Source organism: Saccoglossus kowalevskii, chromosome 11 (genome assembly GCF_978046115.1).
Source record: "Saccoglossus kowalevskii chromosome 11, keSacKowa6.1, whole genome shotgun sequence".
Taxonomy (NCBI): Eukaryota; Metazoa; Hemichordata; class Enteropneusta; family Harrimaniidae; genus Saccoglossus; species Saccoglossus kowalevskii.
Genome location: NC_140651.1, coordinates 35,532,380 through 35,809,512, shown reverse-complemented (window position 1 = coordinate 35,809,512; position 277,133 = coordinate 35,532,380). Strand labels below are relative to the sequence as shown.

Genomic DNA, 277,133 nt, shown 5'->3' with positions numbered 1-277,133 from the left:
CATGCAAATGTATTAAACAGTATGAACGATGATTGCATGTAAATTTATTAAACAGTATGAACGATGATTGCATGTAAATGTAATAAACAGTATGAAGGAGGATTGCATGTAAATGTAATAAACAGTATGAACGATGATTGCATGTAAATGTATTAAACAGTATGAACGATGATTGCATGTAAATGTATTAAACAGTATGAACGATGATTGCATGTAAATGTATTAAACAGTATGGACAATGACTGCATGTAAATGTATTAAACAGTATGAACGATGATTGCATGTAAATGTATTAAACAGTATGAAGGATGATTGCATGTAAATGTATTAAACAGTATGAACGATTATTGCATGTAAATGTATTAAACAGTTTGAACGATGATTGCATGTAAATGTATTAAACAGTATGAACGATGATTGCATGTAAATGTATAAAACAGTATGAACGATGATTGCATGTAAATGTAATAAACAATATGAAGGATGATTGCATGTAAATGTATTAAACAGTATGAACGATGATTGCATGTAAATGTATTAAACAGTATGAACGATGATTGCATGTAAATGTATTAAACAGTATGAACGATGATTGCATGTAAATGTAATAAACAGTATGAACGATGATTGCATGTAAATGTATTAAACAGTATGAACGATGATTGCATGTAAATTTATTAAACAGTATGAACGATGATTGCATGTAAATGTAATAAACAGTATGAACGATGATTGCATGTAAATGTAATAAACAGTATGAAGGATGATTGCATGTAAATGTATTAAACAGTATGAAGGATGATTGCATGTAAATGTAATAAACAGTATGAACGATTATTGCATGTAAATGTATTAAACAGTATGAAGGATGATTGCATGTAAATGTATTAAACAGTATGAACGATGATTGCATGTAAATGTAATAAACAGTATGAAGGATGATTGCATGTAAATGTAATAAACAGTATGAACGATGATTGCATGTAAATGTATTAAACAGTATGAACGAAGATTGCATGTAAATGTATTAAACAGTATGAACGATGATTGCATGTAAATTTATTAAACAGTATGAACGATGATTGCATGTAAATGTAATAAACAGTATGAAGGATGATTGCATGTAAATGTAATAAACAGTATGAACGATGATTGCATGTAAATGTATTAAACAGTATGAAAGATGATTGCATGTAGATGTATTAAACAGTATGAACGATGATTGCATGTAAATTTATTAAACAGTATGAACGATGATTGCATGTAAATGTAATAAACAGTATGAAGAATGATTGCATGTAAATGTATTAAACAGTATGAACGATGATTGCATGTAAATGTTTTAAACAGTATGAACGATGATTGCATGTAAATGTATTAAACAGTATGAACGATGATTGCATGTAAATGTAATAAACAGTATGAACGATGATTGCATGTAGATGTATTAAACAGTATCAACAATGATTGCATGTAAATTTATTAAACTGTATGAACGATGATTGCATGTAAATGTAATAAACAGTATGAACGATTATTGCATGTAAATGTATTAAACAGTATGAACGATGATTGCATGTAAATGTATTAAACAGTATGAAGGATGATTGCATGTAAATGTAATAAACAGTATGAAGGAGGATTGCATGTAAATGTAATAAACAGTATGAACGATGATTGCATGTAAATGTATTAAACAGTATGAACGATGATTGCATGTAAATGTATTAAACAGTATGAACGATGATTGCATGTAAATGTAATAAACAGTATGAACGATGACTGCATGTAAATGTATTAAACAGTATGAACGATGATTGCATGTAAATGTATTAAACAGTATGAAGGATGATTGCATGTAAATGTAATAAACAGTATGAACGATTATTGCATGTAAATGTATTAAACAGTATGGACAATGACTGCATGTAAATGTATTAAACAGTATGAACGATGATTGCATGTAAATGTATTAAACAGTATGAAGGATGATTGCATGTAAATGTATTAAACAGTATGAACGATTATTGCATGTAAATGTATTAAACAGTATGAACGATGATTGCATGTAAATGTATTAAACAGTATGAACGATGATTGCATGTAAATGTAATAAACAGTATGAACGATGATTGCATGTAAATGTATTAAACAGTATGAAAGATGATTGCATGTAGATGTATTAAACAGTATGAACGATGATTGCATGTAAATTTATTAAACAGTATGAACGATGATTGCATGTAAATGTAATAAACAGTATGAAGAATGATTGCATGTAAATGTATTAAACAGTATGAACGATGATTGCATGTAAATGTTTTAAACAGTATGAACGATGATTGCATGTAAATGTATTAAACAGTATGAACGATGATTGCATGTAAATGTAATAAACAGTATGAACGATGATTGCATGTAGATGTATTAAACAGTATCAACAATGATTGCATGTAAATTTATTAAACTGTATGAACGATGATTGCATGTAAATGTAATAAACAGTATGAACGATTATTGCATGTAAATGTATTAAACAGTATGAACGATGATTGCATGTAAATGTATTAAACAGTATGAAGGATGATTGCATGTAAATGTAATAAACAGTATGAAGGAGGATTGCATGTAAATGTAATAAACAGTATGAACGATGATTGCATGTAAATGTATTAAACAGTATGAACGATGATTGCATGTAAATGTATTAAACAGTATGAACGATGATTGCATGTAAATGTAATAAACAGTATGAACGATGACTGCATGTAAATGTATTAAACAGTATGAACGATGATTGCATGTAAATGTATTAAACAGTATGAAGGATGATTGCATGTAAATGTAATAAACAGTATGAACGATTATTGCATGTAAATGTATTAAACAGTATGGACAATGACTGCATGTAAATGTATTAAACAGTATGAACGATGATTGCATGTAAATGTATTAAACAGTATGAAGGATGATTGCATGTAAATGTATTAAACAGTATGAACGATTATTGCATGTAAATGTATTAAACAGTATGAACGATGATTGCATGTAAATGTATTAAACAGTATGAACGATGATTGCATGTAAATGTATAAAACAGTATGAACGATGATTGCATGTAAATGTAATAAACAATATGAAGGATGATTGCATGTAAATGTATTAAACAGTATGAACGATGATTGCATGTAAATGTATTAAACAGTATGAACGATGATTGCATGTAAATGTATTAAACAGTATGAACGATGATTGCATGTAAATGTAATAAACAGTATGAACGATGATTGCATGTAAATGTATTAAACAGTATGAACGATGATTGCATGTAAATTTATTAAACAGTATGAACGATGATTGCATGTAAATGTAATAAAAGTATGAAGGATGATTGCATGTAAATGTAATAAACAGTATGAACGATGATTGCATGTAAATGTATTAAACAGTATGAACGATTATTGCATGTAAATGTATTAAACAGTATGAACGATGATTGCATGTAAATGTATTAAACAGTATGAAGGATGATTGCATGTAAATGTATTAAACAGTATGAACGATGATTGCATGTAAATGTAATAAACAGTATGAAGGATGATTGCATGTAAATGTAATAAACAGTATGAACGATGATTGCATGTAAATGTATTAAACAGTATGAACGAAGATTGCATGTAAATGTATTAAACAGTATGAACGATGATTGCATGTAAATTTATTAAACAGTATGAACGATGATTGCATGTAAATGTAATAAACAGTATGAAGGATGATTGCATGTAAATGTAATAAACAGTATGAACGATGATTGCATGTAAATGTATTAAACAGTATGAAAGATGATTGCATGTAGATGTATTAAACAGTATGAACGATGATTGCATGTAAATTTATTAAACAGTATGAACGATGATTGCATGTAAATGTAATAAACAGTATGAAGAATGATTGCATGTAAATGTATTAAACAGTATGAACGATGATTGCATGTAAATGTTTTAAACAGTATGAACGATGATTGCATGTAAATGTATTAAACAGTATGAACGATGATTGCATGTAAATTTATTAAACAGTATGAACGATGATTGCATGTAAATGTAATAAACAGTATGAAGGATGATTGCATGTAAATGTATTAAACAGTATGAAGGATGATTGCATGTAAATGTAATAAACAGTATGAACGATTATTGCATGTAAATGTATTAAACAGTATGAACGATGACTGCATGTAAATGTATTAAACAGTATGAAGGATGATTGCATGTAAATGTAATAAACAGTATGAACGATGACTGCATGTAAATGTATTAAACAGTATGAACGATGATTGCATGTAAATGTATTAAACAGTATGAAGGATGATTGCATGTAAATGTAATAAACAGTATGAACGATTATTGCATGTAAATGTATTAAACAGTATGGACGATGACTGCATGTAAATGTATAAAACAGTATGAACGATGATTGCATGTAAATGTATTAAACAGTATGAAGGATGATTGCATGTAAATGTATTAAACAGTATGAACGATTATTGCATGTAAATGTATTAAACAGTATGGACGATGATTGCATGTAAATGTATTAAACAGTATGAACGATGATTGCATGTAAATGTATAAAACAGTATGAACGATGATTGCATGTAAATTTAATAAACAGTATGAACGATTATTGCATGTAAATGTATTAAACAGTATGAACGATGATTGCATGTAAATGTATTAAACAGTATGAACGATGATTGCATGTAAATGTAATAAACAGTATGAAGGATGATTGCATGTAAATGTAATAAACAGTATGAAGGATGATTGCATGTAAATGTATTAAACAGTATGAAGGATGATTGCATGTAAATGTAATAAACAGTATGAACGATTATTGCATGTAAATGTATTAAACAGTATGAACGATGACTGCATGTAAATGTATTAAACAGTATGAAGGATGATTGCATGTAAATGTAATAAACAGTATGAACGATGACTGCATGTAAATGTATTAAACAGTATGGACGATGACTGCATGTAAATGTATTAAACAGTATGAACGATGATTGCATGTAAATGTATTAAACAGTATGAACGATGATTGCATGTAAATGTATTAAACAGTATGAACGATTATTGCATGTAAATGTATTAAACAGTATGGACGATGACTGCATGTAAATGTATAAAACAGTATGAACGATGATTGCATGTAAATGTATTAAACAGTATGAAGGATGATTGCATGTAAATGTATTAAACAGTATGAACGATTATTGCATGTAAATGTATTAAACAGTATGAACGATGATTGCATGTAAATGTATTAAACAGTATGAACGATGATTGCATGTAAATGTATAAAACAGTATGAACGATGATTGCATGTAAATTTAATAAACAGTATGAACGATTATTGCATGTAAATGTATTAAACAGTATGAACGATGATTGCATGTAAATGTATTAAACAGTATGAACGATGATTGCATGTACATGTAATAAACAGTATGAAGGATGATTGCATGTAAATGTATTAAACAGTATGAACGATGATTGCATGTAAATGTATTAAACAGTATGAAGGATGATTGCATGTAAATGTAATAAACAGTATGAACGATTATTGCATGTAAATGTATTAAACAGTATGGACGATGACTGCATGTAAATGTATTAAACAGTATGAACGATGATTGCATGTAAATGTATTAAACAGTATGAACGATGATTGCATGTAAATGTATTAAACAGTATGAACGATGATTGCATGTAAATGTAATAAACATTATGAACGATGACTGCATGTAAATGTATTAAACAGTATGAACGATGATTGCATGTAAATGTATTAAACAGTGTGAAGGATGATTGCATGTAAATGTAATAAACAGTATGAACGATGACTGCATGTAAATGTATTAAACAGTATGAAGGATGATTGCATGTAAATGTATTAAACAGTATGAAGGATGATTGCATGTAAATGTAATAAACAGTATGAACGATTATTGCATGTAAATGTATTAAACAGTATGAACGATGACTGCATGTAAATGTATTAAACAGTATGAACGATGATTGCATGTAAATGTATTAAACAGTATGAACGATGATTGCATGTAAATGTATTAAACAGTATGAACGATGATTGCATGTAAATGTAATAAACAGTATGAACGTTGATTGCATGTAAATGTATTAAACAGTATGAACGATGACTGCATGTAAATGTATTAAACAGTATGAAGGATGATTGCATGTAAATGTATTAAACAGTATGAAGGATGATTGCATGTAAATGTAATAAACAGTATGAACGATTATTGCATGTAAATGTATTAAACAGTATGAACGATGACTGCATGTAAATGTATTAAACAGTATGAACGATGATTGCATGTAAATGTATTAAACAGTATGAACGATGATTGCATGTAAATGTATTAAACAGTATGAACGATGATTGCATGTAAATGTAATAAACAGTATGAACGTTGATTGCATGTAAATGTATTAAACAGTATGAACGATGACTGCATGTAAATGTATTAAACAGTATGAAGGATGATTGCATGTAAATGTATTAAACAGTATGAACGATGATTGCATGTAAATGTAATAAACAGTATGAACGTTGATTGCATGTAAATGTAATAAACAGTATGAACGATGACTGCATGTAAATGTATTAAACAGTATGAAGGATGATTGCATGTAAATGTATTAAACAGTATGAAGGATGATTGCATGTAAATGTAATAAACAGTATGAACGATGATTGCATGTAAATTTATTAAACAGTATGAACGATGATTGCATGTAAATGTAATAAACAGTATGAAGGATGATTGCATGTAAATGTATTAAACAGTATGAACGATTATTGCATGTAAATGTATTAAACAGTATGAACGATGATTGCATGTAAATGTATTAAACAGTATGAACGATGATTGCATGTAAATGTATTAAACAGTATGAACGATGATTGCATGTAAATGTAATAAACATTATGACTGATGACTGCATGTAAATGTATTAAACAGTATGAACGATGATTGCATGTAAATGTATTAAACAGTATGAAGGATGATTGCATGTAAATGTAATAAACAGTATGAACGATGACTGCATGTAAATGTATTAAACAGTATGAACGATGATTGCATGTCAATGTATTAAACAGTATGAACGATGATTGCATGTAAATTTATTAAACAGTATGAACGATGATTGCATGTAAATGTAATAAACAGTATGAAGGATGATTGCATGTAAATGTATTAAACAGTATGAACGATGATTGCATGTAAATGTAATAAACAGTATGAACGATGAATGCATGTAAATTTATTAAACAGTATGAACGATGATTGCATGTAAATGTAATAAACAGTATGAACGATGATTGCATGTAAATGTAATAAACATTATGAACGATGACTGCATGTAAATGTATTAAACAGTATGAACGATGATTGCATGTAAATGTATTAAACAGTATGAAGGATGATTGCATGTAAATGTAATAAACAGTATGAACGATGACTGCATGTAAATGTATTAAACAGTATGAACGATGATTGCATGTAAATGTATTAAACAGTATGAACGATGATTGCATGTAAATTTATTAAACAGTATGAACGATGATTGCATGTAAATGTATTAAACAGTATGAAGGATGATTGCATGTAAATGTATTAAACAGTATGAACGATGATTGCATGTAAATGTAATAAACAGTATGAACGATGAATGCATGTAAATGTATTAAACAGTATGAACGATGATTGCATGTAAATTTATTAAACAGTATGAACGATGATTGCATGTAAATGTAATAAACAGTATGAAGGATGATTGCATGTAAATGTATTAAACAGTATGAAGGATGATTGCATGTAAATGTATTAAACAGTATGAACGATGATTGCATGTAAATGTATTAAACAGTATGAACGATGATTGCATGTAAATGTAATAAACAGTATGAAAGATGATTGCATGTAAATGTAATAAACAGTATGAAGGATGATTGCATGTAAATGTATTAAACAGTATGAAGGATGATTGCATGTAAATGTAATAAACAGTATGAACGATTATTGCATGTAAATGTATTAAACAGTATGAACGATGACTGCATGTAAATGTTTTAAACAGTATGAAGGATGATTGCATGTAAATGTAATAAACAGTATGAACGATGACTGCATGTAAATGTATTAAACAGTATGAACGATGATTGCATGTAAATGTATTAAACAGTATGAAGGATGATTGCATGTAAATGTAATAAACAGTATGAACGATTATTGCATGTAAATGTATTAAACAGTATGGACGATGACTGCATGTAAATGTATTAAACAGTATGAACGATGATTGCATGTAAATGTATTAAACAGTATGAACGATGATTGCATGTAAATGTATTAAACAGTATGAAAGATGATTGCATGTAAATGTAATAAACATTATGAACGATGACTGCATGTAAATGTATTAAACAGTATGAACGATGATTGCATCTAAATGTATTAAACAGTATGAAGGATGATTGCATCTAAATGTAATAAACAGTATGAACGATGACTGCATGTAAATGTAATAAACAGTATGAAGGATGATTGCATGTAAATGTATTAAACAGTATGAACGATGATTGCATGTAAATGTATTAAACAGTATGAACGATGATTGCATGTAAATGTATTAAACAGTATGAACGATGATTGCATGTAAATGTATTAAACAGTATGAACGATGACTGCATGTAAATGTATTAAACAGTATGAAGGATGATTGCATGTAAATGTAATAAACAGTATGAACGATGATTGCATGTAAATGTAATAAACAGTATGAACGATTATTGCATGTAAATGTATTAAACAGTATGAACGATGACTGCATGTAAATGTATTAAACAGTATGAAGGATGATTGCATGTAAATGTAATAAACAGTATGAATGATGACTGCATGTAAATGTATTAAACAGTATGAACGATGATTGCATGTAAATGTATTAAACAGTATGAAGGATGATTGCATGTAAATGTAATAAACAGTATGAACGATTATTGCATGTAAATGTATTAAACAGTATGAACGATGATTGCATGTAAATGTATTAAACAGTATGAACGATGATTGCATGTAAATGTATTAAACAGTATGAAAGATGATTGCATGTAAATGTAATAAACATTATGAACGATGACTGCATGTAAATGTATTAAACAGTATGAACGATGATTGCATGTAAATGTATTAAACAGTATGAAGGATGATTGCATCTAAATGTAATAAACAGTATGGACGATGACTGCATGTAAATGTATTAAACAGTATGAACGATGATTGCATGTAAATGTATTAAACAGTATGAACGATGATTGCATGTAAATGTATTAAACAGTATGAAAGATGATTGCATGTAAATGTAATAAACATTATGAACGATGACTGCATGTAAATGTATTAAACAGTATGAACGATGATTGCATGTAAATGTATTAAACAGTATGCAGGATGATTGCATCTAAATGTAATAAACAGTATGAACGATGACTGCATGTAAATGTAATAAACAGTATGAAGGATGATTGCATGTAAATGTATTAAACAGTATGAACGATGATTGCATGTAAATGTATTAAACAGTATGAACGATGATTGCATGTAAATGTATTAAACAGTATGAACGATGATTGCATGTAAATGTATTAAACAGTATGAACTATGACTGCATGTAAATGTATTAAACAGTATGAAGGATGATTGCATGTAAATGTAATAAACAGTATGAACGATGATTGCATGTAAATGTAATAAACAGTATGAACGATTATTGCATGTAAATGTATTAAACAGTATGAACGATGATTGCATGTAAATGTATTAAACAGTATGAAGGATGATTGCATGTAAATGTAATAAACAGTATGAACGATGACTGCATGTAAATGTATTAAACAGTATGAACGATGATTGCATGTAAATGTATTAAACAGTATGAAGGATGATTGCATGTAAATGTAATAAACAGTATGAACGATTATTGCATGTAAATGTATTAAACAGTATGAACGATGATTGCATGTAAATGTATTAAACAGTATGAACGATGATTGCATGTAAATGTATTAAACAGTATGAAAGATGATTGCATGTAAATGTAATAAACATTATGAAAGATGACTGCATGTAAATGTATTAAACAGTATGAACGATGATTGCATGTAAATGTATTAAACAGTATGAAGGATGATTGCATCTAAATGTAATAAACAGTATGAACGATGACTGCATGTAAATGTATTAAACAGTATGAACGATGATTGCATGTAAATGTATTAAACAGTATGAAGGATGATTGCATGTAAATGTATTAACAGTATGATTTATGATTGCATGTAAATGTAATAAACAGTATGAACGATTATTGCATGTAAATGTATTAAACAGTATGAACGATGACTGCATGTAAATGTATTAAACAGTATGAAGGATGATTGCATGTAAATGTAATAAACAGTATGAACGATGACTGCATGTAAATGTATTAAACCGTATGAACGATGATTGCATGTAAATGTATTAAACAGTATGAAGGATGATTGCATGTAAATGTAATAAACAGTATGAACGATTATTGCATGTAAATGTATTAAACAGTATGGACGATGACTGCATGTAAATGTATTAAACAGTATGAACGATGATTGCATGTAAATGTATTAAACAGTATGAACGATGATTGCATGTAAATGTATTAAACAGTATGAAAGATGATTGCATGTAAATGTAATAAACAGTATGAACGATGATTGCATGTAAATTTATTAAACAGTATGAACGATGATTGCATGTAAATGTAATAAACAGTATGAAGGATGATTGCATGTAAATGTATTAAACAGTATGAACGATGATTGCATGTAAATGTATTAAACAGTATGAACGATGATTGCATGTAAATGTATTAAACAGTATGAACGATGATTGCATGTAAATGTAATAAACAGTATGAACGATGATTGCATGTAAATGTAATAAACAGTATGAAGGATGATTGCATGTAAATGTATTAAACAGTATGAAGGATGATTGCATGTAAATGTAATAAACAGTATGAACGATTATTGCATGTAAATGTATTAAACAGTATGAACGATGACTGCATGTAAATGTATTAAACAGTATGAAGGATGATTGCATGTAAATGTAATAAACAGTATGAACGATGACTGCATGTAAATGTATTAAACAGTATGAACGATTATTGCATGTAAATGTATTAAACAGTATGAACGATGACTGCATGTAAATGTATTAAACAGTATGAAGGATGATTGCATGTAAATGTAATAAACAGTATGAACGATGACTGCATGTAAATGTATTAAACAGTATGAACGATGATTGCATGTAAATGTATTAAACAGTATGAAGGATGATTGCATGTAAATGTAATAAACAGTATGAACGATGATTGCATGTAAATGTATTAAACAGTATGAACGATGATTGCATGTAAATGTATTAAACAGTATGAACGATGACTGCATGTAAATGTATTAAACAGTATGAAGGATGATTGCATGTAAATGTAATAAACAGTATGAACGATGATTGCATGTAAATGTAATAAACAGTATGAACGATTATTGCATGTAAATGTATTAAACAGTATGAACGATGACTGCATGTAAATGTATTAAACAGTATGAAGGATGATTGCATGTAAATGTAATAAACAGTATGAACGATGACTGCATGTAAATGTATTAAACAGTATGATCGATGATTGCATGTAAATGTATTAAACAGTATGAAGGATGATTGCATGTAAATGTAATAAACAGTATGAACGATTATTGCATGTAAATGTATTAAACAGTATGAACGATGATTGCATGTAAATGTATTAAACAGTATGAACGATGATTGCATGTAAATGTATTAAACAGTATGAAAGATGATTGCATGTAAATGTAATAAACATTATGAACGATGACTGCATGTAAATGTATTAAACAGTATGAACGATGATTGCATGTAAATGTATTAAACAGTATGAAGGATGATTGCATCTAAATGTAATAAACAGTATGGACGATGACTGCATGTGAATGTATTAAACAGTATGAACGATGATTGCATGTAAATGTATTAAACAGTATGAACGATGATTGCATGTAAATGTATTAAACAGTATGAAAGATGATTGCATGTAAATGTAATAAACATTATGAACGATGACTGCATGTAAATGTATTAAACAGTATGAACGATGATTGCATGTAAATGTATTAAACAGTATGAAGGATGATTGCATCTAAATGTAATAAACAGTATGAACGATGACTGCATGTAAATGTAATAAACAGTATGAAGGATGATTGCATGTAAATGTATTAAACAGTATGAACGATGATTGCATGTAAATGTATTAAACAGTATGAACGATGATTGCATGTAAATGTATTAAACAGTATGAACGATGATTGCATGTAAATGTATTAAACAGTATGAACGATGACTGCATGTAAATGTATTAAACAGTATGAAGGATGATTGCATGTAAATGTAATAAACAGTATGAACGATGATTGCATGTAAATGTAATAAACAGTATGAACGATTATTGCATGTAAATGTATTAAACAGTATGAACGATGACTGCATGTAAATGTATTAAACAGTATGAAGGATGATTGCATGTAAATGTAATAAACAGTATGAACGATGACTGCATGTAAATGTATTAAACAGTATGAACGATGATTGCATGTAAATGTATTAAACAGTATGAAGGATGATTGCATGTAAATGTAATAAACAGTATGAACGATTATTGCATGTAAATGTATTAAACAGTATGAACGATGATTGCATGTAAATGTATTAAACAGTATGAACGATGATTGCATGTAAATGTGTTAAACAGTATGAAAGATGATTGCATGTAAATGTAATAAACATTATGAAAGATGACTGCATGTAGATGTATTAAACAGTATGAACGATGATTGCATGTAAATGTATTAAACAGTATGAAGGATGATTGCATCTAAATGTAATAAACAGTATGGACGATGACTGCATGTAAATGTATTAAACAGTATGAACGATGATTGCATGTAAATGTATTAAACAGTATGAACGATGATTGCATGTAAATGTATTAAACAGTATGAAAGATGATTGCATGTAAATGTAATAAACATTATGAACGATGACTGCATGTAAATGTATTAAACAGTATGAACGATGATTGCATGTAAATGTATTAAACAGTATGAAGGATGATTGCATCTAAATGTAATAAACAGTATGAACGATGACTGCATGTAAATGTAATAAACAGTATGAAGGATGATTGCATGTAAATGTATTAAACAGTATGAACGATGATTGCATGTAAATGTATTAAACAGTATGAAGGATGATTGCATGTAAATGTAATAAACAGTATGAACGATTATTGCATGTAAATGTATTAAACAGTATGAACGATGATTGCATGTAAATGTATTAAACAGTATGAACGATGATTGCATGTAAATGTGTTAAACAGTATGAAAGATGATTGCATGTAAATGTAATAAACATTATGAAAGATGACTGCATGTAAATGTATTAAACAGTATGAACGATGATTGCATGTAAATGTATTAAACAGTATGAAGGATGATTGCATCTAAATGTAATAAACAGTATGGACGATGACTGCATGTAAATGTATTAAACAGTATGAACGATGATTGCATGTAAATGTATTAAACAGTATGAACGATGATTGCATGTAAATGTATTAAACAGTATGAAAGATGATTGCATGTAAATGTAATAAACATTATGAACGATGACTGCATGTAAATGTATTAAACAGTATGAACGATGATTGCATGTAAATGTATTAAACAGTATGAAGGATGATTGCATCTAAATGTAATAAACAGTATGAACGATGACTGCATGTAAATGTAATAAACAGTATGAAGGATGATTGCATGTAAATGTATTAAACAGTATGAACGATGATTGCATGTAAATGTATTAAACAGTATGAACGATGATTGCATGTAAATGTATTAAACAGTATGAACGATGATTGCATGTAAATGTATTAAACAGTATGAACGATGACTGCATGTAAATGTATTAAACAGTATGAAGGATGATTGCATGTAAATGTAATAAACAGTATGAACGATGATTGCATGTAAATGTAATAAACAGTATGAACGATTATTGCATGTAAATGTATTAAACAGTATGAACGATGACTGCATGTAAATGTATTAAACAGTATGAAGGATGATTGCATGTAAATGTAATAAACAGTATGAACGATGACTGCATGTAAATGTATTAAACAGTATGAACGATGATTGCATGTAAATGTATTAAACAGTATGAAGGATGATTGCATGTAAATGTAATAAACAGTATGAACGATTATTGCATGTAAATGTATTAAACAGTATGAACGATGATTGCATGTAAATGTATTAAACAGTATGAACGATGATTGCATGTAAATGTGTTAAACAGTATGAAAGATGATTGCATGTAAATGTAATAAACATTATGAAAGATGACTGCATGTAAATGTATTAAACAGTATGAACGATGATTGCATGTAAATGTATTAAACAGTATGAAGGATGATTGCATCTAAATGTAATAAACAGTATGAACGATGACTGCATGTAAATGTATTAAACAGTATGAACGATGATTGCATGTAAATGTATTAAACAGTATGAAGGATGATTGCATGTAAATGTATTAAACAGTATGATTTATGATTGCATGTAAATGTAATAAACAGTATGAACGATTATTGCATGTAAATGTATTAAACAGTATGAACGATGACTGCATGTAAATGTATTAAACAGTATGAAGGATGATTGCATGTAAATGTAATAAACAGTATGAACGATGACTGCATGTAAATGTATTAAACCGTATGAACGATGATTGCATGTAAATGTATTAAACAGTATGAAGGATGATTGCATGTAAATGTAATAAACAGTATGAACGATTATTGCATGTAAATGTATTAAACAGTATGGACGATGACTGCATGTAAATGTATTAAACAGTATGAACGATGATTGCATGTAAATGTATTAAACAGTATGAACGATGATTGCATGTAAATGTATTAAACAGTATGAAAGATGATTGCATGTAAATGTAATAAACAGTATGAACGATGATTGCATGTAAATTTATTAAACAGTATGAACGATGATTGCATGTAAATGTAATAAACAGTATGAAGGATGATTGCATGTAAATGTATTAAACAGTATGAACGATGATTGCATGTAAATGTATTAAACAGTATGAACGATGATTGCATGTAAATGTATTAAACAGTATGAACGATGATTGCATGTAAATGTAATAAACAGTATGAACGATGATTGCATGTAAATGTAATAAACAGTATGAAGGATGATTGCATGTAAATGTATTAAACAGTATGAAGGATGATTGCATGTAAATGTAATAAACAGTATGAACGATTATTGCATGTAAATGTATTAAACAGTATGAACGATGACTGCATGTAAATGTATTAAACAGTATGAAGGATGATTGCATGTAAATGTAATAAACAGTATGAACGATGACTGCATGTAAATGTATTAAACAGTATGAACGATGATTGCATGTAAATGTATTAAACAGTATGAAGGATGATTGCATGTAAATGTAATAAACAGTATGAACGATTATTGCATGTAAATGTATTAAACAGTATGGACGATGACTGCATGTAAATGTATTAAACAGTATGAACGATGATTGCATGTAAATGTATTAAACAGTATGAACGATGATTGCATGTAAATGTATTAAACAGTATGAAAGATATTGCATGTAAATGTAATAAACATTATGAACGATGACTGCATGTAAATGTATTAAACAGTATGAAGGATGATTGCATGTAAATGTATTAAACAATATGAAGGATGATTGCATGTAAATGTAATAAACAGTATGAACGATGACTGCATGTAAATGTATTAAACAGTATGAACGATGATTGCATGTAAATGTATTAAACAGTATGAAGGATGATTGCATGTAAATGTATTAAACATTATGAAGGATGATTGCATGTAAATGTAATAAACAGTATGAACGATTATTGCATGTAAATGTATTAAACAGTATGAACGATGACTGCATGTAAATTTATTAAACAGTATGAAGGATGATTGCATGTAAATGTAATAAACAGTATGAACGATGACTGCATGTAAATGTATTAAACAGTATGAACGATGATTGCATGTAAATGTGTTAAACAGTATGAAGGATGATTGCATGAAAATGTAATAAACAGTATGAACGATTATTGCATGTAAATGTATTAAACAGTATGGACGATGACTGCATGTAAATGTATTAAACAGTATGAACGATGATTGCATGTAAATGTATTAAACAGTATGAACGATGATTGCATGTAAATGTATTAAACAGTATGAAAGATGATTGCATGTAAATGTAATAAACATTATGAATGATGACTGCATGTAAATGTATTAAACAGTATGAACGATGATTGCATGTAAATGTATTAAACAGTATGAAGGATGATTGCATGTAAATGTAATAAACAGTATGAACGATGACTGCATGTAAATGTATTAAACAGTATGAACGATGATTGCATGTAAATGAATTAAACAGTATGAAGGATGATTGCATGTAAATGTAATAAAAAGTATGAACGATTATTGCATGTAAATGTATTAAACAGTATGAACGATGATTGCATGTAAATGTAATAAACAGTATGAAGGATGATTGCATGTAAATGTATTAAACAGTATGAACGATGATTGCATGTAAATGTATTAAACAGTATGAACGATGATTGCATGTAAATGTATTAAACAGTATGAACGATGACTGCATGTAAATTTATTAAACAGTATGAACGATGATTACATGTAAATGTAATAAACAGTATGAAGGATGATTGCATGTAAATGTAATAAACAGTATGAACGATGATTGCATGTAAATGTATTAAACAGTATGAACGATGATTGCATGTAAATGTATTAAACAGTATGAAGGATGATTGCATGTAAATGTATTAAACAGTATGAAGGATGATTGCATGTAAATGTAATAAACAGTATGAACGATGATTGCATGTAAATGTATTAAACAGTATGAACGATGACTGCATGTAAATGTATTAAACAGTATGAAGGATGATTGCATGTAAATGTAATAAACAGTATGAACGATGACTGCATGTAAATGTATTAAACAGTATGAACGATGATTGCATGTAAATGTGTTAAACAGTATGAAGGATGATTGCATGTAAATGTAATAAACAGTATGAACGATGACTGCATGTAAATGTATTAAACAGTATGAACGATGATTGCATGTAAATGAATTAAACAGTATGAAGGATGATTGCATGTAAATGTAATAAAAAGTATGAACGATTATTGCATGTAAATGTATTAAACAGTATGAACGATGATTGCATGTAAATGTAATAAACAGTATGAAGGATGATTGCATGTAAATGTATTAAACAGTATGAACGATGATTGCATGTAAATGTATTAAACAGTATGAACGATGATTGCATGTAAATGTATTAAACAGTATGAACAATGACTGCATGTAAATTTATTAAACAGTATGAACGATGATTACATGTAAATGTAATAAACAGTATGAAGGATGATTGCATGTAAATGTAATAAACAGTATGAACGATGATTGCATGTAAATGTATTAAACAGTATGAACGATGATTGCATGTAAATGTATTAAACAGTATGAAGGATGATTGCATGTAAATGTATTAAACAGTATGAAGGATGATTGCATGTAAATGTAATAAACAGTATGAACGATGATTGCATGTAAATGTATTAAACAGTATGAACGATGACTGCATGTAAATGTATTAAACAGTATGAAGGATGATTGCATGTAAATGTAATAAACAGTATGAACGATGACTGCATGTAAATGTATTAAACAGTATGAACGATGATTGCATGTAAATGTGTTAAACAGTATGAAGGATGATTGCATGTAAATGTAATAAACAATATGAACGATTATTGCATGTAAATGTATTTAACAGTATGGACGATGACTGCATGTAAATGTATTAAACAGTATGAACGATGATTGCATGTAAATGTATTAAACAGTATGAACGATGATTGCATGTAAATGTATTAAACAGTATGAAAGATGATTGCATGTAAATGTAATAAACATTATGAACGATGACTGCATGTAAATGTATTAAACAGTATGAACGATGGTTGCATGTAAATGTATTAAACAGTATGAAGGATGATTGCATGTAAATGTAATAAACAGTATGAACGATGATTGCATGTAAATGTATTAAACAGTATGAACGATGATTGCATGTAAATGTAATAAACAGTATGAACGATTATTGCATGTAAATGTATTAAACAGTATGGACGATGACTGCATGTAAATGTATTAAACAGTATGAACGATGATTGCATGTAAATGTCTTAAACAGTATGAACGATGATTGCATGTAAATGTATTAAACAGTATGAAAGATATTGCATGTAAATGTAATAAACATTATGAACGATGACTGCATGTAAATGTATTAAACAGTATGAAGGATGATTGCATGTAAATGTATTAAACAATATGAAGGATGATTGCATGTAAATGTAATAAACAGTATGAACGATGACTGCATGTAAATGTATTAAACAGTATGAACGATGATTGCATGTAAATGTATTAAACAGTATGAAGGATGATTGCATGTAAATGTATTAAACATTATGAAGGATGATTGCATGTAAATGTAATAAACAGTATGAACGATTATTGCATGTAAATGTATTAAACAGTATGAACGATGACTGCATGTAAATTTATTAAACAGTATGAAGGATGATTGCATGTAAATGTAATAAACAGTATGAACGATGACTGCATGTAAATGTATTAAACAGTATGAACGATGATTGCATGTAAATGTGTTAAACAGTATGAAGGATGATTGCATGAAAATGTAATAAACAGTATGAACGATTATTGCATGTAAATGTATTAAACAGTATGGACGATGACTGCATGTAAATGTATTAAACAGTATGAACGATGATTGCATGTAAATGTATTAAACAGTATGAACGATGATTGCATGTAAATGTATTAAACAGTATGAAAGATGATTGCATGTAAATGTAATAAACATTATGAATGATGACTGCATGTAAATGTATTAAACAGTATGAACGATGATTGCATGTAAATGTATTAAACAGTATGAAGGATGATTGCATGTAAATGTAATAAACAGTATGAACGATGACTGCATGTAAATGTATTAAACAGTATGAACGATGATTGCATGTAAATGAATTAAACAGTATGAAGGATGATTGCATGTAAATGTAATAAAAAGTATGAACGATTATTGCATGTAAATGTATTAAACAGTATGAACGATGATTGCATGTAAATGTAATAAACAGTATGAAGGATGATTGCATGTAAATGTATTAAACAGTATGAACGATGATTGCATGTAAATGTATTAAACAGTATGAACGATGATTGCATGTAAATGTATTAAACAGTATGAACGATGACTGCATGTAAATTTATTAAACAGTATGAACGATGATTACATGTAAATGTAATAAACAGTATGAAGGATGATTGCATGTAAATGTAATAAACAGTATGAACGATGATTGCATGTAAATGTATTAAACAGTATGAACGATGATTGCATGTAAATGTATTAAACAGTATGAAGGATGATTGCATGTAAATGTATTAAACAGTATGAAGGATGATTGCATGTAAATGTAATAAACAGTATGAACGATGATTGCATGTAAATGTATTAAACAGTATGAACGATGACTGCATGTAAATGTATTAAACAGTATGAAGGATGATTGCATGTAAATGTAATAAACAGTATGAACGATGACTGCATGTAAATGTATTAAACAGTATGAACGATGATTGCATGTAAATGTGTTAAACAATATGAAGGATGATTGCATGTAAATGTAATAAACAGTATGAACGATGACTGCATGTAAATGTATTAAACAGTATGAACGATGATTGCATGTAAATGAATTAAACAGTATGAAGGATGATTGCATGTAAATGTAATAAAAAGTATGAACGATTATTGCATGTAAATGTATTAAACAGTATGAACGATGATTGCATGTAAATGTAATAAACAGTATGAAGGATGATTGCATGTAAATGTATTAAACAGTATGAACGATGATTGCATGTAAATGTATTAAACAGTATGAACGATGATTGCATGTAAATGTATTAAACAGTATGAACGATGACTGCATGTAAATTTATTAAACAGTATGAACGATGATTACATGTAAATGTAATAAACAGTATGAAGGATGATTGCATGTAAATGTAATAAACAGTATGAACGATGATTGCATGTAAATGTATTAAACAGTATGAACGATGATTGCATGTAAATGTATTAAACAGTATGAAGGATGATTGCATGTAAATGTATTAAACAGTATGAAGGATGATTGCATGTAAATGTAATAAACAGTATGAACGATGATTGCATGTAAATGTATTAAACAGTATGAACGATGACTGCATGTAAATGTATTAAACAGTATGAAGGATGATTGCATGTAAATGTAATAAACAGTATGAACGATGACTGCATGTAAATGTATTAAACAGTATGAACGATGATTGCATGTAAATGTGTTAAACAGTATGAAGGATGATTGCATGTAAATGTAATAAACAGTATGAACGATTATTGCATGTAAATGTATGAACGATGATGGCATGTAAATGTAATAAACAGTATGAACGATGATTGCATGTAAATGTATTAAACAGTATGAACGATGATTGCATGTAAATGTATTAAACAGTATGAACGATGATTGCATGTAAATGTAATAAACAGTATGAACGATGATTGCATATAAATGTATTAAACAGTATGAACGATGATTGCATGTAAATGTATTAAACAGTATGAACGATGATTGCATGTAAATGTAATAAACAGTATGAACGATGATTGCATGTAAATGTATTAAACAGTATAATTATAGTAAACACGTACTGCGTGCGTGACTCGAACCGGCGCTCGCGTACGGCACATAATCGCCTAGCTTCACGCCACTACACGTCTTCCCCTCGGCCACCGGGCATCCCCCAAAAAAGGATGCTTAATAACCGAGCTTATTACGTGCAGAGAACATGAAACCCGTCCACGCGATCCGCGCCACACAGCGTTGCCAGAATGCGGCAAAGGCCTTCAGATCTGGCTGTAGTAGGATGGTGAAAGTAATGGTACAGCATTGTAACAGTGAATAAGTACTGGGAATAATTTTAAACTCATAGTTGCTGCCGACATAGGAAGTAAAGTAAGCAAATAACACATTTACATTTATTTACGATTAGATGTATTTACGATTAGGTGCCGTACGCGAGCGCCGGTTCGAGTCACGCACGCAGTACGTGTTTACTATAATTAGACATAGTCTTTACCTTGCCGTTTATACGGTGTTATTTGCTTACTTTACTTCCTATGTCGACAGCAACTATGAGTTTAATATTAAACAGTATGAACGATGATTGCATGTAAATGTAATAAACAGTATGAACGATGATTGCATGTAAATGTATTAAACAGTATGAAAGATGATTGCATGTAAATGTAATAAAATGTATGAACGATGATTGCATGTAAATGTAATAAACAGTATGAACGATGATTGCATGTAAATGTATTAAACAGTATGAACGATGATTGCATGTAAATGTATTAAACAGTATGAACGATGATTGCATGTAAATGTAATAAACAGTATGAACGATGATTGCATGTAAATGTATTAAACAGTATGAACGATGATTGCATGTAAATGTATTAAACAGTATGAACGATGATTGTATGAAAATGTATTAAACAGTATGAACGATGATTGCATGTAAATGTAATAAACAGTATGAACGATGATTGCATGTAAATGTAATAAACAGTATGAACGATGATTGCATGTAAATGTATTAAACAGTATGAACGATTATTGCATGTAAATGTATTAAACAGTATGAACAATGACTGCATGTAAATGTATTAAACAGTATGAACGGTGATTGCAAATAAATGTAATAAACAGTATGAACGATGATTGCATGTAAATGTAATAAACAGTATGAACGATGATTGCATGTAAATGTATTAAACAGTATGAACGATGAATGCATGTAAATGTATTAAACAGTATGAACGGTGATTGCATGTAAATGGATTAAACAGTATGAACGATGATTGCATGTAAATGTAATAAACAGTATGAACGATGATTGCATGTAGATGTATTAAACAGTATGAACGATGATTGCATGTAAATGTAATAAACAGTATGAACGATGATTGCATGTAGATGTATTAAACAGTATGAACGATGATTGCATGTAAATTTAATAAACAGTATGAACAATTATTGCATGTAAATGTATTAAACAGTAATGACTGCATGTAAATGTATTAAACAGTATGAACGATGATTGCATGTAAATGTAATAAACAGTATGAACGAATATTGCATGTAAATGTATTTAACAGTATGAACAATGACTGCATGTAAATGTATTCAACAGTATGAACGATGATTGCATGTAAATGTATTAAACAGTATGAACGATGATTGCATGTAAATGTAATAAACAGTATGAACGATGATTGCATGTAAATGTATTAAACAGTATGAACGATGATTGCATGTAAATGTAATAAACAGTATGAACGATTACTGCATGTAAATGTAATAAACAGTATGAACGATGAATGCATGTAAATGTATTAAACAGTATGAACGATGATTGCATGTTGATGTATTAAACAGTATGAACGATGATTGCATGTAAATGTATTAAACAGTATGAACGATGATTGCTTGTAAATGTATTAAACAGTATGAACGATGAATGCATGTAAATGTATTAAACAGTATGAACGATGACTGCATGTAAATGTATTAAACAGTATGAACGATGATTGCATGTAAATGTATTAAACAGTATGAACGATGATTGCATGTAAATGTATTAAACAGTATGAACGATGATTGCATGTAAATGTATTAAACAGTATGAACGATGATTGCATGTAAATGTATTAAACAGTATGAAGGATGATTGTATGTAAATGTATTAAACAGTATGAAGGATGATTGCATGTAAATGTATTAAACAGTATGAACGATGATTGCATGTAAATGTATTAAACAGTATGAACGATGATTGCATGTAAATGTAATAAACAGTATGAACGATGATTGAACGTAAATGTATTAAACAGTATGAACGATGATTGCATGTAAATGTAATAAACAGTATGAACGATGATTGCATGTAAATGTAATAAACTGTATGAACGATGATTGCATGTAAATGTAATAAACAGTATGAACGATGATTGCATGTAAATGTAATAAACAGTATGAACGATATTTGCATGTAAATGTAATAAACAGTATGAACGATGAATGCATGTAAATGTATTAAACAGTATGAACGATGACTGCATGTAAATGTATTAAACAGTATGAACGATGATTGCATGTAAATGTATTAAACAGTATGAACGATGATTGCATGTAAATTTATTAAACACTATGAACGATGATTGCATGTAAATGTATTAAACAGTATGAACGATGATTGCATGTAAATGTATTAAACAGTATGAACGATGATTGCATGTAAATGTATTAAACAGTATGAACGATGATTGCATGTAAATGTATTAAACAGTATGAACGATGATTGCATGTAAATGTATTAAACAGTATGAACGATGATTGCATGCAAATGTAATAAACAGTATGAACGATGATGGCATGTAAATGTAATAAACAGTATGAACGATGATTGCATGTAAATGTATTAAACAGTATGAACGATGATTGCATGTAAATGTATTAAACAGTATGAACGATGATTGCATGTAAATGTATTAAACAGTATGAACGATGATTGCATGTAAATGTATTAAACAGTATGAACGATGATTGCATGTAAATGTATTAAACAGTATGAACGATGATTGCATGTAAATGTATTAAACAGTATGAACGATGATTGCATGTAAATGTAATAAACAGTATGAACGATGATTCCATGTAAATGTATTAAACAGTATGAACGATGATTGCATGTAAATGTAATAAACAGTATGAACGATGATTGCATGTAAATGTATTAAACAGTATGAACGATGATTGCATGTAAATGTAATAAACAGTATGAACGATTACTGCATGTAAATGTAATAAACAGTATGAACGATGATTGCATATAAATGTATTAAACAGTATGAACGATGATTGCATGTAAATGTATTAAACAGTATGAACGATGATTGCATGTAAATGTAATAAACAGTATGAACGATGATTGCATGTAAATGTATTAAACAGTATAATTATAGTGAACACGTACTGCGTGCGTGACTCGAACCGGCGCTCGCGTACGGCACCTAATCGCCTAGCTTCACGCCACTACACGTCTTCCCCTCGGCCACCGGGCATCCCCCAAAAAAGGATGCTTAATAACCGAGCTTATTACGTGCAGAGAACATGAAACCCGTCCACGCGATCCGCGCCACACAGCGTTGCCAGAATGCGGCAAAGGCCTTCAGATCTGGCTGTAGTAGGATGGTGAAAGTAATGGTACAGCATTGTAACAGTGAATAAGTACTGGGAAATAATTTTAAACTCATAGTTGCTGCCGACATAGGAAGTAAAGTAAGCAAATAACACATTTACATTTATTTACGATTAGATGTATTTACGATTAGGTGCCGTACGCGAGCGCCGGTTCGAGTCACGCACGCAGTACGTGTTTACTATAATTAGACATAGTCTTTACCTTGCCGTTTATACGGTGTTATTTGCTTACTTTACTTCCTATGTCGACAGCAACTATGAGTTTAATATTAAACAGTATGAACGATGATTGCATGTAAATGTAATAAACAGTATGAACGATGATTGCATGTAAATGTATTAAACAGTATGAAAGATGATTGCATGTAAATGTAATAAAATGTATGAACGATGATTGCATGTAAATGTAATAAACAGTATGAACGATGATTGCATGTAAATGTATTAAACAGTATGAACGATGATTGCATGTAATTGTAAAAAACAGTATGAACGATGATTGCATGTAAATGTATTAAACAGTATGAACGATGAATGCATGTAAATTTATTAAACAGTATGAACGATGATTGCATGTAAATGTATTAAACAGTATGAACGATGATTGCATGTAAATGTATTAAACAGTATGAACGATGATTGCATGTAAATGTATTAAACAGTATGTACGATGATTGCATGTAAATGTAATAAACAGTATGAACGATGATTGCATGTAAATGTATTAAACAGTATGAACGATGATTGCATGCAAATGTAATAAACAGTATGAACGATGATTGCATGTAAATGTAATAAACAGTATGAACGAGGATTGCATGTAAATGTATTAAACAGTATGAACGATGATTGCATGTAAATGTATTAAACAGTATGAACGATGATTGCATGTAAATGTATTAAACAGTGTGAACGATGATTGCATGTAAATGTATTAAACAGTATGAACGATGATTGCATGTAAATGTATTAAACAGTATGAACGATGATTGCATGTAAATGTAATAAACAGTATGAACGATGATTGCATGTAAATGTATTAAACATTATGAACGATGATTGCATGTAAATGTATTAAACAGTATGAACGATGATTGCATGTAAATGTAATAAACAGTATGAACGATGATTGCATGTAAATGTATTAAACAGTATGAACGATGATTGCATGTAAATGTAATAAACAGTATGAACGATTACTGCATGTTAATGTAATAAACAGTATGAACGATGAATGCATGTAAATGTATTAAACAGTATGAACGATGATTGCATGTAGATGTATTAAACAGTATGAACGATGATTGCATGTAAATGTATTAAACAGTATGAACGATGATTGCTTGTAAATGTATTAAACAGTATGAACGATGAATGCATGTAAATGTATTAAACAGTATGAACGACGACTGCATGTAAATGTATTAAACAGTATGAACGATGACTGCATGTAAATGTATTAAACAGTATGAACGATGATTGCATGTAAATGTATTAAACAGTATGAACGATGATTGCATGTAAATGTATTAAACAGTATGAACGATGATTGCATGTAAATGTATTAAACAGTATGAAGGATGATTGTATGTAAATGTATTAAACAGTATGAACGATGATTGCATGTAAATGTATTAAACAGTATGAACGATGATTGCATGTAAATGTATTAAACAGTATGAACGATGATTGCATGTAAATGTAATAAACAGTATGAACGATGATTGAACGTAAATGTATTAAACAGTATGAACGATGATTGCATGTAAATGTAATAAACAGTATGAACGATGATTGCATGTAAATGTAATAAACTGTATGAACGATGATTGCATGTAAATGTAATAAACAGTATGAACGATGATTGCATGTAAATGTAATAAACAGTATGAACGATATTTGCATGTAAATGTAATAAACAGTATGAACGATGAATGCATGTAAATGTATTAAACAGTATGAACGATGACTGCATGTAAATGTATTAAACAGTATGAACGATGATTGCATGTAAATGTATTAAACAGTATGAACGATGATTGCATGTAAATTTATTAAACAGTATGAACGATGATTGCATGTAAATGTATTAAACAGTATGAACGATGATTGCATGTAAATGTATTAAACAGTATGAACGATGATTGCATGTAAATGTATTAAACAGTATGTACGATGATTGCATGTAAATGTAATAAACAGTATGAACGATGATTGCCGTACGCGAGCGCCGGTTCGAGTCACGCACGCAGTACGTGTTTACTATAATTAGACATAGTCTTTACCTTGCCGTTTATACGGTGTTATTTGCTTACTTTACTTCCTATGTCGACAGCAACTATGAGTTTAATATTAAACAGTATGAACGATGATTGCATGTAAATGTATTAAACAGTATGAACGATGATTGCATGTAAATGTATTAAACAGTATGAACGATATTTGCATGTAAATGTAATAAACAGTATGAACGATGATTGCACGTAAATGTATTAAACAGTATGAACGATGATTGCATGTAAATGTAATAAACAGTATGAACGATGATTGCATGTAAATGTATTAAACAGTATGAACGATGATTGCATGTAAATGTATTAAACAGTATGAACGATGATTGCATGTAAATGTATTAAACAGTATGAACGATGATTGCATGTAAATGTAATAAACAGTATGAACGATGATTGAACGTAAATGTATTAAACAGTATGAACGATGATTGCATGTAAATGTAATAAACAGTATGAACGATGATTGCATGTAAATGTAATAAACTGTATGAACGATGATTGCATGTAAATGTAATAAACAGTATGAACGATGATTGCATGTAAATGTAATAAACAGTATGAACGATATTTGCATGTAAATGTAATAAACAGTATGAACGATGAATGCATGTAAATGTATTAAACAGTATGAACGATGACTGCATGTAAATGTATTAAACAGTATGAACGATGATTGCATGTAAATGTATTAAACAGTATGAACGATGATTGCATGTAAATTTATTAAACAGTATGAACGATGATTGCATGTAAATGTATTAAACAGTATGAACGATGATTGCATGTAAATGTATTAAACAGTATGAACGATGATTGCATGTAAATGTATTAAACAGTATGTACGATGATTGCATGTAAATGTAATAAACAGTATGAACGATGATTGCCGTACGCGAGCGCCGGTTCGAGTCACGCACGCAGTACGTGTTTACTATAATTAGACATAGTCTTTACCTTGCCGTTTATACGGTGTTATTTGCTTACTTTACTTCCTATGTCGACAGCAACTATGAGTTTAATATTAAACAGTATGAACGATGATTGCATGTAAATGTATTAAACAGTATGAACGATGATTGCATGTAAATGTATTAAACAGTATGAACGATATTTGCATGTAAATGTAATAAACAGTATGAACGATGATTGCACGTAAATGTATTAAACAGTATGAACGATGATTGCATGTAAATGTAATAAACAGTATGAACGATGATTGCATGTAAATGTAATAAACAGTATGAACGATGATTGCATGTAAATGTAATAAACAGTATGAACGATATTTGCATGTAAATGTAATAAACAGTATGAACGATATTTGCATGTAAATGTAATAAACAGTATGAACGATGATTGCACGTAAATGTATTAAACAGTATGAACGATGATTGCATGTAAATGTAATAAACAGTATGAACGATGATTGCATGTAAATGTATTAAACAGTATGAACGATGATTGCATGTAAATGTAATAAACAGTATGAACGATATTTGCATGTAAATGTAATAAACAGTATGAACGATGATTGCACGTAAATGTATTAAACAGTATGAACGATGATTGCATATAAATGTAATAAACAGTCTGAACGATGATTGCATGTAAATGTAATAAACAGTATGAACGATGATTGCATGTAAATGTAATAAACAGTATGAACGATAAATGCATGTAAATATATTAAACAGTATGAACGATGATTGCATGTAAATGTATTAAACAGTATGAACGATGATTGCATGTAAATGTATTAAACAGTATGAAGGATGATTGCATGTAAATGTATTAAACAGTATGAACGATGATTGCATGTAAATGTATTAAACAGTATGAAGGATGATTGCATGTAAATGTATTAAACAGTATGAACGATGATTGCATGTAAATGTATTAAACAGTATGAACGATGATTGCATGTAAATATATTAAACAGTATGAACGATGATTGCATGTAAATGTAATAAACAGTATGAACGATGATTGCGTGTAAATGTATTAAACAGCATGAACGATGATTGCATGTAAATGTATTAAACAGTATGAACGATGATTGCATGTAAATGTAATAAACAGTAGGAACGATGATTGCATGTAAATGTATTAAACAGTATGAACGATGATTGCATGTAAATGTAATAAACAGTATGAACGATGATTGCATGTAAATGTATTAAACAGTATGAACGATGATTGCATGTAAATGTATTAAACAGTATGAACGATGATTGCATGTAAATGTATTAAACAGTATGAACGATGATTGCATGTAAATGTATTAAACAGTATGAACGATGATTGCATGTAAATGTAATAAACAGTATGAACGATGATTGCATGTAAATGTATTAAACAGTATGAACGATAAATGCATGTAAATATATTAAACAGTATGAACGATGATTGCATGTAAATGTATTAAACAGTATGAACGATGATTGCATGTAAATGTATTAAACAGTATGAAGGATGATTGCATGTAAATGTATTAAACAGTATGAACGATGATTGCATGTAAATGTATTAAACAGTATGAACGATGATTGCATGTAAATGTATTAAACAGTATGAACGATGATTGCATGTAAATGTATTAAACAGTATGAACGATGATTGCATGTAAATATATTAAACAGTATGAACGATGATTGCATGTAAATGTAATAAACAGTATGAACGATGATTGCGTGTAAATGTATTAAACAGCATGAACGATGATTGCATGTAAATGTATTAAACAGTATGAACGATGATTGCATGTAAATGTTTACTAATAAACAGTAGGAACGATGATTGCATGTAAATGTATTAAACAGTATGAACGATGATTGCATGTAAATGTAATAAACAGTATGAACGATGATTGCATGTAAATGTATTAAACAGTATGAACGATGATTGCATGTAAATGTATTAAACAGTATGAACGATGATTGCATGTAAATGTATTAAACAGTATGAACGATGATTGCATGTAAATGTATTACACAGTATGAACGATGATTGCATGTAAATGTATTAAACATAATATAATGACTTGTTTATAACCCCATTTTGAAGTTTGAAGAACTGTTCATGGTCAATGAAAGTAGAATTGGTTTCACGAGCCAATCTTTTGAATTGATGATTCATGTATGCAACATCTGCATTTGTTCTGTCTCCTCTTGGGCATATTCTAGACATGTATATCTTGGCATTTGGGGTCAGTTTCTTCACTTGATTGATGGCATCTCTGTATTCCACTGTTATTTCATTAGTGTCTATCTTTCTCTTTATGTCATTTGTTCCAACATGTATTATCACATCATCAGAGCTCTTAATCGCATCTCTATTGTTTTATCGAGACATAAAAATAAGCCGGTCCCAATATAATTGTCAAGGAATCACGATACGCGACAGTACGTAACTGTCAAATTTATGACTAGTTTGTACCTCTTACTATTTGATTTTTTATTAGAGTGAAAACAACGAGTTTTTAGCTATGACCGGTCCCGGCCTGCGCACGTTGAGACATGCGATCTGCGCCTGTACAGTTCGTCTGGATGAAGCGTCAACAACTTGTTGTATTAGACCGTGTGTCGTATTGTGTGTGTGTGTGTGTGTGTGTGTGGGGGGGGGGGTGTTTTCACAGTAAATATAATCTATAGAATACGTGTTGAAAAAGAGTGTTGTTAAAATAAGCTTAAAAACAGCCGAGCGCAGTTTGGTTCAATGTATGAATGCGAACATCATTTTTGCTCACAGCGATAATATAATAATAGGTTTACAAAACTATTGAGATAAAATTAAAATTCTGTTAGTACTCTTGACCTCTTTCAAAAGACGTCAGGTAAATTTATTGTGGAAAATTGCAACGTCCTTGTATATTTTCTCACATATATCTTGACAAGATTTAAAGCCAAGTACCACTTATGCACACTGTAATAATCCATCTGAATGGCTAATGTCATCACAGTAGGCCAAGTGTAATAATCAATGACCGCTTCAAGTCCTAAGTCACTCTAACCATGAGCAAACTTAACAATATTTGCTAACAGAGCAGATGATATATGTTCCGGGGCATTATTTAGTGTCACTAGGCCAATATTTGCGAATCTGCTTCGAGTATAGACATTTATATCACCTAATGACCTTCCAATATGTTTGGAATTTCTGCCTTTTTTCATTTTTTCTTTTTTTTCTATTTCTGTGTATATCATGCGAGTGTGTAAATGGTGAAAATCGGGTTAAAACTGAAAGTACTTTTGCTGACAAGAAAACTGTAGGCAACTAACACGTGACAAAGCAGATAACGGGGACAAAGTAACAAAGTTTTGGTGCCAAAATAGACGCATAATAATTACGTATTCGTAACGAAGTTACACGTATACGTAATAAATGTAAACAATTGGATGGAAATAAACGACCCCTCGATTCCATCTCTGACAAGCATTAAAATCGGCAATACAGCATTACAATCATCAATACAGCATTAAACCGCCAATTCAACATCAAAATTGACAATATATCGTAAAAGTTCTACAAGTGAGGAACTCATCTACCTGCAATAAAAGCGCTAATTATGAGCTACACGTTTACTACGAGCACACATCTAATTATAAAGTCTTAATAAGTCACACATCGTCGGTGATTGGTTAATGTAACTAGGCAGTGTGTATATATATTCACACCATAGTATTTGTCCGTCGTTAGGGGGAGGGGTAATGTAGGTTTACCGCTCTTATTGTTTGAAACAGAACACCGTTAAATCAAATGGTGGTGTATTGGTACGAGAGTAATTCGGTCAATTCAAATAGCACACACGCGTAGATACACAATACGTAAAAAATAGTGCCGATGTACTTTGCATTGCACGGTATATGATTAGTTTTACTGAGACAAAATAACACATTGCGTTATAGTATAACGTGCATAACACTCGTTCTAAACAAAAAAACACTGGAATCTACTACAATATAATATATATTTTACCACGTGACCATAATTGACCACACACGTCGTACTTTTATTAGGCCATACTTTAGTTTATACGGTTGCTGAAAACTTATTTTGTTTCTGCAGCTCTTAAACGGAGACAGCATCTACCTCTGAATTACTTCCCGAATCAAGTATTCGTCTGTTGTCAGCAGAATCTTTAAAGCATAGACAACATGTCGACGTTTGTGATAACTGTGTTCTGCCTCTGTTGTGGTAAGCATATATATGTTCCCATTTTTATTTTATTTTTTTGTGTCCCAGCAATGACTTATTTTGTTGATAATTGACTCAAGTTTGGTTGGTTGTTTCTTTTTCCAAGTTCACATGGCCACTCGTGCCAGTAGGAAAATGTGCAACTTTGCTAAGCTCAGAGTGAACGTAATTGTTAGCTACGACTATCGCTGAATGCCAGCTTCTACAATATATTGCCACGTCCTCCCAATATACAAACTATTAATTGCACATAAAATGACTGCATTGATCGTACCTCATAGGAGAATGTACCGAAGTCTAATTGATTATATTAGGTGATTTATTTTACTGTATGTCGAATTCCAGCAGTGACGCACTTTGTGACTACTTGAGAATTTATTTATTTAAAACAATACAAGCTAAACTGATATGTACATTTAGATAATAATACTTCAAATTGTTACACGCAGGTTTTTCACGACCGAGATTGTAAAATATGTTAATCACATTTTTACAACTTGTGTGTGTGTGTGTGTGTGTGTGTGTGTGTGTGTGTGTGTGTGTGTGTGTGTGTGTGTGTGTGTATGTGTGTGTGTGTGTGTGTGTGTGTGTGTGTGTGTGTGTGTGTGTTGAGTTTTTTTCAGTATGTTTTTTATACTAAATCTTGATAAACCAGTAAGATATGATTTATCGTAAACAAATAATTGTTTGGCCACAAACATAGCAGTGTTCGTTCAACGCTCGGACTTTAAAACGTACGTATATATACACCCTGGTATAAGGGTGGTCAACGGTGTTTTCTGCATTCAGATGGATATCAACGCAATTATTTAAACATGCTCAAAATTATTAATGTTGCGCCTTTCAATAAGAGTGTTGCAGAGAACATCATCGACATCTATCGTCATAGTTCGCTTTACCTCTGTGAGTACTTTTATATCCACACAATTCGAGTGAATTTTCGCAATGCAGATCTACTTGGCCTTGACCCTTTCTCGTTTTATTCGGTGAGATATAAAAACTATTTTGTTTCATTCAAATGTAAGTTGTCCTAACATTTGTTATCTACTCGTTCGTTGAACATTACTACCGTAATATTCATATGAAATGCAAATGGTTCATTTAGATTAAGGCAAGTGACAAACTTTGATGACTGGACCCTGGATAAACCATTGTTGACGACAACGGCATCTCGATTTAATGTGTATTCGTCTACTTGCTTGGGAAATACAAACACCAATCTCTCGTAGATCGTCTCAAGTGCTGGTACCACCCCAAATCAGTACCACCATGACGCCAATGCGCATATTAATTTGTGTTAAACTTTGGACCTTAATTCAACCTTGTAGCCGTCCCGTTGTTTTAATGTGTTTTTGTTTACGTGTAATTAATAACTGTCCAACTTGAAAGAACAGTGATACTGCGTACTGCCCTCTTCGACGTGAAATAGGACATTACCTGAAACATTACATTTGTTTATTTTCGCCAATATATTTTTAAATAGCTCATTTTTATTGATACAACTGTATTTACACGTACATAAATATCGTATTTTTATGTGGGACTACATGACATGACATATTGTGACAATTTAAGGGGCGGTAGTCGTCGCGCCACGCATGGGTCTCATATGAACAACGATGGCGACCTTAACTGCTGGGCAGAGCAACAAGTACAAATTGAGACTGTCAGGAATCCAAAGTTTAATTCATTTCCAAGTATTACACCCTCCCTGTTAGGCTTATAAGCTTTTAAATGCATACATGATTTACATAGAAAGTGGAATACTTTGTGACTTGTTATAGGTGGAGAAATAAAGAAATACTTAATACATATATTGCATGCACGAATTGTTACATTCTTCGCAAGGGGAGCAGCCTGATTGGACGACAAAGAATTTACCTGGGGTGAGATTTGTCTCCAAATACTATGCTACCGAAGACTTTACGATTCCCGAGAATCAGAATGACGTTAGATGCGATTCTGCTGTGGTATGAACTTGAATGTCTTAGGCCAAGGTGATTCCAGCATTCTGTATGAACTTGAGGTTAATAAACTTTGGCGAACTGGATAGACGGGTCAACAACCTCGTTTATGCATTTCTGTCAGTTTGCATAACATTCCTGTCGCCTTGAGGGTATTCAGTTGTATAACAATGATGTATGACACCTGGTGTGGTAGTTTCCCACAATTCTTTTGCTTTCGACCAATTAGAAATGAGCAGTGTAAACAAAGTGGTGTCATCTTGATTTACATATGTTTCCCTATACATTTAACAAGAAATCGTGCCCTGGGGCTGCATGTTGGACAATCCACTAGAAGTACGGTATACCACAGATAACGTCACCATTGAACTCCTGATTGAGAACTTACTCTCTGGTCGTTCTAGTGTCAGCTATGGTACTGTACACCGTTCTCGTGATGTGAGCCACCCCTGGAAACCAAGCCGTCTGAAGTTTGTTGCGCCAGTTCGACATCGTTAAGTCCGGTAAAGTACATCTACCTTACACGCGCAAACATCCAGGTTTCAGATTCCCACTGCCTTACCTGCATATTTCGACCGCGGTTATGTTCATCGGAACAGTCTAAAATATTTAGGCAATGCAGTAAATAGTTAATTAGCTAATTTTGTGTAGCTATTTGTAGTTTTTGATTCATAGTTGCAGCTATACTTTCATTGTGTATGTATTGTAAAACTTTTGGTTAGATTTCATTGTATTAAAGTGTGCGTATGCACATTGCAGTTAATTCAAATTTGGTGTTATTTAGTGCTGTGAGTGTATGATGAATGTGTTCGTTCCCTCGTGTATAATTTCTCTATGGTTCTTTGATGTCCCATTATTATTGGCCTGAGATCTGAACATTGTCGTCTTGTAACGATAACCATCTTAATGATTTCCAATGCCTTTATGGCCCGTGAAAAGAACAAGTGTGATCTATATAGTTTATGTAATACAAATTACCGTTTGGCATCTCCATTCACTTTGTATGAATTATTTTGGATTTAATACAAATATATATATATATATATAGACCTCTTGACAGAGAAGTTACCAAGCTTTAATTACGTATTTTATTAGGCGCTGAGAAGGTATCGAGGAGTCACGGGTGGTAATTAGTGCTAGTATCGCCCAGGTCGAACCTCGGGTCGAACTTATTTCCATTAGAAGAGCGCATTAGATTATGGAGAAACCAATGTTTATTAACACGAAGATCACACGTGCACAGCGCGACGACTACCGCCTTTTAACTATCATACACAAACACTTGTGACTTTTGGAAACCGTAATTATGGTCTACAACAGCCAAGTGAATAAATCTTGGTAAGTCTGTGGTAGATTCACTCATGCCTATTTTTGGTATTTATTCACGGGCAGAATGTGATGTCGGGTTACCGATCAAAAATCCAATTCCATCAATCGCTGAGCAGCAGTAGGCCTATTTTTTTGGCCACGAGATTTGACTGATAGATAGTACACATAATATTATATTGTTATAGACTGATTTTGGGATATACACCAATGTTGCCAATACAACATTAAAGTTGACATGTATTTTCATGTATTCCCATTGTCATACACCTATATTGTCATATATATATATATTGTCACTATCAGTACCTATTTCTCATCTATTGTCACATATCCCGGGTCACGTATATCTATTTCATGTGCATATATTGTAATATACAATATTGAAGCAACCGGATTCGGATCACTCGCTGTAAACTAATATCAAATGCTACTGTCATTTTATTTTACTAATTCCCGAGATATTATGATATTCCTACAGCGTTGCACCTTAGCTACTGTCTACCACAGGATTTATACGGTGCATATCCTATGATGTATCAGCGAAGTAAACGTGACACAGTTCCTGAAACACAGAGAGACTGCACAGATCCTCAAAACCCGGTAAGATGGAAAATGTATATACTAGACCCTCATGCTAAATATGGCAACGTCTATTGTTGTCGTCACTAAGCTTCTCCATTGTCTCTATCACATGGATAATAACTCGTTCATTCCAATAAATAAAGTCTAATGCCGTCGACGAGCCGAGCGGTACCAGAAGTCGCCACGCAACCAACGCAAATTAGTTGATATTTGAAAGCATATAAAGTGTCACATTATAAAGATTCTGCATAAACACCGCCCTGTAATGCCACACGAGCTAATCACATCTTAAAGACTCGTCTTACTCTCAGCATTAAACCAATCATAGAAGCTTCCGTTGACATTATATATTATATTACATTATATAGGTTGTCATCCTAACTAATCTATGGACTTGCTATTGGGGTTTAGTCATACAACTTTTCGTTTACTGAAGACGGGAAATATCCGGCCCTTCAAATAACTCTGCGCATGGAGTAGTATTGCTTAGTACTGGGTCGTCCAATGTACTGAGGTCACCGGGGCAGCCCTAGCTCCATGTACCTTCTAAATAGAATCTGGTGACAAAGCACATGCCAAACAATGCAATGAACACTCGTTAACACATATATTGTCTATGACCATTAAAGTTATCATCACACATTGTATTACTGTTGTGTTATTTACAATTTCAATAATGTATGTACACAAATTACTTAAGACTGATATACTGCAACATACACAACAATTTATTGTGTCCTACATTTTAATTTCACGTCCATGTTATTTGCTATTCACAGGTATATCCTGACACTGTAACAGAAACAACGGAACGACTGGAAGATCTTAGAACTAAAATGGCAGCTAAAGGCATAAATGCATACATTATACCATCAGAGGACCCCCATAATGTAAGTGTCGTCATGCTTCTTTAAGCAAATATGGTAAATCACTGTGATTGTATTCGTATGCAGATTGGTAATTTCTGTAATTGTATTCGTATGCAGATTGTAAATTACTGTGATTGTATTCGTATGCAGATTGTAAATTACTGTGATTGTATTCATATGCAGATTGGTAATTTCTGTAATTGTATTCGTATGCAGATTGTAAATTACTGTGATTGTATTCGTATGCAGATTGGTAATTTCTGTAATTGTATTCGTATGCAGATTGGTAATTTCTGTAATTGTATTCGTATGCAGATTGTAAATTACTGTGATTGTATTCGTATGCAGATTGTAAATTACTGTGATTGTATTCGTATGCAGATTGTAAATTACTGTGGTTGTATTCGTATGCAGATTGTAAATTACTGTGGTTGTATTCGTATGCAGATTGTAAATTACTGTGGTTGTATTCCTATGCAGATTGTAAATTACTGTGGTTGTATTCCTATGCAGATTGTAAATTACTGTGGTTGTATTCGTATGCAGATTGTAAATTACTGTGGTTGTATTCGTATGCAGATTGTAAATTACTGTGGTTGTATTCGTATGCATATTGTAAATTACTGTGGTTGTATTCGTATGCAGATTGTAAATTACTGTGGTTGTATTCATATGCATATTGTAAATTACTGTGATTGTATTCGTATGCAGATTGTAAATTACTGTGGTTGTATTCGTATGCAGATTGTAAATTACTGTGGTTGTATTCGTATGCAGATTGTAAATTACTGTGGTTGTATTCGTATGCAGATTGTAAATTACTGTGGTTGTATTCGTATGCAGATTGTAAATTACTGTGGTTGTATTCGTATGCAGATTGTAAATTACTGTGGTTGTATTCGTATGCAGATTGTAAATTACTGTGGTTGTATTCGTATGCAGATTGCACATTACTGTGGTTGTATTCGTATGCAGATTGCACATTACTGTGGTTGTATTCGTATGCAGATTGCACATTACGGTGATTGTATTCGTATGCAGATTGCACATCACGGTGATTGTATTCATATGCAGATTGCACATTACGGTGATTGTATTCATATGCAGATTGCACATTACGGTGATTGTATTCATATGCAGATTGCACATTACGGTGATTGTATTCATATGCAGATTGCACATTACGGTGATTGTATTCATATGCAGATTGCACATTACGGTGATTGTATTCATATGCAGATTGCACATTACGGTGATTGTATTCATATGCAGATTGCACATTACGGTGATTGTATTCATATGCAGATTGCACATTACGGTGATTGTATTCATATGCAGATTGCACATTACGGTGATTGTATTCATATGCAGATTGCACATCACTGTGATGCCCATGTGGTACAATATATATATCAAACGGCTATCATGTTGTGTATAATAAAAAAATTGTGGTTTCTGTGGTGGAGATGTCATATCTCAAGTCTAGAACTTGGGCGGCATGAACAACAAAACAAAATACATGGAACTCCATGTATAGCTATAATAATGAATATGTCATACGATTTATGAACTTGCACAAAAAAGTATGAATAGATTCCTACCATACGTAAATAACGTGCATTATTTGTTTTCAGAGTGAGTATATAGCAGAGTGTCACAAACGACGTGCATGGATAACGGGGTTCACAGGATCAGCAGGTGCGTATCACTATGCATTTATATTAGAGTTTATGTAAGCGAGGAATAAGCTTCCTCTCCATCCGTGTATTAGCAGGGATATCTTCGTGACAATACACTGAGTTTTCACTGTTAGACTTGGTGGACAATAAAGAGTATTGTGGGGGAAAACTGCCACAAACAGTATAGGATCTTTAAATCTCACCAGATAGACTGTACATACATCAAGCAGTAGACGGTATACCAGTGTGCAATGTTCTAATGGTGAACACGCTTTTATTCAGTTGTACAGCAACGAGATAGAGCTAGTTCAAAAACTACATACGCTAGGACGATTTGGAACAATGCATCACTTGGAGTACAAAGGATGAAGTCTGTCTTAATTAACACTCTTTGTCAATTTAAAGACAAGGGTGGATTCACACCTTAGAATTTTAATCCTTGGCGTCAATTAATATGATTGGTTGTTTTAATTGAGCCAATCAGGGAGAACACACTTATATAAACTGATAGAAATGACTGAATACAGTTCAAAGTGTGTTGCTTTGCGTCACGAAAACGGCATAAATCTATAGAAACTCTGGCTACAACTACTCAATTTTGATAACATAACTGGAGATAATAAACACTGATAGTTACATACAACATTGAAGTAAATCTGATAAAAAGAAGCGAAGTTATGGTTAAATAGCATGAAAAATATATGTATCCACATGGTTATAACGATAAGTATGAACCAATTACAATGCACCCACTATACTCTATTTTATATCCACAACTGCTACGTTACCATCAGCACGTAATACTAGCATACCATGGTTGATATACAAACCATTGGTTTATTTGTATATTTGTATGTAAAGCAATGAGTTGCCATTTCAAATTACAGGTCTTGCCATTGTTACTGAAACCAAAGCTGCCTTATGGACTGACGGCAGATACAGTCTACAAGTTGAGCAACAATTGGATTGCAACTGGGACGTTATGCAGACAAGTAAATTCACTTATTAGTTGTAGTTTTAGAGTAAAATGACAGTAAACTATATATTTCATAAATAAGAATTGCATGTAAACACTTTTTTGTTTCTTTTCACAGGTAATGCGGACACTCCTTCTCAGTGGGACTGGTTGATTGGAAAGTTGACAGGTGGTACTGCGACCGTTCCTCACAAAGTTGGTTTTGACCCAACATTGTTGTCAATCAGTAAGCATTTACTAGATACTGGCACTAATTTGGAAACAAAGGTTTATTTTAGTTCACACACCAGTATAACAACATAGTTTATTCTGGTTTATGCAAGGTGTAACTACAATACGACGGTATTCCGGATTCCATGTTTAACAAAACAATATATATAATTGTTGAACAAATTTCGATATTAATCATTCCACATTAAGGACACATTTTTGTTTGGCGAAATTTGACTCATAGCTAGCTCTTGTATTTTACATGGGTTTCATATGAACATCAAGTAGAGTCAGTCTACCGTACTTAATGTTATGTCAAGCTTTACATGCAATAATTCAGATCATGCCAAATACATGGTAATCGTCAACTATATGCAAAACATACATACAGCTGTTAATATTACACAAATTGTTTGCAGTATTTTTAAATCTAATTGCAGTTAGCTTTCTTAATGTCAGATATGATACTATATTTATAATTCATATCCAGGTGCTTATAATAAGTATGCAGAGGCATTCATAGATGCACAGCCAGACACCTATATTGAGATGCATTCAATACCTGACGATAACCTCATTGATGGGATTTGGGCTGACAGACCAACATGTACTAATGAAAAACTCTCCATTTTAGCAATTGAATGGACGGGTGAGTGTGTAATGTATATAGAGAATCAGATTATACCAACATCATTATACATTGTTGTCATTAGACTAATCTCCGTGTATAGAGTAGAATAACCGTCCTGCACTGCGGATTATGGTTTTCAGACCCCGCAATAGCAAATATTGTGATAAATATATATCTTTTAAAATTTGGCAAAGCAAATAGCATCTTTAGGCATTACATTATGTAATTAATTATTCATGACATTCGCGTCGAACAACTAAATGACTAAAACAGAAATAAATAGCGTCACACGTTAGTAACTACCGTGGTGTTGAAATATTCTAGCACGGATTTGCGCAAGGAATAAACTTGATGGTGATTACTGTAATAGTTGTGGTTGACAATGTTATTATCGTCTATTCGCTCATATAATCTAGTTCACACACTTTGTCGTTTTACATATGAATACGTCAATTCTATTCTAATATTCGTAATTACACACACAAACGCTATTTGGTTGTATACTAGAAAAAAAAACTAAATAATGGACTTCATGTTATATAGAAAGTTTTGATAAAAGGTGAACTCAATTCTCCAATAACGAGTAATCGAAACCCTATAATCGACAGCCGTCTGAAGTCAATGCGAAGCTACTTACAAGGTTGTACCTGATTGGCTACATAGCCCTAAGAGTAAAAGATTAGACCAATCATAGAGCAGCTTATTTATTGCCAGGTTTTTTCGACGCATCAAATTGTGCCCTTTATCACAGGGAGTTGGGGATATTTGTTTTTTCTTTCTATTCTCTCAAACTCTTATCACAGAGTTCATAACAAGTTTCAAGTATAACCGTTGATATTGTACTGTTTACTACTATAAAAGTCTTGAACTATGCTATATATTGTATATCCTATTTGGAGAGAGTATATACAAGTATCCAATGTATTTAGTTATGTCATAAGTGAGCATACATCCATATTTACAGCATTTCTGTGTACAGATAACTAACAAGGAATAATACAAAAAATGTTAAATTATTGATGTACTAGTTCACGATGCTTAAGTCAAAATATAACTTTCTTAATAAGACAGCTTTAATTGATATTATTATACTTTTTCCAATTCCAAGGTCAAGAGTGGTGGGAGAAGTTAAAAATGCTTCAAGATGACTATATGACTGATACTGTTGTGGACATGATGGTTCTGCACGCCTTAGATGACACTGCATGTAAGACAATATATAAGTGAATTTACTTGTCTGCATAACGTCCCAGTTGCAATCCATCACTCTCCACTCTATTGGTTTTATTATTTGCTCACTTTGTATCATTAAAATTAATGATTATGCAAGATTACAGTAAATGATGACAATAACATAGCATAATACAATTCTCGTATCTTCAATCGCACTAGAATGTTTCAATAACTAACAGTGTACACACCAGTTCAGAAAAGCATTCACTTCCACCGACTGTGTTAAACAGAAGTTACATTAGTGATACTTTCTAGTTCACACTGGTTTTCAACGGTTAACTAGATAAATAGAATACTATTTTACCACTGTATCAGAACCATTTATGACACTATGTAGGTGTAACCACGTACATAAACGTCAACGACTAAATTATTTGTTTTCCCTTGTTTCAGGGCTTTTCAACTTGCGGGGTGAGGATATACCATATAACCCTGTATTCTTCGCGTATACAATTATAACCATGAACAAAACATAGTAAGTGTATTTATATGTACCGTAAGATTTTGCAATTTGCGATTCATTGCAACAAAACTGATTCTTTGCGTGCATTAATATCATGAATTTGATTTACAATAAATTCCAATAATGCATTATTATATATTCCAGTCTATACATCAAAAACCCCAGTACGCTGCTGGAAGACGATATAAATAGCCATCTTCTACAAACCACTGGTTGCACTGATCCTTCTCAAAATTACAAATGTTTAGAGATATTGGAATATAGTAACTTCTTGGGTGAGCTTAACACCAAGGCAGCCAATAATAACAAAGTGTGGATTAGCCCTTCAGCAAGTTATGGTATCTATGACAACGTAGATAAGGTACATCATTAATCGTTACATTCACATTTGGTCGATACCTACTGTGTGTTCATTGTTACGGTAGTCTTTAGTCACAAGGCTAAAATACTGGTTACAATATACACTACTGAGCTTACAGTGTTCATTGTTACTGCAGTCGTTAGTCACAAGGCTAAAATACTGGTTACAATATACACTACTGAGCTTACTGTGTGTTCATTGTTACTTGTAGTCTTTAGTCACAAGGCTAAAATACTGGTTACAATATACACTACTGAGCTTACTGTATGTTCATTGTTACTGTAGTCTTTAGTGACAAGGCTAAAATACTGGTTACAATATACACTACTGAGCTTACTGTGTGTTCATTGTTACTGTAATCTTTAGTGACAAGGCTAAAATACTGGTTACAATATACACTACTGAGCTTACTGTGTGTTCATTGTTACTTGTAGTCTTTAGTGACAAAGCTAAAATACTGGTTACAATATACACTACTGAGCTTACTGTGTGTTCATTGTTACTTGTAGTCTTTAGTGACAAGGCTAAAATACTGGCTACAATATACACTACTGAGATTACTGTGTGTTCATTGTTACTGTAGGCATTAGTCACAAGGCTAAAATACTGGTTACAATATACACTACTGAGCTTACTGTATGTTCATTGTTACTGTAGTCTTTAGTCACAAGGCTAAAATACTGGTTACAAGATAAACTACTGAGCTTACTGTGTGTTCATTGTTACTTGTAGTCTTTAGTGACAAGGCTAAAATACTGGTTACAATATACACTACTGAGATTACTGTGTGTTCATTGTTACAGTAGTCTTTAGCGACAAGGCTAAAATACTGGCTACAATATACACTACTGAGCTTACTGTGTGTTCATTGTTACTGTAGGCATTAGTCACAAGGCTAAAATACTGGTTACAATATACACTACTGAGCTTACAGTATGTTCATTGTTACTGTAGTCTTTAGTGACAAGGCTAAAATACTGGTTACAATATACACTACTGAGATTACTGTGTTCATTGTTAATGTAGTCTTTAGTGACAAGGCTAAAATACTGGTTACAATATACACTGAGCTTACTGTGTGTTCATTGTTACTGTAGTCTTTGGTCACAAGGCTAAAATACTGGTTACAATATACACTACTGAGCTTACTGTGTGTTCATTGTTACTGTAGTCTTTGGTCACAAGGCTAAAATACTGGTTACAATATACACTACTGAGCTTACTGTGTGTTCATTGTTACTGTAGTCTTTAGTGACAAGGCTAAAATACACACTACTGAGCTTATTGTGTGTTCATTGTTACTGTAGTCTTTTGTCACAAGGCTCAACTACTGGTTACTATATACACTACTGAGCTTACTGTGTGTTCATTGTTACTGTAGTCGTTAGTGACAAGGCTAAAATACTGGCTACAATATACACTACTGAGCTTATTGTGTGTTCATTGTTACTATAGTCTTTAGTCACAAGGCTAAAATACTGGTTACAAAATATACTACTGAGCTTACTGTGTGTTCATTGTTACTGTAGTCGTTAGTGACAAGGCTAAAATACTGGTTACAATATACACTACTGAGATTACTGCGTGTTCATTGTTACTGTAGTCTTTAGTGACAAGGCTAAAATACTGGTTACAATATACACTAATGAGATTACTGTGCTCATTGTTACTGTAGTCTTTAGTGACAAGGCTAAAATACTGGTTACAATATACACTACTGAGCTTACTGTGTGTTCATTGTTACTGTAGTCTTTGGTCACAAGGCTAAAATACTGGTTACAATATACACTACTGAGCTTACTGTGTGTTCATTGTTACTGTAGTCTTTAGTGACAAGGCTAAAATACACACTACTGAGCTTATTGTGTGTTCATTGTTACTATAGTCTTTAGTCACAAGGCTAAAATACTGGTTACAAAATATACTACTGAGCTTACTGTGTGTTCATTGTTACTGTAGTCGTTAGTGACAAGGCTAAAATACTGGTTACAATATACACTACTGAGATTACTGCGTGTTCATTGTTACTGTAGTCTTTAGTGACAAGGCTAAAATACTGGTTACAATATACACTAATGAGATTACTGTGCTCATTGTTACTGTAGTCTTTAGTGACAAGGCTAAAATACTGGTTACAATATACACTACTGAGCTTACTGTGTGTTCATTGTTACTGTAGTCTTTGGTCACAAGGCTAAAATACTGGTTACAATATACACTACTGAGCTTACTGTGTGTTCATTGTTACTGTTGTCTTTAGTGACAAGGCTAAAATACTGGCTACAATATACACTACTGAGCTTATTGTGTGTTCATTGTTACTGTAGTCTTTAGTCACAAGGCTAAAATACTGGCTACAATATACACTACTGAGCTTATTGTGTGTTCATTGTTACTGTAGTCTTTTGTCACAAGGCTCAACTACTGGTTACTATATACACTACTGAGCTTACTGTGTGTTCATTGTTACTGTAGTCGTTAGTGACAAGGCTAAAATACTGGCTACAATATACACTACTGAGCTTATTGTGTGTTCATTGTTACTATAGTCTTTAGTCACAAGGCTAAAATACTGGTTACAAAATATACTACTGAGCTTACTGTGTGTTCATTGTTACTGTAGTCGTTAGTGACAAGGCGAAAATACTGGTTACAATATACACTACTGAGATTACTGCGTGTTCATTGTTACTGTAGTCTTTAGTGACAAGGCTAAAATACTGGTTACAATATACACTACTGAGCTTACTGTGTGTTCATTGTTACTGTAGTCTTTAGTGACAAGGCTAAAATACTGGTTACAATATACACTACTGAGATTACTGTGTGTTCATTGTTACTGTAGTCTTTAGTGACAAGGCTAAAATACTGGTTACAATATATACACTACTGAGATTACTGTGTGTTCATTGTTACTGTAGTCTTTAGTGACAAGGCTAAAATACTGGTTACAATATATACACTACTGAGATTACTGTGTGTTCATTGTTACTGTAGTCTTTAGTGACAAGGCTAAAATACTGGTTACAATATATACACTACTGAGATTACTGTGTGTTCATTGTTACAGTAGTCGTTAGTCACAAGGCTAAAATACTGGTTACAATATACACTACTGAGCTTATTGTGTGTTCATTGTTACTGTAGTCTTTAGTCACAAGGCTAAAATACTGGCTACAATATACACTACTGAGCTTATTGTGTGTTCATTGTTACTGTAGTCTTTTGTCACAAGGCTCAACTACTGGTTACTATATACACTACTGAGCTTACTGTGTGTTCATTGTTACTGTAGTCGTTAGTGACAAGGCTAAAATACTGGCTACAATATACACTACTGAGCTTATTGTGTGTTCATTGTTACTATAGTCTTTAGTCACAAGGCTAAAATACTGGTTACAAAATATACTACTGAGCTTACTGTGTGTTCATTGTTACTGTAGTCGTTAGTGACAAGGCTAAAATACTGGATACAATATACACTACTGAGATTACTGCGTGTTCATTGTTACTGTAGTCTTTAGTGACAAGGCTAAAATACTGGTTACAATATACACTACTGAGCTTACTGTGTGTTCATTGTTACTGTAGTCTTTAGTGACAAGGCTAAAATACTGGTTACAATATACACTACTGAGATTACTGTGTGTTCATTGTTACTGTAGTCTTTAGTGACAAGGCTAAAATACTGGTTACAATATATACACTACTGAGATTACTGTGTGTTCATTGTTACTGTAGTCTTTAGTGACAAGGCTAAAATACTGGTTACAATATATACACTACTGAGATTACTGTGTGTTCATTGTTACAGTAGTCTTTAGTTACAAGGCTAAAATACTGGTTACAATATACACTACTGAGCTTACTGTGTGTTCATTATTACTGTAGTCTTTAGTCACAAGGCTAAAATACTGTTTACAATATAGACTACTGAACTTGCTGTGTGTTCATTGTTACTGTAGTCGTTAGTGACAAGGCTAAAATACTGGTTACAATATACACTACTGAGCTTACAGTGTTCATTGTTAATGTAGTCTTTGGTCACAAGGCTAAAATACTGGTTACAATATACATTACTGAGCTTACTGTATGTTCATTGTTACTGTAGTCGTTAGTCACAAGGCTAAAATACTGGTTACAATATACACTACTGAGCTTACTGTGTGTTCATTGTTACTGTAATCTTTAGTGACAAGGCTAAAATACTGGTTACAATATACACTGCTGAGCTTACTGTGTGTTCATTGTTACTTGTAGTCTTTAGTGACAAGGCTAAAATACTGGTTACAATATACACTACTGAGCTTACTGTGTTCATTGTTACTGTAGTCGTTAGTGACAAGGCTAAAATACTGGCTACAATATACACTACTGAGCTTATTGTGTGTTCATTGTTACTATAGTCTTTAGTCACAAGGCTAAAATACTGGTTACAAAATATACTACTGAGCTTACTGTGTGTTCATTGTTACTGTAGTCGTTAGTGACAAGGCTAAAATACTGGTTACAATATACACTACTGAGATTACTGCGTGTTCATTGTTACTGTAGTCTTTAGTGACAAGGCTAAAATACTGGTTACAATATACACTACTGAGCTTACTGTGTGTTCATTGTTACTGTAGTCTTTAGTGACAAGGCTAAAATACTGGTTACAATATACACTACTGAGATTACTGTGTGTTCATTGTTACTGTAGTCTTTAGTGACAAGGCTAAAATACTGGTTACAATATATACACTACTGAGATTACTGTGTGTTCATTGTTACTGTAGTCTTTAGTGACAAGGCTAAAATACTGGTTACAATATATACACTACTGAGATTACTGTGTGTTCATTGTTACAGTAGTCTTTAGTCACAAGGCTAAAATACTGGTTACAATATACACTACTGAGCTTACTGTGTGTTCATTATTACTGTAGTCTTTAGTCACAAGGCTAAAATACTGGTTACAATATAGACTACTGAACTTGCTGTGTGTTCATTGTTACTGTAGTCGTTAGTGACAAGGCTAAAATACTGGTTACAATATACACTACTGAGCTTACTGTGTTCATTGTTAATGTAGTCTTTGGTCACAAGGCTAAAATACTGGTTACAATATACATTACTGAGCTTACTGTATGTTCATTGTTACTGTAGTCGTTAGTGACAAGGCTAAAATACTGGTTACAATATACACTACTGAGCTTACTGTGTGTTCATTGTTACTTGTAGTCTTTAGTGACAAGGCTAAAATACTGGTTACAATACACACTACTGAGATTACTGTGTTCATTGTTACTGTAGTCTTTAGTGACAAGGCTAAAATACTGGTTACAATATACACTACTGAGCTTACTGTGTGTTCATTGTTACTTGTAGTCTTTAGTGACAAGGCTAAAATACTGGTTACAATATACACTACTGAGCTTACTGTGTTCATTGTTACTGTAGTCGTTAGTCACAAGGCTAAAATACTGGTTACAATATACACTACTGAGATTACTGTGTTCATTGTTACTGTAGGCATTAGTCACAAGGCTAAAATACTGGTTACAATATACACTACTGAGCTTACAGTATGTTCATTGTTACAGTAGTGGTTAGTCACAGGGCTAAAATACTGGTTACAATATACACTACTGAGCTTACTGTGTGTTCATTGTTACTGTAGTCTTTTGTCACAAGGCTCAACTACTGGTTACTATATACACTACTGAGCTTACTGTGTGTTCATTGTTACTGTAGTCGTTAGTGGCAAGGCTAAAATACTGGATACAATATACACTATTGAGCTTATTGTGTGTTCATTGTTACTATAGTCTTTAGTCACAAGGCTAAAATACTGGTTACAAAATATACTACTGAGCTTACTGTGTGTTCATTGTTACTGTAGTCGTTAGTGACAAGGCTAAAATACTGGTTACAAAATATACTACTGAGCTTACTGTGTGTTCATTGTTACTGTAGTCGTTAGTGACAAGGCTGAAATACTGGTTACAATATACACTACTGAGCTTACTGTGTGTTCATTGTTACTTGTTGTCTTTAGTGACAAGGCTAAAATACTGGTTACATTATACACTACTGAGCTTACGGTATGTTCATTGTTGCTGTAGTCTTTAGTGACAAGGATAAAATACTGGTTACAATATACACTACTGAGCTTACTGTGTGTTCATTGTTACTGTAGTCTTTGGTCACAAGGCTAAAAGACTGGTTACAATATACACTACTGAGATTACTGTGTGTTCATTGTTACTGTAGTCTTTAGTGACAAGGCTAAAATACTGGTTACAATATACACTACTGAGATTACTGTGTGTTCATTGTTACTGTAGTCTTTATTCACAAGGCTAAAATACTGGTTACAATATACACAACTGAGCTTACAGTGTGTTCATTGTTACTGTAGTCGTTAGTGACAAGGCTAAAATACTGGTTACAATATACACTACTAAGCTTACTGTGTTCATTGTTAGTGTAGTCTTTAGTGACAAGGCTAAAATACTGGTTACAATATTCGCTACTGAGCTTATTGTGTTTTCATTGTTACTGTAGTCTTTGGTCTCAAGAATAAAATACCGGTTACAATATACACTACTGAGCTTACTGTGTTCATTGTTAATGTAGTCTTTGGTCACAAGGCTAAATTACTGGTTACAATATACATTACTGAGCTTGCTGTGTGTTCATTGTTACTGTAGTCTTTAGCGACAAGGCTCAACTGGTGGTTACAATATACACTACTGAGCTTACTGTGTGTTCATTGTTACTGTAGTCGTTAGTGACAAGGCTAAACTACTGGTTACAATATACATTACTGAGCTTACTGTGTGTTCATTGTTTCTGCTGTCTTTAGCGTCAAGGCTAAACTGCTGGTTACAATATACACTACTGAGCTTACTGTATGTTCATTGTTACTGTAGATTTAGTGACAAGGCAACAATACTGGTTACAATATACACTACTGAGCTTACTGTGTGTTCATTGTTACTGTAGTCTTTGGTCAAAAGGCTAAACTACTGGTTACAATATACACTACTGAGCTTACTGTGTGTTCATTGTTACTGTAGTCTAAAATACTGGCTACAATATACACTACTGAGCTTATTGTGTGTTCATTGTTACTGTAGGCATTAGTCACAAGGCTAAAATACACACTACTGAGCTTATTGTGTGTTCATTGTTACTGTCGTCGTTAGTTACAAGGCTAAAATACTGGCTACAATATACACTACTGAGCTTATTGTGTATTCATTGTTACTGTCGTCGTTAGTTACAAGGCTAAAATACTGGCTACAATATACACTACTGAGCTTATTGTGTGTTCATTGTTACTGTAGGCATTAGTCACAAGGCTAAAATACACACTACTGAGCTTATTGTGTGTTCATTGTTACTGTAGGCATTAGTCACAAGGGTAAAATACACACTACTGAGCTTATTGTGTGATCATTGTTACTGTAGTCTTTAGTCACAAGGCTAAAATACTGGCTACAATATACACTACTGAGCTTACTGTGTGTTCATTGTTACAGTAGGCATGAGTCACAAGGCTAAAATACTGGTTACAATATACATTACTGAGCTTTCTGTGTGTTCATTGTTACTGCTGTCTTTAGCGTCAAGGCTAAACTGGTGGTTACAATATACACTACTGAGCTTACTGTATGTTCATTGTTACTGTAGTCGTTAGTGACAAGACTAAAATACTGGTTACAATATACACTACTGAGCTTACTGCGTGTTCATTGCTACTGTAGATTTAGTGACAAGGCTAAACTACTTGTTGCAATATACATTACTGAGCTTACTGTGTGTTCATTGTTACTGCTGTCTTTAGCGTCAAGGCTAAACTGCTAGTTACAATATACACTACTGAGCTTACTGTAGCTTTTCGTGACAAGTCTAAAATACTGGTTACAGTATACACTACCGAGCTTACTGTGTTCATTGTTACTGTAGTTTTTAGTGACAAGGCTAAAATACTGGTTACATTATACACTACTGAGCTTACGGTATGTTCATTGTTGCTGTAGTCTTTAGTGACAAGGATAAAATACTGGTTACAATATACACTACTGAGCTTACTGTGTGTTCATTGTTACTGTAGTCTTTGGTCACAAGGCTAAAAGACTGGTTACAATATACACTACTGAGATTACTGTGTGTTCATTGTTACTGTAGTCTTTAGTGACAAGGCTAAAATACTGGTTACAATATACACTACTGAGATTACTGTGTGTTCATTGTTACTGTAGTCTTTATTCACAAGGCTAAAATACTGGTTACAATATACACAACTGAGCTTACAGTGTGTTCATTATTACTGTAGTCTTTAGTGACAAGGCTAAAATACTGGTTACAATATACACTACTAAGCTTACTATGTTCATTGTTACTGTAGTCTTTAGTGACAAGGCTAAAATACTGGTTACAATATTCGCTACTGAGCTTATTGTGTTTTCATTGTTACTGTAGTCTTTGGTCTCAAGAATAAAATACCGGTTACAATATACACTACTGAGCTTACTGTGTTCATTGTTAATGTAGTCTTTGATCACAAGGCTAAATTACTGGTTACAATATACATTACTGAGCTTGCTGTGTGTTCATTGTTACTGTAGTCTTTAGCGACAAGGCTAAACTGGTGGTTACAATATAGAATACTGAGCTTACTGTGTGTTCATTGTTACTGTAGTCGTTAGTGACAAGGCTAAACTACTGGTTACAATATACATTACTGAGCTTACTGTAGTCTTTAGTGACAAGGCTAAAATACTGGTTACAGTATACACTACTGAGTTTACTGTGTGTTCATTATTACTGTAGTCGTTAGTTACAAGGCTAAAATACTGGTTACAATATACACTACTGAGCTTACTGTGTTCATTGTTACTGTAGTCTTTAGTGACAAGGCTAAAATACTGGTTACATTATACACTACTGAGCTTACTGTGTGTTCATTGTTACTGTAGTCTTTGGTCAAAAGGCTAAACTACTGGTTACGATATACACTACTGAGCTTACTGTGTGTTTATTGTTACTGTAGTCTAAAATACCGGCTACAATATACACTACTGAGCTTATTGTGTGTTCATTGTTAATGTAGGCATTAGTCACAAGGGTAAAATACACACTACTGAGCTTATTGTGTGTTCATTGTTACTGTCGTCGTTAGTTACAAGGCTAAAATACTGGCTACAATATACACTACTGAGCTTATTGTGTGTTCATTGTTACTGTAGGCATTAGTCACAAGGCTAAAATACACACTACTGAGCTTATTGTGTGTTCATTGTTACTGTCTTCGTTAGTTACAAGGCTAAAATACTGGCTACAATACACACTACTGAGCTTATTGTGTGTTCATTGTTACTGTAGGCATTAGTCACAAGGGTAAAATACACACTACTGAGCTTATTGTGTGTTCATTGTTACTGTAGGCATTAGTCACAAGGGTAAAATACACACTACTGAGCTTATTGTGTGATCATTGTTACTGTAGTCTTTAGTCACAAGGCTAAAATACTGGCTACAATATACACTACTGAGCTTACTGTGTGTTCATTGTTACAGTAGGCATGAGTCACAAGGCTAAAATACTGGTTACAATATACACTACTGAGCTTTCTGTGTGTTCATTGTTACTTGTAGTCTTTAGTCACAAGGCTAAAATACTGGTTACAATATACACTACTGAGCTTACTGTGTGTTCATTGTTACTGCTGTCTTTAGCGTCAAGGCTAAACTGGTGGTTACAATATACACTACTGAGCTTACTGTATGTTCATTGTTACTGTAGTCGTTAGTGACAAGACTAAAATACTGGTTACAATATACACTACTGAGCTTACTGCGTGTTCATTGTTACTGTAGATTTAGTGACAAGGCTAAACTACTTGTTGCAATATACATTACTGAGCTTACTGTGTGTTCATTGTTACTGCTGTCTTTAGCGTCAAGGCTAAACTGCTAGTTACAATATACACTACTGAGCTTACTGTAGTTTTTAGTGACAAGTCTAAAATACTGGTTACAGTATACACTACCGAGCTTACTGTGTTCATTGTTACTGTAGTTTTTAGAGACAAGGCTAAAATACTGGCTACAATATACACTACTGAGCTTTACTGTGTTCTCATTGTTACTGTAGGCATTAGTCACAAGGCTAAAATACTGGTTACAATATACACTACTGAGCTTACTGTGTGTTCATTGTTACTGTAGTTTTTAGTGACAAGGCTGAAATACTGGTTACAATATACACTACTGAGCTTACTGTGTGTTCATTGTTACTTGTAGTCTTTAGTGACAAGGCTAAAATACTGGTTTCAATATACACTACTGAGATTACTGTGTGTTCATTGTTACTGTAGTCTTTATTCACAAGGCTAAAATACTGGTTACAATATTCGCTACTGAGCTTATTGTGTTTTCATTGTTACTGTAGTCTTTGGTCTAAAGAATAAAATACCGGTTACAATATACACTACTGAGCTTACTGTGTTCATTGTTAATGTAGTCTTTGGTCACAAGGCTAAATTACTGGTTACAATATACATTACTGAGCTTGCTGTGTGTTCATTGTTACTGTAGTCTTTAGCGACAAGGCTAAACTGGTGGTTACAATATACACTACTGAGCTTACTGTGTGTTCGTTGTTACTGTAGTCGTTAGTGACAAGGCTAAAATACTGGTTACAGTATACACTACTGAGTTTACTGTGTGTTCATTATTACTGTAGTCGTTAGTTACAAGGCTAAAATACTGGTTACAATATACACTACTGAGCTTACTGTGTTCATTGTTACTGTAGTCTTTAGTGACAAGGCTAAAATACTGGTTACATTATACACTACTGAGCTTACTGTGTGTTCATTGTTACTGTAGTCTTTGGTCAAAAGGCTAAACTACTGGTTACAATATACACTACTGAGCTTACTGTGTGTTCATTGTTACTGTAGTCTAAAATACCGGCTACAATATACACTACTGAGCTTACTGTGTTCATTGTTAATGTAGTCTTTGGTCACAAGGCTAAATTACTGGTTACAATATACATTACTGAGCTTGCTGTGTGTTCATTGTTAATGTAGGCATTAGTCACAAGGCTAAAATACACACTACTAAGCTTATTGTGTGTTCATTGTTACTGTCGTCGTTAGTTACAAGGCTACAATACTGGCTACAATATACACTACTGAGCTTATTGTGTGTTCATTGTTACTGTCGTCGTTAGTTACAAGGCTAAAATCCTGGCTACAATACACACTACTGAGCTTATTGTGTGTTCATTGTTACTGTCGTCGTTAGTTACAAGGCTAAAATCCTGGCTACAATATACACTACTGAGCTTATTGTGTGTTCATTGTTAATGTAGGCATTAGTCACAAGGGTAAAATACACACTACTGAGCTTATTGTGTGTTCATTGTTACTGTAGGCATTAGTCACAAGGGTAAAATACACACTACTGAGCTTATTGTGTGATCATTGTTACTGTAGTCTTTAGTCACAAGGCTAAAATACTGGCTACAATATACACTACTGAGCTTACTGTGTGTTCATTGTTACAGTAGGCATGAGTCACAAGGCTAAAATACTGGTTACAATATACACTACTGAGCTTACTGTGTTCATTGTTAATGTAGTCTTTGGTCACAAGGCTAAAAGACAGGTTACAATATACACTACTGAGCTTACTGTGTGTTCATTTTTACTGTAGTCTTTAATGAAAAGGCTAAAATACTGGTTACAATATACACTACTAAGCTTACTGTGTGTTCATTGTTACTGTAGTCTTTAGTCACAAGGCTAAAATACTGGTTACAATATACACTACTGAGCTTACTGTGTGTTCATTGTTAATGTAGGCATTAGTCACAAGGGTAAAATACACACTACTGAGCTTATTGTGTGATCATTGTTACTGTAGTCTTTAGTCACAAGGCTAAAATACTGGCTACAATATACACTCCTGAGCTTACTGTGTGTTCATTGTTACTGTAGTTTTTAGTGACAAGGCTAAAATACTGGTTACAATATACATTACTGAGCTTACTGTGTGTTCATTGTTACCGTAGATTCAGTGACAAGGCTAAACTACTGGTTACAATATACACTACTGAGCTTATTGTGTGTTCATTGTTACTGTAGGCATTAGTCACAAGGCTAAAATACACACTACTGAGCTTATTGTGTGTTCATTGTTACTGTCGTTAGTTACAAGGCTAAAATACTGGCTACAATATACACTACTGAGCTTATTGTGTGTTCATTGTTAATGTAGGCATTAGTCACAAGGGTAAAATACACACTACTGAGCTTATTGTGTGTTCATTGTTACTGTCGTCGTTAGTTACAAGGCTAAAATACTGGCTACAATATACACTACTGAGCTTATTGTGTGTTCATTGTTACTGTAGGCATTAGTCACAAGGCTAAAATACACACTACTGAGCTTATTGTGTGTTCATTGTTACTGTCGTCGTTAGTTACAAGGCTAAAATACTGGCTACAATATACACTACTGAGCTTATTGTGTGTTCATTGTTAATGTAGGCATTAGTCGCAAGGGTAAAATACACACTACTGAGCTTATTGTGTGTTCATTGTTACTGTAGGCATTAGTCACAAGGGTAAAATACACACTACTGAGCTTATTGTGTGATCATTGTTACTGTAGTCTTTAGTCACAAGGCTAAAATACTGGTTACAATATACACTACTGAGCTTACTGTGTGTTCATTGTTACTGTAGTTTTTAGTGACAAGGCTAAACTACTGGTTGCAATATACATTACTGAGCTTACTGTGTGTTCATTGTTACTGCTGTCTTTAGCGTCAAGGCTAAACTGGTGGTTACAATATACACTACTGAGCTTACTGTATGTTCATTGTTACTGTAGTCGTTAGTGACAAGACTAAAATACTGGTTACAATATACACTACTGAGCTTACTGCGTGTTCATTGTTACTGTAGATTTAGTGACAAGGCTAAACTCCTGGTTGCAATATACATTACTGAGCTTACTGTGTGTTCATTGTTACTGCTGTCTTTAGCGTCAAGGCTAAACTGCTAGTTACAATATACACTACTGAGCTTACTGTAGTTTTTAGTGACAAGTCTAAAATACTGGTTACAGTATACACTACCGAGCTTACTGTGTTCATTGTTACTGTATTTTTTAGAGACAAGGCTAAAATACTGGCTACAATATACACTACTGAGATTACTGTGTGTTCATTGTTACTGTAGTCTTTATTCACAAGGCTAAAATACTGGTTACAATATACACAACTGAGCTTACAGTGTGTTCATTGTTACTGTAGTCGTTAGTCACAAGGATAAAATACTGGTTACAATATAGACTACTGAACTTGCTGTGTGTTCATTGTTACTGTAGTCGTTAGTGACAAGGCTAAAATACTGGTTACAATATACACTACTAAGCTTACTGTGTTCATTGTTACTGTAGTCTTTAGTGACAAGGCTAAAATACTGGTTACAATATTCGCTACTGAGATTATTGTGTTTTCATTGTTACTGTAGTCTTTGGTCTCAAGAATAAAATACCGGTTACAATATACACTACTGAGCTTACTGTGTTCATTGTTAATGTAGTCTTTGGTCACAAGGCTAAATTACTGGTTACAATATACATTACTGAGCTTGCTGTGTGTTCATTGTTACTGTAGTCTTTAGCGACAAGGCTAAACTGGTGGTTACAATATACACTACTGAGCTTACTGTGTGTTCATTGTTACTGTAGTCGTTAGTGACAAGGCTAAACTACTGGTTACAATATACATTACTGAGCTTACTGTAGTCTTTAGTGACAAGGCTAAAATACTGGTTACAGTATACTCTACTGAGTTTACTGTGTGTTCATTATTACTGTAGTCGTTATTTACAAGGCTAAAATACTGGTTACAATATACACTACTGAGCTTACTGTGTTCATTGTTACTGTAGTCTTTAGTGACAAGGCTAAAATACTGGTTACATTATACACTACTGAGCTTACTGTGTGTTCATTGTTACTGTAGTCTTTGGTCAAAAGGCTAAACTACTGGTTACAATATACACTACTGAGCTTACTGTGTGTTCATTGTTACTGTAGTCTAAAATACCGGCTACAATATACACTACTGAGCTTATTGTGTGTTCATTGTTAATGTAGGCATTAGTCACAAGGGTAAAATACACACTACTGAGCTTATTGTGTGTTCATTGTTACTGTCGTCGTTAGTTACAAGGCTAAAATACTGGCTACAATATACACTACTGAGCTTATTGTGTGTTCATTGTTACTGTAGGCATTAGTCACAAGGCTAAAATACACACTACTGAGCTTATTGTGTGTTCATTGTTACTGTCTTCGTTAGTTACAAGGCTAAAATACTGGCTACAATACACACTACTGAGCTTATTGTGTGTTCATTGTTACTGTAGGCATTAGTCACAAGGGTAAAATACACACTACTGAGCTTATTGTGTGTTCATTGTTACTGTAGGCATTAGTCACAAGGGTAAAATACACACTACTGAGCTTATTGTGTGATCATTGTTACTGTAGTCTTTAGTCACAAGGCTAAAATACTGGCTACAATATACACTACTGAGCTTACTGTGTGTTCATTGTTACAGTAGGCATGAGTCACAAGGCTAAAATACTGGTTACAATATACACTACTGAGCTTACTGTGTGTTCATTGTTACTGTAGTTTTTAGTGACAAGGCTAAACTACTGGTTGCAATATACATTACTGAGCTTACTGTGTGTTCATTGTTACTGCTGTCTTTAGCGTCAAGGCTAAACTGGTGGTTACAATATACACTACTGAGCTTACTGTATGTTCATTGTTACTGTAGTCGTTAGTGACAAGACTAAAATACTGGTTACAATATACACTACTGAGCTTACTGCGTGTTCATTGTTACTGTAGATTTAGTGACAAGGCTAAACTACTGGTTGCAATATACATTACTGAGCTTACTGTGTGTTCATTGTTACTGCTATCTTTAGCGTCAAGGCTAAACTGCTAGTTACAATATACACTACTGAGCTTACTGTAGTTTTTAGTGACAAGTCTAAAATACTGGTTACAGTATACACTACCGAGCTTACTGTGTTCATTGTTACTGTAGTTTTTAGAAACAAGGCTAAAATACTGGCTACAATATACACTACTGAGCTTTACTGTGTTCTCATTGTTACTGTTTTCTTTTGTCACAAGGCTAAAATACTGGCTACAATATACACTACTGAGCTTACTGTGTGTTCATTGTTACTGTAGTCTTTAGTGACAAGGCTAAAATACCGGTTACAATATACACTACTGAGCTTACTGTGTTCATTGTTAATGTAGTCTTTGGTCACAAGGCTAAAAGACAGGTTTCAATATACACTACTGAGCTTACTGTGTGTTCATTTTTACTGTAGTCTTTAATGACAAGGCTAAAATACTGGTTACAATATACATTACTGAGCTTGCTGTGTGTTCATTGTTACTGTAGTCTTTAGCGTCAAGGCTAAAATACTGGTTACAATATACACTACTAAGCTTACTGTGTGTTCATTGTTACTGTAGTCTTTAGTCACAAGGCTAAAATACTGGTTACAATATACACTACTGAGCTTACTGTGTGTTCATTGTTAATGTAGGCATTAGTCACAAGGGTAAAATACACACTACTGAGCTTATTGTGTGATCATTGTTACTGTAGTCTTTAGTCACAAGGCTAAAATACTGGCTACAATATACACTACTGAGCTTACAGTGTGTTCATTGTTACTGTAGGCATTAGTCACAAGGCTAAAATACTGGTTACAATATACATTACTGAGCTTACTGTGTGTTCATTGTTACTGTAGATTTAGTGACAAGGCTAAACTACTGGTTACAATATACACTACTGAGCTTATTGTGTGTTCATTGTTACTGTAGGCATTATTCACAAGGCTAAAATACACACTACTGAGCTTATTGTGTGTTCATTGTTACTGTCGTTAGTGACAAGGCTAAAATACTGGTTACAATATACACTCCTGAGCTTACTGTGTGTTCATTGTTACTGTAGTTTTTAGTGACAAGGCTAAAATACTGGTTACAATATACATTACTGAGCTTACTGTGTGTTCATTGTTACTGTAGATTTAGTGACAAGGCTAAACTACTGGTTACAATATACACTACTGAGCTTATTGTGTGTTCATTGTTACTGTAGGCATTAGTCACAAGGGTAAAATACACACTACTGAGCTTATTGTGTGTTCATTGTTACTGTCGTTAGTTACAAGGCTAAAATACTGGCTACAATATACACTACTGAGCTTATTGTGTGTTCATTGTTAATGTAGGCATTAGTCACAAGGGTAAAATACACACTACTGAGCTTATTGTGTGTTCATTGTTACTGTCGTCGTTAGTTACAAGGCTAAAATACTGGCTACAATATACACTACTGAGCTTATTGTGTGTTCATTGTTACTGTAGGCATTAGTCACAAGGCTAAAATACACACTACTGAGCTTATTGTGTGTTCATTGTTACTGTCGTCGTTAGTTACAAGGCTAAAATACTGGCTACAATATACACTACTGAGCTTATTGTGTGTTCATTGTTAATGTAGGCATTAGTCACAAGGGTAAAATACACACTACTGAGCTTATTGTGTGTTCATTGTTACTGTAGGCATTAGTCACAAGGGTAAAATACACACTACTGAGCTTATTGTGTGATCATTGTTACTGTAGTCTTTAGTCACAAGGCTAAAATACTGGCTACAATATACACTACTGAGCTTACTGTGTGTTCATTGTTACTGTAGTTTTTAGTGACAAGGCTAAACTACTGGTTGCAATATACATTACTGAGCTTACTGTGTGTTCATTGTTACTGCTGTCTTTAGCGTCAAGGCTAAACTGGTGGTTACAATATACACTACTGAGCTTACTGTATGTTCATTGTTACTGTAGTCGTTAGTGACAAGACTAAAATACTGGTTACAATATACACTACTGAGCTTACTGTAGTTTTTAGTGACAAGTCTAAAATACTGGTTACAGTATACACTACCGAGCTTACTGTGTTCATTGTTACTGTAGTTTTTAGAGACAAGGCTAAAATACTGGCTACAATATACACTACTGAGCTTTACTGTGTTCTCATTGTTACTGTTTTCTTTTGTCACAAGGCTAAAATACTGGCTACAATATACACTACTGAGCTTACTGTGTTCATTGTTAATGTAGTCTTTGGTCACAAGGCTAAAAGACAGGTTACAATATACACTACTGAGCTTACTGTGTGTTCATTTTTACTGTAGTCTTTAATGACAAGGCTAAAATACTGGTTACAATATACATTACTGAGCTTGCTGTGTGTTCATTGTTACTGTAGTCTTCAGCGTCAAGGCTAAAATACTGGTTACAATATACACTACTAAGCTTACTGTGTGTTCATTGTTACTGTAGTCTTTAGTCACAAGGCTAAAATACTGGTTACAATATACACTACTGAACTTACTGCGTGTTCATTGTTACTGTAGTCTTTAGTCACAAGGCTAAAATACTGGTTACAATATACACTACTGAGCTTACTGTGTGTTCATTGTTAATGTAGGCATTAGTCACAAGGGTAAAATACACACTACTGAGCTTATTGTGTGTTCATTGTTACTGTAGTCTTTAGTCACAAGGCTAAAATACTGGTTACAATATACACTACTGAGCTTACTGTGTGTTCATTGTTAATGTAGGCATTAGTCACAAGGGTAAAATACACACTACTGAGCTTACTGTGTGTTCATTGTTACTGTAGTTTTTAGTGACAAGGCTAAAATACTGGTTACAATATACATTACTGAGCTTACTGTGTGTTCATTGTTACGGTAGATTTAGTGACAAGGCTAAACTACTGGTTACAATATACACTACTGAGCTTATTGTGTGTTCATTGTTACTGTAGGCATTAGTCACAAGGCTAAAATACACACTACTGAGCTTATTGTGTGTTCATTGTTACTGTCGTTAGTTACAAGGCTAAAATACTGGCTACAATATACACTACTGAGCTTATTGTGTGTTCATTGTTAATGTAGGCATTAGTCACAAGGGTAAAATACACACTACTGAGCTTATTGTGTGTTCATTGTTACTGTCGTCGTTAGTTACAAGGCTAAAATACTGGCTACAATATACACTACTGAGCTTATTGTGTGTTCATTGTTACTGTAGGCATTAGTCACAAGGCTAAAATACACACTACTGAGCTTATTGTGTGTTCATTGTTACTGTCGTCGTTAGTTACAAGGCTAAAATACTGGCTACAATATACACTACTGAGCTTATTTTGTGTTCATTGTTAATGTAGGCATTAGTCACAAGGGTAAAATACACACTACTGAGCTTATTGTGTGTTCATTGTTACTGTAGGCATTAGTCACAAGGGTAAAATACACACTACTGAGCTTATTGTGTGATCATTGTTACTGTAGTCTTTAGTCACAAGGCTAAAATACTGGCTACAATATACACTACTGAGCTTACTGTGTGTTCATTGTTACAGTAGGCATGAGTCACAAGGCTAAAATACTGGTTACAATATACACTACTGAGCTTACTGTGTGTTCATTGTTACTGTAGTTTTTAGTGACAAGGCTAAACTACTGGTTGCAATATACATTACTGAGCTTACTGTGTGTTCATTGTTACTGCTGTCTTTAGCGACAAGGCTAAACTGGTGGTTACAATATACACTACTGAGCTTACTGTATGTTCATTGTTACTGTAGTCGTTAGTGACAAGGCTAAACTCCTGGTTGAAATATACATTACTGAGCTTACTGTGTGTTCATTGTTACTGCTGTCTTTAGCGTCAAGGCTAAACTGCTAGTTACAATATACACTACTGAGCTTACTGTAGTTTTTAGTGACAAGTCTAAAATACTGGTTACAGTATACACTACCGAGCTTACTGTGTTCATTGTTACTGTATTTTTTAGAGACAAGGCTAAAATACTGGTTACAATATACACTACTGAGCTTACTGTGTGTTCATTGTTACTTGTAGTCTTTAGTGACAAGGCTAAAATACTGGTTACATTATACACTACTGAGCTTACGGTATGTTCATTGTTGCTGTAGTCTTTAGTGACAAGGATAAAATACTGGTTACAACATACACTACTGAGCTTACTGTGTGTTCATTGTTACTGTAGTCTTTGGTCACAAGGCTAAAAGACTGGTTACAATATACACTACTGAGATTACTGTGTGTTCATTGTTACTGTTGTCTTTAGTGACAAGGCTAAAATACTGGTTACAATATACACTACTGAGATTACTGTGTGTTCATTGTTACTGTAGTCTTTATTCACAAGGTTAAAATACTGGTTACAATATACACAACTGAGCTTACAGTGTGTTCATTGTTACTGTAGTCTTTAGTCACAAGGCTAAAATACTGGTTACAATATACACTACTAAGCTTGCTGTGTTCATTGTTACTGTAGTCTTTAGTGACAAGGCTAAAATACTGGTTACAATATTCGCTACTGAGCGTATTGTGTTTTCATTGTTACTGTTGTCTTTAGTGACAAGGCTAAAATACTGGTTACAATATACACTACTGAGATTACTGTGTGTTCATTGTTACTGTAGTCTTTATTCACAAGGCTAAAATACTGGTTACAATATACACAACTGAGCTTACAGTGTGTTCATTGTTACTGTAGTCTTTAGTCACAAGGCTAAAATACTGGTTACAATATACACTACTAAGCTAACTGTGTTCATTGTTACTGTAGTCTTTAGTGACAAGGCTAAAATACTGGTTACAATATTCGCTACTGAGCTTATTGTGTTTTCATTGTTAATGTAGTCTTTGGTCACAAGGCTAAATTACTGGTTACAATATACATTACTGAGCTTGCTGTGTGTTCATTGTTACTGTAGTCTTTAGCGACAAGGCTAAACTGGTGGTTACAATATACACTACTGAACTTACTGTGTGTTCATTGTTACTGTAGTCGTTAGTGACAAGGCTAAACTACTGGTTACAATATACATTACTGAGCTTACTGTGTGTTCATTTTTTCTGCTGTCTTTAGCGTCAAGGCTAAGCTGCTGGTTACAATATACACTACTGAGCTTACTGTATGTTCATTGTTACTGTAGATTTAGTGACAAGTCTAAAATACTGGTTACAATATACACTACTGAGCATACTGTAGTCTTTTGTGACAAGGCTAAACTGCTGGTTACAATATACACTACTGAGCTTACTGTATGTTCATTGTTACTGTAGATTATGTGACAAGGCTAAAATACTGGCTACAATATACACTACTGAGCTTATTGTGTGTTCATTGTTACTGTAGGCATTAGTCAGAAGGCTAAAATACACACTACTAAGCTTATTGTGTGTTCATTGTTACTGTAGTCTTTAGTCACAAGGCTAAAATACTGGCTACAATATACACTACTGAGCTTACTGTGTGTTCATTGTTACTGTAGTCGTTAGTGACAAGGCTAAACTACTGGTTACAATATACATTACTGAGCTTACTGTATGTACATTGTTACTGTAGATTTAGTGACAAAGCTAAAATACTGGTTACAGTATACACCACTGAGCTTACTGTGTGTTCTTTGTTACTGTAGTCTTTGGTCAAAAGGCTAAAATACTGACTACAATATACACTACTGAGCTTACTGTGTGTTCATTGTTACTGTAGTCTAAAATACTGGCTACAATATTCACTACTGAGCTTATTGTGTGTTCTTTGTTAGAGTAGGCATTAGTCACGAGGCTAAAATACACACTACTGAGCTTATTGTGTGTTCATTGTTACTGTAGTCCTTAGTCACAAGGCTAAAATACTGGCTACAATATACACTACTGAGCTTACTGTGTGTTCATTGTTACTGTAGTCTAAAATACTGGCTACAATATATACTACTGAGCTTATTGTGTGTTCATTGTTACTGTTGGCATTAGTCACAAGGCTAAAATACTGGTTACAAAATATACTACTGAGCTTACTGCGTGTTCATTGTTACTGTAGTCTTTAGTCACAAGGCTAAAATACTGGTTACAATATACACTACTGAGCTTACTGTGTGTTCATTGTTACTGTAGTCGTTAGTGACAAGGCTAAAATACTGGCTACAATATACATTACTGAGCTTATTGTGTGTTCATTGTTACTGTAGTCTTTAGTCACAAGGCTAAAATACTGGTTACAAAATATACTACTGAGCTTACTGCGTGTTCATTGTTACTGTAGTCTTTAGTCACAAGGCTAAAATACTGGTTACAATATACACTACTGAGCTTACTGTGTGTTCATTGTTACTGTAGTCGTTAGTGACAAGGCTAAAATACTGGTTACAATATACACTACTGAGCTTACTGTATGTTCATTGTTATTGTAGATTTAGTGACAAGGTTAAAATACTGGTTACAGTATACACCACTGAGCTTACTGTGTGTTCTTTGTTACTGTAGTCTTTGGTCACAAGGCTAAAATACTGGTTACAATATACAATACTGAGCTTACTGTGTTCATTGTTACTGTAGTCTTTACTGACAAGGCTAAAATACTGGTTACATTATACACTACTGAGCTTACTGTGTGTTCATTGTTACTGTAGTCGTTAGTGACTAGGCTAAACTACTGGTTACAATATACATTACTGAGCTTACTGTGTGCTCATTGTTACTGCTGTCTTTAGCGTCAAGGCTAAACTGCTGGTTACAATATACACTACTGAGCTTACTGTATGTTCATTGTTACTGTAGATTTAGTGACAAGGTTAAAATACTGGTTACAGTATACACCACTGAGCTTACTGTGTGTTCATTGTTACTGTAGATTTAGTGACAAGGCTAAACTACTGGTTACAATATACACTACTGAGCTTATTGTGTGTTCATTGTTACTGTAGGCATTAGTCACAAGGGTAAAATACACACTACTGAGCTTATTGTGTGTTCATTGTTACTGTCGTTAGTTACAAGGCTAAAATACTGGCTACAATATACACTACTGAGCTTATTGTGTGTTCATTGTTAATGTAGGCATTAGTCACAAGGGTAAAATACACACTACTGAGCTTATTGTGTGTTCATTGTTACTGTCGTCGTTAGTTACAAGGCTAAAATACTGGCTACAATATACACTACTGAGCTTATTGTGTGTTCATTGTTACTGTAGGCATTAGTCACAAGGCTAAAATACACACTACTGAGCTTATTGTGTGTTCATTGTTACTGTCGTCGTTAGTTACAAGGCTAAAATACTGGCTACAATATACACTACTGAGCTTATTGTGTGTTCATTGTTAATGTAGGCATTAGTCACAAGGGTAAAATACACACTACTGAGCTTATTGTGTGTTCATTGTTACTGTAGGCATTAGTCACAAGGGTAAAATACACACTACTGAGCTTATTGTGTGATCATTGTTACTGTAGTCTTTAGTCACAAGGCTAAAATACTGGCTACAATATACACTACTGAGCTTACTGTGTGTTCATTGTTACAGTAGGCATGAGTCACAAGGCTAAAATACTGGTTACAATATACACTACTGAGCTTACTGTGTGTTCATTGTTACTGTAGTTTTTAGTGACAAGGCTAAACTACTGGTTGCAATATACATTACTGAGCTTACTGTGTGTTCATTGTTACTGCTGTCTTTAGCGTCAAGGCTAAACTGGTGGTTACAATATACACTACTGAGCTTACTGTATGTTCATTGTTACTGTAGTCGTTAGTGACAAGACTAAAATACTGGTTACAATATACACTACTGAGCTTACTGTAGTTTTTAGTGACAAGTCTAAAATACTGGTTACAGTATACACTACCGAGCTTACTGTGTTCATTGTTACTGTAGTTTTTAGAGACAAGGCTAAAATACTGGCTACAATATACACTACTGAGCTTTACTGTGTTCTCATTGTTACTGTTTTCTTTTGTCACAAGGCTAAAATACTGGCTACAATATACACTACTGAGCTTACTGTGTTCATTGTTAATGTAGTCTTTGGTCACAAGGCTAAAAGACAGGTTACAATATACACTACTGAGCTTACTGTGTGTTCATTTTTACTGTAGTCTTTAATGACAAGGCTAAAATACTGGTTACAATATACATTACTGAGCTTGCTGTGTGTTCATTGTTACTGTAGTCTTCAGCGTCAAGGCTAAAATACTGGTTACAATATACACTACTAAGCTTACTGTGTGTTCATTGTTACTGTAGTCTTTAGTCACAAGGCTAAAATACTGGTTACAATATACACTACTGAACTTACTGCGTGTTCATTGTTACTGTAGTCTTTAGTCACAAGGCTAAAATACTGGTTACAATATACACTACTGAGCTTACTGTGTGTTCATTGTTAATGTAGGCATTAGTCACAAGGGTAAAATACACACTACTGAGCTTATTGTGTGTTCATTGTTACTGTAGTCTTTAGTCACAAGGCTAAAATACTGGTTACAATATACACTACTGAGCTTACTGTGTGTTCATTGTTAATGTAGGCATTAGTCACAAGGGTAAAATACACACTACTGAGCTTACTGTGTGTCCATTGTTACTGTAGTTTTTAGTGACAAGGCTAAAATACTGGTTACAATATACATTACTGAGCTTACTGTGTGTTCATTGTTACGGTAGATTTAGTGACAAGGCTAAACTACTGGTTACAATATACACTACTGAGCTTATTGTGTGTTCATTGTTACTGTAGGCATTAGTCACAAGGCTAAAATACACACTACTGAGCTTATTGTGTGTTCATTGTTACTGTCGTTAGTTACAAGGCTAAAATACTGGCTACAATATACACTACTGAGCTTATTGTGTGTTCATTGTTAATGTAGGCATTAGTCACAAGGGTAAAATACACACTACTGAGCTTATTGTGTGTTCATTGTTACTGTCGTCGTTAGTTACAAGGCTAAAATACTGGCTACAATATACACTACTGAGCTTATTGTGTGTTCATTGTTACTGTAGGCATTAGTCACAAGGCTAAAATACACACTACTGAGCTTATTGTGTGTTCATTGTTACTGTCGTCGTTAGTTACAAGGCTAAAATACTGGCTACAATATACACTACTGAGCTTATTTTGTGTTCATTGTTAATGTAGGCATTAGTCACAAGGGTAAAATACACACTACTGAGCTTATTGTGTGTTCATTGTTACTGTAGGCATTAGTCACAAGGGTAAAATACACACTACTGAGCTTATTGTGTGATCATTGTTACTGTAGTCTTTAGTCACAAGGCTAAAATACTGGCTACAATATACACTACTGAGCTTACTGTGTGTTCATTGTTACAGTAGGCATGAGTCACAAGGCTAAAATACTGGTTACAATATACACTACTGAGCTTACTGTGTGTTCATTGTTACTGTAGTTTTTAGTGACAAGGCTAAACTACTGGTTGCAATATACATTACTGAGCTTACTGTGTGTTCATTGTTACTGCTGTCTTTAGCGACAAGGCTAAACTGGTGGTTACAATATACACTACTGAGCTTACTGTATGTTCATTGTTACTGTAGTCGTTAGTGACAAGGCTAAACTCCTGGTTGAAATATACATTACTGAGCTTACTGTGTGTTCATTGTTACTGCTGTCTTTAGCGTCAAGGCTAAACTGCTAGTTACAATATACACTACTGAGCTTACTGTAGTTTTTAGTGACAAGTCTAAAATACTGGTTACAGTATACACTACCGAGCTTACTGTGTTCATTGTTACTGTATTTTTTAGAGACAAGGCTAAAATACTGGTTACAATATACACTACTGAGCTTACTGTGTGTTCATTGTTACTTGTAGTCTTTAGTGACAAGGCTAAAATACTGGTTACATTATACACTACTGAGCTTACGGTATGTTCATTGTTGCTGTAGTCTTTAGTGACAAGGATAAAATACTGGTTACAACATACACTACTGAGCTTACTGTGTGTTCATTGTTACTGTAGTCTTTGGTCACAAGGCTAAAAGACTGGTTACAATATACACTACTGAGATTACTGTGTGTTCATTGTTACTGTAGTCTTTATTCACAAGGTTAAAATACTGGTTACAATATACACAACTGAGCTTACAGTGTGTTCATTGTTACTGTAGTCTTTAGTCACAAGGCTAAAATACTGGTTACAATATACACTACTAAGCTTGCTGTGTTCATTGTTACTGTAGTCTTTAGTGACAAGGCTAAAATACTGGTTACAATATTCGCTACTGAGCGTATTGTGTTTTCATTGTTACTGTTGTCTTTAGTGACAAGGCTAAAATACTGGTTACAATATACACTACTGAGATTACTGTGTGTTCATTGTTACTGTAGTCTTTATTCACAAGGCTAAAATACTGGTTACAATATACACAACTGAGCTTACAGTGTGTTCATTGTTACTGTAGTCTTTAGTCACAAGGCTAAAATACTGGTTACAATATACACTACTAAGCTAACTGTGTTCATTGTTACTGTAGTCTTTAGTGACAAGGCTAAAATACTGGTTACAATATTCGCTACTGAGCTTATTGTGTTTTCATTGTTAATGTAGTCTTTGGTCACAAGGCTAAATTACTGGTTACAATATACATTACTGAGCTTGCTGTGTGTTCATTGTTACTGTAGTCTTTAGCGACAAGGCTAAACTGGTGGTTACAATATACACTACTGAACTTACTGTGTGTTCATTGTTACTGTAGTCGTTAGTGACAAGGCTAAACTACTGGTTACAATATACATTACTGAGCTTACTGTGTGTTCATTTTTTCTGCTGTCTTTAGCGTCAAGGCTAAGCTGCTGGTTACAATATACACTACTGAGCTTACTGTATGTTCATTGTTACTGTAGATTTAGTGACAAGTCTAAAATACTGGTTACAATATACACTACTGAGCATACTGTAGTCTTTTGTGACAAGGCTAAACTGCTGGTTACAATATACACTACTGAGCTTACTGTATGTTCATTGTTACTGTAGATTATGTGACAAGGCTAAAATACTGGCTACAATATACACTACTGAGCTTATTGTGTGTTCATTGTTACTGTAGGCATTAGTCAGAAGGCTAAAATACACACTACTAAGCATATTGTGTGTTCATTGTTACTGTAGTCTTTAGTCACAAGGCTAAAATACTGGCTACAATATACACTACTGAGCTTACTGTGTGTTCATTGTTACTGTAGTCGTTAGTGACAAGGCTAAACTACTGGTTACAATATACATTACTGAGCTTACTGTATGTACATTGTTACTGTAGATTTAGTGACAAAGCTAAAATACTGGTTACAGTATACACCACTGAGCTTACTGTGTGTTCTTTGTTACTGTAGTCTTTGGTCAAAAGGCTAAAATACTGACTACAATATACACTACTGAGCTTACTGTGTGTTCATTGTTACTGTAGTCTAAAATACTGGCTACAATATACACTACTGAGCTTATTGTGTGTTCTTTGTTAGAGTAGGCATTAGTCACGAGGCTAAAATACACACTACTGAGCTTATTGTGTGTTCATTGTTACTGTAGTCCTTAGTCACAAGGCTAAAATACTGGCTACAATATACACTACTGAGCTTACTGTGTGTTCATTGTTACTGTAGTCTAAAATACTGGCTACAATATATACTACTGAGCTTATTGTGTGTTCATTGTTACTGTTGGCATTAGTCACAAGGCTAAAATACTGGTTACAAAATATACTACTGAGCTTACTGCGTGTTCATTGTTACTGTAGTCTTTAGTCACAAGGCTAAAATACTGGTTACAATATACACTACTGAGCTTACTGTGTGTTCATTGTTACTGTAGTCGTTAGTGACAAGGCTAAAATACTGGCTACAATATACATTACTGAGCTTATTGTGTGTTCATTGTTACTGTAGTCTTTAGTCACAAGGCTAAAATACTGGTTACAAAATATACTACTGAGCTTACTGCGTGTTCATTGTTACTGTAGTCTTTAGTCACAAGGCTAAAATACTGGTTACAATATACACTACTGAGCTTACTGTGTGTTCATTGTTACTGTAGTCGTTAGTGACAAGGCTAAAATACTGGTTACAATATACACTACTGAGCTTACTGTATGTTCATTGTTATTGTAGATTTAGTGACAAGGTTAAAATACTGGTTACAGTATACACCACTGAGCTTACTGTGTGTTCTTTGTTACTGTAGTCTTTGGTCACAAGGCTAAAATACTGGTTACAATATACAATACTGAGCTTACTGTGTTCATTGTTACTGTAGTCTTTACTGACAAGGCTAAAATACTGGTTACATTATACACTACTGAGCTTACTGTGTGTTCATTGTTACTGTAGTCGTTAGTGACTAGGCTAAACTACTGGTTACAATATGCATTACTGAGCTTACTGTGTGCTCATTGTTACTGCTGTCTTTAGCGTCAAGGCTAAACTGCTGGTTACAATATACACTACTGAGCTTACTGTATGTTCATTGTTACTGTAGATTTAGTGACAAGGTTAAAATACTGGTTACAGTATACACCACTGAGCTTACTGTGTGTTCTTTGTTACTGTAGTCTTTGGTCAAAAGGCTAAACTACTGGTTACAATATACACTACTGAGCTTACTGTATGTTCATTGTTACTGTAGATTTAGTGACAAGTCTAAAATACTGGTTACAATATACACCACTGAGCTTACTGTGTGTTCTTTGTTACTGTAGTCTTTGGTCAAAAGGCTAAACTACTGGTTACAATATACACTACTGAGCTTACTGTATGTTCATTGTTACTGTAGTCTTTAGTCACAAGGCTAAAATACTGGTTACAATATACACTACTGAGCTTACTGTGTGTTCATTGTTACTGTAGTCGTTAGTGACAAGGCTAAAATACTGGTTACAATATACACTACTGAGCATACTGTAGTCTTTTGTGACAAGGCTAAACTGCTGGTTACAATATACACTACTGAGCTTACTGTATGTTCATTGTTACTGTAGATTATGTGACGAGGCTAAAATACTGGCTACAATATACACTACTGAGCTTATTGTGTGTTCATTGTTACTGTAGGCATTAGTCAGAAGGCTAAAATACACACTACTGAGCTTATTGTGTGTTCATTGTTACTGTAGTCTTTAGTCACAAGGCTAAAAAACTGGCTACAATATACACTACTGAGCTTACTGTTTGTTCATTGTTACTGCTGTCTTTAGCGTCAAGGCTAAACTGCTGGTTACAATATACACTACTGAGCTTACTGTATGTTCATTGTTACTGTAGATTTAATGACAAGTCTAAAATACTGGTTACAATATACACTACTGAGCATACTGTAGTCTTTTGTGACAAGGTTAAACTGCTGGTTACAATATACACTACTGAGCTTACTGTATGTTCATTGTTACTGTAGATTATGTGACAAGGCTAAAGTACTGGTTACAGTATACACTACTGAGCTTACTGTGTGTTCTTTGTTACTGTAGTCTTTGGTCACAAGGCTAAAATACTGGTTACAATATACAATACTGAGCTTACATTGTGTTCATTGTTACTGTAGTCTTTAGTCACAAGTCTAAAATACTGGCTACAATATACACTACTGAGCTTACTGTGTGTTCATTGTTACTGTAGGCTTTAGTGAAAAGGCTAAATTACTGGTTGCAGTATACACGACTGAGCTTACTGTGTTCTATGTTACTGTAGTCTTTAGTGACAAGGCTAAAATACTGGTTACAATATACACTACTGAGCTTACTGTGTGTTCATTGTTACTGTAGTGTCTAGTCACAAGGCCAAACTACTGGTTACAATATACACTACTGAGCTTACTGTGTGTTCATTGGTACTGTAGTCTTTAGTCACAAGGCTAAACTACTGGTTAGAATACACACTACTAAGCTTACTGTGTTCATTGTTACTGCAGTCTATAGTGACAAGGCTAAAATACTGGTTACAATATACACAACTGAGATTACTGTGTATTCATTGTTACAGTCGTCTTTAGTGACAAGGCTGAACTACTGGTTACAATATACACTACTGAGCTTACTGTATGTTCATTGTTACTGTAGTCGTTAGTCATAAGGCTAAAATACTGGTTACAATATACAATACTGAACTTACTGTGTGTTCATTGTTACTGTAGTCTTTGGTCACAAGGCTAAAATACTGGTTACAATATACACTACTAAGCTTACTGTGTTCATTGTTACTGCAGTCTATAGTGAGAAGGCTAAAATACTGGTTACAATATACACTACTGAGATTACTGTGTGTTCATTGTTACAGTAGTCTTTACTGACGAGGCTGAACTACTGGTTGCAATATACATTACTGAGCTTACTGTGTGTTCATTGTTACTGTAGTCTATAGTGACAAGTCTAAAATACTGGTTACAATATACACTACTGAGCATACTGTAGTCTTTTGTGACAAGGCTAAACTGCTGGTTACAATATACACTACTGAGCTTACTGTATGTTCATTGTTACTGTAGATTATGTGACAAGGCTAAAATACTGGCTACAATATACAATACTGAGCTTAATGTGTGTTCATTGTTATTGTAGGCATTAGTCAGAAGGCTAAAATACACACTACTGAGCTTATTGTGTGTTCATTGTTACTGTAGTCTTTAGTCACAAGGCTAAAATACTGGCTACAATATACACTACTGAGCTTACTGTGTGTTCATTGTTACTGCTGTCTTTAGCGTCAAAGCTAAATTGCTGGTTACAATATACACTCCTGAGCATACTGCAGTCTATAGTGACAAGGCTAAAATACTGGTTACAATATACACAACTGAGATTACTGTGTATTCATTGTTACAGTCGTCTTTAGTGACAAGGCTGAACTACTGGTTACAATATACACTACTGAGCTTACTGTATGTTCATTGTTACTGTAGTCGTTAGTCATAAGGCTAAAATACTGGTTACAATATACAATACTGAACTTACTGTGTGTTCATTGTTACTGTAGTCTTTGGTCACAAGGCTAAAATACTGGTTACAATATACACTACTAAGCTTACTGTGTTCATTGTTACTGCAGTCTATAGTGAGAAGGCTAAAATACTGGTTACAATATACACTACTGAGATTACTGTGTGTTCATTGTTACAGTAGTCTTTACTGACGAGGCTGAACTAGTGGTTGCAATATACATTACTGAGCTTACTGTGTGTTCATTGTTACTGTAGTCTATAGTGACAAGTCTAAAATACTGGTTACAATATACACTACTGAGCATACTGTAGTCTTTTGTGACAAGGCTAAACTGCTGGTTACAATATACACTACTGAGCTTACTGTATGTTCATTGTTACTGTAGATTATGTGACAAGGCTAAAATACTGGCTACAATATACACTACTGAGCTTAATGTGTGTTCATTGTTATTGTAGGCATTAGTCAGAAGGCTAAAATACACACTACTGAGCTTATTGTGTGTTCATTGTTACTGTAGTCTTTAGTCACAAGGCTAAAATACTGGCTACAATATACACTACTGAGCTTACTGTGTGTTCATTGTTACTGCTGTCTTTAGCGTCAAAGCTAAATTGCTGGTTACAATATACACTCCTGAGCATACTGTAGTCTTTTGTGACAAGGCTAAACTGCTGGTTACAATATACAATACTGAGCTTACTGTGTTCATTGTTACTGTAGTCTTTACTGACAAGGCTAAAATACTGGTTACATAATACACTACTGAGCTTACTTTGTGTTCATTGTTACTGTAGTCTTTAGTCACAAGGCTAAAATACTGGCTACAATACACACTACTGAGCTTACTGTGTGTTCATTGTTACTGCTGTCTTTAGCGTCAAGGCTAAACTGCTGGTTACAATATACACTACTGAGCTTACTGTGTGTTCATTGTTACTGTAGGCTTTAGTGGAAAGGCTAAATTACTGGTTGCAGTATACACGACTGAGCTTACTGTGTTCTTTGTTACTGTAGTCTATGGTCTCAAGAATAAAATACTGGTTACAATATACACTACTGAGCTTACTGTGTACATTGTTAATGTAGTTTTTGGTAACAAGGCTAAAATACTGGTTACAATATACACTACTGAGCATACTGTAGTCTTTAGTGACAAGGCTAAACTACTGGTTAGAATACACACTACTGAGCTTACTGTGTGTTCATTGTTACTGCAGTTTTTAGCGACAAGGCTAAAAGACTGGTTACAATATACACTACTGAGCTTACTGTGTGTTCATTGTTACTGTAGTGTCTAGTCACAAGGCCAAACTACTGGTTACAATATACATTAGTGAACTTACTGTGTGTGTTCATTGTTACTGTAGTCTTTAGTCACAAGGCAAACTACTGGTTAGAATACACACTACTAAGCTTACTGTGTTCATTGTTACTACAGTCTATAGTGACAAGGCTAAAATACTGGTTACAATATACACTACTGAGATTACTGTGTGTTCATTGTTACAGTAGTCTTTAGTGACAAGGCTAAACTACTGGTTACAATATACACTACTGAGCTTACTGTGTGTTCATTGTTACTGTAGATTTTAGTCACAAGGCTAAACTACTGGTTACAATATACACTACTGAGCTTACTGTGTTCATTGTTACTGTAGTCTTTAGTCAAAAGGCTAAAATACTGGTTACAATATACATTATTGAACTTGCTGTGTGTGTTCATTGTTACTGTAGTCTTTAGTCACAAGGCTAAACTACTGGTTAGAATACACACTACCGAGCTTACTGTGTGTTCATTGTTACTGTAGTCGTTAGTGAGAAGGCTAAAATACTGGTTACAATATACAATACTGAGCTTCCTGTGTGTTCATTGTTATTGTAGTCTTTTGGTCACAAGGCTAAAATACTGGTTACAATATACACTACTAAGCTTACTGTGTTCATTGTTACTGCAGTCTATAGTGACAAGGCTAAAATACTGGTTACAATATACACTACTGAGATTACTGTGTGTTCATTGTTACAGTAGTTTTTAGTGACAAGGCTGAACTACTGGTTACAATATACATTACTGAGCTTACTGTGTGTTCATGGTAACTGTAGTCTTTAGTGACAAGGCTAAACTACTGGTTACAATATACACTACTGAGCTTACTGTGTGTTCATTGTTACTGTAGTCGTTAGTCACAAGGCTAAAATACTGGTTACAATATGAACTACTGAACTTGCTGTGTGTTCATTGTTACTGTAGTCGTTAGTGACAAGGCTAAAATACTGGTTACAATATACACTACTGAGCTTACTGCATGTTCATTGTTACTGTAGTCTTTAGGCACAAGGCTAAAATACTGGTTACAATATACACTACTGAGCTTACTGTGTTCATTGTTAATGTAGATTTAGTGACAAGGCTAAAAGGCTGGTTACAATATACACTACTGAGCTTACTGCGTGTTCATTGTTACTGTAGATTTAGTGACAAGGCTAAAAGACTGGCTACAATATACACTACTGAGCTTACTGCGTGTTCATTGTTACTGTAGATTTAGTGACAAGGCTAAAAGACTGGTTACAATATACACGACTGAGCTTACTGTGTTCTTTGTTACTGTAGTCTTTAGTGACAAGGCTAAAATACTGGTTACAATATACACTACTGAGCTTACTGTGTGTTCATTGTTACTGTAGTCGTTAGTGACAAGGCTAAACTGCTGTTTACAGTATACACGACTAAGCTTACTGTGTGTTCATTGTTACTGTAGTCTTTAGAGAAAAGGCTAAAATACTGGTTACAATATACACAACTGAGCTTACTGTGTTCATTGTTACTGTAGTTTTTAGCGACAAGGCTAAAAGACTGGTTACAATATACAGTACTGAGCTTACTGTGTGTTCATTTTTACTGTAGTCGTTAGTGACATGGCTAAAATACTGGTTACAATATACATTACTGAGCTTACTGTGTGTTCATTGTTACTGTAGTCTTTAGTCACAAGGCTAAAATACTGGTTACAATACACACTACTGAGCTTACTGTGTGTTCATTGTTGCTGTAGTCGTTAGTGTCATGGCTAAAATACTGGTTACAATATACAATACTGAGCTTCCTGTGTGTTCATTGTTATTGTAGTCTTTGGTCACAAGGCTAAAATACTGGTTACAATATACACTACTAAGCTTACTGTGTTCATTGTTACTGCAGTCTATAGTGACAAGGCAAAAATACTGGTTACAATATACACTACTGAGCTTACTGTGTGTTCATTGTTACTGTAGTCTTTAGAGACAAGGCTAAACTGCTGGTTACAATATACACTACTGAGCTTACTGTATGTTCATTGTTACTGTAGTCGTTAGTGATAAGACTAAAATACTGGTTACAATATACACTACTGAGCTTACTATGTGTTCATTGTTACTGTAGTCTTTAGTGACAAGGCTAATATACTGGTTACAGTATACACTACTGAGCTTACTGTGTGTTCATTGTTGCTGTAGTCTTTAGTGACAAGGCTAAAATACTGGTTACAATATACACTACTGAGCTTACTATGTGTTCTTTGTTACTGTAGTCTATGGTCTCAAGAATAAAATACTGGTTACAATATACACTACTGAGCTTACTGTGTTCATTGTTAATGTAGTCTTTGGTAACAAGACTAAAATACTGGTTACAATATACACTACTGAGCTTACTGTGTGTTCATTGTTACTGTAGTCTTTAGTGACAAGGCTAAAATACTGGTTACAGTATACACTACTGAGCTTACTGTGTGTTCATTGTTGCTGTAGTCTTTAGTGACAAGGCTAAAATACTGGTTACAATATACACTACTGAGCTTACTATGTGTTCATTGTTACTGTAGTCTATGGTCTCAAGAATAAAATACTGGTTACAATATACACTACTGAGCTTACTGTGTTCATTGTTAATGTAGTCTTTGGTAACAAGACTAAAATACTGGTTACAATATACACTACTGAGCTTACTGTGTTCATTGTTACTGCAGTCTATAGTGACAAGGCTAAAATACTGGTTACAATATACACTACTGAGCTTACTGTGTGTTCATTGTTACTGTAGTCGTTAGTGACATGGCTAAAATACTGGTTACAATATACAATACTGAGCTTCCTGTGTGTTCATTGTTATTGTAGTCTTTGGTCACAAGGCTAAAATACTGGTTACAATATACACTACTAAGCTTACTGTGTTCATTGTTACTGCAGTCTATAGTGACAAGGCTAAAATACTGGTTACAATATACACTACTGAGCTTACTGTATGTTCATTGTTACTGTAGTCGTTAGTGACAAGGCTAAAATACTGGTTACAATATACACTACTGAGCTTACTGTGTGTTCATTGTTACTGTAGTCTTTAGAGACAAGGCTAAACTGCTGGTTACAATATACACTACTGAGCTTACTGTATGTTCATTGTTACTGTAGTTGTTAGTGACAAGACTAAAATACTGGTTACAATATACACTACTGAGCTTACTATGTGTTCATTGTTATTGTAGTCTTTAGTGACAAGGCTAAAATACTGGTTACAGTATACACTACTGAGCTTACTGTGTATTCATTGTTGCTGTAGTCTTTAGTGACAAGGCTAAAATACTGGTTACAATATACACTACTGAGCTTACTATGTGTTCATTGTTACTGTAGTCTATGGTCTCAAGAATAAAATACTGGTTACAATATACACTACTGGGCTTACTGTGTTCATTGTTAATGTAGTTTTTAGCGACAAGGCTAAAAGACTGGTTACAATATACACTACTGAGCTTACTGTGTGTTCATTTTTACTGTAGTCGTTAGTGTCATGGCTAAAATACTGGTTACAATATACATTACTGAGCTTACTGTGTGTTCATTGTTACTGTAGTCTTTAGCGACAAGGCTAAACTGCTGGTTACAATATACACTACTGAGCTTACTGCGTGTTCATTGTTACTGTAGTCTTTAGTCACAAGGCTAAAATACTGGTTACAATATACATTATTGAACTTGCTGTGTGTGTTCATTGTTACTGTAGTCTATAGTCACAAGGCTAAACTACTGGTTAGAATACACACTACTGAGCTTACTGTGTGTTCATTGTTACTGTAGTCGTTAGTGACATGGCTAAAATACTGGTTACAATATACATTACTGAGCTTACTGTGTGTTCATTGTTACTGTAGTCTTTAGTCACAAGGCTAAAATACTGGTTACAATATACATTATTGAACGTGCTGTGTGTGTTCATTGTTACTGTAGTCTTTAGTCACAAGGCTACAATACTGGTTACAATATACATTATTGAACTTGCTGTGTGTGTTCATTGTTACTGTAGTCTATAGTCACAAGGCTAAACTACTGGTTAGAATACACACTACTGAGCTTACTGTGTGTTCATTGTTACTGTAATCGTTAGTGACATGGCTAAAATACTGGTTACAATATACAATACTGAGCTTCCTGTGTGTTCATTGTTATTGTAGTCTTTGGTCACAAGGCTAAAATACTGGTTACAATATACACTACTGAGCTTACTATGTGTTCATTGTTACTGTAGTCTTTAGTGACAAGGCTAAAATACTGGTTACAGTGTACACTACTGAGCTTACTGTGTGTTCATTGTTGCTGTAGTCTTTAGTGACAAGGCTAAAATACTGGTTACAATATACACTACTGAGCTTACTATGTGTTCATTGTTACTGTAGTCTATGGTCTCAAGAATAAAATACTGGTTACAATATACACTACTGAGCTTACTGTGTTCATTGTTAATGTAGTCTTTGGTAACAAGACTAAAATACTGGTTACAATATACACTACTGAGCTTACTGTGTGTTCATTGTTACTGTAGTCTTTAGCGACAAGGCTAAACTGCTGGTTACAATATACACTACTGAGCTTACTGCGTGTTCATTGTTACTGTAGTCTTTAGTGACAAGGCTAAAATACTGGTTACAATATACACTACTGAGCTTACTATGTGTTCATTGTTACTGTAGTCTATGGTCTCAAGAATAAAATACTGGTTACAATATACACTACTGAGCTTACTGTGTTCATTGTTAATGTAGTCTTTGGTAACAAGACTAAAATACTGGTTACAATATACACTACTGAGCTTACTGTGTTCATTGTTACTGCAGTCTATAGTGACAAGGCTAAAATACTGGTTACAATATACACTACTGAGCTTACTGTGTGTTCATTGTTACTGTAGTCGTTAGTGACATGGCTAAAATACTGGTTACAATATACAATACTGAGCTTCCTGTGTGTTCATTGTTATTGTAGTCTTTGGTCACAAGGCTAAAATACTGGTTACAATATACACTACTAAGCTTACTGTGTTCATTGTTACTGCAGTCTATAGTGACAAGGCTAAAATACTGGTTACAATATACACTACTGAGCTTACTGTGTGTTCATTGTTACTGTAGTCTTTAGAGACAAGGCTAAACTGCTGGTTACAATATACACTACTGAGCTTACTGTATGTTCATTGTTACTGTAGTCGTTAGTGACAAGGCTAAAATACTGGTTACAATATACACTACTGAGCTTACTGTGTGTTCATTGTTACTGTAGTCTTTAGAGACAAGGCTAAACTGCTGGTTACAATATACACTACTGAGCTTACTATGTGTTCATTGTTATTGTAGTCTTTAGTGACAAGGCTAAAATACTGGTTACAGTATACACTACTGAGCTTACTGTGTATTCATTGTTGCTTTAGTCTTTAGTGACAAGGCTAAAATACTGGTTACAATATACACTACTGAGCTTACTATGTGTTCATTGTTACTGTAGTCTATGGTCTCAAGAATAAAATACTGGTTACAATATACACTACTGAGCTTACTGTGTTCATTGTTAATGTAGTCTTTGGTAACAAGGCTAAAATACTGGTTACAATATACACTAATGAGCTTACTGTGTGTTCATTGTTACTGTAGTCTTTAGAGAAAAGGCTAAAATACTGGTTACAATATACACAACTGAGCTTACTGTGTTCATTGTTACTGTAGTTTTTAGCGACAAGGCTAAAAGACTGGTTACAATATACACTACTGAGCTTACTGTGTGTTCATTTTTACTGTAGTCGTTAGTGACATGGCTAAAATACTGGTTACAATATACATTACTGAGCTTACTGTGTGTTCATTGTTACTGTAGTCTTTAGCGACAAGGCTAAACTGCTGGTTACAATATACACTACTGAGCTTACTGCGTGTTCATTGTTACTGTAGTCTTTAGTCACAAGGCTAAAATACTGGTTACAATATACATTATTGAACTTGCTGTGTGTGTTCATTGTTACTGTAGTCTATAGTCACAAGGCTAAACTACTGGTTAGAATACACACTACTGAGCTTACTGTGTGTTCATTGTTACTGTAGTCGTTAGTGACAAGACTAAAATACTGGTTACAATATACACTACTGAGCTTCCTGTGTGTTCATTGTTATTGTAGTCTTTGGTCACAAGGCTAAAATACTGGTTACAATATACACTACTAAGCTTACTGTGTTCATTGTTACTGCAGTCTATAGTGACAAGGCTAAAATACTGGTTACAATATACACTACTGAGCTTACTGTGTGTTCATTGTTACTGTAGTCTTTAGAGACAAGGCTAAACTGCTGGTTACAATATACACTACTGAGCTTACTGTGTGTTCATTGTTACTGTAGTCTTTAGAGACAAGGCTAAACTGCTGGTTACAATATACACTACTGAGCTTACTGTATGTTCATTGTTACTGTAGTCGTTAGTGACAAGGCTAAAATACTGGTTACAATATACACTACTGAGCTTACTGTGTGTTCATTGTTACTGTAGTCTTTAGAGACAAGGCTAAACTGCTGGTTACAATATACACTACTGAGCTTACTGTATGTTCATTGTTACTGTAGTTGTTAGTGACAAGACTAAAATACTGGTTACAATATACACTACTGAGCTTACTATGTGTTCATTGTTATTGTAGTCTTTAGTGACAAGGCTAAAATACTGGTTACAGTATACACTACTGAGCTTACTGTGTATTCATTGTTGCTTTAGTCTTTAGTGACAAGGCTAAAATACTGGTTACAATATACACTACTGAGCTTACTATGTGTTCATTGTTACTGTAGTCTATGGTCTCAAGAATAAAATACTGGTTACAATATACACTACTGAGCTTACTGTGTTCATTGTTAATGTAGTCTTTGGTAACAAGGCTAAAATACTGGTTACAATATACACTAATGAGCTTACTGTGTGTTCATTGTTACTGTAGTCTTTAGCGACAAGGCTAAACTGCTGTTTACAGTATACACGACTGAGCTTACTGTGTGTTCATTGTTACTGTACTCTTTAGAGAAAAGGCTAAAATACTGGTTACAATATACACAACTGAGCTTACTGTGTTCATTGTTACTGTAGTTTTTAGCGACAAGGCTAAAAGACTGGTTACAATATACACTACTGAGCTTACTGTGTGTTCATTTTTACTGTAGTCGTTAGTGACATGGCTAAAATACTGGTTACAATATACACTACTGAGCTTACTGTGTGTGTTCATTGTTACTGTAGTCTTTAGTCACAAGGCTAAAATACTGGTTACAATATACATTATTGAACTTGCTGTGTGTGTTCATTGTTACTGTAGTCTATAGTCACAAGGCTAAACTACTGGTTAGAATACACACTACTGAGCTTACTGTGTGTTCATTGTTACTGTAGTCGTTAGTGACAAGACTAAAATACTGGTTACAATATACACTACTGAGCTTCCTGTGTGTTCATTGTTATTGTAGTCTTTGGTCACAAGGCTAAAATACTGGTTACAATATACACTACTAAGCTTACTGTGTTCATTGTTACTGCAGTCTATAGTGACAAGGCTAAAATACTGGTTACAATATACACTACTGAGCTTACTGTGTGTTCATTGTTACTGTAGTCTTTAGTGACAAGGCTAAAATACTGGTTACAGTATACACTACTGAGCTTACTGTGTGTTCATTGTTGCTGTAGTCTTTAGTGACAAGGCTAAAATACTGGTTACAATATACACTACTGAGCTTACTATGTGTTCATTGTTACTGTAGTCTATGGTCTCAAGAATAAAATACTGGTTACAATATACATTACTGAGCTTACAGTGTTCATTGTTAATGTAGTCTTTGGAAACAAGACTAAAATACTGGTTACAATATACACTACTGAGCTTACTGTGTTCATTGTTACTGCAGTCTATAGTGACAAGGCTAAAATACTGGTTACAATATACACTACTGAGCTTACTGTGTGTTCATTGTTACTGTAGTCGTTAGTGACATGGCTAAAATACTGGTTACAATATACAATACTGAGCTTCCTGTGTGTTCATTGTTATTGTAGTCTTTGGTCACAAGGCTAAAATACTGGTTACAATATACACTACTGAGCTCATTGTGTGTTCTTTGTTACTGTAGTCTTTAGTCACAAGGCTAAAATACTGGTTACAATATACATTACTGAGCTTACTATGCGTGTTCATTGTTACTATAGTCTTTCGTCACAAGGCTAAAATACTGGCTACAATATACACTACTGAGCTTACTGTGTGTTCATTGTTACTGTAGTCTTTAGTCACAAGGCTAAAATACTGGCTACAATATACAATACTGAGCTTACTGTGTTCATTGTTACTGTAGTCTTTAGTCACAAGGCTAAATTACTGGTTACAATATACACTACTGAGCTTACTGTGTTCATTGTTACTGTAGGCTTTAGTGACAACGCTAAATTACTGGTTACAATATACACTACTGAGCTTACTATGTGTTCATTGTTATTGTAGTCTTTAGTGACAAGGCTAAAATACTGGTTACAGTATACACTACTGAGCTTACTGTGTATTCATTGTTGCTTTAGTCTTTAGTGACAAGGCTAAAATACTGGTTACAATATACACTACTGAGCTTACTGTGTGTTCATTGTTACTGTAGTCTTTAGAGACAAGGCTAAACTGCTGGTTACAATATACACTACTGAGCTTACTGTATGTTCATTGTTACTGTAGTCGTTAGTGACAAGGCTAAAATACTGGTTACAATATACACTACTGAGCTTACTGTGTGTTCATTGTTACTGTAGTCTTTAGAGACAAGGCTAAACTGCTGGTTACAATATACACTACTGAGCTTACTGTATGTTCATTGTTACTGTAGTTGTTAGTGACAAGACTAAAATACTGGTTACAATATACACTACTGAGCTTACTATGTGTTCATTGTTATTGTAGTCTTTAGTGACAAGGCTAAAATACTGGTTACAGTATACACTACTGAGCTTACTGTGTATTCATTGTTGCTTTAGTCTTTAGTGACAAGGCTAAAATACTGGTTACAATATACACTACTGAGCTTACTATGTGTTCATTGTTACTGTAGTCTATGGTCTCAAGAATAAAATACTGGTTACAATATACACTACTGAGCTTACTGTGTTCATTGTTAATGTAGTCTTTGGTAACAAGGCTAAAATACTGGTTACAATATACACTAATGAGCTTACTGTGTGTTCATTGTTACTGTAGTCTTTAGCGACAAGGCTAAACTGCTGTTTACAGTATACACGACTGAGCTTACTGTGTGTTCATTGTTACTGTACTCTTTAGAGAAAAGGCTAAAATACTGGTTACAATATACACAACTGAGCTTACTGTGTTCATTGTTACTGTAGTTTTTAGCGACAAGGCTAAAAGACTGGTTACAATATACACTACTGAGCTTACTGTGTGTTCATTTTTACTGTAGTCGTTAGTGACATGGCTAAAATACTGGTTACAATATACATTACTGAGCTTACTGTGTGTTCATTGTTACTGTAGTCTTTAGCGACAAGGCTAAACTGCTGGTTACAATATACACTACTGAGCTTACTGCGTGTTCATTGTTACTGTAGTCGTTAGTGACATGGCTAAAATACTGGTTACAATATACACTACTGAGCTTCCTGTGTGTTCATTGTTATTGTAGTCTTTGGTCACAAGGCTAAAATACTGGTTACAATATACACTACTAAGCTTACTGTGTTCATTGTTACTGCAGTCTATAGTGACAAGGCTAAAATACTGGTTACAATATACACTACTGAGCTTACTGTGTGTTCATTGTTACTGTAGTCTTTAGAGACTAGGCTAAACTGCTGGTTACAATATACACTACTGAGCTTACTATGTGTTCATTGTTACTGTAGTCTTTAGTGACAAGGCTAAAATACTGGTTACAGTATACACTACTGAGCTTACTGTGTGTTCATTGTTGCTGTAGTCTTTAGTGACAAGGCTAAAATACTGGTTACAATATACACTACTGAGCTTACTGTGTTCATTGTTACTGCAGTCTATAGTGACAAGGCTAAAATACTGGTTACAATATACACTACTGAGCTTACTGTGTGTTCATTGTTACTGTAGTCGTTAGTGACATGGCTAAAATACTGGTTACAATATACAATACTGAGCTTCCTGTGTGTTCATTGTTATTGTAGTCTTTGGTCACAAGGCTAAAATACTGGTTACAATATACACTACTGAGCTCATTGTGTGTTCTTTGTTACTGTAGTCTTTAGTCACAAGGCTAAAATACTGGTTACAATATACATTACTGAGCTTACTATGCGTGTTCATTGTTACTATAGTCTTTCGTCACAAGGCTAAAATACTGGCTACAATATACACTACTGAGCTTACTGTGTGTTCATTGTTACTGTAGTCTTTAGTCACAAGGCTAAAATACTGGCTACAATATACAATACTGAGCTTACTGTGTTCATTGTTACTGTAGTCTTTAGTCACAAGGCTAAATTACTGGTTACAATATACACTACTGAGCTTACTGTGTTCATTGTTACTGTAGGCTTTAGTGACAACGCTAAATTACTGGTTACAATATACACTACTGAGCTTACTGTGTTCATTGTTACTGTAGTCTTTAGTCACATGGCTAAATTACTGGCTACAATATACACTACTGAGCTTACTGTGTGTTCATTGTTACTGTAGTCTTTAGTCACAAGGCTAAAATACTGGCTACAATATACACTACTGAGCTTACTGTGTTCATTGTTACTGTAGTCTTTAGTCACAAGGCTAAAATACTGGCTACAATATACACTACTAAGCTTACTGTGTGTTCATTGTTACTGTAGGCTTTAGTGACAAGGCTAAATTACTGGTTACAATATACACTACTGAGCTTACTGTATGTTCATTGTTACTGTAGTCTTTAGTCACAAGGCTAAATTACTGGTTACAATATACACAACTGAGCTTACTGTGTTCTTTGTTACTGTAGTCTTTAGCGACAAGGCTAAACTGCTGGTTACAATATACACTACTGAGCTTACTGTATGTTCATTGTTACTGTAGTCGTTAGTGACAAGACTAAAATACTGGTTACAATATACACTACTTAGCTTACTGTGTTCATTGTTACAGTAGTCTTTAGTGACAAGGCTAAAATACTGGTTACAATATACACTACTGAGCTTACTGTGTGTTCATTGTTACTGTAGGCTTTAGTGACAAGGCTAAATTACTGGTTACAATATACACTACTGAGCTTACTGTATGTTCATTGTTACTGTAGTCTTTAGTCACAAGGCTAAATTACTGGTTACAATATACACGACTGAGCTTACTGTGTTCTTTGTTACTGTAGTCTTTAGCGACAAGGCTAAACTGCTGGTTACAACATACACTACTGAGCTTACTGTGTGTTCATTGTTACTGTAGTCTTTGGTCAGAAGGCTAAAAGACTGGTTACAATATACACTACTGAGCTTACTGCGTGTTCATTGTTACTGTAGTCTTTGGTCACAAGGCTAAAATACTGGTTACAATATACACTACTGAGCTTACTGTGTGTTCATTGTTACTGTAGTCTTTAGTCACAAGGCTAAAATACTCGCTACAAGATACACTACTGAGCTTACTGTGTTCATTGTTACTGTAGTCTTTAGTCACAAGGCTAATATACTGGTTACAATATAAATTACTGAGCTTACTATGTGAGTTCATTGTTACTGTAGTCTTTGGTCACAAGGCTAAACTACTGGTTACAATATACACTACTGAGCTTACTGTGTGTTCATTGTTAATGTAGTCTTTAGTCACAAGGCTAAAATACTGGTTACAATATACACTACTGATATTACTGTGTTCATTGTTACTGTAATCTTTAGTGACAAGGCTAAAATACTGGTTACAATATACACTACTGATATTACTGTGTTCATTGTTACTGTAATCTTTAGTGACAAGGCTAAAATACTGTTTACAATATACACTACTGAGCTTACTGTGTGTTCATTGTTACTGTAGTCTTTCGCGACAAGGCTAAAATACTGGTTACAATATACACTACTGAGCTTACTGTGTGTTCATTGTTACTGTAGTCTTTGGTCAGAAGGCTAAAAGACTGGTTACAATATACACTACTGAGCTTACTGCGTGTTCATTGTTACTGTAGTCTTTGGTCACAAGGCTAAAATACTGGTTACAATATACACTACTGAGCTTACTGTGTTCATTGTTACTGTAGTCTTTAGTCACAAGGCTAAAATACTGGCTACAATATACACTACTGAGCTTACTCTGTGTTCATTGTTACTGTAGTCTTTAGTCACAAGGCTAAAATACTCGCTACAATATACACTACTGAGCTTACTGTGTTCATTGTTACTGTAGTCTTTAGTCACAAGGCTAAAATACTGGTTACAATATAAATTACTGAGCTTACTATGCGAGTTCATTGTTACTGTAGTCTTTAGTCACAAGGCTAAAATACTGGCTACAATATACATTACTGAGCTTACTGTGTGTTCATTGTTACTGTAGGCTTTAGTGACAAGGCTAAATTACTGGTTACAGTATACACGACTGAGCTTACTGTGTTCTTTGTTACTGTAGTCTTTCGCGACAAGGCTAAAATACTGGTTACAATATACACTACTGAGCTTATTGTGTTCATTGTTACTGTAGTTTTTAGCGACAAGGCTAAAAGACTGGTTACAATATACACTACTGAGCTTACTGTGTGTTCATTTTTACTGTAGTCTTTAATGACAAGGCTAAAATACTGGTTACAATATACATTACTGAGCTTACTGTGTGTTCATTGTTACTGTAGTCTTTAGCGACAAGGCTAAACAGGTGGTTACAATATACACTACTGAGCTTACTGTATGTTCATTGTTACAGTAGTCGTTAGTGACAAAACTAAAATACTGGTTACAATATACACTACTGAGCTTACTGCGTGTTCATTGTTACCTTAGATTTAGTGAGAAGGCTAAAATACTGTTTACAATATACACTACTGAGATTACTGTGTGTTCATTGTTACTGTAGTATTTAGTCAAAAGGCTAAACTACTGGTTACAATATACACTACTGATATTACTGTGTTCATTGTTACTGTAATCTTTAGTGACAAGGCTAAAATACTGTTTACAATATACACTACTGAGCTTACTGTGTGTTCATTGTTACTGTAGTCGTTAGTGACAAGGCTAAACTACTGGTTGCAATTACATTACTGAGCTTACTGTGTGTTCATTGTTACTGTAGTATTTAGTCAAAAGGCTAAACTACTGGTTACAATATACACTACTGATATTACTGTGTTCATTGTTACTGTAGTCTTTAGTGACAAGGCTAAAATACTGGTTACAATATACACTACTGAGCTTACTATGTGTTCATTGTTACTGTAGTCTATGGTCTCAAGAATAAAATACTGGTTACAATATACATTACTGAGCTTACAGTGTTCATTGTTAATGTAGTCTTTGGAAACAAGACTAAAATACTGGTTACAATATACACTACTGAGCTTACTGTGTTCATTGTTACTGCAGTCTATAGTGACAAGGCTAAAATACTGGTTACAATATACACTACTGAGCTTACTGTGTGTTCATTGTTACTGTAGTCGTTAGTGACATGGCTAAAATACTGGTTACAATATACAATACTGAGCTTCCTGTGTGTTCATTGTTATTGTAGTCTTTGGTCACAAGGCTAAAATACTGGTTACAATATACACTACTGAGCTCATTGTGTGTTCTTTGTTACTGTAGTCTTTAGTCACAAGGCTAAAATACTGGTTACAATATACATTACTGAGCTTACTATGCGTGTTCATTGTTACTATAGTCTTTCGTCACAAGGCTAAAATACTGGCTACAATATACACTACTGAGCTTACTGTGTGTTCATTGTTACTGTAGTCTTTAGTCACAAGGCTAAAATACTGGCTACAATATACAATACTGAGCTTACTGTGTTCATTGTTACTGTAGTCTTTAGTCACAAGGCTAAATTACTGGTTACAATATACACTACTGAGCTTACTGTGTTCATTGTTACTGTAGGCTTTAGTGACAACGCTAAATTACTGGTTACAATATACACTACTGAGCTTACTGTGTTCATTGTTACTGTAGTCTTTAGTCACATGGCTAAATTACTGGCTACAATATACACTACTGAGCTTACTGTGTGTTCATTGTTACTGTAGTCTTTAGTCACAAGGCTAAAATACTGGCTACAATATACACTACTGAGCTTACTGTGTTCATTGTTACTGTAGTCTTTAGTCACAAGGCTAAAATACTGGCTACAATATACACTACTAAGCTTACTGTGTGTTCATTGTTACTGTAGGCTTTAGTGACAAGGCTAAATTACTGGTTACAATATACACTACTGAGCTTACTGTATGTTCATTGTTACTGTAGTCTTTAGTCACAAGGCTAAATTACTGGTTACAATATACACAACTGAGCTTACTGTGTTCTTTGTTACTGTAGTCTTTAGCGACAAGGCTAAACTGCTGGTTACAATATACACTACTGAGCTTACTGTATGTTCATTGTTACTGTAGTCGTTAGTGACAAGACTAAAATACTGGTTACAATATACACTACTTAGCTTACTGTGTTCATTGTTACAGTAGTCTTTAGTGACAAGGCTAAAATACTGGTTACAATATACACTACTGAGCTTACTGTGTGTTCATTGTTACTGTAGGCTTTAGTGACAAGGCTAAATTACTGGTTACAATATACACTACTGAGCTTACTGTATGTTCATTGTTACTGTAGTCTTTAGTCACAAGGCTAAATTACTGGTTACAATATACACGACTGAGCTTACTGTGTTCTTTGTTACTGTAGTCTTTAGCGACAAGGCTAAACTGCTGGTTACAACATACACTACTGAGCTTACTGTGTGTTCATTGTTACTGTAGTCTTTGGTCAGAAGGCTAAAAGACTGGTTACAATATACACTACTGAGCTTACTGCGTGTTCATTGTTACTGTAGTCTTTGGTCACAAGGCTAAAATACTGGTTACAATATACACTACTGAGCTTACTGTGTGTTCATTGTTACTGTAGTCTTTAGTCACAAGGCTAAAATACTCGCTACAAGATACACTACTGAGCTTACTGTGTTCATTGTTACTGTAGTCTTTAGTCACAAGGCTAATATACTAGTTACAATATAAATTACTGAGCTTACTATGTGAGTTCATTGTTACTGTAGTCTTTGGTCACAAGGCTAAACTACTGGTTACAATATACACTACTGAACTTACTGCGTGTTCATTGTTACTGTAGTCTTTAGTCACAAGGCTAAACTACTGGTTACAATATACACTACTGAGCTTACTGTGTGTTCATTGTTAATGTAGTCTTTAGTCACAAGGCTAAAATACTGGTTACAATATACACTACTGATATTACTGTGTTCATTGTTACTGTAATCTTTAGTGACAAGGCTAAAATACTGTTTACAATATACACTACTGAGCTTACTGTGTGTTCATTGTTACTGTAGTCTTTCGCGACAAGGCTAAAATACTGGTTACAATATACACTACTGAGCTTACTGTGTGTTCATTGTTACTGTAGTCTTTGGTCAGAAGGCTAAAAGACTGGTTACAATATACACTACTGAGCTTACTGCGTGTTCATTGTTACTGTAGTCTTTGGTCACAAGGCTAAAATACTGGTTACAATATACACTACTGAGCTTACTGTGTTCATTGTTACTGTAGTCTTTAGTCACAAGGCTAAAATACTGGCTACAATATACACTACTGAGCTTACTGTGTGTTCATTGTTACTGTAGTCTTTAGTCACAAGGCTAAAATACTCGCTACAATATACACTACTGAGCTTACTGTGTTCATTGTTACTGTAGTCTTTAGTCACAAGGCTAAAATACTGGTTACAATATAAATTACTGAGCTTACTATGCGAGTTCATTGTTACTGTAGTCTTTAGTCACAAGGCTAAAATACTGGCTACAATATACATTACTGAGCTTACTGTGTGTTCATTGTTACTGTAGGCTTTAGTGACAAGGCTAAATTACTGGTTACAGTATACACGACTGAGCTTACTGTGTTCTTTGTTACTGTAGTCTTTCGCGACAAGGCTAAAATACTGGTTACAATATACACTACTGAGCTTATTGTGTTCATTGTTACTGTAGTTTTTAGCGACAAGGCTAAAAGACTGGTTACAATATACACTACTGAGCTTACTGTGTGTTCATTTTTACTGTAGTCTTTAATGACAAGGCTAAAATACTGGTTACAATATACATTACTGAGCTTACTGTGTGTTCATTGTTACTGTAGTCTTTAGCGACAAGGCTAAACAGGTGGTTACAATATACACTACTGAGCTTACTGTATGTTCATTGTTACAGTAGTCGTTAGTGACAAAACTAAAATACTGGTTACAATATACACTACTGAGCTTACTGCGTGTTCATTGTTACCTTAGATTTAGTGAGAAGGCTAAAATACTGTTTACAATATACACTACTGAGCTTACTGTGTGTTCATTGTTACTGTAGTCGTTAGTGACAAGGCTAAAATACTGGTTACAATATACACTACTGAGATTACTGTGTGTTCATTGTTACTGTAGTATTTAGTCAAAAGGCTAAACTACTGGTTACAATATACACTACTGATATTACTGTGTTCATTGTTACTGTAATCTTTAGTGACAAGGCTAAAATACTGTTTACAATATACACTACTGAGCTTACTGTGTGTTCATTGTTACTGTAGTCGTTAGTGACAAGGCTAAACTACTGGTTGCAATTACATTACTGAGCTTACTGTGTGTCCATTGTTACTGTAGTATTTAGCGACAAGGCTAAACTGGTGGTTTCAATATACACTACTGAGCTTACTGTAGTCTTTAGTGACAAGGCTAAACTACTGGTTACAATATACACTACTGAGCTCATTGTGTGTTCATTGTAACTGTAGTCTTTAGTCACAAGGCTAAAATACTGGTTACAATATACACGACTGAGCTTACTGTGTTCTTTGTTACTGTAGCCTTTAGTGACAAGGCTAAAATACTGGTTACAATATACACTACTGAGCTTACTGTGTGTTCATTGTTACTGTAGTCTTTAGTCAAAAGGCTAAACTACTGGTTACAATATACACTACTGTGCTTACTGTGTGTTCATTGTTACTGTAGTCTTTAGTCACAAGGCTAAAATACTGGTTAGAATATACACAACTGAGCTTACTGTGTGTTCATTGTTACTGTAGTCTTAGGCCACAAGGCTAAAATACTGGTTACAATATACACTACTGAGCTTACTGTGTGTTCATTGTTATTGTAATCTTTAGTCACAAGGCTAAGATACTGGTTACAGTATACACTACTGAGCTTACTGTGTGTTCATTGTTGGTGTAGTCTTTAGAGACAAGGCTAAACTACTGGTTACAATATACACTACTGTGCTTACTGTGTGTTCATTGTTACTGTAGATTTAGTGACAAGGCTAAAATACTGTTTACAATATACACTACTGAGCTTACTGTGTTCATTGTTACTGTAGTCTTTAGTCACAAGGCTAAAATACTGGTTACTATATACACAACTGAGCTTACTGTGTGTTCATTGTTACTGTAGTCTTTAGTCACAAGGCTAAACTACTGGTTACAATATACACTACTGAGCTTACTGTGTGTTCATTGTTACTGTAGTCTTTAGTGACAAGGCTAAAATACTGGTTACAATATACAGAACTGAGCTTACTGTGTGTTCATTGTTACTTTGGTCTTTGGTCACAAGGCTAAAACACTTGCTACAATATACACTACTGATATTACTGTGTTCATTGTTACTGTAGTCTTTAGTGACAAGGCTAAAATACTGGTTACAATATACACAACTGAGCTTACTGTGTGTTCATTGTTACTGTAGTCTTAGGCCACAAGGCTAAAATACTGGCTACAATATACACTACTGAGCATACTGTAGTCTTTAGTGACAAGGCTAAAATACAGGTTACAATATACACTACTGAGCTTACTGTGTGTTCTTTGTTACTGTAGTCTTTGGTCACAAGGCTAAAATACTGGTTACAATATACAATACTGAGCTTACTGTGTTCATTGTTACTGTAGTCTTTACTGACAATGCTAAAATACTGGTTACATTATACACTACTGAGCTTACTATGTGTTCATTATTACTGTAGTCTTTAGTGACAAGGATAAAATACTGGTTACATTATACACTACTGAGCTTACTGTGTGTTCATTATTACAGTAGTCTTTAGTCACAAGGCTAAAATACTGGCTACAATATACACTACTGAGCTTACTGTGTGTTCATTGTTACTGTAGGCTTTAGTGACAAGGCTAAATTACTGGTTACAATATACACTACTGAGCTTACTGTATGTTCATTGTTACTGTAGTCTTTAGTCACAAGGCTAAATTACTGGTTACAATATACACAACTGAGCTTACTGTGTTCTTTGTTACTGTAGTCTTTAGCGACAAGGCTAAACTGCTGGTTACAATATACACTACTGAGCTTACTGTATGTTCATTGTTACTGTAGTCGTTAGTGACAAGACTAAAATACTGGTTACAATATACACTACTTAGCTTACTGTGTTCATTGTTACAGTAGTCTTTAGTGACAAGGCTAAAATACTGGTTACAATATACACTACTGAGCTTACTGTGTGTTCATTGTTACTGTAGGCTTTAGTGACAAGGCTAAATTACTGGTTACAATATACACTACTGAGCTTACTGTATGTTCATTGTTACTGTAGTCTTTAGTCACAAGGCTAAATTACTGGTTACAATATACACGACTGAGCTTACTGTGTTCTTTGTTACTGTCGTCTTTAGCGACAAGGCTAAACTGCTGGTTACAACATACACTACTGAGCTTACTGTGTGTTCATTGTTACTGTAGTCTTTGGTCAGAAGGCTAAAAGACTGGTTACAATATACACTACTGAGCTTACTGCGTGTTCATTGTTACTGTAGTCTTTGGTCACAAGGCTAAAATACTGGTTACAATATACACTACTGAGCTTACTGTGTGTTCATTGTTACTGTAGTCTTTAGTCACAAGGCTAAAATACTGGCTACAATATACACTACTGAGCTTACTGTGTGTTCATTGTTACTGTAGTCTTTGGTCACAAGGCTAAACTACTGGTTACAATATACACTACTGAACTTACTGCGTGTTCATTGTTACTGTAGTCTTTAGTCACAAGGCTAAACTACTGGTTACAATATACACTACAGAGCTTACTGTGTGTTCATTGTTAATGTAGTCTTTAGTCACAAGGCTAAAATACTGGTTACAATATACACTACTGATATTACTGTGTTCATTGTTACTGTAATCTTTAGTGACAAGGCTAAAATACTGTTTACAATATACACTACTGAGCTTACTGTGTGTTCATTGTTACTGTAGTCTTTCGCGACAAGGCTAAAATACTGGTTACAATATACACTACTGAGCTTACTGTGTGTTCATTGTTACTGTAGTCTTTGGTCAGAAGGCTAAAAGACTGGTTACAATATACACTACTGAGCTTACTGCGTGTTCATTGTTACTGTAGTCTTTGGTCACAAGGCTAAAATACTGGTTACAATATACACTACTGAGCTTACTGTGTTCATTGTTACTGTAGTCTTTAGTCACAAGGCTAAAATACTGGCTACAATATACACTACTGAGCTTACTGTGTGTTCATTGTTACTGTAGTCTTTAGTCACAAGGCTAAAATACTCGCTACAATATACACTACTGAGCTTACTGTGTTCATTGTTACTGTAGTCTTTAGTCACAAGGCTAAAATACTGGCTACAATATACATTACTGAGCTTACTGTGTGTTCATTGTTACTGTAGGCTTTAGTGACAAGGCTAAATTACTGGTTACAGTATACACGACTGAGCTTACTGTGTTCTTTGTTACTGTAGTCTTTCGCGACAAGGCTAAAATACTGGTTACAATATACACTACTGAGCTTATTGTGTTCATTGTTACTGTAGTTTTTAGCGACAAGGCTAAAAGACTGGTTACAATATACACTACTGAGCTTACTGTGTGTTCATTTTTACTGTAGTCTTTAATGACAAGGCTAAAATACTGGTTACAATATACATTACTGAGCTTACTGTGTGTTCATTGTTACTGTAGTCTTTAGCGACAAGGCTAAACAGGTGGTTACAATATACACTACTGAGCTTACTGTATGTTCATTGTTACAGTAGTCGTTAGTGACAAAACTAAAATACTGGTTACAATATACACTACTGAGCTTACTGCGTGTTCATTGTTACCTTAGATTTAGTGAGAAGGCTAAAATACTGTTTACAATATACACTACTGAGCTTACTGTGTGTTCATTGTTACTGTAGTCGTTAGTGACAAGGCTAAAATACTGGTTACAATATACACTACTGAGATTACTGTGTGTTCATTGTTACTGTAATATTTAGTCAAAAGGCTAAACTACTGGTTACAATATACACTACTGATATTACTGTGTTCATTGTTACTGTAATCTTTAGTGACAAGGCTAAAATACTGTTTACAATATACACTACTGAGCTTACTGTGTGTTCATTGTTACTGTAGTCGTTAGTGACAAGGCTAAACTACTGGTTGCAATTACATTACTGAGCTTACTGTGTGTCCATTGTTACTGTAGTATTTAGCGACAAGGCTAAACTGGTGGTTTCAATATACACTACTGAGCTTACTGTATGTTCATTGTTACTGTAGTCGTTAGTGACAAGACTAAAATACTGGTTACAATATACACTACTGAGCTTACTGCGTGTTCATTGTTACTGTAGATTTAGTGACAAGGCTAAACTACTGGTTGCAATATACATTACTGAGCTTACTGTGTGTTCATTGTTACTGCTGTCTTTAGCGTCAAGGCTAAACTGCTAGTTACAATATACACTACTGAGCTTACTGTAGTCTTTAGTGACAAGGCTAAACTACTGGTTACAATATACACTACTGAGCTCATTGTGTGTTCATTGTTACTGTAGTCTTTAGTGACAAGGCTAAACTACTGGTTACAATATACACTACTGAGCTCATTGTGTGTTCATTGTTACTGTAGTCTTTAGTCACAAGGCTAAACTGGTGGTTTCAATATACACTACTGAGCTTACTGTATGTTCATTGTTACTGTAGTCGTTCGTGACAAGGCTAAAATACTGTTTACAATATACACTACTGAGCTTACTGTGTTCATTGTTACTGTAGTCTTTAGTCACAAGGCTAAAATACTGGTTACTATATACACAACTGAGCTTACTGTGTGTTCATTGTTACTGTAGTCTTTAGTCACAAGGCTAAACTACTGGTTACAATATACACTACTGAGCTTACTGTGTGTTCATTGTTACTGTAGTCTTTAGTGACAAGGCTAAAATACTGGTTACAATATACAGAACTGAGCTTACTGTGTGTTCATTGTTACTTTGGTCTTTGGTCACAAGGCTAAAACACTTGCTACAATATACACTACTGATATTACTGTGTTCATTGTTACTGTAGTCTTTAGTGACAAGGCTAAAATACTGGTTACAATATACACAACTGAGCTTACTGTGTGTTCATTGTTACTGTAGTCTTAGGCCACAAGGCTAAAATACTGGCTACAATATACACTACTGAGCATACTGTAGTCTTTAGTGACAAGGCTAAAATACAGGTTACAATATACACTACTGAGCTTACTGTGTGTTCTTTGTTACTGTAGTCTTTGGTCACAAGGCTAAAATACTGGTTACAATATACAATACTGAGCTTACTGTGTTCATTGTTACTGTAGTCTTTACTGACAATGCTAAAATACTGGTTACATTATACACTACTGAGCTTACTGTGTGTTCATTATTACTGTAGTCTTTAGTGACAAGGCTGAAGTACTGGTTACAATATACACTACTGAGCTTACTGTGTTCATTGTTACTGTAGTCTTTAGTGACAAGGCTAAAATACTGGCTACAATATACACTATTGAGCTTACTGTGTGTTCATTGTTACTGTAGGCTTTAGTGACAAGGCTAAAATACTGGTTACAATATACATTACTGAGCTTACTGTGTGTTCATTGTTACAGTAGTCTTTGGTCACAAGGCTAAAATACTGGTTACAATATACACTACTGAGCTTACTGTGTGTTCATTGTTACTGTAGTCTTTAGTGACAAGGCTGAAGTACTGGTTACAATATACACTACTGAGCTTACTGTGTTCATTGTTACTGTAGTCTTTAGTGACAAGGCTAAAATACTGGCTACAATATACACTATTGAGCTTACTGTGTGTTCATTGTTACTGTAGGCTTTAGTGACAAGGCTAAATTACTGGTTACAATATACACTACTGAGCTTACTGTGTTCATTGTTACTGTAGTTTTTAGCGACAAGGCTAAAAGACTGGTTACAATATACACTACTGAGCTTACTGTGTGTTCATTTTTACTGTAGTCTTTAATGACAAGGCTAAAATACTGGTGACAATATACATTACTGAGCTTACTGTGTGTTCATTGTTACTGTAGTCTTTAGCGACAAGGCTAAACAGGTGGTTACAATATACACTACTGAGCTTACTGTATGTTCATTGTTACAGTAGTCGTTAGTGACAAAACTAAAATACTGGTTACAATATACACTACTGAGCTTACTGCGTGTTCATTGTTACCTTAGATTTAGTGACAAGGCTAAAATACTGTTTACAATATACACTACTGTGCTTACTGTGTGTTCATTGTTACTGTAGTCGTTAGTGTCAAGGCTAAACTACTGGTTGCAATTACATTACTGAGCTTACTGTGTGTTCATTGTTACTGCTGTCTTTAGCGTCAAGGCTAAACTGCTAGTTACAATATACACTACTGAGCTTACTGTAGTCTTTAGTGACAAGGCTAAAATACTGGTTATATTATACACTACTGAGATTACTGTGTGTTCATTGTTACTGTAGTCTTTATTCACAAGGCTAAAATACTGGTTACAATATACACTACTGAGCTTACTGTGTGTTCATTGTTAATGTAGTCTTTAGTCAAAAGGCTAAACTACTGATTACAATATACACTACTGATATTACTGTGTTCATTGTTACTGTAATCTTTAGTGACAAGGCTAAAATACTGTTTACAATATACACTACTGAGCTTACTGTGTGTTCATTGTTACTGTAGTCGTTAGTGACAAGGCTAAACTACTGGTTGCAATTACATTACTGAGCTTACTGTGTGTTCATTGTTACTGTAGTCCTTAGCGACAAGGCTAAACTGGTGGTTACAATATACACTACTGAGCTTACTGTGTGTTCATTGTTAATGTAGTCTTTAGTCAAAAGGCTAAACTACTGATTACAATATACACTACTGATATTACTGTGTTCATTGTTACTGTAATCTTTAGTGACAAGGCTAAATACTGTTTACAATATACACTACTGAGCTTACTGTGTGTTCATTGTTACTGTAGTCGTTAGTGACAAGGCTAAACTACTGGTTGCAATTACATTACTGAGCTTACTGCGTGTTCATTGTTACTGTAGATTTAGTGACACGGCTAAACTGCTAGTTACAATATACACTACTGAGCTTACTGTAGACTTTAGTGACAAGGCTAAAATACTGGTTACAATATACACTACTGAGCTCATTGTGTGTTCATTGTAACTGTAGTCTTTAGTCACAAGGCTAATATACTGGTTACAATATACACGACTGAGCTTACTGTGTGTTCATTGTTATTGTAATCTTTAGTGACACGGCTAAAATACTGGTTACAATATACACTACTGATCTTACTGTGTTCATTGTTACTGAAGTCTTTAGTCACAAGGCTAAACTACTGGTTACAATATACACTACTGAGCTTACTGTGTGTTCATTGTTGCTGTAGTCTTTAGTGACAAGGCTAAAATACTGGTTACAATATACACAACTGAGCTTACTGTGTGTTCATTGTTACTGTAGTCTTTAGTGACAAGGCTAAAATACTGGCTACAATATACATTACTGAGCATACTGTAGTCTTTAGTGACAAGGCTAAAATACTGGTTACAATATACATTACTGAGCTTACTGTGTGTTCATTGCTACTGCAGTTTTTAGCGACAAAGCAAAAAGACTGGTTACAATATACACTACTGAGCTTACTGTATGTTCATTGTTACTGTAGTCGTTGGTCACTAGGCTAAACTGCTGGTTACAATATACACGACTGAGCTTACTGTGTGTTCATTGTTATTGTAGTCGTTGGTCACTAGGCTAAACTGCTGGTTACAATATACACTACTGAGCTTACGTGACAAGGCTAAAATACTGGTTACAATATACACTACTGAGCTTACTGTGTGTTCATTGTTACTGTAGTCGTTAGCGACAAGGCTAAACTACTGGTTACAGTATACACGACTGAGCTTACTGTGTGTTCATTGTTACTGTAGTCGTTAGTGACAAGACTAAATGCTGGTTACAATATACACTACTGAGCTTACTGTGTTCATTGTTACTGTAGTCTTTAGTGAAAAGGCTAAAATACTGGTTACAACATACACTACTGAGCTTACTGTGTATTCATTGTTACTGTAGTCTTTAGTGACAAGGCTAAAATACTGGTTACAGTATACACTACTGAGCTTACTATGTGTTCATTGTTGCTGTAGTCTTTAGTCAAAAGGCTAAACTACTGGTTACAATATACACTACTGTGCTTACTGTGTGTTCATTGTTACTGTAGTCTTTAGTCAAAAGGCTAAACTATTGGTTACAATATACACTACTGTGCTTACTGTGTGTTCATTGTTACTGTAGTCTTTGGTCACAAGGCTAAAATACTGGTTACAATATACACTACTGACCTTATTGTGTGTTCATTGTTAGTGTAGTCTTAGTCCACAAGGCTAAAATATTGGTTACAATATACACTACTGATATTACTGTGTTCATTGTTACTGTAGTCTTTAGTGACAAGGCTAAAATACTAGTTACAACATACACTACTGAGCTTACTGTGTGTTCATTGTTACTGTAGTCGTTAGTCACAAGGCTAAAATGCTGGTTACAATATACACTACTGAGCTTACTGTGTGTTCATTGTTATTGTAATCTTTAGTGACAAGGCTAAAATACTGGTTACAATATACACTACTGAGCTTACTGTGTGTTCATTATTGCTGTAGTCTTTAGTGACAAGGCTAAAATACTGGTTACAATATACACTACTGATATTACTGTGTTCATTGTTACTGTAGTCTTTTCTCACAAGGCTAAAATACTGGTTACAATATACACTACTGAGCTTACTGTGTGTTCGTTGTTGCTGTAGTCTTTAGTGACAAGGCTAAAATACTGGTTACAATATACACTACTGAGCTTACTGTGTGTTCATTGTTACTGTAGATTTAGTGACAAGGCTAAAAAACTGGTTACAATATACACTACTGAGCTTACTGTGTGTTCATTGTTACTGTAGTCTTTAGTGACAAGGCTTAAATACTGGTTACAATATACACTACTGAGCATACTGTATGTTCATTGTTGCTGTAGTTGTTGGTCACTAGGCTAAACTGCTGGTTACAATATACACTACTGAGCTTACTGTGTGTTCATTGTTATTGTAGTCGTTGGTCACTAGGCTAAACTGCTGGTTACAATATACACTACAGAGCTTACGTGACAAGGCTAAAATACTGGTTACAATATACACTACTCAGCTTACTGTATGTTCATTGTTACTGTAGTCGTTAGTGACAAGACTAAAATACTGGTTACAATATACACTACTGAGCTTACTGCGTGTTCATTGTTAGTGTCGATTTAGTGACAAGGGTAAAATACTGTTTACAATATACACTACTGAGCTTACTGTGTGTTCATTGTTTCTGTAGTCGTTAGTGACAAGGCTAAACTACTGGTTACAGTATACACGACTGAGCTTACTGTGTGTTCATTGTTACTGTAGTCGTTAGTGACAAGACTAAATGCTGGTTACAATATACACTACTGAGTATACTGTGTTCATTTTTACTGTAGTCTTTAGTGAAAAGGCTAAAATACTGGTTACAATATACACTACTGAGCTTACTGTGTATTCATTGTTACTGTAGTCTTTAGTCACAAGGCTAAAATACTGGTTACAATATACACTACTGAGCTCATTGTGTGTTCTTTGTTACTGTAGACTTTTGTCACAAGACTAAAATACTGGTTACAATATACACTACTGAGCTTACTGTGTGTTCATTGTTACTGTAGTCTTTTGTCACAAGGGTAAACTATTGGTTACAATATACACTACTGAGCTTACTGTGTGTTCATTGTTACTGTAGTCTTTAGTGACAAGGCTGAAGTACTGGTTACAATATACACTACTGAGCTTACTGTGTGTTCATTTTTACTGTAGTCTTTAATGACAAGGCTAAAATACTGGTGACAATATACATTACTGAGCTTACTGTGTGTTCATTGTTACTGTAGTCTTTAGCGACAAGGCTAAACAGGTGGTTACAATATACACTACTGAGCTTACTGTATGTTCATTGTTACAGTAGTCGTTAGTGACAAAACTAAAATACTGGTTACAATATACACTACTGAGCTTACTGCGTGTTCATTGTTACCTTAGATTTAGTGACAAGGCTAAAATACTGTTTACAATATACACTACTGAGCTTACTGTGTGTTCATTGTTACTGTAGTCGTTAGTGTCAAGGCTAAACTACTGGTTGCAATTACATTACTGAGCTTACTGTGTGTTCATTGTTACTGCTGTCTTTAGCGTCAAGGCTAAACTGCTAGTTACAATATACACTACTGAGCTTACTGTAGTCTTTAGTGACAAGGCTAAAATACTGGTTACATTATACACTACTGAGATTACTGTGTGTTCATTGTTACTGTAGTCTTTATTCACAAGGCTAAAATACTGGTTACAATATACACTACTGAGCTTACTGTGTGTTCATTGTTAATGTAGTCTTTAGTCAAAAGGCTAAACTACTGATTACAATATACACTACTGATATTACTGTGTTCATTGTTACTGTAATCTTTAGTGACAAGGCTAAAATACTGTTTACAATATACACTACTGAGCTTACTGTGTGTTCATTGTTACTGTAGTCGTTAGTGACAAGGCTAAACTACTGGTTGCAATTACATTACTGAGCTTACTGTGTGTTCATTGTTACTGTAGTCCTTAGCGACAAGGCTAAACTGGTGGTTACAATATACACTACTGAGCTTACTGTGTGTTCATTGTTAATGTAGTCTTTAGTCAAAAGGCTAAACTACTGATTACAATATACACTACTGATATTACTGTGTTCATTGTTACTGTAATCTTTAGTGACAAGGCTAAATACTGTTTACAATATACACTACTGAGCTTACTGTGTGTTCATTGTTACTGTAGTCGTTAGTGACAAGGCTAAACTACTGGTTGCAATTACATTACTGAGCTTACTGCGTGTTCATTGTTACTGTAGATTTAGTGACACGGCTAAACTGCTAGTTACAATATACACTACTGAGCTTACTGTAGACTTTAGTGACAAGGCTAAAATACTGGTTACAATATACACTACTGAGCTCATTGTGTGTTCATTGTAACTGTAGTCTTTAGTCACAAGGCTAATATACTGGTTACAATATACACGACTGAGCTTACTGTGTGTTCATTGTTATTGTAATCTTTAGTGACACGGCTAAAATACTGGTTACAATATACACTACTGATCTTACTGTGTTCATTGTTACTGAAGTCTTTAGTCACAAGGCTAAACTACTGGTTACAATATACACTACTGAGCTTACTGTGTGTTCATTGTTGCTGTAGTCTTTAGTGACAAGGCTAAAATACTGGTTACAATATACACAACTGAGCTTACTGTGTGTTCATTGTTACTGTAGTCTTTAGTGACAAGGCTAAAATACTGGCTACAATATACACTACTGAGCATACTGTAGTCTTTAGTGACAAGGCTAAAATACTGGTTACAATATACATTACTGAGCTTACTGTGTGTTCATTGCTACTGCAGTTTTTAGCGACAAAGCAAAAAGACTGGTTACAATATACACTACTGAGCTTACTGTATGTTCATTGTTACTGTAGTCGTTGGTCACTAGGCTAAACTGCTGGTTACAATATACACGACTGAGCTTACTGTGTGTTCATTGTTATTGTAGTCGTTGGTCACTAGGCTAAACTGCTGGTTACAATATACACTACTGAGCTTACGTGACAAGGCTAAAATACTGGTTACAATATACACTACTGAGCTTACTGTGTGTTCATTGTTACTGTAGTCGTTAGCGACAAGGCTAAACTACTGGTTACAGTATACACGACTGAGCTTACTGTGTGTTCATTGTTACTGTAGTCGTTAGTGACAAGACTAAATGCTGGTTACAATATACACTACTGAGCTTACTGTGTTCATTGTTACTGTAGTCTTTAGTGAAAAGGCTAAAATACTGGTTACAACATACACTACTGAGCTTACTGTGTATTCATTGTTACTGTAGTCTTTAGTGACAAGGCTAAAATACTGGTTACAGTATACACTACTGAGCTTACTATGTGTTCATTGTTGCTGTAGTCTTTAGTCAAAAGGCTAAACTACTGGTTACAATATACACTACTGTGCTTACTGTGTGTTCATTGTTACTGTAGTCTTTAGTCAAAAGGCTAAACTATTGGTTACAATATACACTACTGTGCTTACTGTGTGTTCATTGTTACTGTAGTCTTTGGTCACAAGGCTAAAATACTGGTTACAATATACACTACTGACCTTATTGTGTGTTCATTGTTAGTGTAGTCTTAGTCCACAAGGCTAAAATATTGGTTACAATATACACTACTGATATTACTGTGTTCATTGTTACTGTAGTCTTTAGTGACAAGGCTAAAATACTAGTTACAACATACACTACTGAGCTTACTGTGTGTTCATTGTTACTGTAGTCGTTAGTCACAAGGCTAAAATGCTGGTTACAATATACACTACTGAGCTTACTGTGTGTTCATTGTTATTGTAATCTTTAGTGACAAGGCTAAAATACTGGTTACAATATACACTACTGAGCTTACTGTGTGTTCATTATTGCTGTAGTCTTTAGTGACAAGGCTAAAATACTGGTTACAATATACACTACTGATATTACTGTGTTCATTGTTACTGTAGTCTTTTCTCACAAGGCTAAAATACTGGTTACAATATACACTACTGAGCTTACTGTGTGTTCGTTGTTGCTGTAGTCTTTAGTGACAAGGCTAAAATACTGGTTACAATATACACTACTGAGCTTACTGTGTGTTCATTGTTACTGTAGATTTAGTGACAAGGCTAAAAAACTGGTTACAATATACACTACTGAGCTTACTGTGTGTTCATTGTTACTGTAGTCTTTAGTGACAAGGCTTAAATACTGGTTACAATATACACTACTGAGCATACTGTATGTTCATTGTTGCTGTAGTTGTTGGTCACTAGGCTAAACTGCTGGTTACAATATACACTACTGAGCTTACTGTGTGTTCATTGTTATTGTAGTCGTTGGTCACTAGGCTAAACTGCTGGTTACAATATACACTACAGAGCTTACGTGACAAGGCTAAAATACTGGTTACAATATACACTACTCAGCTTACTGTATGTTCATTGTTACTGTAGTCGTTAGTGACAAGACTAAAATACTGGTTACAATATACACTACTGAGCTTACTGCGTGTTCATTGTTAGTGTCGATTTAGTGACAAGGGTAAAATACTGTTTACAATATACACTACTGAGCTTACTGTGTGTTCATTGTTTCTGTAGTCGTTAGTGACAAGGCTAAACTACTGGTTACAGTATACACGACTGAGCTTACTGTGTGTTCATTGTTACTGTAGTCGTTAGTGACAAGACTAAATGCTGGTTACAATATACACTACTGAGTATACTGTGTTCATTTTTACTGTAGTCTTTAGTGAAAAGGCTAAAATACTGGTTACAATATACACTACTGAGCTTACTGTGTATTCATTGTTACTGTAGTCTTTAGTCACAAGGCTAAAATACTGGTTACAATATACACTACTGAGCTCATTGTGTGTTCTTTGTTACTGTAGACTTTTGTCACAAGACTAAAATACTGGTTACAATATACACTACTGAGCTTACTGTGTGTTCATTGTTACTGTAGTCTTTTGTCACAAGGGTAAACTATTGGTTACAATATACACTACTGAGCTTACTGTGTGTTCATTGTTACTGTAGTCTTTAGTGACAAGGCTGAAGTACTGGTTACAATATACACTACTGAGCTTACTGTGCTCATTGTTACTGTAGTCTTTAGTGACAAGGCTAAAATACTGGTTACAATATACACTACTGAGCTTACTGTGTGATCATTGTTACTGTAGTCTTTAGTGACAATGCTAAAATACTGGTTACAATATACACTACTGAGCTTACTGTGTGTTCTTTGTTACTGTAGTCTTTAGTCACAAGGCTAAAATACTGGTTACAATATACACTACTGAGCTTACTGTGTGTTCTTTGTTACGGTAGTCTTTAGTCACAAGGCTAAAATATTGGTTACAATATACACTACTAAGCAATACTGTGTGTTCATTGTTACTCTGTAGTCTTTAGTGACAAGGCTAAATACTGGTTACAATATACACTACTGAGCTTACTGTAGTCTTTAGGGACAAGGCTAAAATACTGGTTGCAATATACATTACTGAGCTTACTGTGTGTTCATTGTTACTGTAGTCCTTAGTGACAAGGCTGACCTACTGGTTACAATATACATTACTGAGCTTACTGTGTGTTCATTGTTACTGCAGTTTTTAGCGACAAAGCAAAAAGACTGGTTACAATATACACTACTGAGCTCATTGTGTGTTCTTTGTTACTGTAGTCTTTTGTCACAAGGGTAAACTACTGGTTACAATATACACTACTGAGCTTACTGTGTGTTCATTGTTACTGTAGTCTTTAGTGACAAGGCTGAAGTACTGGTTACAATATACACTACTGAGCTTACTGTGTTCATTGCTACTGTAGTCTTTAGTGACAAGGCTAAAATACTGGTTACAATATACACTACTGAGCTTACTGTGTGATCATTGTTACTGTAGTCTTTAGTGACAATGCTAAAATACTGGTTACAATATACACTACTGAGCTTACTCTGTGTTCTTTGTTGCTGTAGTCTTTAGTCACAAGGCTAAAATACTGGTTACAATATACACTACTGAGCTTACTGTGTGTTCTTTGTTACGGTAGTCTTTAGTCACAAGGCTAAAATATTGGTTACAATATACACTACTAAGCAATACTGTGTGTTCATTGTTACTCTGTAGTCTTTAGTGACAAGGCTAAATACTGGTTACAATATACACTACTGAGCTTACTGTAGTCTTTAGGGACAAGGCTAAAATACTGGTTGCAATATACATTACTGAGCTTACTGTGTGTTCATTGTTACTGTAGTCCTTAGTGACAAGGCTGACCTACTGGTTACAATATACATTACTGAGCTTACTGTGTGTTCATTGTTACTGCAGTTTTTAGCGACAAAGCAAAAAGACTGGTTACAATATACACTACTGAGCTCATTGTGTGTTCTTTGTTACTGTAGTCTTTTGTCACAAGGGTAAACTACTGGTTACAATATACACTACTGAGCTTACTGTGTGTTCATTGTTACTGTAGTCTTTAGTGACAAGGCTGAAGTACTGGTTACAATATACACTACTGAGCTTACTGTGTTCATTGCTACTGTAGTCTTTAGTGACAAGGCTAAAATACTGGTTACAATATACACTACTGAGCTTACTGTGTGATCATTGTTACTGTAGTCTTTAGTGACAATGCTAAAATACTGGTTACAATATACACTACTGAGCTTACTCTGTGTTCTTTGTTGCTGTAGTCTTTAGTCACAAGGCTAAAATACTGGTTACAGTATACACGACTGAGCTTACTGTGTGTTCATTGTTACTGTAGTCGTTAGTGACAAGGCTAAACTACTGGTTACAGTATACACGACTGAGCTTACTGTGTGTTCATTGTTACTGTAGTCGTTAGTAACAAGACTAAAATACTGGTTACAATATACACTACTGAGCTTATTGCGTGTTCATTGTTACTGTCGATTTAGTGACAAGGCTAAAATACTGTTTACAATATACACTACTGAGCTTACTGTGTGTTCATTGTTACTGTAGTCGTTAGTGACAAGGCTAAACTACTGGTTACAGTATACACGACTGAGCTTACTGTGTGTTCATTGTTACTGTAGTCGTTAGTAACAAGACTAAAATACTGGTTACAATATACACTACTGAGCTTACTGCGTGTTCATTGTTACTGTCGATTTAGTGACAAGGCTAAAATACTGTTTACAATATACACTACTGAGCTTACTGTGTGTTCATTGTTACTGTAGTCGTTAGTGACAAGGCTAAACTACTGGTTACAGTATACACGACTGAGCTTACTGTGTGTTCATTGTTACTGTAGTCGTTAGTAACAAGACTAAAATACTGGTTACAATATACACTACTGAGCTTACTGCGTGTTCATTGTTACTGTCGATTTAGTGACAAGGCTAAAATACTGTTTACAATATACACTACTGAGCTTACTGTGTGTTCATTGTTACTGTAGTCGTTAGTGACAAGGCTAAACTACTGGTTACAGTATACACGACTGAGCTTACTGTGTGTTCATTGTTACTGTAGTCGTTAGTAACAAGACTAAAATACTGGTTACAATATACACTACTGAGCTTACTGCGTGTTCATTGTTACTGTCGATTTAGTGACAAGGCTAAAATACTGTTTACAATATACACTACTGAGCTTACTGTGTGTTCATTGTTACTGTAGTCGTTAGTGACAAGGCTAAACTACTGGTTACAGTATACACGACTGAGCTTACTGTGTGTTCATTGTTACTGTAGTCGTTAGTAACAAGACTAAAATACTGGTTACAATATACACTACTGAGCTTACTGCGTGTTCATTGTTACTGTCGATTTAGTGACAAGGCTAAAATACTGTTTACAATATACACTACTGAGCTTACTGTGTGTTCATTGTTACTGTAGTCGTTAGTGACAAGGCTAAACTACTGGTTACAGTATACACGACTGAGCTTACTGTGTGTTCATTGTTACTGTAGTCGTTAGTAACAAGACTAAAATACTGGTTACAATATACACTACTGAGCTTACTGTGTGTTCATTGTTACTGCAGTTTTTAGCGACAAAGCAAAAAGACTGGGTACAATATACACTACTGAGCTTACTGTATGTTCATTGTTACTGTAGTCGTTGGTCACTAGGCTAAACTGCTGGTTACAATATACACTACTGAGCTTACTGTGTGTTCATTGTTATTGTAGTCGTTGGTCACTAGGCTAAACTGCTGGTTACAATATACACTAAAGAGCTTACGTGACAAGGCTAAAATACTGGTTACAATATACATTACTGAGCTTACTGTATGTTCATTGTTACTGTAGTCGTTAGTGACAAGACTAAAATACTGGTTACAATATACACTACTGAGCTTACTGCGTGTTCATTGTTACTGTAGATTTAGTGACAAGGCTAAAATACTGTTTACAATATACACTACTGAGCTTACTGTGTGTTCATTGTTACTGTAGTCGTTAGTGACAAGGCTAATATACTGGTTACAATATACACTACTGAGCTCATTGTGTGTTCTTTGTTACTGTAGTCTTTTGTCACAAGGCTAAAATACTGGTTACAATATACACTACTGAGCTTACTGTGTGTTCATTGTTACTGTAATCTTTTGTCACAAGGGTAAACTACTGGTTACAATATACACTACTGAGCTTACTGTGTGTTCATTGTTACTGTAGTCTTTAGTGACAAGGCTAAAATACTGGTTACAATATACACTACTGAGCTTACTGTGTGATCATTGTTACTGTAGTCTTTAGTGACAATGCTAAAATACTGGTTACAATATACACTACTGAGCTTACTGTGTGTTCTTTGTTACTGTAGTCTTTAGTCACAAGGCTAAAATACTGGTTACAATATACACTACTGAGCTTACTGTGTGTTTTTTGTTACGGTAGTCTTTAGTCACAAGGCTAAAATACTGGTTACAATATACACTACTAAGCATACTGTGTGTTCATTGTTACTGTAGTCTTTAGTGACAAGGCTAGAATACTGGTTACAATATACACTACTGAGCTTACTGTGTGTTCATTGTTACTGTAGTCCTTAGTGACAAGGCTAACCTACTGGTTACAATATACATTACTGAGCTTACTGTGTGTTCATTGTTACTGTAGTCGTTGGTCACTAGGCTAAACTGCTGGTTACAATATACACTACTGAGCTTACTGTGTGTTCATTGTTATTGTAGTCGTTGGTCACTAGGCTAAACTGCTGGTTAGAATATACACTACAGAGCTTACGTGACAAGGCTAAAATACTGGTTACAATATACATTACTGAGCTTACTGTGTGTTCATTGTTACTGCAGTTTTTAGCGACAAAGCAAAAAGACTGGTTACAATATACACTACTGAGCTTACTGTGTGTTCATTGTTACTGTAGTCTTTTGTCACAAGGGTAAACTACTGGTTACAATATACACTACTGAGCTTACTGTGTGTTCATTGTTACTGTAGTCTTTAGTGACAAGGCTGAAGTACTGGTTACAATATACACTACTGAGCTTACTGTGCTCATTGTTACTGTAGTCTTTAGTGACAAGGCTAAAATACTGGTTACAATATACACTACTGAGCTTACTGTGTGATCATTGTTACTGTAGTCTTTAGTGACAATGCTAAAATACTGGTTACAATATACACTACTGAGCTTACTGTGTGTTCTTTGTTACTGTAGTCTTTAGTCACAAGGCTAAAATACTGGTTACAATATACACTACTGAGCTTACTGTGTGTTCTTTGTTACGGTAGTCTTTAGTCACAAGGCTAAAATATTGGTTACAGTATACACGACTGAGCTTACTGTGTGTTCATTGTTACTGTAGTCGTTAGTAACAAGACTAAAATACTGGTTACAATATACACTACTGAGCTTATTGCGTGTTCATTGTTACTGTCGATTTAGTGACAAGGCTAAAATACTGTTTACAATATACACTACTGAGCTTACTGTGTGTTCATTGTTACTGTAGTCGTTAGTGACAAGGCTAAACTACTGGTTACAGTATACACGACTGAGCTTACTGTGTGTTCATTGTTACTGTAGTCGTTAGTAACAAGACTAAAATACTGGTTACAATATACACTACTGAGCTTACTGCGTGTTCATTGTTACTGTCGATTTAGTGACAAGGCTAAAATACTGTTTACAATATACACTACTGAGCTTACTGTGTGTTCATTGTTACTGTAGTCGTTAGTGACAAGGCTAAACTACTGGTTACAGTATACACGACTGAGCTTACTGTGTGTTCATTGTTACTGTAGTCGTTAGTAACAAGACTAAAATACTGGTTACAATATACACTACTGAGCTTACTGCGTGTTCATTGTTACTGTCGATTTAGTGACAAGGCTAAAATACTGTTTACAATATACACTACTGAGCTTACTGTGTGTTCATTGTTACTGTAGTCGTTAGTGACAAGGCTAAACTACTGGTTACAGTATACACGACTGAGCTTACTGTGTGTTCATTGTTACTGTAGTCGTTAGTAACAAGACTAAAATACTGGTTACAATATACACTACTGAGCTTACTGCGTGTTCATTGTTACTGTCGATTTAGTGACAAGGCTAAAATACTGTTTACAATATACACTACTGAGCTTACTGTGTGTTCATTGTTACTGTAGTCGTTAGTGACAAGGCTAAACTACTGGTTACAGTATACACGACTGAGCTTACTGTGTGTTCATTGTTACTGTAGTCGTTAGTAACAAGACTAAAATACTGGTTACAATATACACTACTGAGCTTACTGCGTGTTCATTGTTACTGTCGATTTAGTGACAAGGCTAAAATACTGTTTACAATATACACTACTGAGCTTACTGTGTGTTCATTGTTACTGTAGTCGTTAGTGACAAGGCTAAACTACTGGTTACAGTATACACGACTGAGCTTACTGTGTGTTCATTGTTACTGTAGTCGTTAGTAACAAGACTAAAATACTGGTTACAATATACACTACTGAGCTTACTGTGTGTTCATTGTTACTGCAGTTTTTAGCGACAAAGCAAAAAGACTGGGTACAATATACACTACTGAGCTTACTGTATGTTCATTGTTACTGTAGTCGTTGGTCACTAGGCTAAACTGCTGGTTACAATATACACTACTGAGCTTACTGTGTGTTCATTGTTATTGTAGTCGTTGGTCACTAGGCTAAACTGCTGGTTACAATATACACTAAAGAGCTTACGTGACAAGGCTAAAATACTGGTTACAATATACATTACTGAGCTTACTGTATGTTCATTGTTACTGTAGTCGTTAGTGACAAGACTAAAATACTGGTTACAATATACACTACTGAGCTTACTGCGTGTTCATTGTTACTGTAGATTTAGTGACAAGGCTAAAATACTGTTTACAATATACACTACTGAGCTTACTGTGTGTTCATTGTTACTGTAGTCGTTAGTGACAAGGCTAATATACTGGTTACAATATACACTACTGAGCTCATTGTGTGTTCTTTGTTACTGTAGTCTTTTGTCACAAGGCTAAAATACTGGTTACAATATACACTACTGAGCTTACTGTGTGTTCATTGTTACTGTAATCTTTTGTCACAAGGGTAAACTACTGGTTACAATATACACTACTGAGCTTACTGTGTGTTCATTGTTACTGTAGTCTTTAGTGACAAGGCTAAAATACTGGTTACAATATACACTACTGAGCTTACTGTGTGATCATTGTTACTGTAGTCTTTAGTGACAATGCTAAAATACTGGTTACAATATACACTACTGAGCTTACTGTGTGTTCTTTGTTACTGTAGTCTTTAGTCACAAGGCTAAAATACTGGTTACAATATACACTACTGAGCTTACTGTGTGTTTTTTGTTACGGTAGTCTTTAGTCACAAGGCTAAAATACTGGTTACAATATACACTACTAAGCATACTGTGTGTTCATTGTTACTGTAGTCTTTAGTGACAAGGCTAGAATACTGGTTACAATATACACTACTGAGCTTACTGTGTGTTCATTGTTACTGTAGTCCTTAGTGACAAGGCTAACCTACTGGTTACAATATACATTACTGAGCTTACTGTGTGTTCATTGTTACTGTAGTCGTTGGTCACTAGGCTAAACTGCTGGTTACAATATACACTACTGAGCTTACTGTGTGTTCATTGTTATTGTAGTCGTTGGTCACTAGGCTAAACTGCTGGTTAGAATATACACTACAGAGCTTACGTGACAAGGCTAAAATACTGGTTACAATATACATTACTGAGCTTACTGTGTGTTCATTGTTACTGCAGTTTTTAGCGACAAAGCAAAAAGACTGGTTACAATATACACTACTGAGCTTACTGTGTGTTCATTGTTACTGTAGTCTTTTGTCACAAGGGTAAACTACTGGTTACAATATACACTACTGAGCTTACTGTGTGTTCATTGTTACTGTAGTCTTTAGTGACAAGGCTGAAGTACTGGTTACAATATACACTACTGAGCTTACTGTGCTCATTGTTACTGTAGTCTTTAGTGACAAGGCTAAAATACTGGTTACAATATACACTACTGAGCTTACTGTGTGATCATTGTTACTGTAGTCTTTAGTGACAATGCTAAAATACTGGTTACAATATACACTACTGAGCTTACTGTGTGTTCTTTGTTACTGTAGTCTTTAGTCACAAGGCTAAAATACTGGTTACAATATACACTACTGAGCTTACTGTGTGTTCTTTGTTACGGTAGTCTTTAGTCACAAGGCTAAAATATTGGTTACAATATACACTACTAAGCAATACTGTGTGTTCATTGTTACTCTGTAGTCTTTAGTGACAAGGCTAAATACTGGTTACAATATACACTACTGAGCTTACTGTAGTCTTTAGGGACAAGGCTAAAATACTGGTTGCAATATACATTACTGAGCTTACTGTGTGTTCATTGTTACTGTAGTCCTTAGTGACAAGGCTGACCTACTGGTTACAATATACATTACTGAGCTTACTGTGTGTTCATTGTTACTGCAGTTTTTAGCGACAAAGCAAAAAGACTGGTTACAATATACACTACTGAGCTCATTGTGTGTTCTTTGTTACTGTAGTCTGTTGTCACAAGGGTAAACTACTGGTTACAATATACACTACTGAGCTTACTGTGTGTTCATTGTTACTGTAGTCTTTAGTGACAAGGCTGAAGTACTGGTTACAATATACACTACTGAGCTTACTGTGTTCATTGCTACTGTAGTCTTTAGTGACAAGGCTAAAATACTGGTTACAATATACACTACTGAGCTTACTGTGTGATCATTGTTACTGTAGTCTTTAGTGACAATGCTAAAATACTGGTTACAATATACACTACTGAGCTTACTCTGTGTTCTTTGTTGCTGTAGTCTTTAGTCACAAGGCTAAAATACTGGTTACAGTATACACGACTGAGCTTACTGTGTGTTCATTGTTACTGTAGTCGTTAGTGTCAAGGCTAAACTACTGGTTACAGTATACACGACTGAGCTTACTGTGTGTTCATTGTTACTGTAGTCGTTAGTAACAAGACTAAAATACTGGTTACAATATACACTACTGAGCTTACTGCGTGTTCATTGTTACTGTCGATTTAGTGACAAGGCTAAAATACTGTTTACAATATACACTACTGAGCTTACTGTGTGTTCATTGTTACTGTAGTCGTTAGTGACAAGGCTAAACTACTGGTTACAGTATACACGACTGAGCTTACTGTGTGGTCATTGTTACTGTAGTCGTTAGTAACAAGACTAAAATACTGGTTACAATATACACTACTGAGCTTACTGTGTGTTCATTGTTACTGCAGTTTTTAGCGACAAAGCAAAAAGACTGGGTACAATATACACTACTGAGCTTACTGTATGTTCATTGTTACTGTAGTCGTTGGTCACTAGGCTAAACTGCTGGTTACAATATACACTACTGAGCTTACTGTGTGTTCATTGTTATTGTAGTCGTTGGTCACTAGGCTAAACTGCTGGTTACAATATACACTAAAGAGCTTACGTGACAAGGCTAAAATACTGGTTACAATATACATTACTGAGCTTACTGTATGTTCATTGTTACTGTAGTCGTTAGTGACAAGACTAAAATACTGGTTACAGTATACACTACTGAGCTTACTGCGTGTTCATTGTTACTGTAGATTTAGTGACAAGGCTAAAATACTGTTTACAATATACACTACTGAGCTTACTGTGTGTTCATTGTTACTGCAGTTTTTAGCGACAAAGCAAAAAGACTGGGTACAATATACACTACTGAGCTTACTGTATGTTCATTGTTACTGTAGTCGTTGGTCACTAGGCTAAACTGCTGGTTACAATATACACTACTGAGCTTACTGTGTGTTCATTGTTATTGTAGTCGTTGGTCACTAGGCTAAACTGCTGGTTACAATATACACTAAAGAGCTTACGTGACAAGGCTAAAATACTGGTTACAATATACATTACTGAGCTTACTGTATGTTCATTGTTACTGTAGTCGTTAGTGACAAGACTAAAATACTGGTTACAATATACACTACTGAGCTTACTGCGTGTTCATTGTTACTGTAGATTTAGTGACAAGGCTAAAATACTGTTTACAATATACACTACTGAGCTTACTGTGTGTTCATTGTTACTGTAGTCGTTAGTGACAAGGCTAAACTACTGGTTACAGTATACACGACTGAGCTTACTGTGTGTTCATTGTTACTGTAGTCGTTATTGACAAGACTAAATGCTGGTTACAATATACACTACTGAGCTTACTGTGTTCATTTTTACTGTAGTCTTTAGTGAAAAGGCTAAAATACTGGTTACAATATACACTACTGAGCTTACTGTGTGTTCATTGTTACTGTAGTCATTAGCGACAAGGCTAAACTACTGGTTACAGTATACACGACTGAGCTTACTGTGTGTTCATTGTTACTGTAGTCGTTAGTGACAAGACTAAATGCTGGTTACAATATACACTACTGAGCTTACTGTGTTCATTGTTACTGTAGTCTTTAGTGAAAAGGCTAAAATACTGGTTACAACATACACTACTGAGCTTACTGTGTATTCATTGTTACTGTAGTCTTTAGTGACAAGGCTAAAATACTGGTTACAGTATACACTACTGAGCTTACTATGTGTTCATTGTTGCTGTAGTCTTTAGTCAAAAGGCTAAACTACTGGTTACAATATACACTACTGTGCTTACTGTGTGTTCATTGTTACTGTAGTCTTTGGTCACAAGGCTAAAATACTGGTTACAATATACACTACTGACCTTATTGTGTGTTCATTGTTAGTGTAGTCTTAGTCCACAAGGCTAAAATATTGGTTACAATATACACTACTGATATTACTGTGTTCATTGTTACTGTAGTCTTTAGTGACAAGGCTAAAATACTAGTTACAACATACACTACTGAGCTTACTGTGTGTTCATTGTTACTGTAGTCGTTAGTCACAAGGCTAAAATGCTGGTTACAATATACACTACTGAGCTTACTGTGTGTTCATTGTTATTGTAATCTTTAGTGACAAGGCTAAAATACTGGTTACAATATACACTACTGAGCTTACTGTGTGTTCATTATTGCTGTAGTCTTTAGTGACAAGGCTAAAATACTGGTTACAATATACACTACTGATATTACTGTGTTCATTGTTACTGTAGTCTTTTCTCACAAGGCTAAAATACTGGTTACAATATACACTACTGAGCTTACTGTGTGTTCGTTGTTGCTGTAGTCTTTAGTGACAAGGCTAAAATACTGGTTACAATATACACTACTGAGCTTACTGTGTGTTCATTGTTACTGTAGATTTTGTGACAAGGCTAAAAAACTGGTTACAATATACACTACTGAGCTTACTGTGTGTTCATTGTTACTGTAGTCTTTAGTGACAAGGCTTAAATACTGGTTACAATATACACTACTGAGCATACTGTATGTTCATTGTTACTGTAGTTGTTGGTCACTAGGCTAAACTGCTGGTTACAATATACACTACTGAGCTTACTGTGTGTTCATTGTTATTGTAGTCGTTGGTCACTAGGCTAAACTGCTGGTTACAATATACACTACAGAGCTTACGTGACAAGGCTAAAATACTGGTTACAATATACACTACTGAGCTTACTGCGTGTTCATTGTTAGTGTCGATTTAGTGACAAGGGTAAAATACTGTTTACAATATACACTACTGAGCTTACTGTGTGTTCATTGTTTCTGTAGTCGTTAGTGACAAGGCTAAACTACTGGTTACAGTATACACGACTGAGCTTACTGTGTGTTCATTGTTACTGTAGTCGTTAGTGACAAGGCTAAACTACTGGTTACAGTATACACGACTGAGCTTACTGTGTGTTCATTGTTACTGTAGTCGTTAGTGACAAGACTAAATGCTGGTTACAATATACACTACTGAGTATACTGTGTTCATTTTTACTGTAGTCTTTAGTGAAAAGGCTAAAATACTGGTTACAATATACACTACTGAGCTTACTGTGTATTCATTGTTACTGTAGTCTTTAGTCACAAGGCTAAAATACTGGTTACAATATACACTACTGAGCTCATTGTGTGTTCTTTGTTACTGTAGACTTTTGTCACAAGACTAAAATACTGGTTACAATATACACTACTGAGCTTACTGTGTGTTCATTGTTACTGCAGTTTTTAGCGACAAAGCAAAAAGACTGGTTACAATATACACTACTGAGCTCATTGTGTGTTCTTTGTTACTGTAGTCTTTTGTCACAAGGGTAAACTACTGGTTACAATATACACTACTGAGCTTACTGTGTGTTCATTGTTACTGTAGTCTTTAGTGACAAGGCTGACGTACTGGTTACAATATACACTACTGAGCTTACTGTGTTCATTGCTACTGTAGTCTTTAGTGACAAGGCTAAAATACTGGTTACAATATACACTACTGAGCTTACTGTGTGATCATTGTTACTGTAGTCTTTAGTGACAATGCTAAAATACTGGTTACAATATACACTACTGAGCTTACTCTGTGTTCTTTGTTGCTGTAGTCTTTAGTCACAAGGCTAAAATACTGGTTACAGTATACACGACTGAGCTTACTGTGTGTTCATTGTTACTGTAGTCGTTAGTGACAAGGCTAAACTACTGGTTACAGTATACACGACTGAGCTTACTATGTGTTCATTGTTACTGTAGTCGTTAGTAACAAGACTAAAATACTGGTTACAATATACACTACTGAGCTTACTGCGTGTTCATTGTTACTGTCGATTTAGTGACAAGGCTAAAATACTGTTTACAATATACACTACTGAGCTTACTGTGTGTTCATTGTTACTGTAGTCGTTAGTGACAAGGCTAAACTACTGGTTACAGTATACACGACTGAGCTTACTGTGTGTTCATTGTTACTGTAGTCGTTAGTAACAAGACTAAAATACTGGTTACAATATACACCACTGAGCTTACTGCGTGTTCATTGTTACTGTCGATTTAGTGACAAGGCTAAAATACTGTTTACAATATACACTACTGAGCTTACTGTGTGTTCATTGTTACTGTAGTCGTTAGTGACAAGGCTAAACTACTGGTTACAGTATACACGACTGAGCTTACTGTGTGTTCATTGTTACTGTAGTCGTTAGTAACAAGACTAAAATACTGGTTACAATATACACTACTGAGCTTACTGCGTGTTCATTGTTACTGTCGATTTAGTGACAAGGCTAAAATACTGTTTACAATATACACTACTGAGCTTACTGTGTGTTCATTGTTACTGTAGTCGTTAGTGACAAGGCTAAACTACTGGTTACAGTATACACGACTGAGCTTACTGTGTGTTCATTGTTACTGTAGTCGTTAGTAACAAGACTAAAATACTGGTTACAATATACACTACTGAGCTTACTGCGTGTTCATTGTTACTGTCGATTTAGTGACAAGGCTAAAATACTGTTTACAATATACACTACTGAGCTTACTGTGTGTTCATTGTTACTGTAGTCGTTAGTGACAAGGCTAAACTACTGGTTACAGTATACACGACTGAGCTTACTGTGTGTTCATTGTTACTGTAGTCGTTAGTAACAAGACTAAAATACTGGTTACAATATACACTACTGAGCTTACTGCGTGTTCATTGTTACTGTCGATTTAGTGACAAGGCTAAAATACTGTTTACAATATACACTACTGAGCTTACTGTGTGTTCATTGTTACTGTAGTCGTTAGTGACAAGGCTAAACTACTGGTTACAGTATACACGACTGAGCTTACTGTGTGTTCATTGTTACTGTAGTCGTTAGTAACAAGACTAAAATACTGGTTACAATATACACTACTGAGCTTACTGCGTGTTCATTGTTACTGTCGATTTAGTGACAAGGCTAAAATACTGTTTACAATATACACTACTGAGCTTACTGTGTGTTCATTGTTACTGTAGTCGTTAGTGACAAGGCTAAACTACTGGTTACAGTATACACGACTGAGCTTACTGTGTGTTCATTGTTACTGTAGTCGTTAGTAACAAGACTAAAATACTGGTTACAATATACACTACTGAGCTTACTGTGTGTTCATTGTTACTGTAGTCGTTGGTCACTAGGCTAAACTGCTGGTTACAATATACACTACTGAGCTTACTGTGTGTTCATTGTTATTGTAGTCGTTGGTCACTAGGCTAAACTGCTGGTTACAATATACACTAAAGAGCTTACGTGACAAGGCTAAAATACTGGTTACAATATACATTACTGAGCTTACTGTATGTTCATTGTTACTGTAGTCGTTAGTGACAAGACTAAAATACTGGTTACAATATACACTACTGAGCTTACTGCGTGTTCATTGTTACTGTAGATTTAGGGACAAGGCTAAAATACTGTTTACAATATACACTACTGAGCTTACTGTGTGTTCATTGTTACTGTAGTCGTTAGTGACAAGGCTAATATACTGGTTACAATATACACTACTGAGCTCATTGTGTGTTCTTTGTTACTGTAGTCTTTTGTCACAAGGCTAAAATACTGGTTACAATATACACTACTGAGCTTACTGTGTGTTCATTGTTACTGTAATCTTTTGTCACAAGGGTAAACTACTGGTTACAATATACACTACTGAGCTTACTGTGTGTTCATTGTTACTGTAGTCTTTAGTGACAAGGCTAAAATACTGGTTACAATATACACTACTGAGCTTACTGTGTGATCATTGTTACTGTAGTCTTTAGTGACAATGCTAAAATACTGGTTACAATATACACTACTGAGCTTACTGTGTGTTCTTTGTTACTGTAGTCTTTAGTCACAAGGCTAAAATACTGGTTACAATATACACTACTGAGCTTACTGTGTGTTTTTTGTTACGGTAGTCTTTAGTCACAAGGCTAAAATACTGGTTACAATATACACTACTAAGCATACTGTGTGTTCATTGTTACTGTAGTCTTTAGTGACAAGGCTAAAATACTGGTTACAATATACACTACTGAGCTTACTGTGTGTTCATTGTTACTGTAGTCCTTAGTGACAAGGCTAACCTACTGGTTACAATATACATTACTGAGCTTACTGTGTATTCATTGTTACTGTAGTCGTTGGTCACTAGGCTAAACTGCTGGTTACAATATACACTACTGAGCTTACTGTGTGTTCATTGTTATTGTAGTCGTTGGTCACTAGGCTAAACTGCTGGTTAGAATATACACTACAGAGCTTACGTGACAAGGCTAAAATACTGGTTACAATATACATTACTGAGCTTACTGTGTGTTCATTGTTACTGCAGTTTTTAGCGACAAAGCAAAAAGACTGGTTACAATATACACTACTGAGCTTACTGTGTGTTCATTGTTACTGTAGTCTTTTGTCACAAGGGTAAACTACTGGTTACAATATACACTACTGAGCTTACTGTGTGTTCATTGTTACTGTAGTCTTTAGTGACAAGGCTGAAGTACTGGTTACAATATACACTACTGAGCTTACTGTGCTCATTGTTACTGTAGTCTTTAGTGACAAGGCTAAAATACTGGTTACAATATACACTACTGAGCTTACTGTGTGATCATTGTTACTGTAGTCTTTAGTGACAATGCTAAAATACTGGTTACAATATACACTACTGAGCTTACTGTGTGTTCTTTGTTACTGTAGTCTTTAGTCACAAGGCTAAAATACTGGTTACAATATACACTACTGAGCTTACTGTGTGTTCTTTGTTACGGTAGTCTTTAGTCACAAGGCTAGAATATTGGTTACAATATACACTACTAAGCAATACTGTGTGTTCATTGTTACTCTGTAGTCTTTAGTGACAAGGCTAAATACTGGTTACAATATACACTACTGAGCTTACTGTAGTCTTTAGGGACAAGGCTAAAATACTGGTTGCAATATACATTACTGAGCTTACTGTGTGTTCATTGTTACTGTAGTCCTTAGTGACAAGGCTGACCTACTGGTTACAATATACATTACTGAGCTTACTGTGTGTTCATTGTTACTGCAGTTTTTAGCGACAAAGCAAAAAGACTGGTTACAATATACACTACTGAGCTCATTGTGTGTTCTTTGTTACTGTAGTCTTTTGTCACAAGGGTAAACTACTGGTTACAATATACACTACTGAGCTTACTGTGTGTTCATTGTTACTGTAGTCTTTAGTGACAAGGCTGAAGTACTGGTTACAATATACACTGCTGAGCTTACTGTGTTCATTGCTACTGTAGTCTTTAGTGACAAGGCTAAAATACTGGTTACAATATACACTACTGAGCTTACTGTGTGATCATTGTTACTGTAGTCTTTAGTGACAATGCTAAAATACTGGTTACAATATACACTACTGAGCTTACTCTGTGTTCTTTGTTGCTGTAGTCTTTAGTCACAAGGCTAAAATACTGGTTACAGTATACACGACTGAGCTTACTGTGTGTTCATTGTTACTGTAGTCGTTAGTGTCAAGGCTAAACTACTGGTTACAGTATACACGACTGAGCTTACTGTGTGTTCATTGTTACTGTAGTCGTTAGTAACAAGACTAAAATACTGGTTACAATATACACTACTGAGCTTACTGCGTGTTCATTGTTACTGTCGATTTAGTGACAAGGCTAAAATACTGTTTACAATATACACTACTGAGCTTACTGTGTGTTCATTGTTACTGTAGTCGTTAGTGACAAGGCTAAACTACTGGTTACAGTATACACGACTGAGCTTACTGTGTGGTCATTGTTACTGTAGTCGTTAGTAACAAGACTAAAATACTGGTTACAATATACACTACTGAGCTTACTGTGTGTTCATTGTTACTGCAGTTTTTAGCGACAAAGCAAAAAGACTGGGTACAATATACACTACTGAGCTTACTGTATGTTCATTGTTACTGTAGTCGTTGGTCACTAGGCTAAACTGCTGGTTACAATATACACTACTGAGCTTACTGTGTGTTCATTGTTATTGTAGTCGTTGGTCACTAGGCTAAACTGCTGGTTACAATATACACTAAAGAGCTTACGTGACAAGGCTAAAATACTGGTTACAATATACATTACTGAGCTTACTGTATGTTCATTGTTACTGTAGTCGTTAGTGACAAGACTAAAATACTGGTTACAATATACACTACTGAGCTTACTGCGTGTTCATTGTTACTGTAGATTTAGTGACAAGGCTAAAATACTGTTTACAATATACACTACTGAGCTTACTGTGTGTTCATTGTTACTGTAGTCGTTAGTGACAAGGCTAAACTACTGGTTACAGTATACACGACTGAGCTTACTGTGTGTTCATTGTTACTGTAGTCGTTATTGACAAGACTAAATGCTGGTTACAATATACACTACTGAGCTTACTGTGTTCATTTTTACTGTAGTCTTTAGTGACAAGGCTAAAATACTGGTTACAATATACACTACTGAGCTTACTGTGTGTTCATTGTTACTGTAGATTTAGTGACAAGGCTAAAAAACTGGTTACAATATACACTACTGAGCTTACTGTGTGTTCATTGTTACTGTAGTCTTTAGTGACAAGGCTTAAATACTGGTTACAATATACACTACTGAGCATACTGTATGTTCATTGTTACTGTAGTTGTTGGTCACTAGGCTAAACTGCTGGTTACAATATACACTACTGAGCTTACTGTGTGTTCATTGTTATTGTAGTCGTTGGTCACTAGGCTAAACTGCTGGTTACAATATACACTACAGAGCTTACGTGACAAGGCTAAAATACTGGTTACAATATACACTACTGAGCTTACTGCGTGTTCATTGTTAGTGTCGATTTAGTGACAAGGGTAAAATACTGTTTACAATATACACTACTGAGCTTACTTTGTGTTCATTGTTTCTGTAGTCGTTAGTGACAAGGCTAAACTACTGGTTACAGTATACACGACTGAGCTTACTGTGTGTTCATTGTTACTGTAGTCGTTAGTGACAAGGCTAAACTACTGGTTACAGTATACACGACTGAGCTTACTGTGTGTTCATTGTTACTGTAGTCGTTAGTGACAAGACTAAATGCTGGTTACAATATACACTACTGAGTATACTGTGTTCATTTTTACTGTAGTCTTTAGTGAAAAGGCTAAAATACTGGTTACAATATACACTACTGAGCTTACTGTGTATTCATTGTTACTGTAGTCTTTAGTCACAAGGCTAAAATACTGGTTACAATATACACTACTGAGCTCATTGTGTGTTCTTTGTTACTGTAGACTTTTGTCACAAGACTAAAATACTGGTTACAATATACACTACTGAGCTTACTGTGTGTTCATTGTTACTGTAGTCTTTTGTCACAAGGGTAAACTACTGGTTACAATATACACTACTGAGCTTACTGTGTGTTCATTGTTACTGTAGTCTTTAGTGACAAGGCTGAAGTACTGGTTACAATATACACTACTGAGCTTACTGTGCTCATTGATACTGTAGTCTTTAGTGACAAGGCTAAAATACTGGTTACAATATACACTACTGAGCTTACTGTGTGATCATTGTTACTGTAGTCTTTAGTGACAATGCTAAAATACTGGTTACAATATACACTACTGAGCTTACTGTGTGTTCTTTGTTACTGTAGTCTTTAGTCACAAGGCTAAAATACTGGTTACAATATACACTACTGAGCTTACTGTGTGTTCTTTGTTACGGTAGTCTTTAGTCACAAGGCTAAAATATTGGTTACAATATACACTACTAAGCAATACTGTGTGTTCATTGTTACTCTGTAGTCTTTAGTGACAAGGCTAAATACTGGTTACAATATACACTACTGAGCTTACTGTAGTCTTTAGGGACAAGGCTAAAATACTGGTTGCAATATACATTACTGAGCTTACTGTGTGTTCATTGTTACTGTAGTCCTTAGTGACAAGGCTGACCTACTGGTTACAATATACATTACTGAGCTTACTGTGTGTTCATTGTTACTGCAGTTTTTAGCGACAAAGCAAAAAGACTGGTTACAATATACACTACTGAGCTCATTGTGTGTTCTTTGTTACTGTAGTCTTTTGTCACAAGGGTAAACTACTGGTTACAATATACACTACTGAGCTTACTGTGTGTTCATTGTTACTGTAGTCTTTAGTGACAAGGCTGACGTACTGGTTACAATATACACTACTGAGCTTACTGTGTTCATTGCTACTGTAGTCTTTAGTGACAAGGCTAAAATACTGGTTACAATATACACTACAGAGCTTACTGTGTAATCATTGTTACTGTAGTCTTTAGTGACAATGCTAAAATACTGGTTACAATATACACTACTGAGCTTACTCTGTGTTCTTTGTTGCTGTAGTCTTTAGTCACAAGGCTAAAATACTGGTTACAGTATACACGACTGAGCTTACTGTGTGTTCATTGTTACTGTAGTCGTTAGTGACAAGGCTAAACTACTGGTTACAGTATACACGACTGAGCTTACTATGTGTTCATTGTTACTGTAGTCGTTAGTAACAAGACTAAAATACTGGTTACAATATACACTACTGAGCTTACTGCGTGTTCATTGTTACTGTCGATTTAGTGACAAGGCTAAAATACTGTTTACAATATACACTACTGAGCTTACTGTGTGTTCATTGTTACTGTAGTCGTTAGTGACAAGGCTAAACTACTGGTTACAGTATACACGACTGAGCTTACTGTGTGTTCATTGTTACTGTAGTCGTTAGTAACAAGACTAAAATACTGGTTACAATATACACCACTGAGCTTACTGCGTGTTCATTGTTACTGTCGATTTAGTGACAAGGCTAAAATACTGTTTACAATATACACTACTGAGCTTACTGTGTGTTCATTGTTACTGTAGTCGTTAGTGACAAGGCTAAACTACTGGTTACAGTATACACGACTGAGCTTACTGTGTGTTCATTGTTACTGTAGTCGTTAGTAACAAGACTAAAATACTGGTTACAATATACACTACTGAGCTTACTGCGTGTTCATTGTTACTGTCGATTTAGTGACAAGGCTAAAATACTGTTTACAATATACACTACTGAGCTTACTGTGTGTTCATTGTTACTGTAGTCGTTAGTGACAAGGCTAAACTACTGGTTACAGTATACACGACTGAGCTTACTGTGTGTTCATTGTTACTGTAGTCGTTAGTAACAAGACTAAAATACTGGTTACAATATACACTACTGAGCTTACTGCGTGTTCATTGTTACTGTCGATTTAGTGACAAGGCTAAAATACTGTTTACAATATACACTACTGAGCTTACTGTGTGTTCATTGTTACTGTAGTCGTTAGTGACAAGGCTAAACTACTGGTTACAGTATACACGACTGAGCTTACTGTGTGTTCATTGTTACTGTAGTCGTTAGTAACAAGACTAAAATACTGGTTACAATATACACTACTGAGCTTACTGCGTGTTCATTGTTACTGTCGATTTAGTGACAAGGCTAAAATACTGTTTACAATATACACTACTGAGCTTACTGTGTGTTCATTGTTACTGTAGTCGTTAGTGACAAGGCTAAACTACTGGTTACAGTATACACGACTGAGCTTACTGTGTGTTCATTGTTACTGTAGTCGTTAGTAACAAGACTAAAATACTGGTTACAATATACACTACTGAGCTTACTGCGTGTTCATTGTTACTGTCGATTTAGTGACAAGGCTAAAATACTGTTTACAATATACACTACTGAGCTTACTGTGTGTTCATTGTTACTGTAGTCGTTAGTGACAAGGCTAAACTACTGGTTACAGTATACACGACTGAGCTTACTGTGTGTTCATTGTTACTGTAGTCGTTAGTAACAAGACTAAAATACTGGTTACAATATACACTACTGAGCTTACTGTGTGTTCATTGTTACTGTAGTCGTTGGTCACTAGGCTAAACTGCTGGTTACAATATACACTACTGAGCTTACTGTGTGTTCATTGTTATTGTAGTCGTTGGTCACTAGGCTAAACTGCTGGTTACAATATACACTAAAGAGCTTACGTGACAAGGCTAAAATACTGGTTACAATATACATTACTGAGCTTACTGTATGTTCATTGTTACTGTAGTCGTTAGTGACAAGACTAAAATACTGGTTACAATATACACTACTGAGCTTACTGCGTGTTCATTGTTACTGTAGATTTAGGGACAAGGCTAAAATACTGTTTACAATATACACTACTGAGCTTACTGTGTGTTCATTGTTACTGTAGTCGTTAGTGACAAGGCTAATATACTGGTTACAATATACACTACTGAGCTCATTGTGTGTTCTTTGTTACTGTAGTCTTTTGTCACAAGGCTAAAATACTGGTTACAATATACACTACTGAGCTTACTGTGTGTTCATTGTTACTGTAATCTTTTGTCACAAGGGTAAACTACTGGTTACAATATACACTACTGAGCTTACTGTGTGTTCATTGTTACTGTAGTCTTTAGTGACAAGGCTAAAATACTGGTTACAATATACACTACTGAGCTTACTGTGTGATCATTGTTACTGTAGTCTTTAGTGACAATGCTAAAATACTGGTTACAATATACACTACTGAGCTTACTGTGTGTTCTTTGTTACTGTAGTCTTTAGTCACAAGGCTAAAATACTGGTTACAATATACACTACTGAGCTTACTGTGTGTTTTTTGTTACGGTAGTCTTTAGTCACAAGGCTAAAATACTGGTTACAATATACACTACTAAGCATACTGTGTGTTCATTGTTACTGTAGTCTTTAGTGACAAGGCTAAAATACTGGTTACAATATACACTACTGAGCTTACTGTGTTCATTGTTACTGTAGTCCTTAGTGACAAGGCTAACCTACTGGTTACAATATACATTACTGAGCTTACTGTGTGTTCATTGTTACTGTAGTCGTTGGTCACTAGGCTAAACTGCTGGTTACAATATACACTACTGAGCTTACTGTGTGTTCATTGTTATTGTAGTCGTTGGTCACTAGGCTAAACTGCTGGTTAGAATATACACTACAGAGCTTACGTGACAAGGCTAAAATACTGGTTACAATATACATTACTGAGCTTACTGTGTGTTCATTGTTACTGCAGTTTTTAGCGACAAAGCAAAAAGACTGGTTACAATATACACTACTGAGCTTACTGTGTGTTCATTGTTACTGTAGTCTTTTGTCACAAGGGTAAACTACTGGTTACAATATACACTACTGAGCTTACTGTGTGTTCATTGTTACTGTAGTCTTTAGTGACAAGGCTGAAGTACTGGTTACAATATACACTACTGAGCTTACTGTGCTCATTGTTACTGTAGTCTTTAGTGACAAGGCTAAAATACTGGTTACAATATACACTACTGAGCTTACTGTGTGATCATTGTTACTGTAGTCTTTAGTGACAATGCTAAAATACTGGTTACAATATACACTACTGAGCTTACTGTGTGTTCTTTGTTACTGTAGTCTTTAGTCACAAGGCTAAAATACTGGTTACAATATACACTACTGAGCTTACTGTGTGTTCTTTGTTACGGTAGTCTTTAGTCACAAGGCTAAAATATTGGTTACAATATACACTACTAAGCAATACTGTGTGTTCATTGTTACTCTGTAGTCTTTAGTGACAAGGCTAAATACTGGTTACAATATACACTACTGAGCTTACTGTAGTCTTTAGGGACAAGGCTAAAATACTGGTTGCAATATACATTACTGAGCTTACTGTGTGTTCATTGTTACTGTAGTCCTTAGTGACAAGGCTGACCTACTGGTTACAATATACATTACTGAGCTTACTGTGTGTTCATTGTTACTGCAGTTTTTAGCGACAAAGCAAAAAGACTGGTTACAATATACACTACTGAGCTCATTGTGTGTTCTTTGTTACTGTAGTCTTTTGTCACAAGGGTAAACTACTGGTTACAATATACACTACTGAGCTTACTGTGTGTTCATTGTTACTGTAGTCTTTAGTGACAAGGCTGAAGTACTGGTTACAATATACACTGCTGAGCTTACTGTGTTCATTGCTACTGTAGTCTTTAGTGACAAGGCTAAAATACTGGTTACAATATACACTACTGAGCTTACTGTGTGATCATTGTTACTGTAGTCTTTAGTGACAATGCTAAAATACTGGTTACAATATACACTACTGAGCTTACTCTGTGTTCTTTGTTGCTGTAGTCTTTAGTCACAAGGCTAAAATACTGGTTACAGTATACACGACTGAGCTTACTGTGTGTTCATTGTTACTGTAGTCGTTAGTGTCAAGGCTAAACTACTGGTTACAGTATACACGACTGAGCTTACTGTGTGTTCATTGTTACTGTAGTCGTTAGTAACAAGACTAAAATACTGGTTACAATATACACTACTGAGCTTACTGCGTGTTCATTGTTACTGTCGATTTAGTGACAAGGCTAAAATACTGTTTACAATATACACTACTGAGCTTACTGTGTGTTCATTGTTACTGTAGTCGTTAGTGACAAGGCTAAACTACTGGTTACAGTATACACGACTGAGCTTACTGTGTGGTCATTGTTACTGTAGTCGTTAGTAACAAGACTAAAATACTGGTTACAATATACACTACTGAGCTTACTGTGTGTTCATTGTTACTGCAGTTTTTAGCGACAAAGCAAAAAGACTGGGTACAATATACACTACTGAGCTTACTGTATGTTCATTGTTACTGTAGTCGTTGGTCACTAGGCTAAACTGCTGGTTACAATATACACTACTGAGCTTACTGTGTGTTCATTGTTATTTTAGTCGTTGGTCACTAGGCTAAACTGCTGGTTACAATATACACTAAAGAGCTTACGTGACAAGGCTAAAATACTGGTTACAGTATACATTACTGAGCTTACTGTATGTTCATTGTTACTGTAGTCGTTAGTGACAAGACTAAAATACTGGTTACAATATACACTACTGAGCTTACTGCGTGTTCATTGTTACTGTAGATTTAGTGACAAGGCTAAAATACTGTTTACAATATACACTACTGAGCTTACTGTGTGTTCATTGTTACTGTAGTCGTTAGTGACAAGGCTAAACTACTGGTTACAGTATACACGACTGAGCTTACTGTGTGTTCATTGTTACTGTAGTCGTTATTGACAAGACTAAATGCTGGTTACAATATACACTACTGAGCTTACTGTGTTCATTTTTACTGTAGTCTTTAGTGAAAAGGCTAAAATACTGGTTACAATATACACTACAGAGCTTACTGTGTATTCATTGTTACTGTAGTCTTTAGTTACATGGCTAATATACTGGTTACAATATACACTACTGAGCTCATTGTGTGTTCTTTGTTACTGTAGTCTTTTGTCACAAGGCTAAAATACTGGTTACAATATACACTACTGAGCTTACTGTGTGTTCATTGTTACTGTAATCTTTTGTCACAAGGGTAAACTACTGGTTACAATATACACTACTGAGCTTACTGTGTGTTCATTGTTACTGTAGTCTTTAGTGACAAGGCTAAAATACTGGTTACAATATACACTACTGAGCTTACTGTGTGATCATTGTTACTGTAGTCTTTAGTGACAATGCTAAAATACTGGTTACAATATACACTACTGAGCTTACTGTGTGTTCTTTGTTACTGTAGTCTTTAGTCACAAGGCTAAAATACTGGTTACAATATACACTACTGAGCTTACTGTGTGTTTTTTGTTACTGTAGTCTTTAGTGACAATGCTAAAATACTGGTTACAATATACACTACTCAGCTTACTGTGTGTTCTTTGTTACTGTAGTCCTTAGTGACAAGGCTAACCTACTGGTTACAATATACATTACTGAGCTTACTGTGTGTTCATTGTTATTGTAGTCGTTGGTCACTAGGCTAAACTGCTGGTTAGAATATACACTACAGAGCTTACGTGACAAGGCTAAAATACTGGTTACAATATACATTACTGAGCTTACTGTGTGTTCATTGTTACTGCAGTTTTTAGCGACAAGGCTGAAGTACTGGTTACAATATACACTACTGAGCTTACTGTGCTCATTGTTACTGTAGTCTTTAGTCACAAGGCTAAAATACTGGTTACAATATACACTACTGAGCTTACTGTGTGTTCTTTGTTACGGTAGTCTTTAGTCACAAGGCTAAAATATTGGTTACAATATACACTACTAAGCAATACTGTGTGTTCATTGTTACTCTGTAGTCTTTAGTGACAAGGCTAAATACTGGTTACAATATACACTACTGAGCTTACTGTAGTCTTTAGGGACAAGGCTAAAATACTGGTTGCAATATACATTACTGAGCTTACTGTGTGTTCATTGTTACTGTAGTCCTTAGTGACAAGGCTGACCTACTGGTTACAATATACATTACTGAGCTTACTGTGTGTTCATTGTTACTGCAGTTTTTAGCGACAAAGCAAAAAGACTGGTTACAATATACACTACTGAGCTCATTGTGTGTTCTTTGTTACTGTAGTCTTTTGTCGCAAGGGTAAACTACTGGTTACAATATACACTACTGAGCTTACTGTGTGTTCATTGTTACTGTAGTCTTTAGTGACAAGGCTGAAGTACTGGTTACAATATACACTACTGAGCTTACTGTGTTCATTGCTACTGTAGTCTTTAGTGACAAGGCTAAAATACTGGTTACAATATACACTACTGAGCTTACTGTGTGATCATTGTTACTGTAGTCTTTAGTGACAATGCTAAAATACTGGTTACAATATACACTACTGAGCTTACTCTGTGTTCTTTGTTGCTGTAGTCTTTAGTCACAAGGCTAAAATACTGGTTACAGTATACACGACTGAGCTTACTGTGTGTTCATTGTTACTGTAGTCGTTAGTGACAAGGCTAAACTACTGGTTACAGTATACACGACTGAGCTTACTGTGTGTTCATTGTTACTGTAGTCGTTAGTAACAAGACTAAAATACTGGTTACAATATACACTACTGAGCTTACTGTGTGTTCATTGTTACTGCAGTTTTTAGCGACAAAGCAAAAAGACTGGGTACAATATACACTACTGAGCTTACTGTATGTTCATTGTTACTGTAGTCGTTAGTGACAAGACTAAAATACTGGTTACAATATACACTACTGAGCTTACTGCGTGTTCATTGTTACTGTAGATTTAGTGACAAGGCTAAACTACTGGTTACAGTATACACGACTGAGCTTACTGTGTGTTCATTGTTACTGTAGTCGTTATTGACAAGACTAAATGCTGGTTACAATATACACTACTGAGCTTACTGTGTTCATTTTTACTGTAGTCTTTAGTGAAAAGGCTAAAATACTGGTTACAATATACACTACAGAGCTTACTGTGTATTCATTGTTACTGTAGTCTTTAGTTACATGGCTAATATACTGGTTACAATATACACTACTGAGCTCATTGTGTGTTCTTTGTTACTGTAGTCTTTTGTCACAAGGCTAAAATACTGGTTACAATATACACTACTGAGCTTACTGTGTGTTCATTGTTACTGTAATCCTTTGTCACAAGGGTAAACTACTGGTTACAATATACACTACTGAGCTTACTGTGTGTTCATTGTTACTGTAGTCTTTAGTCACAAGGCTAAAATACTGGTTACAATATACACTACTGAGCTTACTGTGTGTTTTTTGTTACGGTAGTCTTTAGTCACAAGGCTAAAATACTGGTTACAATATACACTACTAAGCATACTGTGTGTTCATTGTTACTGTAGTCTTTAGTGACAAGCCTAAAATACTGGTTACAATATACACTACTGAGCTTACTGTGTGTTCATTGTTACTGTAGTCGTTGGTCACTAGGCTAAACTGCTGGTTACAATATACACTATTGAGCTTACTGTGTGTTCATTGTTATTGTAGTCGTTGGTCACTAGGCTAAACTGCTGGTTAGAATATACACTACAGAGCTTACGTGACAAGGCTAAAATACTGGTTACAATATACATTACTGAGCTTACTGTGTGTTCATTGTTACTGCAGTTTTTAGCGACAAAGCAAAAAGACTGGTTACAATATACACTACTGAGCTTACTGTATGTTCATTGTTACTGTAGTCGTTGGTCACTAGGCTAAACTGCTGGTTACAATATACACTACTGAGCTTACTGTGTGTTCATTGTTATTGTAGTCGTTGGTCACTAGGCTAAACTGCTGGTTACAATATACACTACAGAGCTTACGTGACAAGGCTAAAATACTGGTTACAATATACACTACTGAGCTTACTGCGTGTTCATTGTTACTGTAGATTTAGTGACAAGGCTAAAATACTGTTTACAATATACACGACTGAGCTTACTGTGTGTTCATTGTTACTGTAGTCGTTAGTGAAAAGGCTAAAATACTGGTTACAATATACACTACTGAGCTTACTGTGTATTCATTGTTACTGTAGTCTTTAGTTACATGGCTAATATACTGGTTACAATATACACTACTGTGCTCATTGTGAGTTCTTTGTTACTGTAGTCTTTTGTCACAAGACTAAAATACTGGTTACAATATACACTACTGAGCTTACTGTGTGTTCATTGTTACTGTAATCTTTTGACACAAGGGTATACTACTGGTTACAATATACACTACTGAGCTTACTGTGTGTTCATTGTTACTGTAGTCTTTAGTGACAAGGCTGAAGTACTGGTTACAATATACACTACTGAGCTTACTGTGTTCATTGTTACTGTAGTCTTTAGTGACAAGGCTAAAATACTGGTTACAATATACACTACTGAGCTTACTGTGTGATCATTGTTACAGTAGTCTTTAGTGACAATGCTAAAATACTGGTTACAATATACACTACTGAGCTTACTGTGTGTTCTTTGTTACTGTAGTCTTTAGTGACAATGCTAAAATACTGGTTACAATATACACTACTGAGCTTACTGTGTGTTCTTTGTTACTGTAGTCTTTAGTCACAAGGCTAAAATACTGGTTACAATATACACTACTGAGCTTACTGTGTGTTCTTTGTTACGGTAGTCTTTAGTCACAAGGCTAAAATACAGGTTACAATATACACTACTAAGCATACTGTGTGTTCATTGTTACTCTAGTCTTTAGTGACAAGGCTAAAATACTGGTTACAATATACACTACTGAGCTTACTGTGTGTTCTTTGTTACGGTAGTCTTCAGTCACAAGGCTAAAATACTGGCTGCAATATACACTACTCAGCATACTGTAGTCTTTAGGGACAAGGCTAAAATACTGGTTACAATATACACTACTGAGCTTACTGTGTGTTCATTGTTACTGTAGTCGTTGGTCACTAGGCTAAACTGCTGGTTACAATATACACTACTGAGCTTACTGTGTGTTCATTGTTACTGTAGTCTTTAGTGAAAAGGCTAAAATACTGGTTACAACATACACTACTGAGCTTACTGTGTATTCATCGTTACTGTAGTCTTTAGTGACAAGGCTAAAATACTGGTTACAGTATACACTACTGAGCTTACTATGTGTTCATTGTTGCTGTAGTCTTTAGTCAAAAGGCTAAACTACTGGTTACAATATACACTACTGTGCTTACTGTGTGTTCATTGTTACTGTAGTCTTTAGTCAAAAGGCTAAACTATTGGTTACAATATACACTACTGTGCTTACTGTGTGTTCATTGTTACTGTAGTCTTTGGTCACAAGGCTAAAATACTGGTTACAATATACACTACTGACCTTATTGTGTATTCATTGTTACTGTAGTCTTTAGTCACAAGGCTAAAATATTGGTTACAATATACACAACTGAGCTTACTGTGTGTTCATTGTTAGTGTAGTCTTAGTCCACAAGGCTAAAATATTGGTTACAATATACACTACTGATATTACTGTGTTCATTGTTACTGTAGTCCTTAGTGACAAGGCTAAAATACTAGTTACAACATACACTACTGAGCTTACTGTGTGTTCATTGTTACTGTAGTCGTTAGTCACAAGGCTAAAATACTGGTTACAATATACACTACTGAGCTTACTGTGTGTTCATTGTTATTGTAATCTTTAGTGACAAGGCTAAAATACTGGTTACAATATACACTACTGAGCTTACTGTGTGTTCATTGTTACTGTAGTCGTTAGTGACAAGGCTAAACTACTGGTTACAGTATACACGACTGAGCTTACTGTGTGTTCATTGTTACTGTAGTCGTTAGTGACAAGACTAAATGCTGGTTACAATATACACTACTGAGCTTACTGTGTTCATTTTTACTGTAGTCTTTAGTGACAAGGCTAAAATACTGGTTACAATATACACTACTGTGCTTACTGTGTGTTCATTGTTACTGTAGTTTTTAGCGACAAGGCTAAAAAACTGGTTACAATATACACTACTGAGCTTACTGTGTGTTCATTGTTACTGTAGTCTTTAGTGACAAGGCTAAAATACTGGTTACAATATACACTACTGAGCATACTGTATGTTCATTGTTACTGTAGTTGTTGGTCACTAGGCTAAACTGCTGGTTACAATATACACTACAGAGCTTACGTGACAAGGCTAAAATACTGGTTACAATATACACTACTCAGCTTACTGTATGTTCATTGTTACTGTAGTCGTTAGTGACAAGACTAAAATACTGGTTACAATATACACTACTGAGCTTACTGCGTGTTCATTGTTAGTGTCGATTTAGTGACAAGGGTAAAATACTGTTTACAATATACACTACTGAGCTTACTGTGTGTTCATTGTTTCTGTAGTCGTTAGTGACAAGGCTAAACTACTGGTTACAGTATACACGACTGAGCTTACTGTGTGTTCATTGTTACTGTAGTCGTTAGTGACAAGACTAAATGCTGGTTACAATATACACTACTGAGTATACTGTGTTCATTTTTACTGTAGTCTTTAGTGACAAGGCTAAAATACTGTTTACAATATACACTACTGAGCTTACTGTGTATTCATTGTTAATGTAGTCTTTAGTCACAAGGCTAAAATACTGGTTACAATATACACTACTGAGCTCATTGTGTGTTCTTTGTTACTGTAGACATTTGTCACAAGGCTAAAATACTGGTTACAATATACACTACTGAGCTTACTGTGTGTTCATTGTTACTGTAGTCTTTAGTGACAAGGCTGAAGTACTGGTTACAATATACACTACTGAGCTTACTGTGTTCATTGTTACTGTAGTCTTTAGTGACAAGGCTAAAATACTGTTTACAATATACACTACTGAGCTTACTGTGTGTTCATTGTTACTGTAGTCTTTAGTGACAAGGCTAAAATACTGGTTACAATATACACTACTGAGATTACTGTGTGTTCATTGTTACTGTAGTCTTTAGTGACAAGGCTAAAATACTGGTTACAATATATACACTACTGAGATTACTGTGTGTTCATTGTTACTGTAGTCTTTAGTGACAAGGCTAAAATACTGGTTACAATATATACACTACTGAGATTACTGTGTGTTCATTGTTACAGTAGTCTTTAGTTACAAGGCTAAAATACTGGTTACAATATAGACTACTGAACTTGCTGTGTGTTCATTGTTACTGTAGTCGTTAGTGACAAGGCTAAAATACTGGTTACAATATACATTACTGAGCTTACTGTGTGTTCATTGTTACTGTAGTCCTTAGTGACAAGGCTGACCTACTGGTTACAATATACATTACTGAGCTTACTGTGTGTTCATTGTTACTGCAGTTTTTAGTTACATGGCTAATATACTGGTTACAATATACACTACTGAGCTCATTGTGTGTTCTTTGTTACTGTAGTCTTTTGTCACAAGGCTAAAATACTGGCTGCAATATACACTACTCAGCATACTGTAGTCTTTAGGGACAAGGCTAAAATACTGGTTACAATATACACTACTGAGATTACTGTGTGTTCATTGTTACTGTAGTCGTTAGTGACAAGGCTAAAATACTGTTTACAATATACACTACTGAGCCTACTGTGTGTTCATTGTTACTGTAGTCGTTAGTGACAAGGCTAAACTACTGGTTACAGTATACACGACTGAGCTTACTGCGTGTTCTTTGTTACTGTAGTCTTTAGTGACAAGGCTAAACTACTGGTTACAATATACACTACTGAGCTTACTGCGTGTTCATTGTTACTGTAGTCGTTAGTGACAAGACTAAATGCTGGTTACAATATACACTACTGAGCTTACTGTGTTCATTGTTACTGTAGTCTTTAGTGAAAAGGCTAAAATACTGGTTACAATATACACTACTGAGCCTACTGTGTATTCATTGTTACTGTAGTCTTTAGTCACAAGGCTAAAATACTGGTTACAATATACACTACTGAGCTCATTGTGTGTTCTTTGTTACTGTAGTCTTTTGTCACAAGGGTAAAGTACTGGTTACAATATACACTACTGAGCTTACTGTGTGTTCATTGTTACTGTAGTCTTTAGTGACAAGGCTGAAGTACTGGTTACAATATACACTACTGAGCTTACTGTGTTCATTGCTACTGTAGTCTTTAGTGACAAGGCTAAAATACTGGTTACAATATACACTACTGAGCTTACTGTGTGATCATTGTTACTGTAGTCTTTAGTGACAATGCTAAAATACTGGTTACAATATACACTACTGAGCTTACTCTGTGTTCTTTGTTACTGTAGTCTTTAGTCACAAGGCTAAAATACTGGTTACAATATACACTACTGAGCTTACTGTGTGTTCTTTGTTACGGTAGTCTTTAGTGACAAGGCTAAAATACTGGCTGCAATATACACTACTCAGCATACTGTAGTCTTTAGGGACAAGGCTGAAATACTGGTTACAATATACACTACTGAGCTTAATGTGTGTTCAATGTTACTGTAGTCCTTAGTGACAAGGCTAACCTACTGGTTACAATATACATTACTGAGCTTACTGTGTGTTCATTGTTACTGTAGTTTTTAGCGACAAAGCAAAAAGACTGGTTACAATATACACTACTGAGCTTACTGTATGTTCATTGTTACTGTAGTCGTTGGTCACTAGGCTAAACTGCTGGTTACAATATACACTACTGAGCTGACTGTGTGTTCATTGTTACTGCAGGCGTTAGTGACAAGGCTAAACTACTGGTTACAGTATACACGACTGAGCTTACTGTGTGTTCATTGTTACTGTAGTCGTTAGTAACAAGACTAAAATACTGGTTACAATATACACTACTGAGCTTACTGCGTGTTCATTGTTACTGTCGATTTAGTGACAAGGCTAAAATACTGTTTACAATATACACTACTGAGCTTACTGTGTGTTCATTGTTACTGTAGTCGTTAGTGACAAGGCTAAACTACTGGTTACAGTATACACGACTGAGCTTACTGTGTGTTCATTGTTACTGTAGTCGTTAGTAACAAGACTAAAACACTGGTTACAATATACACTACTGAGCTTACTGCGTGTTCATTGTTACTGTCGATTTAGTGACAAGGCTAAAATACTGTTTACAATATACACTACTGAGCTTACTGTGTGTTCATTGTTACTGTAGTCGTTAGTGACAAGGCTAAACTACTGGTTACAGTATACACGACTGAGCTTACTGTGTGTTCATTGTTACTGTAGTCGTTAGTAACAAGACTAAAATACTGGTTACAATATACACTACTGAGCTTACTGCGTGTTCATTGTTACTGTCGATTTAGTGACAAGGCTAAAATACTGTTTACAATATACACTACAGAGCTTACTGTGTGTTCATTGTTACTGTAGTCGTTAGTGACAAGGCTAAACTACTGGTTACAGTATACACGACTGAGCTTACTGTGTGTTCATTGTTACTGTAGTCGTTAGTAACAAGACTAAAATACTGGTTACAATATACACTACTGAGCTTACTGCGTGTTCATTGTTACTGTCGATTTAGTGACAAGGCTAAAATACTGGTTACAATATACACTACTAAGCATACTGTGTGTTCATTGTTACTGTAGTCTTTAGTGACAAGGCTAAAATACTGGCTGCAATATACACTACTCAGCATACTGTAGTCTTTAGGGACAAGGCTAAAATACTGGTTACAATATACACTACTGAGATTACTGTGTGTTCATTGTTACTGTAGTCCTTAGTGACAAGGCTAACCTACTGGTTACAATATACATTACTGAGCTTACTGTGTGTTCTTTGTTACTGTAGTCTTTAGTCACAAGGCTAAAATACTGGTTACAATATACACTACTGAGCTTACTGTGTGTTCTTTGTTACGGTAGTCTTTAGTCACAAGGCTAAAATACTGGTTACAATATACACTACTAAGCATACTGTGTGTTCATTGTTACTGTAGTCTTTAGTGACAAGGCTAAAATACTGGTTACAATATACACTACTGAGCTTACTGTGTGTTCATTGTTACTGCAGTTTTTAGCGACAAAGCAAAAAGACTGGGTACAATATACACTACTGAGCTTACTGTATGTTCATTGTTACTGTAGTCGTTGGTCACTAGGCTAAACTGCTGGTTACAATATACACTACTGAGCTTACTGCGTGTTCATTGTTACTGTAGATTTAGTGACAAGGCTAAAATACTGTTTACAATATACACTACTGAGCTTACTGTGTGTTCATTGTTACTGTAGTCGTTAGTGACAAGGCTAAACTACTGGTTACAGTATACACGACTGAGCTTACTGTGTGTTCATTGTTACTGTAGTCGTTATTGACAAGACTAAATGCTGGTTACAATATACACTACTGAGCTTACTGTGTTCATTTTTACTGTAGTCTTTAGTGAAAAGGCTAAAATACTGGTTACAATATACACTACAGAGCTTACTGTGTATTCATTGTTACTGTAGTCTTTAGTTACATGGCTAATATACTGGTTACAATATACACTACTGAGCTCATTGTGTGTTCTTTGTTACTGTAGTCTTTTGTCACAAGGCTAAAATACTGGTTACAATATACACTACTGAGCTTACTGTGTGTTCATTGTTACTGTAATCTTTTGTCACAAGGGTAAACTACTGGTTACAATATACACTACTGAGCTTACTGTGTGTTCATTGTTACTGTAGTCTTTAGTGACAAGGCTGAAGTACTGGTTACAATATACACTACTGAGCTTACTGTGTTCATTGTTACTGTAGTCTTTAGTGACAAGGCTAAAATACAGGTTACAATATACACTACTGAGCTTACTGTGTGATCATTGTTACTGTAGTCTTTAGTGACAATGCTAAAATACTGGTTACAATATACACTACTGAGCTTACTGTGTGTTCTTTGTTACTGTAGTCTTTAGTGACAATGCTAAAATACTGGTTACAATATACACTACTGAGCTTACTGTGTGTTCTTTGTTACTGTAGTCTTTAGTCACAAGGCTAAAATACTGGTTACAATATACACTACTGAGCTTACTGTGTGTTCTTTGTTACGGTAGTCTTTAGTCACAAGGCTAAAATACTGGTTACAATATACACTACTAAGCATACTGTGTGTTCATTGTTACTGTAGTCTTTAGTGACAAGGCTAAAATACTGGTTACAATATACACTACTGAGCTTACTGTGTGTTCATTGTTACTGTAGTCCTTAGTGACAAGGCTAACCTACTGGTTACAATATACATTACTGAGCTTACTGTGTGTTCATTGTTACTGTAGTCGTTGGTCACTAGGCTAAACTGCTGGTTACAATATACACTACTGAGCTTACTGTGTGTTCATTGTTATTGTAGTCGTTGGTCACTAGGCTAAACTGCTGGTTACAATATACACTACAGAGCTTACGTGACAAGGCTAAAATACTGGTTACAATATACATTACTGAGCTTACTGTGTTTTCATTTTTACTGCAGTTTTTAGCGACAAAGCAAAAAGACTGGTTACAATATACACTACTGAGCTTACTGTATGTTCATTGTTACTGTAGTCGTTGGTCACTAGGCTAAACTGCTGGTTACAATATACACTACAGAGCTTACGTGACAAGGCTAAAATACTGGTTACAATATACACTACTGAGCTTACTGCGTGTTCATTGTTACTGTAGATTTAGTGACAAGGCTAAAATACTGTTTACAATATACACTACTGAGCTTACTGTGTGTTCATTGTTACTGTAGTCGTTAGTGACAAGGCTAAACTACTGGTTACAGTATACACGACTGAGCTTACTGTATGTTCATTGTTACTGTAGTCGTTATTGACAAGACTAAATGCTGGTTACAATATACACTACTGAGCTTACTGTGTTCATTTTTACTGTAGTCTTTAGTGAAAAGGCTAAAATACTGGTTACAATATACACTACTGAGCTTACTGTGTATTCATTGTTACTGTAGTTTTTAGTTACATGGCTAATATACTGGTTACAATATACACTACTGTGCTCATTGTGAGTTCTTTGTTACTGTAGTCTTTTGTCACAAGGCTAAAATACTGGTTACAATATACACTACTGAGCTTACTGTGTGTTCATTGTTACTGTAATCTTTTGACACAAGGGTAAACTACTGGTTACAATATACACTACTGAGCTTACTGTGTGTTCATTGTTACTGTAGTCTTTAGTGACAAGGCTGAAATACTGGTTACAATATACACTACTGAGCTTACTGTGTTCATTGTTACTGTAGTCTTTAGTGACAAGGCTAAAATACTGGTTACAATATACACTACTGAGCTTACTGTGTGATCATTGTTACTGTAGTCTTTAGTGACAATGCTAAAATACTGGTTACAATATACACTACTGAGCTTACTGTGTGTTCTTTGTTACTGTAGTCTTTAGTGACAATGCTAAAATACTGGTTACAATATACACTACTGAGCTTACCGTGTGTTCTTTGTTACTGTAGTCTTTAGTCACAAGGCTAAAATACTGGTTACAATATACACTACTGAGCTTACTGTGTGTTCTTTGTTACGGTAGTCTTTAGTCACAAGGCTAAAATACTGGTTACAATATACACTACTAAGCATACTGTGTGTTCATTGTTACTCTAGTCTTTAGTGACAAGGCTAAAATACTGGTTACAATATACACTACTGAGCTTACTGTGTGTTCTTTGTTACGGTAGTCTTCAGTCACAAGGCTAAAATACTGGCTGCAATATACACTACTCAGCATACTGTAGTCTTTAGGGACAAGGCTAAAATACTGGTTACAATATACACTACTGAGATTACTGTGTGTTCATTGTTACTGTAGTCCTTAGTGACAAGGCTAACCTACTGGTTACAATATACATTACTGAGCTTACTGTGTGTTCATTGTTACTGCAGTTTTTAGCGACAAAGCAAAAAGACTGGTTACAATATACACTACTGAGCTTACTGTATGTTCATTGTTACTGTAGTCGTTGGTCACTAGGCTAAACTGCTGGTTACAATATACACTACTGAGCTTACTGTGTGTTCATTGTTATTGTAGTCGTTGGTCACTAGGCTAAACTGCTGGTTACAATATACACTACAGAGCTTACGTGACAAGGCTAAAATACTGGTTACAATATGCACTACGGAGCTTACTGTATGTTCATTGTTACTGTAGTCTTTGGTCACAAGGCTAAAATACTGGTTGCAATATACACTACTGAGCTTACTGTGTGTTCTTTGTTACTGTAGTTCTTTGTTACTGTAGCTTACTGTGTGTTCATTGTTACTGTAGTCTTTTGTCACAAGGCTAAAATACTGGTTACAATATACACTACTGAGCTTACTGTGTGTTCATTTTTACTGTAGTCTTTAGTGACAAGACTAAAATACTGGTTACAATATACACTACTGAGCTTACTGCGTGTTCATTGTTACTGTCGGTTTAGTGACAAGGCTAAAATACTGTTTACAATATACACTACTGAGCTTACTGCGTGTTCATTGTTACTGTAGTCGTAAGTGACAAGGCCAAACTACTGGTTACAGTATACACGACTGAGGTTACTGTGTGTTCTTTGTTACTGTAGTCTTTAGTGACAAGGCTAAAATACTGGTTACAATATACACTACTGAGATTACTGTGTACATTTTTACTGTAGTCTTTTGTCACAAGGCTAAAATACTGGTTACAATATACACTACTGAGCTTACTGTGTGTTCATTGTTACTGTAGTCTTTAGTGACAAGGCTGAAGTACTGGTTACAATATACACTACTGAGCTTACTGTGTTCATTGTTACTGTAGTCTTTAGTGACAAGGCCAAAATACTGGTTAGAATATACACTACTGAGCTTACTGTGTGATCATTGTTACTGTAGTCTTTAGTGACAATGCTAAAATACTGGTTACAATATACACTACTGAGCTTTCTGTGTGTTCTTTGTTACTGTAGTCTTTAGTCACAAGGCTAAAATACTGGTTACAATATACACTACTGAGCTTACTGTGTACATTGTTACTGTAGTCTTTAGTGACAAGGCCAAAATACTGGTTAGAATATACACTACTGAGCTTACTGTGTGATCATTGTTACTGTAGTCTTTAGTGACAATGCTAAAATACTGGTTACAATATACACTACTGAGCTTTCTGTGTGTTCATTGTTACGGTAGTCTTTAGTGACAAGGCTAAAATACTGGCTGCAATATACACTACTCAGCATACTGTAGTCTTTAGGGACAAAGCTAAAATACTGGTTACAATATACACTACTGAGCTTACTGTGTGTTCATTGTTACTGTAGTCCTTAGTGACAAGGCTAACCTACTGGTTACAATATACACTACTGAGCTTACTGTATGTTCATTGTTACTGTAGTCGTTGGTCACTAGGCTAAACTGCTGGTTACAATATACACTACTGAGCTTACTGTGTGTTCATTGTTATTGTAGTCGTTGGTCACTAGGCTAAACTGCTGATTACAATATACACTACTGAGCTTACTGTATGTTCATTGTTACTGTAGTCGTTAGTGACAAGACTAAAATACTGGTTACAATATACGCTACTGAGCTTACTGTGTGTTCATTTTTACTGTAGTCTTTGGTCTCAAGAATAAAATACCGGTTACAATATACACTACTGAGCTTACTGTGTTCATTGTTAATGTAGTCTTTGGTCACAAGGCTAAAATACTGGTTACAATATTCACTACTGAGCTTACTGTGTGTTCATTGTTACTGTAGTTGTTATTGACATGACTAAAATACTGGTTACAATATACACTACTGAGCTTACTGCGTGTTCATTGTTACTGGCGATTTAGTGACAAGGCTAAAATACTGTTTACAATATACACTACTGAGCTTACTGCGTGTTCTTTGTTACTGTAGTCTTTAGTGACAAGGCTAAAATACTGGTTACAATATACACTACTGAGATTACTGTGTACATTTTTACTGTAGTCTTTAGTGAAAAGGCTAAAATACTGGTTACAATATACACTACTGAGCTTACTGTGTATTCATTGTTACTGTAGTCTTTAGTCACAAGGCTAAAATACTGGTTACAATAAACACTACTGAGCTCATTGTGTGTTCTTTGTTACTGTAGTCTTTTGTCACAAGGCTAAAATACTCGTTACAATATACACTACTGAGCTTACTGTGTGTTCATTGTTACTGTAGTCTTTTGTCACAAGGCTAAACTACTGTTTACAATATACACGACTGAGCTTACTGTGTGTTCATTGTTACTGTAGTCGTTATTGACAAGACTAAATGCTGGTTACAATATACACTACTGAGCTTACTGTGTTCATTTTTACTGTAGTCTTTAGTGAAAAGGCTAAAATACTGGTTACAATATACACTACTGAGCTTACTGTGTATTCATTGTTACTGTAGTCTTTAGTTACATGGCTAATATACTGGTTACAATATACACTACTGTGCTCATTGTGAGTTCTTTGTTACTGTAGTCTTTTGTCACAAGGCTAAAATACTGGTTACAATATACACTACTGAGCTTACTGTGTGTTCATTGTTACTGTAATCTTTTGACACAAGGGTAAACTACTGGTTACAATATACACTACTGAGCTTACTGTGTGTTCATTGTTACTGTAGTCTTTAGTGACAAGGCTGAAGTACTGGTTACAATATACACTACTGAGCTTACTGTGTTCATTGTTACTGTAGTCTTTAGTGACAAGGCTAAAATACTGGTTACAATATACACTACTGAGCTTACTGTGTGATCATTGTTACTGTAGTCTTTAGTGACAATGCTAAAATACTGGTTACAATATACACTACTGAGCTTACTGTGTGTTCTTTGTTACTGTAGTCTTTAGTGACAATGCTAAAATACTGGTTACAATATACACTACTGAGCTTACCGTGTGTTCTTTGTTACTGTAGTCTTTAGTCACAAGGCTAAAATACTGGTTACAATATACACTACTGAGCTTACTGTGTGTTCTTTGTTACTGTAGTCTTTAGTCACAAGGCTAAAATACTGGTTACAATATACACTACTGAGCTTACTGTGTGTTCTTTGTTACGGTAGTCTTCAGTCACAAGGCTAAAATACTGGCTGCAATATACACTACTCAGCATACTGTAGTCTTTAGGGACAAGGCTAAAATACTGGTTACAATATACACTACTGAGATTACTGTGTGTTCATTGTTACTGTAGTCCTTAGTGACAAGGCTAACCTACTGGTTACAATATACATTACTGAGCTTACTGTGTGTTCATTGTTACTGCAGTTTTTAGCGACAAAGCAAAAAGACTGGTTACAATATACACTACTGAGCTTACTGTATGTTCATTGTTACTGTAGTCGTTGGTCACTAGGCTAAACTGCTGGTTACAATATACACTACTGAGCTTACTGTGTGTTCATTGTTATTGTAGTCGTTGGTCACTAGGCTAAACTGCTGGTTACAATATACACTACAGAGCTTACGTGACAAGGCTAAAATACTGGTTACAATATGCACTACGGAGCTTACTGTATGTTCATTGTTACTGTAGTCGTTAGTGACAAGACTAAAATACTGGTTACAATATACACTACTGAGCTTACTGCGTGTTCACTGTTACTGTAGATTTAGTGACAAGGCTAAAATACTGTTTACAGTATACACGACTGAGCTTACTGTGTGTTCATTGTTACTGTAGTCGTTAGTGACAAGACTAAATGCTGGTTACAATATACACTACTGAGCTTACTGTGTTCATTTTTACTGTAGTCTTTAGTGAAAAGGCTAAAATACTGGTTACAATATACACTACTGAGCTTTCTGTGTATTCATTGTTACTGTAGTCTTTAGTTACATGGCTAATATACTGGTTACAATATACACTACTGAGCTCATTGTGTGTTCTTTGTTACTGTAGTCTTTTGTCACAAGGCTAAAATACTGGTTACAATATACACTACCGAGCTTACTGTGTGTTCATTGTTACTGTAGTCTTTTGTCACAAGGGTAAACTACTGGTTACACTATACACTACTGAGCTTACTGTGTGTTCATTGTTACTGTAGTCTTTGGTCACAAGGCTAGAATACAGGTTACAATATACACTACTGAGCTTACTGTGAGTTCATTGTTACTGTAGTCTTTAGTGACAAGGCTAAAATACTGGTTACAATATACACTACTGAGCTTACTGTGTGTTCATTATTACTGTAGTCGTTAGTGACAAGGCTAAAATACTGGCTACAATATACATTACTGAGCTTACTGTGTGTTCATTGTTACTGTAGTCTTTGGTCACAAGGCTAAAATACTGGTTGCAATATACGCTACTGAGCTTACTGTGTGTTCATTGTTACTGTAGTCTTTGGTCACAAGGCTAAAACACTGGTTACAATATACACTACTGAGCTTACTGTGTGTTCATTGTTACTGTAGACTTTAGTGACAAGGCTAAAATACTGGTTACAATATACACTACTGAGCTTACTGTGTGTTCATTGTTACTGTAGTCTTTAGTGACAAGGCTAAAATACTGGTTACAATATACACTACTGAGCTTACTGTGTGTTCATTGTTGCTGTAGTCTTTAGTGACAATGCTAAAATACTGGTTACAATATACACTACTGAGCTTACTGTGTGTTCTTTGTTACTGTAGTTCTTTGTTACTGTAGCTTACTGTGTGTTCATTGTTACTGTAGTCTTTTGTCACAAGGCTAAAATACTGGTTACAATATACACTACTGAGCTTACTGTGTGTTCATTTTTACTGTAGTCTTTAGTGACAAGGCTAAAATACTGGTTACAATATACGCTACTGAACTTATTGTGTGTTCATTGTTACTGTAGTCTTTGGTCTCAAGAATAAAATACCGGTTACAATATACACTACTGAGCTTACTGTGTTCATTGTTAATGTAGTCTTTGGTCACAAGGCTAAAATACTGGTTACAATATACACTACTGAGCTTACTGTGTGTCCATTGTTATTGTAGTCGTTATTGACAAGACTAAAATACTGGTTACAATATACACTACTGAGCTTACTGCGTGTTCATTGTTACTGTAGTCGTAAGTGACAAGGCCAAACTACTGGTTACAGTATACACGACTGAGGTTACTGTGTGTTCTTTGTTACTGTAGTCTTTAGTGACAAGGCTAAAATACTGGTTACAATATACACTACTGAGATTACTGTGTACATTTTTACTGTAGTCTTTTGTCACAAGGCTAAAATACTGGTTACAATATACACTACTGAGCTTACTGTGTGTTCATTGCTACTATAGTCTTTTGTCACAAGGGTAAACTACTGGTTACAATATACACTACTGAGCTTACTGTGTGTTCATTGTTACTGTAGTCTTTAGTGACAAGGCTGAAGTACTGGTTACAATATACACTACTGAGCTTACTGTGTTCATTGTTACTGTAGTCTTTAGTGACAAGGCCAAAATACTGGTTAGAATATACACTACTGAGCTTACTGTGTGATCATTGTTACTGTAGTCTTTAGTGACAATGCTAAAATACTGGTTACAATATACACTACTGAGCTTTCTGTGTGTTCTTTGTTACTGTAGTCTTTAGTCACAAGGCTAAAATACTGGTTACAATATACACTACTGAGCTTACTGTGTGTTCATTGTTACGGTAGTCTTTAGTGACAAGGCTAAAATACTGGCTGCAATATACACTACTCAGCATACTGTAGTCTTTAGGGACAAAGCTAAAATACTGGTTACAATATACACTACTGAGCTTACTGTGTGTTCATTGTTACTGTAGTCCTTAGTGACAAGGCTAACCTACTGGTTACAATATACACTACTGAGCTTACTGTATGTTCATTGTTACTGTAGTCGTTGGTCACTAGGCTAAACTGCTGGTTACAATATACACTACTGAGCTTACTGTGTGTTCATTGTTATTGTAGTCGTTGGTCACTAGGCTAAACTGCTGGTTACAATATACACTACTGAGCTTACTGTATGTTCATTGTTACTGTAGTCGTTAGTGACAAGACTAAAATACTGGTTACAATATACGTTACTGAGCTTACTGTGTGTTCATTTTTACTGTAGTCTTTGGTCTCAAGAATAAAATACCGGTTACAATATACACTACTGAGCTTACTGTGTTCATTGTTAATGTAGTCTTTGGTCACAAGGCTAAAATACTGGTTACAATATACACTACTGAGCTTACTGTGTGTTCATTGTTACTGTAGTTGTTATTGACATGACTAAAATACTGGTTACAATATACACTACTGAGCTTACTGCGTGTTCATTGTTACTGGCGATTTAGTGACAAGGCTAAAATACTGTTTACAATATACACTACTGAGCTTACTGCGTGTTCATTGTTACTGTAGTCGTAAGTGACAAGGCTAAACTACTGGTTACAGTATACACGACTGAGGTAACTGTGTGTTCTTTGTTACTGTAGTCTTTAGTGACAAGGCTAAAATACTGGTTACAATATACACTACTGAGATTACTGTGTACATTTTTACTGTAGTCTTTAGTGAAAAGGCTAAAATACTGGTTACAATATACACTACTGAGCTTACTGTGTATTCATTGTTACTGTAGTCTTTAGTCACAAGGCTAAAATACTGGTTACAATAAACACTACTGAGCTCATTGTGTGTTCTTTGTTACTGTAGTCTTTTGTCACAAGGCTAAAATACCGGTTACAATATACACTACTGAGCTTACTGTGTTCATTGTTAATGTAGTCTTTGGTCACAAGGCTAAAATACTGGTTACAATATACACTACTGAGCTTACTGTGTGTCCATTGTTATTGTAGTCGTTATTGACAAGACTAAAATACTGGTTACAATATACACTACTGAGCTTACTGCGTGTTCATTGTTTCTGTAGTCGTAAGTGACAAGGCCAAACTACTGGTTACAGTATACACGACTGAGGTTACTGTGTGTTCTTTGTTACTGTAGTCTTTAGTGACAAGGCTAAAATACTGGTTACAATATACACTACTGAGATTACTGTGTACATTTTTACTGTAGTCTTTTGTCACAAGGCTAAAATACTGGTTACAATATACACTACTGAGCTTACTGTGTGTTCATTGCTACTATTGTCTTTTGTCACAAGGGTAAACTACTGGTTACAATATACACTACTGAGCTTACTGTGTGTTCATTGTTACTGTAGTCTTTAGTGACAAGGCTGAAGTACTGGTTACAATATACACTACTGAGCTTACTGTGTTCATTGTTACTGTAGTCTTTAGTGACAAGGCCAAAATACTGGTTAGAATATACACTACTGAGCTTACTGTGTGATCATTGTTACTGTAGTCTTTAGTGACAATGCTAAAATACTGGTTACAATATACACTACTGAGCTTTCTGTGTGTTCTTTGTTACTGTAGTCTTTAGTCACAAGGCTAAAATACTGGTTACAATATACACTACTGAGCTTACTGTGTGTTCATTGTTACGGTAGTCTTTAGTGACAAGGCTAAAATACTGGCTGCAATATACACTACTCAGCATACTGTAGTCTTTAGGGACAAAGCTAAAATACTGGTTACAATATACACTACTGAGCTTACTGTGTGTTCATTGTTACTGTAGTCCTTAGTGACAAGGCTAACCTACTGGTTACAATATACACTACTGAGCTTACTGTATGTTCATTGTTACTGTAGTCGTTGGTCACTAGGCTAAACTGCTGGTTACAATATACACTACTGAGCTTACTGTGTGTTCATTGTTATTGTAGTCGTTGGTCACTAGGCTAAACTGCTGGTTACAATATACACTACTGAGCTTACTGTATGTTCATTGTTACTGTAGTCGTTAGTGACAAGACTAAAATACTGGTTACAATATACGCTACTGAGCTTACTGTGTGTTCATTTTTACTGTAGTCTTTGGTCTCAAGAATAAAATACCGGTTACAATATACACTACTGAGCTTACTGTGTTCATTGTTAATGTAGTCTTTGGTCACAAGGCTAAAATACTGGTTACAATATACACTACTGAGCTTACTGTGTGTTCATTGTTACTGTAGTTGTTATTGACATGACTAAAATACTGGTTACAATATACACTACTGAGCTTACTGCGTGTTCATTGTTACTGGCGATTTAGTGACAAGGCTAAAATACTGTTTACAATATACACTACTGAGCTTACTGCGTGTTCATTGTTACTGTAGTCGTAAGTGACAAGGCTAAACTACTGGTTACAGTATACACGACTGAGGTAACTGTGTGTTCTTTGTTACTGTAGTCTTTAGTGACAAGGCTAAAATACTGGTTACAATATACACTACTGAGATTACTGTGTACATTTTTACTGTAGTCTTTAGTGAAAAGGCTAAAATACTGGTTACAATATACACTACTGAGCTTACTGTGTATTCATTGTTACTGTAGTCTTTAGTCACAAGGCTAAAATACTGGTTACAATAAACACTACTGAGCTCATTGTGTGTTCTTTGTTACTGTAGTCTTTTGTCACAAGGCTAAAATACTGGCTGCAATATACACTACTCAGCATACTGTAGTCTTTAGGGACAAGGCTAAAATACTGGTTACAATATACACTACTGAGATTACTGTGTGTTCATTGTTACTGTAGTCCTTAGTGACAAGGCTAACCTACTGGTTACAATATACATTACTGAGCTTACTGTGTGTTCATTGTTACTGCAGTTTTTAGCGACAAAGCAAAAAGACTGGTTACAATATACACTACTGAGCTTACTGTATGTTCATTGTTACTGTAGTCGTTGGTCACTAGGCTAAACTGCTGGTTACAATATACACTACTGAGCTTACTGTGTGTTCATTGTTATTGTAGTCGTTGGTCACTAGGCTAAACTGCTGGTTACAATATACACTACAGAGCTTACGTGACAAGGCTAAAATACTGGTTACAATATGCACTACGGAGCTTACTGTATGTTCATTGTTACTGTAGTCGTTAGTGACAAGACTAAAATACTGGTTACAATATACACTACTGAGCTTACTGCGTGTTCACTGTTACTGTAGATTTAGTGACAAGGCTAAAATACTGTTTACAGTATACACGACTGAGCTTACTGTGTGTTCATTGTTACTGTAGTCGTTAGTGACAAGACTAAATGCTGGTTACAATATACACTACTGAGCTTACTGTGTTCATTTTTACTGTAGTCTTTAGTGAAAAGGCTAAAATACTGGTTACAATATACACTACTGAGCTTTCTGTGTATTCATTGTTACTGTAGTCTTTAGTTACATGGCTAATATACTGGTTACAATATACACTACTGAGCTCATTGTGTGTTCTTTGTTACTGTAGTCTTTTGTCACAAGGGTAAACTACTGGTTACACTATACACTACTGAGCTTACTGTGTGTTCATTGTTACTGTAGTCTTTGGTCACAAGGCTAGAATACAGGTTACAATATACACTACTGAGCTTACTGTGTGTTCATTGTTACTGTAGTCTTTAGTGACAAGGCTAAAATACTGGTTACAATATACACTACTGAGCTTACTGTGTGTTCATTATTACTGTAGTCGTTAGTGACAAGGCTAAAATACTGGCTACAATATACATTACTGAGCTTACTGTGTGTTCATTGTTACTGTAGTCTTTGGTCACAAGGCTAAAATACTGGTTGCAATATACGCTACTGAGCTTACTGTGTGTTCATTGTTACTGTAGTCTTTGGTCACAAGGCTAAAACACTGGTTACAATATACACTACTGAGCTTACTGTGTGTTCATTGTTACTGTAGTCTTTTGTCACAAGGCTAAAATACTGGTTACAATATACACTACTGAGCTTACTGTGTGTTCATTTTTACTGTAGTCTTTTGTCACAATGCTAAAATACTGGTTACAATATACACTACTGAGCTTTCTGTGTGTTCTTTGTTACTGTAGTCTTTAGTCACAAGGCTAAAATACTGGTTACAATATACACTACTGAGCTTACTGTGTGTTCATTGTTACGGTAGTCTTTAGTGACAAGGCTAAAATACTGGCTGCAATATACACTACTCAGCATACGGTAGTCTTTAGGGACAAAGCTAAAATACTGGTTACAATATACACTACTGAGCTTACTGTGTGTTCATTGTTACTGTAGTCCTTAGTGACAAGGCTAACCTACTGGTTACAATATACACTACTGAGCTTACTGTATGTTCATTGTTACTGTAGTCGTTGGTCACTAGGCTAAACTGCTGGTTACAATATACACTACTGAGCTTACTGTGTGTTCATTGTTATTGTAGTCGTTGGTCACTAGGCTAAACTGCTGGTTACAATATACACTACTGAGCTTACTGTATGTTCATTGTTACTGTAGTCGTTAGTGACAAGACTAAAATACTGGTTACAATATACGCTACTGAGCTTACTGTGTTCATTGTTACTGTAGTCTTTAGTGACAAGGCTAAAATACTGGTTACAATATACACTACTGAGCTTACTGTGTGATCATTGTTACTGTAGTCTTTAGTGACAAGGCTGAAGTACTGGTTACAATATACACTACTGAGCTTACTGTGTTCATTGTTACTGTAGTCTTTAGTGACAAGGCTAAAATACTGGTTACAATATACACTACTGAGCTTACTGTGTGATCATTGTTACTGTAGTCTTTAGTGACGATGCTAAAATACTGGTTACAATATACACTACTGAGCTTACTGTGTGTTCTTTGTTACTGTAGTCTTTAGTGACAATGCTAAAATACTGGTTACAATATACACTACTGAGCTTACCGTGTGTTCTTTGTTACTGTAGTCTTTAGTCACAAGGCTAAAATACTGGTTACAATATACACTACTGAGCTTACTGTGTGTTCTTTGTTACTGTAGTCTTTAGTCACAAGGCTAAAATACTGGTTACAATATACACTACTGAGCTTACTGTGTGTTCTTTGTTACGGTAGTCTTCAGTCACAAGGCTAAAATACTGGCTGCAATATACACTACTCAGCATACTGTAGTCTTTAGGGACAAGGCTAAAATACTGGTTACAATATACACTACTGAGATTACTGTGTGTTCATTGTTACTGTAGTCCTTAGTGACAAGGCTAACCTACTGGTTACAATATACATTACTGAGCTTACTGTGTGTTCATTGTTACTGCAGTTTTTAGCGACAAAGCAAAAAGACTGGTTACAATATACACTACTGAGCTTACTGTATGTTCATTGTTACTGTAGTCGTTGGTCACTAGGCTAAACTGCTGGTTACAATATACACTACTGAGCTTACTGTGTGTTCATTGTTATTGTAGTCGTTGGTCACTAGGCTAAACTGCTGGTTACAATATACACTACAGAGCTTACGTGACAAGGCTAAAATACTGGTTACAATATGCACTACGGAGCTTACTGTATGTTCATTGTTACTGTAGTCGTTAGTGACAAGACTAAAATACTGGTTACAATATACACTACTGAGCTTACTGCGTGTTCACTGTTACTGTAGATTTAGTGACAAGGCTAAAATACTGTTTACAGTATACACGACTGAGCTTACTGTGTGTTCATTGTTACTGTAGTCGTTAGTGACAAGACTAAATGCTGGTTACAATATACACTACTGAGCTTACTGTGTTCATTTTTACTGTAGTCTTTAGTGAAAAGGCTAAAATACTGGTTACAATATACACTACTGAGCTTTCTGTGTATTCATTGTTACTGTAGTCTTTAGTTACATGGCTAATATACTGGTTACAATATACACTACTGAGCTCATTGTGTGTTCTTTGTTACTGTAGTCTTTTGTCACAAGGGTAAACTACTGGTTACACTATACACTACTGAGCTTACTGTGTGTTCATTGTTACTGTAGTCTTTGGTCACAAGGCTAGAATACATGTTACAATATACACTACTGAGCTTACTGTGTGTTCATTGTTACTGTAGTCTTTAGTGACAAGGCTAAAATACTGGTTACAATATACACTACTGAGCTTACTGTGTGTTCATTATTACTGTAGTCGTTAGTGACAAGGCTAAAATACTGGCTACAATATACATTACTGAGCTTACTGTGTGTTCATTGTTACTGTAGTCTTTGGTCACAAGGCTAAAATACTGGTTGCAATATACGCTACTGAGCTTACTGTGTGTTCATTGTTACTGTAGTCTTTGGTCACAAGGCTAAAACACTGGTTACAATATACACTACTGAGCTTACTGTGTGTTCATTGTTACTGTAGTCTTTTGTCACAAGGCTAAAATACTGGTTACAATATACACTACTGAGCTTACTGTGTGTTCATTTTTACTGTAGTCTTTTGTCACAATGCTAAAATACTGGTTACAATATACACTACTGAGCTTTCTGTGTGTTCTTTGTTACTGTAGTCTTTAGTCACAAGGCTAAAATACTGGTTACAATATACACTACTGAGCTTACTGTGTGTTCATTGTTACGGTAGTCTTTAGTGACAAGGCTAAAATACTGGCTGCAATATACACTACTCAGCATACTGTAGTCTTTAGGGACAAAGCTAAAATACTGGTTACAATATACACTACTGAGCTTACTGTGTGTTCATTGTTACTGTAGTCCTTAGTGACAAGGCTAACCTACTGGTTACAATATACACTACTGAGCTTACTGTATGTTCATTGTTACTGTAGTCGTTGGTCACTAGGCTAAACTGCTGGTTACAATATACACTACTGAGCTTACTGTGTGTTCATTGTTATTGTAGTCGTTGGTCACTAGGCTAAACTGCTGGTTACAATATACACTACTGAGCTTACTGTATGTTCATTGTTACTGTAGTCGTTAGTGACAAGACTAAAATACTGGTTACAATATACGCTACTGAGCTTACTGTGTGTTCATTTTTACTGTAGTCTTTGGTCTCAAGAATAAAATACCGGTTACAATATACACTACTGAGCTTACTGTGTTCATTGTTAATGTAGTCTTTGGTCACAAGGCTAAAATACTGGTTACAATATACACTACTGAGCTTACTGTGTGTTCATTGTTACTGTAGTTGTTATTGACATGACTAAAATACTGGTTACATTATACACTACTGAGCTTACTGCGTGTTCATTGTTACTGGCGATTTAGTGACAAGGCTATAATACTGTTTACAATATACACTACTGAGCTTACTGCGTGTTCATTGTTACTGTAGTCGTAAGTGACAAGGCTAAACTACTGGTTACAGTATACACGACTGAGGTAACTGTGTGTTCTTTGTTACTGTAGTCTTTAGTGACAAGGCTAAAATACTGGTTACAATATACACTACTGAGATTACTGTGTACATTTTTACTGTAGTCTTTAGTGAAAAGGCTAAAATACTGGTTACAATATACACTACTGAGCTTACTGTGTATTCATTGTTACTGTAGTCTTTAGTCACAAGGCTAAAATACTGGTTACAATAAACACTACTGAGCTCATTGTGTGTTCTTTGTTACTGTAGTCTTTTGTCACAAGGCTAAAATACTCGTTACAATATACACTACTGAGCTTACTGTGTGTTCATTGTTACTGTAGTCTTTTGTCACAAGGCTAAACTACTGTGTACAATATACACGACTGAGCTTACTGTGTGTTCATTGTTACTGTAGTCGTTATTGACAAGACTAAATGCTGGTTACAATATACACTACTGAGCTTACTGTGTTCATTTTTACTGTAGTCTTTAGTGAAAAGGCTAAAATACTGGTTACAATATACACTACTGAGCTTACTGTGTATTCATTGTTACTGTAGTCTTTAGTTACATGGCTAATATACTGGTTACAATATACACTACTGTGCTCATTGTGAGTTCTTTGTTACTGTAGTCTTTTGTCACAAGGCTAAAATACTGGTTACAATATACACTACTGAGCTTACTGTGTGTTCATTGTTACTGTAATCTTTTGACACAAGGGTAAACTACTGGTTACAATATACACTACTGAGCTTACTGTGTGTTCATTGTTACTGTAGTCTTTAGTGACAAGGCTGAAGTACTGGTTACAATATACACTACTGAGCTTACTGTGTTCATTGTTACTGTAGTCTTTAGTGACAAGGCTAAAATACTGGTTACAATATACACTACTGAGCTTACTGTGTGATCATTGTTACTGTAGTCTTTAGTGACAATGCTAAAATACTGGTTACAATATACACTACTGAGCTTACTGTGTGTTCTTTGTTACTGTAGTCTTTAGTGACAATGCTAAAATACTGGTTACAATATACACTACTGAGCTTACCGTGTGTTCTTTGTTACTGTAGTCTTTAGTCACAAGGCTAAAATACTGGTTACAATATACACTACTGAGCTTACTGTGTGTTCTTTGTTACTGTAGTCTTTAGTCACAAGGCTAAAATACTGGTTACAATATACACTACTGAGCTTACTGTGTGTTCTTTGTTACGGTAGTCTTCAGTCACAAGGCTAAAATACTGGCTGCAATATACACTACTCAGCATACTGTAGTCTTTAGGGACAAGGCTAAAATACTGGTTACAATATACACTACTGAGATTACTGTGTGTTCATTGTTACTGTAGTCCTTAGTGACAAGGCTAACCTACTGGTTACAATATACATTACTGAGCTTACTGTGTGTTCATTGTTACTGCAGTTTTTAGCGACAAAGCAAAAAGACTGGTTACAATATACACTACTGAGCTTACTGTATGTTCATTGTTACTGTAGTCGTTGGTCACTAGGCTAAACTGCTGGTTACAATATACACTACTGAGCTTACTGTGTGTTCATTGTTATTGTAGTCGTTGGTCACTAGGCTAAACTGCTGGTTACAATATACACTACAGAGCTTACGTGACAAGGCTAAAATACTGGTTACAATATGCACTACGGAGCTTACTGTATGTTCATTGTTACTGTAGTCGTTAGTGACAAGACTAAAATACTGGTTACAATATACACTACTGAGCTTACTGCGTGTTCACTGTTACTGTAGATTTAGTGACAAGGCTAAAATACTGTTTACAGTATACACGACTGAGCTTACTGTGTGTTCATTGTTACTGTAGTCGTTAGTGACAAGACTAAATGCTGGTTACAATATACACTACTGAGCTTACTGTGTTCATTTTTACTGTTGTCTTTAGTGAAAAGGCTAAAATACTGGTTACAATATACACTACTGAGCTTTCTGTGTATTCATTGTTACTGTAGTCTTTAGTTACATGGCTAATATACTGGTTACAATATACACTACTGAGCTCATTGTGTGTTCTTTGTTACTGTAGTCTTTTGTCACAAGGGTAAACTACTGGTTACACTATACACTACTGAGCTTACTGTGTGTTCATTGTTACTGTAGTCTTTGGTCACAAGGCTAGAATACAGGTTACAATATACACTACTGAGCTTACTGTGTGTTCATTGTTACTGTAGTCTTTAGTGACAAGGCTAAAATACTGGTTACAATATACACTACTGAGCTTACTGTGTGTTCATTATTACTGTAGTCGTTAGTGACAAGGCTAAAATACTGGCTACAATATACATTACTGAGCTTACTGTGTGTTCATTGTTACTGTAGTCTTTGGTCACAAGGCTAAAATACTGGTTGCAATATACGCTACTGAGCTTACTGTGTGTTCATTGTTACTGTAGTCTTTGGTCACAAGGCTAAAACACTGGTTACAATATACACTACTGAGCTTACTGTGTGTTCATTGTTACTGTAGTCTTTTGTCACAAGGCTAAAATACTGGTTACAATATACACTACTGAGCTTACTGTGTGTTCATTTTTACTGTAGTCTTTAGTGACAAGGCTAAAATACTGGTTACAATATACGCTACTGAACTTATTGTGTGTTCATTGTTACTGTAGTCTTTGGTCTCAAGAATAAAATACCGGTTACAATATACACTACTGAGCTTACTGTGTTCATTGTTAATGTAGTCTTTGGTCACAAGGCTAAAATACTGGTTACAATATACACTACTGAGCTTACTGTGTGTCCATTGTTATTGTAGTCGTTATTGACAAGACTAAAATACTGGTTACAATATACACTACTGAGCTTACTGCGTGTTCATTGTTACTGTCGGTTTAGTGACAAGGCTAAAATACTGTTTACAATATACACTACTGAGCTTACTGCGTGTTCATTGTTACTGTAGTCGTAAGTGACAAGGCCAAACTACTGGTTACAGTATACACGACTGAGGTTACTGTGTGTTCTTTGTTACTGTAGTCTTTAGTGACAAGGCTAAAATACTGGTTACAATATACACTACTGAGCTTACTGTGTATTCATTGTTACTGTAGTCTTTAGTCACAAGGCTAAAATACTTGTTACAATATACACTACTGAGCTCATTGTGTGTTCTTTGTTACTGTAGTCTTTTGTCACAAGGCTAAAATACTGGTTACAATATACACTACTGAGCTTACTGTGTGTTCATTGTTACTATAGTCTTTTGTCACAAGGGTAAACTACTGGTTACAATATACACTACTGAGCTTACTGTGTGTTCATTGTTACTGTAGTCTTTAGTGACAAGGCTGAAGTACTGGTTACAATATACACTACTGAGCTTACTGTGTTCATTGTTACTGTAGTCTTTAGTGACAAGGCCAAAATACTGGTTACAATATACACTACTGAGCTTACTGTGTGATCATTGTTACTGTAGTCTTTAGTGACAATGCTAAAATACTGGTTACAATATACACTACTGAGCTTACTGTGTGATCATTGTTACTGTAGTCTTTAGTGACAATGCTAAAATACTGGTTACAATATACACTACTGAGCTTACTGTGTGTTCATTGTTACGGTAGTCTTTAGTGACAAGGCTAAAATACTGGCTGCAATATACACTACTCAGCATACTGTAGTCTTTAGGGACAAAGCTGAAATACTGGTTACAATATACACTACTGAGCTTACTGTGTGATCATTGTTACTGTAGTCCTTAGTGACAAGGCTAACCTACTGGTTACAATATACACTACTGAGCTTACTGTATGTTCATTGTTACTGTAGTCGTTGGTCACTAGGCTAAACTGCTGGTTACAATATACACTACTGAGCTTACTGTGTGTTCATTGTTATTGTAGTCGTTGGTCACTAGGCTAAACTGCTGGTTACAATATACACTACTGAGCTTACTGTATGTTCATTGTTACTGTAGTCGTTAGTGACAAGACTAAAATACTGGTTACAATATACGCTACTGAGCTTACTGTGTGTTCATTTTTACTGTAGTCTTTGGTCTCAAGAATAAAATACCGGTTACAATATACACTACTGAGCTTACTGTGTTCATTGTTAATGTAGTCTTTGGTCACAAGGCTAAAATACTGGTTACAATATACACTACTGAGCTTACTGTGTGTTCATTGTTACTGTAGTTGTTATTGACATGACTAAAATACTGGTTACAATATACACTACTGAGCTTACTGCGTGTTCATTGTTACTGTAGTCGTAAGTGACAAGGCTAAACTACTGGTTACAGTATACACAACTGAGGTAACTGTGTGTTCTTTGTTACTGTAGTCTTTAGTGACAAGGCTAAAATACTGGTTACAATATACACTACTGAGATTACTGTGTACATTTTTACTGTAGTCTTTAGTGAAAAGGCTAAAATACTGGTTACAATATACACTACTGAGCTTACTGTGTATTCATTGTTACTGTAGTCTTTAGTCACAAGGCTAAAATACTGGTTACAATAAACACTACTGAGCTCATTGTGTGTTCTTTGTTACTGTAGTCTTTTGTCACAAGGCTAAAATACTCGTTACAATATACACTACTGAGCTTACTGTGTGTTCATTGTTACTGTAGTCTTTAGTGACAAGGCTAAAATACTGTTTACAATATACACTACTGAGCTTACTGTGTGTTCATTGTTACTGTAGTCCTTAGTGACAAGGCTAACCTACTGGTTAAATTATACATTACTGAGCTTACTGTGTGTTCATTGTTACTGCAGTTTTTAGCGACAAGGCTAAAAGACTGGTTACAATATACACTACTGAGCTTACTGTCTATTCATTGTTACTGTAGTCTTTGGTCACAAGGCTAAAATACTGGTTTCAATATACACTACTGAGCTTACTGTGTTCATTGTTACATTAGTCTTTAGTGACAAGGCTAAAATACTGGTTACAATATACACTACTGAGCTTACTGGGTGTTCATTGTTACTGTAGTCGTTAGTGACAAGACTAAATACTGGTTACAATATACACTACTGAGCTTACTGTGTGTTCTTTGTTACTGTAGTCTTTAGTCACAAGGCTAAAATACTGGTTACAATATACACTACTGAGCTTACTGTGTGTACTTTGTTACTGAAGTCTTTAGTCACAAGGCTAAAATGCTGTTACAAAATATACTTCTGAGCTTACTGTGTGTTCTTTGTTACTGTAGTCTTTAGTCACAAGGCTAAAATACTGGTTACAATATACACTACTTAGCTTACTGTGTGTTTATTGTTACTGTAGTCTTTAGTCACAAGGCTAAAATACTGGTTACAATATACACTACTGAGCTTACTGTGTGTTCATTGTTACTGTAGTCTTTGGTCACAAGGCTAAAATACTGGCGACAATATACACTACTGAGCTTACTGTATGTTCATTGTTACTGTAGTCGTTAGTGACAAGACTAAATACTGGTTACAATATACACTACTGAGGTTACTGCGTGTTCATTGTTACTGTAGATTTAGTGACAAGGCTAAAATACTGGTTACAATATACACTACTGAGCTTACTGTGTGTTCATTGTTACTGTAGTCATTAGTCACAAGGCTAAAATACCGGTTACAATATACACTACTGAGCTTACTGTGTGTTCATTGTTACTGTAGTCTTTAGCGAAAAGGCTAAACTGCTGGTTACAATATACACTACTGAGCTTACTGTATGTTCATTGTTACTGTAGTCATTAGTGACAAGACTAAATACTGGTTACAATATACATTACTGAGCTTACTGCGTGTTCATTGTTACTGTAGATTTAGCGACAAGCCTAAAATACTGGTTACAATATACACTACTGAGCTTACTGTGTGTTCATTGTTACTGTAGTCCTTAGTGACAAGGCTAACCTACTGGTTAAAATATACATTACTGAGCTTACTGTGTGTTCATTGTTACTGCAGTTTTTAGCGACAAGGCTAAAAGACTGGTTACAATATACACTACTGAGCTTACTGTCTATTCATTGTTACTGTAGTCTTTAGTCACATGGCTAAAATACTGGTTACAATATACATTACTGAGCTTACTGTGTGTGTTCATTGTTACTGTAGTCTTTGGTCACAAGGCTAAAATACTGGTTTCAATATACACTACTGAGCTTACTGTGTTCATTGTTACAGTAGTCTTTAGTGACAAGGCTAAAATACTGGTTACAATATACACTACTGAGATTACTGTGTGTTCTTTGTTACAGTAGTCTTTAGTGACAAGGCTAAACTACTGGTTACAATATACTTTACTGAGCTTACTGTATGTTCATTGTTACTGTAGTCGTTAGTGACAAGGCTAAACTACTGATACAAAATACACTACTGAGCTTACTGTTTGTTCATTGTTACTGTAGTCTTTAGTCACAAGGCTAATATACTGGTTACAATATACACGACTGAGCTTACTGTGTTCATTGTTACTGTAGTCTTTAGTCACAATGCTAAAATACTAGTTACAATATACACTACTGACCTTACTGTGTGTTCTTTGTTTCGCTAGTCTTTAGTCACAAGGCTAAAATACTGGCTACAATATACACTACTGAGCTTACTGTGTGTTCATTGTTACTGGAGTTTTTAGTGATAAGGCTAAAATACTGGTTACAATATACACTACTGAGCTTACTGAGTGTTCATTGTTTCTGTAGTCTTTAGGCACAAGGCTAAAATATTGGTTACAATATACACTACTGAGCTTACAGCGTGTTCATTGTTGCTGTAGTCTCACAAATCACAGTGTTTATCACGTGTCCAACACAAATTGAAGGAGTTGTAATTGTGACTGTGTGTCCTTGTGTCCACTACAGTCATTACAAAGGTGACATGAAATGTTAATTCTTATCCTATTGGGCGCATGCGTGATATGTCATGAAATATGAGACTGTCTGTTTCTCTTCAACACAGCACTGAGGCATTTATGATGAAAGCACCCACATTGGTGTCCCGGTGTTATGCAGAATAAATATGATCTTACAAAAAATCGCAGTATAGTTTCCTCAACAACCAATACAAACAATGTTGACATTTGAATAATGTTCACTGTTCTATGATCACTGCAGGGTTTCCTGTATAATTCGAGTTTTATGATTTATTGTACAATAATACAATGTGTATGTACAAATAATATTTTTTTATTTATATCGAACATAAACATATTTGGCATGTACATATGAAATATATCATACACGAATTCGAAAAACATCATGAAATACAAATTCCTCTGACGGTAGCAGTGGAAGAACGCAAGAATTTCATTAAGTGTAATTACTTATGCCACGCAGTTTAAAGCTGAATTCCATATGAATATATTGGTTTGTTTTCTTTTCTTTCAGATTAAACAATATTCTGAGGATATCCCTATACAAAGAATAAAGGCTATTAAAAACGAACACGAAGTAAATGGCATGAAAGAAGGTTATGTACGTATCGTATGTGTTTACAGTGGCATATTTGGTTGGTTAATATATTGATCGATATTAAATAGATGCATTTGTATTACAGTTGCAAGATGCTGCAGCTAAGATTCAGTTCTTACACTGGATACAAAATGAAGTAAAAAGTGGCCGTACAGTGACCGAGCTATCTGGGGATATCAAACTCCGTGAATTCAGGGAGTAAGTCGATATAATATTTATATATATTTATAAGTAAATATTATTGACACAATTTGTATGAATACAGTGTTGATGTCGTAATGTATTGTTCATTCCAAGTTGATTGCTTGATTCTCAGAAAACAGCCAGACTTTGTGATGCCAAGCTTTGGGTCAATATCTGCTTTTGGACCGAATGGCGCTGTCATACATTACAAGTAAGTTATTTATCACAACAACCGCAACTATATAGTATTTAACAATTTCATAATATAACAATAGTCAGGAAGATAAATCAAAGTAAGTATTATGTTTCATTGAAATTGTGGAAACAAATCCAGTTATAAAGGCCAACATTTCATTTGTGACTGGATTGAAAATTTTACTTATTGTGCTAATTTTGGTGTTGTAATACCAAAAAGGTCCACAGAAGAAACAGACGTCGCCATCACAGACAAAGACTTGTATTTATTGGATTCTGGTGGCCAATACAAGTAAGTATCAACCTTTGATCAAATTAGTTCGCATTTTGATTTTCAATTTAATGTAATGCGATAAAATACAAGAAACCTCAAGTTACATGCAGTTCTATTGAACTGGTTTATCAGCTATCGAGAATAACGCAAAGTAAGCTATAACGTATTTCCACATTCAGCTGGCGTGCAGGTGATAATAAAACAATTCATTGAAAATGACACACTCCCTGTTAAATTTTTGAAAGTTCTCTTTGTATTATTCATATTAAAGCGGAGGTGTTGTCGCGAGCGTATCCTTGAAACTTGAGTCCCAAGTGGCATATACAAAAGATTGTTTATCTACATCAAATTCGAACACGTGTTGTGTGACGACCTCTCTGGTTTAAGACATGGCAAAGCCAATCATAGATCACAAGTGAAAGTAAAACAAATTGAGGTGCATTTCTATGTTATTGCACTTGCTGAAATTGTTAAAAGTATGTTTGAGAAAATACAAGTCTGAGGATGGGAATGAGGCACGAAAATTACATTACCATACATCTCATGAATATGAATGCTTGTTGCCATGGTGCCCTACAATAATTTTTTTACATGGGGCTTGCAATGCTAACATGTGTAATGACCGAATTTGAGATTCTAGAATAGGGAATACAGCAATTGCAACTCTTTGTAATTGTATTGTTCTGGACTAAAGTGGCTAATAGACCCTTTGTACAAGTCAAGCGCCCTCCTGTGTTGAATAATATGGTGATAATAAATATCAGTTCAAAATAATGCGTTGAATACAATTGAACGTTTGTCATACCTCTTATTTAAATTCACATGGCAGGGGGTGTCAAACAATGGTGATCTATCTGTAAATTACACTTGCCCGTCTACATCATAAAATTACACAAACCCTCCCGCAGGGGAGATAGTTCGTCAGTTTATTAGTGTAAAAAGACTATATCCCCATAACCATATCATACCATACCATACCATACCATGAGAGACGGAAAGTAATCTCAGGTATGCCAAAGGCACCTGCTCACTGTGAGAAAATGCAATGAGACATGTAATTGGCGAATTAAACAGTAGCATCAATGTGAATCACTCCTGAGGGTGAAAGACAAGCAGAATTAAAGCGTACGTCAGACTAACTGGAATGTCAAAAAAAGACTCCAACATTAAGAGCAAGTTGGGCATAGTCCCGTTCAAAAATGTCTAAGCATGTCAAAGTTATCATATTTTAAACAAACAAGATGGCCGTTAGTCGGCCATATTTGATCAAATTGGAAATTGAATTGACATGTACATGTATCCATTTATGACATGCTAAATATCAATGAAAATAATACATGGGTGACAGATGTAATATGGCCAAAAATAAAAACAGCCGTTATTTGATCTGATTATGAAACATGATGCATGTGCCAAATACGAATGGGAAATATAGTAGTAAGGCCAAAAAGTAAATCGGCCATCCTTGATTCTATTTTGAAACAAATTGTCATATGCACCAAATAATGAAAACTGACAAAGCGTGTCCAAAATACGACATTTTCAAAAAACAAGATGGCTGCCAGTCGTCCATTTTGAATCGAATCACTAAACTACTGCATGTGCACATGTCCCACATAAAAGTACTAGTCACATGCAAAGAATGAACGGAATTGGTCAGAAGGATTCTCAAATACGACTCAGACGCAGGAGACCGAATTATAAGTCGGAACGGGGACTAATAAATGTGATCAATTTACCGATATATACTATATATTTCGTGTAATTAGGTGTTCGTATGCAAGGGATGTTTCCACAAACATAATGAATTTGAACGAATTTTATTAGTGATTGGGTTATTCTTACCCAAATGGATGTAAAAGTTTTGTACCCGGATTCGTTGGAATTTGAAAAACGCGTACTTTAATTTGTCTCCTTTATTTAGTTTCAAACCGTACACAAGATGCTTCCATACAGTAAATATCGGTAGATTAATCACTTGTACGCCAGCTGACTGTGCGTATTTCAAACAAACATAACGGTAGCAATATCAATTACTTTAGGTGTGGAGCCACTACCGACACGACAAGAACCATGCACTTCGGAACCCCTGCTGACAGGCACAAAGTGGGTATCATCGTCATGAATTCTAAACTCAGAATTTTCTAATGCTATTAATTGATTTAGTGAAAATGTTTTTATATGCTTCAATGTTGCATATGATAAATCAATGTAAATATACATTACCTTTGGTTTGTATATGTAAAATAATATTCAGTGAAAGATTTTCAATAAGAATGATCATTTGGTGCAAGGCTAAACATATTTAAAAAGCCTGTCAAAACACATTTTAGACACAGTGGTCACATCAATAACAGAAGAAATGGGATAAGAAATATAACAGTTTTGTGACATCATTTGGAATGTACGTGTTATATTGCAGGAAGCATATACTCGTGTGTTGATGGGCTCCATTGATTTGTCACTGTGTATTTTTATCAATGGCACCGGTGGTGAGTGTACTATATATTTTAATTATATTGTCTTGTCGTATCAATCGTTTCTACGAACAAAACAAATTGTTTCTTTCGATGATAAATAGAAATAGTGTAAGGGTTGTATTGTACTGTAGATGTCTATTGTCATTGTGGTTTGCCGTTTGAAATATGAATTTTGCTGTGTATGATGGGATTTATATTTTTCCAGGTAAACACATTGACGCACTTCCTCGGCAACACTTGTGGAATAACGGTTGGAACTATAACCATGGCACTGGCCACGGTATAGGCGCTATGCTGAATGTACACGAAGGTATGTTAGTATTATGTAGTTTTGGATTCTGTTAAAGTGGAAATGTGAATACTTTTGAGTATGTTTAAAGAAAGTTAATATTCTTTGTAAATAGTGTAATTTATCGTACAAATAAAAGTGTTTCAGTGTTTATTTGATAAAATAATGAAATCTAGAGCGCGGATGCCTGTATATTGAGGCAGCATGAGAGCAAACGCTTTATTATAATACTGGCTTTTCTAATACTTAGTGTTTGCAAGATTTTGCGATCAAACATACCCACTGTTTTTTTTAAGATACAATATCAGATAAATTTGTTTACACGTGCTAAAAAAACAAATTCTCTACATTTCCTTCTCAAACAAGTGATAAATAGGATACATAAATCTCAATGTAGCCATAAGACAATGCTTACATGGTGAATATCAGTGATCTTATTTGACGTCTGGTTTTCTGATTCAAAGATTTTGACATTTATTCTTGTTCTTCTTTTTCAATTAGGTTCTTTCAATACAAGGACTACGGTTCCTCTTGTAGCAAATGTATTTATGTCTGACGGTGAGAATTACAATTTTCATTTTAGTCATTATCACAATTACAGGTGAAACGCATTAAAAAATTTAAGGCTTTAATTTTGTGTATATTTCATTAGAACCTGGCTATTATGAGGACAACGATTATGGTGTTCGTCTAGAGACTGTGGTGATGGTCGTTGAAGCTGAAACAAAGGTATATGTATATATAACATGTATATGGGATGAAGGGACATGCAGGCATAAGCATACAAACAAACAAACAAACAAACAAACATACGGAAGGACGGGTGGATGGACAAACTATTGTTTGGCATATTTCTTTATAGCAATTTTTTGTTATCGTTTATTTCAGTACAATTTTGGAGATGCAACGTTTTTCACCTTTGAAGAAGTCTCGTTTGTTCCCTTCGATCCTAAATTGATCAAATATGAACTGATGTCTGAACGACAGGTAATGTCTGTTTTCTCATTCTATTATGCATAATGCCACTAACATTTCTTTTAAATGGACACGCAACTTTCTTACTACATTGCTCAGCGAATATTCTCTACTGACCACGTAAATATATTCTAGCATAGATTCAGATTACCGCATAGACAATTGATATCAACAATATCCAGTAACCTTCTGTAAGTTTGCGTGTGACGTTGTGCCATTTGATGAAATTGTTAGATGGTGCAAATCAAATTAGTATTGGGGCCTTATGTTTATGTGTGGAACACTATGATAGAAACATTGCCAACAGTAACAGAAATTAACCCGTAGACACATGTTGGATTATAGTGACAGCCATACTTGATTTGATAATGTCGTCAATATTTTATTGCAGATCGAGTGGCTTAATGATTATAATATTAAAATCCGTGAAAAGGTCGGTCCCCGAATTAAGGATGTCAACCCTGAAGCCTACGAATGGATGCTGGGACAAACAGAACAAGTGGTGAGCGATAGTGACAGTCAACGTGTGGTTTATAGTGGTGTCATCCTAGCTGTTCAAATGTTCTGTGTGATAATGATGGTTTAATATGTTGCAATAAGCATATTGCATTGAGTAGGGCAGTGGGACAATTCTCTATTTAGTTTAAATTATATACGATTGAATTTATAATTTGTAGTTTTGAGAGGGGTAGTTTAGTATAAATGTTTGATAATTAAAATGATTATCTTGGCTACCTTTGAATGTACTATATATTGTACTAGAAACTCACAATGGACCGTAGTATATTTGAATAACATGGTGCCCATTATATAATTATAAATCAATGTATAACTCAAAATATAAAGGTACATGTATAACTGATGTTGCCATGAATCTCCACTAAACTTTGTGACTTTATTACTAATTGTATCTAACCAATAATTGTAACAAGTCATTTAAGGTAGAGATGCAGGTTCGTGGGCACTTGGGAGTGAATTTTTTTTTGCTTTTTATTGTCCAGATAGTCTTGGCTAGACTGTAAAAATTTTGTAGAATTGTGAATAGTGAAACACTCAAAAAACGATTTTAAAATATAGATAACAGGTGTAAACATTCTTTTTTTGAATGCTGAGCAATATTTAGCAAGGCTGTACATAATAATCAAAAAGAACCATGATAGAAAAAAAAGTTATGACGGGATCTCCATATTACTATATTTAACTTTTTACAAAACGATAATAGATTTTATTTATGACCATTAGCTAACTTCTTACTGAGTGAATTGTTATGCAAATTATCAATTATCTCAGTTTCTTTTTAGTGCACATCCCAGAACTTTAAAAATATTAGCTCCTAGACACTTTGACAAATGATTGACAATGTGCTTATCTTCAAAACGCCGTTGGGGCATTTGTTTTGGTTGAACAGTGTTACAACAATCGTACACACAACTAGCCTGAGTGTTAATTTATGCATAAACTTGAAGTAGTGAAATTTGAGTTGCTTCCCTGCAAAATTGACTACTGGTAGACAGTTTTCTAGACAGCACTTTCTTCATAGTAAACAGATGTACCCATAAACCAATTTTGACAGGAAACAGAAGCTAGTTTAAAAACAGATTTTTTTAAAAATCACATTTGACCAAAAAAGCACATTTTTGTGCATATTTCAAACTACAGTGTCCATACAAATAAAATACTAACAAATCTTTAAAATTCATACAATAAGCTTTCCGAAAATATAGTTTTGTGGACAAGGGAGGTCATCTTGGTTTCCTAATTAACGAATTAAAATACCTGTCAGGTAAACTGCATCTCTACCTTAACACGAAACTATTACTACATATATTCGAACTATGTAAATAATTGCTTGTTATATCAATTATTACACGATGGTTATGTATATTCAGTTTATGTTAACTAATGCTTGTGTAAAAAAATAAAACGCTATATTAGACACTTCGCTATGCATTGTGCTCACAAAATATAAAATAATATTGTGTACGAAAAAACGTGCTCCTGGAATTTTATCTATGAAGAACTCTATTCTCAAAACAAATTTCCAACACTGCTTGTAGAGAACTCTCTCCCGGCAGTGTGCTTGTAGAAGTCCCCCCCCCTGCCACAGAACTCACACTGGACAGTGGGTTCTTTCACTGCTAGTATGGGGTAGACAAGACAATATTACAATATTACTGGAAATGAAATACACATACACAAAAATATCGAGTTAAAGCTTCTGGCTTTAATACCTCTCAAAATAATTACAAAAGCAATGAAAAAAGTCACTAAAATTGCTTAGGGAAGTGTGCATTGGCGATAACTCAGTTCCAGGATGTATTAATGGACGACAGTCAATGGCTTCTGCAACACAACAACGAAGTAATACAGGAGTCTTGCTCGCAGAGGATCGCTGGTATTCTGGAGAGCACTGCTGAAAGCAGGATATCGCAGAGCAGTTCATACAATTCTCATAGAATGATGGTTGTAGCCTGTATCACTTGTCAAACAATATTGTAGCAGAACACACAGGAAAACAAGTTGAAATGATCGACTACAAAGTGTCCTGAGTCTGTCCAATTTATAGTCATGATTCAGTGTCACCACCTGGGTTTCCCACATAAGCCAATCAGAATGTGATCTTGCTAGCAGCTGTGTCACGTAGGCAACTCAGTAGATCAAAAACGTTCTTTGTTATTCAAATAAGAGCACACCTGGTAGAACCCACTGTCCTTCCTGAGTTGAAAACAAGTTTGACCTGTCAATCGCCTTTCTGACAGTATCACAATGCAGTTTCTTCCCATGATTCCATGCACACTTCCATTTGCAAGGTTTGAGGTAATATGACAAAAACATGAAATAAAGGATGCTGACGGTGTACAGAGAACTCCCTCACAGCAATGTGTGTACAGAGAACGCCCTCACAGCAATGTGTGTACAGAGAACGCCCTCACAGCAATGTGTGTACAGAGAACGCCCTCACAGCAATGTGTGTACAGAGAACGCCCTCACAGCAATGTGTATACAGAGAACTCCCTCACAGCAATGTGTATACAGAGAACTTGCGCACAGCAATGTGTGTACAGAGAACTCCCTCACAGCAATGTGTGTACAGAGAACTCCCTCACAGCAATGTGTGTACAGAGAACTCCCTCACAGCAATGTGTATACTGAGAACTCCCTCACAGCAATGTGTATACAGAGAACTCGCGCACAGCAATGTGTGTACAGAGAACTCGCGCACAGCAATGTGTGTACAGAGAACTCGCGCACAGCAATGTGTGTACAGAGAACTCGCGCACAGCAATGTGTGTACAGAGAACTCGCGCACAGCAATGTGTGTACAGAGAACTCGCGCACAGCAATGTGTGTACAGAGAACTCCCTCACAGCAATGTGTGAACAGAGAATGTCCTCACAGCAATGTGCGTACAGAGAACTCCCTCGCAGCAATGTGTGAACAGAGAATGTCCTCACAGCAATGTGCGTACAGAGAACTCCCTCGCAGCAATGTGTGTACAGAGAAGTCCCTCGCAGCGATGTGTGTACAGAGAAATCCCTCGCAGCGATGTGTGTACAGAGAACTCCCTCACAACAATGTGTATACAGAGAACTCCCTCACAGCAATGTGTGTACAGAGAACTCCCTCACAGCAATGTGTGTACAGAGAATGTCCTCACAGCAATGTGTGTACAGAGAACGCCCTCACAGCAATGTGTATACAGAGAACTCCCTCACAGCAATGTGTATACAGAGAATGTCCTCACAGCAATGTGTGAACAGAGAATGTCCTCACAGCAATGTGTGAACAGAGAATGTTCTCACAGCAATGTGTGAACAGAGAACTCCCTAACAGCAATGTGTATACAGAGAATGTCCTCACAGCAATGTGTGAACAGAGAATGTCCTCACAGCAATGTGTGAACAGAGAATGTCCTCACAGCAATGTGTGAACAGAGAACTCCCTCACAGCAATGTGTGAACAGAGAACTCCCTCACAGCAATGTGTGAACAGAGAACTCCCTCACAGCAATGTGTGAACAGAGAACTCCCTCACAGCAATGTGTATACAGAGAACGTCCTCACAGCAATGTGTGAACAGAGAATGTCCTCGCAGCAATGTGTGTACAGAGAACGCCCTCACAGCAATGTGTGTACAGAGAACGCCCTCACAGCAATGTGTGTACAGAGAACGCCCTCACAGCAATGTGTGTACAGAGAACGCCCTCACAGCAATGTGTATACAGAGAACTCCCTCACAGCAATGTGTATCCAGAGAACTTGCACACAGCAATGTGTATACAGAGAACTCCCTCACAGCAATGTGTGTACAGAGAACTCCCTCACAGCAATGTGTGTACAGAGAACTCCCTCACAGCAATGTGTATACAGAGAACTCGTGCACAGCAATGTGTGTACAGAAAACTCGCGCACAGCAATGTGTGTACAGAGAACTCGCGCACAGCAATGTGTGAACAGAGAATGTCCTCACAGCAATGTGCGTACAGAGAACGCCCTCACAGCAATGTGTATACAGAGAATGTCCTCACAGCAATGTGTGAACAGAGAATGTCCTCACAGCAATGTGTGAACAGAGAATGTCCTCACAGCAATGTGTGAACAGAGAACTCCCTAACAGCAATGTGTATACAGAGAATGCCCTCACAGCAATGTGTGAACAGAGAATGTCCTCACAGCAATGTGTGTACAGAGAACTCCCTCACAGCAATGTGTGTACAGAGAACTCCCTCACAGCAATGTGTATACAGAGAACTCGCGCACAGCAATGTGTGTACAGAAAACTCGCGCACAGCAATGTGTGTACAGAGAACTCGCGCACAGCAATGTGTGTACAGAGAACTCCCTCACAGCAATGTGTGAACAGAGAATGTCCTCACAGCAATGTGCGTACAGAGAACGCCCTCACAGCAATGTGTATACAGAGAATGTCCTCACAGCAATGTGTGAACAGAGAATGTCCTCACAGCAATGTGTGAACAGAGAATGTCCTCACAGCAATGTGTGAACAGAGAATGTCCTCACAGCAATGTGTGAACAGAGAACTCCCTCACAGCAATGTGTGAACAGAGAACTCCCTCGCAGCAATGTGTTTACAGAGAACTCCCTCACAGCATTGTGTTTACAGAGAACTCCCTCACAGCAATGTGTATACAGAGAATGTCCTCACAGCGATGTGTTTACAGAGAACACCCTTACAGCGATGTGTGTATAGAGAACTACCTCGCAGCAATGTGTGTACATAGAACTCCCTCACAGCATTGTGTTTACAGAGAACTCCCTCACAGCAATGTGTATACAGAGAACTCCCTCGCAGCAATGTGTTTACAGAGAACTCCCTCACAGCAATGTGTATACAGAGAATGTCCTCACAGCAATGTGTGAACAGAGAATGTCCTCACAGCAATGTGTGAACAGAGAATGTCCTCACAGCATTGTGTTTACAGAGAACTCCCTCACAGCAATGTGTATACAGAGAACTCCCTCGCAGCAATGTGTTTACAGAGAACTCCCTCACAGCAATGTGTATACAGAGAATGTCCTCACAGCAATGTGTGAACAGAGAATGTCCTCACAGCAATGTGTGAACAGAGAATGTCCTCACAGCAATGTGTGAACAGAGAACTCCCTCACAGCAATGTGTGAACAGAGAACTCCCTCGCAGCAATGTGTTTACAGAGAACTCCCTCACAGCATTGTGTTTACAGAGAACTCCCTCACAGCAATGTGTATACAGAGAATGTCCTCACAGCGATGTGTTTACAGAGAACACCCTTACAGCGATGTGTGTATAGAGAACTACCTCGCAGCAATGTGTGTACATAGAACTCCCTCACAGCATTGTGTTTACAGAGAACTCCCTCACAGCAATGTGTATACAGAGAACTCCCTCGCAGCAATGTGTTTACAGAGAACTCCCTCACAGCAATGTGTATACAGAGAACTCCCTCGCAGCAATGTGTGAACAGAGAACTCCCTCGCAGCAATGTGTTTACAGAGAACTCCCTCACAGCATTGTGTTTACAGAGAACTCCCTCACAGCAATGTGTATACAGAGAATGTCCTCACAGCGATGTGTTTACAGAGAACACCCTTACAGCGATGTGTGTATAGAGAACTACCTCGCAGCAATGTGTTTACAGAGAACTCCCTCACAGCATTGTGTTTACAGAGAACTCCCTCACAGCAATGTGTATACAGAGAATGTCCTCACAGCGATGTGTTTACAGAGAACGCCCTCACAGTGATGTGTGTACAGACAGCTCCCTTACAGCAATGTGTACAGAGAACGCCCTCACAGCAATGTGTGTACAGAGAAATCCCTCACAGCGATGTGTGTACAGAGAACTCTCTCGCAGTGATAGGTGTACATAGAACGCCCTCACAGCGATGTGTGTACGTCGAACGCCCTCACAGTGATGTGTGTACGTCGAACGCCCTCGTAGCGATGTGTGTATGTCGAACGCCCTCACAGCGATGTCTCGTAGCGATGTGTGTATGTCGAACGCCCTCACAGCGATGTGTATACAGAGAACTCCCTCACAGCAATGTGTATACAGAGAACTCCCTCACAGCAATGTGTATACAGAGAACTCCCTCACAGCAATGTGTATACAGAGAACTCCCTCACAGCAATGTGTACAGAGAACGCCCTCACAGCAATGTGTGTACAGAGAACTCTCTCGTAGTGATAGGTGTACATAGAACGCCCTCAGAGCGATGTGTGTACGTCGAACGCCCTCACAGCGATGTGTGTATGTCGAACGCCCTCACAGCGATGTGTATACAGAGAACTCCCTCACAGCAATGTGTATACAGAGAACTACCTCACAGCAATGTGTATACAGAGAACTCCCTCACAGCAATGTGTATACAGAGAACTCCCTCACAGCAATGTGTTTACAAAGAACGCCCTCACAGCGATGCGTGTACATAGAACGCCCTCACAGCGATGTGTGTACATAGAACGCCCTCACAGTGATGTGTGTACATAGAACGCCCTCACAGTGATGTGTGTACATAGAACGCCCTCACAGTGATGTGTGTACATAGAACGCCCTCACAGTGATGTGTGTACATAGAACGCCCTCACAGCGATGTGTGTACATAGAACGCCCTCACAGCGATGTGTGTACATAGAACGCCCTCACAGCGATGTGTGAATACAGAGAACTCCCTCACAGCAATGTGTATACCGAGAACGCCCTCACAGCGATGTGTGTTTAGAGAACTCTCTCGCAGTGATGTGTGTACGTAGAACGCACTCACAGCGATGTGTATACAGAGAACATCCTCACTGCAATGTGTACAGAGAACATCCTCACAGCAATGTGTTTACAGAGAAATCTCTCACAGCGATGTGTGTACATAGAACGCACTCACAGCGATGTGTGTACAGAGAACGCCCTCCCAGCAAAGTGCTTGTATTCAAACTTCTTATATGGTGTGACGCATTTTGTGTAATTTGATATTTATAGACGTGTGTATTTTTTTGTATGCCAAAAGACGCTCACGAGAGGGCGTTAATAATGATCGAATTTACTGGAGCTTAAGGAGTCTTTGTCCACTATAAATGTAGGTCACAGGTCAATTTCAATTAGTCGTCTGTTATCACAGAGTCTGGACACATGGCTAATCACCGACACCTTGCCACGTGGAGGCACGCAGTTGCTTCGTTACGAGTTCTCAAAGACAGATTGTTTCACGTCAAGCCGAATTGAAGACAATGTACAGTTTCACTATGTCATTACACGGACGTTTGTAAGAACTGCATCCTCTCTCTCTCTCAGCAAGATTTACAAGAACTCGCTGCCGTCCAGCCATCACGTCGCAATTGTTCGAGCCGAAGCCAGCCGAAGATTAGGCCACGCGTTGTTTGCGTCGAAAAGATTGACTTTTGAAACTAGGTATTTTAGTGTCCATATCATTTTATGACTTCAGGCGACTGTAAATGTATTTTCCTTGCGTTGTCTAATTGTGTGTGTTTTACCACACTGTTATTGTATTAGGCTGAATTTGTGAATTTATTGTTCATTTGAATTAATGTATTTTGATACCTCGTGAGCGCACTATATTTATTTACACGAATACAATAATAGAATTTGATAATATCCTGTGTTCGTGTCGTTTCTTGTTGCGATTCCCTTGTTTGGGTTTGGGTCAACGGAAAGATTCCAGTCTGTCCGTCATCCGACTTTAGACCCAAACTCGGCCGTAACAAATGGATTTGTAATTGCGGAAAATATCTTGTATGTATGTTGCATTAAGGTAAAGATGCAGGTTCGTGGGCACTTGGGAGCGAAATTTTTCTTTTTCTTTTTATTATCCAAAAAGTCTTGGCTATAGACCGTTGAAAATTTGTAGAATTGTGAATAGTGGAAAATACTCAAAAAACGATTTTAAAATATAGATAACAGGTACAAACATTATCTCTTTTGAATGCTTAGCAAGATTTAGCAAGGCTGTACATAAATAATAAAAAAAACATGGTGAACAAAAAAAATGACGGGATCTTCATATTATGCAATGTATTTAACTTTTTACAAAACGATAATACATTTAAATTTGAAACTGTAACGGACATTTTAATTATGAGCATTAGCAAATGCGTGAATTGTGATGCAAATTAGCAATTATCTCAGCTTCTTTTTAGTGCACATTCCAGAACTTTAAAAAAAATAGCTCTTAGATGCTTGGAAATTTTCACAAATAATTGAAAATGTGTTTATCTTTAAAACGCCGTCGGAGCATTGTTTTTAGTTGAATAGTGTTACAGCAATCGTACAGACAACTAGCCTGGGTGTTAATTTATGCATAAACTTGAAGTAGTGAAATTGGAGCTGCTGCCCTACAAAATTGACAACTGGTAGACAGTTTTCAAGACGGCACTTTCTTCATAGTAAACAGATGTACCCATACACCAATTTTGACAGGAAACAGAAGCATGGTTTAGAAGCTAATTTTAAAAAAAAATCACTTTTGACCAAAAAAGCACATTTTTGTGCATATTTCAAACTACAGTGTCCATACAACTAAAATACTAACAAATCTTTAAAATTCATACAACAAGCTTTCCGAAAATATAGTTTTGTGGACAAAGGAAGTCATCTTGGTTTCCTAATTAACTAATTTATATACCTGTCGGGTAAACTGCTTCTCTACCTTAACGCACAAATCACCTGGTTAGGTCATTTAGTAGATGGGCGATGTTTTGATGCAGCTCGTCGATTCAGGTTTGTGTGAAGCATTCTCACGAAATGCCAAAACGAACACACTACAGGACATGTAACTGTATTAATGTTGATTAAAAAATAGTTAAGTAATATTTTCTTTGCGTTTTGTTTTTTATTTCGTATTAATATATCCAGATGGATGGCTGAAGCATGTTTCTGTGTTTTGCATTTACATTGAAACTTCAAAAGATTTTGTAATTTGTCAATGATTTGTCTAATTTACTTTTCCTCTGAACATATCACAAAGTCACCTGTGAGAGCACTAATTTGCATATTAGTATATCGTGACATATTTATTGTTTTTGCATTTAAAGTGTTTTTCTCTTTTCCTCAAATCCAGTATGACACTGATTTTTAAGTAATGTGCAAGTTAGATGTTTGTACGGATGTAATGCATTGTTTTTTGATCATGTTAGCAGTGCCAACAATTCTAATCAAATTTATGCTTTATTTAATCATACTGTAAAAAACTTTATTTTAGCTGGAATTAATTTTCACTGATTTTTTCAATTGGAAGTCTTCTTTTCAATTTTGTTGTTGTATGTCGAACATGGCCGGCCAGAGTCAGTCACGTAAATTAATAGTTAAAACTAGTACACTCTTTGCAAATATGACATGGTTATTAATAGTTAAAACTGGTACACTCTTTGCAAATATGACACGCTTATTACTAGTTAAAACTAGTACACTCTTTTCAAATATGGCATGGTTATTAATAGTTAAAACTATTACTATCTTTGCAAATATGGCATGGTTATTAATAGTTAAAACTGGTACACTCTTTGCAAATATGGCATGGTTATTAATAGTTAAAACTAGTACACTCTTTTCAAATATGGCATGGTTATTAATAGTTAAAACTAGTACTCTCTTTGCAAATATGGTATGGTTATTAATAGTTAAAACTGGTACACTCTTTACAAATATGGCATGGTTATTAATAGTTAAAACTGGTACACTCTTTACAAATATGGCATGGTTATTAATAGTTAAAACTGGTACACTCTTTGCAAATATGGCATGGTTATTAATAGTTAAAACTGGTACACTCTTTGCAAATATGACATGGTTATTAATAGTTAAAACTAGTACACTCTTTTCAAATATGGCATGGTTATTAATAGTTAAAACTAGTACACTCTTTTCAAATATGGCATGGTTATTAATAGTTAAAACTAGTACTCTCTTTGCAAATATGGCATGGTTATTAATAGTTAAAACTGGTACACTCTTTACAAATATGGCATGGTTATTAATAGTTAAAACTGGTACACCCTTTACAAATATGGCATGGTTATTAATAGTTAAAACTGGTACTCTCTTTGCAAATATGGCATGGTTATTAATAGTTAAAACTGGTACACCCTTTACAAATATGGCATGGTTATTAATAGTTAAAACTGGTACACCCTTTACAAATATGGCATGGTTATTAATAGTTAAAACTGGTGCACTCTTTACAAATATGGCATGGTTATTAATAGTTAAAACTGGTACACTCTTTGCAAATATGACATGGTTATTAATAGTTAAAACTAGTACACTCTTTTCAAATATAGCATGGTTATTAATAGTTAAAACTAGTACTCTCTTTGCAAATATGGCGTGGTTATTAATAGTTAAAACTGGTACACTCTTTACAAATATGGCATGGTTATTAATAGTTAAAACTGGTACACCCTTTACAAATATGGCATGGTTATTAATAGTTAAAACTGGTACACTCTTTGCGAATATGGCATGGTTATTAATAGTTAAAACTGGTACACTCTTTGCAAATATGACATGGTTATTAATAGTTAAAACTAGTACTCTCTTTGCAAATATGGCGTGGTTATTAATAGTTAAAACTGGTACTCTCTTTGCAAATATGGCGTGGTTATTAATAGTTAAAACTGGTACACTCTTTACAAATATGGCATGGTTATTAATAGTTAAAACTAGTACACTCTTTGCAAATAGAAGTAGTCTATTTTATTGACATAAGCTACTAAACCTGGACGCACTCAAATTTACCTCGATTATGCTAATTAGACCAAATTCAGATTGAGTAATTTTCTCAATGCTATGGAAGCTAGAGATTGGTAATTTGACACCTATAACATACAGAAAGACAAACGTTGTATTTACAGTCCTAAGACATTAATAATAACAACGCGGGTTTTGTGTGCCGCTTTTGTAAAAAATAAAACGATTTAACAGCCTATATAAATATCGATACTGCAATAAAGGTACAATATAATGCACGCTTCTTGTTGTCATGAGTTGGCTAAACCACACAACTGTTACAGAATATCTGCATATAGTGTGCGCATAATTATCAGTTTCTTGTAACATAAAAACCAATTCGTGTATCGGATTCATCTTTAAATAATGACACCAGTTTATCGACTCGCTCTATAAGGCGATTAAATAGCATTGCTAGCTTTCAAGTATAAAGCCGCCAAAACGTACTTTCACACTTCACGTGACCTAGCACATAGAATAAGTTTGCCGACACAAAACCTACCCCCACCCCCATGTTGTTGTACATTTAACGTACATTTACCGTACAACACAAGTTAGTCATGGAAAATCAGCGACTTCCAATTGAAATCTACCTTGGCCTGGCGCCCAGAGTTTATAGTTATGCGGACATCTCCGGTGTGAATGTCAGTGCTTTGGTGTGCTGCTGCTGCTGCTGCTGCTGCTGCTGCTGCACGTCAATTGTGAAACTGTGAAAGAACTACTCTAATCTTCGCCATTAGATTCTTTTTTTACTCGTTTTAAAATACTATGGACCGCAAGTGAACAGCGATTACAGACGTATTCACTACCTATGAAGTCAGTTTAGTACGTACTTCGCTTTTAACTAGACTGAATCTGTCGAATACCACACTCAATATATTTGTGTAATTTTAGTAAGAATTGAGAACAATTTGCCGACTACGGACAGGCAGTCAATAGTTTTACTTCATATCAAGGTACCATCTACTCGTTGCCTACTACGGGACAGGCAGTCAATAGTTTTACTTCATATCAAGGTACCATCTACTCGTTGCCTACTACGGGACAGGCAGTCAATAGTTTTACTTCATATCAAGGTACCATCTACTCGTTGCCTACTACGGACAGGCAGTCAATAGTATTACTTCATATCAAGGTACCATCTACTCGTTGCCTACTACGGGACAGGCAGTCAATAGTTTTACTTCATATCAAGGTACCATCTACTCGTTGCCTACTACGGACAGGCAGTCAATAGTTTTACTTCATATCAAGGTACCATCTACTCGTTGCCTACTACGGACAGGCAGTCAATAGTTTTACTTCATATCAAGGTACCATCTACTCGTAATGCCCTTGATGCTAAAACTGAATCTTATTTCAAGTCTTTGAATTACTTAAATGGGCATTAATTTTACATAAATATGTTTGGGTACGTTCATTATCCCAATCCAAAACATTCATAAGTATTTCCTGTTTGGTAATTAACTAGTATCCGATCTGATTCAATATTTCAAGGATTCAGAACATGACTGAATCCCAAAACAAATGTACAGGTAAAGTTTGAATATGATCAGTGCATACATGCTAAAGATATAGCTCCGTAATAACATTCGTTATAACAAATCGAGTCGGCTGCTCCCACCCCTCTCCTCACGCTCTCTCTTCTCACGCTCTGTCCTCAGTCAGCTCTTCTCCCTTATACACCAATCTACTGCCTAACTCTTCAAGTTCAATAACAATATCCATGCTTGAAAAAGTGTAAATCAAGTCCCAGTATTATTAAATAAAGCAATTTAATGTCTACCTAGCAGTATAAGCTGGTCTGACAACACCGTGTTCTCTAGACCTGCGCAGTTATGAATCAGTCAATTTAGTCAGGGGATTACTGACAATAAAATCCGATAGTTGCATGTGGCTTCAGCCTCCTGACTAAGGATGGATGTTTCTGTAATATCGCATAGTAGTGTAATGTCTGTCATCATACAAATAGTAACATTTGTGAATGTGTAATTGTCTCGTATGGTCATAATTTATATTGAAACGCCACATGTTGTAAGGCAATCGAGGTAGAACTAATAAGTTGCTGTGCGTGTGTATTGGAAATCTATAACAATGGAGTTTTAGAGTAAATTTATAATAGTTTCAAATCAAAGTATATTCATCCCAGGACAGGTTTACAACACATGCTGTTTGTGAGTAAACGGCATAACGTATTCAAGAACCATGTACAAAACGATGACTCAAATGCTGTCAACCTTACATTTAAATATTAGCTACTATTACTTGATACTGAACAATGGTGAATGTACGAGTATTTTGTCACGTAACTCTATGTCAGAATTCTAACAGACGTGTATATGATTATACTAATGTATTTTGGTAGGATGGAATTATTGCACTGATTTGAAAGGCATTTATATTATATATAACTCGTGAGGCATCGGGATGTTACTAAGTTCTTGATAACTTCAATTGATTCCTTGAAAAAGACGATCTACAACTTACACTAGATTGTGTGTAATTTGTGATAATTAATTCACATCCAAGGTATATATTTATTTAGAGATATACTCGTCACAGATTGTTAGATTCTCTAATAAATGCACGATAATTATGAATATACTGCAAATGTAAAAGCTGCAAGACAAAGTAATGCGAGTGGACAACAATCAAGATATAATCGAAAAAAATATCCGAAGCAGACCTGACAAGAATGCCACATATGCTAAGGAGTCGTATGTTATCGTTATGTGACCCTTAATTGTACACGCCTATTTTAAACAAAGCGAAATAATGAGAAAAATATTCAGGATTAAGATATTGCTAGCGCAAGAAGTGCTGGAACCCGTTACCACCGGAAATGGGATTGGTTCGGTCCTCTCTTTTAGCCATATATAAGCTTCTGGGTTGACCTGTTCGACTCGTGGCCCGACCCTTTCCCGCGTGAAACGGTTGTATTCATTCAGCCAATCAATCTAAGAATGACGGATACGATGAAAAGGTTAAATGTTGAGTCATAACAACAACAAGATGTATGATATTCTACATTAATAAGATTTAAATATTGTGCACTAATTGTTTTTTTAAATTCGATCTAAAGATTTAGATGTAGCCAGTTCTAAAACAGATTTACAACTGTGATACAACTGATAAAATGGCGGGATTGACGCGTATATTATCTCATATTTGTATTTTCAGATATTGTACGAAACGAGTATTCGTGTATATATATCTCTTTATGCGCGTGTTCCACTGGGCACTTCGATATTAGGTGGTCCTTTACATACCTGTTGTCGAGTCATCATTTCATATTTTATCAATTTTGGTTCGTAAGGAACGAATGATACTTCTTCAAAAGTGTAATATTGTTTTCCATCAAAATTATTCTGGAAAAGAATGTATACATGAATACAATCGAGGATATTTAGGCAAAATGATGCGTTGTACGATTGTTTTCTCAATGTGATTATTCTCCTTCAGAAATATTGGGTAAGTGCAAGGCAATGTTACTGTGTATATATTCCATGGTGTGTTTCAATGTTGTATATGCATGTCGTATTTCTATCTGAGTGTGGTGTGAACGTATGTACGACGGTTACGAAACGTTTAGTTTCTGTGGAAAGCCTCCATCTCGTTTATGATGCAAGTTGCATACAAAACAGTTTGCTAACCCCTTAACCACACAAACTTTCTTAATTGCTAAATACTTTCCAGACGTCTACCCTCAACCGTCTCGAATACGGCCCATACAATGTAGCAATTCGCGAATGCGTTGACTTACCGGTGTTTCTGCTTCTGTTGTCATAAACACTGTTTCTATCCGAACACCATAGTCATGGTCTTCGTAGTAGCCCGGTTCTGGGTGTTAATGATTCGGTAATAATGAAAAGAAAAGCATGCAACAGAAACGTTGCTACGTAGTGCATATTTGAAATAAACAGAGAACAATATTTGTCGCAACAGATGACCATTGTCATCTTTGATTCAATGTCACTTTCAATTCATCGATTCTAGGTTATAATTCGATTTCTATGATATTGATTCGGCATTATTCTGTGTTAATTTGGCTACCCCGGTTATAACTGAGTGGTCTCCGACCCTGCGAACTGTGCATAATTATGGATTAGTTTCACATCAAATGCGTTTTAAATCGTTTAATTTATACGCGGCTAATAAATAAATACATTATTTGTAACTTAACGCTAACAATTTTTGTTCGACTGTTTAGGTTGCGCATTCAAGCTCAATTTATTTTAACATAAATCCAAACTTTGCCAGACTTTGTGACAGAGACCTACCATCAGAAAGAAAAACATTCTCTTCGAGTGCCAACATTCTACCAATACTGCACGGACCTGTATAACGTTATAGAAATGTTCACTTAACATTTAAATAGAGATACCTTACCGTCAGAAGTGAACATGCCAGGACTCAATGCAGCTTCACCCGCGCGATAACCGTAGGCAATTCGTTGAGGCCCTGAATTGTGAAATATGGAAATGTACATAATAAGAATGGCAATACATGTAATGGTAACTATGACAACGTACTGAACGACGGTGATTGATCTATTGATATAGATAATATATAATGACACAGTACACCAATGATAATGAGAAATGTGTGGATAACTCGGTAATGTAGTACATATTTGAATAAAACATGTATATTGATATGTACCTAACCATAAAATTGATGATCAGTTATGATCGTTGATGTATGTTAATTATTTATAACCCAACTGGTGCAAATTGATGGGATATGACACCAGAGAGTGATAAGGTAACATTTCAAACACAGGGGTTGTAAAGTACAGCAATGACAAATTTCCATTTCGAAATGCAGCTAGTAAGTGAAGTAATACAATACATAACATTCGTATATATCTTCATACAACTTGATTGAGGCAGTAAACAAAAAAAGAAAAGAAAATAAGATTGACAGTATTAGTTAAAGAAGCAATATAGGATACTGTGTGTTTGCTTATATAGCATTGTTTGAAAGAAAGCTTATCGACAGTAAAACAATCATTCAGTAACGAACAGAGTTTTATTCGTTTCACGAAATAATGCACTGAGAAATAATGGAACGCACTATTAATTCAAAATGCATACATATGTTGGATATTTATTATGACAAGTACTATATTGTGTACATAGAACATAAATATTAATAAGTTATCCGTATTCCTCGAGAGGAAAGTAAAGTACAAACTAAATATCCATACAGTATTACTCAAGCATCGCGACATGCTTGTGACGTAACCGTGTTATCTCATAATACATACCTTCATGGACATTAAGCATTGCACCAATACCGTGACCTGTTCCATGTTTATAGTTCCATCCGTTATTCCATAACTGTTGACGTGCATGTATGTCCACATCACGACCTGTAGAACAGATTATTATACATCGTGTCATATGGAAGCCAATTTTCATATTTGCGCAATTAGAGGTAGACATGTGTTTACCTGACATTTATCAATGTTTACGCAAGTAGCTTGTCGGGTAGGGGGCACGATGCACGTCAATGTTTACGCAAGTAGCTTGTCAAGGAGGGGGCACGATGCACGTCAATGTTTACACAAGCAGCTTGTCAGTTAGGGGGCACGATGCACGTCAATGTTTACACAAGCAGCTTGTCAGGTAGGGACACGATGCACGTCAATGTTTACGTAAGCAGCTGGTCAGGAAGAGACACGATGCACGTCAATGTTTACGCAAGTAGCTTGTCGGGGAGGGGACACGATGTCCGTCAATGTTTACGCAAGTAGCTTGTCAAGGAGGGGACACAATGCACGGCAATGTTTACACAAGTAGCTTGTCGTGGAGGGGACAGATGTACGTCAATGTTTACGCAAGTAGCTTGTCAAGGAGGGGCACGATGCACGTCAATGTTTAAGCAAGTAGCTTGTCGGGGAGGGGACACGATGCACGTCAACGTTTACGCAAGTCGCTTGCCAGAGAGGGGACACGATGCACATCAATGTTTAAGCAAGTAGCTTGTCTGGGAGCGGTCACGATGCACGTCAACGTTTAAGCAAGTTGCTTGTCAAGGAGGGACACGATGCACGTCAACGTTTACGCAATAGCTTGCCAGGGAGGGACACGATGCACGTCAATGTTTACGCTAGTAGCTTGTCAGAGAGGGTCACGATGCGCGTCAATGTTTAAGCAAGTTGCTTGTCAAGGAGGGACACGATGCACGTCAACGTTTACGCAATAGCTTGCCAGGGAGGGACACGATGCACGTCAATGTTTACGCTAGTAGCTTGTCAGAGAGGGACACGATGCAAGTCAATGTTTGAGCAAGTAGCTTGTCGGGGAAGGATACACGATGCACGTCAATGTTTAAGCAATTAGCTAGTCAGGGAGGCGGCACGATGCACGTCAATGTTTAAGCAAGTAGCTTGCCAGGGAGGGACACGATGCACGTCAATGTTTAAGCAATTACCTTGTCAGGGAGGGACACGATGCACGTCAATGTTTAAGCAAGTAGCTTGTCGGGGAGGGGACACGATGCACGTCAACGTTTACGCAAGTAGCTTGCAAGAGAGGGGAAACGATGTACGTCAATGTTTAAGCAAGTAGCTTGTCAGTGAGGGACACGATACACGTCAATGTTTAAGCACGTAGCTTGTCAGAGAGTGGGCACGATGCACGTCAATGTTTAAGCAACTAATTAGCTTGTCAGGGAGGGACACAATGTACGTCAATGTTTAAGCAAGTAGCTTGTCGGAGAGGGGACACGATGCACGTCATCGTTTACGCACGTCGCTTGCCAGAGAGGGGACACGATGTACGTCAATGTTTAAGCAAGTAGCTAGTCAGGGAGGGACACGATGCGCGTCAATGTTTAAGCAAGTTGCTTGTCAAGGAGGGACGCGATGCACGTCAATGTTTAAGCAATTAGCTTGTCAGGGAGGGACACGATGCACGTCAATGTTTAAGCTCAGACTAGTAATACAATTACTAGTCTGAGGTTTAAACAAGTAGCTTGTCGGGGAGGGGACACGATGCACGTCAACGTTTACGCAAGTCGCTTGCCAGAGAGCGGACACGATGCACATCAATGTTTAAGCAAGTAGCTAGTCAGGGAGGGACACGATGCGCGTCAATGTTTAAGCAAGTTGCTTGTCAAGGAGGGACGCGATGCACGTCAATGTTTAAGCAAGTAGCTTGTCGGAGAGGGGACACGATGTACGTCATCGTTTACGCACGTAGCTTGCCAGAGAGGGGACACGATGCGCGTCAATGTTTACGCAATAGCTTGCCGGGGAGGATACACGATGCACGTCAATTTTTAAGCAATTAGCTTGTCATGGAGGGACACGATGCACGTCAATGTTTAAGCAATTAGCTTGTCAGGGAGGGATACGATGCACGTCAATGTTTAAGCAATTAGCTTGTCAGGGAGGGACACAATGCACGTCAATATTTACGCACGTAGCTTGCCAGAAAGGGGACACGATGTACGTCAATGTTTAAGCAAGTAGCTAGTCAGGGAGGGACACGATGCGCGTCAATGTTTAAGCAAGTTGCTTGTCAAGGAGGGACGCGATGCACGTCAATGTTTAAGGAATTAGCTTGTCAGGGAGGGACACGATGCACGTCAATGTTTAAGCTCAGACTAGTAATACAATTACTAGTCTGAGGTTTAAGCAAGTATCTTGTCGGGGAGGGGACACGATGCACGTCAACGTTTACGCAAGTCGCTTGCCAGAGAGGGGAAACGATGCACATCAATGTTTAAGCAAGTAGCTAGTCAGGGAGGGACACGATGCGCGTCAATGTTTAAGCAAGTTGCTTGTCAAGGAGGGACGCGATGCACGTCAATGTTTAAGGAATTAGCTTGTCAGGGAGGGACACGATGCACGTCAATGTTTAAGCAAGTAGCTTGTCGGAGAGGGGACACGATGCACGTCATCGTTTACGCACGTAGCTTGCCAGAGAGGGGACACGATGTACGTCAATGTTTAAGCAAGTAGCTAGTCAGGGAGGGACACGATGCGCGTCAATGTTTAAGCAAGTTGCTTGTCGGGGAGGGGACACGATGCACGTCAATGTTTAAGTAAGTTGCTTGTCGGGGAGGGGACACGATGCGCGTCAATGTTTAAGCAAGTTGCTTGTCAAGGAGGGACGCGATGCACGTCAATGTTTAAGCAAGTAGCTTGTCGGAGAGGGGACACGATGTACGTCATCGTTTACGCACGTAGCTTGCCAGAGAGGGGACACGATGCGCGTCAATGTTTACGCAATAGCTTGCCGGGGAGGATACACGATGCACGTCAATGTTTAAGCAATTAGCTTGTCAGGGAGGGACACGATGCACGTCAATGTTTAAGCAATTAGCTTGTCAGGGAGGGAAACAATGCACGTCAATGTTTAAGCAAGTAGCTTGTCGGAGAGGGGACACGATGCACGTCAATATTTACGCACATAGCTTGCCAGAGAGGGGACACGATGTACGTCAATGTTTAAGCAAGTAGCTAGCCAGGGAGGGACACGATGCGCGTCAATGTTTAAGCAAGTTGCTTATCAAGGAGGGACGCGATGCACGTCAATGTTTAAGGAATTAGCTTGTCAGGGAGGGTCACGATGCACGTCAATGTTTAAGCTCAGACTAGTAATACAATTACTAGTCTGAGGTTTAAGCAAGTAGCTTGTCGGGGAGGGGACACGATGCACGTCAACGTTTACGCAAGTCGCTTGCCAGAGAGGGGAAACGATGCACATCAATGTTTAAGCAAGTAGCTAGTCAAGGAGGGACGCGATGCACGTCAATGTTTAAGGAATTAGCTTGTCAGGGAGGCGGCACGATGCACGTCAATGTTTAATCAATTAGCTTGTCAGGGAGGGACACAATGCACGTCAATGTTTAAGCAAGTAGCTTGTCGGAGAGGGGACACGATGCACGTCAATGTTTACGCACGTAGCTTGCCAGAGAGGGGACACGATGTACGTCAATGTTTAAGCAAGTTGCTTGTCAAGGAGGGACGCGATGCACGTCAATGTTTAAGCAAGTAGCAAGTCAAGGAGGGACACGATGCGCGTCAATGTTTAAGCAATTAGCTTGTCAGGGAGGGATACAATGCACGTCAATGTTTAAGCAAGTAGCTTGTCGGAGAGGGGACACGATGCACGTCAAAGTTTACGCACGTAGCTAGTCAGGGAGGGACACGATGCGCGTCAATGTTTAAGCAAGTTGCTTGTCAAGGAGGGACACGATGCACGTCAACGTTTAAGCAATTAGCTTGCCAGGGAGGGACACGATGCAGGTCAATGTTTAAGCAAGTAGCTTGTCGGGGAGGATACACGATGCATGTCAATCTTTAAGCAAGTAGCTTGCCAGGGAGGGACACGATGCACGTCAATGTTTAAGCAATTAGCTGGTCAGGGATGGACACGATGCACGTCAATGTTTAAGCAAGTAGCTTATCAGGGAGGGACACTATGCACGTCAATGTTTAAGCAATTAGCTTGTCAGGGAGGGACACGATGCAGGTCAATGTTTAAGCAAGTAGCTTGTCGGGGAGGGGACACGATGCACGTCAAAGTTTACGCAAGTAGCTTGCAAGAGAGGGGAAACGATGTACGTCAATATTTAAGCAAATAGCTTGTCAGGGAGGGACACGATGCACGTCAATGTTTAAGCACGTAGCTTGTCAGAGAGTGGGCACGATGCACGTCAATGTTTAAGCAACTAATTAGCTTGTCAGGGAGGGACACGATGCACGTCAATGTTTAAGCAATTAGCTTGAGAGGAAGGGACACGATGCACGTCAATGTTTAAGCAAGTAGCTTGTCAGGGAGGGACACAATGCACGTCAATGTTTAAGCAAGTAGCTTGTCGGAGAGGGGACACGATGCACGTCATCGTTTACGCACGTAGCTTGCCAGAGAGGGGACACGATGTACGTCAATGTTTAAGCAAGTTGCTTGTCAAGGAGGGACGCGATGCACGTCAATGTTTAAGGAATTAGCTTGTCAGGGAGGGACACGATGCACGTCAATTTTTAAGCTCAGACTAGTAATACAATTACTAGTCTGAGGTTTAAGCAAGTAGCTTGTCGGGGAGGGGACACGATGCACGTCAACGTTTACGCAAGTCGCTTGCCAGAGAGGGGACACGATGCACATCAATGTTTAAGCAAATAGCTAGTCAGGGAGGGACACGATGCGCGTCAATGTTTAAGCAAGTAGCTTGTCGGAGAGGGGACACGATGCACGTCATCGTTTACGCACGTAGCTTGCCAGAGAGGGGACACGATGCGCGTCAATGTTTAAGCAAGTTGCTTGTCGGGGAGGGACGCGATGCACGTCAATGTTTAAGGAATTAGCTTGTCAGGGAGGGACACGATGCACGTCAATGTTTAAGCTCAGACTAGTAATACAATTACTAGTAGTACAATTACTAGTCTGAGGTTTAAGCAAGTAGCTTGTCGGGGAGGGGACACGATGCACGTCAACGTTTACGCAAGTCGCTTGCCAGAGAGGGGAAACGATGCACATCAATGTTTAAGCAAGTAGCTAGTCAGGGAGGGACACGATGCGCGTCAATGTTTAAGCAAGTAGCTTGTCGGAGAGGGGACACGATGCACGTCATCGTTTACGCACGTAGCTTGCCAGAGAGGGGACACGATGCGCGTCAATGTTTAAGCAAGTTGCTTGTCGGGGAGGGACGCGATGCACGTCATTGTTTAAGGAATTAGCTTGTCAGGGAGGGACACGATGCACGTCAATTTTTAAGCTCAGACTAGTAATACAATTACTAGTCTGAGGTTTAAGCAAGTAGCTTGTCGGGGAGGGGACACGATGCACGTCAACGTTTACGCAAGTCGCTTGCCAGAGAGGGGACACGATGCACATCAATGTTTAAGCAAATAGCTAGTCAGGGAGGGACACGATGCGCGTCAATGTTTAAGCAAGTAGCTTGTCGGAGAGGGGACACGATGCACGTCATCGTTTACGCACGTAGCTTGCCAGAGAGGGGACACGATGCGCGTCAATGTTTAAGCAAGTTGCTTGTCGGGGAGGGACGCGATGCACGTCAATGTTTAAGGAATTAGCTTGTCAGGGAGGGACACGATGCACGTCAATGTTTAAGCTCAGACTAGTAATACAATTACTAGTAGTACAATTACTAGTCTGAGGTTTAAGCAAGTAGCTTGTCGGGGAGGGGACACGATGCACGTCAACGTTTACGCAAGTCGCTTGCCAGAGAGGGGAAACGATGCACATCAATGTTTAAGCAAGTAGCTAGTCAGGGAGGGACACGATGCGCGTCAATGTTTAAGCAAGTAGCTTGTCGGAGAGGGGACACGATGCACGTCATCGTTTACGCACGTAGCTTGCCAGAGAGGGGACACGATGCGCGTCAATGTTTAAGCAAGTTGCTTGTCGGGGAGGGACGCGATGCACGTCAATGTTTAAGGAATTAGCTTGTCAGGGAGGGACACGATGCACGTCAATGTTTAAGCTCAGACTAGTAATACAATTACTAGTAGTACAATTACTAGTCTGAGGTTTAAGCAAGTAGCTTGTCGGGGAGGGGACACGATGCACGTCAACGTTTACGCAAGTCGCTTGCCAGAGAGGGGAAACGATGCACATCAATGTTTAAGCAAGTAGCTAGTCAGGGAGGGACACGATGCGCGTCAATGTTTAAGCAAGTTGCTTGTCAAGGAGGGACGCGATGCACGTCAATGTTTAAGGAATTAGCTTGTCAGGGAGGGACACGATGCACGTCAATGTTTAAGAAAGTAGCTTGTCGCAGAGGGGACACGATGCACGTCATCGTTTACGCACGTAGCTTGCCAGAGAGGGGACACGATGTACGTCAATGTTTAAGCAAGTAGCTAGTCAGGGAGGGACACGATGCGCGTCAATGTTTAAGCAAGTTGCTTGTCGGGGAGGGGACACGATGCACGTCAATGTTTAAGAAAGTAGCTTGCCGAGGAGGGGACACGATGCACGTCAACGTTTACGCAAGTCGCTTGCCAGAGAGGGGACACGATGCACATCAATGTTTAAGCAAGTAGTTTGTCGGGGAGCGGACTCGATGCACGTCAACTTTTACGCAAGTAGCTTGCCAGGGAGGGACACGATGCACGTCAATGTTTACGCTAGTAGCTTGTCAGAGAGGGGACACGATGCACATCAATGTTTAAGCAAGTAGCTTGTCAGAGAGGGGACACGATGCACATCAATGTTTAAGCAAGTAGCTTGTCATGGAGAGGGCACGATGCACGTCAATGTTTAAGCAATTAGCTAGTCAGGGAAGGGGCACGATGCACGTCAATGTTTACGGAAGTACCTCGTCAGGGAGGGACGCGATGCACGTCAATGTTTAAGGAATTAGCTTGTCAGGGAGGGACACGATGCACGTCAGTGTTTACGCAAGCAGCTTGTCAGGGAGGGACGCGATGCACGTCAATGTTTACGCAAGTAGCTTGTCAGGGAGGGACGCGATGCACGTCAATGTTTAAGAAATTAGCTTGTCAGGGAGGGACACGATGCACGTCAATGTTTAAGCAAGTAGCTTGTCGGAGAGGGGACACGATGCACGTCATCGTTTACGCACGTAGCTTGCCAGAGAGGGGACACGATGTACGTCAATGTTTAAGCAAGTAGCTAGTCAGGGAGGGACACGATGCGCGTCAATGTTTAAGCAAGTTGCTTGTCGGGGAGGGGACACGATGCACGTCAATGTTTAAGCAAGTAGCTTGCCGAGGAGGGGACACGATGCACGTCAACGTTTACGCAAGTCGCTTGCCAGAGAGGGGACACGATGCACATCAATGTTTAAGCAAGTAGTTTGTCGGGGAGCGGACACGATGCACGTCAACGTTTACGCAAGTAGCTTGCCAGGGAGGGACACGATGCACGTCAATGTTTACGCTAGTAGCTTGTCAGAGAGGGGACACGATGCACATCAATGTTTAAGCAAGTAGCTTGTCGGGAGGGGAGACGATGCACGTCAATATGTAAGCAATTAGCTAGTCAGGGAGGCGGCACGATGCACGTCAATGTTTAAGCAAGTAGCTTGTCGGGGAAGGAACACGATGCACGTCAACGTTTACGCAAGTAGCTTGTCAAGGAGGGACACGATGCACGTCAATGTTTACGCAAGCAGCTTGTCATGGAGAGGGCACGATGCACGTCAATGTTTAAGCAATTTGCTAGTCAGGGAAGGGGCACGATTCACGTCAATGTTTACGGAAGTACCTCGTCAGGGAGGGACGCGATGCACGTCAATGTTTACGCAAGCAGCTTGTCAAGGAGGGACGCGATGCACGTCAATGTTTACGCAAGTAGCTTGTCAGGGAGGGACACGATGCACGTCAATGTTTAAGCAAGTAGCTTGCCAGGGGGGACACGATGCACGTCAATGTTTAAGCAAGTAGCTTGTCAGAGAGTGGGCACGATGCACGTCAATGTTTAAACAATTAGCTTGTCAGGGAGGGACACGATGCACGTCAATGTTTAAGCAATTAGCTTGTGAGGAAGGAACACGATGCACGTCAATGTTTAAGCAAGTAGCTAGTCAGGGAGAGACACGATGCGCGTCAATGTTTAAGCAAGTTGCTTGTCAAGGAGGGACGCGATGCACGTCAATGTTTAAGGAATTAGCTTGTCAGGGAGGGACACGATGCACGTCAATGTTTAAGCAAGTAGCTTGTCGAGGAGGGGACACGATGCACGTCAACGTTTATGCAAGTCGCTTGCCAGAGAGGGGACACGATGCACATCAATGTTTAAGCAAGTAGCTAGTCAGGGAGGGACACGATGCGCGTCAATGTTTAAGCAAGTTGCTTGTCAAGGAGGGATTCGATGCACGTCAATGTTTAAGGAATTAGCTTGTCAGGGAGGGACACGATGCACGTCATCGTTTACGCACGTAGTTTGCCAGAGAGGGGACACGATGCACATCAATGTTTAAGCAAGTAGCTTGTCTGGGAGCGGTCACGATGCACGTCAACGTTTAAGCAAGTTGCTTGTCAAGGAGGGACACGATGCACGTCAATGTTTACGCTAGTAGCTAGTCAGGGAGGGATACGATGCGCGTCAATGTTTAAGCAAGTTGCTTGTCGGGGAGGGGACACGATGCACGTCAATGTTTAAGCAAGTTGCTTGTCGGGGAGTGGACACGATGCACGTCAATGTTTAAGCAAGTAGCTAGTCAGGGAGGGACACGATGCGCGTCAATGTTTAAGCAAGTTGCTTGTCAAGGAGGGACGCGATGCACGTCAATGTTTAAGCAAGTAGCTTGTCGGGGAGGGGACACGATGCACGTCAACGTTTACGCAAGTCGCTTGCCAGAGAGGGGACACGATGCACATCAATGTTTAAGCAAGTAGCTTGTCTGGGAGCGGTCACGATGCACGTCAACGTTTAAGCAAGTTGCTTGTCAAGGAGGGACACGATGCACGTCAATGTTTACGCTAGTAGCTTGTCAGAGAGGGTCGCGATGCGCGTCAATGTTTAAGCAAGTTGCTTGTCAAGGAGGGACACGATGCACGTCAACGTTTACGCAATAGCTTGCCAGGGAGGGACACGATGCACGTCAATGTTTACGCTAGTAGCTTGTCAGAGAGGGACACGATGCAAGTCAATGTTTGAGCAAGTAGCTTGTCGGGGGAGGATACACGATGCACGTCAATGTTTAAGCAAGTAGCTAGTCAGGGAGGCGGCACGATGCACGTCAATGTTTAAGCAAGTAGCTTGCCAGGGAGGGACACGATGCACGTCAATGTTTTAGCAATTAGCTTGTCAGGGAGGGACACGATGCACGTCAATGTTTAAGCAAGTAGCTTGTCGGGGAGGGGACACGATGCACGTCAACGTTTACGCAAGTAGCTTGCAAGAGAGGGGAAACGATGTACGTCAATGTTTAAACAATTAGCTTGTCAGGGAGGGACACGATGCACGTCAATGTTTAAGCAATTAGCTTGTGAGGAAGGAACACGATGCACGTCAATGTTTAAGCAAGTAGCTAGTCAGGGAGAGACACGATGCGCGTCAATGTTTAAGCAAGTTGCTTGTCAAGGAGGGACGCGATGCACGTCAATGTTTAAGGAATTAGCTTGTCAGGGAGGGACACGATGCACGTCAATGTTTAAGCAAGTAGCTTGTCGAGGAGGGGACACGATGCACGTCAACGTTTATGCAAGTCGCTTGCCAGAGAGGGGACACGATGCACATCAATGTTTAAGCAAGTAGCTAGTCAGGGAGGGACACGATGCGCGTCAATGTTTAAGCAAGTTGCTTGTCAAGGAGGGATTCGATGCACGTCAATGTTTAAGGAATTAGCTTGTCAGGGAGGGACACGATGCACGTCATCGTTTACGCACGTAGTTTGCCAGAGAGGGGACACGATGCACATCAATGTTTAAGCAAGTAGCTTGTCTGGGAGCGGTCACGATGCACGTCAACGTTTAAGCAAGTTGCTTGTCAAGGAGGGACACGATGCACGTCAATGTTTACGCTAGTAGCTAGTCAGGGAGGGATACGATGCGCGTCAATGTTTAAGCAAGTTGCTTGTCGGGGAGGGGACACGATGCACGTCAATGTTTAAGCAAGTTGCTTGTCGGGGAGTGGACACGATGCACGTCAATGTTTAAGCAAGTAGCTAGTCAGGGAGGGACACGATGCGCGTCAATGTTTAAGCAAGTTGCTTGTCAAGGAGGGACGCGATGCACGTCAATGTTTAAGCAAGTAGCTTGTCGGGGAGGGGACACGATGCACGTCAACGTTTACGCAAGTCGCTTGCCAGAGAGGGGACACGATGCACATCAATGTTTAAGCAAGTAGCTTGTCTGGGAGCGGTCACGATGCACGTCAACGTTTAAGCAAGTTGCTTGTCAAGGAGGGACACGATGCACGTCAATGTTTACGCTAGTAGCTTGTCAGAGAGGGTCGCGATGCGCGTCAATGTTTAAGCAAGTTGCTTGTCAAGGAGGGACACGATGCACGTCAACGTTTACGCAATAGCTTGCCAGGGAGGGACACGATGCACGTCAATGTTTACGCTAGTAGCTTGTCAGAGAGGGACACGATGCAAGTCAATGTTTGAGCAAGTAGCTTGTCGGGGGAGGATACACGATGCACGTCAATGTTTAAGCAAGTAGCTAGTCAGGGAGGCGGCACGATGCACGTCAATGTTTAAGCAAGTAGCTTGCCAGGGAGGGACACGATGCACGTCAATGTTTTAGCAATTAGCTTGTCAGGGAGGGACACGATGCACGTCAATGTTTAAGCAAGTAGCTTGTCGGGGAGGGGACACGATGCACGTCAACGTTTACGCAAGTAGCTTGCAAGAGAGGGGAAACGATGTACGTCAATGTTTAAGCAAGTAGCTTGTCAGTGAGGGACACGATGCACGTCAATGTTTAAGCACGTAGCTTGTCAGAGAGTGGGCACGATGCACGTCAATGTTTAAGCAACTAATTAGCTTGTCAGGGAGGGACACAATGTACGTCAATGTTTAAGCAAGTAGCTTGTCGGAGAGGGGACACGATGCACGTCATCGTTTACGCACGTCGCTTGCCAGAGAGGGGACAGGATGTACGTCAATGTTTAAGCAAGTAGCTAGTTAGGGAGGGACACGATGCGCGTCAATGTTTAAGCAAGTTGCTTGTCAAGGAGGGACGCGATGCACGTCAATGTTTAAGCAATTAGCTTGTCAGGGAGGGACACGATGCACGTCAATGTTTAAGCTCAGACTAGTAATACAATTACTAGTCTGAGGTTTAAACAAGTAGCTTGTCGGGGAGGGGACACGATGCACGTCAACGTTTACGCAAGTCGCTTGCCAGAGAGCGGACACGATGCACATCAATGTTTAAGCAAGTAGCTAGTCAGGGAGGGACACGATGCGCGTCAATGTTTAAGCAAGTTGCTTGTCAAGGAGGGACGCGATGCACGTCAATGTTTAAGCAAGTAGCTTGTCGGAGAGGGGACACGATGTACGTCATCGTTTACGCACGTAGCTTGCCAGAGAGGGGACACGATGCGCGTCAATGTTTACGCAATAGCTTGCCGGGGAGGATACACGATGCACGTCAATTTTTAAGCAATTAGCTTGTCATGGAGGGACACGATGCACGTCAATGTTTAAGGAATTAGCTTGTCAGGGAGGTACACGATGCACGTCAATGTTTAAGCTCAGACTAGTAATACAATTACTAGTCTGAGGTTTAAGCAAGTATCTTGTCGGGGAGGGGACACGATGCACGTCAACGTTTACGCAAGTCGCTTGCCAGAGAGGGGAAACGATGCACATCAATGTTTAAGCAAGTAGCTAGTCAGGGAGGGACACGATGCGCGTCAATGTTTAAGCAAGTTGCTTGTCAAGGAGGGACGCGATGCACGTCAATGTTTAAGGAATTAGCTTGTCAGGGAGGGACACGATGCACGTCAATGTTTAAGCAAGTAGCTTGTCGGAGAGGGGACACGATGCACGTCATCGTTTACGCACGTAGCTTGCCAGAGAGGGGACACGATGTACGTCAATGTTTAAGCAAGTAGCTAGTCAGGGAGGGACACGATGCGCGTCAATGTTTAAGCAAGTTGCTTGTCGGGGAGGGGACACGATGCACGTCAATGTTTAAGTAAGTTGCTTGTCGGGGAGGGGACACGATGCGCGTCAATGTTTAAGCAAGTTGCTTGTCAAGGAGGGACGCGATGCACGTCAATGTTTAAGCAAGTAGCTTGTCGGAGAGGGGACACGATGTACGTCATCGTTTACGCACGTAGCTTGCCAGAGAGGGGACACGATGCGCGTCAATGTTTACGCAATAGCTTGCCGGGGAGGATACACGATGCACGTCAATGTTTAAGCAATTAGCTTGTCAGGGAGGGACACGATGCACGTCAATGTTTAAGCAATTAGCTTGTCAGGGAGGGAAACAATGCACGTCAATGTTTAAGCAAGTAGCTTGTCGGAGAGGGGACACGATGCACGTCAATATTTACGCACGTAGCTTGCCAGAGAGGGGACACGATGTACGTCAATGTTTAAGCAAGTAGCTAGTCAGGGAGGGACACGATGCGCGTCAATGTTTAAGCAAGTTGCTTGTCAAGGAGGGACGCGATGCACGTCAATGTTTAAGGAATTAGCTTGTCAGGGAGGGTCACGATGCACGTCAATGTTTAAGCTCAGACTAGTAATACAATTACTAGTCTGAGGTTTAAGCAAGTAGCTTGTAGGGGAGGGGACACGATGCACGTCAACGTTTACGCAAGTCGCTTGCCAGAGAGGGGAAACGATGCACATCAATGTTTAAGCAAGTAGCTAGTCAAGGAGGGACGCGATGCACGTCAATGTTTAAGGAATTAGCTTGTCAGGGAGGGACACGATGCACGTCAATGTTTAAGCAAGTAGCTTGTCGGAGAGGGGACACGATGCACGTCATCGTTTACGCACGTAGCTTGCCAGAGAGGGGACACGATGCACATCAATGTTTAAGCAAGTAGCTTGTCTGGGAGCGGACACGATGCACGTCAACGTTTACGCAATAGCTTGCCAGGGATGGACACGATGCACGTCAATGTTTACGCTAGTAGCTTGTCGGGGAGGATACACGATGCACGTCAATGTTTAAGCAATTAGCTAGTCAGGGAGGGGGCACGATGCACGTCAACGTTTACGCAAGTAGCTTGTCAAGGAGGGGCACGATGCACGTCAATGTTTACGCAAGCAGCTTGTCATGGAGGGGCCACGATGCACGTCAATCTTTGCGCAAGTAGCTTGGCATGGAGGGGGCACGATGCACGTCAATGTTTATGAACTACTTAGTTTGGCACTATTGCTTTAACTACTTGCTAGTCTTATCGGAATGAAAACTGAGTGTTTTGTAGCTATTTAGCTGGATTATTAGTGCATGTGTTTTGTGACATTCAATCTGCGTTTGTGCAATTCTTCTGTGTAAAGCGTCAGTGAAACGTCAGCCGTGTCGCTGTGTTAGTTTCCCACATATAGTATAATAGTACATGGTTTTATCAGGTCCGTATTAATATCGTACACAAGTCTCAATTTGAATCAATAGGCAAATCAGTTTCTCATATCGAGTGTAAAAAGTGTTGACATGTTATATCCATATCGCATGTATGAAATGCGACATTGATTTGTTGTGGTGAACTTTGACGTAATATACAGACTCTGATACTGTCTGTGAATATTGTGTGTTATGTAAAACCACATAAAGTGATAGAGACATTTTGCTAAGCGTTCAACAGGAAACTGTGTTTCTGATTGCGTACTGCAGGAACAATCTTGGAAGTCAAGTTTAGCGTGATTCTTATACACCCTGTTGTTCGAAATATTGATTATATACACGCTTAGCTAAGTGGTTAATTTGAATTTTATATTATTCAAGTTGTTTTTGTTTGTGGAAGTGATTGATTGATACTATTGATACAATATTGAAGCTGACCTTCCGTGGCCGTCTTGACTTCGTTGAAAAGGCCAGAGCACGCCCCGTTGTGTTTGATTAAGTCGACAGCGAATACAGGTGTATATTATAAGGTATACAGTATACGGCCCGAAGTTGTGCTTGTTATACACGTTTTATGAATATATATATTTTTATGTGTTTTTCTGTGTAATTAGCTACTTAGCTGTGCACCTTCAGTTGGTACTTAGGGCATGGTGATGTGTAATAGTTATTGGGTTTCTATTGAGACATTACTAAAAGATTAGTCTGTCCTTAAACTCTTTCAAATGTATCCAGCACTAAAACATTTAAATGTTTGACTTACCCCAGGTGCCTTCTGGGAAGATGCTTCTCGAGAGATCAATGGCACCTTGTAGAACACGTGTGTAGGCTTCCTGGAACACAAACGTAGTTTTATTCAACATGTATGAAATATTCCATATGCAATGTGCAGTTGAATGAATTAATGACACTCGTGGCTTATTTGGTCAAATTTATAAATAACATGCACATGGCTATTAAATTGCTAATGTCGTAATTTTTTTTAAATTTTAACCAAGACGTATGTATGCACATTGACTTACCCTGTGACGGGCTTCTGGTTCTCCGTAATGCATTGTTCGCGTGATGTCAGTTGTGGCACCACATCTATCATGTAAAATATCAGTATGTATTTTTTAATAACCAACTGCCGATGTGATAGGTATACCGCAGGATATTGCACAATAATATAGATGGTGAGGAGGGCATGGCTTTATTTCATCGTGACGATATTGATGCCTTCATAATACATAATTTAAAATATCATATAAACAACCGTGTTAGCGGTCGCGATGCTCTGCTGAGTGTAAATATTATTATCACATTCACTAGCCTTACCTGTATTGGCCACCAGAATCCAGCAAGTACATGTTATTGTCAGTGATGGCTACATTAGTGTCCGGGGTTGATCTGCAACATAGCATGATGATGACCACGTTACTTCAAATGGGAAATTTACATATTTTATATAGTCAGCAACATATATGTAACGCGAAGCACTAATTGCTAGAATTATTAAGAAACTATCGCAGACTATGATAAATGCACAATTTAATTACAAAGTGTTTTTACCCATTTAAATAGAGCCACATTTCATGTTATAATTGTTCCTAGCTTACGTACATGATATTCTTGTAAGGCATGCATTTTGTCACATCACAATATGTGATTTAAGATAGCTGTGGCGTTCCAGGGCCCTATAGCTGTGGCGTTCCAGGGCCCTATAGCTGTGGCGTTCCTATAGCGCCGTGTACATTGCTTAAAATCCATTGTTTCACACATTTTAAACTAACACTTTTACTTTTGGGTTTTGTGTATTCATTTATTGTGTCAATTTCACTTAGTTCAAAATATTCATATAAACATGACTGAACAATTTTATTGATGAAAAAATTGGATTTAACCAATTTTGAATTTTCTCAAAGTATAAAATGGAAAGAGTTGGTTTTTAGAAGATTTTCGCTTGCATAGCAACGGAAAAATAAAATCAGGTGATACAACTCCCCCCTGTTTACTTCCTGAAGTGAACAAAAGAAAATGTTCAAATGAACTGTTGATAGTTTTTAAAGCGTCTATGTTGACGACGTATTTTACCTAAAGTAAGGCAAAATTCAAACGTTTAAATGGCGGTTGGTAACCATGGTTCAATGCAGATATTCAGAGGTTACCAATGTCCATATTTCGGTATGCGCTTACTCGTTATGTATATAGAACGCATAATACGCAAATTTGATTGTGTGCATTACTTTAAAACATTATACGAGATTATTTGATAAAATACTGACTTAAACTAGAGCTTAAACTAGCGAACGCTCTCTGTGTTTTCAGAAAGTACTGAGTAAATTTGAACATGTATGGATTGTGAGTTGCGCTTTGTGTACCATTTATATTTATTTTTTTATCTCGGCTCCCAAAAACAAACTTTGGGGTACAAAACTAACACTGACTCAAAACATATGAAGCGATGTGGTTTGAATATTTAAAACAATAATAAGGCTTTTTACAAAACGGGAAATTCTATTGTTTTCGTTACTAGATGTTTAAAAACATTGTACAATATAAACACACTGCTTGATAACATATAAACACCACTTACGAGTAATGAATCACGGCACCATTAGGCCCAAATGCAGAAATTGCACCGAAACTTGGCATAACAAAGTCTGGCTGTTTCCTGAAAGTATAAATGACATTATAACAATGCATACAATCCCCTAAAGATGTAGTGTGTAGAAAAAATGTACATGTGTGTAATTCCCGTTATGTATATACAATTAGTATTATGAAGACATTTATTTTGCAAAGCCAGAAACAATTATTAATTTACTATTGCTGTTTACTATTGAAAGTAATATGTGTACTGATTTCACTCAGTACAGCTATAGTAGAACCCACAGCGTAGATTTGGTGTATAACGCATACCTTCTGAATTCTTGTACTTTCTTATCAGCGGAGATCTCGCTTAACTTGTCAATATCACCAGCAGCGTTTACAACAGCGCCTTCCATCCAATGCATCCACTCAATCATGGCCACAGCGTCTTGGATCTGAGTAAATACATAATAAACATCGGTTACTACAATATACTGAATAGAGCGAACAGTCGTCAGAAGAAACAAATATTCAAAATAAATTTGAACAAACGTGCTCGCTTGAGAAATGTGAATTGACTTTGGTGAGCAGGCCACTAATGACAAGGTCGGTTTGTAATTAGAGCGTGGGATCAAATGACGTGTGAACATTATTATTTATTTAACACCTCTTAATTTCGTCACAGAATTAAACTACGAAGTACCAATTATATATAACAAAAATCATCTTCACAGAAAAATGACTGAAAGTATAGTTTTTTAATCGACTGAAAATCCCACTAGTTAATTTCTTATACATGGCAGTGTGTACATCTAAAATATTCGTTTAGCCAAATAGTTGTCAGTATACATGTAAGCACTAATTCACCGACAATATCTCATTTGAATAGTGCCTTATTTGTACAAAATACTCACGTTGCCTTCACGCATTCCTTCGATTTCATTTTTATTCTTTTGGGCTTTCATGAGTTGGGTTGGAACTGCTGCCGAATATTGTCTCATCTACAAACACAACATACAAAAATCGTGACTGATGACAGCTATAACACATAGCAAAATTTGTAATTATCGTTGTATTCATTCTGAATAGTAAACGTATGTTGCAACAGAATTAAGAAAGAGGCATTAATTGAATCATTATGATATTACAACGATACGCGACTGCTCACATCAGTGCAATGTAAACATCAACATACCGTGGGAACATTTCCGTAGATACCATAACTAGCTGTCGTACTTATCCAAACTTTCGTGAAGTCACTTTCGTTAGACTTATTATTCAGCGTTGGTAGAAAGATATCATATTCCAGAATATGCAGACATTTGTGATTGTTGTCAATATTAGCACAGCCTGCACTCTGATCATTCTTGTCTTGCAATAGATGACTATGGATATCGTCCACAATTAGCTTTTCCACATTTTTAACAAACAAGCTAGAGTACAAATATTAAGAAAGTCATATAAAAATGTTATTTTTACACGTCTAGATAGAATATTATTATGCTATGCTATCTTATAGTAGCAACGACTGATATAATAATGGCGTCCTAAAATATTGTCAAGAGTCACGAACAAGACCAATATAATCATATTTTAAATACTGTATGACGTATGTAATGCCTGTGGGAGTTGCATATCCAATGTGTATACACCGCGTTAATAACTATTCAAATAACTATTCAAATTCGTGTTGAAAGAGTGTTTCACTTACGTGGTTTTCTCCATTTCTATTATGGTATAGCCAAAGAATACTGGGTTATATGGTATGTCCATGCCCCGTAGGTTGAAAAACCCTGCAGGAAAAAAAATCAATATATGGCCCACAATTATATCACCCGTTTACAAATTTAAATCAAACACACATGTGTGCAGATATGATTGACACATTGAATGGTCACAATACCCAAAACAACGCTTACACGTGTTTAATATACAACGCAATTAATTAACCGCTTACATGCTGTGTCGTCCAGAGCGTGCAACACCATTATATCAGCTCCTACCTTCTTCATTTCTTCTCTGTGATCTATGACTTTGTCGTACCATTCTTCACCTTAAAATAGGCATTAGGCAAATATTAAGTTCATTTCATCAACACTTTCAACGCGTACACACCAACATGTATGTATACAAGTGATTGTGAATATTTTTACGTGCATCGTTCATTGTGGTTTCTATCAAGTGTTTCCGTAATCTGGCCTCAGTCGTGTTACTACCCTATGATTCACAAAAGAAATAACAGCAACTACAATCGTGCCATCTTAACATTTATCTAGAGTTCATGACATCACGTTCTAGTTTAAACTATCAACATTGTTAACTCACCTGTCCATTTAATATCCAAAGCAAACAGAGGTTCATTCGGACAATCTGGCCGATCATTCCATATTATATCAATGAGATTCTGTTCATGAGAATACATCTCTATGTACACTCCAGCGGACTGTGTCGATTTAAACGCTTTATTGTATTTGTTATAGGCGCCTGCAAAACAAGTTTGTTTTTAGATTTTGTATCGAATGGTAACCATAATTGCAATGAAATGTCAACTTTGTCAGTATGTGTCTGTTGGTTGGTTTACTTATGCGCGGTGGTCGTCGTGCTGCGCACGTGCGATATTTGTGTTGATAAACATTGATTTTCCCACAATCCAATACGTTCTCTAATGGAAATCACAAGTATAAGGTTTGACCTGGGCGCGACTTGCACTAATTACCGCCGTTGACTTCTTCGATACCTTACAATCACCAAAAAATACCTAATTAAAGCTTGGCAACGTCTCAGTTTGTACTGCACAACAGTCAAAGTCGCCATCTTTGTTTATATGAGACCCATATAACTTGCACATGCGCCCTCTTAAGTGTAACGGTGTCCGATAAAATAAGCATAAGTGTAAAAATTTTAAGAAACTGAGACATAATAGTTGTTTATAGATGACATCATATCGAAATACTTAAACAATAAACAAATCTAAACGTTTATACACAGAGTGGTAGATTGTGTTTCTACATGGACATTCACAATCACTAATTAGTCTTTACAGTACTTATTTTGTTCTTATTTTTTTAACCAGTATTGCGTAAGTAGGTTACGATCAATTCAATGAATCACTCAAAGTATGCAAATACTGTGTTAAATGACATACTAATTGAAATTAGCGTTGGATCAAAGGCAACTAGGATAGGCTCCTGTATTGTTCCGGACGGTAAGACGTCTATCAGCCAGTCCCATGGCTTTTGTGTTTCCGCCTCACCTGTGTCAAAAATAATAACATAAAACATTATTATGGATAATATGCAAATTTACAATTAGAAGCGACGTCATGTATATCCAATTTTTCATGATTCACGCACAATTCCCGGGCAATTGATAATTTTTTTGTACTTACTTGATTTCATGAGTATCCAATTACAATCGAGTTGTTGTTCAGCTTGCAGATAGTATCTACCATCGGTCCACAAGGCAGACTGGTTATGTGTGACAATAGCAAGACCTTGAACAAATCACATCATGAAGAATTGGTGATTGCTACATCACTTATACATATACATACATATTAATCTGTTACTTCACGATTAAGTAACGCACATTACATTTGGCACTCCTGTACATTTAAATGATGCATTAAACTGTTCATGTTTCTTTCATCGATCTCATTTCCTCATTCCCAAAGAACAGATATAATATAAAGACGAATGTTAGTAACGGTGATAATAATGCAGAAATAATAGTGCGTTTTTTTTCTGTGCGTCTGATGACCTTGGTTGAATACTATCACAATTGAAATATCCTGAAACTAGATTCTAGTAGAAAACAGCCTAACGTGACATGTGGATGCTGTACTACCTAACGTGACATGTGGATGCTGTACGACATTCGATTCGATTTTATATAACTGTACAATGTTGAATCAATCCTTGTATATTACGCGTCATTCCAGACTCGCATCATACATGCAGCATACACCCAATAATTGCATCCTCGTTTGTATTTGCACATCATCTGTTCTATTTAATATTTCGTCAACTACACACGATGGGCACAATTTACTCAACAATATCATGAAATTATTTATGGCATTTTGAAATTGGCCAATTTGTTATAAACAAACTATCATTATTAAAGGGGACTACGACATGTGAATATTAATTTGGCCACGAGATTGCAAGTCAGTGAACGAACATTGCATGATTTGGTGAGGTTAGATATGGGGATTTGGATATTGCAAATTTACAGACATACTCCAGCGCCCACAATACAATTCCAATTTATCTAGTAACCTCTGGAGCCCGACAACTGAATCTGATACAATTGCAATGTCATCAGCAAATATAAGACAGAATAATTCAATTAAATCAGCAGTTAATTGAACACCATGGTGTTCTGAATTATTCAGCTCATTGCAAAATTCAGTGATAAAAAGGAGAATGGGAATGGACTTCATGATTTGGCGAGGTCAGATATCGGCGTTAAGACATTGCATGATATGGTGGAGTTAGATATCAGAGGGTAGACATAGCATGATTTGGCGAGGTTAGATATTGAGGTTTAGACATGGCATGATTTAGCGAGGTTAGATATCAGGGTTTAGACATTGCATGATTTGGTGGGGTTAAATATTGGGGTTTAGACATGGCATGATTTGGTGGGGTTAAATATTGGGGTTTAAACATTGCATGATTTGGCGAGGTTAGATATCGGAGTTTAAACATTGCATGATTTGGCGAGGTTAGATATCGAGGTTTAGACATTGCATGACTTGGGGCGGGGGTGTGTAAATATTGGGGTTTAGACATTGCATAATTTGGCGAGATTAGATATCGGGGTTCAGAAATTGCATGATTTGGTTGAGTTAAATATTGGGGTTTAGACATGGCATGATCTGGCGAGGTTAGATATCGGAGTTTAAACATTGCATGATTTGGCGTGGTTAGATAATGGGGTTTAGACATGGCATGATTTGATGGTGTTAGATATTTAGGTTTAGACATGATATGATTTGGTGGGGTTAGATACTGGGGTTTCGACATGGCATGATTTGGCGTGGTTAGATTTTGGGGTGTAGACATGGCATGATTTGGTGGGGATAGATATTGGGGTTTAGACATTACATGATTTGGCGAGGTTAGATATTGTCACACGCAACGTAATATTACCGTAATTGGTATAGTACAGGTGTGATGGTTCAAATACCAAAATGGCAACAGTAACAGAAAGACTTCCCTGGCGGCGATGATAACATACGAACACGGAGCCAACAGATGAGGTTTCAACTGGTACTGGTATTATTATACTCTGCAAACATCAAGTACAATAACGCGGTAAAACTCCACTACTCCAATAACTAGATACTTAAACTCCAATACAATTCAACGAGATCTCCGATCTGATCTCGGTGCTGAACAACTCCCCTGTATATACCCCCACTGTCAATAAATAGACCATTACATCAGCATACATAGTGAGTCTGGAATTTACTACAAATTTCTAGAATGTTCCATTACCTTCTATTGCCTTCTACAGTGTTCTATTACATATTCAACCAGGTTCTAAAAAAATCTAGAATATTCCACACAGACACAGTACGGTTCTAGAACATTCTCAGTGACACGGAAGTGGTAAACAAGTCGTATGCGACAGATATCAGGGTTTAGACATGGCATGATTTGGTGGGCTTAAATATTGGGGTTCAGACATGACATGATTTGGCGAGGTTAGATATTGGGGTTTAGACATGGCATGATTTTGCGAGGTTAGATATTGGGGTTTAGATATGGCATGATTTGGCGATGTTAGATAAAGACGGAGTTTAAACATGGCATGATTTCGCGAGGTTAGATATCGAGGTTTAGACATTGCATGATTTGGCGAGGTTAGATATCGAGGTTTAGACATTGCATGACTTGGGGCGGGGGTGTGTAAATATTGGGGTTTAGACATTGCATAATTTGGCGAGATTAGATATCGGGGTTCAGAAATTGCATGATTTGGTTGAGTTAAATATTGGGGTTTAGACATGGCATGATCTGGCGAGGTTAGATATCGGAGTTTAAACATTGCATGATTTGGCGTGGTTAGATAATGGGGTTTAGACATGGCATGATTTTATGGTGTTAGATATTTAGGTTTAGACATGATATGATTTGGTGGGGTTAGATACTGGGGTTTCGACATGGCATGATTTGGCATGGTTAGATTTTGGGGTGTAGACATGGCATGATTTGGTGGGGATAGATATTGGGGTTTAGACATTACATGATTTGGCGGGGATAGATATTGTCACACGCAACGTAATATTACCGTAATTGGTATAGTACAGGTGTGATGGTTCAAACACCAAAATGGCAACAGTAACAGAAAAACTTCCCTGGCGGCGATGATATCATACAAACACGGAGCCAACAGATGAGGTTTCAATTGGTACTGGTATTATTATACTCTGCAAACATCAAGTACAATAACGCGGTAAAACCCCACTACTCCAATAACTAGATACTTAAACTCCAATACAATTCAACGAGATCTCCGATCTGATCTCGGTGCTGAACAACTCCCCTGTATAAACCCCCACTGTCTATAAATAGACCATTACATCAGCATACATAATGAGTCTGGAATTTACTACAAATTTCTAGAATGTTCCATTACCTTCTATTGCCTTCTACAGTGTTCTATTACATATTCAACCAGTTTCTAAAAAAATCTAGAATATTCCACCCAGACACAGTACGGTTCTAGAACATTCTCAGTGACACGGAAGTGGTAAACAAGTCGTATGCGACATATATCAGGGTTTAGACATGGCATGATTTGGTGGGCTTAAATATTGGGGTTCAGACATGACATGATTTGGCGAGGTTAGATATTGGGGTTTAGATATGGCATGATTTGGCGATGTTAGATAAAGACGGAGTTTAAACATGGCATGATTTCGCGAGGTTAGATATCGAGGTTTAGACATTGCATGATTTGGTGAGGTTAGATATTGGGGTTTAGACATTGCATGATTTGGTGGGGTTAAATATTGGGGTTTAGACATTGCATGATTTGGCGAGGTTATGTATGGGGGTTTAGACATGGCATGATTTGGCGAGGTTATGTATGGGGGTTTAGACATTGCATGATTCAGCGAGGTTAGATATCGGGGTTTAGACAGACATGGCATGTTATGGCGAGGTTAGATATCGGAGTTTAGACATGGCATGATTTGATGGTGTTAGATATCGAGGTTTAGACATGGTATGATTTGGTGGGGTTAGATACTGGGGTTTCGCCATGACATGATTTGGCGTGGTTAAATATTGGGGTGTAGACATGGCATGATTTGGTGGGCTTAAATATTGGGGTTCAGACATGACATGATTTGGCGAGGTTAGATATTGGGGTTTAGACATGGCATGATTTGGCGAGGTTAGATATCGGGGTTTAGACATTGCATGATTTGGCGTGGTTAAATATTGGAGTGTAGACATGGCATGATTTGGTGGGCTTAAATATTGGGGTTTCGAAATGACATGATTTGGCGATGTTAGATATCAAGGTTTAGACATTGCATGATTTGGTGGGGAAATATTGGGGTTTAGACATTGCATGATTTGGTGGGCTTAAATATTGGGGTTTCGAAATGACATGATTTGGCGATGTTAGATATCAAGGTTTAGACATTGCATGATTTGGTGAGGTTAGATATTAGGGTTTAGACATTGCATGATTTGGTGAGGTTAGAAATTGGGGTTTAGACATTGCATGATTTAGTGGGGTTAAATATTAAGGTTTAGACATGGCATGATTTCGCGAGGTTAGATATCGAGGTTTAGACATTGCATGATTTGGTGAGGAGAGATATTGGGGTTTAGACATTGCATGATTTGGTGGGGTTAAATATTGGGGTTTAGACATTGCATGATTTGGTGAGGTTAAATATTGGGGTTTAGACATTGCATGATTTGGTGGGGTTAAATATTGGGGTTTAAACATGGCATGATTTGGCGAGGTTAGAAATTGGGGTTTAGACATTACATGATTTGGCGAGGTTAGATATTGGGGTTTAGACATTGCATGATTTAGTGGGGTTAAATATTAAGGTTTAGACATGGCATGATTTCGCGAGGTTAGATATCGAGGTTTAGACATTGCATGATTTGGTGAGGTTAGATATTGCGGTTTAGACATTGCATGATTTGGTTGGGTTAAATATTGGGGTTTAAACATGGCATGATTTGGCGAGGTTAGATATTGGGGTTTAGACATTGCATGATTTGGTGAGGTTAAATATTGGGGTTTAGACATTACATGATTTGGCGAGGTTAGATATTGGGGTTTAGACATTGCATGATTTAGTGGGGTTAAATATTAATGTTTAGACATGGCATGATTTCGCGAGGTTAGATATCGAGGTTTAAACATGGCATGATTTGGTGGGGTTAAATATTGGGGTTTAAACATGGCATGATTTGGCGAGGTTAGATATTGGGGTTTAGACATTGCATGATTTAGTGGAGTTAAATATTAAGGTTTAGACATAGCATGATTTCGCGAGGTTAGATATCGAGGTTTAGACATTGCATGATTTGGTGAGGTTAGATATTGAGGTTTAGACATTGCATGATTTGGTGGGGTTAGATACTGGGGTTTCGCCATGCCATGATTTGGCGTGGTTAAATATTGGGGTGTAGACATGGCATGATTTGGTGGGCTTAAATATTGGGGTTCAGACATGACATGATTTGGCGAGGTTAGATATTGGGGTTCAGACATGGCATGATTTTCCGAGGTTAGATATCGGGGTTTAGACATTGCATGATTTGGCGTGGTTAAATATTGGGGTGTAGACATGGCATGATTTGGTGGGCTTAAATATTGGAGTTTCGACATGACATGATTTGGCGATGTTAGATATCGAGGTTTAGACATTGCATGATTTGGTGAGGTTAGATATTGGGGTTTAGACATTGCATGATTTGGTGGGATTAAATATTGGGGTTTAGACATGGCATGATTTCGCGAGGTTAGATATTGGGGTTTAGACATTGCATGATTTAGTGGGGTTAAATATTAAGGTTTAGACATGGCATGATTTCTTGAGGTTAGATATCGAGGTTTAGACATTGCATGATTTGGTGGGGTTAAATATTGGGGTTTAGACATGGCATGCTTTGGTGGGGTTAAATATTGGGGTTTAGACATGGCATGATTTGGTTGCGTTAAATATTGGGGTTTAGACATGGCATGATCTGGCGAGGTTAGATATCGGAGTTTAAACATTGCATGATTTGGCGTGGTTATATAATGGGGTTTAGACATTGCATGATTTGATGGTGTTAGATATTTAGGTTTAGACATGATATGATTTTGTGGGATTAGATACTGGGGTTTCGACATGGCATGATTTGGGGTGGTTATGTTTTGGGGTGTAGAAATGGCATGATTTGGTGGGGATAGATATTGGGGTTTAGACATTACATGATTTGGCGAGGTTAGATATTGGGGTTTAGACATGGCATGATTTGGCGAGGTTAGATATCGGGGTTTAGACATTGCATGATTTGGCGTGGTTAAATATTGGGGTGTAGACATGGCATGATTTGGTGGGCTTAAATATTGGGGTTTCGACATGACATGATTTGGCGATGTTAGATATCGAGGTTTAGACATTGCATGATTTGGTGAGGTTAGATATCGAGGTTTAGACATTGCATGATTTGGTGGGGTTAAATATTGGGGTTTAGACATTGCATGATTTGGTGGGGTTAAATATTGGGGTTTAAACATGGCATGATTTCGCGAGGTTAGATATCGAGGTTTAGACATTGCATGATTTGGTGGGGTTAAATATTGGGGTTTAGACATGATATGATTTGGTGGGGTTAGATACTGGGGTTTCGACATGGCATGATTTGGCGTGGTTAGAGTTTGGGGTTTAGACATGGCATGATTTGATGGTGTTAGATATTGAGGTTTAGACATGATATGATTTGGTGAGGTTAGATACTGGGGTTTCGACATGGCATGATTTGGCGTGGTTAGATTTTGGGGTGTAGACATGGCATGATTTGGTGGGGATAGATATTGCGGTTTAGACATTGCATGATTTGGTTGGGTTAAATATTGGGGTTTAAACATGGCATGATTTGGCGAGGTTAGATATTGGGGTTTAGACATTGCATGATTTGGTGAGGTTAAATATTGGGGTTTAGACATTACATGATTTGGCGAGGTTAGATATTGGGGTTTAGACATTGCATGATTTAGTGGGGTTAAATATTAATGTTTAGACATGGCATGATTTCGCGAGGTTAGATATCGAGGTTTAAACATGGCATGATTTGGTGGGGTTAAATATTGGGGTTTAAACATGGCATGATTTGGCGAGGTTAGATATTGGGGTTTAGACATTGCATGATTTAGTGGAGTTAAATATTAAGGTTTAGACATAGCATGATTTCGCGAGGTTAGATATCGAGGTTTAGACATTGCATGATTTGGTGAGGTTAGATATTGGGGTTTAGACATTGCATGATTTGGTGGGGTTAGATACTGGGGTTTCGCCATGCCATGATTTGGCGTGGTTAAATATTGGGGTGTAGACATGGCATGATTTGGTGGGCTTAAATATTGGGGTTCAGACATGACATGATTTGGCGAGGTTAGATATTGGGGTTTAGACATGGCATGATTTGCCGAGGTTAGATATCGGGGTTTAGACATTGCATGATTTGGCGTGGTTAAATATTGGGGTGTAGACATGGCATGATTTGGTGGGCTTAAATATTGGAGTTTCGACATGACATGATTTGGCGATGTTAGATATCGAGGTTTAGACATTGCATGATTTGGTGAGGTTAGATATTGGGGTTTAGACATTGCATGATTTGGTGGGATTAAATATTGGGGTTTAGACATGGCATGATTTCGCGAGGTTAGATATTGGGGTTTAGACATTGCATGATTTAGTGGGGTTAAATATTAAGGTTTAGACATGGCATGATTTCTCGAGGTTAGATATCGAGGTTTAGACATTGCATGATTTGGTGGGGTTAAATATTGGGGTTTAGACATGGCATGCTTTGGTGGGGTTGAATATTGGGGTTTAGACATGGCATGATTTGGTTGCGTTAAATATTGGGGTTTAGACATGGCATGATCTGGCGAGGTTAGATATCGGAGTTTAAACATTGCATGATTTGGCGTGGTTATATAATGGGGTTTAGACATTGCATGATTTGATGGTGTTAGATATTTAGGTTTAGACATGATATGATTTTGTGGGATTAGATACTGGGGTTTCGACATGGCATGATTTGGGGTGGTTAGGTTTTGGGGTGTAGAAATGGCATGATTTGGTGGGGATAGATATTGGGGTTTAGACATTACATGATTTGGCGAGGTTAGATATTGGGGTTTAGACATGGCATGATTTGGCGAGGTTAGATATCGGGGTTTAGACATTGCATGATTTGGCGTGGTTAAATATTGGGGTGTAGACATGGCATGATTTGGTGGGCTTAAATATTGGGGTTTCGACATGACATGATTTGGCGATGTTAGATATTGAGGTTTAGACATTGCATGATTTGGTGAGGGAAGATGTCGAGGTTTAGACATTGCATGATTTGGTGGGGTTAAATATTGGGGTTTAGACATTGCATGATTTGGTGGGGTTAAATATTGGGGTTTAAACATGGCATGATTTCGCGAGGTTAGATATCGAGGTTTAGACATTGCATGATTTGGTGGGGTTAAATATTGGGGTTTAGACATGATATGATTTGGTGGGGTTAGATACTGGGGTTTCGACATGGCATGATTTGGCGTGGTTAGAGTTTGGGGTTTAGACATGGCATGATTTGATGGTGTTAGATATTGAGGTTTAGACATGATATGATTTGGTGAGGTTAGATACTGGGGTTTCGACATGGCATGATTTGGCGTGGTTAGATTTTGGGGTGTAGACATGGCATGATTTGGTGGGGATAGATATTGGGGTTTAGACATTACATGATTTGGCGAGGTTAGATATTGTCACATGCAACGTAATATTACCGTAATTGGTATAGTACAGGTGTGATGGTAACAGAAAAACTTCCCTGGCGGCGATGATATCATACAAACACGGAGCCAACAGATGAGGTTTCAACTGGTACTGGTATTATTATACTCTGCAAACATCAAGTACAATAACGCGGTAAAACTCCACTACTCCAATAACTAGATACTTAAACTCCAATACAATTCAACGAGATCTCCGATCTGATCTCGGTGCTGAACAACTCCCCTGTATATACCCCCACTGTCTATAAATAGACCATTACATCAGCATACATAATGAGTCTGGAATTTACTACAAATTTCTAGAATGTTCCATTACCTTCTATTGCCTTCTACAGTGTTCTATTACATATTCAACCAGTTTCTAAAAAAATCTAGAATATTCCACCCAGACACAGTACGGTTCTAGAACATTCTCAGTGACACGGAAGTGGTAAACAAGTCGTATGCGACATATATCAGGGTTTAGACATGGCATGATTTGGTGGGCTTAAATATTGGGCTTCAGACATGACATGATTTGGCGAGGTTAGATATTGGGGTTTAGACATGGCATGATTTTGCGAGGTTAGATATTGGAGTTTAGATATTGCATGATTTGGCGATGTTAGATAAAGACGGAGTTTAAACATGGCATGATTTCGCGAGGTTAGATATCGAGGTTTAGACATTGCATGATTTGGTGAGGTTAGATATTGGGGTTTAGACATTGCATGATTTGGTGGGGTTAAATATTGGGGTTTAGACGTTGCATGATTTGGCGAGGTTATGTATGGGGGTTTAGACATGGCATGATTTGGCGAGGTTATGTATGGGGGTTTAGACATTGCATGATTTGCGCGGTTATGTATGGGGGTTTAGACATGGCATGATTTGGCGAGGTTAGATATCGGGGTTTAGACAGACATGGCATGTTATGGCGAGGTTAGATATCGGAGTTTAAACATTGCGTGATTTGGCGTGGTTAGATAATGGGGTTTAGACATGGCATGATTTGATGGTGTTAGATATTTAGGTTTAGACATGGTATGATTTGGTGGGGTTAGATACTGGGGTTTCGCCATGGCATGATTTGGCGTGATTAAATATTGGGGTGTAGACATGGCATGACTTGGTGGGCTTAAATATTGGGGTTCAGACATGACATGATTTGGCGAGGTTAGATATTGGGGTTTAGACATGGCATGATTTGGCGAGGTTAGATATCGGGGTTTAGACATTGCATGATTTGGCGTGGTTAAATATTGAGGTGTAGACATGGCATGATTTGGTGGGCTTAAATATTGGGGTTCAGACATGACATGATTTGGCGAGGTTAGATATTGGGGTTTAGACATTGCATGATTTGGTGTGGTTAAATATTGGGGTTTAAACATGGCATGATTTGGCGAGGTTAGATATTGGGATTTAGACATTGCATGATTTGGTGAGGTTAAATATTGGGGTTTAGACATGGCATGATTTGGCGAGGTTAGATATTGGGGTTTAGACATTGCATGATTTGGCGAGGTTAGATATCGAGGTTTAGACATTGCATGATATGGTGAGGTTAGATATTGGGGTTTAGACATTGCATGATTTGGTGGGATTAAATATTGGGGTTTAGACATGGCATGATTTGGCGAGGTTAGATATTCGGTTTTGACATTGCATGATTTAGTGGAGTTAAATATTTGGGGTTAGGCATTGCATGATTTAGAGAGGTTTGATATCGGGGTTTAGATATGGCATGACTTGGTGGGGTTAAAAATTGGGGAGTAGACATTGCATGATTTGGCGAAATTAGATATCGGGGTTCAGACATTACATGATTTGGTTGGGTTAAATATTGGGGTTTAGACATGATATGATCTGGCGAGGTTAGATATCGGAGTTTAAATATTGCTAGCATTGGCGAGGTTAGATATCGGGATTTAGATATGGCATGTTTTGGCGAGGTTAGATATCGGAGTTTAGACTGCATGATTTGGTGGGGTTAAATATTGGGGTTTAGACATGGCATGATTTGGTGGGGTTAAATATTGGGGTTTAGACATGGCATGATATGGTGGGGTTAAATATTGGGATTTAGACATGGCATGATTTGGCGTGGTTAGATATTGGGGTGTAGACATGGCATGATTTGGTGGAGATAGATATTGGGGGTTAGACATTGCCTGATTTAGAGAGGTTTGATATAGGGGTTTAAATACTGCATGACTTGGTGGTGGTTAAAAATTGGGGAGTAGACATTCCATGATTTGGCGAAATTAGATATCGGGGTTCAGACATTGCATGATTTGGTTGGGTTAAATATTGGGGTTTAGACATGGTATGATCTGGAGAGGTTAGATATATGAGTTTAAACATTGCAGGATTGGGCGAGGTTAGTTATCGAGGTTTAGCCATCGCATGATTTAGTTGGGTTAACATATCGCGGTTTAGACATTGCGTGATTTTGCGTGGTTAGATATCGGGGTTTAGACATGGCATGATTTGGTGGGGATAACTATTGGAGTTTAGACACGAAATGATTTGGCGAGGTTAGATATCGGAGTTTCAACATTGCATGATTTTGAGAGTTTATATATAGAGGTTTAGACATGGCATGATTAGGCGAGGTTAAATATCGAGGTTCAGACATTGCATGACTTGGTTGGGTTAAATATTGGGGTTTAGACATGGCATGATCAGGCGAGATTAGATATCGGAGTTTAAATATTGCAGGCTTTGGCGAGGTTAGATAATGGGGTTTAGACATAGCAGGATTTGGTGGGGTTAGATATCGCGGTTTAGACGTTGCGTGATTTTGCAAGGTTAGATGTCGGGGTTTAGACATTGCATGATTTGGTGAGGTTATATGTCGGGGTTTAGACATGGCATGATTTGGCGAGGATAGATATTGGGGTTTAGACATGGCATGTTTTGACGAGGTTAGATATACGAGATTAGACATTGCATGATTTGGAGAGGTTAGATACCGAGGTTTAGACAGTGCATGACTTAGTGGGGTTAAATATTTGGGGTTAGACATTGCATAATTTGGCGAGGTTAGATACCGAGGTTTAGACAGTGCATGATTTAGAGAGGATTGATATCGGGGTTTAGATATGGCATGACTTGGTGGGGTTAAAATTGGGGAGTAGACATTGCATGATTTGGCGAAATTAGATATCGGGGTTCAGACATGACATGATTTGGTTGGGTTAAATATAGGTGTTTAGACATGACATGATCTGGCGAGGTTAGATATCGGAGTTTAAATATTGCTGGCTTTGGCGAGGTTAGATAATGGGGTTTAGACATGGCATGATTTGGCGAGGTTAGATATCGTAGTTTCAACATTGCATGATTTTGAGAGTTTAGATATCGAGGTTTAGACATTGCATGATTAGGCGAGGTTAGATATCGAGGTTCAGACATTGCATGACTTGGTTGGGTTAAATATTGGGGTTAGACATTGCATGATTTGGCGAGGTTAGATACCGAGGTTTGGACAGTGCATGATTTAGATAGGTTAGATATCGAGGTTTAGACATGGCATGACTTAATGGGGTTAAATATTTGGGGTTAGGCATTGTATGATTTAGAGAGGTTTGATATCGGGGTTTAGATATGGCATGACTTGGTGGGGTTAAAAATTGGGGAGTAGACATTGCATGATTTGGTGAACTTAGATATCGGGGTTCAGACATTACATGATTTGGTTGGTTTAAATATTGGGGTTTAGACATGACATGATCTGGCGAGGTTAGATATCGGAGTTTAAATATTGCTGGCTTTGGCGAGGTTAGATATCGGAGTTTAAATATTGCAGGCTTTGGCGAGGTTAGATAATGGGGTTTAGACATGGCAGGATTTGGTGGGGTTAGATATCGCGGTTTAGACATTGCGTGATTTTGCAAGGTTAGATGTCGGGGTTTAGACATGGCATGATTTGGCGAGCATAGATATTGGGGTTTAGACATGACATGATTTGGCGTGGTTAAATATTGGGGTGTAGACATGGCATGATTTGGTGGGCTTAAATATTTGGGTTCAGACATGACATGATTTGGCGAGGTTAGATATTGGGGTTTAGACATTGCATGATTTGGTGTGGTTAAATATTAGGGTTTAAACATGGCATGATTTGGCGAGGTTAGATATTGGGGTTTAGACATTGCATGATTTGGTGAGGTTAAATATTGGGGTTTAGACATGGCATGATTTGGCGAGGTTAGATATTGGGCTTTAGACATTGCATGATTTGGCGAGGTTAGATATCGAGGTTTAGACATTGCATGATTTGGTGAGGTTAGATATTGGGGTTTAGACATTGCATGATTTGGTGGGATTAAATATTGGGGTTTAGACATGGCATGATTTGGCGAGCATAGATATTGGGGTTTAGACATGGCATGTTTTGACGAGGTTAGATATGCGAGATTAGACATTGCATGATTTGGCGTGGTTAGATACCGAGGTTTAGACAGTGCATGATTTAGAGAGGTTAGATATCGGGGTTTAGATATGGCATGACTTGGTGGGGTTAAAAATTGGGGAGTAGACATTGCATGATTTGGTGAACTTAGATATCGGGGTTCAGACATTACATGATTTGGTTGGTTTAAATATTGGGGTTTAGACATGACATGATCTGGCGAGGTTAGATATCGGAGTTTAAATATTGCTGGCTTTGGCGAGGTTAGATATCGGAGTTTAAATATTGCAGGCTTTGGCGAGGTTAGATAATGGGGTTTAGACATGGCAGGATTTGGTGGGGTTAGATATCGCGGTTTAGACATTGCGTGATTTTGCAAGGTTAGATGTCGGGGTTTAGACATGGCATGGTTTGGCGAGCATAGATATTGGGGTTTAGACATGACATGATTTGGCGTGGTTAAATATTGGGGTGTAGACATGGCATGATTTGGTGGGCTTAAATATTTGGGTTCAGACATGACATGATTTGGCGAGGTTAGATATTGGGGTTTAGACATTGCATGATTTGGTGTGGTTAAATATTAGGGTTTAAACATGGCATGATTTGGCGAGGTTAGATATTGGGGTTTAGACATTGCATGATTTGGTGAGGTTAAATATTGGGGTTTAGACATGGCATGATTTGGCGAGGTTAGATATTGGGCTTTAGACATTGCATGATTTGGCGAGGTTAGATATCGAGGTTTAGACATTGCATGATTTGGTGAGGTTAGATATTGGGGTTTAGACATTGCATGATTTGGTGGGATTAAATATTGGGGTTTAGACATGGCATGATTTGGCGAGCATAGATATTGGGGTTTAGACATGGCATGTTTTGACGAGGTTAGATATGCGAGATTAGACATTGCATGATTTGGCGTGGTTAGATACCGAGGTTTAGACAGTGCATGATTTAGAGAGGTTAGATATCGGGGTTTAGATATGGCATGACTTAGTAGGGTTAAATATTTGGTGTAACGACTGTCGGCATTGTTTTAATAGCGATAACGCTCTTCTATGTGGTTTAGTGATTTTACTTGTATAGCGCCATCTGTACTTAACGAACAAACAGACCGGGACATGCCATCTTGAAGAGAAAGTTAGTCGGATTTGATTGACGAAGACAAAACAACAAAGTTTTAGTTGTATTTAGCACCGATCCCCGGAATAGAGGTACGCATTGTGATTATAAGTTACTGTAGTTCATTTTGATATGCTTTTTATGTTATTTTGAGTACAATTTAGAGTTATATCATCGAGAAAGTAAAAATGCATTGCCGAGTGCACATAACAACATGACGCCATTGCTAATTTACATGTACTGAATATTTGCACTGAACTTGAAGTGAACTTGTTTGTCGACTATGAAACGGCAGTTGTAGAACTTCGGTGTGATGGAATTACGTCCTTGTATTTTGATATGTCAGTGAAGTGTTGATTGGGCAGTATATGAGTCTATGTACATGTATTGATAGTGGACTGGTTTACCGGATATACCTTTGCTCGAGTAACTTTATACTTGTTTACATTATTACTTAGTATTTTTGTATTTCTTTGTTTTTCTAGTTTTACGTGAATTTGTAATTCTCTCCATGAGTTCAATGAACCTTGACACTGGAGTGACCTTTGTGAACCAGTGACCAGTGAATAAATGACATTGATGTGAAATACTGGAGTGATTTATTTCTGACGCTTGCGGACTGCGACCCCTCAAGTGAACTGTTCCATTATTGATGAAATTAATTTGAAATGACACAATTTATCAATAATCATTCGCCACAGTAAAACTCTACCGGTGAGTACAACTCTAACTGGAGAAAACAAATGTGTAAATAAAGACCATGGCATCACATATAAGGGACCCTGGGTGTACTAGTAGCTATGGAAGACCTATCAAGTTAACAGATAAAGCTCTGGAGAATGAATGTGAAGAGAATAAGAAAAGATATGAGCATGCATATAGACATATGATTTAATAGCAAATAATGGTGATTCCAAGGCCATACATGAAGATGAAGGTTATAAGGAATGTTTATTTCTATGTGAAAGATTTCTGCAGTGCGAACATGAGTATTGTGCCCTTCTACTACACGAAGACGAATTTAGTAAACATGAATCAATATTTTTACAAAGACGAGAATACATTGAATCATTTAAGTCTGCCGTGCAGTCTTTCTTTGCCAAGGAACAAGATAAGAAAGATCGTCATGCTGATGTTGACCAATACAACAGTGTTTCTCAAACAAGCAGAGCTTCCAGAAAATCAAAAAGCTCTAAGGCTAGTTCATGTTCCACCCATACAAATATTAGTATGCTACGACTCCAAGAAGACCAGAAAAGAGCTGAGTAGCTGCTCGTACAGCCGCCCACCAAGAGCGAATGCGCCTAGAAAGTGTTGCTCTTCAGAGAAGACGGCAAATTGATAAGGAAAAACGACGTCTAGAATTGATTAGAGAACAATCCTTGTTAGAGATTAAGGAAATGCAAGATGATTTTGAGTTCGAGATTATAAATATGAAAGAAGAAATCGATCTCAAAGAAGTAATTGCTGTTAGTAAAAATAAGTCAAATGTCCTAGATCAGTATGAGCAAGATGGAAGTCAGAGTGGGACAAAAACGACATACCATGGTCTATTAAAGGAACCTTCCTATCATGCTGATGAAACTCATTATGCTAATACAGGTGACGGTGACACAAGACCAACAGAAGGGAGACGTATACGTTTTTCACCTGATACTACTGGAATATCATCGCTTAACCCCACACCATTGCCGAGTACTAGGCAGCTGCAACCATTCCATATAGGCAGTAAATATACAGACGAGTCACAGTGTGCTTCAAGTCAAGATGTTGTCAATACCAGAACAAGGTCCGAAGGAAATTTTCCACAGGATATACATGTTCCAGACAATAGACCACCTTCAGTGACATAGCCAAACTATGAGCACATTTTGCATCAACCGTTAGAAGATAGCAATAACCATATTGATGAATCACAGACATTTCCACGTCAAACTGATTCTGCAGGTGCGCTAAACCGATTGGCTGATATATTATCTAGTCGACAGGAAGACCTCCCAAGAAAGGAGCCGGATGTTTTCAGCGGTAATGTGTACGACTATCCTGTCTGGATTACTTCTTTTCAAACGCTTGTTGAACAGAAGAAGCCATTATCTGCTGACAGATTATATTACCTAGGCAAATATACTACTGGTGAAGCCAAAGACGTTATTAAAGGTCTACTGATGTTAGGTAGCGAAAAAGCGAAAAAGCTTATATCAAAGCAAAGAAATTACTAGCTGAGCACTATGGAGATAAATTGATTGTCGCCGACACATACAAAAAAGGAATCAATGACTGGCCACAGATAAAATCCAGCGATGGCAAGGAACTGAGAAAATTCACAGACTTTCTACTTCATTGTGAAACAGCCATGACGACCATTGGATATCTGAGGGTATTGAATGATCCTGATGAACAGAAGAAAGTTCTGAGGAAAATCCCAAAGAGTATTTCTGATCGATGGATGAGAAAGGTAGATAGTGTGCTGAATGATGAGTCTCACATGACACATGGTGATTCATATGATCGTTACCCGCCATTTGCTGAGTTGTGTCAGTTCCTAAGTAGAGAGGCTCGTATCGCATGTAGCCCAGCAAACTTGAAAGCTGATGATAAGAAAGAAGACTCAAAGCATGGAAAAGGTAGTAAGTATAGTGGTGCAAGAAGTTTTGCAACAGAGGCAGATAAGGTTAAGAAGACTGCTGCTGTTGAGGAGCAACCCACATCAACCATCGACACAGCTAAAGTGAAACGATGTTGTGTTCTATGTAAGGGAGAACACATCTTAGAGAAATGTAAAGACTTTCTCAAAATAAAATATACAGAAAGAAAAGCTGTTGTGATGTCTAAAGGGCTTTGTATGGGATGTCTAAAATGGGGACATAGATACCGTGATTGTAGATATAAGAAAGTATGTGACACTTGTAAGCGTGCTCACCCTACAGTACTACACGATGATGCATTCAAGCCAAATGTTAATGTTGGTAGGGAGCCCAAGCTTGATAGCGCCATATCACACACCTTACAAGTTAAACATACTAATGAGCAGAATGAAACTGAGAAACAGTCATGCTCTCACTCACTTATCGTTCCTGTCATGTTACATCACCAAGAATCTCCAGGTCACCAAACATTGGTGTACGCACTACTAGACCCACAGTCAGATTCCTGCTTTTTATCAGAAACCACAATGAATAAGATCCTAGCAAAGGGATCTATAGTTAATTTAAAGCTTTCAATGATGCTAGATGAGAAGATAATTACTAGTAAGAAGATCGATGGTCTGGTTGTTAAGGATATGGATGGTGTTACAAATATAAATTTACCAAGTGTTTACACTAGAGAGGTGATTCCAGCCAGCCACAGCCAAATACCGAAGCCTGAAACCATCAGACGATGGCCTCACTTAAAGAAAGTCACAGAGAAATTGTATCCATACAAGAGCGATGCTGAGATAGGCCTGTTAATTGGTCTGAACTGTACGCATGCCTTGAAGCCCAGAGATGTCATACCTGGCAACGAGAACGACCCATACGCTGTCCAGACAGCCCTAGGTTGGGGAGTTATTGGCATGATGAATAACTACAACTGCAGACTTGTGAGTGCCGATGAAAGAAGATGTCACTTTGCATACAAAACACAAGCAAAGGAGATTAACCCAGTTCAGTTAAAAAAGATGTTCGAAGTTGACTTTAATGAGAGGAGTTCAGAAGAAAGAATCTCAATCGAAGACAAAGATTCTTGATGAAGGTTCGTGATGGAATCCATCAACGAGATGACGGGCATTTTGAAATTCCCCTGCCATTCAAGGATGATAATATCAAACTGCCAAACAATAAAATACTGGCTGTGAAACGATTAGCAAGGCTAAAAAGTAAGATGATAAAGGACTCGCAGTATCAGGCAGATTACATAGCCTTCATGAACGACATAGTAGACAAGGGATTTGTGGAGAAGATACCTACTGATGAAGATTCTCAAGTAGAAGGTCGTATATGGTATATTCCCCACCATGGTGTATACCATGCTAAAAAACCTGGAAAGATAAGAGTAGTCTTTGACTGCAGTGCAGAATATCATGGTGAGGTCCTAAACCATCATCTATTACAAGGACCTGATTTGACAAACAATCTCACAGGAGTATTGTGTCATTTCCGACAAGAGCCAATCGCATTCACTTGCGATATAGAAGGGATGTTTCACCAAGTCAGAGTCGATTCTAAAGACCGCGACTATCTGAGATTCCTCTGGTGGGAACACGAAAAACTAGACCGAGAGCCGATTGAGTTTAGGATGACTGTACATCTTTTTGGAGCCACATCATCACCTGGATGTGCTAACTTTGCCCTGAAGGCATCAGCCGATTTGTATGAAGATGAGTATGGTACTGCAGCAGCTGAATTTGTGAGAAAGGACTTCTACGTAAACGTTTGATAGAAATTAGTAAACTACTTTGTAAAAGAGGAGGATTCCGACTCCACAAGTAAGGAGGTAATAGAAAGTATTTCTCCCAGTGAACGAGCCAAGGGTATAAGGTAATAGAAAGTATTTCTCCCAGTGAATGAGCCAAGGGTATACAGAACACTGACCTTCACTGCAATGAGCTGCCTATTGAACGCACTTTGGGAGTTCAGTGGTGTGTAGAATTGGATACCTTTCAATTTCGCATTGAGTTGAAGGATAAACCATTTACTAGACGTGGAATTCTATCCACCGTGAGTTCTGTATTCGATCCTCTCGGATTAGTAGCTCCACTTATACTTACAGGTAAACGGATACTCCAAGAACTAATCAGAGATGGAGCTGACTGGGATGATGCAATTCCAGCTGATATCAAAGTAAGATGGGAACGATGGAGGGCAGAACTTCTTCTTCTCTCAAAGCTCAATATTCCTAGATGCTATAAGCCAACAGACTTTGGTAAGTTGAAGATGGCTGAGCTGCATCACTTCTGTGATGCAAGTCAAACCAGTTACGGTCAGTTTAGTTATTTGAGACTGATGGATGAACACAACAGAGTTTCCTGTTCTCTGGTTATGGGAAAGGCCAGAGTGACCCCGTCAAAGCCATTCACCATTCCTAGATTTGAACTGACGGCTGCAGTGACATCTGTAAGAGTGAGCAATTTCCTGGCCAAAGAGTTACAATATGAAGATATATCTCGCACTTATTGGACTGACAGTATGGTGACACTAGGCTACATAACAAACGAGGCAAGGCGTTTTCACATCTTTGTGGCAAACCGAGTTCAACTAATTAGGGATTTTACATCTCCAGAGCAATAGCGACACATTGCTACCAAAGATAATCCTGCAGATATAGCGTCGAGAGGTGTCAGCACAAAGGAATTGAACCAGAGTTCTTTGTGGTGGAAGGGACCAACATTCCTATTGACAGCAACGACGTTGATCCCAGAAATCAACCATGTAGATCTTCAACCTGACGACCCAGAAGTCAAGAAAGTAACTGTGTTGGTCACAAAAGTCAAACCTGGTAGCCATGCAGCCATATTAACAAGACTGGAATATTTTTTGAGCTGGCATAAGGCAAAGCGAGCGAGCTATTGCTGTATGTCTACGATTTAAGAAGAAACTAGTGAACCGAAGTGTTAAGCTGCTGAAAGTCTGTAAAGACTTAAAATCATTGAAGAAAGTGATAAAGATATCATACATACCTGTTGATGTCGACGAAATGCGAAGGGCTGAGCAGGAAATTATTAAATTAACACAGCAACAGGCATTTGCTAAGGAGTTGCAGATTCTCCATAATACAGAATTCTCAAGTATCACGACTGGTGGAGATAGCCGAAAGAAGCAGTCACTGAAGAAGACAAGCAACCTATTCTGACTGAACCCATACCTCGATGAAAGTGAAATACTTAGGGTAGGAGGAAGAATCAAAAGAGCGAATCTTCCTAGAGATATAACCCATCCGGTGTTATTGCCTAAGAAAGGTCATGTCACAAGTTTGATAATTTCACATTACCATGCAAGAAGTGGACATTCTGGGTGTGGTATGACGCTTAACGAAATTCGCGCTTCTGGATACTGGATAATAGCTTCCAGAGCAACAGTGTCGGCCTACGTGTGGAAGTGCATTCCATGCCGTAAATTACGTAGACCTGCACAAGGGCAGAGGATGTCTGATTTACCACGAGACAGACTAGAACCCACAGCTCCATTTACTTATAGTGCTGTGGACTACTTTGGACCTTTCTACGTGAAGGAAGGACGCCGTGAACTAAAACGATATGGTGTGCTATTCACCTATTTGAGCTCACGTGCGATCCACATTGAGACGACTAACTCACTAAGTACTGATTCGTTCCTGAACGCCTATCGCCGCTTCATTGGCCGCCATGGACCGATTCGTCAACTTCGATCGGATAGAGGAACTAATTTTGTTGGTGCAAAGGGTGAATTACTATGTGCGTTGGCAGAGATGAATCACTAGAGAGTGCGTCATGAGCTTCTAAAGGACAGTTGTGATTGGGTGACATTCAAAATGAACATGCCTCATTCCAGCCACATGGGTGGAGTTTGGGAGAGGATGATTAGATCCGCCAGAAACGCTTTGTCTGCTTTACTGATGATACATGGTAAGCAGCTTGATGACGAGTTGCTTTAGAACACTACTTGTTGAGGCAGAAGCCATTGTGAACAGTTGTCCCCTCACATACACTGATGTTAGTTCAACAAGCTCATTAGAACCACTCTCCCCTAGTCAAATATTGACATTAAAATCTAATGTAGTTCTTCCACCACCCGGAGAATTCCAGAGAGCTGATGTGTATTGTCGCCACTGTTGAAGGCATGTGCAGTACCTCGCGAATGAATTCTGGAGCCGCTGGAAGACGGAGTTCTTACCGACTCTTCAAGAATGACAAAAATGGGTTGCCTCCCAACCAGATCTACAAAAGGATGACGTTGTGATGATGATGGATGATAGCCTGCCACGATCCAGATGGCCACTTGCATGCATCATTAAAACTTTTCCCGGAGAAGATGGTCATGTCAGGAAAGTCCGCCTAGCAGTTGGACAGTCTATTTATGATCAACCAATACATAAACTTGTATTGTTAGTTAGCCAAGGTATCCCCGTCAAGGAGCCTGATGTTGAAGTACAAGACAATCCTCGATAGTATAGTAGTAGTATTTGTAGATATAGTCTTTGATTTTTGTTAGGTAAATTGCTTCAATTTAGAGGAGCCATGTAACGACTGTCGGCATTGTTTCAATAGCGATAACGCTCTTCTATGTGGTTTAGTGATTTTACTCGTATAGCGCCCTCTGTAGTTAATGAACAAACAGACCGGGACATGCCATCTTGAAGAGAAAGTTAGTCGGATTTGATTGACGAACATAAAACAACAAAGTTTTAGTTGTATTTAGCACCGATCCCCGGAATAGAGGTACGCATTGTGATTATAAGTTACTGTAGTTCATTTTGATATGCTTTTTATGTTATTTTGAGTACAATTTAGAGTTATATCATCGAGAAAGTAAAAATGCATTGCCGAGTGCACATAACAACATGACGCCATTGCTAATTTACATGTACTGAATATTTGCACTGAACTTGAATTGAACTTGTTTGTCGACTATGAAACGGCAGTTGTAGAACTTCGGTGTGATGGAATTACGTCCTTGTATTTTGATATGCCAGTGAAGTGATGATTGGGCAGTATATGAGTCTATGTACATGTATTGATAGTGGACTGGTTTACCGGATATGCCTTTGCTCGAGTAACTTTATACTTGTTTACATTATTACTTAGTATTTTTGTATTTCTTTGTTTTTCTAGTTTTACGTGAATTTGTAATTCTCTCCATGAGTTCAATGAACCTTGACACTGGAGTGACCTTTGTGAACCAGTGACCAGTGAATAAACGACATTGATGTGAAATACTGGAGTGATTTATTTCTGACGCTTGCGGACTGCGACCCCTCAAGTGAACTGTTCCATTATTGATGAAATTAATTTGAAATGACACGATTTATCAATAATCATTCGCCACATTTGGGGTTAAGCATTGCATGATTTAGAGAGGTTTGATATCGGGTTTAGATATGGCATGACTTAATGGGGTTAAAAATTGGGGAGTAGACATTGCATGATTTGGAAAAATTAGATATCGGGGTTCAGACATTACGTGATTTGGTTTGGTTGAATATTGGGGTTTAGACATGGTATGATCTGGCGAGGTTAGATATCGGAGTTTAAACATAGCAGGATTTGGCGAGGTTAGTTATCGAGGTTTAGACATAGCATGATTTAGTGGGGTTAACATATCGCGCTTTAGACATTGCGTGATTTTGCGAGGTTACATGTCGGGGTTTAGACATTGCATGATTTAGAGAGGTTATATATTGGGGTTTAGACATGGCATGATCTGGTGAGGTTAAATATCGGAGTTTAAACATTGCATGATTTGGCGTAGTTAGATAATGGGGTTTAGACATGGCATGATTTGGTGGAGTTAGATATTTGGGTTTAGACATGATATGATTTGGTGGGGTTAGATACTGGGATTCGACATGGCATGATTTGGCGTGGTTAGATATTGGGGTTTAGACATGGCATGATTAGGTGGGGATAGATATTGGGGTTTCGACATGGCATGATTTGGTGGGGATAGATATTAGGGTTTAGACATTACATGATTTGGCGAGGTTAGATAAAGACGGAGTTTAAACATTGCACGATTTGGCGAGGTTAGATATCGAGGTTCAGACATTGCACGATTTAGTGAGGTTAGATATCGGGGTTTAGACATGGCATTACTTGGCAAGGTTACATTTCAGGATTTAGACGTTGCATGATTTAGTGGGGTTAAATATCGGGGTTTAGACATTGCGTGATTTGGCAAGGTTAGATGTCGGGGATTGGACATGGCATGATTTGGCGAGGTTAGATATCGGGGTTTAGACATGACATGATTTGGCGAGGTCAGATATCGGAGTTAAGAAATTGCATGATTTAGTCGGGTGAAATATCGGGGTTTAGACATTGCGTGATTTGGCAACAGGCCCGTAGTTGGGGGGGGGGGTTCGGTCGAACCCCCTAAATTTTTAAAGTGAATAGTTTTATGATCGTAGATTAGAACATAATAAATCAAACAGTGTTAATTAAAATTAATATCATCGTTTAAATCACTTGACTCAGTGAAGTAACTATCAGACTCAGCCGACATTGCATAGTAATGAGCATTTTGGTGGCAACGAGCTTTAAATGTCAATCGTGAAGTTATGCCGTCTCAGCTCCACAACAGCCAATCAAAAATAGTTGTTATAAATAGGCAAGCTTTTATACGTAGTTTATATGTAGTTATTGAAGTCTACTGAGACCGCTGCTAAACTGCCACTATATGCATATTATTTTACCGCCCTCCAAAACAGATTTACAGTGAACCACAAAATTTACATACTGTAAGAAACTTGGTGATGTGCCATTGGTTAGTGCATTTAATTTGTTTGATACAATCATTGTGCCAGCTATTTCTTATGGTAGCGGAATGGGGATACGAAAATCGAGAGGGTACAGACAACATTTTGCAGATATCTACTCAATAGTTGCACAAACAATGTAGCGATGTTCGACGAATGTGGAAGGCTGCAATTATACTGTGGTTATTTCAAGCGTTGTATCTCATATTGGTTAAAATTAATGAAAAAGAGCTGGAACCCCAAAATATGTTATATCAGGCTTAACCGATTATACAAGACTCATCTGGCAGACTTACTTGGGTAACTCACATAAAATTCTCCTGTTCGAATATGGTTTCGGCATTGTCTGGTTTGAAAAACAAGTTAGAGATACTGCAAATTTCTAAGAGATATTTACTCCAAGAATAAAAAAAAATATCGGCAAGAATGGCATGCCTCAATTTCACAATCATTAATCTGTATCTTTTAAAAGTTTTCAAGCGACGAGATGAATATGAATCCAACTTAACTTAACCATATGTTTACATAGATGTTGTATTGTTTTTAAAATGTGTTATGCACTTTTCTACCCATTACATTTTGTACGATGGGCTGAGGTCCTTTACAGAAATAAAATTACATAATACAAAAATGAATAATTCTAGACAGATTTAGACATGAAATCGTGTCACTTTTATGTGCGCTAACATCTGCGAAGAGCGAAAAACTCGTGAATAGCATTCTACCTTAAAATACCTTGACAATAATGCTAAGATATGAACAGTTTTGTGTTTTTTGTGTACAACATTTTTCCGTAGTGGATCAATGGTGTGGATGTGTTTGTCTGTAGGTGGGGAATGGCTCAGGACCCCTTCTCTAAAATGGTAAAATAGTTCAAAGATGTTATGTGCAATAACTTACTAACGTAACACAAAGTAAACCAATTGAATTTAAAACCGTGAATATAAAAAAATGTTTGTAACAGAGCTCAAAGACACTTTTTCAAATGTTATAAAATTCACACGTTTCACATTAAATATAGTATTGTTGTTTTCGAACCCCCTATTCAAAAGTGCTGGATACGGGCCTGGGCAAGGTTAGATGTCGGGGTTTAGAAATGGCGTGATTTGGCGAGGTTTGGTGTAAAGCTTCGAACATGACATGATTTGGTGAGATTGGATATCAGGGTTTAGACGATATGATTTGTTGACGTTGAAGGTCAGGGTTAAATTTAGACATTCCATGATCTGGCGAGGTTAAATATCGGAGTTTTAACATTGCATGATTTGGCGTAGTTAGATAGTGGGGTTTAGACATGGCATGATTTGGTGGGGTTAGATATTTGGGTTTAGACATGTTATGATTTGGTGGGGTTAGATACTGGGGTTTCGACATGGCATGATTTGGCGTGGTTAGATATTGGGGTGTAGACATGGCATGATTTGGTGGGGTTAAATATTGGGGTTTAGACATGGCATGATCTGGCGAGGTTAGATATCGGAGTTTAAACATTGCAGAATTTTGCGAGGTTAGATATTGGGGTTTAGACATGGCATGATTTGGTGGGGTTAGATATTTGGGTTTAGACATGGTATGATTTGGTGGGGTTAGATACTGGGGTTTCCACATGGCATGATTTGGTGGGGTTAAATATTGGGGTTTAGACATGGCATGATCTGGCGAGGTTAGATATCGGAGTTTAAACATTGCAGAATTTTGCGAGGTTAGATATCGGGGTTTAGACATTGCATAATTTGGTGGGGTTGAATATTGGGGTTTAGACATGACATGATTTGGCGAGGTGTGATATCGGAGTTTAAACATTGCATGATTTGGCGAGGTTAGATATCGAGGTTCAGACATTGCATGATTTGGTTGGGTTAAATATTGAGGTTTAGACATTGCATGATTTGTCGAGGTTTGGTGTAAAGCTTCGAATGTGACATGATTTGCTGAGATTGGATATTGGGGTTTATACCACAGGATTTGACCGAGTAAGATATCGGGGTTTGGACGTCAAGATTTGACGACGTTAGCTATCGGGATTTAGACGATATGATTGGTGAGGTTGGACGTCGGTGATCAGACATTACATGGAATTAATTGGCGTAGACAGATTTGTTTTTATATATCGGTGCTTACATAAGAGGCTGCATGATTGCACGTTAACTACAACTACAGTCAATACATATGACTGCTGGAACATAAAAGCCACAGGGAATGTATTGAACATAAATATCAGAGAATATCTACTGACCTGCTGACCCATCAAATCCAGTTATCCAGTGTCTCCTTTCATGACACTTCGCGATATATTCACTCTGTTTGATAATAATGAAAGTTGTATTATTTAGATAAACTAGTTACTTAGAAAAAAACAGTCACAAACTGGTGTGTGGGTGACAAATAATCGTGTTGCACAATACTGGTGGTGGATGACAAACAGTCGTGTTGCACATACTGCTATGTGGATGACAAAAAGTCGTGTTGCACATACTGGTGTGTGGATGGCAATCAGTCGTGTTGCACATACTGATCAGTCGTGTTGCACATACTGATCTGTGGATGAAAAACAGTTGTGTTGCACATACTGATGATCAATTGAAAAGAAGTCGTGTTGCACATACTGGTGTTTGGATGACAAACAGTCGTGTTGCACATACTGGTGCGTGGATGCTAAACAGTCGTGTTGAACATACTGGTGTGTGGGTGATAAACAGTCGTGTTGCACATACTTGTTTTTGGATGACAAACAGTCGTGTTGCACATACTGATGTTCGAATGACAGGTAGTCGTGTTGCACATATTGTAGTTGGATGACAAACAGTCGTGTTGCACATACTGGTGCGTGGATGCTAAACAGTCGTGTTGCACATACTGGTGTGTGGGTGATAAACAGTCGTGTTGCACATACTTGTTTTTGGATGACAAACAGTCGTGTTGCACATACTGATGTTCGAATGACAGGTAGTCGTGTTGCACATATTGTAGTTGGATGACAAACAGTCGTGTTGCACATGTTGGCGTGTGGATGACAAACAGTCGTGTTACACATAGTGATGTTCGAATGACAAACAGTCGTGTTGCACATACGGGTGTGTGGATGATAAACAGTCGTGTTGCACATACTGATGTTCGATTGACAAGCAGTCGTGTTACACATACTGGTGTGTGCATGGTAAACAGTCGTGTTGCACATACTGATGTTCGAATGACATGCAGTCGTGCTGCACATACTGGTGTTTGGATGACAAACAGTCGTGTTGTACATACTGATGTTCGCATGACAGGCAGTCGTGTTGCACATACTGATGTGTGGATGACAAACAGTTGTGTTGCACATACTGGTGCGTGGATGATAAACAGTCGTGTTGCACATACTGATGTGTGGATGACAAACAGTCGTGTTGCACATACTGATGTGTAGATGACAAACAGTCGTGTTGCACATACTGATGTGTAGATGACAAACAGTCGTGTTGCACATACTGATGTGTAGATGATAAACAGTCGTGTTGCACATACTGATGTTCGAATGACAGGCAGTTGTGTTGCACATACTGATGTGTGGATGACAAACAGTTGTGTTGCACATACATGTTTGTGGATGATAAACGGTCGTGTTGCAAATACTGATGTTCGAATGATAAACAGTTGTGTTGCACACACTGTAGTGTGGATGACAAGCAGTCGTGTTGCACATACTGGTGTATTGATGATAAACAGTCGTGTTGCACATACTGGTGTGTGGATGATAAACAATCGTGTTGCACATACTGGTGTGTGGATGATAAACAGTTGTTTTGCAAATACTGATGTGTGGATGACAAACAGTTGTTTTGCAAATACAGATGTGTGGTTGACAAACAGTCGTGTTGCACATACTGATGTTCAATTGAAAAGCAGTCGTATTGCACTTACTAATGTGTGGTTGACAAACAGTTGTTTTGCAAATACTGATGTGTGAATGACAATAAGTCGTGTTGCATATACTGGTGTTTGGATGATAATCAGTCGTGTTGCATATATTGATGTGTGGATGACAATCAGTCGTGTTGCACATACTTGTGTTTGGAAGACAAACAGTCGTGTTTCACATACTGATGTTCGAATGACAAGCAGTCATGTTGCGCATACAGGTGTTCGATTGACAAGCAGTTGTGTTGCATGTAGTGGTGTGTGGATGATAAATAGTCGCGTTGCACATACTAGTGAGTGGATGATAATCCGTCGTGTTGCACATACTGATGTTCGATTGACAAGCAGTCGTGTTGCACATACTAGATGATAAACGGTCGTGTTGCACATTCTGATGTGTGGATGACAAACAGTCGTGTTGCACATACTGGTGTGTGGATGAGAAACAGTCGTTTTGCACATACTGGATTGGGGATGATAAACAGTCGTGTTGCACATACATGTCTGTGGATGATAAACGGTCGTGTTGCGCATTCTGATGTGTGGATGACAAACAGTCGTGTTGCACATACTGGTGTGTGGATGAGAAACAGTCGTTTTGCACATACTGGATTGGGGATGATAAACAGTCGTGTTGCACATACAGATGTTCTATTGACTAGCAGTTGTGTTGCACATACTGGTGTGTGAATGATAAACAGTCGTGTTGCACATACTGGTGTGTGGATGACAAACAGTTGTGTTGCACATACTGATGTTCGAATGACAAGCAGTCGTGTTGCACGTACTTGTGTGTGGATGACTAACAGTCGTGTTGCACATATTGGTGTGTGGATGACAATCAGTCGTGTTGCACATACTAGTGTTTGGAAGACAAACAGTCGTGTTTCACATACTGATGTTCGAATGACAAGCAGTCATGTTGCGCATACAGGTGTTCGATTGACAAGCAGTTGTGTTGCATGTACTGGTGTGTGGATGATAAATAATCGCGTTGCACATACTAGTGTGTGGATGATAATCCGTCGTGTTGCACATACTGATGTTCGATTGACAAGCAGTCGTGTTGCACATACTGGTGTGTGGATGATAAACGGTCGTTTTGCACATTCTGATGTGTGGATGACAAACAGTCGTTTTGCACATACTGGTGTGTGGATGATAAACGGTCGTTTTGCACATTCTGATGTGTGGATGACAAACAGTCGTTTTGCACATACTGGATTGGGGATGATAAACAATCGTGTTGCACATGCATGTTTGTGGATGATAAACAGTCGTGTTGCACATTCTGATGTGTGGATGACAAACAGTCGTGTTGCACATACTGGTGTGTGAATGACAAACAGTTGTGTTGCACATACTGATGTTCAATTGAAAAGCAGTCGTGTTGCACATACTGGTGTGTGGATGAGAAACAGTCGTTTTGCACATACTGGATTGGGGATGATAAACAGTCGTGTTGCACATACATGTCTGTGGATGATAAACGGTCGTGTTGCGCATTCTGATGTGTGGATGACAAACAGTCGTGTTGCACATACTGGTGTGTGGATGAGAAACAGTCGTTTTGCACATACTGGATTGGGGATGATAAACAGTCGTGTTGCACATACAGATGTTCTATTGACTAGCAGTTGTGTTGCACATACTGGTGTGTGAATGATAAACAGTCGTGTTGCACATACTGGTGTGTGGATGACAAACAGTTGTGTTGCACATACTGATGTTCGAATGACAAGCAGTCGTGTTGCACGTACTTGTGTGTGGATGACTAACAGTCGTGTTGCACATATTGGTGTGTGGATGACAATCAGTCGTGTTGCACATACTAGTGTTTGGAAGACAAACAGTCGTGTTTCACATACTGATGTTCGAATGACAAGCAGTCATGTTGCGCATACAGGTGTTCGATTGACAAGCAGTTGTGTTGCATGTACTGGTGTGTGGATGATAAATAATCGCGTTGCACATACTAGTGTGTGGATGATAATCCGTCGTGTTGCACATACTGATGTTCGATTGACAAGCAGTCGTGTTGCACATACTGGTGTGTGGATGATAAACGGTCGTTTTGCACATTCTGATGTGTGGATGACAAACAGTCGTTTTGCACATACTGGTGTGTGGATGATAAACGGTCGTTTTGCACATTCTGATGTGTGGATGACAAACAGTCGTTTTGCACATACTGGATTGGGGATGATAAACAATCGTGTTGCACATGCATGTTTGTGGATGATAAACAGTCGTGTTGCACATTCTGATGTGTGGATGACAAACAGTCGTGTTGCACATACTGGTGTGTGAATGACAAACAGTTGTGTTGCACATACTGATGTTCAATTGAAAAGCAGTCGTGTTGCACATACTGGTGTTTGGATGAAAACCAATCACGTTGCACATACTGGTGTGTGGATGATGAACAGTCGTGTTGCACATACTGATGTGTGAATGACAATCAGTCGTGTTGCATATACTGGTGTTTGGATGATAATCAGTCGTGTTGCATATATTGATGTGTGGATGACAATCAGTCGTGTTGCACATACTTGTGTTTGGAAGACAAATAGTCGTGTTTCACATACTGATGTGTGAATGACAATAAGTCGTCTTGCCCATAGTTGTGTTTGGATGACAATCAGTCGTTTTGCACACACTGATGCTCGAATGACAAACAGTCGTGTTGCACATACTGGTGCGAGGATGATAAACAGTCATGTTGCACATACTGGTGTGTGGATGATAAACAATCGTGTTGCACATACTGGTGTGTGGATGATAAACAGTTGTTTTGCAAATACTGATGTGTGGATGACAAACAGTTGTTTTGCAAATACAGATGTGTGGTTGACAAACAGTCGTGTTGCACATACTGATGTTCAATTGAAAAGCAGTCGTGTTGCACATACTGGTGTTTGGATGAAAACCAATCACGTTGCACATACTGGTGTGGGGATGACAAACAGTCGTATTGCACATACTAATGTGTGGTTGACAAACAGTTGTTTTGCAAATACTGATGTGTGAATGACAATAAGTCGTGTAGCATATACTGGTGTTTGGATTATAATCAGTCGTGTTGCATATATTGATGTGTGTATGACAATCAGTCGTGTTGCATATACTGGTGTTTGGATGATAATCAGTCGTGTTGCATATATTGATGTGTGGATGACAATCAGTCGTGTTGCACATACTTGTGTTTGGAAGACAAATAGTCGTGTTTCACATACTGATGTGTGGATGACAATAAGTCGTCTTGCCCATAGTTGTGTTTGGATGACAATCAGTCGTTTTTCACACACTGATGCTCGAATGACAAACAGTCGTGTTGCACATACTGGTGCGAGGATGATAAACAGTCATGTTGCACATACTGGTGTGTGGATGATAAACAATCGTGTTGCACATACTGGTGTGTGGATGATAAACAGTTGTTTTGCAAATACTGATGTGTGGATGACAAACAGTTGTTTTGCAAATACAGATGTGTGGTTGACAAACAGTCGTGTTGCACATACTGATGTTCAATTGAAAAGCAGTCGTGTTGCACATACTGGTTTTTGGATGAAAACCAATCACGTTGCACATACTGGTGTGGGGATGAGAAACAGTCGTATTGCACATACTAATGTGTGGTTGACAAACAGTTGTTTTGCAAATACTGATGTGTGAATGACAATAAGTCGTGTAGCATATACTGGTGTTTGGATGATAATCAGTCGTGTTGCATATATTGATGTGTGGATGACAATCAGTCGTGTTGCACATACTTGTGTTTGGAAGACAAACAGTCGTGTTTCACATACTGATGTTCGAATGACAAGCAGTCATGTTGCGCATACAGGTGTTCGATTGACAAGCAGTTGTGTTGCATGTACTGGTGTGTGGATGATAAATAATCGCATTGCACATACTAGTGTGTGGATGATAATCCGTCGTGTTGCACATACTGATGTTCGATTGACAAGCAGTCGTGTTGCACATACTGGTGTGTGGATGATAAACGGTCGTTTTGCACATTCTGATGTGTGGATGACAAACAGTCGTTTTGCACATACTGGTGTGTGGATGATAAACGGTCGTTTTGCACATTCTGATGTGTGGATGACAAACAGTCGTTTTGCACATACTGGATTGGGGATGATAAACACTCGTGTTGCACATGCATGTTTGTGGATGATAAACAGTCGTGTTGCACATTCTGATGTGTGGATGACAAACAGTCGTGTTGCACATACTGGTGTGTGGATGAGAAACAGTCGTTTTGCACATACTGGATTGTGGATGATAAACAGTTGTTTTGCAAATACTGATGTGTGGATGACAAACAGTTGTTTTGCAAATACAGATGTGTGGTTGACAAACAGTCGTGTTGCACATACTGATGTTCAATTGAAAAGCAGTCGTGTTGCACATACTGGTGTTTGGATGAAAACCAATCACGTTGCACATACTGGTGTGGGGATGACAAACAGTCGTATTGCACATACTAATGTGTGGTTGACAAACAGTTGTTTTGCAAATACTGATGTGTGAATGACAATAAGTCGTGTAGCATATACTGGTGTTTGGATTATAATCAGTCGTGTTGCATATATTGATGTGTGTATGACAATCAGTCGTGTTGCATATACTGGTGTTTGGATGATAATCAGTCGTGTTGCATATATTGATGTGTGGATGACAATCAGTCGTGTTGCACATACTTGTGTTTGGAAGACAAATAGTCGTGTTTCACATACTGATGTGTGGATGACAATAAGTCGTCTTGCCCATAGTTGTGTTTGGATGACAATCAGTCGTTTTTCACACACTGATGCTCGAATGACAAACAGTCGTGTTGCACATACTGGTGCGAGGATGATAAACAGTCATGTTGCACATACTGGTGTGTGGATGATAAACAATCGTGTTGCACATACTGGTGTGTGGATGATAAACAGTTGTTTTGCAAATACTGATGTGTGGATGACAAACAGTTGTTTTGCAAATACAGATGTGTGGTTGACAAACAGTCGTGTTGCACATACTGATGTTCAATTGAAAAGCAGTCGTGTTGCACATACTGGTTTTTGGATGAAAACCAATCACGTTGCACATACTGGTGTGGGGATGAGAAACAGTCGTATTGCACATACTAATGTGTGGTTGACAAACAGTTGTTTTGCAAATACTGATGTGTGAATGACAATAAGTCGTGTAGCATATACTGGTGTTTGGATGATAATCAGTCGTGTTGCATATATTGATGTGTGGATGACAATCAGTCGTGTTACACATACTTGTGTTTGGAAGACAAACAGTCGTGTTTCACATACTGATGTTCGAATGACAAGCAGTCATGTTGCGCATACAGGTGTTCGATTGACAAGCAGTTGTGTTGCATGTACTGGTGTGTGGATGATAAATAATCGCATTGCACATACTAGTGTGTGGATGATAATCCGTCGTGTTGCACATACTGATGTTCGATTGACAAGCAGTCGTGTTGCACATACTGGTGTGTGGATGATAAACGGTCGTTTTGCACATTCTGATGTGTGGATGACAAACAGTCGTTTTGCACATACTGGTGTGTGGATGATAAACGGTCGTTTTGCACATTCTGATGTGTGGATGACAAACAGTCGTTTTGCACATACTGGATTGGGGATGATAAACACTCGTGTTGCACATGCATGTTTGTGGATGATAAACAGTCGTGTTGCACATTCTGATGTGTGGATGACAAACAGTCGTGTTGCACATACTGGTGTGTGGATGAGAAACAGTCGTTTTGCACATACTGGATTGTGGATGATAAACAGTCGTATTGCACATAATGATGTGTGGATGACTAAAAGTTGTGTTGCACATACTGGTGTGTGGATGACAATCAGTCGTGTTGCACATACTGATGTGTGAATGACAAACAGTTGTGTTGCACATACTGGTGTGTGGATGACAAACAGTTGTGTTGCACATACTGATGTGTGGATGACAAACAGTTGTGTTGCACATACTGATGTTCAATTGAAAAGCAGTCGTGTTGCACATACTGGTGTTTGGATGAAAACCAATCACGTTGCACATACTGGTGTGTGGATGATGAACAGTCGTGTTGCACATACTGATGTGTGAATGACAATCAGTCGTGTTGCATATACTGGTGTTTGGATGATAATCAGTACTGTTGCATATATTGATGTGTGGATGACAATCAGTCGTGTTGCACATACTTGTGTTTGGAAGACAAATAGTCGTGTTTCACATACTGATGTGTGGATGACAATAAGTCGTCTTGCCCATAGTTGTGTTTGGATGACAATCAGTCGTTTTGCACACACTGATGCTCGAATGACAAACAGTCGTGTTGCACATACTGGTGCGAGGATGATAAACAGTCATGTTGCACATACTGGTATGTGGATGATAAACAATCGTGTTGCACATACTGGTGTGTGGATGATAAACAGTTGTTTTGCAAATACTGATGTGTGGATGACAGACAGTTGTTTTGCAAATACAGATGTGTGGTTGACAAACAGTCGTGTTGCACATACTGATGTTCAATTGAAAAGCAGTCGTGTTGCACATACTGGTGTTTGGATGAAAACCAATCACGTTGCACATACTGGTGTGGGGATGACAAACAGTCGTATTGCACATACTAATGTGTGGTTGACAAACAGTTGTTTTGCAAATACTGATGTGTGAATGACAATAAGTCGTGTTGCATATACTGGTGTTTGGATGATAATCAGTCGTGTTGCATATATTGATGTGTGGATGACAATCAGTCGTGTTGCACATACTTGTGTTTGGAAGACAAACAGTCGTGTTTCACATACTGATGTTCGAATGACAAGCAGTCATGTTGCGCATACAGGTGTTCGATTGACAAGCAGTTGTGTTGCATGTAGTGGTGTGTGGATGATAAATAGTCGCGTTGCACATACTAGTGAGTGGATGATAATCCGTCCTGTTGCACATACTGATGTTCGATTGACAAGCAGTCGTGTTGCACATACTGGTGTGTGGATGATAAACGGTCGTGTTGTACATTCTGATGTGTGGATGACAAACAGTCGTGTTGCACATACTGGTTTGTGGAAGAGAAACAGTCGTGTTGCACATACTGGATTGGGGATGATAAACAGTCGTGTTGCACATACATGTCTGTGGATGATAAACAGTCGTGTTGCACATACAGATGTTCTATTGACTAGCAGTTGTGTTGCACATACTGGTGTGTGAATGATAAACAGTCGTGTTGCACATACTGGTGTGTGGATGATAAACGGTCGTTTTGCACATTCTGATGTGTGGATGACAAACAGTCGTTTTGCACATACTGGATTGGGGATGATAAACACTCGTGTTGCACATGCATGTTTGTGGATGATAAACAGTCGTGTTGCACATTCTGATGTGTGGATTACAAACAGTCGTGTTGCACATACTGGTGTGTGAATGACAAACAGTTGTGTTGCACATACTGGTGTGTGGATGACAAACAGTTGTGTTGCACATACTGATGTGTGGATGACAAACAGTTGTGTTGCACATACTGATGTTCAATTGAAAAGCAGTCATGTTGCACATACTGGTGTTTGGATGAAGACCAATCACGTTGCACATACTGGTGTGTGGATGATGAACAGTCGTGTTGCACATACTGATGTGTGAATGACAATCAGTCGTGTTGCATATACTGGTGTTTGGATGATAATCAGTCGTGTTGCATATATTGATGTGTGGATGACAATCAGTCGTGTTGCACATACTTGTGTTTGGAAGACAAATAGTCGTGTTTCACATACTGATGTGTGGATGACAATAAGTCGTCTTGCCCATAGTTGTGTTTGGATGACAATCAGTCGTTTTGCACACACTGATGCTCGAATGACAAACAGTCGTGTTGCACATACTGGTGCGAGGATGATAAACAGTCATGTTGCACATACTGATGTGTGGATGACAAACAGTTGTTTTGCAAATACAGATGTGTGGTTGACAAACAGTCGTGTTGCACATACTGATGTTCAATTGAAAAGCAGTCGTGTTGCACATACTGGTGTTTGGATGAAAACCAATCACGTTGCACATACTGGTGTGGGGATGACAAACAGTCGTATTGCACATACTAATGTGTGGTTGACAAACAGTTGTTTTGCAAATACTGATGTGTGAATGACAATAAGTCGTGTTGCATATACTGGTGTTTGGATGATAATCAGTCGTGTTGCATATATCGATGTGTGGATGACAATCAGTCGTGTTGCACATACTTGTGTTTGGAAGACAAACAGTCGTGTTTCACATACTGATGTTCGAATGACAAGCAGTCATGTTGCGCATACAGGTGTTCGATTGACAAGCAGTTGTGTTGCATGTACTGGTGTGTGGATGATAAATAATCGCATTGCACATACTAGTGTGTGGATGATAATCCGTCGTGTTGCACATACTGATGTTCGATTGACAAGCAGTCGTGTTGCACATACTGGTGTGTGGATGATAAACGGTCGTTTTGCACATTCTGATGTGTGGATGACAAACAGTCGTTTTGCACATACTGGTGTGTGGATGATAAACGGTCGTTTTGCACATTCTGATGTGTGGATGACAAACAGTCGTTTTGCACATACTGGATTGGGGATGATAAACACTCGTGTTGCACATGCATGTTTGTGGATGATAAACAGTCGTGTTGCACATTCTGATGTGTGGATGACAAACAGTCGTGTTGCACATACTGGTGTGTGGGTGAGAAACAGTCGTTTTGCACATACTGGATTGTGGATGATAAACAGTCGTATTGCACATAATGATGTGTGGATGACTAAAAGTTGTGTTGCACATACTGGTGTGTGGATGACAATCAGTCGTGTTGCACATACTGATGTGTGAATGACAAACAGTTGTGTTGCACATACTGGTGTGTGGATGACAAACAGTTGTGTTGCACATACTGATGTGTGGATGACAAACAGTTGTGTTGCACATACTGATGTTCAATTGAAAAGCAGTCGTGTTGCACATACTGGTGTTTGGATGAAAACCAATCACGTTGCACATACTGGTGTGTGGATGATGAACAGTCGTGTTGCACATACTGATGTGTGAATGACAATCAGTCGTGTTGCATATACTGGTGTTTGGATGATAATCAGTCGTGTTGCATATATTGATGTGTGGATGACAATCAGTCGTGTTGCACATACTTGTGTTTGGAAGACAAATAGTCGTGTTTCACATACTGATGTGTGGATGACAATAAGTCGTCTTGCCCATAGTTGTGTTTGGATGACAATCAGTCGTTTTGCACACACTGATGCTCGAATGACAAACAGTCGTGTTGCACATACTGGTGCGAGGATGATAAACAGTTATGTTGCACATACTGGTGTGCGGATGATAAACAATCGTGTTGCACATACTGGTGTGTGGATGATAAACAGTTGTTTTGCAAATACTGATGTGTGGATGACAGACAGTTGTTTTGCAAATACAGATGTGTGGTTGACAAACAGTCGTGTTGCACATACTGATGTTCAATTGAAAAGCAGTCGTGTTGCACATACTGGTGTTTGGATGAAAACCAATCACGTTGCACATACTGGTGTGGGGATGACAAACAGTCGTATTGCACATACTAATGTGTGGTTGACAAACAGTTGTTTTGCAAATACTGATGTGTGAATGACAATAAGTCGTGTTGCATATACTGGTGTTTGGATGATAATCAGTCGTGTTGCATATATTGATGTGTGGATGACAATCAGTCGTGTTGCACATACTTGTGTTTGGAAGACAAACAGTCGTGTTTCACATACTGATGTTCGAATGACAAGCAGTCATGTTGCGCATACAGGTGTTCGATTGACAAGCAGTTGTGTTGCATGTAGTGGTGTGTGGATGATAAATAGTCGCGTTGCACATACTAGTGAGTGGATGATAATCCGTCCTGTTGCACATACTGATGTTCGATTGACAAGCAGTCGTGTTGCACATACTGGTGTGTGGATGATAAACGGTCGTGTTGCACATTCTGATGTGTGGATGACAAACAGTCGTGTTGCACATACTGGTTTGTGGATGAGAAACAGTCGTGTTGCACATACTGGATTGGGGATGATAAACAGTCGTGTTGCACATACATGTCTGTGGATGATAAACAGTCGTGTTGCACATACAGATGTTCTATTGACTAGCAGTTGTGTTGCACATACTGGTGTGTGAATGATAAACAGTCGTGTTGCACATACTGGTGTGTGGATGACAAACAGTTGTGTTGCACATACTGATGTTCGAATGACAAGCAGTCGTGTTGCACGTACTTGTGTGTGGATGACTAACAGTTGTGTTGCACATATTGGTGTGTGGATGACAATCAGTTGTGTTGCACATACTAGTGTTTGGAAGACAAACAGTCGTGTTTCACATACTGATGTTCGAATGACAAGCAGTCATGTTGCGCATACAGGTGTTCGATTGACAAGCAGTTGTGTTGCATGTACTGATGTATGGATGATAAATAGTCGCGTTGCACATACTAGTGTGTGGATGATAATCCGTCGTGTTGCACATACTGATGTTCGATTGACAAGCAGTCGTGTTGCACATACTGGTGTGTGGATGATAAACGGTCGTTTTGCACATTCTGGTGTGTGGATGACAAACAGTCGTGTTGCACATACTGGTGTGTGGATGAGAAACAGTCGTGTTGCACATACTGGATTGGGGATGATAAACAGTCGTGTTGCACATACATGTCTGTGGATGATAAACGATTGTGTTGCACATTCTGATGTGTGGATGACAAACAGTCGTGTTGCACATACTGGTGTGTGGATGAGAAACAGTCGTTTTGCACATACTGGATTGGGGATGATAAACAGTCGTGTTGCACATACAGATGTTCTATTGACTAGCAGTTGTGTTGCACATACTGGTGTGTGAATGATAAACAGTCGTGTTGCACATACTGGTGTGTGGATGACAAACAGTTGTGTTGCACATACTGATGTTCGAATGACAAGCAGTCGTGTTGCACGTACTTGTGTGTGGATGACTAACAGTCGTGTTGCACATATTGGTGTGTGGATGACAATCAGTCGTGTTACACATACTAGTGTTTGGAAGACAAACAGTCGTGTTTCACATACTGATGTTCGAATGACAAGCAGTCATGTTGCGCATACAGGTGTTCGATTGACAAGCAGTTGTGTTGCATGTACTGGTGTGTGGATGATAAATAGTCGCGTTGCACATACTAGTGTGTGGATGATAATCCGTCGTGTTGCACATACTGATGTTCGATTGACAAGCAGTCGTGTTGCACATACTGGTGTGTGGATGATAAACGGTCGTTTTGCACATTCTGATGTGTGGATGATAAACAGTCGTGTTGCACATACTGGTGTGTGGATGATAAACAGTCGTGTTGCACATTCTGATGTGTGGATGACAAACAGTCGTGTTGCACATACTGGTGTGTGGATGATAAACTGTCGTATTGCACATACTGATGTGTGGATGACTAAAAGTTGTGTTGCACATACTGGTGTGTGGATGACAAACAGTTGTGTTGCACATACTGATGTTCAATTGAAAAGCAGTCGTGTTGCACATACTGGTGTTTGGATGAAAACCAATCACGTTGCACATACTGGTGTGTGGATGATGAACAGTCGTGATGCACATACTGATGTGTGAATGACAATCAGTCGTGTTGCATATACTGGTGTTTGGATGATAATCAGTCGTGTTGCATATATTGATGTGTGGATGACAATCAGTCGTGTTGCACATACTTGTGTTTGGAAGACAAATAGTCGTGTTTCACATACTGATGTTCGAATGACAAGCAGTCATGTTGCGCATACAGGTGTTCGATTGACAAGCAGTTGTGTTGCATGTACTGGTGTGTGGATGATAAATAGTCGCGTTGCACATACTAGTGAGTGGATGATAATCCGTCGTGTTGCACATACTGATGTTCGATTGACAAGCAGTCGTGTTGCACATACTGGTGTGTGGATGATAAATATTCGTGTTTCACATACTGGTATGTGGTTGATAAACAGTCGTGTTGCACATACTGATGTGTGGATGATGAACAGTCGTGTTATAAAAAACTTGTATATAGAATTGTTTGAATGTGTTTAGGACTCTCTAATAGCTTTACAATAATGTGCAAATGTAGTACACATGACTTATAGTATACAAATTATTATGTAGTGTGATTTTTATCCAAATTCAAGTTACTTGGAATAACTTCAAATGTAGACCATACTTACGTCGTGTGAGTCTTCAGAAGGTATAATGTATGCAATAATATTTCTACGTTCAATTTCTCGCATTTTCTTCCTCAAATCGTTGATCCTCGCAGTAGTATCAGTGGCAGTGGGCGGTAAATACTATGAGTAAACAATTGAAGTACAATGGATGTCATAGATACAGAGTGTGACATCCAGGGTTTAAGTTAGCATTTAAGAGGACTTGACAATAAAAATGGGGGTCAACTCTAACATTGGGGTCCGAAAAGCTGAATTTGGTATTAATACAATTCCCGGTGACGCGTCACAATTTATCTGTCGATATAGCGGTGAACAGAACGTGTGAAAAAATATATAAATGTACCGCTGGCATATTAAGCCAGTTAGCGAATAAAAGTCAACATGTTTGCTGTACTATACCGGGTTATAAGGATTGCTGCAGTCTCGAACCGTAGTAACGGATGAAGTACGCTTAGCACGGTGTCTTGATATACCATGGTTATATTCATCGGGAAGTGGGGCTGGTAATGCATTGCATGCATATAACACTGTTCAGAAAACATACAACTAGTGATTGGTTAAAAAATAGAAATTAACAAAATGAACACAAGAAACACATTTTGCCATGTCTTCAAAATTCAGGCAGTTACTATGGTGACATAATTTATATTCTCACTAAACTCTTTAGTGCATGACAGTTACTCGGTCAGTTTCTATTATGGATACATATACTATTAATGTTCAGAGAGAATAACACAGGCCCAGTAGAGATTAGTATTATCACGTCATCCCTCCCTGTCGACAGTAGGTATACGACGAGATATTCCTTATATAAACACAAACCGCATAGAAATGTGCAATATCGAATGGTATACCTGATTACCGCGAGGGGGGTTACTGATATTATATTATGCTTGCATTATTTTTCCCGACTTTTAGCGATGAAAACAACAATAAATGATCGAAACAAAGGCGAATTCTGGATGCGTCCGGATTAAAAAATAATGGCCTCATTCCATTATTTAAGATACACCGTAAGGTACCGGCATTACTAAAGACCACAGTTTGAAACTAGGTTCGTTTTCGTTGCGGAGTCTTTGCTATATTTGATTTTATCATAATAAACCTATTTTTGACGAAAATATCAGTTATCGAATAACCCTGTACCAACTACTACATCGCACAGACTTGTCAAACTTGTTGACTCCCAAAAATGATAATCTAGTATTAAAATACGGTATTCATATTCTGGGTAGTAATTTCAAATCTATACATTATGCATTATTCCTTATTCTAAGGCGGCCATAACTTCCTGTTTTTCGCTGTTCTAATTCTCACTAATTTCCATCAAATTACTTAAACTTTAGATAAAATAGAGTCTCTGCGTTCCTCTAGAAGATATACGGAGTATTCTTTTGTAAAAGCACATTTCAACTGATTGTAATGTCTTTTCTACAGTCTACGAACCAATATTCACTTCCGTGGTGAGGGTAGAGAATATATAGTAGTCATTAGACTCTTTCCCATTTTCTCTCATTTAACCATGGCTTGCATAAATCATACATCCTTCCATGCATAAATTAAAACGGTGTATCATCCAATCACATAATGTACGCATGGCACTGGTTCACTGATATAATATGAGACACAAGAACATATAACGTACACATTTCAGTCTTTATGTATATATACTGTGACTTTATACCTTTCAAATCTAAAACCTGGTTTTTGACTTGCATATTCATAGAAGGGTGTTGTGTGGTGTATATTCTCATGAAATTGGGTTTACTGGTTCTTTGAGATGTAACCTAAAGCGTTTACATGCCCTATAATTGTGCTGTCAGGTTCATATGAGGTTCAATAAGAATGGAGTACTATCGACTGGTCGTTTGAGGGCCATGGCCAGGAAGGGGTGTTCACTGCCCTTTCAAGTCCATACTCCTCATACTGCATTAGTTTCCCTTATAAAAACTCTTTTTTCATTCCTCACATTAAAATGATCGAATTGGTCAACAACGGATAAATTCTATAGGAAGATAAGGAACTGAAATGGAGTGTGGTTGTACTCAATCAACCAAATATAATTGGCCGAGGGCAATCCTAATTTGCATCAAGATCAGTTTTGTCAGGTTATTCACTAGCCCTGTAAGGGGAATACTCCTACAGGTGTTTTCAATGGCCCTCTGAGACGAATATCTGGAGAGTTGTGTTCAGCGACACTGTGAGGTAATTACCCGGTAATTTCACTGACCCCGGGAGAGGTGATTACTGGCACTATGAGGAACAACGCTCATGTGTTCACTGTCCAGGAAGAACATTTCTTCATCAACACATTATATTGGCTTATGTTACATACATATTTTTCGATGAGAATTTGATATGAGACTAAAATCTTAATGGCCAGTGTCACAGTCAACCTTTGTTCATTCACATAATTAAATCTATTAATTTTTCTATTTTTTTCTTCAAAACATGTAGTCAAGACCTGTAAGCAAAGTCTATTTGGGCCAAAATTCATTTCAAAAACTTGTTTAAAAGTACATAGAAGATTTCTACAACATAATGATGATGAAATATATTGTGGAATTGACAGATTTAAAAGTAATGCTCTGTTTATTGTATTAATTCACAGCTGTGAATATCCCATACGTCTTGTGTATGTCGTATGTAACCATACACCCTGTCACAGCTGTTGCTATTAGTATAATTCCAAAGGTCAAAATGTAAATGTACGAGCCCCCATTTGTCATCTAAGTAATGATAGGTCTTATAAACGATTGATGGTGTGTGTGGTATGAGAATCAGAACTATTAAATGGATGTTTGAAGATGGTCGTCTTTAACATTTTATATTACATTTCTCTATTCATCAAAAATTACACAGTGTAGTGCAGTGTAGTGCAGTGCAGCGCAGTGCAGCACAGTGCAGTATAGTATAGCTTAGTGTAGTCATGGAAGGTACTAACGTTAGTACCTTCCATGGTGTAGTGTAGTGTAGTGTAGTGCAGTGCAGTGCAGTGCAGTGCAGTGCAGTGCAATGCAGTGCAGTGCAATGCAGTGCAATGCAGTGCAGTGCAGTGCAGTGCAGTGCAGTGCAGTGCAGTGCAGTGAATGTATATTAATTTAATTTTCATAAATACAAAATATGTATTGTAGGCTTTGTAATTTGCATAACACTTGACAATGACTTTTCTAATACATGTTTAATTTATGGAAACCTCCATCGGAAACAACTTTGGTTGGTGGCTAATTTCTTCAATAATCGAAAAAAAAGTATGTTTCCTCGTCAACTGCACACGTTGAACCGCGACTAAAGCTACTCAGCCAAGGTGCAAGGTCTAAATTACACTAGTCTAGCGGTATACAAAATAAGCCACAGTTAGCAACTGAACTTATAAATGCAACTTTAGAACTTACATTCTATATATGAATACAAGTGTGGCCGGTTTACAATTATTATAAAGACAAAATCTCAACGCTACTGACAATTTTAACTTGGATGTATCTACATTGTAAAACGATGAATGTATTTTGACACTGCAACTATTCTGCCTAGTACCTGTATACACAATAAAAGCTGACATAATGACGTCAGTTACACATCCTTCTGAATGGTTAAAGTTGTTTTCCTGTATTTTGTATTTTTAATAATGTCGATCTTGTTTAACGGAAACGATTCAATAAGAAATATCAATCTAAAAGTCGACATATCACTGATTCAGTGCTTCGGCTGGCGAGATAAGATGTTTCACATGTTAATATGCAGCGTGTGAGATGATGTGAACTCAAACTAAATAATGTGTAGGGAGATAAAATAACGTAAGTCCATATATATTCGACGTTTCTGACCACCCACGTGATATATTCGTCTCGGGTATCAAATGCTCGGTATGCAAATATTTGATATTTAAATGATAGAATGCGACTAATAGATTGACCCTCTAAAGTGGCCTATATATGTTTCATGTCTGCTGACTGTGCATTACAACTGCCGATTACAGATCCATACCGCATCTAGTATGATCATAGCAATATATAAATGTATTGAAAACAGCTAGATAAAACATAAAATATCGACCAATGACAAGCAGATTGGTATCATGGATTGAGACAAGTTGCAGGTGACAAAGAGAATAAAACTCTTTCGATAACATCGTGGAGTGCTGCGTTGGTAATAGAAAAACATCTGAAACAAACTCAAGGAAACTCCCAAATCACGGTGACAATGTCTCTCACATGTCACTTTCCACTTCAAGATTTCTAACCCACAACTACTACATCAATACTGATCCGTAAAGTGTACTGTGGCTTTGATGTAAGTATGACAAATTGTTTAGTATGATAGTATACAATCGCCACAATTGCGTGATATTGAAATCGACGACGATGATTGTCAAACGACACTGTAATGATCGTATTAATGACGAGCTAGCAATCGGAATTTTAAATAATTCAACAGATAGAGTTATAGGATAAATCTTACCGCATACTATACGCGTCAGTAACGTCCAATGTTTTCTTGGCATGACGTTCAGTTTTGCTTGGTATTCTCACGTGATTGAAGTTGTCTGATGAGTTCCAGCCAATAACACAGTTACAAAAGATATGACTGTTCTAGTTGATTTACTAATATAACCATTTAATAACAATTGTTCCGGTCACTGAAGATATCAGCCGACAATTTGGCATAAACTATGTGCATCCGTCCTTACATACGATGAGACCTATCACATGACACACAGTCGTCAGCGCAATTTAACCTTTAACCTTAAGTAAGACTTCAAGTCATGCAGCGGGTATATTAAGTTTGTTTGTCAGTTAAACAATATAGCCTTGCTTTCGGCTCTCAAAAGAAACCGATACATCAAATATATCGCACATAAGTCATCAAAAACATAATTTAATACTTTGGAAATTGGATAACCCGAACAAAATGCCTGGAGATATTCCTTATTTGCTTAAAAATGTACAAAAACTGATAACACTCGGAGGAAGGGGTCGCTATCGTTAATATCTTATTGTGAGATATGTATTTATTTCATTCATTTACAGTATTTTTAGTATTTCCTTTTATTTTAATTTTTTTATTATTACATGTTTTTGACTACTCACTCACTCACTCACTCACTCACTCACTCACTTACTTACTTACTTACTTACTTATTGCTTGACGTGTGCAAAGCACATCCGAGTACTAAACAGCTGGTCACATATTCTTGCAAGTGTTCGTGCGAACCAGATTTCAAGACTGAATACCGCTAGTCTAGAAAGCTATAAACTATAGTGTGATTTATATTGGTGTGGGAGGGGCCCACAATCTTATTGACGCTAGGCTAACTCGCTAACGAGTGCACACTCGCCCGGACTAGATCAGACTCAGTGCCTGAACAAGCCTTAATCCTTCGACAGCCAACATTTTGCTATAAATAGTTAAATGAACTGAATTGTCTATTGCCAATTATAACGTGATAAAATAGCAAAGAAGGAATGTGTGCAATAATGAACGAGACGCATCAGGGTTCATTATTTAAGCGAGCATTCCTGTCCGAATCTTGCACAATTCTTTATTTCAATTGTAATACCTCAAAATGTCGTTAAAATGAATTTACGTTTGGCAAGAAAGGAACCATCCGTGTATAATTAGCGAGTGGGATACATGCGCAACCCCAAGCACAACCGTCTTACCGTCTATTCACGTGGTACTGATCGACCAATGAGAACACGCCGTTGTAAGACATTGTGTTATAATAATACATATATGAATATTGTGATATCAAAGCAACAACGCATTGAAACAAACAAAAAATGCAATCTTGCCTCATTAAAATATTAGAAAAACTGTGGAGATATAGTATGAATTCGATTCAAAATAATGATGAGACAAACTATACACCTCGAAAGTTAAAATTACTATTATTAATATTAGTCTGTCAGAATATTATAAACCCTAATATAGTGCACTACACTATTGAGATGGTTGCAAATAATAAAATTGAAAGGTTGCGATACTGCGAAGCTTAAAAAAATGCTTGTTCCACAAAACTGGAGCGACGACGGAAAAAATTCCGCCGGCCATATGTTGGTCATGTCGCCATGACCAGAGAGGGCGTACACTTACAGGGTAACACACGGATTTGGCTTCTCTCGGCATTTACTAAGAATAAGATAAAAATGTGGAGCCGTTTTATAATTGGTCTAATGTAGTCATTATTTTAACCGAGCTCCTGCGTTTTTTACGGATTGAGTTCGGTCTAATTATGCTGTGGTATGGTATGCGAGAGTGAATTAATCAGTAATCTAATCTGGAGTAAATAAGTTTTTCTGTCAGTGATTTAGATTGGAAAGACTTAATTTTCAGTGCAATTCAATTGCAAATTTATTAACTTCAGTTAAAATGCAATCCTATATAGGCAAGAAATTTAACTGCAGTTTAATTAATCTGTATCTAGTTACAATACCTTGTTGAACTTAGTTCAATTCAATTTTACTTTAAGTTAAATTTAATTTAACGCTATTAGTGTAAATAGATGGGTATGTATATAGCAAAAAACTAGCAAAGCCAAAACATTTGTTTTATAATTAAAGGCTCACATGATGTAGTAGAGTACATGTAAAATAGCAGGTTTCTGTGCAAAACATGATAAGAGTTCAATTGTTCATTTACAGTAATCTCTTGCGTCTTGGATAAATACGACAAATTAGATACTGGTCGATAAATATTCATTTTATTTTGGTCAAGTGACAGTTTCCGATCGCAGTCCCGATCGCAACATGTAGTTCACTGTGATACGTACAAGAAACAGATGCTATTTCCTCAGGTAATTGGTCCATGGTTATTCAATAAAAAAGAAGTTGTTTAACACATATACGCTGTGACAAAACCAAACTCGCGATCGGACTGCATTAAAATCAATTTAAACTCACCAAATTTGTAGTATTACTTAAAATTAGTCGTTAACGTACAGCAACTCGGATACCAACGGTAGTGAACGGCCTGTTTGAGGCTAGGTTTTAGTAAACGTTCGTCATATTTAAAAGCTGACCAGTTCTTGTTATTTTAGTGCCCGATGGGAAACATTTATTTGTAAGGCTGTGGCTGGTCGTCTCTTAATACGGTGCAGTGTGACAAATTTGTTTGTCAGTGACAAATAAGAAAAGCACAAGTGATTTCATATTTTCTTTTACTATTTCTTCCGATAATGCATGATTGTACAAATATAAACAAAACCAAGTAATTGTTAAAAAAATATAATACTAATTGAGTTTTTAACAATAGGGTAAGAGTAGAAAGTTAAAATAACACAAAATCAAATTGGTGTAAAGACAATTGAAGTTATCGTCATTATATGAACAAATCTACTAAAACAACATGATCATTCTAGAGATTAAGTCGAGAACGTAAAAAGTTAAGTAACTCAGTTAACTCAACTGCTAAAAATTCTAATTGATTGATTGATTGATTGATAGGATAACGGAAATTACACCCAATTAAAATGTGTAGAAAAACATGCCATGGTTATCAAAACGGTAAAACTGATAGCGCCAGTAGTGGCATCAGATACGTTTTCGTTTGGAAGTGGGATGTGTTGTGTGTGCTCGACCAACCAGTCGTAGGCTTCTGGGTTGATAGCTTTAACCCTTGGACCAACAAGTTCCAATGTAAGCCGGTTGTACTCATTTAGCCAATCAACCTATGCAAATTTAATAGAAATATATATGTATTAATAGTGTGATTTGTATGAGATGATGATGTTACCAGACAACACATGACAAATAATTACATCTATGTAATCAGATTGTATGAAGTTACATACAATTATGTTCAGGTCATACACACATATACATTCATGTCATGTCAGATTAATGAAGAAAATCACAACCCGTAAACAGGTCACATTGAGATGATTTCAATCATGTTATCAGGTCACATTAAAATAATTAAAATCATGCAATCAGGTCACAGTAAGATAATTACAATCATGTAATCAGGTTACATTAAGATGATTACAATCATGTAATCAGGTCACATTAGAATGATTACAATCATGAAATCAGGTTACATGATAAAAGAAGAGGACAAAATAACAATTATGTAATATGGTTGAATGAAGCGAAACACATTCATGTAATCAGTGTAGAGAAAGAAAGCCTATATCACGTCACATGTACGTCTAGTACATAATATTTATGTTATGTGTCTGTCAATGAGATATACATACCTGGTGACGGTCTAACAATTCAAATTTGATCAAATTGTAGTCAAACGGAACATAGGTGACCTCTTCGAAAGTTAGGTATGTCTCTCCATCAAAGTTATGCTGTAAGTAAGTATATTGGTATTAATTGTTACTAACCACTATTTGGTACCGTGCAGTGGTTGTTACACAAGAACCATGTCTGTGGTGCCACAAACACACCGTTATACACAACCCAATTACGACAGTTACAACTTGTTCCAGTCGGTCAGTTATGTTAAATCCGCCATTTTTTATGAGTGGAGAAAGTTGTCCATTAAGTCATAGTGTGATTTTTTTGGTGCACTTCCAACAGGACTGTAATAAAAGATCAGAAGTTATTTCAAACATATCTAGACGTGTGTGTGACCATGTGAATATGGTGTGAGTTTTAAGATTGATAGCTTCGCCTTCGTTTTATAACGCTAATACATACCGGGGTATCGGCTTCTGTGGTCATAAACACATTTTCAAGTCGTATACCATAGTCATGGTCTTCGTAGTAACCAGGTTCTGGAAAACAAACACACCTTGAAAATTTACAGAAACTACACTTTGTCTCTGCCAGCCAAATATGCATTTACTTTATGCAGTAGAACAGGTATTTTAACATAATGTCTAATTTAATTGTATAATTGTCAAACTTACCATCAGAGAGAAAGACATTTGCATCGAGGGCGAGGGATCCTCCTATACTGTAAGGACCTGTATAGAAATAACAATTATAATGACGTCATCTGTATAGAAATAACAATGACGTCATATATAGTATTGTGGAATAATTGGAAATTGTAACATGAAATTATTGTTAATAGTAATGACATGTTCATTACACTGCCATAACGTCAGTGTGGTAATTTAAACAAATTAGCAAAACAATAGAATACAATGACAATGACAATGCAGTATACCATAACGTCAGTGTGGTAATTTAAACCAATCAGCGAAACAATAGAATACAATGACAATGACAATGCAGTATACCATAACGCCAGTGTGGTAATTTAAACAAATTAGCAAAACAATAGAATACAATGACAATGACAATGCAGTGTACCATAACGTCAGTGTGGTAATTTAAACAAATCAGCGAAACAATAGAATACAATGACAATGACAATGCAGTATACCATAACGCCAGTGTGGTAATTTAAACAAATTAGCAAAACAATAGAATACAATGACAATGACAATGCAGTATACCATAACATCAGTGTGGTAATTTAAACAAATTAGCAAAACAATAGAATACAATGACAATGACAATGCAGTATACCATAACGTCAGTGTGGTAATTTAAACAAATCAGCGAAACAATAGAATACAATGACAATGACAATGCAGTATACCATAACGCCAGTGTGGTAATTTAAACAAATTAGCAAAACAATAGAATACAATGACAATGACAATGCAGTATACCACAACGTCAGTGTGGTAATTTAAACAAATCAGCGAAACAATAGAATACAATGACAATGACAATGCAGTATACCATAACGCCAGTGTGGTAATTTAAACAAATTAGCAAAACAATAGAATACAATGACAATGACAATGCAGTATACCATAACGTCAGTGTGGTAATTTAAACAAATCAGCAAAACAATAGAATACAATAACAATGACAATGACAATGCAGTATACCATAACGTCAGTGTGGTAATTTAAACAAATCAGCAAAACAATAGAATACAATGACAATGACAATGCAGTATACTATAACGTCAGTGTGGTAATTTAAACAAATTAGCAAAACAATAGAATACAATGACAATGACAATGCAGTATACCATAACGTCAGTGTGGTAATTTAAACAAATCAGCAAAACAATAGAATACAATGACAATGACAATGCAGGATATCAATACCGCTAAGTATACTTATTTTATTCTACTGGTGATTTGTAAATTGTATTCTTTAGATATTTTAAAAATGGAATGTTGTTGTGCACAGTTTTACTGAAAAACAATTCTTGATTATATTCCACATTTCTGCAACAGTTTTTTTTTTTTCAATGTGAAAGTTGTATTAACCCCGAGGTTAACACGCTATTGTTATGGTGATGTAAATTCACTGTAATTACGTTTTATTCCACCGATTCACATAAACTATGTTTAGTTAGATCTCGTGAGATCTGGATGTCATATTAACTATCAGTACATCATATGCAATATACAAAACCACAATTTGTTAGTTTACACATTATACCAGTACATACGCTCACTCACGGTAATACATGATTTGACCTGTTGACCCTACCTTCGTGCACATTCAACATCGCACCTAAACCATGCCCAGTACCATGGTTGAAATCCCATCCATTATTCCATAATTGTTGACGAGCATGGGTGTCCACATCACGACCTAAGTAAACAGATTAGAATTAATTGTCATATTAAAAAAAAACGTATATTTCCTACAACAGCATTGCATAATGTACAATATTATATGTCCTGTCTTGTTTTGCTTGGCGATGTGCGCTGATTTAATAGATCCAAGAAATTTAAACAATATTTAATCTGTCATAGTTGCTAGGCTGGGTGCAACCTCTTCATTGCTATGCTCGGCTAGTCTTGTCGGTGTAGTTTATTGTGCCAGGCGTCTAGCTAGGTAAGGTGCCCTAATTTATTTTATTATACGGTTAAGCATTCCGGCCTCCTTTGCTGGGCGAGGCATTGCGTTTCCTTTCTCCGCTTTTCCTAGTTAGAAATGTCTAGGGTCCCTGATTAGCATTGTTGTGATATGTTAGGCTTTGCTTTATAATTGATACGGACTTATGTTTTAGAATCTTTGTATACTTTAACTACTAATATACATTTCACATTATGTTATTTTTCTATAGTCGTCCGTGTGTTCTCAAATGTTAATTCGGTCAAACAAGTGAAGCAACGAATGGGTCTCATATAAACATAGATGGCGACTTTGACTGTTGCGCAGATCGACGAGTACTAACGGAGACGTTCCCAAGCGTTAATTAGGTATTTTTTGGTGGTTGAAAGGTATAGAAGGAGTCACCAGCGGTATTGATTGCAAGTCGCGCCCAGGTTGAACCTCATACTTGTGATTTCAATTTAAAGAGCGCACTGGATTGTGAGAAAATCTATGTTTATCAACAAAAATGTAGCACATGCGCAGCGCGAGAACCACCGCGCTTTAAGAATAGCGGCCCTGGAAGAGACATTAACGCGAAAAGATGCTCATTTCGAATATAGGTACCTCGGTTCGGGGCTGTGGATACATAAGAAACCCTTCCCCAAAACCAAGTAGGTTTCTTTCTGTTCAACTTGTATGTCGGTCTATGTCAGTAAACATGATTTGATTTATTGACATTTTGTCACAAAAGAACACGCATATTCTCAGCCTCAGTCTGATGCCTGTCTGATGCCTCCTCCTCCTCCTCTTTCAGGCAATATATACTTAGTAATTGGCAAGAATTAGTTGCCAATAAGTTTGACCTACCCGTTCTGCCATGTGGAAAAATGCTTCTGGACAGATCAATGACCCCTTGAAGTACACGTGTGTAGGCTTCCTAAGACGCGACAAGAAAATTGTGTGTATTATCCAGATTCAATCTTTATTTAAATATATTTTATATGATATAATTGAGTGATTTGTATCCCCCGAATGATAATTTTATTATTTCGGCACTGCAAGTAATGATTGATTTCTGAGATGACATGCCTTCTTTTGAAAGAAAAATATCAATAATGTATCCCGTTTTCATTTCCTTTTTGAACTTACGACATTATTTCGGAATATTAAACATTATATTGACGGTCCAAACTATTTTCCGTTCAGCTTGAACTATTAGTATGTTATATATATTTCAAAAGAATGTTAATAATGTTTGAATCTATGCATAGAGTGCTTCTGTGATGTATAGTTCGTTTACTGCGTCTATAATGTTATATTAAAATAAGAGTTTCCTCTTTGAATGACATTGATTTTAACATTTTATCATGATGATGACACGACAAAAAACGCTTTGGCGTTAGGGTGCCTTGCACAAATACCTTATGGCGGTCTGCTGGCGTCCCATAATGCATCGTTCTAGTAGTATCAGTTGTGGTCCCACAACTGTAACACAATCATATATAAGACGAAGATGATTATTCATATAGTGTAATATTTAATTCATTTACTCATTATCACGTTATTACCCTATATATGCCCCCTCGAAACTACTTATTATTAGCACAGCAACATTAACAATGGAATAATGTTGCATTTCCTACTTACTATATGCGCACTACCAACTTACTATATGCGTACTACCAACTTAATATATGCGCACTACCTACTTTCTATATGCGTACTATCTATTTACTATATGCGTACTACCTACTTACTATATGCGTACTATCTATTTACTATATGCGTACTACCTACTTACTATATGCGTACTACCTACTTACTATATGCGTACTACCTATTTACTATATGCGTACTACCAACTTAATATATGCGCACTACCTACTTTCTATATGCGTACTATCTATTTACTATATGCGTACTACCTACTTACTATATGCGTACTACCTACTTACTATATGCGTACTACCTATTTACTATATGCGTACTACCTATTTACTATATGCGCACTACATACTTACTATATGCGCACTACCTACTTACTATATGCGCACTACCTACTTACTAGTACTACCTATTTACTATATGCGTACTACCTACTTACTAAATGCGTACTACCTACGTACTATATGCGTACTACCTACTTACTATATGCGTACTACCTATTTACTATATGCGCACTACCTATTTACTATATGCGCACTACCTACTTACTAGTACTACCTATTTACTATATGCGTACTACCTACTTACTAAATGCGTACTACCTACGTACTATATGCGTACTACCTACTTACTATATGCGCACTACCTACTTACTATATGCGTACTACCTATTTACTATATGCGTACTACCTATTTACTATATGCGTACTACCTACTTACTACCACTGATTAATGTGATTACCAAGACAACTGATAAAATCAATCAGTTTGTCAACAAAATCCTAAATTTTAGAGCACTGAAGCTAGCATGGCAAAAAACAGCGTATTTTTGCGTCGTGGTATCACCAAATTATACTAAATTGTTGTAATCCCAAAAGATAATAGCACGTGTAATTTTGCTAGGTGTATCACTTTTGTATTTCGAGAGGTTTCTTTAAATTCGGATTTCAGGATTCTGTTAGATTAGACCTAACAGTTCCTATATTGCTTACAGGGGGTCAGGGGTCAGTGAGAGGTTTTATACACAGAAACTATGACTGCAACTATAATACATATTAATTCATCCTATGGTTCTCTAGCGATGTAAAACGTACCGGTATTGTCCACCTGAGTCCAGCATGTATACGTTTTGGTCGGTAATGGCGACGTTAGTTTCCGGCGTTGACCTGTGAACGAAAGTGATGGTAACAACCTCACTAGTATAACAGAAACCAATAAGAAAAACATTCAAGTAACGAACATAGAATGCCATCGAATATGATTTTTCCTTCGAGACTCCGCCTGATTAATACGTGTACCCGAACGTGCCAGTCGCATTCATAAAAATATGCTTTTGATGGCACCTCTGTATCCTCGTATTTTAATCCTAATGGTAATGTTATAATAGGTATTTCGTTCAGATTTATTCTAAGCCAAGCATCGCTAGAACAATGAACAATATTGGACTTACGAGTAATGAATAACCGCAGCATTTTCACCAAAAGCAGAAATTGAACCAAAACTGCGCATAACAAAATCTGGCTGCTTCCTGTAAATATAATTGTAATATACAACTGCCAGTCAACAAACTTGCACATCAACAACATATATAACTACTATGTATCTTTTATAATGTCTTTGGTATAACTATGGTTACTGGGTTTCATAGATTTATTGTTTCCATGGTAACACAAATTACACTGTCAACACAGTGGTCAATAATAGTGTTCACGCTACACAAGTACGGGGTAAGATTTAAGCTAATCTCACACGATTGCATATTAGACAGAAACAATTGCAGTACAACAGTGGTTAGCACGGGCTAAGCAACGCCCAAACATAATAAAATATACAAAATCTTCAATCATTTTAACTATGATTGCTCAGTAGAGTGGCTTGAATTGTTATAAATGTTAGTTCTACAGTCATAAAACAATTACAGGACGTAGCAAACAATCTCATCCTCAGTTAATGTTTTATCAAGAAAAATCTCAATCTGTGTTTTTGTTGATCGTCATGTCAGAAATGGCACAACGAAATGAATAGTTATGAATGTAAGTATACCTTCCGTATGAACATTGAATGCAATGACGTTTTGAACGCTTAGCCCTTGCTAATCGTTCACATACACTTCGTTGGCCCGTGCTAAGGCCAGGTCTTAATAACGGCCAGATTTAATCCGAAATTAGCATTTAGCAGTTTTCCTAGCACGAGCTAAGCTTTTGGACATCTTAGCTAAGAAGTTGTGTGTGAACGCCACTATTAATAAGCTGTTTAACTCAAAAAACATGCAAAGTAACAAATGCAAGGATCGCCGTTTAGCATACCGATCTAAAGGTGAGAATTGTTGTTGCTTTTGGTGTAGTTGTTCAACATTAGAATATATACATACTCTCTAAATTCCAGTACTTTTGCGTCTGCAGAAAGTTCACTTAGTTTTTCAATATCACCATTAGATTCGACAACAGCGCCCTCCATCCAATGTAACCACTCGATCACAGCGACGGCGTCTTGTAACTGTATAATAAAGATAACTGCTGTTAAACGTGGACAAGGAACAGATACCGGCGTGATAACAAATTGTTGCGAAAATGATTGCGAGTGAATTGGGAGGAGGACCCCAGGTTATCGAATACCCAGCAACGATAGAAATGTGTACGTAACATTTGTCGATTTGTGAGTTCCAAAACAAAAGTTGATGTTTACAATTTCATATCGGTACAAATTAAACAAATTTAAATGCAAGTGCAATGCACTTTATTAATTCAATGAGTACGTCAAAGACATGGCAGTGTGGATACATTCAATGAGTACGTCAAAGACATGGCAGTGTGGATACATTCAATGTGTACGTCAAAGACATGGCAGTGTGGATACAGCACTCACGTTTCCTTCACGCATTCCGTTGATTTCGTTTTCATTTTTTTGCGCCTTCATGACTTGGGTTGGAATATCCTCCGAATACTCTTTTGTCTGGGAATTGAGAAAAATAATGACATATTAAATGAATCGAGTGATCGGCCAATGTGTTCATAATGTCACCGTACTTCATTGTCATATTAGATTGAAATGTTTAAAAAAAAATCTAGTTGTTTTCTTTCATTTTTACAATATTTTGGTACAATCCAGAAACAACATATAAATCGTTCATTATTGTTATAATATATATGTTAACTTGTAAAAAAAAAAAAGTTAATTCACTCGGTTAGAATTCGAAGGACGTCGTGACGTTTACATGAATGCGCATGCACCCTCTCAGTGGTGGTAATGAACAAGCTAGTCCATATATATACTATTCCACAGCCACATTTCAACACTGGTGGCGCATTACATTAAAGTATAGCAAACGTTGCGTTGCAAACTATACTTTCAATTTCTGAAATATCTGTAGTTTTTTTACCATAGAAACACCAACTTATTTCTAATGTTCATAATCAATACAGCATAATAGATTTATGGCTATCCTCTGTCTCAGATAAAATTAAGTCTTACGTCATTAACGTTCCCGTATATAGCATAACTAGCAGATGGACTTATCCAAACTTTGGTGATATCACTCTCATTAGCCATAGCAAGAAGACTTTCTTGGAAGGTGTTATATTCCAGAATACTTAGACATTTGTGGTTGTTGTTGGCATCGCCACAGAAGCTGTTCTGGTCCCCCTGGCCCTGGAGAAGATGATCGTGAATATCGTCGACGATGAGTTTGGTTATATTGTTCACAAACAACCTGTAGAGAAATGAATAATCACATGTGCTACTTGTGTATATGTAAACACAAGATATGTCACACACTACGACGTGTTGTGTGTATGTATGTAAACGTAAGGTCTGTTACACACTAGGACGTGTTGTGTGTATGTAAACACAAGGTATGTCGCACACTACGACGTGTTGTGTGTATGTAAACACAAGGTATGTCACACACTACGACATGTTGTGTGTATGTAAACACACGGTCTGTCAAACACTACGACATGTTGTGTGTATGTAAACACAAGGTATGTCACACACTACGACATGTTGTATGTATGTAAACTAAAGGTATGTCACACACTACGACATGTGTGTATGTAAACACCAGGTATGTCACACACTACAACATGTTGTGTGTATGTAAACACAAGCCATGTCACACACTACGACATATCGTGTGTATGTAAACACAAGGTATGTCACACACTACAACATGTTGTGTGTATGTAAACACAAGGTATGTCACACACTACAACATGTTGTGTGTATGTAAACACAAGGCATGTCACACACTACAACATGTTGTGTGTATGTAAGCACAAGGTATGTTACACACTACGACGTGTTGTGTGTATGTAAACACAAGGTATGTCACACACTACGACATATTGTACACAAGGTATGTCACACACTACGACATGTTGTGTGTATGTAAACACAAGGTATGTCACACACTACGACGTGGTGTGTGTATGTAAACACAAGGTATGTCACACACTACGACATGTTGTGTGTATGTAAACACAAGGTATGTCACACACTACGACATGTTGTGTGTATGTAAACACAAGGTCTGTCAAAGACTACGACATGTTGTGTGTATGTAAACACAAGGTCTGTCACACACTACGACATGTTGTGTGTATGTAAACACAAGGTATGTCATACACTACGACATGTGTGTATGTAAACACAAGGTCTGTCATACACTACGACGTGTTGTGTGTATGTAAACACAAGGTATGTCACACACTACGACATGTTGTGTGTATGTAAACACAAGGCATGTCACACACTACAACATGTTGTGTGTATGTAAGCACAAGGTATGTCACACACTACGACATGTTGTGTGTATGTAAACACAAGGTATGTCACACACTACAACATGTTGTGTATATGTAAACACAAGGTATGTCACACACTACAACATGTTGTGTGTATGTTAACACAAGATATGTCACACGCTACGACATGTGTGTATGTAAACACAAGGTATGTCACACACTACAACATGTTGTGTGTATGTAAACACCAGGTATGTCACACACTACAACATGTGTGTATGTAAACACAAGGTATGTCACACACTACAACATGTTGTGTGTATGTAAACACAAGGTATGTCACACACTACAGCATGTTGTGTGTATGTAAACACAAGATATGTCACACACTACGACGTGTTGTGTGTTTGTAAACACAATGTATGTCACACACTACAACATGTTGTGTGTATGTAAACACAAGGTATGTCACACACTACAGCATGTTGTGTTTATGTAAACACAAGGCATGTCACACACTACGACATGTTGTGTGTATGTAAACACAAAGTATGTCACACACTACGACGTGTTGTGTGTATGTAAACACAAGGTATGTCACACACTACAACATGTTGTGTGTATGTAAACACAAGGTATGTCACACACTATGACATGTTGTGTGTATGCAAAAACAAGGTATGTCACACACTACGACATATTGTGTGTATGTAAACACAAGGTATGTCACACACTACGACATGTTGTGTGTATGTAAAACAAGGTATATCACACACTACGACGTGTTTTGTGTATGTAAACACAAGGTATGTCGCACACTACGACGTGTTGTGTGTATGTAAACACAAGGTATGTCACACACTACGACGTGTTGTGTGTATGTAAACACAAGGTATGTCACACACTACGACGTGTTGTGTGTATGTAAACACAAGGTATGTCACACACTACGATGTGTTGTGTGTATGTAAAAACAAGGTATGTCACACACTACGACATATTGTGTGTATGTACACACAAGGTATGTCACAAACTACGACGTGTTGTGTGTATGTAAAAACAAGGTATGTCACACACTACGACATATTGTGTGTATGTAAACACAAGGTATGTCACACACTACGACGCGTTGTGTATGTAAACGTAAGGTCTGTCTCACATTACGACGTGTTGTGCGCCACTATGTGTGTTTATTGTATTTACAATCATTTTAACGCCCTCTTGTGTTCGCTTTACATTTTGCTACGCATGCTCTGTACTCTCGTTGTGTTTTCCCCGCCATGCTGGTTCTGTTTTCCCGTTGAGAAATAAACGGAGTTACTCGCTCGTTAGCGCTCCAACTGAAGTGTCTGGTTGTAGTCCAAGCTCTGTATACAACAGGTCTGTGTCTATACTGGCGTGGTGGCAGCGTCCTTCGGATCTCACGTCATTGAAAGGTAATACGGACATCGTTAACTCACAAGCCTGCTATACACGTACGGACTTTACACACGCATATTGTGTATAGCCAGTCAGTCAATATATCGACTGGATAATACCGACGTTGATTTCGTTAAGCAATACTAATCATTATGGCCAACCAACAACGGGCGCCCAAGCAGTGGTGTCTGTCAAAATCAGAAACAATTACTTCGTTTGAAAGCTGGCGTCAGAACCTGGTCTACACACTCTCATTAGACTCAAATTTTGCACAGTTCCTCGGTGAGGGCGTACAGTGGACAAAGCGAACCAAGGCTACACCGCTGAGAGGTTTCACAGATGATGGAGAAGACATCCAGGCCGGCAGACGACAAACTGCCCAGCAAAAGGTCAGTGCCCTAGAACTAATGTTGGGGCAAATAGCCAACTTCTGTCCAATCATATCTCGCAACATGATAGTCAAAAATTCGACATCCATGAGCAATATTTGGCAGGTAATCCGTCTCCATTTTGGGTTCCAGTCCACTGGTGCACACCTGCTAGATTTTTGTAATATACACCTTGAACCAGATGAATGCCCAGAAGATCTCTTCCAACGCTTAACAGCATTTGTTGATGATAACCTGTTACGCAGCGACAATGGTATTTCACACCACGGTGAAACAATAACTGACGATGAGGAAATTTCCCTTTCACTTGAGAACTACATTGTACTCACTTGGTTACAACTAATTCATAGTGACCTCCCCAAACTGGTTAAACAGCGGTATGGGACTGAGCTGCGGACACGGACTCTAGCTTCTATAAAGCCCGAGATCTCGCAAGCATTGAGCTCACTTTTAGATGAAATCCACATGACTGAGGACGCCACTGTCATGCTCTCTGCTTCTTCAAGGCCTCAGAGGGGACGCATCACACCAAAACCAGTGAGATATCAAAAGGCTCGGCCCAGGGAACGCAAAAGCCGCTCATGCCCATTATGTAAGCAGGCCAGCCATCCAGACAACCATTTCCTCAGCGAGCGTGACTTCCTGCCGGACCAAGATCGTAAATTCATGACCAAGGCCAGACAGATTGTTAATATACTCGATGACGTTCCCCAGGACACTCAACAGGGCGATGATGATCTCAGTGACTTTGACACTGCGGACGTCCCTACTGCCCTTAGAATACAGGTTCGTTAGTCACCATATATTGATACATTTTATGGCCACCAGGTTACACGTCTTACCATCGACAGTGGTGCCACTGGCAATATGATTCTACTGGCCATGGCAAAACGTCTCGGCGTCCCAATAAAGTCTAGTTCTCAATCAGCACGTCAAGCAGATGGTTCATCTCCCCTAAAAGTTGTGGGTGAGACCAAATTCGCAGTGAGTCGCGATGATACGAATTTCAAGTTTGAAGGCCTCGTTGTCGAGAATCTCGATGTTGAAATACTCGCAGGTACCCCTTTCATGGAGGCCAATGATATAAGTGTTCGTCCAGCCAAGCACCAAGTCACTGTGGGAGACAACACTACATATACATACGGTTCATCGCCAAAGGGCAGTCATCGCATTCGCCGGACACTCATACTACGTGCACCACCAAAGTCAACAACAATTTGGCCCGGTGATTTCATTGAACTTGACTTGCCTACAGAAATCAAAGACTCAAGCGAGGCATTTGCACTTGAACCACGAGTAGAATCTCGCTCGCTCTCAGTCATATCATCTGACAAGCCATGGCCAGCTCCAAACATTTATTCAACCATATCGGGTAAAATTCGGATTACGAACCAGACCAACACACTCCAAAATTTGAAACGCAATGAACATTTTAGCCAAATATGTCCTGTCTTTGTACCACCGACAAACAAAGACAGCATAGACACTACACTTCATGTAACATCACCACACAAATCAGTTCTTCCAGAAAAGAGCTACTCAGATTCGGTTAAAATTGACCCCGACCAACTCCTCTCTCCGTCTCACCGAGCAAAGTTCGCAACATTACACCATGAATATAATGATGTCTTCAACACTGCAATCAAGGGTTATAACGGTGCTTCTGGCCCATTTCAAGCAGTCGTCAACATGGGTCCTGTTCAAACACCGCAGCGCAAGGGCCATGTTCCCCAATACTCCCGTGACAAGTTGGCTGAGTTACAACAAAAGTTTGACGAACTTGAAGAGCTCGGTGTTTTTGCTCGCCCGGAGAACGTACATGTCAATGTAGAATATGTGAACCCCTCATTCTTAGTCAAAAAACCAAACGGTGAATTCCGTCTTGTCACCGCTTTTGCAGACGTTGGCCGCTAAAGTAAGCCACAACCCGCCCTCATGCCAGACATCGACAGCACACTACGCCAAATTGCACAATGGAAGTATATCATCACCACCGATCTCACTAAGGCCTTCTACCAGATTCCCCTGTCACACGAGTCACAAAAATACTGTGGCGTTGTAACCCCATTCAAAGGTGTCCGTGTATACGTGCGTTCAGCCATGGTAATGCCAGGCTCTGAGACAGCGTTGGAGGAGTTAATGTGTCGCGTACTTGGTGACATGCTTGAGGATGGTAGCATTGCCAAACTCGCAGATGATCTGTACTACGGTGCAAATACAATCGAGGACCTTCTTGTAAACTGGAGACGTCTCCTGTGTAAGTTAGCAGCCAATGACTTAAGACTGTCACCATCGAAAACTGTCATCTGCCCGGCAACAGTCACAATTCTCGGTTGGGTATGGAATGAGGGAACCATCCGCGCAAGCCAACACCGTATCTCTACGTTGTCGTCATGTTCTCCACCGGAAAAGATACGCAACCTACGATCATTTATAGGCGCATATAAGGTCCTAGCTAGAGTGCTACCAGGCTGTGCTTCTCTTGTTGCTCCACTAGAAGATGCGACTATTGGACAACAATCCCAAGATAAAATTCAATGGTCGGATGAGCTTCGCGATTCCTTTCGTGTTGCTCAGGTAGCATTATCATCAAATCACACGATCACACTCCCCAGACGCACAGATCAGATATGGATCGTCACTGATGCAGCCATTAAAAAACACAGTGTTGGGTCCACCATGTATGTCTCGCGTGGTGACAAGCTCCACCTCGCAGGTTTCTTCAGTGCCAAGCTTCGAGGCCATCAGGCAACATGGCTTCCATGTGAAATTGAGGCCCTTTCTATTGCCATCGCAACAAGGCACTTTGGGCCATACATCATTCAGTCCCACCATAAACCGTGTATTCTTACCGACAGTAAGCCATGTGTGCAAGCGTACGAAAAACTTTGTCGGGGTGAGTTCTCAGCAAGCCCACGCATAACAACATTCCTCTCTTCTGTTAGTCGTTACCAGGCCAATGTGCGCCACCTGGCGGGCAAGGACAATATTCCATTAGACTTTGCCAGCCGCAATGCCGCAGAGTGTACCACCCCTACCTGTCAGATATGTTCGTTTGTAGAACGTGTGGAAGACTCGGTTGTCATGAACACATCCGTTGAAGACATATCATCAGGAAATAAACGCCTACCATTCACCAATAGGGCAGCGTGGCAGTTGGAATGCACTGATTTAAGACGCACACATTCTCATCTCACCCAGGGGACTCGTCCATCTAAAAAGCTAACTAACATCAAAGACGTCAAACGCTACCTCAACATCGTCACTATTGCCAAAGTTGGTCTACTTGTAGTCAAGCGTACTGATCCATTCGCTCCACCTCGCGAGTGCATTGTTGTACCTCGACAGGTGTTAGATGGCCTCCTGACAGCAATTCATATTCGTCTCAGTCACCCGTCTTGTTACCAAATGAAGCAGGTCCTCCATCGTTATTTTTTCGCACTGGACATGGACAAGGCAATCCAACACGTATCCACCTCTTGTCACCAGTGTGCCTCACTTAACAAAGTACCTCACACAATTGTTAAGCAATCAACTTCAGATCCACCAGAATCTGTGGGCAGTTTATATGCAGCAGATGTAATTAAACGTGAAAGACAATTAGTCCTAGTCGTCAGAGAATGCGTCACGTCATACACCACAGCGTGCCTCATAGAAGACGAACGCAGTGAAACATTGCGCAACGCCTTACTGCGACTTTGCATTGACCTGAGCCCCCTTGATGGTCCACCCGCAGTTATACGAACAGACCCAGCTCCAGGCTTTGTAGCCCTATCAAAAGACAGCCTTCTTCGAAAATACCGTCTGAATATTGAGGTCGGCCGCATCAAGAATCGCAACAAAAACCCTGTCGCAGATAGAGCAATACAGGAAGTTGAGGATGAGATTCTCCGCCAGATACACTGTGCGCAACTATTACGCCACTCTCCCTCTCCATAGCAATCGCTCATGTTAACTCTCGCATACGTTCAAGTGGCTTATCGGCACGTGAAATGTGGACCCAAAGAGACCAATTTACCAATTACCAGCTTCCTATTAGCGACCGTAAACTTATTTTAGACCAACACACGAAACGTTTGGCTAACCATAAAGCTAGCGAGAAGTCAAAAGCTCCTACAGTAAAAGCCACCAGTGCACCCAAACTTGAAGTTGGGGACCTCGTCTATCTGCAGTGTGACCGCAATAAGTCTAGTGCCCGCGATCGCTACTTAGTGACTGGTATCGATGGCCAATGGCGCAACATCCGCAAGTTCCGCGGTAGTCAACTCTGACACGGTATGACGTTTGCCTAAGAGTCGGAATGTTATATCGTACCTTCTCCGAAAGACACCGATCAAAACCCTATGTCATATCATCTGGACGAAGACGACACTCCACTATCTCCAACACATCCACCAATACCACCAAGTATACCTTCCGATCTAACACCGGCAACAGGTTGCACTGACACTCCCTTAGAAACTGAGTCGCAAAGTATTGGCTCAATAAACCCAATATTGTTGACTCCTGGAGACCAGACACCAACATCCCTGGCTGATGATAATCCAAAAGTCATGCAGCCCGTTCAACATAGACGATCAAGCATCTAAAAGACTATGTCATGGACTTTTAAGTCTGTATTCAGTTTAGATTATTTTTTGTGTCTTTCCAACAACAATTTTGAATTATCATGTTGCCTGTCATTTTTCCTCATGCGTTTTCTTTAGTCTTTTCGAAAATGATGTATGTTAAAGACAATAAGTGGTTACGCCACTATGTGTGTTTATTGTATTTACAATCATTTTAACGCCCTCTTGTGTTCGCTTTACATTTTGCTACGCATGCTCTGTACTCTCGTTGTGTTTTCCCCGCCATGTTGGTTCTGTTTTCCCGTTGAGAAATAAACGGAGTTACTCGCTCGTTAGCGCTCCAACTGAAGTGTCTGGTTGTAGTCCAAGCTCTGTATACAACAGGTCTGTGTCTATACTGGCGGTGTGTATGTAAACACAAGGTATGTCATACACTACGACGCGTTGTGTGTATGTAAACACAAGGTATGTCATACACTATGACGCGTTGTGTATGTAAACGTAAGGTCTGTCTCACACTACGACGTGTTGTGTGTATGTAAACACAAGGTATGTCATACACTACGACGCGTTGTGTGTATGTAAACACAAGATATGTCACACACGACGCGTTGTGTATGTAAACGTAAGGTCTGTCTCACACTACGACGTGTTGTGTGTATGTAAACACAAGGTATGTCATACACTACGACGCGTTGTGTGTATGTAAACACAAGGTATGTCATACACTACGACGCGTTGTGTGTATGTAAACACAAGGTCTGTCTCACACTACGACGTGTTGTGTGTATGTAAACACAAGGTATGTCACACACTACGACGCGTTGTGTGTATGTAAACACAAGGTATGTCATACACTACGACGCGTTGTGTGTATGTAAACACAAGGTATGTCATACACTACGACCCGACGAGAAAGACTTAAGCGCGGCACATATCACCCTTTACGACACAACCCGACGTGACTGTCGTGTCGTAGGGGATGCTCTGTGTTCGATATTCAAAGCGACGCGACGGACTAAATATTGGGTCTTTATGTCGCGTTGAGTTGCTTCGGTAAGTGTGCTGGCCGAGTTGCGTCGATAAGCTGGTACATGGTGCTGTATTCATCCCGAGAACTAGCTATTATTGAGTGTATGCAATGTTGGATTTTGACTCACGTCGTTTTCTCCAATTCTATTATAGTATACGCAAAGAATACTGGGTTATAAGGTATGTCCTCCCCTCGTAGGTTGAAAAACCCTGCAAAGTAGAAGATATTGTATCACAGTCAGGCAAGGTGGTAGAAGAAATATATTATGACGTCATTGTATGGCACATTAATTGCTCTTGTAAAATAAAATGTATTGACTTCAACAGAACTACCTCGAAACTGGAGCGTTCGACAGATACGGCACACACTGGGGTTTAGTGCTGTGTCCACGGTCGGCATTGTACAAGAGTGTTCACAAGGGTTTTAACTTACATGCAGTGTCATCTAAAGCGTGCAGTACCATCATATTAGCTTCTACGGCCCCCATTTCCTTCCTGTGATCTGTGACCTTGTCGAACCATTCTTGACCTTCATAACATAAACATACAAATCATATATATATATTTATTGTTATAAAGCTAAGCATGATACACCAGAGCTTGAAAACAAAAGAAAGATAATTTTTATTTCCCCTTTTTTCAACTATTGCCCGAATATTATAAATACATGCATAAATATGGACATTTCGCTTACAAGTAAACTTTTTCAAGTTCAGTGACACGGGTTTATTTATTTATTTATTGCTTCCCTTTTGTAACAGGGGCTCCCTATGTAATTTAGGAGCTGCACCAAATAAAAAATACATTTCACTCAAAGGCTAATGAAGAAAACTTTCGATAGACAAAATAGAAACTAAGTTACATGAGCTAAAATAACAAAATATAAACAAAAACATCTAAAAGTAGAAAAAATAAGAAAACTAATATAATATATAAGAAGGACATTGTACATTGGAAAAATATTAAATATTATCTGTATACTTCTTCCATGGCATCAATTTCGTCACACAGTACTGAATTATACTGCCTTGTACTGTCACCCAGGATTAAACTTAGCACTTCTTTGTTTGCTATGAGGTCTTTATGTAAATTTATTTCGTTTTTGTTGCATAGGAGCATTTTAAATATTTTAATGCCTTCCATTAGGGTTTTTCTCTGTGCTGAGAAACATTCACAATGTAATATGAAATGCTCCAGTGTTTCAGGTTCTTGCCTTGAATTTTAATTGGGTGGCCTTGATGTTGGATACAGCATTTAAATATTTTTCACAATATCTTAAATTTGTTTTAAATTTTCTATAATGAACGAGACTTGATTTCTCTGCCATTTTATGTTTCTATTGAATCACTGTTTTTACAATCATATTTTTAATATTTCTTTCAGACAGATTAGTAAATTGACTTTTGTTTATCTTTATAGTTCTTTCTATATCTTAAATGCTTTTTAGCCATGGCCAGGTCTTATTCATTAACTGCAGTTAGTTTATTAAAAATAACTTTTGACCATCTGGTTGATTCCATTAAACACAACCTCCTGTAATAATTCAGTTTTTATAAACTGACTCTACTTTTCATAGTTAACCGCCCCAGGTTCCCTAGAACGACTTTGTTTGCTGTGTATGCTCCTAGAATAAACTTTCCCACTGTACGTTGCATTCTTTCTAACTTTTCCATGTCTGTTGAACTAAATATTAACAACTTACAGGCATACTCTAAGGCAGGTCTAACAATGTGGTTCCACAAGGATATACCATAATCTACTCTATTCACATTTCCATGGTTACCAAGAATTGATTTCATAATGGGGAATAACTTGTTAAATTTTTCAGACATTTTTGTACATTGTGTATGACCTGACAAGTTACGTGTAATTCAACAACCCAAATATTTATACCCAGCAGCTTCTTCTGTCTTTGAGTTCCCAATCTGCCAATCTTTGTTTTTGTTAACTTTCTTGTTAATGATCAACACCTTTGACTTTTCCTCATCAATTTTCATCTTTCATAGTTTGCAGAAATAGTTTGTAAATAGTTTAACATGGATTTGAGTTGGTCCTCATTTGGTGCAATAAGCACCACATCATCAGCAAAAAGCAAGCCATTTATACAAATTTCATCTAATTTAACAGTAGTGAATCATCGTTTTTTGAATTCATTTATGTAAATTGAGAATAAGGTTGGGGCTACACATCCTTGTTTTAAACCCTCATTCTGTGTAAAATAATCTGTTTCAATATCGCCAAATGATACTTTACTTTCAATATGGTTATATGTATTTTTTATTATACGCCATAATTTGCCCTTTACACCATTCTGCCATAGAGCATACCATAAACCTTCTCTCCAAATGCTGTCATAAGCCTTTTTAAAATCTAAGAAGGCAAAATATGTATGCTTTTTCTAGTGTTTACGAATTGAAGCTATCCCTTTTAGAATGAACACTTGGTCAATTGTCCGTTTGTTTTTCCTGAAACCCCCTTGAATTTTCCCTAAAATATTATTAGATTCCACCAAATTGCTTAATTCTTTTTCAACTATTTTACTATACATTTTTCCAATAACTGAGCTGAGTGAAATGCCTCGATAGTTATTCAGATTTTTTATATTGCCGTTCATGTGTAATGGTATTATTATGCTTTACCCCCAATCAACAGGGACAACCTCAAGGTGGAGACACACATTAAACATCAATTTTAATGAGTCTGTCACTACTTTGCCACTACCTTTGATGATTTCATGGGTGATTTCATCTGGCCCTGCAGCTTTATTATTCTTGAGATCTGATATTATTGACTCCCGTGTGCGAAGCACAAAAAGGGAGTCTTTGCAGTTAGTTTGTCTGTCTGTCTGTCTGTCTGTCTGTCTGTCTGTCTGTGTGTCTGTTCCATCGATATCTCAAGAACCAATGTTCGGATTTCAATGAAACTTGGTATATAGCTTGTCTGGGGCAATGCGCAGATTTGATTAGTTTTTGGTTGACATCAATGCATATTAATGACTCATCTGCATAATAATATGTGAATTTTAAGCTATTTCAGTTATATCTCAAGAAGCATTAAAACGATTTTCATGTAACTTGGTAAGAATGTTACTAATGATTGGCTGCTGCAATTCATTGTTGTATTTTACATTTTAATTAAAATTTAGCATTTTTTATGTATTTTTTTATTATTTTTTTTACATTTTTTTCTGCCCAATTGCATGAATACAACTAATAGGAATCGGTGAGTGGAATAATTTGCATAATGATGCGCATGCGTATTCTATTTTTTATGACCAGCAATTTATGATGGTGTCAGCCATTTTGTTATTTCCAGTGTGTTGTACAAAAACGAAGCAAGCGCTCGGGAGAGGAAATGTATCAGTTTACATTATGAAAAGGTCTAAGAAATTACATGTATGATTTTTTATTATCGTATATGTAAATAAATAAATAAGTAATTGAACAAATGTATAACCTCAGTGACTGTGAAACGAATTACTGTGCAAGCTAGTTTACATTCACGTGTGGTGCACAATTACATTCAAGCCACGGAACATTGAACCCTGTGTGAGCCCAGTCAAGAAAATAATGAATGTGAGATTCATCATCGCCAAAACCATGGCAGTGTTGAAGATATGAAAATGGTTGGTAGGTTCGATTTCATGGTAAAATGTTGTGTAAATTCGTTGTACTTGTGAATCCTGATTTATCACCGTATTATTGAACGCGAGAACAAATATGGTGACCTCCAGCATCAATGTAGTTGTATCAAGTCGCTGCCGTAAGGAGATATTTCCTTTGTATCGCTTACCAACATTGTATTGTACTTCTTTCCTTTATTTTCCTTTACACATTTGGAAACTTGCATGGTGCACTTTCACCCCCACCTTCCCCAAATTACGAAGCTATCAAGTCGACTGGTAGGTATAGGATGTCGATGTGTATTGATGACTACTGCGTTGTTTAAGGGCTTCTCGTACGTAAAATGGGGCACATTCCCAGTAAAAATATCTATTTACACAGAGCTGAAAAAATTCGCCTACATGTGTAAATTCATGTTGGGATTTGGAGAAAAAAAAACTCGTAAAACATACCGAATTTACCGTGACGGAAGTGATCAATTTTGGTGCCGATTGTTGATGGGCTGATCAGCATGTCGGATTATTTCTGAGAACGTTCTTCGTGTGGGAAATCACAAAATCATTAGCACTTAGTAAGCTGGTTTACCTTATTTTTGTGTTAGAGTACCCTGTACAAATGACATGAATCGACATGCGATGATTACCAAAACAATTTGACAATCGGTGTCTCATTTGTTCACCGCCCCTCAACACGGTGATTTGTTATGACGGTGACTTGTTATGAGGGGTATTTTTTCCCGGCCCTTTTCGTCGGAAATTACGAATTCATTGGCTCTAATATATCCTAGTTTACTTTAGTTGTTTCATCCGATTATTCTGTACATTGATTTTACCAAAGACACTTTTTCTAGTGTCTTTGATTTTACCTAGCAAAGGAAACAATCGGTGTCTGGCTTTGTTATATTTACACTATTGCAACACCTTATGTGGGCCCCCAGCGTAGGCCTCGTGTTTCACTATTTTTTTCATTGAATATTACACGGCACGATATCCCTCAAATCGGAAGGCACATTTATTGCTCGAGTTACTGTTCCTATTAAGTTAAGCCATGGAGCAAAAAAGAAAATATGGTTAAGCTGAATACCATGCTTCATGTGGAATGTATAGACCGTGATGTCGGCGTTAACTACTGGATGCACAGTGGAAACCACTGGGGCAACGCCACGCTGACCGGCGTCTCCTGCCTTGCAAAAAAAACAAACATGCAGGACGGGCTGCAGGGTTTTAAGCCGTCGTAGATGTTTTCGAAACGAAAATTAGCGAATAGGTTTTGTTTCGAGCCACTTAAAATGTCCTGTGTGTATTTTTGGTTGGTACTCATGGCGTGCGACGTGCCCCAGATAGTGTCAATTTATACGCAGTAATAAATGAGACGCGATGGGGATTACTTTAAATTTTACGTACCGAGAAGTACGTCTGCCGTAAATTATTAATATTTGTTATGGTACTGAGCTGTACGATGGTTGTAATTTTACCATGTCGATTTTCGGGATATACGAGCCAATCGAAAAGATTGTGATGCCTTCCTTATTAATATACGTAACTGAAAATAAATAAATATAATATTCATTGACACGCATATTTATATAGTGGTTTGAATTTTAGATATTTAGATTGTGATTGTTTGTCAGAAATGTACATAGTTGTTCTTGCTACTTTACGTTTTCCGTGTTTTTAAATGCCCTATAAGTTTATTTTGGGCATTTATTTGTTTACTATTTTCGTTGCATTTCATTTTCCCCAATGTTTTATGAATTATTTCCGTTTTCTTTTTAATGTTTCAATTTTGTGTAGACTTTTTATGCATATTTTTAAGTAGGCTTATTGTAGGTATACGATGTTTATGTGTGTAGATGACTACTGGTGGCTCCTTATTTAATAGATTATTCATAATTTGTTTATCATTTTCAAATATTCCCGAATATTACATCATGATCCCTATTCCCTCAGCACACGGGAGTTCTTTCTAAGCTTTCTTTGATTTTATTTATTTGTTCTTATCATATACCTCGTATTGCCCGGCCTCGTAACGCTATGGGAATCCCGATGCGCGAGCCGTGCAATAATTTTCCATATCACGCCCGGGCCCCGTTTACCATATTTGGTAAACGCGTCTATTTCCTGGAACTACTTTCTGTTTATAAACAACGCGCGTAATTTGCGTCTGCGCTTCGATAATGGCTGACGATATTATTCTGTGGATGGAAAATATACCGAAAACACAAGTTGGACTCATTATTACCCTGACGAAAGTCGGCATTCCACCACAACCAGTCATAAATATAACTGGTCACAAAAACGTGTCAAGTTTACAGCACTACGATACTCACATTCAGCTGGCCTCGGTGTCGCGGGATACACACCGACTGTCTGACGATACTGTATCTCAACGGAAAATCGTCGGCGCATTTCAGATATTCTTGGTTACGCCAGAATCTGGAACTGTAAACCAAACTGCTTCTTGTCAAGCAATTGTTTCTCGTTCGCCGACTAAGGTTTTTAACAACTGTGAAATTAACGTGTCTTTACCCGTCTTTACCTGTGGCTACAACATCAGCTCCAAGAAATCGTCCGTTGTCGGACGGTCAGTAAATTACCAACTTAGCTGGACTGTAGTGTCCATTCTTAAGAAAGAAAGTTTATAATGAGTTCGTATTTATTACTGTTAAAATATTGTTATAAATTTATGTTCATTTGCTGTTTCATTAAAACGTAATTTGTGGATATATTTGGTGACATTAGTTTGTCTATAGATTCCTGTCACTGACGTCATGCGGTACCGGTCTATTGTGTGAGAGATGTTGACGCGTTTGCGTCATTTAGAATCCATCGTATAAATACGCACCAGTAAAAAGGCCCGTATCGAAACCCGGATGAAATCGAATAGGTTTTCTTTTGGGCCAGACGAGCGAAAAATAACATAACTAAAGACTTTTTTTTTCATATAAGGTATATGATAAAACCTTTATGGACTGGATACGGCTTTTGCTGCCCTCGATCGTACGGCTTACGCGCCCTCGCAAGCTCGGGCGCTTCCGCCGCACGACCTCGGGCCACAAAAGCCGTATCCAGTCCATAAAGAATAATCCTTTACGGAGATATTATTTACATTTTGTGATGAATCTTCTTCATACTTGGCTATTGAATCTAAAACTTTTTTTTCAAACATTTTTGATTCTTGGAAAAAACTGTCTTTCTCATCCAAATTTTGATGACTTCTTTCACCCAAGTGTTTCCAATAATTTATCAAAACATTTTTAACTTTTTTTTTCGATGATTAATTTATGTTCCTGGTCAAGAACAACTGAAGAATATGTTCTTTGTTTAGGACCCTTTAGAATTGACCAGTACTTTGAGTTGATTTACCTCCAGATTTACCAACCTCAATACACTGTTTAACTTTGTTTTCAATTTTTTTTGTTTTATAAGATTTTGGACATTATTTTTATCTTCTAGATATTTATTCCATAATATTTTACCTTCATTGTCATGGTAACTGCTGTTTTCTTTAACCCACTCTCTGTGTTTTTTATTTGATTTTGTTCATTCATTTATTGCACTTTTAATTTCTTGATCAAACCATGGTTTAGCACTACCGGTACTTGATCTAATTTTTTTGCCTATAACCTCACGATATGTTTCAATTGTATTATTTACTAACTGGTTCCAAATTTCATCACATGCTGATTGTTTATTTGTTTTATTAGTTTTATTAGAAATTTCTGGTAAACAATCTGATGAGCAGCACCCCTCCCCTCCTATGTATAATTCAGAAAATAACGATACCAATTACCTGCCCATTTAATGTCCATTATATAAAGAGGTTCGTTCGGACATTCTGGTTGATCATCCCAAATTATATCCACCAGGTTTTCTTGATGGGAATACATTTCTATGTACACGTCATCAGCTCGGGCTGCTTTAAATGCAGTATCATAGGTGTTATATAAACCTGGAAAATTATAACAATAAAATCATTACACCGATGGCTGGCATGGTCCGCGCTGAAATCACTACTCGTAGTAGTACAGAAACCGCCGCTCACAACAATGATACTTTGGGTCAAATGATTATTAGTAACCATACAGACGAGTTAATGTCTCTCTGTGGACCCAATATATGCTGAATTATCAGAGATTTGCTTTGTCTGGAACAATATTGATAATACGCATATTTAAATCTGGTTAGAGATGTCGATTAAATGAATTTATTTTAGTAAAAAAAACTTACTAATTGAAATAAGTGTTGGATCAAAGGCAACTAAGGTCGGTAAATCTTCAGTACCGGGGGGTAGAACATCAATGAGCCATTCCCATTGTAGTGGTGTTTCGGGCTCCCCTAATGAAAAACAAAAAATGGTGTTTTTTGCTCGTTGATTCGAGAACAGCATTATTTAGCTTCATATTTAACAATACTTCTATATTTAGTGAGAATATCATTTATTTCTATAAGTAAATGCATTTTTTAGTGTAAATAGCACAGATCCGCATTGTCAATTCACGGTATTCAATCACCATACAGAAGTTTTTAATGTCGACTCACCCTGTTTCATAAGTATCCAATTACAATCAAGTTGTTGTTCGGCTTGTAGAAAGTATCTACCATCGGTCCATACTGCAGATTGGTTCATTGTGACAATAGCAAAACCTACACAATAACGACAAAGTGGCATTACGTGATTGATAACACTGATATTACGTTGATGGCATTACGTGATTGATAACACTGATATTACGTTGATGGCATTACGTGATTGATAACACTAATATTACGTTGATGGCATTACGTGATTGATAACACTGATATTACGTTGATGGCATTACGTGATTGATAACACTAATATTACGTTGATGGCATTACGCGATTGATAACACTGATATTACGTTGATTGCATTACGTGATTGATAACACTGATATTACGTTGATGGCATTACGTGATTGATAACACTGATATTACGTTGATGGCATTACGTGATTGATAACACTGATATTACGTTGATGGCATTACGTGATTGATAACACTGATATTACGTTGATGGCATTACGTGATTGATAACACTGATATTGCGTTGATGGCATTACGTGATTGATAACACTGATATTACGTTGATGGCATTACGTGATTGATAACACTGATATTACGTTGATGGCATTACGTGATTGATAACACTAATATTATGTTGATTGCATTACGTGATTGATAACACTGATATTACGTTGATGGTATTACGTGATTGATAACACTAATATTACGTTGATGGCATTACGTGATTGATAACACTGATATTACGTTGATGGCATTACGTGATTGATAACACTGATATTACGTTGATGGCATTACGTGATTGATAACACTGATATTACGTTGATGGCATTACGTGATTGATAACACTGATATTACGTTGATGGCATTACGTGATTGATAACACTGATATTACGTTGATGGCATTACGTGATTGATAACACTGATATTACGTTGATGGCATTACGTGATTGATAACACTGATATTACGTTGATGGCATTACGTGATTGATAACACTAATATTACGTTGATTGCATTACGTGATTGATAACACTGATATTACGTTGATGGCATTACGTGATTGATAACACTGATATTACGTTGAAATAAATGATTAGTAACAATGCCAAGATAGCTATGTTGTTTCAGAACACAACTAGAAATGTGACCATGCTTGTGAATGTTAAGTATTTTCAGTAGTTAGTGTGATTTTTATTTTACCATTGTCATATTTTCTATTAAAGGCAAACTGTTCCTCTTACAAGCGTGTGGTGTGTTACAAACAAGGTTAAGACCAAATTGTATATGACATGCATAATTGAATTATATCAGTATATTCCATTCATGAAACTAACTTATCATACTAAAAATTAATACAATATTCTGTTCTGTTTGTGTCATTAAGTAATGCACCATATTCTATAAGAAAAAAAAACATTAATTAAACAAACAAAAATAGAGAACGTTCTTTTCCTTATACACAAAGACGGCTCTACTGACCTGCTGACCCGGTAAACCCAGTTATCCACTGCCTCCTCTCGTGACATTCGGCGATATATTCACTCTGAAATCATCAAAATATAACTTGCACAGTTACTCAAATTACTGGATATGAGTGATACGTCATTTAAGTTTAATTGAGTGCTTAATCGTGTTTTTAGTTCATTATTATTATGGTATACAAACACTACAGAATAATATGATGTTTTTACGAAGATACCTCAAAGCATGGAGGTTTACCTCTATGCTCAAAGTATGCACGAAGAAAGTACAGCGAGAGTATCCACTGACGCGCAGTGGAGGTCGATGCAAAGGTGTACTGAGTAAATTTTATTACATGAGTTACGAGCAATCCTATGCTTCTTAAAAGTTACGTTATGTATCGCTGTGCGTTTATTTATTTTTTTAATGTTATTCTTAAAATAAAACTGTACATACATTATGCGCATCTGCAGATGGTATGAGATACGCTGCAATTCTACCATTTACTTTTGGTACAATTTTTTCCATCTCGACTCTCAGATCAGCAATTCTTTCAGTTGTGTCAGTAGCCGTTGGTGGCAAATACTGAAGAAATACAGAAGTTAGTTTACATCAACGTTAAAATGATATAGTATATGCATGATAAAGACGTACCCTCATCACGAGTGATGAACGTACCAATCAAAAGGGATAACCTGAGCACGTGGGATTATTTCACGATTGTTCACAATTGGCAATATGTTCTCTTCTGGGTATTGCTACAAGTTCTCAAGAAATGGGACACATCAAAAGTTATTGAGCTTATTAATTATTATTTATATCATTTATGTCTGACTAGCTGTTTTATGTTGCCATAGTAATTTATATTAGCGAACTCTCGTTCCAAATCAAATTGCGTAAAATAAATAATAAATGAAGAGCGAAAATTAAAATCGCAAACAAAGTGTTTTCAAATCACGCATTGTACGTGATTACAATTGTATCACTGCCACACAATGTTCATTAGATCATTATACAGTATTAAATGCCTTACCGGGTCATCGGGATCGCTGCAGTCTCGGACTGTGGATTCGTCACGTTTAGCACGATGTCTTGACATGATGTTATATTCATATGGACTTGGGCCTGGCAATGCATTGCATGCATACAAAACTGTGCATATAAAACAACCAATGCGTATTTTAATTAGGAATAACTTGGTTAAATAAACTAACTCATGTCGAAATATAACACATCTGTCACATGTGTCTAGAGATTGGTCACTGATACGACTTGATAACTGGTTTCAAGTGAAAAGCTGGGATCAACCCTTGATCATAACCTGTTATCATTAGGCTTATACGAAGTACTAGACGGAAATCGAGTCAGTGATTGGAACTAATTACAGATATAAACTTTGCTGACGGACTGTTATTTCTCACAGTTGACAACAGTAGTCTCCCAACATAGTGAACAATTAATCAAGTATATTATGGCGTGTTAAATACTTCATGTGATTGGCTACATAAGTGGAATGTGTGGAGGCCACGCCTCGAAATCTTAAGCTTCCATGTAGTAGACTGTGTTTTGAAATGTCAATAAAGGCAGCTCTCCACGAGGCGGAGGTTGGCACGAATTCCATCTGTGTGTGTCTTTGCTTGGTTGAAAGGTTTGTGATCGTGACGATCCCGGATACCTGACGCAATGCTAATAAGAACACGAAAATTACACCCTTATACATCACGCGTAATTTCCAAATCTCTACAATCTGGAAATCGCATCTATTGTTTGGAAAACATTTTTGATAGTTTCAATGTGTGTGTGAATGTTCTAATACAATAGAATAAGAAGAAAGAAA

The 277,133-nt window shown here is 36.8% G+C and overlaps 3 protein-coding genes, 1 long non-coding RNA gene and 2 pseudogenes across 4 annotated transcripts; 4 read left to right on the top strand and 2 right to left on the bottom strand.

Annotated features, from left to right (window-relative positions):
• Positions 1-36,130: 36,130 nt before the first annotated feature.
• LOC102806758 (xaa-Pro aminopeptidase 1-like) lies at positions 36,131-165,652 on the top strand. Its single transcript, XM_085505354.1, has 21 exons — positions 36,131-36,199; positions 36,961-37,071; positions 38,685-38,748; positions 39,617-39,721; positions 39,824-39,931; positions 40,406-40,564; positions 41,655-41,753; positions 42,173-42,254; positions 42,387-42,603; positions 140,088-140,186; positions 160,587-160,673; positions 160,756-160,868; positions 160,987-161,064; positions 161,269-161,340; positions 163,365-163,428; positions 163,745-163,814; positions 164,008-164,112; positions 164,593-164,649; positions 164,744-164,820; positions 164,980-165,078; positions 165,458-165,652. The coding sequence occupies exons 1-21, from the start codon at positions 36,131-36,133 to the stop codon at positions 165,650-165,652; spliced, it is 2,130 nt and encodes a 709-aa protein (XP_085361480.1).
• Positions 165,653-178,819: 13,167 nt separating this feature from the next.
• LOC102808525 (xaa-Pro aminopeptidase 1-like) lies at positions 178,820-245,701 on the bottom strand. The gene is made up of 21 exons (XM_085505537.1): positions 245,508-245,701; positions 241,446-241,573; positions 241,047-241,166; positions 227,096-227,159; positions 201,244-201,348; positions 201,001-201,108; positions 200,181-200,339; positions 199,813-199,908; positions 199,567-199,648; positions 199,051-199,288; positions 198,770-198,856; positions 198,186-198,310; positions 197,860-197,937; positions 196,602-196,673; positions 196,307-196,370; positions 196,048-196,117; positions 181,572-181,676; positions 180,692-180,763; positions 180,066-180,142; positions 179,572-179,670; positions 178,820-179,259 (listed from the first exon to the last, which is right to left on the bottom strand). The coding sequence occupies exons 1-21, from the start codon at positions 245,548-245,550 to the stop codon at positions 179,056-179,058; spliced, it is 2,196 nt and encodes a 731-aa protein (XP_085361663.1). The 5' UTR covers positions 245,551-245,701; the 3' UTR covers positions 178,820-179,055.
• Positions 216,729-219,157, top strand: LOC146737175 (uncharacterized; annotated as a pseudogene).
• Positions 222,727-223,318, top strand: LOC146737174 (uncharacterized). The gene is made up of 2 exons (XR_014930980.1): positions 222,727-222,823; positions 223,217-223,318. It is a non-coding gene; the product is annotated as an uncharacterized LOC146737174 (long non-coding RNA).
• A 2,487-nt stretch (positions 245,702-248,188) lies between the features above and the next one.
• On the bottom strand, positions 248,189-276,395 carry LOC102808550 (xaa-Pro aminopeptidase 1-like). The gene is made up of 20 exons (XM_085505353.1): positions 276,330-276,395; positions 275,762-275,881; positions 275,315-275,378; positions 273,834-273,938; positions 273,522-273,629; positions 273,085-273,243; positions 266,103-266,198; positions 265,798-265,879; positions 256,991-257,228; positions 256,385-256,471; positions 255,891-256,015; positions 254,970-255,047; positions 254,614-254,685; positions 253,276-253,339; positions 252,722-252,791; positions 251,522-251,626; positions 249,907-249,963; positions 249,695-249,771; positions 249,244-249,342; positions 248,189-248,715 (listed from the first exon to the last, which is right to left on the bottom strand). Exons 1-20 carry the CDS (start codon positions 276,393-276,395, stop codon positions 248,503-248,505), a joined length of 2,085 nt encoding a protein of 694 aa, XP_085361479.1. The 3' UTR covers positions 248,189-248,502.
• On the top strand, positions 260,937-264,340 carry LOC146737173 (uncharacterized; annotated as a pseudogene).
• Positions 276,396-277,133: the final 738 nt, after the last annotated feature.

Excerpts from the sequence above, each read along its gene's own strand:
- LOC102808550 (XM_085505353.1), bottom strand. The coding sequence starts at position 276,395 with ATGTCAAGACATCGTGCTAAACGTGACGAATCCACAGTCCGAGACTGC. Across the intron at positions 266,199-273,084 it reads AATGGACATTAAATGGGCAG|GTCAAGAATGGTTCGACAAG; the intron begins GTAATTGGTATC and ends TATGTTATGAAG. Across the intron at positions 249,343-249,694 it reads CCACAGAAGCCGATACCCCG|CATAACTTTGATGGAGAGAC; the intron begins GTATGTATTAGC and ends ACTTACTTACAG.
- LOC102806758 (XM_085505354.1), top strand. The coding sequence starts at position 36,131 with ATGTATCAGCGAAGTAAACGTGACACAGTTCCTGAAACACAGAGAGAC. Across the intron at positions 37,072-38,684 it reads CATCAGAGGACCCCCATAAT|AGTGAGTATATAGCAGAGTG; the intron begins GTAAGTGTCGTC and ends ATTTGTTTTCAG. Across the intron at positions 164,650-164,743 it reads AAATGTATTTATGTCTGACG|AACCTGGCTATTATGAGGAC; the intron begins GTGAGAATTACA and ends ATATTTCATTAG.
- LOC102808525 (XM_085505537.1), bottom strand. The coding sequence starts at position 245,550 with ATGCCAAGAAAACATTGGACGTTACTGACGCGTATAGTATGCG. Across the intron at positions 241,574-245,507 it reads ACTGACGCGTATAGTATGCG|TGTTATATGCATGCAATGCA; the intron begins GTAAGATTTATC and ends TTTTCTGAACAG. Across the intron at positions 197,938-198,185 it reads AAAGTACAAGAATTCAGAAG|GAAACAGCCAGACTTTGTTA; the intron begins GTATGCGTTATA and ends TTATACTTTCAG.